We start from the raw sequence: 287,730 nt of genomic DNA, 5'->3' as shown, positions 1-287,730 counted from the left end.
TTTATTTTATTTTGTTAGTATGTTTGGTTTTGTTCTCTGTCTCCCCCTTTTAGACTGTGAGCCCACTGTTGGGTAGGGACTGTCTCTATATGTTGCCAACTTTTACCTCCCAAGCGCTTAGTACAGTGCTCTGCACACAGTAAGCGCTCAATAAATACGAATGATTGATTGATTGATTGATTCAGCACTTACTATGTGCGAAGCACTGTTCTAAGTGCTGGGGGGATACAAGATGATCAGGTTGTCCCATGTGGAGCTCACAGGCTTAATTCCCATTTTACAGATGAGGGAACTGAGGCTCAGAGGAGTGCATTGCACATAGTAAGCGCTTAATAAATGCCATTATTATTAATTAATTAATGACTTGCCCAAGGTCACACAGTAGGCATGTGGCAGAGTCGGGATTAGAACCCACGACCTCTGACTCCCAAACTCGGGCTCTTTTCAGTAAGCCACGCTGCTTCTCAGTGGCTGTGGTTTTTTCCAAATTCTGATTTTTCATCACCTACTGTAAAGTAGACCTGTGGGTGTTTCCTACCTCGGCCATCTCTGTCCATTGGGTTCGTTGGAGACACTGGGCCCCCCTGGGTGATTTGTCTGCTGCTCCCCGGCCCCTGCCCCGGCTCCCTTTCCCAGCAGGCCCCTAGTTGGTTGGGTTTTTTTACTCCATTTATTTAATTTATTTGTACATATCTATTCTATTTATTTTATTTTGTTAGGATGTTTGGTTCTGTTCTCTGTCTCCCCCTTTTAGACTGTGAGCCCACTGTTGGGTAGGGACTGTCTCTATATGTCGCCAATTTGTACTTCCCAAGCGCTTAGTACAGTGCTCTGCACATAGTAAGCGCTCAATAAATACGATTGATGATGATTGATGATGGTTCAATGGTGTGGAGCCTCCCCAAAGGCTACAGCAGCTATTGGTTTCTCCTGGGACTCCCTGGGCTCTGTTGCCTAAAGATGAGCCAACCCAGATAAGGAGTCCTTTCTCAGTTTCCTTATCCCCTTCACCCTGCTCCTCCTCCTTCTTCTCCTCCTTCTGCTCCTCCTCTTCATCATCCTTACTGTCATCTTCGTCTTCCTCCTCCTCCTCTTTCTCCTTCTCATCCTCCTGCTTCTCCTCTTCCTTCTGCTCCTTCTTCCCTTCTTCCTTCTCTTCCTCCTCCTCTTCCTCTTCCCCCTCCTCTTCTCCCTTCTCTTCCTGCTCCTCCTGTTCCCCCTCCTCCTCCTCCTCCCTTTTACAAAGAAACACTGACCGTAGGGCTGAAGGATTCTATTGAGAGATGACGGAGATTTCAAAAGTGGAATCATTGTTCCATATTTGTAACTGGCTCCTTCCTCTCTATATTGGGCACCTCCCAATATGCTCATTACAAAAATCAGTTTGAAAGGCCAAGTGAAGCCTGGACTGTGTTGGGAGTTGGTGAATGGGTGGAGGTAATTCCGGAATGCTTATTATTATTAATATTAATAATGATAATAGTGGCATTTTAAGTGCCTACCCTGCACATAGTAAGAGCCTAACAAATACCACAATTATTATTATTATTATTTTTATTATGTGCCAGGCACTGTACTAAGCACTGGGGTGAATACAAGCAAATTGGGTTGGACACAGTCCCTGTCAATCAATCAATCAACCTCATTTATTGAGCTCTTACGCTGTGCAAAGCACTGTACTAAGTTCTTGGGAGAGGACAATGCAACAGAAATACTGACACATTCCCTGCCCACAACAAGCTTCCATTCTAGAAGGGGAGGCAGACATTATATAAGAATAAATAATGTACAGTATGTAATTTAAAGATATATACAGAAGTGCTGTCAGGTATTGGGGCATTTGTTAAGTGCTTACTATGTGCCAGGAACTACACTAAGCACAGTGGAAACAAGTAACGTGGGGCTACCAGTGTTAATCCCCATTTTACAGATGAAGAAACTGAGTCTCAGAGAAACAAAGTGGCTTTCTCAGGGTCACACAGTGGACAAGTGATGCAGCCGGACTTAGAACCCATGTCCTTCTGACCCTCAGGCCCATGCTAGGCCACGCGAGGTGGGCTCAGGCTGAAATGCAAAGGCAGGGTGGGGGGTGGCAAGGGAGACAAAGACAGGAAGGTTGTTCAGAGCCTGAGGGATGGCTTGGGCAAAGACCCAGGGCCTGGAGAGGGATGTGGACGCAGCGACTTTCAAAGCACATTCACAAGAACCGGGATTTAATTTAAAAAAAAGGATTTTAGTGTTTTGTTCTTGTGGGTACCTCTGTGAATGGGGCGGGATAGTCGAGGGGGAGATTAGACCCCCCAAAAGGGTGCGTGGCCCAGTGAAAAGAGCACTGAACTGGGAACTAGGAGATCAAGTTCTAATCTCACCACTGACCCAGGCCTGATGAAGGACCTCGGGCCACTCAACCTCTGTGGGCCTCAGTTTCCTTCTCTGTAATAGAAGAACATCTGCTCTCCCTCCTTGCTCTTCCCATGTGTGAAAAGGAACTGATTACTTTGTATCTTAGCACAGTACTTTTGGCCAACTCTGTTGTATTGTATTCTCCCAAGCTCTTAGTAGAGTGTTCCGCACACAGAAAGCATCAAAGAATACCATCGATTGACTGATTGCTGAATCTTAATGAATATCATAGGAATGATATCCAGGAAAAATTAACAATGGGAAGTTGTAAACTAGGAAAGATTGGAGCCACTAGGGCTCAACTACAGTCAAACAGTAGTTGAGAACCCCAAACTTCATCCGCTTCCCCAATGCCTGGCTCTCCCAGACAAACCGGTATCTGATGATTGCCAGCTCTGAGACCTTTATTGGACTCCCTCTCAGAATCCTCCATGGTTGCCCACAGGGGCTTCTTCCTGCGAGCCCTCTACTCTGGGAGAGAGAGGTCTCCACTCATAAAACCACCCCCATAAGGCATGTGGCTTAGTCGATAGAGCACGGGCTGGGGAGTTGGACCACATGCCTGCTGTGTGACCTTGGGCAAGCCACTTCACTTCTCTGTGCCTCAGTTACCTCAGCTGTAAAATGAGGTTTTAGAGTGTGAGCCTTGTGTGGGACAGGGACTGTGTCCAACCTGATTAACTTGTATCTCCCCCCTCGCTTAGAACAGTGCTTGGCATATAGTAAGTGCTTAACAAGTACCATAAATATTGTTGTTTTTATTATGAGCCTTGTCCCGAGCATCAAAACTGATTCATCAATGGTATTTTCTGATGGATGCCTACTGAATGCAAGGCGTATGCTAAGCGCTCGAAAGAGGAACCTTTCATCGTATCTCTGTGCGTGACTGAATCTTCCTCCGCTTTGAACAGGGAATCGGGGCCTGACCGAGTTATGATTTTCCATTTGGTCTTTCCAAGCCTTTCAACTCTCAACTTTGCCGTTTTCCATCCCAGATGACCCTCTATCCCTTTGAAAATGCCAGTCCGATCCGTCCCACTCTAACATGATTGTTGTGTTCCTGAAGCATCTCGCCTCATGGGAAAATTGTGCTCTAATACTCCCGCTGTGACTGACACCTGGTGTATGCACACAACTGGGAAGCAGCATGTCCTAGTGGAAAGAGCACTATCCTAGGAGTCAGAGTCCCTGAGTTCTAATCCCGGCTCCGCCGCTTGTCTGCTGTGTGACCTTGGGCCAGTGCTTCACTTCTCTGGGCCTCGGTTACCTCATCTTTAAAATAGGGATTAAAACTGTAACCCCCATGTGGGACAGGGATGTGTCCAATCTGATTAGCTTGTATAATAATGAATGGCATTTATTAAGTGCTTACTATGTGCAATGCATTATTCTAAGCGCTGGGGAGGTTGCAGGGTGATCAGGTTGTCCCACGGGGGGCTCACCGTCTTCTTCCCCATTTTACAGATGAGGTTACTGAGGCCCAGAGAAGTGAAGTGACAGTTACACAGCTGATAATCAGTGGAGCCGGTATTTGAACCCATGACCTCTGACTCCAAAGCCCGGGCTCTTTCCACTGAGCCACGCTGCTTCTCTATGCTGCTTCTATCTACCCTAGCACTTATAGTATAGTGTCTGGCACATAGTAGGCACTTAAAAAAAACATAAAAAAAGAAAAAGTCTTTCCTGGTGCCAGCTCACTGGACACATTCGGTTTTAACAGACACATGTTGGTGGGAAACAATGTTCCCTAATTCTTCAACAGCCTACCGTCCACACCATGTGGTGAAACACTTGTAGCCAATCTGGATGCTTGGAGTGGCTTTCAAGTTCTCTTTCCTCTGTCTTTGCTTCCCTCTCTTTCAGGCGTGTGGATTAAAGGACTCAGATAGCTCCTTCTGGACCAAGATCCTTTGGCCATATACCTTTTAGCCCCGTTTCCAGTGGCCAGAGCCGAAGGAGAAACTATGCCTCTTGTGCTCCATCTTCTTTGGATCACATATAGGATGACTAAATATTCATTGTCCCCCATTATCGAGAAAAGGGAACCACGACAAAAAAAAGACCTCATAAAAGCTATTCTAAGATTTTCAGATCTGGGGAAGGAAGATGGTTTGACTTGGCCCTAGAACAATATCTGGAAAGGGTAGAATTGGGAAGATCCTGAGAGGATATGCTAAGCTTCATCATTAGGTGTGTCCCAGAACACACTGGGGATTCAGCTCACTTGACTCTACCCAGTGTCTGAATGGATGTCAGTTTCCTTTAATCGGAATCATCTCTCTCTCCCCACAATCTCCTACTGCATTTTAATGACCAGTTTGCCTTTCTCCAGCTGAGACAGCTTTCAGCTAAATATCTGCTGGAAGCCACGTTTGCTCCTGATACTCTCTGGCACAGTGAGAGTAAAGCAGCCGTCGGTAACTACAGGGAACTGTCTACCGAGTCCGTTGTATTATACGCTCCCAAGCGCTTAATATTGCACTCTGCACGCAGTAAGTGCTCAATAAATAGCACTGATTGGCTTTAGAGCTAGAGAACAAGTCTTTTCCCAGTCAGCCCAAGTGGTACTCATCAAAGCTGGGGCAAGGGTGCACTTGGGCCCGATTTTGGGAAAAAAATTTCCCTCATGCAGACCAGAGATAGATTTTTTTATGGTATTTGTTAAGTGCTTACTATTTGGCAAACAATGTACTAAGCTCTGGGGTAGATACAAGATAATCAGGTTGGACACAGTCCCTGTCCCACATGGGACTTACGTCTCCATTTTGCAGATGAGGGAACTGAATTGCAGAGTAGTTCACTGACTCGCCCAGAGTCACACAGCAGAGCACAGGCTCACAAGCTTTATATGCTGTCACATCTGATAGCCAGATCAAACTATTTGGTAGCCAGAAGTGGGTTGGCAGTTGTCATCTATGGGCCCATTTAATCAATCAATGGTATTTAATGAGCACTTACTCTGTGCAGAGCACTGTACTAGGCCCTCAGTAGACACGTTCCCTGCCCGTAAGGAGCTTACAGTCTAGGGCACGTGAAGCAGTGTGATCCAGTGGAAAGAGCTTGGGTCTGGGATCACAGGAATGGGTTTTAATCCTGGTTCCACCACTTGTCTGCCCTGTGACCCAGAGGAGAAGCAGACCATTAGTGCCCAAACGCTTAAGTGACTCGGAAATGCTCAAGTGGCAGAAATGGGGCAAATGGGGGAAACAGGAATCAGGGAATAATCATCACAATAATAATAATAATAATTAATAATAATTTTGGTAATTATTAAGTGCCTACTACGTTTCAAGCACTGTACTAAACACTGGGGAAGATTCAAGATAATCAGGTCCCACATGGGGCTCACAGTCTAAGTATGAGGAAAGACAGGGATTGAATCCCCCTACTACAGATGAGGTAACTGAGGCACACAGAAGTTAAGTGACTTGTCAAGGGTCACAGAGCAGACAAGTGGCGAAGGCGGGATTAGAACCCACATCCTCTAACTCCCAAGGCCGGGCTCTTTCCACTAAGCCATGCCGCTTCAACGCAACGCGAACCCACAACCCCCTCCTCCGCCTCACACCCTGGACCCATTCCTTCCCCGCCTTACTCCTCACGGCTAGATTTCAGGAAACGGGGACTCCAAGAAACTTTTTCAAAATCCATCCCCTCACCCCCCACCCCTTGCAGCCGGGCCAGGATCTGGGAGAGAGAGAGAGAGAGTAAGGTGGGGTTTTATTTATATGTTCGAGTTTATTATGAATCACTGGAGGAAATGCTCGCAGACTGGAGACAAAAGTCTGCAGTCGCTAAACCAAATAGGAAATGATCTTTACATTTGCCTTTCCCCTTGGCAAGGGGCTCCCTTCATTTTTTCTATTCCACGGGGCGGGCTTGTTTTTGCCCGAGGTTTGATTGTGAGTGTGGGCAGGCCATCTCTCTGTGTAAACAGGGCCTCTCACATTTGGAGCCCTCGAACGAACCGCCGTGGAAGGGCTGTTGCCGTCTTCTGCCCAGAGGCTTCCTTCCCACTGGGAAAGAGAGGAAAGTTCATCGGCAGGATGTGGAGCCGGTTGGGGCGACCAGATCCACCCCAGTGAAAACTGGAATAACAATCACGGAGACAGTCATGGAGCACTTTACTGTGTGCCGAACACTGCCCGGAGCACTGGGGTACATTCAAAAGCGTCAGGTGGGACACGGTCTCCGTCCCACATGGGGCTCACAGTCTAAGGGAAGCAGCGTGACCTAGTGGAAAGAGCACAGACCTGGGAGACAGAGGACCTGGGTTCTAATCCTGACTAATGCTAATACTAATTGTAGTATTTGTTAAGCACTTACTATGTGCCGAGCAGTGGACTAAGCACTGGGATGGATACAAGTGAATCGGGTTGGATACAGTCCCTATGCCACATGGGGTTCTGGGGGGCCTGGGAGGTGAGTTCTAATCCTGACAAATAATAATAATAATTGTAGCATTTTTTAAGCACTTACTTTGTGCCAGGAACTGGACTAAGCGCTAGCGTGGATACAAGCGAATCGGATCGAATACAATCCCCGTGCCACATGGGGATTGTGAAGCAGCAGGAGAAGCAACGTGGCTCAGTGGAAAGAGCACGGGCTTTGGAGTCAGAGGTCATGGGTTCGAATCCCGGCTCCGCCACATGTCTGCTGTGTGACCTTGGGCAAGTCACTTAACTTCTCTGAGCCTCAGTTACCTCAACTGTAAAATGGGGATTAAGACTGTGAACCCCACATGGGACAACCTGATCGCTTTGTATCCCCCCAACACTTAGAACAGTGCTTTGCACATAGTAAGCGCTTAACAAATGCCAACATTATTATTATCATTATGGAGTTCGCAGTCTCAATCCCCATTTTACAGATGAGGCAACCAAGGCCCAGAGAAGTGAAGTGTTTTGCCCAAGGTCACTCAGATGACAAGTGGCAGAGCCAGGATTAGAACCCATGACCTTCTGACTCGCAGACCCATGCTCTATCCACTACGCTGTGCTGCTTCTCCCTGCCGCTTACTGCTGGGTGACCTTAGGCAGGTCATTTCACTTCTCTGGGCCTCACTTTCCTCATTTGTAGAATGGGGAGTCAATCCCTGTTCTCCCTCCTACTTAGACTGTGAGCTCCATGTGGGACCTGATTATCTTGTATCTTCCCCAGTGCTTAGTACAGTGCTTGGAACGTAGTAAGCACTGAACAAATACCACAATTACTGTTGTTACGGAGAGAGGAGAATGGGTATTTCATTCCCATTTTTCGAAAGAGTCTGAGTCACAGAGCAGTTGCCCAAGGTCACACAGCAGACAAGAGATGGAGTCAGGTTTAGAACCCTGGGCCTCTGAATTCCAGGCCTGGGCTCCTTTATTTTTATGATTGCATTTATTAAGCGCCTACTATATGAAGAGCACTGTTCTAAGCGCTGGGGAGGTTACAAGGCAATCAGGTTGCCCCACAGGCGGCTCACAGTCTTAATCCCCATTTTACAGATGAGATAACTGAGGCCCAGAGAAGTTAAATGACTAGCCCAAAGTCACACAGCTGACAACTGGCGGAGCCGGGATTTGAACCCATGACCTCTGACACCAAAGCCCGTGCTCCTTCCACTAGACCATGATGCTTCCCCTGAAGACGGTCAGCATGGGGCCACCCTGGCCGCTACTCAAGCACCCTCAGAAAACCCGGTCCAAGATTCCATCATAGAAATCAATCAAGCATCCAAGGAAAGTCAGGCCAGATCTCTTTGTGGGAGACTTCTGGGAAGTGGCACCGTGTGTCAACCCCTATCCAGGCACAAGCTGGAAAAAGCAGCATAGAAGCTACTTGACTTAATGGAAAGAGCCCCTGCGTGGGAATCAGAGGATCTGGGTTCTAATCCTAGCTCCTCCACTTGCCTGCTGTGTGACTGAAGGCAAATCTCTTTACCTTGGTTACCTCATTTGTAAAATGGGGATCAAGATCATAAGCCCCACATGGGACAGGGACTGCGTCCAACCTGATCGGCTTGTATCTACCCCAGCGCTTAGTACCATGCCTGGGACACAGTAAACAACAAATACCATTGAAGAAAAACCCCAAAAACATAAGGAGGAACTTTCCGCCGGGGAATGCTCTCACTCAAGTGGGTGACTGAAAGAGGCAGACTCTAGACAGTCAGTTCCTTGTGGGCAGGGATCGTCTCTACCAACTCTGTTGTATTGCACTCTCCAAGGCACTTAGAACAGTGCTCTGACACAGTAAGCACTCAAGAAATCCCACTGATTGATCCTTGGATGGTTCGAGTGTGGTTCTGCCTGGGAGCAGGAGACTGGACTAAGAGACCTCTCGGGGTCCCTTTCAGCCCAAGAGTTCTCGGATTTGGAAACCTCTCCCAGAATAGGTCCCCCCACAAGAAGTCACTGCTTCCTGACCAGCAGGTAGAGAACCCCCGGCCAGATTTGGCTCATCTCCACCGGAGGCCAAGGGCGGCGAGGCTCCGTGAAAAGACAAACAAAGCCGGGCTGAAGTTGTCCGCTCATTTCCTCCCCGGAAACCGGAGGAGGTAGGTGGGCCCGGGGTCCCAGCTGAGCCTGGACAGAGGAGCAGGCTGGCTTGTCCCCAGGTCAACCACTGTGGACCCAGTGAGGAAACCCGAGGCTCCCAAACCCCCACCCCTGAGCCCTCAGCAGCTCAGCCTGAGGTGACCATCTTGGAAAGCACCTACAGGGAGGATTCCAGTCAGGAAGTCAAATAACCTAGGTGGCAGGGGAATGTTTCAGTTACATTGTTAGATTTTACTCTCCCAAGAGCTTAGTACAGTGCTCTGCACACAGTAAGTGCTCAGTAAATGACTGATGGACTGACTAAATCCCCTTAGTAGAAGTAGTAATAGTAGTAGTACTTGTCTTTCTTGCCACCGACCTCTCGTCCGCATCCTGCCTCTGGCCTGAAACGCCCTCCCTCCTCGTATCCAACAGACATTGACTCTCCCCATTTCAAAGCCTTACTGAGGGCCCATCTCCTCCAAGAGGCCTTCCCCGACTCAGCCTCCCTTTCCTCTTCTCCCACTCCCTTCTGCATCACTCTGACTTGCTCCCTTTATTTATTTCCCCTCTCAGCCCCAGCAGATTGGTAAAAATAATAATAATGGTATTTGTGGAGCACTTACTATGTGTCATGCACTGTTCTAAGTCCTGGGGAAGATACAAGCTAATCAGATCAGACAGTTTCCGTCCTACAGAGGGCTCGCAATCCAAGTAGGAAGGAGAACAGGTTTTGAATCCCCATTTTACAGATAAGGCAACTGAGGCCCTGAAAAGTGAAATGACTTGCTCACAGTCACACGGCAGGCACGTGGGAGAGTCAGGATTAGAACCCAGCTCCTTCCGACTCCCAGGGCTGGGGCTCTTCCCACTAGACCACACTGCTCCTCCGCTCCTACTGGTAGTGTCCAACCTGATTTGCTTGTGCCTACCCCAGTGCTTAATATAGTACCTAGAACACAGTGAGTGCTTAACAAATACCACAGTTATTGTTATTATTATTATTATTATTATTATTAGTAGTAGTAGTAGTAGTAGTAGTAATGGTAGTAGTAGTAGTCGTCATCAAAGGTGTGGCCGATGTTAGAGAGTCCTGAAGCAGATGGCGCATTTTTGTTCGTTGCAAAGGGACTGAGTTAAGTGGAGAGGCCTCTCTCAGTGAGCCTAATACCAAGTGTATCTGTTGGGCTTCAGCAAAGTGCTCCAGAGAAAAACATCTCCAAGCATTCTCCTCTCTTTTGAGGAAATGAGAAACACCCTCAAAGGAACTATTCTCACCCAGCCTGCTGGGTCTGGGAAAAGCAGGGCCTTAAGTTTCTGGCAAGGCTGATAGAAGGGGAGAAGGTGCAAGTCCTGTGGTATTTTCATTTCTTTTCCACTTCATTTCCTGAGGTGAAGAGAACCTGACCAATACAGAGACAGGCCCCATCATGCCAGATTTTTTTCTTTTCCTTGTGGTATTCGTTAAGTGCTTACTATGTGCCAGGCACTATTCTAAGCGCTGGGGTAGATACAAGCTAATCAGATTGGACACTGTCCGTGACTGGGGCTCCCAGTCTTAATCCCCATTTTACAGAGGAGGTACTGAGGCACAGAAAAGGAAAGTGACCGGCCCAAGGTCACACACTAGACAAGTAGAGGAACCAGGACTAGAACCCAGGTCCTTCAGTCTCCCAGGCCTGGGCTCTATCCACTAGGCCACTCTGCTTCTCAATTCAGATTCTTGAATTTAAAAAAAAAAACCAAAAACCACCCGAGTTGGCTAAAACTCACATCCCATCTGTCCTGATGGCGAGCAGTGCCAGGTTTAGAACACCTTCCTGGTTTTCGGCTTCTCACCCAGACACATCAAAGCAAGAGAAACTTCACCGGGAAGCCAACTCAAACTTCACTGTTAGCATTAGCTGGGTCCAAGAAAAAGATTTTTGGAAGGGTAAGAATTCTTCCCTTCATGGCCATTGTTGATTAATGAAGCTCATCGGGGTGAAGACGACTTTGTTCATGAAAAATGCTGAGCCTTCCGGCAAAGTAATGAGATCTTTTCTCCGAACACCATCTGATCAGAGCGAGGGGACAAAAGGGCAAAATCGGGAAAACCCAAAACCCTAATCACAAATCGGGATCTTGCAGGGAACCGTTGCCTGAAGTAGTAGAATGGTTAGTGACAAGAGCAAGGGCTTGGGAGTTAGAGGTTGTGGGTTCTAATCTCTGCTCCACCACTTATTCATTCATTCAATCGCATTTATTGAGCGCTTACTGTGTGCAGAGCACTGTACTAAGCGCTTTGGAAGTACAAGTCGGCAACACGTAGAGACAGTCCCTACCCAACAACGGGCTCACAGTCTAGAAGGGGGAGACAGACAACAAAACAAAACATGTAGACAGGTGTCAAAATCATCAGAACAAATAGAATTAAAGCTATATGCACATCATTAACAAAATAAATAGAATAGTAAATACGTACAAGTAAAATAAATGGGGTAATAAATCTGTACAAATATATATACAAGTGCTGTGGGGAGGGGAAGGAGATAGGGTGTGTGACCTTGGGCAAGTCACTTAACTTCTCTGTGCTTCAGTTGCCTCATCTGTAAAAGACTGGTCTGGGTGACTATAGGCCCAGAAGCCCCAAAGAAGTTGAGCAGCACATAGAGACAGCAAATGGAGAAAGTATCTGTGGTCCCAAAAGGAAGCCCGCTCCTGCTCTTCAACACTTACTTGGCCACTACCTGGTCTCTTTGTCTTGCTTCTGTTGCCTCAGTCAATCAACCAACCAATCAGTGGGATTTATGGACCACTTACCGTAGGCAGACCACTGTGTTAGGCCGCTTGGGAGAGTACAATAAAATTGTTAATAATGTACTATTTGTTAAGCTCTTGCTATGTGCCAGGCACTGAACTAAGCACCGGTGTAAATACACACACATCAGGTTGGACACGGGCTCATGTCCTAAATGGGGCTCACAGTGTTCAAACCCATTTTACAGATGAGGGAACTGAGACCTAAAGAAGTGAAGCGACCTGCCCAAGGTCACTCAGCGGGCAAGTAGTGGAGGCGGGATTGGGACTCAGGTTCTTCTTACTCCCGGGCCCGGGCCCTAATCACTAGGCCACGCTGCTTCTCTATGGGAGTAGAGGCCACATTCCAGGTTCCAGCCTCATCTGAGGGAGATGGCGTCCTGAAGACCCTCCTGTGAGCAAGGGCTGGGGGGGAGAGGGTGGATGGACTGGGGGCACCGGGGAAAAGAGGGGAGGATGGAGGAGCTGAAAAGTGAGGAAGAGGTGCTGAGGCCAGAAGGTCCCATTCCCTCCCTGCAGTGCTCAGGAAGCCCCCCGTTGTTTTCCTTTTCCCCTCTTCCCCTCGCTGCTGACCCCCTTGGTTTGTAGTGTTTCATCCTCCCGGTCTCCCTGGGGCTGTTTGGCAGCAGCTTCCTCGCAGCCGCTTTAAGTGGGCCCAGATTGTAAATAAATCCATGTTCCCGATGGCACGCGGGTTTGTCCAGCCCCTGGGCCTCCCTGTGGGGCTGCGGGGTGGGAACGGCGCATTTGGGAGAAATAACACGGTTCGGGGCAGTGGGCGGAGAAGCGGGGCCCCCCCAGCTTGGACCCCCCTGCCTTGGGGAGCACAGGCCGCCAGTGGGTGAGCCAGTAGCAGGGGACCGGGTGCCCCTTTCCCAATGCCTCCCCACCGAGAGTCCCGAAGGGGGCACATCCCGCAGCATGGCACCACCATTCAGGCTGAGAAATAGTTGCTCGCCCGCTGCAGAAAGGGCTAGGCCCCAGGCAGGAGTTGGGGGCAGAGACACAGCGGAGGAGGTGGGGGGATTCTTGGAGAGGATTTGCCTGGCCAGCAAGTGGTTGTCCACTTGGCCGAGGGTTTGGGGGGGCAGGAAGGAGGGAGGACCCAGCCAAGTGGAAGCAGCCAGTTGTCTCTCCGTCTCCATGCTCTCTCCCCAACTTCTCTCTCTTTGCTCGTGGGAAGCCCAGTCCCACACCCTATACCCTGTGTCTAACACAGTGGAACCCTAGAAGCAGCATGACCTAGTGGATAAAGCCCGGGCCCGGGAGCCAGAAGGACCTGCGTTGTAATGCCGGCCCCGCCACCCGTCTGGTGTGTGACCTTGAGCAAGTCACTTCACTTCTCTCGGCCTCAGTTACCTCATCTGTCAAATGGGGATTAAGAGTGTGAGCCCCATGTGGTACAGGGGCAGTGTCCAACCTGATTAGTTTGTATCTACCCCAGAGCTTAGAACAGTGCTGGGCACATAGTAAGCTCTTAACGAGTACCGTAATTATTTGAACAGGGGGAGGGTTGAGGTCTGTAGGATTTGGGAAAGGAGGAGTTCCAAGATGGAGGACGGAGATCACTTCGGTTTTCATTCCCATTCTCTGCCTATAAGCACAAGATTCATGCTGACATGTCCTCACTCCCACTTCTTATAACCTCACTCTTTCTCCTCCTTTTCTTCCCACTACAACAACCAACAGGAACGTTCCCCACCCACAGTGAGCTTACAGGCTAGAGGGGGAGACAGACATTACCATAAGTTATTAATGAGTGATCTTCATATCGGGCAGGGGCTCCCGGCCTTTCTCATTGCCTGTAGAATGGTCCAGGCTCGGGCCTTAGAAGAGTCCCCGTTTCCAGGCAGATAAGGAAAGGAAAGCAGGGCCCCAGGGCATCTCTGCCAAGACAAACACTGGCACTTGGAGAAAGCAGGGGCCCTCTCCGCCCCTGCAGACCACCTGTTTAATCCAGCAGTGGGACCCCCCACCCCCACCCCCACCGGCCAACCCTGACTTCCAGGCAGCTCTTAGTAAAGAGAACAGTCCAGAGGCTGCGATCCAAGTTCACTGAGGTCTGTGCGGTCTGCCCCGCCTCGTCTGCAGCAACCCACCATCATAGCTGCTCTACCAATAGCAATCGTTAATATCATTGATATTAATGATAAGAAGAACTGCAACAATAATAATAATAGCCATGCCCTTTGTCAATCAGTCAATCAATGGTATCTGCAACATTCCACCATCATAGCTGCTCTAGCAATAACAATCAATCAATTAATAATATTGATATTAATAATAAGAACAACAATAATAATAATAACCAGGCTATTTGTCAATCAATCAGTGGTATGTATCAAGCGCCTACTATGTGCGGAGCACCGTACAGAGCACTGGGGTAGAGAAAAGCTAATGAGGTTGGACCCAGCCCATTTCCCACATGCAGCTCACATCTTCAAACCCCGGCTCCGCCGATTGTCAGCTGTGTGACTTTGGGCAAGTCACTTCACTTCTCTGGGTCTCAGTTACCTCATCTGTAAAATGGGGATTAAGACTATGAGCCCCCCGGGGGACAACCTGATCTCCTTGTAACCTCCCCAGAGCTTAGAACAGTGCTTTGCACATAGTAAGCGCTTAATAAATGCCATTATTATTATTATCTTAATCCCCATTTTACCTATTACAATAACAATAATAATTATGGTACTTGTTAAACATTTACTCTGTGCCAAGCACTATACTAAGCACTGGGGTAGATTACCAGGTAATCAGATCGGACTCAGTCTCTGTCCCGCATGGTGCTCACATTCCTAATTCCCATTTTACACGAGGGAACTGAGCAAACTGAGTACCCAGCAAACAAGTGGCAGAGCTGGATTAGAACCCAGGTCCTTCTGACTCGAAGGCCCATCCTCTCAAGAGGGAGGGGGTGAGCAAGAGAATGGAGGAGGGAGAGATGAGGTGGGCCTTAGGGGAGGTCAGTGTGAGGGTTGGGCTATCCTGGGACCAGAAGGCAGGAAGCCTCCGGCAGCTTTGGCCAGAATTCCCTTTACTAAGTGCTTAGGAGAACACAATATAATAGCAAACAGATACGTTCCCTGCCCACAACGAGCTTATAGTCAAGTGATGTGCCTTTAATAAGGCTTTGATGGGTGGAGAGTAATTGTCTCTCAGATTTGAGGAAGGAGGGCATTCCAGGCCAGAGGCAGGATGTGGGCGAGGGGTCGGCGATGAGATAGATAAGACTGAGGCACAGCAAGAGGGGTTCAGGCTCAACCCCCCAGTATTCTTCCAACCTCCTGGGTTCCCACTCCAGGGGACCTTCTACCCCTAACTACCATCCAGCCCCTCCACCTCAGTCAGTCAATGATATTTATTGAGCAGACTGTGTGCAGAGCACTGTACTAAGCACTTGGGAGAGTACAACAATAAACATACATATTCCCTGCCTACAACAAGCTTACAGTCTAGATAACAACAATAATAAGAATGATGATGGATCATTCCATCCATCATCCATGATGATGGATGATGGATGATGAGCCCTACTGAGAGCTCACCTCCTCCAGGAGGCCTTCCCAGACTTACCCCTTTCCTTCCTCTCCCCCTCGTCCCCCTCTCCATCCCCCCCATCTCACCTCCTTCCCTTCCCCACAGCACCTGTATATATGTATCTATGTTTGTACATATTTATTACTCTATTTATTTATTTACTTATTTTACTTGTACATATCTATTCTATTTATTTTATTTTGTTAGCATGTTTGGTTTTGTTCTCTGTCTCCCCCTTTTAGACTGTGAGCCCACTGCTGGGTAGGGACTGCCTCTATATGTTACCAACTTGTACTTCCCAAGCGTTTAGTACAGTGCTCTGCACACAGTAAGCGCTCAATAAATATCATTGATGATGATGATGATGATGATGGTATTTGTTAAGTGCTTCCTATGTGTCATGCACTGTCCTAAAGTGCTGGGGTCTTGTCTTAAGAGTCGAGTCATCTCTGACCCATAGCGACACCATGGACACATCTCTCCCAGAACGCCGCACCTCCATCTGCCATCATTCTGGTAGTGTATCCATAGAATTTTCTTGGTAAAAACATGGAAGTGGTTTCCCATCGCCTCCTTCAGCTCAGTAAACTTGATCCTCTGCCCTCGACTCTCTCCCATGCCACTGCTGCCCAGCACGGGTGAGTTTGGACCGGTAGCAGATTGCTTTCCACTCGCTAGCCACTGCCCAAGCTAGGAATGGAACGGGTAGGCCTCTGCTTGACTCTCCCTCCCGTAGTCGAGACCGGTAGCCTACGGAAAACTCTCCAGGTGCGACCCTGAGAGGGGAGGCGCTGGAGTAAATACGAGGTAATCAGGTTGGACGCAGTCCCCCACAGTCTTAATCCCCATTTTTCAGATGAGGGAACTGAAGCTTAGAGATGTGAGGTGATTTGCCCAAAGTCACGCAGCAGGCCAGCAGAGGGATTGCCAGTCTAGAGCCAGCCCTTCCCCACAGCACCTGTATATATGTATATATGGTTGCACATATTTATTACTCTATTTATTTATTTTACTTGTACATTTCTATCCTACTTATTTTATTTTGTTGGTATGTTTGGTTCTGTTCTCTGTCTCCCCCTTTTAGACTGTGAGCCCACTGTTGGGTAGGGACTGTCTCTATGTGATGCCAATTTGTACTTCCCAAGCGCTTAGTACAGTGCTCTGCACATAGTAAGCGCTCAATAAATACGATTGATTGATTGATTGATTGATTGATAGAGTCTCACTGCCTGATTGTCAAAATGACCCCAACTCTCAAGCAGCAGACCAGCACAGGGATTGCCAGTCTACAGTCTCACTGCCTGATTGTCAAAATGACCCGAACTCTCCCAGGCTAATGGAGGGAGTCGCCTGTCTCTTGAACCGAAAAGAAAAAAAGAAAAGCCCAAGCAATAGCCCTGCCAAGCGCCCTTCCCCCACTTCTTTTTTCCACAAAAGTCAGTCACCTCTGGCCAATCTCCGCGGGAGAACAGCGCCCCCCAGTGGACACATATCATCATCATCATCAATCGTATTTATTGAGCGCTTACTATGTGCAGAGCACTGTACTAAGCGCTTGGGAAGTACAAATTGGCAACATATAGAGACAGTCCCTACCCAACAGTGGGCTCACAGTCTAAATATGTTCCCTATCGGGCAGCAGATGTGTGCTGCGTGGCCCCCACCTAGACGCCCCTGGGTGTAGGGGCCCAGGGCCTGTTTCCGATTTACAGCCCCGGAACCCGAAAATGATAAGAATATCAACTTTCCGCCGGTTTTGCCGCTTCTCAAGTGGTCGGGGTTCCTGGGATCCGTTTGCAGTCGAGACTCCAAGGAAGAGCTGGGGTGGGAACTGAACCCTTAAGTCAACCTAACTCTTCAGTCATTATGGCGTGTGGATGAGGACCGGCCAACAGGGAGGTGGACACCCCAGGGCCCAGGGAGGGAGGGATGTCACCAGCGGACGTCTTTGTAGAGGAAGTGAAGCTGAGGTTCTCAGGAGAGGAGGAAAGAGAAAACAAGCGAGGCCTCCCTGACTAATTCCTCCTTTCCTCTTGTCCCATTCCCTTCTGCATCGCCGACTCGTTCCCTTTATTCATCCCCCTCCCAGACCCACAGCACTTATGTCCATATCCACAATTTATTTCTATTAATGTCTATCTCCCTTTCCAGATTGTTAGCCCATTGCGGGCAGGGTCTGTGTCTGTTGGATTGTACTCTCCCAAATGCTTAGTACAGTGCTCTGTACCCATTAAGCGCTCAAAAGGTATGACTAAATGAATGAATGAATGAATGAATAAATGAAAGGGAGAGAGCAGCAGACAGATAGCTGGTCTGAGAGCGATCCAAAGAGAGAAAGACAGTCAAAGACAAAAAGGAAGAGAGGGAGAAAAACAGTCCTGAAGAGAGTGAGATGGACAGGGATACTGAGGAAAGGCAGAGAGGACCAGAGGAAGACCCACAGAGAGCAAAACCCTCATTTCCTCTTTTTGTTTTTAATGGCATTTGTTAAGCGCTATGTGCCAGGCACTGTTCTAAGCACTAGGACAGTGCTTTGCACATAGTAAGTGCTTAATAAATGCCATTATTATTAATATTATTACAAGGTAATCAGTTTGGACACAGTCCCTGTTCCACATGGGGCTCACAGTCTTAATCCTCATTTTACAGATGAAGTAATCGAGGCCCAGAGAAGTGAAGTGACTTGCCCAAGGTCACACAGTAGACAAGTGGTGGAGCCAATATTAGAACCCAGGTCTTTCTGACTCCCAGGCCAGTTTTCCATCCACTAAGCCACATTGCTTCTCTTCTCCCTCTCCCTTCTGCATCACCCTTGCGCTTGACTTTGCTTCCTTTATTCACGCCTCCCTCAGCCCCACAGCACTTATGTCCATCTCCATAATGCATTTATTTCTATTAATGTCTCTCTCCCCCTCTAGATTGTAAGTGCATTGTGGGCAGGGAACAGGTCTGCCAACTCTGTTATATTGCACTCTCCTGAGCGTTTACTGTGAGAGAATGATACAGCAGAACTGGGGAGACATGTTCCCTGCCTAAAATGAGAAGCAGTATTGCCCAGTGTATAGAGCCCAGGCCTGGGAGTTAGAAGGACCCGGGTTCTAGTCCTGGTTCCGCCACTTGTAGGCTGTGTGAACGTGAGCAAGTCACTTCACTTCTCTGGGCCTCCATCTGTCAAATTGGACTGTGGATCCCCTGTGGAACCTGAATTGGGTCCAATCTAGATTAGTTTGTGCTTAGAACAATGCCTGGAACATAGTAAGTGTTTAACTAATACCAGAAAAAGAAGGAGTTTAGAGCATAGATGTGGCTAATGGGGGGAAGACCGCCTCTGAACTTCGCAGCGTGTGCCACCCCTGCCTCTCTTGTCACTCGTGGCTGCCTGTGCCCCGGCGGGAACACAACCGGCAGGAAAGAGACAGCATGGGTGGCAAGAGGCAAGCCACTAGCCTGATCATCTACTGGTCCCCCTGGTAGACTCTGAGCTCCCTGAGGACAGGGAATGTGTCTGCCAACTCTGCTACACTGTTATACAACTCGGTTATATAAGTGCTTAGTCCAGCATGGCCTAGTGGATCGAGCACAGGCCTGGGAATCAGAAGGTTGTGGCTTCTAATACAAGCTCTGCCCCTTGGCTGCTAGGTGACACTGGGCAAGTCACTTCACCTCTCTGTGCCTCAGATTCCTTATCTGGAAAATGGGATTAAGACTATGAGCCCCATGTGAGACAGGTACTGTGTCCAATCCAGCTATCTTGTATCTATCCCAGTGCTTCGAACAGTGCCTGGGACAGAGAAAGCACTTAATACCGTAATAATTATTATAATTATTATGGCGCTTTGCACATAGTATGTGCTCAATAAATAGAGGCCTTCCCTGACTAAGCTTCATTTCCTCTTTTCCCACTCCTTTCTGTGTCACCCTGATTTCCTCCCTTTATTATTCTCCCCTCCAGCCCCACAGCACTTATGTCCATATCCATTATTTGTTTATATTAATGTCTGTCTCCCCCTTTAGACTGTGAGTGCGTCGTGGGCAGGCGACGTGCCTACCAACTGTTATACTGTACTCTCCCAATTGATTAGTACAGTGCTCTGCACATAGTAAGCACTCACAAAATATGATTGAGCAATCTATTGATTGGTTTATAAATATGATTGATCAATCTATTGATCCTCGTAGGTTCTTGGTCCTTGAATGTCGGGACTGAGGCCCACCCACCATCCCTGACTGAGACCCCATCTGTTTACCTGGCTTTGAGGACCCTATCTTCATATCTTACACACAATGACTCTCCCCACCTTCAAAGCCTGGTTGAAGGCCCATCTCCTCCAAGAGGTCTTCCTAACTAAGCCCTCCTTTGCTCTTCTCCCACTCCCTTCTGTGTCACCCTGACTTGCTCTCTTTATTCAACCGCCACCCCCCCCAACACACACACACCTCCCAGCCCCACAGAACTAGGCCATACTGATTCTCCAAGCCCAACTTTGAGCAAACATTCACCAGAAATTCCCTTTCAAATGCACAGCCTAGTGGAAAGGGTACGGGCTTCGGAGTCGGAGGACCGGGGTTCTGATCCCGGCTTGTTGTGAGACCATGGGCAAGTCACAACTTCTCTGTGCCTCATTTCCCTCAACTGTAAAATGGGGGTAAAATACCCGTTCTCCCTCCTACTTAGACTGTGACCACTGTGCCATGCAGGGACTGTATCAGACCTCCTGAGTTTGTACCTACTCCAGCACTTAGAAGAGTATCTGAAATGTAGTAAGCGCTACACCAATTGAAGGACTCAATTTGAATTTCACATTAATTCATGAATTTCACATTAATGTCTGTCTACTCCTCTAGACTCTAAGCTCATTACGGGTGAGGAATGTGTCTGCTAATCTTCTTGTATTGTCCTCTCCCAAGCCCTTAGAACAGTGCTCTGCAGCATGGCATAGTGGATGTAGCACAGGCCTGGGGGTCAGAAGGTCATGGGTTCTAATCACTGCTCCGCCACTTGTCTTCTGTGTGACCTTGGGCAAGACACTACACTTCTCTGGCCTTCAGTTACCTCATCAGGAAAATGGGGATCGAGACCGTGAGCCCCACATGGGACAGCGACTGTGTCCATCATAATTTGCTTGTATTCACCCAGCACTTAGTACAGTGCCTAGCACATAGTAAGCACTGAACACATACCATAATCATTATTATTATTATGCGATGACCTCATCTGGGTGCCATTTTGGCAGAAATCCACCCCATTCCACCTGGACCCAGAGGAGGAGTGCTTTCTGAGACACTGAAGTGGGAGAAGCAGGTTTCTGAGCCACGTGGTTGCTTATCAATCAGTTAATTCATTAGAGGAATTTATTGAGTGCTTACTGTGTGCAGAGCACTGTACTAAGCGCTTGGGTGAGTACAACAGAATTAGCAGACTCGGTCCCCTCCCGCAGTGAACTTATGGTGAAGAGCTGACTCCCTCACAGAGTGGGCACTCTCCCACCCTGCCACAATTCTCCATTCGTTCATTCAATCGTATTTATTGAGAGCTTACTGTGTGCAAAGCACTGTACTAAGTGCTTGGGAAGTACAAGTTGGTGACATACAGAGACGGTCCCTACCCAACAACGGGCTCCATCTTCCCCTCCCCTCCCCTGAAAGGTTTTTACTGTCCCCATTTTCTAAACATAGACTGTAAGCTCCTTGTGGGCAGGGATTGTGTCTGTTCATTGTTGCATTGTACTCTCCCAAGTGCTTAGTACAGCGCCGCGCACACAGTAAGCGCCCGTTAGGTTCGAACGAATGAATGAATGTTGCCCCAGAACGGGCAGGTCCCTTGGGCGAGCTTCTGAGCCTCCTGCCAATGGTTCAGCTTTCTCCTCCAGAAAACCGAGGGTTGGGGGAGGGGGAGAGGGTTGGCTGTGCCCAGCAGCTGCCGGGAGCCTCGGGATTCTGCCGGGAAAGCACCTGGCAGAGGAACAGCCGCCAGGAGGACTCGGGAACAACCCCGCTGGAGCTGGGGCCCAGATGGGGTCGGGCTGGGGGTAAGGGAGGCTTTATCTTACCTCCTTCCCTTCCCCACAGCACCTGGATATATGTATATATGGTTGTACAGGTTTATTACTCTATTTATTATTTATTTATTTATTTTACTTGTACATTTCTATCCTATTTATTTTATTTTGTTGGTATGTTTGGTTCTGTTCTCTGTCTCCCCCTTTTAGACTGTGAGCCCACTGTTGGGTAGGGACTGTCCCTATGTGTTGCCAATCTGTACTTCCCAAGCGCTTAGTACAGTGCTCTGCACATAGTAAGCGCTCAATAAATACGATTGATTGATTGATTGATTTATAGACCATTCCCACTCCTCAGCCTCAGTGGATCTCTGACAAGGCCACCCATCTCCCACCTCAATCCCCTTCCTCCCAGGTCTGCTCTGTCTTCTTGTGGCCTTTCTGTTCGGGCCCGCAGTCTGCAATTTCCTTCTGCTTCACCTCCGCAGGACCCCCGACTCTTGCCTTCTCACCAACTTACCCACCCCCCGCCTCCTCATGCCCGCTGTCCACAGGGAAGAGGGGCAATTGACCCCGCAGCTGTTCAAGCCGGCCTCACTCAGCCCAGGCCTCGAATAGGACCCAAGTTTCCTGTCAGGGTTGAAAAGCCCCCAAATGGCGGCTGTCTGGCCTGTTTGCCCTGTGGGCAGGGATCGTGTCTACCAACTACTGTACTCTGTACTCCCAAGTGCTTAGTAGGGCTCTGCACAGAGGAAGCATTCAATAAATACTATCGATAGATTGATCAATCCCCAGTCCTCATGGCCACTAGCATCCCTGGGCTCGCAATGAAATGATCACCATGGTTCGCTCAACCACTCTGAGACACTTGCCACCAAGTCAGAAGAGCTGATAATAATAATAATAATGGCATTTATTAAGCGCTTACTATGTGCAAAGCACTGTTCTAAGAGCTGGGGGGGGGATACAAGGTGATCAGGTTGTCCCCCATGGGGCTCACAGTTATCACCCCCATTTTACAGATGAGGTAACTGAGGCTCCGAGAAGTTAAGTGACTTGCCCAAGGTCACACAGCAGACACGTGGTGGAGCCGGCATTCGAACCCATGACCTCCGACTCCAAAGCCCGTGCTCTTTCCACTGAGCCACGCTCCCATAGCAGGTGTCCCCGGCAAGGTTGGGGGGCTGAGTGGCAACAGAGGAGTCAGTGGGCACCTTGATTTTAAGAAACAAGCCAGGAGGACCCAGTGATCTCCAGAAGGGTTTTTTTATGGTATCTGTTAAGCACTGTCAAATGCTGTTCTAAGCACTAGCGTGGATGCAGGTTCATCAGGTTGAACATAGTCCCTGTCTCACATGGGATTCACAATCTAGGTTGGAGAAAGGAAGATTGAATCTCCATTTTACAGTTGAAGAAACTAAGGTGCAGGGAAGCTAAGTGACTTGCCCAAGAGCACGCAACAGGAAATTGGCAGAGCCAGAACTAGAACCCAGGTCATCTGACTAGCAGGCCCCATGCTCTTTCCACGAGGCCACACTTCTTCCTAACCCCTCCTCCCTTCCCTTCTCCTCCCAGCTGAGCCCCCTCCTCACAGAGCCTACCTGAATCACAAACTGGATCTCTTTCCCTCCTCATTCATTCATTCATTCAATTGTATTTATTGAGCGCTTACTGTTTGCAGAGCACTGTACTAAGCGCTTGGGAAGTACAATTCGGCAACATATAGAGACAGTCCCTACCCAACAACGGGCTCACAGTCTAGTCCTCCAGGTCTGACCTTCTAGGGTCAGGGAATTGGTGGGGGGGAAATGGAGTTATTTCTTTCTACAGCCCCCTTGCAGACGAGAGACCAGCCAACTTTGTACCTAGGCAAGCATTCCCTTATAGTATGCCTTCCCAGCCTTCCTCACCAGACATTATCTGATGAAAGATATTCACCACGGTGCCCCAGGCCAAAGAAAACCCTCTTTGTCACTCAGGAACATTACCTCATAGCGCAGGCTTCAAGGCAGCCAGGACCAGGGGGAGCTAAGATGGTCTGAAAAACAAATTACCTTTATGGTCAGCCTACTCGAAGTTTAAAAATATTAGTCAGCCAGTCGATGGTTCCCAGCGCTTAGAACAGTGCTTTGCACATAGTAAGTGCTTAACAAATGCCATTATTATTATTATTATTATTTATTGAGGGCTTACTATGTGCAGAGCACCGTACTAAGCACTTGGGTGAGTGCACTATAACAATAAACAGACACAGTCCCTGTCTGGAAGGAGCTTATAGTCTAGAGGGGCGGACAGACATTAATATAAATAAATTAATGACAAATATGTACATAAGGGCTGTGGGGCTCGGAGAGGAGATGAATAAAGGGAGGAAGTCAGAGTGACGCGGAAGGGAGTCAGAGAAACTGGCTCCTCCACTTGTCTGCTGGGGGACTTTGAATCAGTCACTTCACTTTTTTGTGCCTCAGTTCCCTCATCTGTAAAACGGGGGTTAAGAGTGTGAAGCCCCATATGGGAAATGGACTGTGTCCTAACTGATTAGCTTGGATCTACCCCTTAGGCTTATACAGTGGCTGCCACATAGATAGCACTTAACCAATACCATAAAAACCGTGGCCAGAAGCGGTGGGAAATCCTTCAGTGAACCTGGAATTAGATAGGATGCTGTGTTAATCTTGGGCTTTGCCCGTGAGAGTTTGCCTGCCTACCAAGCTGTGTGCCAGGCTGTATGCCAATCTTCCTGCCAGGCTTGAGCAAAGCCACCAGCCAGAGCTCTACTGATAAGGGCGACTTGCAGGTATGTGGAGGTGAAAAACCAGGGAGCAGAAGAATTTCACTTCCCCACCCTCACCTGCCTTCCGCCTGTCACTTCCGACTTGAAGACGCCCATCTCGTTGGGCCCTGACTCCCTGGTGACAGGAAACCAAATTATTGGGCAGACTGGGAACCCCATGTGGGACAGGGGCCATGTCCAACCTGATTAGCTTCAATCTACCCCAGCGCTTAGAACAATGCTTGACTCATAGTAAGTGCTTAACAAATACTGTTACTCTTACTGTTATTATTATTATTATTATTATCATTATTGTTATGTGAGCCCTCCAGCTCGGATACCTTCTTTACCACCACTGGTTCTTCTTTTTTTTTTTTAATGGCTTTTGCTTGGTGCTTACTGTGTGCCAGGCACTGTACTAAGCAGTGGGGTAGAAACAAGCTAGTCAATTAGGACACAGTCCCTGTCCCACACGGGGCTCACAGTCTCAGTCCCCATTTTAGAGATGAGATAATGAGGTACAGAGAAGTGAAATGACTCACCCATAGTCACGCAGCAGACAAGTGGCAAAGCTGGGATTAAGCCCCAGGTCCTTCTGATTCCCAGACCCAGGCTCTATCCACTAGACCACTGCCTCATTTGCACTTGCAGGAAGTCTTCCCAGAGCAATTTCAGCTCATTCCTTCCTGTTTAGCCCCCTCAGAGGACAGGGTGATAGATTCAGTGCATTGCACAAAGCAGAACTAACTGATCCCATTCATACATTCATTCATTCATATTTATAGAGCATTGTACTAAGCGCTTGGGAAGTACAAGTTGGCAACGTATAGAGACGGTCCCTACCCAACAAGAGGCTCACAGTCTAGAAGGGGGAGACAGACAACAAAACAAAACATGTGGTCAGGTGTCAAGTCATCAGAATAAATAGAAGTAAAGCTAGATGCACATCATTGACAAAATAAATAGAATAGTAAATATGTACAAGTTAAATAGAGTAATAGATCTGTACAAGCATATATACAGGTGCTGTGGGGAGGAGAAAGAGGTAGGGCGAGGGGGAGAGGAAAAGGGGGCTCAATCTGGGAAGGCCTCTTGGAGGAGGTGAGCGCTCAGTAGGGGTTTGAAGGGAGGAAGAGAGCTAGCTTGGCGGATGGGTGGAGGGAGGGCATTCCAGGCCAGGGGGAGGATGGGGGCCAGGGGTCGACGGCAGGACAGGTGAGAAAGAGGTACAGTGAGGAGGTTAGCTGCAGAGGAGCAGGAGGGCAGTGGTGGGGACAGGTGGTGTCTCGCACCCCACCCAGAGGGCTCCAGCGGAAGGTGGGAGATCCTCAGGCCCCTGCAATTATGGAATTTATCAAGCTCTTACTTTATGCCTCACATTGGACTAAGCAAGGGAATCAATACAGATGGAGAAGCAGCGTGGCTCAGTGGAAAGAGCACGGGCTTTGGAGTCAGAGATCATGGGTTCAAATCCCAGCTCTGCCAACTGTCAGCTGTGTGACTTTGGGCAAGTCACTTCACTTCTCTGTGCCTCAGTTACCTCATCTGTGAAATGGGGATTAAAACTGTGAGCCCCCTGTGGGACAACTTGATCACCTTGTAACCTCCCCCAGTGCTTAGAACAGTGCTTTGCACATAGTAAGCGCTTAACAAATGCCATCATCATCATCATAAGCAGATTAGAGAGTCCTGGGGCCTCATAGGGCTCAAGGTCTAAGAGGGAAGGAGAGAAGGTATCTTGTCCCCATTTTCAGAACCCCAGGCATTGCCCTGGGAGAGGCTGGACAAATCAGGCCACTGCCCCATGGGAACAGAAGCTTCCACCTCCTCTTAATCCTCCCCTTCCTCTTCCTCCTCTTCCTCCTCCTCCTCCTCCCCCTTCTTCCCTCTCCTCTTCCCTCCCTCCTCCTCCTCCTCCCCTCTCTTTCTTTCCCTGGTCCTTCTCTTCCCCTTCCTCCCCTCTCAGCCTCCTCCTCATTCATTCATTCATTCAATCGTATTTATTGAGCACTTACTGTGCGCAGAGCACTGTACTAAGCACTTGGGAAGTATAAATCGGCAACATAAAGAGACGGTCCACACCCAACAATGGGCTCAGTCTAGAAGGGGGAGATGGACAAAAAAAGACAAGAAAAATGGTGCTTGGTACATAGTAAGCACTTAACAAATACCACAATTATTATTATTAAGAGTGTAATACATTGCTTTGCATTCAATGGTCAGTTGAAAAATATCACTGATTGATTTTTTAATGGTATTTGTTAATAATAATAATAATGGCATTTATTAAGCACTTACTATGTACAAAGCACTGTTCTAAGCGCTGGAGAGGTTACAAGGTGATCAGGTTGTCCCACGGGGGGCTCACAGTCTTCATCCCCATTTTCCAGATGAGGTAACTGAGGCACAGAGAAGTTAAGTGGCTTGCCCAACGTCACACAGCTGACACTTGGCGGAGCCGGGATTTGAACCCATGACCTCTGACTCCAAAGCCCGGACTCTTTCCACTGAGCCACGCTGCTTCTCTAAAGCTCTATGTCCATGTCCCAAATGAGGTTCACAATCTTAATCCTCATTTTACAGATAAGGAACTGAGGCCCGGAGATTTTCAGGTTTTTCCATTTTGCTTTCATCCCATTTGCCTGTCTTGAACCTAGACATCCCCACTCTCTCAATGTAGTACATAAGTCTATCCAAGTCAAAAGAACTTCTACATTGTGTGGAGAAGCAGGGAAAATTGTGGGGTAAGAATGATTCGGAGACGCTCAGCTTCTCTTGACTATATATATTTTAACAGGCACGTGGTAGTGAGAAGCGGAATGTCTAGTCAAAAGAGCACGGCACAAGGTCCTAAATCCGGCTCTGCCACTGGTCTATTGTGTGACCATGGGCAAATCACTTAGCGTCCCTATGCCTTAGTTTCCTCATCTGTAAAATGAGGACACAATACCCGTTCTCCCTGCTACTTGGACTGTGAGCCCCATGTGGAACAGGGACTGTGTCTGACCTGATTTCCTTTCATCTACTCCTGTGCTTAGTACAGTGCTTAGCACATAATAAGTGCTTAACATGTGCCATATTTGTATTATTAATGATAAAACAGTATTAGTTTAACAGATACCACAATTTTTCCTTTCTTATTGTTATTAGTAACAAATAGCCTTTATTTATTTAGTTATCTTAATGTCTGTTCCCTCTCTAGATTGTAAACCCATTGTGGACAGGAAATGCATCTACCAACTCAGTCATATTGTGCTCTCCCACATGCTCAAAACAGCACTCAATAAATACAATTGATTGATTGATTTCACCTGGGACATTTTGCTTTTCAGGGAAAAACAGAAACTACTTGCACTCGATTTTCAACCTTACTACTAAAAATAATAATTGCGGTATTTGTTAAACACTTACTACGTGTCAAGCACTGCTCTAAGGGATGGGGAAGATACAGGATAATCAGGTTGGACACAGTCCCTGTCCCACGCAGGGCTCACAATCGAAGTGAGGAAGAGAACAGGTATTGAATCCTCATTTTACAGATGAGGTAACTGAGGCACAGAGAAGCGAAGTAACTTGCCCAAGGTCACACACAGAATCCAGATCCTATGACTTCCAGGCTTGTGCTCTTTCCACAAGGCCATGCAGCTTCTCTAATGTTTCTAACCTTAATGTCTAAATTACAATAACTCAGGAATCAAAATAATGCTGTTAACATATAATAGTATCTTTGTAAGAAGGGCTTCACCAAGTTTCTCCTTTGTCCTCACCCAGATAGTAGGGAAAGACAGGGATTATTCTCCCCAGGCTCCAGAGAAGAGCATGGTGTATTGGAGAGAGCACAAGTTTGGAGTCAGAAGGTCATGGGTTCTAATCCCTGTTCTGCCACTTGTCTGCTGTGGGAATTTAGGCAAGTCCTTTCACTTCTCTGCACCTCTGTTACCTCATCTGTAAAAGGGTGATTGAGACTGTATATATGTATATATGTTTGTATATATTTATTACTCTATTTATTTATTTATTTATTTGTACATATCTATTCTATTTATTTTATTTTGTTAGTATGTTTGGTTTTGTTCTCTGTCTCCCCCTTTTAGACTGTGAGCCCACTGTTGGGTAGGGACTGTCTCTATATGTTGCCAATTTGTACTTCCCAAGCGCTTAGTACAGTGCTCTGCACATAGTAAGTGCTCAATAAATACGATTGATGACGATGATGATGACTGTGAGCCCCATGTGGAACAGGGGATGTGTCCAACCCGATTTGCCGGTATCCACCCCAGCGCCACAAAGTAATCGCTTAAATACCACTACTGATATTATTACTATTATCCAGATGGGAAAAATGAGGCCCAGGGGTCAGCTGCCTTGCCTGAGGGAGTGTAAAATAGAAATCTGAAAAAGGATACTTCTGTCTGCGTTCCTTAATAGGCTCCTTCGTAAGACTAGCCAAGCCTCAGCACATTGTCATTTTATCTTACATTATGGTCTTTCCTAAAACCAATCAATCAAGGAACAGCCATCCAAGGCATCCCTAGACTCAAGCAAAAGCTTGAACTTAATCCCCGGACCTAAATGATTGAAGGACAAGATTTTGGCTGTGGAGGGCAGAAGCTGAATTCACTCTCTCACACACCCACACACACAAACACATGCACTCGCTGTGCGCACGCGTGAACACACACAGGCAGGGCCGGCTTCAGATGGAAAGTAAGAGAGGCAGCCGCCTCAGGGCTCAGCAGCGGAGGAGGCTGCGAGGGACCAGGGTGGCCTGGCTTTCAGGAAAAGATTTTCCATTCAGAACTTTGTAAGCACGGCGATTTTGAGAGAGAAACAGCATAGCATAGTGGAGAAAGCATCAGTCTGGCAGTCAGAAGGTGATGGGTTCTAATCCTGGCTCCACCACTTGTCTGCAGTGTGACCTTGGACAAGTCACTTCACTTCTCTATGCCTCATGTGGAAAATGGGGATTGAGACCGTGAGGCCCATGTGGGACAGAGACTGTGACCAACCTGATTTGCTTGTATCCACCCCAGCACTTAATTCAGTGCCTGGCACATAGTAAGCACTTAACAAATACCATTGCTGTTGTTATTATTATTGGAATCAAGCAATGGTATTTATTGAGCGCTTACTGTGTGCAGAGCACTGTACTAAGTGCTTGGGAGAGTACAATACAGCAGAATTGGTAAACCCATTCCCTGCCCACAAGGAGCTTAACAATCCAGAGGGGGAGACAGACATTGATATAAATGAATGATTTAGGGATATGAACATAGTACTGTGGGGCCCAGGATCGCAAATGTCAATTGTCTAAAGGGTAGAGATCTCGCTTAGTGCCTCTGCACACAGTAAGCGCTCAATAAATAATTGATTGAATGAATGAATGAATGAATCTGCTCTCTGCTCCCCTGTTCCCACCTGGTCAACAGTGAATGGCCCTGCGCTCGCTCCACTAGAGAAGACAGGCTGGGAGAAGGACATTGAGGGAACGGGGCTGGATTAGATGGACTGGTTTGGGGAGAGAAGAAGAAATTATTATTATTATTATTATTTTTGTTCACTCATGCATTCATTCATTCATTGGTATTGATTGAGTGCTTACTGTGTGCAGAGCATTGTACTACGTGCTTGGGAATGGACAATACAACAATAAACAGTGACATTCGCTGCTTACAACAAGCTCACACTCTAGAGTCAGGGAGACAGACTTCAATACAGATAAATAAAATTACAGATATGGACACAAGTGCTTTGGGGCTGAGAGAGGGGAAAAGCAAAGGGAGCAAGTCAGGGCAACGCAAAAGGAAGTGGGAGATGAGGAAAGGTGGGGCTTGAGATCCTTTTTTTAAATGGTATTCATTAATAATAATAATTATGGTATTTGTTAAGTGCTTAGTTTGTGCCAAGCACTGTTCTAAGCACTGGGGCATATTCCAGGTAAGCAGGTTGTCCCACGTGGGGCTCACAGTCTTATTCCCCATTTTATAGATGAGGGAACTGAGGCACAGAGAAGTTAAGTAAGCACTTACAATGCGCCAGGCACTGCACAAAGCACTGGGGTAGATACAAGCCAGTCAGGTTGGATGCAGTCCCTGCCTCACATAGGGCCCACAATATCAATCCATTCAATTATATTTATTGAATGCTTACCATGTGCAGAGCACTGTAATAATAATCATGGTATTTGTTAAAGTGATACTATGTGCCAACCGCTGTTCTAAGCACCCGGGGGTTATGAGGTAGTCAAGTTGTCTCACAGGGGGCTCACGTCTCAATCCCCATTTTACAGATGAGGCAACTGAGGCACAGAGAAGTTAAGTGGCTTGCCCAAAGTCACACAGCTGACAAGTACTAAGCGCTTGGGAGAGTACAATACAATAAACAGACACATTCCTTGCCCAGAACGAGTTACGGTCTAGAGTGGGGGAGGCAGATATTAATGCAAAAAAACTATAGATATGTACATAAGTGCTTACTATGTGCCAGACACTGTTCTAAGCACTGAGATAGATACAAGTTAAACAGGTTGGACACAGTGTTGGGTCAGAATCTCACAGCCCTGCCTAAAGATACCACCTTTTTTTTCCCTCTATGGCACAAGAAGGCTGGAAGGGCAGCCCCTCAAGTTCCCCCTTCCCCCCTAAATCTCTTTGGGATAGCCTCACCAGCCTGGCTGGCCTCTGGAGTGAATTTAGCAATCCGAGGGTTGTGGGTTTTTTTCTTCTTCTTTTCTTCTTGCCCATAAAGACATTCCCTTGATCAACCTAACCGAAGTAGCTTATCTTCGAACCAATTCCCCCAACTTCCAGGCAGGCATCTTTGAAATCGGAGCTGCGGCGGCATTAAGGGAGACCCGGAGGCCTCTCTGGCTTCAGAATCGGACCCGCTGAGCAAGGCCCTGCCCTAATTGACTGACTCTAAGCCAGAGCAGCGGGTTTTTTTGTTTTGGTTTGTTTTAAACTTGGGAAGAATGTAAGTGCTGGAGGTCTGTCCGTTTGGAAATTTATTTACTGGCGTGGAAAGATAAACACTAGCTCTCCTGACAACTGCTGGCGGCCCCCGCCACCTCCTCCTCCAGAGCCCTGGGGCGACCGGCCTGTTTCCCAAGGGGCCCCTAGCCAAGTCCCCTTCCTCTCTGATCCCAGAGGGGACACACAGTCACACAGACACACACACACATACCTGTGGTATTGGTTAAGCGCTTACTATGTGCTAGTCACTGTACTAAGTGCTGGAGTGGATACTGGCAAATTGGGTTGGACATCGTCTCCCTGTCCCACATGGGGGCTCACAATCTTAATCCCCATTTTCCAGACGAGGTAACTGACGCACAAGAGAAGTTAAGCAACTTGCCCAAGGTCACCCAGCAGACAGAGCTGATAATCCATTCAATCGTCTTTATTTAGCACTTACTGTGTGCAGAGCACTATACAATACAACAATAAAGAGAGACAATCCCTGTCCACAACAGGTTCGCAGTCTAGAGCCAGGTGGAGATAGGCATCAATATAAATCAGTAGAATTATAGATATATGCGTAAGTGTTGTGGGGCGGGGAGAGGTCCAGCTTCCGGCCAAGTTTGGAACAGGATTTAAGATGCCGATGGGGGGCTGCCTTCCTGATTTAGAACTGAATTGAGTCTGTGGGTTGGGGGGTTGGGGGTGGAGGTGGGTGTTGCTCCTTGCCAGAGGCCCCTAGGTTGGGCTGTAAGTGCAAAATCAACTCTCCCGGACAAAGAGGGTAATTAGGAGCACGATGGATGATTCCTTGGATGGTTCCGGTTTGTAGGAAGCACAGAAGATTATCCCCCTCACAACCTCCTGACATCACCTTGCCCCTTCACGGGTCCCCAGCGGGAGAAAAACTTCCACCCCTTCCCCCAGCCCCCAATCTGTAATTCCCCCTGGGCCCGGGTGATACAAAGTCTGGACCCCCACAGCAGAACAAGGAGTTGAGAGACTTGGAAAATCCAGCAGGTGTGGCCTGGTGGAAAGAGCACAGTCCTGAAAGTCCGAAGGACCTGGGTTCTAATCCTGACTCCACCAATTGTCCGCTTATGTGACCTTGGGAAAGTCACTTCATTTCTCTGTGCCTCAGCCACCTCATCTGTAAAGTGCTGATTAGGATTATCAGCCCTATATGGGTCATGGACTATGTGCTACCTGATTAGCTTGTACCTACCCAACGCTTATTGCAGTAGCTGGCACATAATAAGCGCTTAACAGATACCATTTTAAAAAAGGTGTTTGTTAGAGAAAAAGAATTAGACCTTCTTTACACTTCCCCTCCGCACAAAGCAAAGGGGAGAGAACTGTGCAGATTTTGGTCCAGTGGAGTCTGGTGAAAGTTCACCAGGCATCAGGAAAGTCCTTGAATGCACCAAGGATTTTTCCTTTTTCCTTTTAATCAAGCTTTGCAAATAAGTCATACAATTTAGCAGCCCGCAGCTCCCCCATCCACCTCTCAGAATTTTTTATGTCAATGGCCACCGCCACAAACCCTCATCGCCCTGCAACCTGTCGAGTGTTTCTTTTGGGTACATTTTCATGAACAAAGCCGAGTGGGAGTAGGAGACGTCGACTTTTAGATAAGGAGAGGTCGGTTTGGAGAAACCCTTCAGCCCAGCATGAGCCGGGGAACTCAAGCCCTTTTGTCTCTAACCCCAGAAAAGAGTTTATTCTGTTGAAAGGATTGAATGAATGAATATGTATAAATGTTTGTACATATTTATTACTCTTTTTATTTTACCTGTACATATTTATTCTATTTATTTTATTTGGTTTATATGTTTATTTTGCTGTCTGTCTCCCCCTTCTAGACTGTGAGCCCGCTGTTGGATAGGGACCATCTCTAAATGTTGCCAAAACTTGTACTTCCCAAGCGCTTAGTACAGTGCTCTGAACACAGTAAGCACTCAATAAATACTATTGAATGAATGAATGAACCTGGCCCCTTCCAAGGGCACACCCGGCTTTCCTGAGCGCAGTGGGGGGGTGAATACAACCTCTCCAACTGCCTTGAAAACAGAGACTTCCTCTCTGGTCGTATTTGCCAGATAATGAAAGACGGGAGTTGCTATTAATACTCACCATGTGGAATGATGGGACTGGAAAATGTTAGGATAATCTCAGAGACGCAGCGTGGCCTGGTGGAAGGAGCACGGCCTGGGAGTCGGAGGACCTGGGTTCTGATCCCAGCTCTGCCACTTGTCTGCTTGGGCCAGTCACTTCACTTCTCTGTGCCTCAATGATCTCAGCTGAAAAATGGGGATCCAATCCCACTCCTTCCTATCTAGACTGCGAGTGTCTTGTGGGACAGGGACTGTGTCCGACCTGATTAGCTTCTATCTACCCCGGTGTTTAGAACAGTGCTTGGCACATAGTAACTGCTTACCAAATATAATAATCCATTCATTCATTTGTAATTATTAAGCACTTACTTGGCGGGGGGGGGGGGGGGGGGCACTGTACTAACAGCTTGGGAAAGAACAATACAACAATAAGCAGTGACAATCCCTGCCCACTACGAGCTCACACTCTAGAGGGGGAGAGACAGACCTCAGTACAAATAAATAAAATTACAGATATATACATAAGTGCTCTGGGGCTGGGAGGGGAAGGGAAAAGCAAAGAGAGCAAGTGATAATAATAATAATAACATTCTCATAGAAATGATATAGACCAGGACCAACAACAACAATCGTATTTATTGAGCGCTTACTATGTGCAGAGCACTGTACTAAGCGCTTGGGAAGTACAAATTGGCAACATATAGAGACAGTCCCTACCCAACAGTGGGCTCACAGTCTCAAAGGGGGAGACAGAGAACAAAACCAAACATACTAACAAAATAAAATAAATAGAATAGATATGTACAAATAAAATAGAGTAATAAATATGTACAAACATATATACAGGTGCTGTGGGGAAGGGAAGGAGGTAAGATGGGGGGGATGGAGAAGGGGACAAGGGGGAGAGGAAGGAAGGGGCTCAGTCTGGGAAGGCCTCCTGGAGGAGGTGAGCTCTCAGTAGGGCCTTGAGCTCTCAGTAGGACCAGAGAGGTATTTCTTTGTGCTGCCTCCTCACTGCTCAGATGTTTGCTTGATTGATGGCTGCTGCCTGGAGGGCAGCTCTGGATTCCCCTCTTCATGTAAAGACCGCCCTCCCGCCCACCATTCCCCCAGAGTGATGACCGAGTTGTGGGGGATAATGCTCGACCAGTTCTATCACACTCGGGGCGTCATGTGGATGTGGGGATTCCAGGGAAGGAGTGGAGACAGAGTTCTTAACACATCATTATTATTATTATTATTATTACCAGAGATGTTAACCCTTTTTGTAATGGTGTTTGTTAAGCGCTTACTATGTGGCACCTACTGTTCTAAATGCTGGGGTAGGTTTAAATTAATCAGGGTGGATACATGGGGCTCACAGTCTTACTCTTATTTTGCAGCTGAGGAACCTGAGGCTCAGAGAAGGTAAGTGACTTGGCCAAGGTTATTATTATTATCAATAATAATAATAATGGTATCTGTTAAGTGCTTACTATGTGCCAGGCACTATTCTAAATGTCGGGTTAGATACAAGATAATGGTGTTGGACACAGTCCCTACCCACACAGGGCTCACAAGTCTTAATCCCCATTTTACAGATGAGGGAATCAAGGCACAGATGAGTTCTTCTAGACTGTGAGCCCACTGTTGGGTAGGGACTGTCTCTATATGTTGCCAACCTGTACTTCCCAAGCGCTTAGTACAGTGCTCTGCACACAGTAAGCGCTCAAGAAGCAGCGTGGCTCAGTGGAAAGAGCCCAGGCTTTGGAGTCAGAGGAGTCAGAGGTCTTGGGTTCGAATGCTGACTCCGCCACATGTCTCCTGTGTGATCTTGGGCAAGTCACTTAACTTCTCTGGGCCTCAGTTACCTCATCTGTAAAATGGGGATTAAGACTGTGAGCCCCACGTGGGACAACCTGATCACCTGCATCCTCCCCAGCGCTTAGAACAGTGCTTTGCACATAGTAAGCGCTTAGCAAATGCCAATTATTATTATTATTAATAAATACGATTGAATGAATGAATGAGTTAAGTGACTTGCCCAAGGTCACACAGCAAACAAGTGGCAGGGCCAGGGTTAGAACTCAGGCCCTTCTGACTCCCAGTGCTGTGCTTTATCACTAGGCCATAATGCTTCTCTGGGATTAGAACGTAGGTCTATTGGCTCCAATCAATCAATCAATCAATTGTATTTATTGAGTGCTTACTGTGTGCAGAGCACTGTACTAAGCGCTTGGGAAGTACAAGTTGGCAACATATAGAGACAGTCCCTATCCAACAGTGGGCTCACAGTCTAGAAGGCTCCAAGGCCTTTGCTCTTTCCACTGCTTCCCTATCTGTACAGCCACCCGAGCTATGTACCAGGCACTGTACAAAATGCTGGGGTAGATACAAGCTAATCAGTTGGACACAGTCCCTGTCCCACATGGGGCTCTCAGTCTTAGTCCCCATTTTCCAGATGAGGTGACTGAGGCACAGAGAAGATGAGTGACTGGGCCAAGGTCACACAGCAAGTAAGTGGCAGAGTCATCTTTAGAATCAAGGTTCTTCAGACTTCCAAGCTCCACCCATTAGGTCACACTGTTTCCCAATATTATATAATGATAATAATGACAGTGATTATGATAAATATATAAATAATAATAATAATGGTATTTGTTAAGCACTTACTATGTGCCAAGCATTGTTCTAAACGCTGCGTGGGGGATAGAAGGTTGTCCCACGTGGGGCTCACGACGAACACCACCCAGCCAGCTATGCCTCTCTGGAGACTAGCCTCCATCCCTCCGAGTCTCTCCCCCTCTGCCTTGTCTCGATCTCGGTCCCCGGGGAAGGAGGGGCACAAGGCCCCGTTTCCACGGAGAAGCCCAGCCCGCTGCCCCAACAGGGCACAATCTGATACTTTGTGCAATATTTGCCGTTTTTATTAAGTTCTGGCGAAAATGCGCCTTGGCCCCGAGCCCAGAGCATACAATGCACCTGTCCGAAATGAACAGGTCTTTATACCTGGCGCTTTCCATTCGGCATCTAAATGAATGATCTGTGTTTGCCTTTCCCTCCGAGGAAACCGAAGACGGGGGTGTCAATTCGGAGCTGCTAATTTTGGCCGTTTATGGGGGGGGCAGGGAGGGAGGCGGGGGGTTGAGGGGTGGGCAGCCGGACAGTACCCGCTCAGTCAATGGGTCGCACCTCCTGAATAAGCCGCTGTAGCATCTGGCCCGCTAATTGGCCGGGTTTATGGGGACCTTAATGGAAAGGGTGGTCACTTCCTGGCCGAAGCAGGTGGAAAGCCCGCTTCTTGTTCTAGGGTGGCTACGGCTGAGGTCACAATGCACAGAGGGCTGGCATGGGATGCGGGGGTGGGAGAGGTCAGGACCTGATGTCTTTGGCCTCAGCGCCCAGGCATGGCCAGCCCAGCTGCCTCAGGGGTCCCCACCACCCCCTCTCTGTCTTGCTCTCCCCAGCTCTGCTCAGATGCGGTGGTATTTATTGAGTGCTTATTACATGCAGAGCGCTCTCCTAAGCACTTAGGAGAGGACACCACAACAGGATTAGCAGATACATTCCTTGCCCTTGCCCACAACGAGATTACAGTCAAGAGGGGGAGATAGATATTAATACGAATAAGTAATTTATAATATATTATTTAGAGATATGTACACAAGTACTGTGGGATTGGGGGGTGGATGAATATCAAATGTCCTAAGGTCACAGATCCAAGTGCAGAGATTACACAGAAGGGAGAGTTAGCCAGGGAAGAGAGGGCTTAATCGCGGAAGGCCTCTTGGGTCCCATCTGCTTATCTTGCTATCTACCCCCAGTATTTAGCTCAGTGCTGGATACTTTGCAAGCCTTCAGTGAAGGCCCTAAGTAGTTCCCCCGGGGGTTGATGCAATGGCTGCGACATACTCCCTGAACGAAGTGGGTTAACTGAGATACCCTCCCTCCTCTGGCCCTCACTGTTCACACAATGGGGGCCAAAATGGGGGCCGTTTGCTCAAACACCCGAATTACTGTGAGCCTCTTTCCTTCACTCTGCTGCTTGGATCATTTTTCTACAAAATCATTCAGTGTTTCCCCACTCCTCAAGAGCTTCCAGTGGTTACCCATCCACCTCCTCATCAAACAGAAACTCCTTACCATCGGCTTTAAAGCACTCAATCACCTTGCCCACTCCTGCCTTATCTCCCTGATTTCCTACTAGAAGCAGCATGGCCTAATGGCTAGAGCACGGGTCTGGGGGTTAGAAGGACCCAGGTTCTAATCCCGGATCGGCCATTTGTCTTCTGTGTGACCTCGAGAAAGTCATTTCACTTCTCTGAGAAGTCACAGTCTTAATCTCCATTTGACAGATGAGAGAACTGAGGCCCAGAGAAGATAAATGAGTCACCCAAGGTCACACAGAACATGAGCGGAGGAACCGGGATTAGAACCCAGGTCCTTCTGACTGCCGGGATTATGAGCTATTCACTAGACCATGCTGCTTCCCCATCAGTCAATCAACTGATGCTTGTTGGGGGAGGTATCTCCCTCCGTAATTTGAAATGAAGCTCTAGTGAGCTGAGGAGGGAATCCTGTAGAAAGTAATCAATTCTTTGGTTTTTGCCCTGCTCTTTGTTTGGGGAAGCTGACCATTCTTCAACTCTCCCGAGGTCAGTTAGCCCATCCCCCTGTCTCCAGGCAAGACTGTCTTTACCCCACCAGTTGTGGGGAGCAGGTAGGGAGAGAGAAAGAGGGCAGCAGTTCATCTTCTTTTAAACAGTCTTCAGTGAAAGATTCCTTGATTGCTTCTTCCGAGGTTTACCTGGCAGGAGAATTCTTCCCAGAACTAGCAGAGCTCTGATCTACTACTGGGGCTAGTCTCTCCCTCTCTCTCTTCTTTCCCTCTCCTCTGTTCCCTTCCTCTCTCTGCCCCTTCTCCCTTTCTTGCTCCCTCCCTCTTTCCTCTCTCTCCCCTTCCCTCTCCTCACAACTCTCTCCCTCTTTCTCCCCTTCCTCTAACATTTCTCTTCCCTTTTCCCCTTCTCTCTCCCCTTCCATCCTCACCCCCCTCTCTTCCCTCTTTTCCCCTTCTCATATCTCTCTCCCCTCCTCTCTCCTTTCATCTGTCTCCCTTTCTCTTCCCTCTTTTCCCCATTTTTCTCACATCTCTCTCCCCTTCTCTCTCCTCACGTCTCAATCATCTTCTATCTCTCCTCACATTTCTCCCTCTGCTCCCTCTTTCTCCCTTTCTCACATCTCTCTCCCTTCCCTCTCTCTCCTTCTCTTCTCATCTCTCTCCCCTTCTCTCCTTCTTTCTCTATTCCCTTTCTACTTTTCTCTCCCCCTCCCTCTATGCCCTCTTTCTTTCTACCTTTCTCTTCCCACACCTTCTTCTCCCCCCACCTCTCCACCCCTTCTCCCTTCATCTCTCCCCCAACTTCCCCTCTCTCTCTTCCTCTCTCCCTCTCCTCTTCCCCTTCTCCCCTCTTTCCCTCGGCTCTTTTCCCCTCTCTCTCCCATCCTCTCTTCCCTTCCTTTTCTCTCTCCCCCTCCTCTGATAGGTATATGAAGTTCATTTTTTCACTATAAAAATCATTTAATACTAACCGACTCATCATCCTGCCTCTCCTGACCACTGAAGTCTATATTGTTCTCTATCTCAAACCTTCTCTTCTCCTGCAATTGTATACTCTGGGAGCTCTTAGCAGGTAGATCAGCTTGGAAGAAAATTTTCACTGGGGCACTCAAGTAGCAAAGGATGATTCTTTCTAACAGTTATTAAGTGGGAAGTGAAAAAGAAGAGGAAATTCAATTTCAGCTGAAGAAAGAAATATGTATTTTTCTAGGCAGTTTCTTCAAACTCTTTTCCCACCTGCCAACTCACAGAAAAAAAAAAAAAAAAGACCAAAAAAATCCACCCAACACCAAACAGCAGAATAAACAGCCAAAGAATACAACATTGTTTGCTTTTCGTTTTTAAAGGCCTTCACGAGGTCTTTGAAGAAACGGCCCGTGTTGCTCTGGATTAAGTGCGGATGGAAAAGAAACGTGACAAAGCTTTGCAAGAGATCCAATATCGGGAGGTTATTTTTAGGCTTGATGCTAATGAGAGAGAGTGTAGAAATGGACAGCAGGGAAGGGGGTCTACAGACTCTACAAGGGGGTCTTCCCTCTAGCTGTGTCTAGAACAGAAGGGAGACCTCTCCCAGTGACCCTCGACCCTGGGGAGGAGGGGAAACTGCCTACATTGCAACCCAGCTGGAGCATCATTTATGGGCCTTGTTTGTTTGCAGACAATGTCCGCCTACCCCAAACACCGTCAGAATGGATCAATCAATCAATCGTATTTATTGAGCGCTTACTATGTGCAGAGCACTGTACTAAGCGCTTGGGAAGTACAAATTGGCAACACATAGAGACAGTCCCTACCCAACAGTGGGCTCACAGTCTAAAAGGGGGAGACAGAGAACAGAACCAAACATACCAACAAAATAAAATAAATAGGATAGAAATGTACAAGTAAAATAAATAAATAAATAAATAAATAGAGTAATAAATATGTACAACCATATATACATATATACAGGTGCTGTGGGGAAGGGAAGGAGGTAAGATGGGGGGATGGAGAGGGGGACGAGGGGGAGAGGAAGGAAGGGGCTCAGTCTGGGAAGGCCTCCTGGAGGAGGTGAGAATGGATGGAATTGGCTCTTTTCCCCAGGAAGAAGGTGAAAAGAAAGGTGCATTTTAAATCACCCTCCTGCTTTCTATTAGTTTTTTATGGTACTTGTTAAGTGCGTACTCTGTGTCCTGCCCTGTACTGAGCTCCAAATGGTTTCCCCTCCACCTCTGCACCAAAAAGAACAACCTCACCAATGGCTTTAAAGCACTCCATCACCTTATCCCCTCTTACCTCACCTCGATAATCTCTTACTACAACCCTGCCTGCACACTTGACTCCTCTAGGGCTAACCTCTCACTGTGCCTTCATCTCATTTATCTCACCACTGACCTCTCACCCACATCCTGCCTCTGGCCTGAAACATCCTCCCATCTCGTATCCGATGGACAATCATTCTCCTTCCCTTCAAATCCTTATTGAAGACACATCTCCTCCAAGAGGCCTACCCCTAACTAAGCTCTTCTTTCCTCTTCTCCCACTCCCTTCTGTGGTATCCTGATTTCCTTTATTCAATCCCCCGTCTCAGCCCGACAGCACTTATGTACATATCTGTTATTTATTTATTTATATTAATGGCTGTCTCCCCCTCTAGACTGTAAGCTCATTGTGGGTGGGAAATGTGTCTGTTTATAATAATAATAATGATGATGGCATTTATTAAGCGCTTACTATGTGCAAAGCACTGTTCTAAGTGCTGGGGAGGTTACAAGGTGATCGGGTTGTCCCACAGGGGGCTCACAGTTTTAATCCCCATTGTCCAGATGAGGTAACTGAGGCACAGAGAAGTGAAGTGACTAGCCCAAAGTCACACAGCTGACAACTGGTGGAGCCGGGATTTATTGCTTATTGTTGTACTGTACTCTCCCAAGAAGTATGGTGTTCTATACACAGTAAGCGCTCAGTAAATAGAATTGACTAACTGACTCTGGATAGATACAAGGTAATCAGGTTGGACATAGACCCTGTCCCACATGGGGCTCACAGACTTAATCCCCATTTTGCAGACGGGGTTTAATTATTGCTATTAATGATAAAAATTTGGAATATGTTTAAGCGCATACTATATCCAAACATAGTATGGGGTAGGGACAGTATAATCAGGCTGGACATAGTCCCTGTCCTACATGGGACTCACAGCCTGTGTAGGAGGGAGAACAGGTATTGAATCCCCCTTTTACAGAAGAGGAGACTGAGTCCCAGAGAAGTGAAGTGATTTGCCCATGGTCACATAGCAGACAATTGACAGAGCCTGGATTAGAACCCAGATCCTCAGAGAAAAGGTCATCAGGTCAGACACAGTCCTATATGGGGCTCACAGTCTGTGTAGGAGAGAGAACAGGTATTGAATCGCCATTTCATAGATGAGCAAACTGAGGGCCAGAGAAGTTAGTTGCCCACACGAGGTCACAGAACAGACAAGTGGCGGTGCCAGTATTAGAACCCAGGTCCTTGGACACCCAGGCCTGTGCTCTTTCCACTAGGCCATGCTGCTTCCCTCTGGAAAAGGCTGGATGTCCATTGGCTGTAAACCCTAGGGTGACTCTGGGGACTCTCAAAGGAAAAACCAGGAGTACTGAAGACGGGGATAATGAAGATGGTGATGTTGATAACGATGATGATGATGGTGGTTGCCTGAACCCTTCATCATCATCAATCGTATTTATTGAGCGCTTACTATGTGCAGAGCACTGTACTAAGCGCTTGGGAAGTACAAATTGGCAACATATAGAGACAGTCCCTACCCAACAGTAGGCTCACAGTCCTTTAAAACCAAGCTCTGGCATACCTGGCAGCTTGCCCTAATGGAAAGAGTCCGGTCCTGAGAGTCAGAGAAACTCGGTTCTAATCCCAGCTCCACTTGCTTGCTATGTGACCTTGGGTAAGTCACTCCACTTCTCTGTGCCTCAGTTTCCTCATCGGAAAAATGAGGATTAAAACCTGTTCTTTCCGCTTACTTAGACTGTGAGCTCCATGTGGGATAGGTACTGTGTCCAACATTTCCTTGTATGTCCCCCAGTGCTTAGTACAGTGCTTGGCATATAGTAAACACTGAACATATACCATAATTATTTTAGCCAAGAGAGGGGGAAACCAGGGCCTCAGTTCTGCCCTTGAAAACACAGACTAAGGAAAGCCCCAAACCTGATTTACATAATCACTACTTTTGTTTTTGAAAACCAATCCTCGAAAGTCCCATTTTTTTCTTCTTCTTAGAAATCAAAAACATTCCGTTCCAAGCTGACATCGTGCCCGGAACATTTGAGTCAGATGTAGTTTTGGCAAAAGGAATCCCTTTAGGTGTATTCATCACCCCTGCCATCATTGGGGTGGCTTTTGTGAGGACAAAATGGGATGGCTTAGTGGTAAGAGTACGGACTCGGGAGTCAGAGGATGTGGGTTCTAATCCTACCTCCACCACTTGTCTGCTGCATAACCTCCGGCAAATCACTTCACTTCTCTGTGCCTCAGTTACCTCATCTGCAAAATGAGGATTAAGACTGTGAGCCCCATGTGGGCCAGGAACTCTGTCCAACCTGATTACCTTGTAGCTACTCCAGTGGTTAGAACAGTGCTTGGCACATTCATTCAATCGTATTTATTGAGCACTTACTGTTCACTCATTTCATCATATTTATTGAGCGCTTACTGTGTGCAGAGCGCTGTACTAAGTGCTTGGAAAGTACAATTCAGCAATAAAGAGAGACAATCCCTGCCCACTCGGTCTCACCCAAGGGAACTGGTAAAAAAAAAAAGCTAGTTCCCTTACTCCATCCCACTTGACCTTTCTTTTCCATAAACTAGGAACCCATCGTGCCCCAAAGCTGCCACTTGGAGCAGGTAGAATTCCTGAAGTTCAGTGGCTTAGAGGACCGGTCATTGCACCCTTAAGAAGTCCGCATCTCTAGAGAGCTTTTCTTTCCTGGCAGGGAGCCGGGGGGCTGCCCGCCCAGCCCTGTTTTGACCCTGGGGCTAATAATAGATCAGGCCTGGATGAGGAGGGCTGAGGCGGGGGAGATGCCAAGTCCATGCCCACCTCTCCCTAGGCAGGTCTGCCACCTAGTTCCAGAGGCTGGCAGAGCTTCATTCACACCCCTACTCAGCACTTACATATATCTGGGTAAGACTCATTTATAGCGCGTATTCTGATTACTCGGGTGGTAATCGCTTTTATGTCTATCACCCCCATTAGAGCGGAAGCTTCTTGTGGGCAGAGTACCACTGCCTTCTGTGTCATCTATGCACTTGGAGAAGCAGCGTAGCATAGTGGATGGGTTCTAATCCTACTCTGCTGAGTGACCTTGGGCAAGTCACTTCACTTCTCTGGGCCTCAGTTACCTCATCCGTAAAACAGGGATTGAGACAGTGAGCCTCATGTGGGACAGGGACTGTGTCCAACCCGATTTGCTTGAATCCACCCTGGCATTTAGTACAGTGATAATAATCATAATGATTATGGTACTTGTTAAACACTTACTCTGTGCCAAGCACTGTTCTAAGCACTGGCACATAGGAAGCGCTTAACAAATACCATAATTATTATTATTATTATATCCTTTGGGCACTTGATATTCACCCCACCCTCAGCCCAACAGTACCTATTTACATATCTGTAATTTCTTTATTGAGATTAATGCCTGTGGGTAGGAAATGTGTCTACCAACTTGGTTTATCAATCGTATTTATTGAGCGCTTACTGTGTGCAGAGCACTGTATTAAGCGCTTGGGAAGTACAAGTTGGCAACATATAGAGACGGTCCCTACCCAACAGTGAGTTGATTGGCTTAGTTGAACACTTTGCACACAGTAAACACTCAGTGAATATCACTGAATGATTGACTGACCTTATCCTCTCCCAGCCTTCCAGTACAAGTCAAGGAAGAGAAACATTGCCAACTTCAACCCGCAAAACCCAGAGTCATTCGTGATTAAGTATTTACAGTTGATAATGAGAGAATACTCCACTCTGGTTTGTCCTCCCTTTCACCCCATCAAGAAATGCTATATGGAAGCAGAATAAATGTAATGTGCCACACTTTCCTCAAAAACAAAAAAATGAAAACCAGCGAGTGAGGGGGTGGGTCCTGGGGGGCGCGGCAGGGGAGAGATTATCAACTCGAAGTCCAGACAGCTGCCCAGATATGGAGTCAATTAAAAAAATAAGGTTGGTGCAGGGTGCCAAGTTTAGGAGAGTTTAGTGCTCTTTCCACCCCAGGAAAGATTCCGAGGCCTGGTTTTTAATAACTGTGGTATTTGTTAAACACTTATTTTTTTGCTATAATTACCAGGAAGTGAAGCGACTTGCCCAAGGTCACACAGCAGACAAGTGGTGGAGCCAAGATTAGACCCCAGGTCTTCTGACTCCCAGGCATGGGCTCTATCCACTAAGCTGTGTTATTTCTCCCGCTGTAAACTGTAAGCTCATTGTGAGCAGGGAACATGTCTACCAACTCTATTATATTTTCTCCCTAGTGCTAAGAATAGTGCTCTGCCCACAGTAAGCTCTCACCAGATACGATCGATTGATTGACTGATCGATTAGGCCCTGCATTCTCTCTCAGGCCCCAGTCCCGTCCCCTTGACCCTGGCTGGACCCGGCCCGGGCAGCGAGTCGGAGAGCTCCGGTGGGACGCTCAGACCCATGGAGGAGGACCAGCTGCCAGGCCCAGCCAGAGCTGAGGAAAACCAGACTCGAATGTCATTTCCCTGAGCCGCATTCCCGCATTCTTGGGGAATTAAATAACCAGGAGCACCATCGTCGAGGGATTGAGCTGCCCGCTTTGCCCTGAAGTATCGCTGTGCGATCTGAGGCCCACTCGGGAGGAGACCTGGCGCGAGGCCCCTCGAAGCTGACTTTAACCCAGCGGTGTGGTGGGGGAGAGGGCTTCCCTAGAGGCTGGGACACACGGGTATGTGGAAAACATTTGGAGAGGAAAAGAAAAAACCTGGAAAAGCCCAAAGATCACATGCTCCTCGAGGGCAGGCCCCACGGCCAAACCGGCCAAGCACAGCGCTAATGGAAGGGGCCCCGGCTTCTCGCGAGGTAAACAGAGGTTGGAATTCGGAATGTGGAACATTCCTGGTTGTCTGCTCCCACTCCTCTCAACACTCTCCAGTTCTAATAACTGAGGTCGGTGTGAAGTACTTTACTATGTGTCAGTCAATCAATCAGTCAATGGTATTTATTAAGCCCCACTATGCACAGAACATAGTACTGAGTGTGCTAAGCACTGTTCTAAGTGCTTGAGAGAATACAACAGAATTAGCAGACACGCTCCCTGCCCATAATGAGCTTACAGTCTAGAGAGGAAGACAAACATTGATATGAATCAATTAGTAATTAGTACTTTATAATTTAAAGACACGTACATAAGTGCTGGGGGTGTTGGGTTAGGGTTAGGGCAGGGAATGTGTCTAGCAACTCTGTTATATTGTTATACTATACTCCCCCAAGTGCTTAGTACAGTCTTCTGAATACTTTTGGATACCGAATGTCCTCAGCAGTGCACTAAAAAAACAAAGCTCAATCCCTGAATTGAAAAAGGATCATTTCAATGGTTTCGAGGGGGTTTCAAGATAAGGAGACAGGGTCTTCTCTCTTCAAGGTCAGGGTTTGCTGAAGGAAGGATCCGCCCTGCTTGAAAGCAGGGAGATGGCCAAGATGACCCGTGGAAGGGCCCGGCCTTGGTCAGTTCTCTCTCTTCTAAAAGGGGCGACGTCAATTTGGCTGAACTCTCCCGGTCTGGTCACCTCCGAGTCCCCAGCCCAACTCCCTCCTCTCCCTCTGTCTCTCCCTCCTCAACTCCATGCCTTCCCTGGCTCCATGCCTGCCCCCGCTCCCTGCCTCTGTGGAGAGGAGTCCGCAGGTAGTCATGAATTATAGCCTCAGAGCAGAAAGCCATGTTCAACTGATGCCTTGCCAGAACTTCACCTCCCCAGCCCCAGCACATAGTAAATGCTTAATACCAAAATTATTATTATTATTATTATTATCATCATTATTACAAGGTAATCAGGTTGGACATAGTCCCCGTCTGATTTGGAGCTCACAGTCTTAATCCCCGTTTTACAGATCACTTCTCTGTGCCTCAGTTAAGTGGCTTGCCCAAGGTCGCACAGCAGACAAGTGGAGGACCAAGCACCTAGTACGGTGTTCTGCACAGAGTAAGTGCACAATAAATATGATTGACTGAGTGACTGAGGTAGGAAAACGGGGAGCAAAGGGCTACATGTTCCAAGGAACCCAACAAGCGGGAATCGGAGCACTTTTCCTTTCCCAAAGCATTGGCTCCTGGCACCCGCTGCTGGGGAAAAGCTCAGCTAGCCCAAAAAAGCCTCCACGTGGCCCTGACCACAAGCCCCTCACCAATCCAGTGGCCCCACGCCAACATGCCTCGAGCTCGAGGCCCTACATTTCTTTATTGATTTTCTTTCTGCAAACATAAATTCCTGAATCTAGCCATATTTAAACTGGCCTCAGTGAGGCAGAAAAATCAGTCAAAATGTTCATCTCCCCCTACTTGACTGTAAGCTTGTTGTGGGTAGGTAAGGTGTCTGTTTATTGTTATACTGTACTCTCCCAAGAGCTTGGTACAGTGCTTTGCACGCAGTAAGCACTCAATAAATACAATTGAATGAAAGAACCAGCCAAACAATAGTATTTATTGAGCCCTTACTGTAGGCAGAGTGCTGTACTAAGTGCTTGGGAGAGTACAACTTAGCAATATAACAGAATTGGTAGACATGTTCCCTACCCACAACCAGCTCATAGTCAAGAGGGGGAGATAGACATTAATAAAAATAAATTACAGATATGGACACAAGTGCTGTAGGGCTGCATTCAATCTGAGTAGCTTGTATTTTTCCAAGCACTTAGTACACTGGCTGGCACAAAGTTAGCACTTTACAAATACCATTAAAAGCACAACAACCAATCATATTTACTTAATAGTCATAATTCCCACCCTAAGGAATCGTACAATCTAGCTGGGAGATGGACATTTAAATAAATTACATGCAAGAGTCAGCAGAGTTTAAAAATATACACATTTGAGAGGAAAGAGGGGGTGGCTTATTTAATAATAATAATAATAATGATGGCATTTATTAAGTGCTTACTATGTGCAAAGCACTGTTCTAAGCACTGGGGAGGTTACAAGGTGATCAGGTTGTCCCACAGCGGGCTCACAGTCTTAATCCCCATTTTACAGATGAGGTAACTGAGGCACAGAGAAGTGAAGTGACTTGCCCAAGGTCACACAGCTGACAATTGGCAGAGCTGGAATTTGAACTCATGACCTCTGACTCCAAAGCCCGGGCTGTTTCCACTGAGCCACGCTGCTTCAGTAGCAGATAGAGCACAGGCCTGGGACTCAGAGGTCATGGGTTTCTAATCCTGGCTCTTTCACTTGTCTGCTGTGTGACCTTGGGCAAGTCATTTTACTTCTCTGGGCCTCAGTTCCCTCATCTGGAAAATGAGGTTTAAGACCGTGAGCCCCGTGTGGGACAGGGACTCTGTTCAATTTGATTAGCTTGTGTCTACACCAGAGCTTAGAACAGTGCTTAGCACATACCACAGTTATTATTCTGATTCTTACATGGTGGGGAAGATTTAGGCTCAATACTCTTCTTGCTCCTCCTTAAGTAGGCAGATTTTCCTTCAGGAGAAGAACAGATGGCTGGGAGAGCTGACCATCAATCAATCAATCAATCAATCGTATTTATTGAGCGCTTACTATGTGCAGAGCACTGTACTAAGCGCTTGGGAAGTACAAATTGGCAACATATAGAGACAGTCCCTACCCAACAGTGGGCTCACAGTCTAAAAGGGGGAGACAGAGAACAAAACCAAACATACTAACAAAGTAAAATAAATAGAATAGATATGTACAAGTAAAATAAATAAATAAATAGAGTAATAAATATGTACAAACATATGTACATATATACAGGGGCTGTGGGGAAGGGAAGGAGGTAAGATGCATGTGTGTGTGTGTGTGTGTGTGTGTGTGTGTTTATGTGAATGTAACACAAGTGGGCATACACCTTAAGATAAAAGTGCCAAGAAAAACTGCCACCTGCACTTGTAAGATGGCATTCGAAGACCGGGGCCTACAGATCCAGATCCCTGGACATCAAAGGGAGCCCGACGATTCTCAGCCGTGGGCCGTTTGTTGATTTTTTCCTTTTTTCAGGCCAGTGAAGTGATATTACATGGCACTTGCAGTCCTCAATCCTATTAAGTGACAGAACTCCCCAATAGCCCTCATTAAATAAAATAACTCCGGTGTCAGAAAGCTCCTCGGCAGGATGGGCCTCCGCGGCGGGAGGTTTCAGTCCCGTCAATCAGCCAATTCTTAAAGGGCTGCCCATATTTTCACAGGTGAGAGCCCAGGCCGGAGACAGTTCACCCGGAGGTTACCGTGTCCCCACATGGGGGTGGGGGTGGCGCAGAGGATGGAGGTGGGCAGGCCTGGGCTGGACTATAAGGTGGTGGGAGGGGAGGTGGGGGGGGGAGGAAGAAGCCCTGCCCTCTGGGGTGGGAGAGACCCCCACCACAGCTCCTCTTCTAGACTGGAAGCTCATTGTGGGCAGGGAATGTGTCTGACCTATTGTTCTTTTGGACTTATTCATTCGATCATATTTATTGAGCGCTTACTATGTGCAGAGCACTGCATTAAGTGCTTGGGAGAGCACAATACAACAATATTCAGGCACATTCTCCCAAGTGCTTAGTAATAATAATAATAATGGTACTTGTTCATTCATTCAATCATTTATTGAGCGCTTACTATGTGCAGAGCTCTGCATTAAGTGCTTGGGAGAGTACATTACAACAATATTCAGGCACATTCTCCCAAGTGCTCAGCAATAATAATAATTATGGTACTTGTTCATTCATTCAATCAGTTATTGAGCACTTATTGTGTGCAGAGCTCTGCATTAAGTGCTTGGGAGAGTACAATACAACAATTTTCAGGCACATTCTCCCAAGTGCTTAGCAATAACAATAATTATGGTACTTGTTCAATCATTCAATCAGTTATTGAGCACTTATTGTGTGCAGAGCTCTGCATTAAGTGCTTGGGAGAGTACAATACAACAATTTTCAGGCACATTCTCCCAAGTGCTTAGCAATAATAATAATTATGGTACTTGTTCATTCATTCAATCAGTTATTGAGCACTTACTGTGTGCAGAGCACTGTACTAGGTATTTGGGAGAGGACAATATAGCAGCAGACACACTGGAGTAGATACAAGTTAATCAGTTTGGACACAGTCCCTGTCCCATGTGGGGCCCACAGTCTTAATCCTCATTTTACAGATGAGGGAACTGAAGACCAGAGAAGTGAAGTGACTTGGCCAAGGTCACATAGCAGACATGTGGTGGAGCCAGGATTAGAACCCAGGTTCTTCTGACTCCCAAGCCCAGGCTCTATCCACTAAGCTGCTAATACAGTGCTCTGCACATGTAAGTGCTCAATAAATCAATTGATTGCTTGATCCCAAGAGCAGGGCTGCCTCACCCCCTTCTCCACTGTACTCCTGGCCCGCTTTGAGTCTGCTGGGTCCAGGGTCAGCCCCGTCTTGTGACAACAGTGGGGAGGATGTAGAGTGGGGAGATGAGAGGTGAATCGGGGAAGGCCTCCTGGAGGAAGTGTGATTTTTGGAAGGGCTGAGAAGATGAGGAGAGTGGTGACCCGTTGGATGTGAAGTGTGGTGGCAGGGGAAGCAGCTCCAGGCTGGGAAGAAGGCGGGAGCCAGAGGGTCAGCGAGGTGGGGGAGACGAGAGCGAGGCACGGTGGTTGACTTGAGAGAAGAGTGGGAGCTGGGGTATAGTGCGAGAGGAGAGAGAGGAAGAAGAGGCAGGAGAGAGCTGATTGAGGACCTTAAAGCCTAGGTGGAGGAGTTTCTGCTTGATGAGGAGATGGATTGGGGTGCTATTAGAGAGTTTTGAAGGCAGAGAGAATGGCAGTCTGTAGGTTATGAAGAGGGAGTTAGTTCAAGGCCAGAGAGAGGACGCGGGCAAGGGGTTGGCAGTTTAATAGATGAGTTTGAGGTACAGAGAGTAGGTTGGCATTAGAGGAGCAAAGTATGTTGGTTGGGTTGCTGTAGCGGGAGATCAGCAAGGTAAGGGAGGAGGGAGAGAAATGACTGAGCGCCTTTAAGCGACGGTAAGGAGCTTCGATGCGATGCTGCTCTAAACGGGCAAGCAGAGGAGGTTTGGAGGAGTTGGGGGATGTAGACTGAACAGTTTTTTAGAAAAGCGATCCAGGCAGCAGAGTGAAGTACAGACTGGAGTGGGGAAAGACAGGAGCCGGGAAGGTCAGCAAGGCCGATGCAGTAGTCAAGGCCAGAGATGATAAGGGCTTGGCTCAGCGAGGTAGCTGTTCAGACTGAGAAGAAAGGGTGGATTTTAGCGAAGTCGTAAAAGAAGAATTGAAAGGATTTTGTCCTCCACCAGCACAATTCACATGAATATGCAGGTTAAATGTGAAAGGTAAGTTAAGAATGATGCCAAAATTATCAACTTGTGAGACAGGGCGGATAGTGGAGTTGTCTACAGAGATGTAAAAAACAGGGGAGGACAGGGTTTGGGTGGAAAGCTGAAGAGTTCTGTTTTGGACATGTTAAATGTGAGGTGTCAGAAGGACATCCAAGTAGAGATGTCCTGAAGGCAGGAGGAGATGCAAGGCTGAAGAGGAGAGAGATCAGAGCTGAAGAGGTAATTTGGGAATCATTCACATAGAGATGGGAGTTGAAGCCATGGGAGCAAATGACTTCTCCAAGGGAGTGGGTGTAGATGAAGAATAGAAGAGGAACCAGAACTGAGCTTTTAGTGACTCCCCCACTGTCAGAGGCGGGGAAGCAGAGGAGGAACCAGCAAAAGAGACACAACCAGAGAGATAGGAGGAAGTCAATGATGTCAGGTGTTGATGATGATGATGGCGGTATTTGTTAAGCGCTTACTATGTGTCAAGCACTGTTTTAAGCGCTGGGATAAAGACAACCTAATTGGGTTGGACACAGTCCATGTCTCATAGTCTTAATTCCCATTTTACAGATGAAGTAACAGGCCCAGAGAGGTGAATTCACTTTCCCAAGGTCACACAGCAGACAAGTGGTGGAGCTGGGATTAGAACCTTCTGACTCCTGGGCCGGTGCTCTAGCTGCTAGGCCATGCTACTTCCCTAGACAAAGTTTCCACCCTCCAGCCTCTTCCCTGAAGCACAGTGCACACATACAGTGCACACACATTCACACACACACGCCCCTCCGATTTACCTGTCAGGCCCCAGATGGGCTCCAGATGTTCAGAGCCGCACCACCACTGCAGGCGGAAAACAGAGGCCTGTTTTCCCACGCACATCTGAGCCTCTGGCTCCGGTCCTCCCTTCCACAGTAGCTGGGGAGTGTCCCTCAACAGGCCAACTCGGGCACGGGGGCCACCAGACCTGACTCGTGGGCTGAACACCATGGGGGGAGGGGGGGGAGAGGGAGACCAAAAGAGGAGGTGAGAGTTTCTCTCCCCCAGCCACCCAGGCCATCTTGGGTCTCCCCTCTCCTAGGTGGCCATGGAGGTCTCTGGCGCATGGATGCAATCGTTGGCAGTTACCAGGACCAAAATGACTAAAAGCAGCACTTCCTCTTTCGGACCCCAATGACACCGGACGCTGGAGAGGAATACGCCGGTCTCGGCCAAGTCCCCAGCCGGAGGTGGAGGCTGGAGCCGGCCTGAGGGGGAAAAAAGTTTCAAACTGGAACACGGGAGGACCCTTTTACCCCCACTTCAGCAGGAACCCCCCAAAGAAACCTGCCGCCTCAAAAGTGTTGGGCTCCAACCAGCTGGGCCGTCCGTCTCCCCCTGAATTCCCTGGAGAGCTTTGTCTACTTGGTCTGCATGGCTGGAGGGACCAAGAAGTGATCTCTGGTTCCTGTTTTTTCTTCTGGCATTTGTCAAGCACTTACAATGTGCCAGGCATTGTACTAAGCGCTGAGATAGATACCAGCTAGTCAGATTGGTCACATTCCCCTTCCCACAAGGGGCTCAATCTTAATCCCCATTTTACAGATGAAATACAGAGGCCCAGAGAAGTGAAGCGACTCACCCAAGGTCACCCATCAAACAAGCAGCAGAGCTGGGATTAGAACCTACATCCCTTCAAGGCCCTACTGAGAGCTCACCTACTCCAGGAGGCCTTCCCAGACTGAGCCCCTTCCTTCCTCTCCCCCGCGTGCCCCTCTCCATCCCCCCATCTTACCTCCTTCCCTTCCCCACAGCACCTGTATATATGTACATATGTTTGTACATATTTGTTACTCTATTTATTTATTTATTTATTTTACTTGTACATATCTCTTCTATTTTATTTTGTTAGTATGTTTGGTTTTGTTCTCTGTCTCCCCCTTTTAGACTGTGAGCCCACTGTTGGGTAGGGACTGTCTCTATATGTTGCCAACTTGTACTTCCCAAGCGCTTAGTACAGTGCTCTGCACACAGTAAGTGCTCAATAAATACGATTGATGATGATGATGATCCTCTGGTGCTCAGGACCGTGCTCTATCCACTAGACCATTCTGCTTCTCTATTTCTATTGAAAGACAGTCCACTGCTGGGCTGTTGCATCTCCTGAGGTGTTTCTCCTTTCATTCATACTATCATATTTATCGAGCATTTATTGTATGCAGAGCATGGTACTAAGCACTTGGGAGAGCATAATAGAAGAATAAACAGACACCTCCCCTGCCCACAAGGAGCTTCTCCACGTGGCATCCTAATCTTTCTGAGGCCTCCATTCGAGAAGAGCCTCCTGCTTGGTCACAGACAAGGCTGAATCTGACGTAGTGGATAGAGTGTGGGCCTGGGAGTTAGAGGTCATAAATTCTAATCATGGCTCCACCACTTGTCTGTGTGACCTTGGGCAAGTCATTTCACTTTTCTGGGCCTCAATTCCCTCATCTGTAAAATGGGGATTGAGACTGTGAGCCCCATGTGGAACAGGGACTATATCCAACCCTATTTGCTTGCATCCACCCCAGAGCTTAATACAGTGCTCAATAAATACCATTATGTACCTTGCCCAGGGTCAAATATCAGGTAATTAGTGGAGCCAGGATTAAAATCCAGGTCCTTTAACTCTCAGGCACAGATTCTTTCCACTAGACCGGGCTGCTTCTCTGGGTCAGCTGCATGTGGAGAGAGAGTGTGTGAGAGAGAGAGTGCGAGAGAGCGAGCGAGAGTGCGAGACAGCGAGTGAGAGAGCGTGTGAGAGAGTGTGCAAGAGAGATTCCCTGCTTTTGGGGATGGGGAAAAATGGTCCACATGTGGAGAAAGAGGAAAGAGAGAAAGCTGGAGAGCAGTGGGTGAAGACATCTGATCTGTAAGATGGAGAGTGTGAGTGGAGAGATGGAACCAGTGGCAAATAGTTTCTGCTCAATGGAGAGCCACCAGATATTTTGGGAAAGCAGAGAGCTGAGGAACGCTACCAGAAGACCACTTGGGTGGCCACAGAAAGACCTATAGCCAGAGAGACTTCCCCCTTTACTCGCATCCCCACCGAGGGTAGAGGTGTTGAACGTACGGTTAGGTCCCTACAAACTCAATCATTCATTCAATCATATGTTCTAAATGCTTACTGTGTGCAGAGCACTGTACTAAATGCTTGTAAAGTACAATTCGGCTATAAAGAGAGACAATCCCTGCCCACAACAGGCTTACAGTCTAGAAGGGGGAAGACAGACATCAAAGCAAGTAAATGGGCATCAATAGCATCACTATAAATAGAATTATAGGTATATACACATCAAAATAAGTAAATAGGTATTAATATAAATACAATTATAGATGTGTACATATATACCCAAGTGCTGAGGCATGGGGAGGGAGGGTAAAGCAAGGGAGCAAGTCAGGGCGGAGGGGAGGGGGAGCTGAGGAAAAGGGGGCTTAGTCCAGTAGGGCCTGTATATGTTAACGAATTGTACTTCCCAAGCACTTACTACAGTGCTCTGCACACAGTAAGTGCTCAAATACAATTGAATGTATGAATGAATGAATGAGAAGGCCTCTTGGAGGAGGTGAGCCTTCAGAAGGGTTTTGAAGTGGGGAAGTGTGGTTCTTTGCCCTTCCTCCTCAAATCCACCAGAGGTAGAACGTGGGTCAGGGGTCGTCGACGGGACAGGTGAGAACTAGGCACAGTGAAAAGGTTAGTACCAGAGGAGCGGGGTGTGCAGGCTGGGCTGTAGGAGAGGAGGGAGGTGAAGTAGGAGGGGGCAAGGTGATGGAGGGTTTCAATAGTATTTATTTTTTCTGTGGTATTTGTTAAGCACTTACTATGTCCCAGGCACTGTTCTAAGTGCTGGGGTAGATATAAGGTGATTGGGTTGGACGCAGTCCCTGTCCTACAAAGGGCTCACAATCATAATCTTTTTACAGAAGAAGTAACTGAGGCACAGAGAAGTGACTTGCCCACGGTCACACAGCAGACAAGTGGAAGAGCTGGGATTAGAACCCGGGTCCTTCTGACTTCCAGGCCCTTCTGCTTCCTTATTGAGCGCTTACTGTGGGCAGAGGACTGTACTAAGCAGTTGGGAGAGTCCAATATAAGGATATCATAGACACAGTCCCTGCCCGCAACAGGTTTACAGTCTCGGCCCAGAGATCTCCAGCACAGGTAGAAACCCTCATCCTCAAAGGGCGACCAAAGTCTCTGAGAATGGTGTTCCAGCTTCCAGGATGATCCCAGCTCCCCTCCCTCCGCCCGGCCCTGGGTTGGCCCCATTTCCCCCCTGAAGAGGCTGCAGGGTCATTGGCGCACCACTACCCAGAGGAGATCACTAGGCCTAGGTTGTGGCTGGGGCACATGTATATATGTACATATTTGTTACTCTATTTATTTATTTTACTTGTACATATCTATTCTATTTATTTTATTTTGTTAGTATCTTTGGTTTTGTTCTCTGTCTCCCCCTTTTAGACTGTGAGCCCACTGTTGGGTAGGGACTGTCTCTATATGTTGCCAACTTGTACTTCCCAAGCGCTTAGTACAGTGCTCTGCGCACAGTAAGCGCTCAATAAATACGATTGATGAGGAGGAGGAGGAGGAGGCCAGGTCTGTGAGAGCTCATGTGTGTGGAAAGCCGGAGGCATGCACAGATAATAATGATGATGGTATTTGATAAGCTCAAAGCACTGTTCTAAGCACTGGGGCAGATACAGGTAATCAGGGTGTCCCATGTAGGACTCACAGACTTCATCCTCATTTTACAGATGAGGAAACAGGCCCAGGGAAATTAAGTGACTTACCCAAAGTCACAGCTGACAAGTGGCAGAAGTGGAATTAGAACCCACAACCTCTGAATTCCAAGCCTGGGCTCTTTCCACTAAGCCACGCTGCTTCTCCACAGATGTGCAGTCAGTCAGTCAGTCACTTTTATTGAGCACTTACTGTGTGTAGAGCACTACACTAAGCATAATATGCCAATATAACAGACACCCTGCCCGCAGTGAGTTTACAGTCTAGAGGGGGAGACAGACACTAATAAATTACAGGTATGGACATAAGTGCTGTAGGGATGGTAGACTGGGGGGATGAATAAAAGGAGCAAGTCAGGATAACATAGAAGGAAGTGGGAGAAGAGAAAAGGAGGACTTAGGGAAGGCCTCCTGGCGAAGATATGCCTTCACTAAGGCTTTGAAGTGGGGGAGAGTAATTGCCTGCCGGATATGAGGAGGGAGTGCGTTCCAGGCCAGGGGCAGGATCTGAGCAAGAGGTCAGTGGGGAGGTAGAGGAGATCGAGGTACAGGGAGAAAGTTGACATTAGAAGAGTGAAATGTGCAGGCTGAGTTGTAGGAGGAGACTAGTGAGGTGAGATAGGAGGGGGCAAGGGGATTGAATGTTTCAAAGCCAATGGTAGGAGTTTGTTTGATGCGGAGGTGGATGGACAACCACTGGAGTTTCTTAAGGAGTGGGGAAATATGGCCTGAATGTTTTTATAGACAATTGAGCTGGGCAGCAGAGTGAAGTATGGAGCGGAGTGGGGAGAGACAGGAGGCTGGGAGGTCAGCAAGGAGGCCGATACAGTGATCATGGTGGGATAGAATAAGTGATCAGCTTGGCGTACCTGCGGATGGGTGTGCAAACACTCTTTCAAAGTTTCCAGACCCAGATGTTGTCACGAGCCCCCAGCTCGTACCAACCAGGACTTTCCTGGACCAGAGGAGCCTCAGTGACACATAGAGAGTCAGACCTCATCACCAATCACCAAGGTTACTGTGGAAAGGTTTTTAACCTAACTTTACCAACGTGCAAGGGAGTGACACTTACAAACTCTCATTCACTCCGCCAAGGGTTCAGTACCTGTCTGCTGGTCAAAGGAGCCCGTTCTGTTGATCCCACAGCAGAAGGTTGGGAGAAGGTCCGAGCAACAGGGACCACTGATGCTGCAAGCCTCCTCCACATGCCACTTCCCCCCAACGCTGCTTCCTTTCTGCTTCTAAGTGCTGCTGCTTCTCTTGCTCTGCTCCTACTTTTTGCTTCTCTCCACATGCTTCCTCATGATTCAAAGCCTTTTATCTGCCTTAGGTGTGGCAGCTGTGGCTCTACATGGCAGTCATTGATTGGCCCGAGCCCGTTACCGGGTAGAACAGGGAGAGAAAGCCAGGCCTCCCTCCGTGCGCCTCCCCTCCACAGGCCTGTAATCACCTGTCCTCAAGTTGACCACATCATCATCATCATCAATCGTATTTATTGAGCCACATCAGTGGCTTAGAGAAGCAGCGTGGCTCAGTGGAAAGAGCACAGGCTGTGGAGTCAGAGATCGTGGGTTCAAATCCTGGTTCTGCCAATTGACAACTGTGTGACTTTGAGCAAGTCACTTAACTTCTCTGGGCCTCTGTTCCCTCATCTGTAAAATGAGGATTAAGACTGTGAGCCCCCCGAAGGATCATGTTGTCCCTCGGGGGGCTCACAGTCTTAATCCTCATTTTACCTGATCACCTTGTAACCTCCCCAGAGCTTAGAACAGGCTTCGCATATAGTAAGTGCTTAATAAATGCCATTATTATTATTATTATTATTATTATTATTATTATTATTATCAGTGCATTTGCCACTCTCTTCCTTGTTGTTGTTTGCCGGATCGCAGTCACTAATAAGACAAGGCAGCTCATTGTGGGCTCACCACAGGGCTCAATAAATATGATTGAACAATAATAATAACAATGGTACTTGTTAAGCGCTTATTATGTGCCAAGCACTGTTCTAAGCACTGACATAGATACAAGTTATTCAAACTGGACACAGTCCTTGTCCCACATAGGGCTCACACTCTTAATTCTCATTTTACAGATGAGGTAACTAAGACCCAGAGAAGCGAAGTGACTTGCCCAAGATCACACAGCAGACGTGTGGCAGAGCCGGGATTAGAACCCAACTATTAAACAGAATGTTTTTTGGCTGAAGCAAGATTAGCAAAGAAGATTAGAGACTCAGTGTGGCCTAATGGAAAGAGCCTGGGCTTGGGCAGCAGGAGACCCAGGTTCAAATGCCGGCTCTTACGTTTGTAGTGTGACCCTGGGGAAGTTGCTAAACTTCTCTGGGCCTTGGTTTCCCTCATCTGTAAAATGGGGATTACGATTGTGAGCCCCATGTGGGATATGGACTGTGTCTATGTCCAACCTGATTAGCCTGTTTCTACCCCGTGCTTAGTAGAGAAGCAGCATGGCTTAGTGGAAAGAGCACGGACTTGGGAGTCAGAGGGCGTGGGTTCTAATCCTGGTTCTGCCACGTGTCAGCTGTGTGACTTTGGGCAAGTCACTTCACTTCTCTGTGCCTCAGTTACCTCATCTGTAAAATGTGGATTAAGACTGTGAGCCCACGTAGGACAACCTGTTAAGCTTGTGTCTCGAACAGTGCTTGGCACATAGTAAGCACTGAACAAATACTATTAATATTATTATTATTATTTTAAGAGAAGGGAAGATGAGAAAGATATGGAATCTAGGAGGCTGTAGGCCCTGGAATGGATGAGCTCCTTTGGATGCATTAAAACACTTTCAATAAGAGCCTCACATTTCACAAACGTGAAAATTTGATCTCCTTGGCAAGTCTCCCCCTCTTTCACCCCCTCCCCCCCGGAACAAATATCTGACTGGAACCGTGGCTTTGGCCTGGAATCCAAGTTGAGAAAAAGCCAATTGTCTAACCTGGGGGCCTGGCCAGCAAAGCCAAGCCGAAGAATCCAAAACACAGGCTGCTTAGGAATATATTTGTAAGATTTTTTTTTTTTTCGAAAAAATAAATTCAGTGCATGACACGGGAAATAATAATCAGATGATCTCAGCGCCAGAAATTTGGGGGCTGCGGGGATGCCAGGTTGGAGAGTTCATGTGGAAAAGGAAAAGTCTTGTAACTTTTCCAAGCATCAGTCATCACTTCCAGATACCTCTAAATACGGCCATTCATTTCACACTGCAGGATATTGTACTGAAACGCCAAGCGGAGCCGACCCTGGGCCTTCCACAGCTAAATATGTGCTGCACAAACCTGAGCTAAGTGTGTTTTTCCTATCTGGAATAGGCCTCTTTCATTTCCATAAAGGACTTTGCTGCTATTGCCACACTTCTGACTGAGCAAAATATTTATAGCCACATGCAAAAAAGGAAAGAAAAAAAAAGATGTATACGAAGCATTTTGAGCCTTTCAAGAAGAGGCAGTCTATCAATCAATTGTATTTATTGAGCGCTTACTGTGTGCAGAGCACTGTACTAAGCGCTTGGGGTAGTAAAATGTAACTATATAGCAGACAGCATTCCCAGCCCACAGCACGTTTACAGTCTAGAGGGGGAGACAGGCATTAATATAAATAGATAAATTATGGATATGGACATGAGTGCTTTTAGGCTGGGAGGTGAGGGGGGTGAGTAAAGGGAGCAAGTCAGGGCAACACAGAAGGGAGTGGGAGAAGAGGAAAGGAGGGAATAGTTAGGGAAGGCCTCTTGGAGAAGATGTGCCTTCACTAGGCCTTTGAAGATGGGGAGAGTGATGGTCTGTAGGATATGAAGAAGGAAAGTGCTCCAGGCCAGGACAGGATGTGGGCGAGAGGTTGGAGCCGAGATTGAGGAACAGTAAGTAGGTTGGCATTAGAGGAGAGCAGTGCCCTTCCCAGGAGTCAGCCTCCCCAATTGTCAGACAGTCAGTCAATCAGTCAACCGTATTTACTGAGTGCTTACTGTGTGGAGAGCATCATCATCAATCATATTTATTGAGCACTTACTGTGTGCAGAGCACTGTACTAAGCGCTTGGGAAGTACAAGTTGGCAACATATAGAGACAGTCCCTACCCGGCAGTGGGCTCACAGTCTAAAAGGGGGAGACAGAGAACAAAACCAAACATACTAACGAAATAAAATAAAATAGCACTGTACTAAGCACTTGGGAGAGTACACTACAGCAATATAGCAGATGCATTCCCCTGCCCACAGTGAGCTTGCAGTCTAGAGGGGGAGACAGACATTAATAGAAATTAATTGAAGCATTGATAAGATCGTCCTGGCACAGGAAGAGCCGGGGGCTCAGGCCAGCCCAGTGTTGAGGGTTGGGTGCGGGGTGGATATTTGTGATATTTGTTAAGTGCTTACTACGTGCCAGGCACTGTAGTAAGCATGGGGGTGGATTCGAGCAAATACAGTTGGATATAGTCCCTGTCCCACGTGGGCCTCACAGTCTCAACCCCCATTTTACGGATGAGGTAACTGAGGCCCAGAGAAGTGAGGTGACTTGTCCAAGCTCACAGGGCAGACAGGTGGCAGAACCAGGATTAGAACCCAGGTCCTTCTAACTCCCAGGCCCATTCTCTTTCCATTACACCATGCTGCTTCTCAAGCCATGCTGCTTCTTCTCCCCTTAGCGGGTGTCGGTGACCCTTGGTTCCTCAGTCTGAGACGAATGAGAAAGTAATAATAATAATAATAATGACGATGATAATGATATTTGTTAAACGTTTACTATGTGCCGGGTACGGTACTAAATGCTGGAGTGGATACAAGCAAATCGGGTCGGACACATTCCCTGTCCCACGTGGGGCTCACACTCTCAATCCCCATTTTCCAGATGAGGTTACTGAGGCCCAGAGAAGTGACTTGCCCATGGTCACACAGCAGACAAGTGGTGGAGCCGGGATCAATCAATCAATCAATCAATCGTATTTATTAAGCGCTTACTGTGTGCAGAGCACTGTACTAAGCGCTTGGGAAGGACAAGTTGGCAACATATAGAGACAGTGCCTACCCAACAGTGGGCTCACAGTCTAAAAGGGGGAGACAGAGAACAAAACCAAACATATTAACAAAATAAAATAAATAGAATAGGTATGTACAAGTAAAATAAATAAGTAAATAAATGGAGTAATAAATATGTACAGACATATATACATATATACAGGTGCTGTGGGGAAGGGAAGGAGGTAAGTTGGGGGGATGGAGAGGGGGACGAGGAGGGGGGATCATCATCATCATCATCAATCGTATTTACTGAGCGCTTCCTGTGTGCAGAGCACTGTACTAAGAGCTTGGGAAGGACAAGTTGGCAACATATAGAGACAGTCCCTACCCAACAGTGGGCTCACAGTCTAAAAGCTGAGATCAGATACCAAGCGTCACCCTGCCAGGCTCAGACCGGGCCCTCTTTCCAAGTCTCGCCCCCCTTGGCGGGTGTCTCGTCTCCCACCTCAGGGGGACGAAGTCTCGCAGCTGAGGTCAGACTTGACCGCCCAACCAACCCCTGTGCTGGGAACGGACACCCTGTGCCATTCATTCATTCATTCATTCAATCGTATTTATTGCGCGCTTACTGTGTGTGCCAGCTACAGAGGGGAGCCCCATGGTCCCCAGGCCTGGTGACCCACAGGGGGGCTATGCCCCACTAAGCCGGGCAGGGCTAGAGAGGGCAGCTGTGGGCCACCAGGGGCCAGGGTTGGGGGTGGGGGTGTCTCTTACAGAGCCAGGGTGCCCATAGTGTTCTCTTGCTGCCATCACGTGGTCAAACGACCAATCGCAACCATAATGTGTTGGTCTCATCATCATCATCACCTTCAATCGTATTTATTGAGCGCTTACTGTGTGCAGAGCACTGTACTAAGCGCTTGGGAAGTACAAGTTGGCAACACATAGAGACAGTAACTACCCAACAGTGGGCTCACAGAATAAAAGGGGGAGACAGAGAACAAAACCAAACATACTAACAAAATAAAATAGAATAGATATGTACAAGTAAAATAAATAAATAAATAGAGTAACAAATATGTACAAACATATATACAGGTGTATATCTATATACAGGTCTCCTAATAATAATAATAATGATGGCATTTGTTAAGCGCTTACTATGTGCAAAGCACTGTTCTAAGCGCTGGGGAGGTTACAAGGTGGTTACAAGGCTCACAGGCTTAATCCCCACTTTACAGATGAGGGAACTGAGGCCCAGAGAAGTGAAATGACTTGCCCAAAGTCACACAGCTGACAATTGGCAGAGCCGGGGTTTGAACTCATGACCTCTGACTCCAAAGCCCGGGCTCTTTCCACTGAGCCACGCTGCTTCTCCTCACCTCTGTGACCCCATCCAGGTGGATTTGCGGGGCAGACAGGGATGGGGGAGAGTTATTCTTATTCTTATGGTACTTGTTAAGTGCTTACTATGTCCCAAGAACTGTTCTAAGCCCTGGGGGAGATACAAATTAATCAGATTGGACATCATCATCATCAATCATATTTATTGAGCGCTTCCTGTGTGCAGAGCACTGTACTGGGCGCTTGGGAAGTACAAGTTGGCAACATATGGAGACAGTCCCTACCCAACAGTGGGCTCACAGTCTAAAAGGGGGAGACAGAGAACAAAACCAAACATACTAACAAAATAAAATAAATAGAATAGATATGTACAAGTAAAATAAATAAAAAATAAATAGAGTAATAAATATGTACAAACATATATACATATATACAGGTGCTGTGGGGAAGGGAAGGAGGGAAGATGGGGGCCTTAGACTGTGAGCCCACTGTTGGGTAGGGACTGTCTCTATGTGTTGCCAACTTGTACTTCCCAAGCGCTTAGTACAGTGCTCTGCACACAGTAAGCGCTCAATAAATATGATTGATTGATTGATTGATTGATTCTAAGCCCTGGGGGAGATACAAATTAATCAGATTGGACATCATCATCATCGATCATATTTATTGAGCGCTTACTGTGTGCAGAGCACTGTACTAAGCGCTTGGGAAGTACAAGTTGGCAACTAATAGAGACAGTCCCTACCCAACAGTGGGCTCACAGTCTAAAAGGGATCCCACACGGGGCTCACCCTCTTAATCTCCATTTTACAGATAAAGAAACTGAGGCTCAGAGACCTGAAGAGACTTGCTCAGGGTCACACAGCATTCATGTGGCGGAGCCTGAATTAGAACCCAGGTCCCTCTGATTCCCAGGCCCGGACTCCTGGCCGGTAAGCCATGCTGCCGCTGACTTGCAAGAGGCAGCCGGAGTCAGCCTCCTCTCGCTGCGATGCTCCGGCCCTCCCGGCTTTTTCGAACTCAGCTGTGGCCCCAGATCCTAGGAGCTTGGCCGGGCTACCTCCTGCCCCTCGCCTCCCCAGACCCCCCCCACCGCCCCCCACCCCTCCAAGGGTCAGCGGGATTCCCCTCGTTTATGCCGGTGTCCAACTCTAGACTCTAAGCTCTCCATAGGCAGAGGTCTGCCGAAGACTGGAAACAAGCGTCGACCCCCTGGAGATCCAGGGAGAAGCAGCGTGGCTCAGTGGAAAGAGCCCGGGCTTCGGAGTCAGAGGTCACGGGTTCAAATCCCAGCTCCACCACTTGTCAGCTGTGTGACTTTGGGCAAGTAACTTCACTTCTCCGGGCCTCAGTTACCTCATCTGTAAAATGGGGATTAAGACTGTGAGCCCCCAGTGGGACAACCTGATTACCTTGTAACCACCCCAGCGCTTAGAACAGTGCTTTGCACATAGTAAGTGCTTAATAAATGCCATTATTATTATTATTATTATCCTTGACCCCGGGACTAGACTAGAGCAGCCTAAGAACCAGGGCGCTTTGCTGGAAGAGCTCTGAGCCAGATCCACACTGCTCCTTTGTTCAAGCAGAGGGGGAAATCCTGGGAAGCAGCCTGGGGGAGGGGATCTTGGGGGCCACAATAAAGTCAGGTTTTGCCAGTCTGGGGCTTGGCAGGGAGGGTAGAGGGATTTTTTTGGAGGGTCAAAGCACCTCAGGACTACCAAACAATCAGTAGCATTTATTGAGCACCTACTGTGTACACAGCACTATTCCAAGTGCTTGGGAGAGTACAATACAACACAGTTGAGAGACCCATTCCCTGCCCAAAACAAACTTTTTTTTTTTTTTAAAAAAAAGGTATTTTTTAAACACTTATTATGTGCCAGGTACAAGTGCTGGGGTAGATACAAGATAATCAGGTTGGGCACAGTCCCTGTCCCACGTGGGGATCAAAGTCTTAATCGCCATTTTACAGATGAGGGAACTGGGGCCCAGAGAAGTGAAGTGACTTGTCCAAGGTCACACAGCAGACAAGCAATACCATTATTATTATTAAGTGGCAGAGCTGGGATTAGAAGTCAGGTTCTCTGACTCTCAAGCCTATGTTCCATCCACTAGGTCTCGGTGTTTCAATGAAGCTGGTTCTTCCCCTAGATGGAAAGCTCCTCGAGGGGAGGGATTGTGTTGTCTTTCATTCATTCATTCATTCAATCGTATTTATTGAGCACTTGTGTGCAGAGCACTGTACTAAGCGCTTGGGAGAGTACAATATAATGATAAACAGACACATTCCCTGCCCACAAGGAGCTTACAGTCTAGAGGGGTTGGCAACTAACTCTATCATACTCTCCCAAGGGTTTAGTACAGTGCTCTGCATAGAGTAAATGTGCAATAAGCACTGCTGATCGATTGATTGGAGATGCCCCGTGGTCACTAGGTGGATCTCCCCACCACAGACAGTAGGTGATGATGATGATGATGATGGCATTTATTAAGCGCTTATCACGCACAAAGCACTGTTCTAAGCGCTGGGGGTATACAAGGTGATCAGGTTGTCCCACGCGGGGCTCACAGTCTTAATCCCCATTTTATAGATGAGGTAACTGAGACCCAGAGAAGTTAAGTGACTTGGCCAAAGTCACACAGCTGACAAGTGGCGGAGCCGGGATATGAACCCATGACCTCTGACTCCAAAGCCCCTACTCTTTCCACTGAGCCATGCTGCTTCTCTGGGTGCCTGCCCCCCGGGCACCCCCGCGGGTTCCAGGGTCCTGTTTGGTATCCTCTCTAGGCCCGGTCAATTTATCCCATCCTGCCCCGCTGGCAGGGGTCACGTGGGAGTGTGGTTCCTTGAGTAGGGAGATTAATTGACCATCTGTCTGGCCACAGCCCCGAAGCCAGGGAGGAAGAGGGGTTTGCGAAATGTTTGGAATGTTCCCCCGGGGAGCCTGCACGGTCCTTCTGGATGAGAGAGGGACTGGAGGGGTGAGGAGACTCCGGTCGCCTGGCCCAGTCCAGCCCATTCCAGCCCAGGATGACCGAGGCCGGGTCTGGGGCTAGGGGAGCCTGTTGTGAACGCCGATGTGATGGGACGAGGGGCCACCTGGGAGCCCCAAAAGTCATTCTGCCTCTAAATGAGCTGAGCTTGGCCAGTTGGTGAGAGGGCCCTGCAGTTCTGAGGGCTGTCCTGTCCGTGTTTGCTGCCTTCTCGTGTTCAAAATGGAGGCAGAGGGTGCAGCTGCAATGGTCCAGCCCAGGGACCACCTCTGAGAGGCTTTAAGTCAGGTGGGGCCAAGGGTCTTCACCCCCAGAGGCAGCAAAGGTAGAGTAGTAGTACCCATCCCTTGAAGGCCTCACAACCTCACAAAGGTAAAGAGCATCCGGATTGTAACCCCCTTCCCGGCCCGCCATTACAACTGACGGAAAGTGTCCGATTGGGGCTTCTTGGGGGCATATGGAACATGTGGTAACTTACTGATATTTGCGCTACCCTCAACCTCACAGCTCTTTATAACAATAATACTAATAATAGTGTTTGTTATGTGCTTAATACCTGCCAGGCACTGCTCTAAGTGCTGAGGTAGATTTAAGATAATCAGGTCCCCACATAGGGCTTACAGTACTAATCCCCATTTTACAGTTGGAGAAACTGAAGCCCAGAGAAGTTAAGTGACTTGCCCAGCATCACACAGCAGGCAAGTTGCAGAGCTGGGATGGGAACCCTTTCTGACACCCATTCTACCCATTAGGCCATGCTGCTTCTATTAAGGTAACCCCCCTGCCTTTGTCCATCCCCTCAAATGAAGCCCAGACTGAACGGCTGAAGGTGTGTGACTTGACCACGCTGACAGACTGAACCAATCTGGGTGTAAGAATTGTTGTTGGGGGCACCCCTTCACCCCTAAATTCACCGGGTTTTGGTTGGTTGGCTTGTGGCATCACCATTTCGGGGAGGTGACTCCCATGGCAGCCCTTGGCAACTGTGGGTCACGAGTGACTGGATGTTGGGGTGAGGGCTTGTCTTCCCCAGACCCACCATAGTCTGCCAGGGGACCACCCCTCAGAGGGCCCCGTTCTTCCTCCCGCCTCAGCCTGGGGCTGTTGGAGGTGAAGGAAGATGGGGCTGGAGATGGAGGAGGAAGAGGCGCAGGCTGGAAGTGGAGGAGGCTATGATTTCTGTACCATTCGCCTCCTGGTCCTCCCCTGCAGGAACTGGAAGGCTCGGGGTCCGCAGTCCAGGAGGTTAGGCCAAGCTGAGGTGGTTCAGGGAGGGGAGGGGCCCCAGACCAGGAAAGAAGGGAAGAGGGGAGTCCCGGGGCCCTGGGCGACATAGGGAAAGAGAAGAAAAGGATAAGCCCCACTGAGGGGCCTTGGGTCCATGGGAAACCCGGGTCCGGGCCCCCGGAAACCCAGCTGAAGGCTCAGTGGCCCAAGTATTTGCCACTCTGCTTGTGTCGCCCCAGGTGCTGCAGGGAGATGCTCTGCGCCTGCCTGGGCCGGGGTCAGGTGAGGGAAGGAGGCCGAGGTCAGTGCCCAGCCAGCAGGCTCGGGCCCACGGCCACCTTGGCCAAGGGTTCTGAGGGGCCGCTGAGGCGGGGACCCCGAGCCGTGCTGCGGGGCCGCTAACAAAGACTGCAGCGCTTGTGCCCCACCCCCTCCCCGTGCCTGGCCAAAAAAAAAAAGTTAATTAGACTTATTTTGTGCTGGCTTTGCAAAATCATCGTCATTTCATATGCAAAGCCCAGTCACCCTCTCTGAGCCTCTGACCTCATCTAAAATGGAATGATAATCCCCGCCTGCCTGCCTCTCTCCTAGGGCCCCTCTGAGGGTGGCTGCCATTCTGTCTAGGTCAGCACTTTGAGCCCTTTAAAGAAAAGCCCGTGGGTTGCTGCTCTTATTATTGTTATTATTCGTGTGTTCATTCTTACTAAAAAATGCCAGAATGGCCCAGAGTCTCCCCGGCCCCTGGCCTGACCCTCCTGGAACAGGGGACGAGCGACTGTGCCTGTCCAACCCTCCCCTAATCACTTGGTCTGTTGCGCAGGATGTGCCTGGCAACTCAGGTGCCCCCTGACTCCAAGCCCCTTAGTAATACTAATAATGGTAATAATACTACTGTAATATTAATACACTGGGGTAGATACAAGATGATCAGGACAGACACAGCCTCTGGCCCACATGAGGCTCTCATTCAAAGGGGCAGGGAGAAAAGGGCCTTGTGGACAGGAATTGTGTCTGCCATCCCATACTGTACTCTCCCAAGCACTTAGTATGGGGCTCTGCACAGACTAAGCACTCAATATATACATCCCCATTTTACAGATGAGGAAACTGTAGGCTCAGAGAAGTGAAGTGACTTGCCTAAGGTCACCCAGCAGACAAGTGGCGGAATTGGAATCGCAGCCTGGGGCAGCCTCCCTTTCCAGTCCCACAAGCCCTGAGCAGAACTGGAAAGACCCAAGAGTTTCCAGGGTTTCCCAAGGGCAGGAGAGCTGGAGCGATCCCAAATCAATTCTCCCTGACCCACCTGCCTGCCTCCCAGCCCCTCCCAAGCCCTCTCACACGAGCCCACGCACACAAGCTTGCACAGCACACATTTGCTCAACTTTTTTTTTTCATGGTATTTGTTAAGCGCTTACTACTTGCCAGGCACTGTTCTAAATGCTGGAGTAGATACAAAGGCAATCAGGTCTCACATGGGGCTCAGGGTCCTAATCCCCATTTTACAGATGAGGGAACTGAGGCGCAAAGAAGTGAACTGACTTGTCCAAGGTCACTCAGCTGATACGCTGCAGAGTCAGGTTGAGAACCCAGGTCCTTTTGATGCTTGGGACCGGTCTCTAGCCACTAGGCCATGCCGCTGCTTCTCACCTACTGGCCACATCCCTTTCGTCCCCTCCTTCACAGAGGAGAGTCGGTGCCCTTGGCTGGGGCCGAGCTTCGCTCGTCGCCCGGTGCCCAGGACGGGGTTCCTGTGTGAACCCAATGCCAGCTGTGGGGTGCGGGGGGACCGGGAAGGAGAGGGGCAGGGGCAGTGCCAGAGGGGAGACGAGGCGATGAGTCCGGCCTGAGGGAGGACCCCATCGGCCCTGGCCCTCCCCGGCCCGCTCTCCCCGGGGGGCAGATCCCGTCAGCGAGTTCTGGGAGAGGGGCCTTTTCCTGCTTTCCGGCCGAGCAGAGCGCTATAAATCACGTCCACTCGGAGCACAAAGCCCACTCGGAGCCTCCTGGCCCCGGTGCCCCTGAGAACTGGGGCCGCGGGCTTCTGGGAGGAAGGAAATCGCTGCCACATGCAGCAAATAAAATAAAAATGACAGCCCCGCTGCAGAATCGCTCCATTCAGCCCGGCTGGAGGTCCCCGCAGCGACAGACCCACCATTCATCTCCAACACAAACACGCCCGGCCCGGCCCAGCGGGATTTTTAGTGGATGACATAAATAAACGTATTTTTATATTTCCTGACCACATCAGGCTCGGGATCGCAGCGCCAAGCCCCCGGGGGCCGGCCGGGGCCAGGGGGTGACGCCCGCTCACGGCCTCCTCTGCCCACGGGGTCCCAGGCCCGGGGAGATGACTGTCCGGTGCCCAAACTCACCCCACCCACCCCGAGACTCCTGGGGAGACACAGGAGGAGTATGACTGGCCGATCCAGGTAGAGGATGTGGGGACTGCTCCAGATATTAGTTAAGCGCTTACTATATGCCAAGCACGGTATTAAGTGCTGGGGTAGATCCAAGATCCAAGGTCAGACACAGTCCCTGCCCCTCACTGGACTCAAAGTCTAAGAGGGGAGAACCGCTACGTAGAACCCCATTTTACAGATGAAGGAACTGAGGCCCAGAGAAACAAAATGATTTGCTCCAGAAAAGCAGTGTGGCTTAGTGGACAGAGCCCGGGCCTGGGAGACAGAGGGACCTGAGTCTAATCCCAGCTCTGCCGTATTTCTGCTGAGTGACCTTGGGCAAATCACTTCAGTTCTCTTGGCCTCAGTTCCCTCATCTGTGAAATCAATCAATCAATCAATCGTATTTATTGAGCACTTACTGTGTGCAGAGCACTGTACTAAGCCCTTGGGAAGTACAAGTTGGCAACATATAGAGACAGTCCCTACCCAACAGCGGGCTCACAGTCTAAAAGGGGGAGACAGAGAAATGGGGATTAAGACTGTGAGCTCCGTGTGGGAAAGGGACTGCATCCAGCCTGATTAGCTTGTACCTACCCCAGCTCTTAGAACGGTGCTTGGCACATAGTAAGCACTTAACGGGTACCGTTATTATTACAATCACACAGCAGTCAAGTGGCAGAGCTGGGAGAGACCCCAGGTCCTGACTCCCAAGCCCGGGGCACTTTCCACTAGACCACACTGTTTCCCAGAGGAAGAGAAATTCCGACTTGAAAGAGCCTGAGCTGGTCAGGGGCTGTCTGGTCGGGGAGTGGATGGAGTTCGCCCACACACGCCCTCAAACTCACTCACTCACTCACTGCTTCTGCCCCACCCCCGGATCTGGCTCCCAGTGGACCCAGGAGCCCCTCTCCCTGAACCCCCAAAGTCCTGCCCAACTGGATGCTCCCCCCTCCTCAAATCCCAAGTCCGGCCAGGGCCCTGGGGCTCAGCCCACTCCCACTCAGAGCCAGGCCTTTCTGGTATTCTGTTGTATTCTGCCAATTCCGCTGCCAAATTGTACTTTGCAAGCACCTAGTACAGTGCCCTGCACATAGTAAGGACTCAATAAATACGATTGAATGAATGAATGAATGAATGGAAGGGCTTACTACCTGCTAGGCACAGTATTAAGCCCTGGGCTAGGTACAGCTAATCAGATCAGCGTGGCTCAGTGGAAGGAGCACGGGCTTTGGAGTCCAAAGTCACGGGTTCGTATCCCGGCCCCGCCACGTGTCTGCTGTGTGACCTTGGGCAAGTCACTTCACTTCTCTGAGCCTCGGTTACCTCATCTGTAAAATGGGGGTGATGACTGTGAGCCCCACGTGGGACAACCTGATCACCTTGTATTCCCCCCCAGCGCTTAGAACAGTACTTTGCACATAGTAAGTGCTTAGAGAAGCAGCATGACTCAGTGGAAAGAGCCCGGGCTTTGGAGTCAGAGGTCATGGGTTCAAATCCTGGCTCCGCCAATTGTCAGCTATGTGACTTTGGGCAAGTCACTTCACTTCTCTGGGCCTCAGTTACCTCACCTGTAAAATGGGGATTAAGATTGTGAGCCCCACATGGGACAACCTGATCACCTTGTATCCTCCCCAGCGCTTAGAACAGTGCTTTGCACATAGTAAGCGCTTAACAAATACCAAAATTATTATTATTATTATTAACAAATGCCATTATTATTATTATTATTAATGCAGTCCCTGTCCCACATGGGGCTCACAGTCTAAGTAGGAGGGAGAACAGGTATCAACTCCTTATTTTACAGGTGAGGGCCCCGAGGCCCAGAGAATTGAAATGACTTGCCCACAATCACACAGCAGACAAGTGGCAGAGCTGAGATGAGAAGTCTGGCCTTTCTGACTCCCACGCTCCTGTCACTAGGCCGCACCGCTTCTCCCCCGGTCAGAGGCGTCCAGCCCAGTAAGACCCTGGAGTCTCCAACCCACCCAGGCCACATGAGGTCAGCCCGGCTGATGAGTACGGGCTTCCAGAGAAGAGGAATAGGCTGTGCCTGTGAGAAACCAGGCTGTGGGGCAGGATGTATTTAATAAGGACGGAAGTTTCCCATTATCCCAGTGCTAGCCTTCTGCTGCCCTCTGCTGCCGAGCGGAGCCAGCCGGGAGCCAGCCGGGAGCCAGCCGGGAGCCGGTCGGGATCCTGGGGAAGGGCAGAACGGAGTGGCAAAGTGGAAAGAGCCCAGGCCTAGGAGTCAGAGGACCTGGATGCTAATCTTGGCTCCGTCACTGCCTTCTGTCTGATCTTGGCCCAATCACTTGACTTCTCTGGGCCTCAGTTCCCTCATCTGTAAAATGGGGATTAAGACCGAGGGTCTCCCGTGGAGGACAGGGACTGTATCCAACCTGATTACCTTCTATCTACCCCAGCGCTTAGTACAGTGCCCGACACGTAGTAAGCACTTAACACACTACCGTCAAAAGTTAAGAAAAGGGTCCAGGGGTAGCATCAGAGTTGCCTCTGGCATGATGCCCAGCTAGGAGCCGAGAGGCCATTCCCTCCCAGTTGTGGGAGTGGAGGGGCAGGGGACTTCTGGCCCAGATGGGAACCGTCTGGGAGAGGTAGGGGAAACCTAAGGTGTATGGGCTGTGCCAGGGGCCTCCCGCATCTTGTGAGGATGCCGAGGACAAGCTGGCCTCATTCATTCATTCAATTCACTCGATCGTATTTATTCATTCATTCATTCAATCGTATTTATTGAGCGCTTACTGTGTGCAGAGCACTGTACTAAGCGATTTATTGAGCGCTTACTGTGTGCAGAGCACTGTACTAAGCGCTTGGGAAGTACAAGTTGGCGACATATAGAGACGGCCGCTACCCAACAACGGGCTCACAGTCTAGAAGGGGGAGACAGACAACAAAATAAAACATGTACCCGCCTGGCTTGGAGGCCCCGGGCCTCGGGTCCTTCGGTCCTCCCCGGGCGGGACTCCATCTGCTGACTGGGCTGGAAACGCCCGGGTCAGCATTCCTGAGCCGGTCTCTAGGAGCTCCAAGAGATGTATGGCGGCTGGCAGAATGCCAGCATGGTCTCTCACTTTGATGACTACGCCAACGTGTGCTTTGAGGAGTTTGGGGATCGTGTGAAGCACTGGATCACTTTCCACAATCCTTGGGTAAGCCATGCACCCCTCTACCACCCCCCAACCAAGACACTGTGTGTGTGTCTCTGTCTCTCTCCCCTATCCCGGATGCTCCTCTTTCCTCAGGCCAGCGCGGTAGGTGGCTACGACACAGGGCAGCACAATCCCGGGCCGGGACTCCGAGGGACGGGGTGTACCAGGTGGTGCATCACATCATCAGAGTAAGAGGCACAGCCACCCACAGGCAGCCCATGCCCCCTGCCCTTTGAGGGCCAGGCAAGAGAGGCAACCACCTAAGCGAGCACCGTCAAGACGGGGAAGGTCACTGTTTGACAGCAGGGCCTAGTGGATAGAGCCCAGGCCTTGGAGTCAGAAGGACCTTTGTTTCCATCCTGGTTCAGCCACTTGTCCGCTGGTGACCTTGAGCAAGTGACTTCACTTCTCTGGGCCTCCGTTCCCGCCTCTGGAAATTGGGGATGAGGACTGTGAATTCATTCATTCACTCAATCGTATTCATTGAGTGCTTACTGTGTGCAGAGCACTGTACTAAGCGCTTGGGAAGTATAAGGTGGCAACATATAGAGACGGTCCCTCCCCAACAATGGGCTCACAGTCTAGAAGGGGGAGACAGACAACAAAACCAAACGTGTGGACAGGTGTCAAGTTGTCAGAACAAATAGAATTAAAGCTAAATGCACATCATTAACAAAATTAATAGAATAGTAAATATGTACAAGTAAAATAAATAGAGTAATAAATCTGTAAAACTTATATACAGGTGCTGTGGGGAGGGGAAGCAGGTAGGGTGGGGGGATGGGGAGGAGGAGAGGAAAAAGGGGGCTCAGTCTGGGAAGGCCTCTTGGAGGAGGTGAGTTCTCAGTAGGGCTTTGAAGGGAGGAAGAGGGCTTGCTTGGTGAATCCCATGTGGAACAGGGACTATGTCCAACCTGCTTACCTCGTATCTACCCCTGAGCTTAGAACAGTACCTGGCACATAATAAGCCCTTAACGAATACCACCGGAAAAAAAAAAGGATGAGAGAGGGGACAGCCTGGGTGGTACCTAGAGGGAGAAGCCGGGGCTGGGCAGGGGTCCCTGAAGGGTCCGAACAGATTTCCTAGGATGTGTTTGTGCTACGCTGCCCCGGCTCGTGATGCTAACGGAGTGATCATGCGGGATGGTGGGGGAGGCGGCCCAGCCTAGGGACGGAGTCCCAGTGGCCGGGCCGAGACCCGTGTGGTCAGCTCCAGGATGGGGGCTGACCCCAGGGAGCCACAGGTCCTCCTGGCGAGCCTCTCCATGGCCAGGTGACTGAGGAGAGTCACTAGCCCCCACTTCCCTTTTGGGCAGAAGTGCCATTTCCCAGTGGTTTGTATGTTTATGGGGAGTGGGCAAGGCCAGAGCACCTGCTTATAAAGCAGGAGGAGCCCACCAGGCACCCACTCACTCCATCGCTAGCCCTGGCCCCTTCCAGTTCATTGTGGGCCAACAGGAAAAAATGCCTCTTGTGCTTAGTATTCATTCATTCAATCATATTTATTAAGCGCTTACTTGTGCAGAGCACTGTACTACGTGCTTGGAAGAGGACAGTATAACAGTAAGCAGATGCATTCCCTGCCCATAATAAGCTTACAGTCTAGAGGGGCAGACGGACATTAATAGAAATCAATAAATGACAGATATGGACTTAAGTGCTTTGGGGCTGGAAGTGGGGATGAATAAAGGGAGCAAGTCAGGGCGATGCAGAAGGGAGTGGGAGAAGAGGAAAAGAGGGCTTAGTCAGGGAAGGCCTCTTGGAGGAGATGGGCCTTCAATAAGGCTTTGAAGATGGGGGAGAGTCATTGTTGGATTTGAGGAGGGAGGGCGTTCCAGGACAGAGGTAGGACATGGGTAAGTGGTCGGCAACTAGATAGATGAGATCGAGGACTAATGTGCAGGCTGGGCTTAATACAGTTTAGTACAGCTTTGGACAGCTCTCTGCACACAGCAGCACTCTGGTTCCCCGGAGGTGCCCAGTAAATTTGGTGCAATAAAGGAAAGGAAAACTTTTGTGTGCTTGTTTGGGTTGGTGAGGGGAGCCATGGCATGGCTGTGTTCCCAAGGCTCCTCCGCCACCCTCCTGCCCCTTTCCTCACAGGCCCACACCAAGGTTTGGCACTCCCACAATAAAAGATAGCGCAAAAAGCAGAAAGGTAACCCAGGAGCGACTGGTGGGGGCCGGGAGGCCAGGCAAGGAGACCGCGGGACTCCCCGTCTTTCTTCTCCATCCTTCCACTAGGGAAGGTGGGGATCTCACTGACCTGCGCCTGGGGCGAGCCTGTGGATGAAACCAACTCCAGGGTCGTGGACGCTGCCGAGAGATTCATGGACTTTTGCTTGGGCTGGTTTGCTAACCCGATCTTCGCCGGAGACCACCCTGAAGCCATGAAGGAGAACGTGGGTGAGTCTAACTGCCGCCGTCCCTTCCCTCGTCCGCCCAGGGCCCCAAACTTGAAACTGATTATTCACAGACCCCAAGTCTGAACACTAGCACACATCCATCTCCCCCCATCGGTCTCCCCGGCTAGACCGCAAGCCCCTTGAGGGCGGGGATCGTGTCCACTGACTAACTCTTTTGTGTTCTTCCCTAACGCACAGTGCGGTACTGGGCACACAAGGTGCTCTATCTATAGTAGCAATTGATTAATCGAGCGTCTGAGGATCAGCCCTCCATGTACGGAGAGGCCGTGAGAAGCGGAAGGGAATTGAGGAGGACCCCGCTCTGTGAGACTGTGAGCCCACTGTTGGGTAGGGACTGTGTCTATATGTTGCCAACTTGTACTTCCCAAGCGCTTAGTACAGTGCTCTGCACACAGTAAGCGCTCAATAAATACGATTGATGATGAGGCAGGACAGGGCTTCTCCATCAGCCTCTTGGCTTCTTCCTTTCTCCCACCCGCCCTCTCACCCGCTCCCTGCCCCATTGTGGCTTCTGCAGGAAATCCCAGGAGTGCAAGGGTGAGGGCTTTAGATCATCCGTTCCCAAAGACCCTCTTCACCTGGCTTCCTCCTGAGCACTTTGAATCAATCAGTGGTATTTAAGTGCTTACTGTGTGCAGAATACAGTTCCAAGCCCTTGGGAGAGTGCAATAGAACAGGGTTGGTACCCAGGTACCCTGCCCACATCGAGCTTATAGTATGGCTTACAGTCTACAGCTTAAAGGCAAAATAATAATAATAATAATGACGGTATTTCTCAGGGGCTTATTACGTGTCAAGCTCTGTTGGAAGCACTGGTGTAGATACGATCTAATCAGGTTGGACACAATCCCTGTCCCACATGGGCTCACAGTCATAATCCCCATTTTCCAGATGAGGTAACTGAGTCCCAGAGAAGTGGAGTGATTTGTCTAAGGTCACATAGAAGACAAGTGACGGAGCCAGGATTAGAACCCAGGTCCTTCTGGCTCCCAGGCCTGGGCTTTATCCACTAAGCCACCCAAGGGACATGGAACAAGGGCTGGGACTCTGGAGGTGATAGCGTTCACCGGCCCCCTTCACCTGTGTCCTCGTTGTCTAAGGCTCGGGCAGGTTTGGAGCGCTGATGGTTGCCGTGGATTTTCCTGGGAATATTCTTGCCATAGTTCACTCATCTTCGAAGCAGGGATTCCAATCGTTCTGTTGTCCATCCTTCAGACTGTGAACCCCGTGTGGGATCTTGTATCTACCCCAGTGCTTGGCACACAGTAAGCGCTTAAAGAAAACATAATTATCATTATTATTATTATTATTATTCTCTTCCTCCAGCCGGGCTCCTCCAGCAGCATCCTAAGCCTATTTCCAAATTGGATTCCTTTTTCCCCCACCCCCAGGACTGGGGAAGAAGTCTTTTAGAATTCCAGTTTAATTCCATTTGCCTGGCTCCCCACTGAAGAATGTTCACAAACAGGTGTAGAGCTTTTATTCATTCATTCAATCGTATTTATTGAGCGCTTACTGTGTGCAGAGCACTGTACTAAGCGCTTGGTAAGTACAAGTTGGCAACATATAGAGACAGTCCCTACCCAACAGTGGGCTCACAGTCTAGAAGGGGGAGACAGAGAACAAAACAGAACATATTAACAAAATAAATAGAATAAACATGTACAAATAGAGTAATTAATACGTACAAACATATATACATATATACAGGTGCTTTTAGATGTCGTGCCAGCACTTAGAACAGTGCTTTGCACATAGTAAGCACTTAACAAATGCCATCATCATCATTATTATTATTATTAGCCAATCGCTGCCATTTATTGAGCTCGAGCACCACGTATCCCTGAGGTTCCGTGTTTCCTTTAGCAGTCAGGGTGCTCGAACGAGGGTAAATTCAGAACCTGGGGGGCATGCTTCTTCCCCTTCTCCAAATTCCGTATCCATGCAGCTTCTCGGTGGGGAGAGGTTTCAGGGCAAAGCTGACGGTGCCGGGCTGGAGGTCTGTGGTGGTGCTTGCCTGTGGCTCCCTCCCATGCCAAAAATGGCTGCACCATGAGAAGAGGGGCCGGAAAATCTGAGGCAGTTGAACCTGCGTTAATTCAGCATCTCAGGGGCCAATCTTCCCCCAAGCACTAACTCTGTAGTCTTCTCTACTCAGGCCTGCGGGAACCACAGTGCTAAATCAGTCATCATGGTCTCTGTTAAATGCTGGGGGAGACACAAGGCAATCAGATCAGACACAGGCCCCACCCGACACGTGGCTCATAGCCTGACAAGGAGCAGGGAGACCAGCTACTCAGTCCCCATTTTTTCAGACGAGGGAACTGAGGTATAAAGAAGTGATTTGCCCAAGGTCACACAGCAGGCAAGCGGCATTGCCAGGATTAGAATCCAGGTCCTTTGGTTCCCAGTCCTGTGTCCTTCCCACTAAGTCACCCTGCATCTCTCTCATACTGCCGGTTTATTACTGTTATTATTATTATTATTATTAATAATATAATAACAATTGTGGTATTTGTTAAAGCGCTTTCTATGTGCCAGACACTGTACTCAGTGCTGAGGTAGATACATGGTAATTGGGTTGGATACAGTCACTGTCCCATATTGGGCTCACATTCTTAATCCCCATTTTACAGTTGAGGGAACTGAGGGTCAGAGAAACAAAGTGACTTGCCCAAGTTTACACAGCAGGCATGTGGTGGAGCCGGGATTAGAACCCAGGTGGATTAGAACCTGGGTCCTTCTGACTCCTAGGCCTGGGCTCTATCCACTAAGCCATGCTGCTTCTCCACTGCATGCACCAATGCGGTATGGACAGGCTGATCCATAACCTTGCGTTTGTTTCTTCTGCTTGCTCGGGGTTAACTCAGTCCCTTTTGGACAGATTTAACACTTGGAGGAAGGCCGCCTCCGCCCAGCTGGGATGGCCATCCCGAGTGAAGGGACAGTCACCATCTCTCTGCTCCAGTATCCGCCGGGCCGGAGGCGGAGCCTTGGGCCCAGCAAACAGGCAGCCGTTTATTCCCAAGGCGCTCCAGTTGTCCATCTTCAAACCCGCCTCTGATTCCAGATCCAGTACGGCAACCCCGACATCTATGTGACCGAAAATGGAGTCCCTGAAAGCTTGCAGTGTGTCCAGCTGTGACGAGGGGAGAATTTGCTTCCTCCGGGATCACGTGAACGAAGTGCTCAAAGGTGAAAGCGTTCATGATTTGAGAATGTGGGAATTTTTGAAAAGGGGAAAGTGCCCCCAGAGTTGTCTTTCTAGAGTCTCACGGTGTGGTAGTCTAACGTAAGCAGCATAGAAAGGTGCATGTGATTATTTCTCAGCTATCAACGATGGAGTGAATGTAAAGGGATACACTTTCTGGTCACTACTGGATGGCTTTGAATGGGAGAAAGGCTATGCAGACAGATACGGACTACACTCCGTTAAATTTAAAGACAAGCACAAGCCCCGGTATCCTAAAGCTTCGGTTCTGTACTACAAGGAGATCATCGGAGCAAATGGCTTTCCCAGTCCGAGAGAGGTGAGACCATTTAGCAGATGCGCACATTAACCAACACACTGGGCATCAGAGATGACTAGGTTCAAAAAGCCACCGTACCCCTTGGAGTCTTTTCAGCTCTGCTCAATGAGATTTAGAGAATTTCCAGAGAACCAGGATGGGAGTCTGGCTCCAAAAAGTGGGGTTATGGGCCTTTCGGAATGGTCCATCTATGATCCCTACTCTCAAAGGGCTTCCAATCTAGCAGGAAAGGCAGATGCTAAAGTAAGTTATGGGTAGGGGGAAGCGATAGGGTGTAAAGGTATGGACAGAAGTGCTTGGGGTGGGGGGTGAGGGGAGAGAGAGGGGGTAGTGCAAGTGCCCAGTTCTTAGGTGGCCTTTGGGTAGACAAAAGTAGGGAGCTGAGAAATGAATAGTGGCAGGCCTCCTCCAGGAGCTGGGACTGTATGGGGAGCTTTGAAGACAGAGAGCGTGGTAATTCCAGACGGGGAAGGAGTGTCAGGCTGCTTGTACCCGAGAAGCAGCATGGCTTAGCAAACAGAGCACAGCCTGGGAGTCAGAAGAACCTGGGTTCTACTCCCAGCTCCGCCACGTCTGCTGTGTGACCTCGGGCAAATCCCGTCACTTCTCTGGGCCTCAGCTACCTCACCTGTAAAATGGAGAGTAAGAGTGTGAGCCCTATGTGGGACAGGGCAGTGTCCAACTTGATTAACTTGTAGCTACCCCAGGGCTCGGAACAGGGCTTAGCATGGGGTAAACAAGTACTTAAGTACCATTATTATTAAATCAGTGGCAGGAGATAAGGATGAGGTGAAGCGAGTAGGTTTAGTTGAGCAAAATGAAATTGCAAGCTGTAGCATAATAGGAGTAATTGCTTCTCAATCAATTGTATTTATCAATTAATCAATCAATTAATTAATCAATCAATTAATCAATCAAGCTGTAGCATAATAGGAGTAATTGCTTCTCAATCAATCGAATTTATCAATTAATCAATCAATCTTATTCTCAATTAATACTCCCATGAATCCCAAGTGCCGACCAGCACCACAGGAGTATTAATTGAGAAGCAGCGTGGCCTAGTGGATGGAGTCCGGGCCTAGGAGTCTGAGGACTTGGATTTAATCCCGGCTCCACCACTTACCTGCTGTGTGACTGCGGGCAAGTAGCTTCACTTCTCTGTGCCTCAGTTACTTCATCTGGAAAATGGGGATTAAGACACTGAGTCCCATATGGGACAGGGACTTTGTCCAACCCAATTATCTTGTATTGACTCCAGTGCTTAATAGGTGCCTGGCACATAGTAAGCACTTAATACCAAAAAACATAATTACTATTGATGACAGCCAAGGGCAACCAGTGGCTGAAAACCACCACACTTTCACTGCTCTTCCACATAGGTGGAAGGAAGCAAATGAAGGGCTGAGTTGCTTCTGCCCCTTGGCCTCCCTGTGCGGGCCGGTGGTTCACTGGGCTGCTCTTGTTAGGTGGAGAACTGGCAGAGTGCAGCCACAGAGACCTGCTCTACCTCCAACCAACTTCTGGCTGCAGTTAAGACCCCACTCGTGGCCCTCCACGCGCCCCTCAGTGCCCCACCAGTCTTGGACCTTTCTTTTTTCCTAAAGGAAGAGGGACTAAAGGAACCGGCTCTTGAGGGGTGATCACCTTATTGAGCACTGGGGTTTGTACCATGGAATTAGAGGACATGGACCCCATTCTAAGGGATCTCGTTTGGGCAGGAAGAAGAAAAGAGGGATAGCAATCGATCCCTGTTATTTGTACAGATGGATGTGCAACAAAACACTGAGGAAGGTTGTGAGCTCACAAAGCCCCTGGCATGGCAGTTGCAGGGATAATAATAATTGTGGTATTTGTTAAGCGCTTAGTATGTGCCAAGCACTGTTCTAAGTGCTGGAGTACATACAAGGTAATCAGGTTGGACACAGTTCATGTCCCACATGGGGCTCACAATCTTGATCCCCACTTTACAGATGAGGTAACTGAGGCACAGAGAAGTTAAGTGACTTGCCCAAGGTCACAGCAGACAGAACCTGGGGAAGGGCAGGAATTAATCAGGGGAAGGTTAAGACGATGTGTGCTTCCATGAAAGAAAGGTGTAGAGGGGAAAAACAGAAAGGCAGCAGTAAATACTTGGGTCACAGCAGATTAACTGCCAGTTTTCATTGACTACTTCAAGGTTTCTGGTCAGAGTAAAATGAAAAGGTATTGCAGCAAAAGTCAGATTACAGAATCTCAGTAGTGAGGGAAGGCAGGCATTCTTGGCCCTACGTAAAAGAAATAATCGCTAACTGCCCCCTTTTCACTAGGAAAAAGATTGAAGTGGAGGCACAGAGTGGGAAAGAACCATAATAGGATCAACAAGCATGCGGAGATATAGAGATGACTCGAAATATTTGGTTCCTTTGTGCCTCTAAGATTCAATTCCTTCAACTCTTAATAGACAGACAATCTGGGCAATTCACTTGTCATTGTTAAAAAAGAGAAGAGTGCTGTGACAATAAAGTATCAGGTGCCCAAGGCGCTAAGAGACAGTTACAGTCTCTGATAAACAGTAGTGCTGTAGAAGTTGGGGGCTAGGACTTCATCTTAATGGAAAACACCAAGGGCTGGCAGCCAATAGCATAAATGGCAATAACTCTCGGTTCCCATCTACTCAGTTGAGAAAACGTGCTCCGGGTATATGGATTTATCTGTCCAGACTGCTTCATCGGGGTAAAGGGAGGAAGTTGTACAATCAGACATGACATATCCTTTGCATTGGCTTTTTAACTGTAAGACAACCACTGAACAGAGCCCCCCTCTGGGTGAGACATGATCCCTGGGGGTGAATATTATTATTATTATTTTAACTTTTCCATCTCCCCTCCCCCTTTCCTAAAACTTAGAGGAACAGCGGATTACTGCTGCTAATATTTTGAGACTAATTCACAGTCACTAACCTTTGAGCGGTGACTTGTTTTCAGACGTCAGGCACGGAAGGAGGGGCAAAACATAGGACAATAACCAAGAGGAGAATACTTTGTTATTGGGGTTTCCGATGACAAAAAAATCAATTTTATTGGAAAGGCTGGGGGGCATTGCTAAAGCTGTTAGCCCCGTCAGGATAAAGGTGGAATGGTCGAAGTTTGGACTTGCCCCCATCCCTCCCTTCATCTTTCAGATCCCTCGGTAAGCCCCGTGCGGATGATGACGGAGGTCGTGGTGCCCACGGTCTGCACGTTGTGCATCCTGATCAGCGCCATCTTCCTCTCCGTCCTCCTCCGGAGACCGAGCGGGCTAGAGCCAACGTGAAAGGTGGCATCATTCGGCAACCGGTGAAAGGGATAATATGGTGCCTTCACCCTCGGGGCCGATTCAAAGGTTTTGCGGATTCCTTTTCCCTCTGTCACTGCAATGATAGGGAAAGACCATCTCTTTGCCAGATGTGACCAAAGGCCAACCACGTTAAGAGGCTGTATTAACAGGGAGCTAGCTTGCGAGCCCTGTGGATTCCTTCTGCATAACTAATTTTATAACGGAGGGGAGACATTGGGAAGAGCCTACGACCGAACAACAAACAAGATTAAAAGGGGAGCAGAGGTTTAAGGACTGGGTGAAGAGAGTTTGGCCTGGATCCGAGAGCTATGAGGTGACCTCTGATCTTCAAGAGCAAGCAGGGTTTTTTCAGTAGGTGGGCTCTGGCCAGTTGCTCCCCGTGGCTGCCTAGGAGTGAGACAGAAGAAATGAGAATAAGAGACCATCATGGAAAGTCTGGGTTAACTACAGTACACGTTATATGATAAAGGCTGCTGTTTCTGTCACTAAGAGTGCTCAGAAACTGGGAGCATCTGAGGTGGATTAGGTTAGTGGGCCAAGCCTGGAGACTGCTAGAAAGCCAAACTAGATAGTCGTGGCTCCTTTGGCCATTCGCCTGCCTGAGGGAAGACCATTCCACCCACAGGTGTGCAGACTATCGGTAAAGCCAAAACAGGGTGAGAATTAAGAATGTGAATTATTATGCATGCACTTTTATGGGCTGGGTTTTTTTTTAAATTCTTCAGATAGATACTTAAGCAACTTTCACTGCCACGGTAGCTTCTTCAAGTAAGGAAGCTGCTATATATTTAACCTGGGTCCACATTACAAGGGAATTTTGTTCTTTTAGGTCCTCTCTTCTTGGGAACAAGCAATAGAGTGTGTTTTTCATGAGCTTAAGTAGAGTAGAAATGTGCTTTATTTTAGGATGCATGGTTAAAATCACAGGCCATGGGACCTGTGTTCGTCGATAACACCAGAGGCGAGATCACTGTCAGATACTTTAGTCATTTTTCTGGTGCTATTGAACACAATCTCCAGGCCCTAAGAAAAACTTTTCAAAAGTTCCTTACAGTTCTGAATTTGATATTAAATATGCGATTATATCTGCTCTGAGGGGAAAGCTCCACAAATCTGAGAGGATTATGTGCTATAGGACTCAAAAATGTGCAATTTCACTTCAGACCATCTATTCAAAACTTTGAGACTTCCAATTCCATAGGTTGGCATGAAAAATGAACATTTCTGCTCCAATTCCAAAAATAAGGCGTAGGAAGGAAAGGCCTATTTCTCGATGCTATATAAAAAGTTTTATTTTGGTGGAACATTCAAATTAGTGACAGAAAATATGTAAAACCCATGAAGCTTATTTTGAAAATTTTAAAAAACAACTGTTGAACAGAATGCCCTGCTAGATTGTTTAAATGAACAGCTGTGATGCAAACAAAATATGCCGGAAAAATCAATAGCAGAATAGAAAATACCTTTTCGGAGATCGTAGCTGTGCTATCATGTAAAATACACCTGACTGCAGTTTGCCGTTGTAGTAAAATACATTCTTTCCTCAATGTTACTGTTAAATGTTGATTCAGAAAGATCTGTAGCCAAAAAATGAAACCAGGTCAGTTTACGTCTGCTCTCACAAACAGGAAAAGGTACTTTGGATTTGCTGTAGGTGACAGGTTTAAACAGCCTGTAGTAACTAACTGAAAGGAAATATCTTCATTTTCTTGAATGAGCAAGCTGTGAAAATAGTCAGCAGTTGCTGATGTGGGCTTTTTTGTTGTTGTCTTCCATTTGAGGCTCTGACTACATGACGCACATGCCACTGCCAGGGCCAAGAAAGGGGGCTTTGTTGTGACAAGAGGTCTACATCTCCAACTCACAGTCTAGGGTAGAGGGACGGGCAGTGCCTCCCACTACTCCTAATAAGACCACCCCGCTTGTCTCATCCTCTTCTTATCTAGGGGATGAAAATTCACCGGCCTGGTTTTTTGAATTTTCAAATTACATGATCCCAGAATGCTGGAATTGGCTGCTGTTTATTGGGGCCCCTCCTTTCACCCACCCTTAGCTGCCCCAGCCCAAGTCAGGAATATGAGCTAAAGCAAGACATTTTAAGAAGAGCAAAATCCTAACATGTCTTATTTCCTCCCCTGATAGCTTTTGGGAGTGACTGTGGGGCCAGGGTTCAGGACTTACCTTGCTTACTAAAATTGAGATGCTCCACTGGGGGGTTATCGCTCAGCTGCCAGATGGTTTTAACCTCTTGTCCGGGTCCACTACTAACTTCCACCCTCCATGTTTGAGGGCTCTCGCTTCAAAACCCAAAACAAACAAAAGTGAAAATCCCAGCATCGGGGCTCGTTCAATGACTAGTCCAGAATGGGGACGGCTCACCTTTGGTAAAACTTTTTGACAGCAGTGGGTCTGATGGGCAGCTGAAAGAGGTGTTGCTCGTTCAGAGGATTTTGTTGGTAATATTTTAAACAGGACCTAGGAGAAAAGTGAATTTTGAAAAGCGAAAGAACGGGGAGCAAGCAGCAATTAGACCAAAAGAAAGACTATTTATTTTTCCCAAAAAAGTATAACGAGGCTCCCACCTCCAAGAGGGTGAGAGAGATCGATCAACCACTCAGTGGTAGTTATTGAGTGCGCACTGTGTGCCCAGCACTGGATTAAGCACTTGGGAGCGTACATTACAATAGAGTTGGCAGACACAGTCCCAGCTCACAAAGACCTTAGTCTAGTGGGAGAAAAAGACATTAAAAGAAATTAGCTAGGGAAAATGGACAATATAAGGATATGGACATAAGGGCTGTGGTGAATATCAAGTTGTTAAGGGGAACAGACCCAAGTGCCTAGGTGATCCAGAAAGTAGGGTTAATGAGGGAAGAGAAGCAGCGTGGCTCAGTGGAAAGCGCCTGGGCTTTGGAGTCAGAGGTCATGGGTTCAAATCCGGGCTCCGCCAATTGTCAGCTGTGTGACTTTGGGCAAGTCACTTCACTTCTCTGTGCCTCAGTTACCTTATCCGTAAAATGGGGATTAAGACTGTAAGCCCCCCACCCGATCACCTTGTAACCTCCCCAGCGCTTAGAACAGTGCACATAGTAAGCGCTTAATAAATGCCATCATTATTATTTTTGAGCACATACTATGTGCAGAGCACTGTACTAAGCACTTGGGAGAGTACAACAGAACAGAGAAGGGAAGGCCTGTTGAAGGAGATATTTTAGAAAGGGGTCAGTACCAAAGAAGCAAAGCTATTAGGTTTGCCCCTGTGAAACTTGGGGCAGGGTGGGGAGCTGTAGCTAACCCAGATCACCCCCAACCTGGGGGGCGGGGGGCGGTCAGGTAGGAACCGGCAGGGCAACCAAGATGGCAGCCCCCCTTGAAGCTGGTGGGAGAGGTGAGGTGACCTTGGGTGTGTGTGTTGGGGGGCAGGGGCATCCTATACACTCACCCCACTACTTCTTGGCCGGCATCTACCAACCACGGCAAGGGAGTGGGGTTGTTTGAGGGGAGGGAGGTGGACCCTGGGCAGAAAGTGGCGCGGCAAGTGACTGGTCCAGCAGGTCCGGCGTTCCAATGCCAGGCCGGCTCCCCACGGAGCCCGCAGGCTGGCTGGGACAAGATGGGCGAGGGCCACCTCTGGGACCCAGTCCCCAGCTCGGACAGCATTGCCAGGGACAAAGACTCCGGAGGCGAGTCAGAACCTTTTTCTTCCCCTTCCCTTCCCCCGTGCTCAAAAGTTGTCCATCTGCCCCCGACCCCGGCGCCCAGCTACTTACTGTGTCAGAGGAAACAGGATTTCATGTTTCAGTTTAAGTAAAACGGTGCAGCTGATGACTACTTCTAGCATGTGGTGGAGTTTTTGAACCCGATGGACTTGTTCCTGAATGTCTACCGCTGAGGTAATGAAGTATTCCTGGAAGGAAAAAAAAAATCCAAAAACATTTGAAAGAAAAAACCTATATAAAGAGGAACCGTTGCGATTACTCTATTTATTCATATTTATTACTCTATTTATTTATTTATTTATTTTACTTGTACATATCTATTCTATTTATTTTATTTTGTTAGTATGTTTGGCTTTGTTCTCTGTCTCCCCCTTTTAGACTGTGAGCCCACTGTTGGGTAGGGACTGTCTCTATATGTTGCCAATTTGTACTTCCCAAGCGCTTAGTACAGTGCTCTGCACATAGTAAGCACTCAATAAATACGATTGATGATGATGTACACAACTCAGGGTAGGGCTAAATTCTAGAGGTGTGAAGGAGAAATCAATGTAAGGTTTCCAACTTTCAAAGACCATTTTTCCGAGCTTCCAGTGGCCCAAGCTCTGGAGGACCTGTGTTCTCCCGACCAAAATCTAAGAGCCATTTCCAGGTCATTCACCACACTGACATCGAGGTGAAAGGCTGTTTCTCGAAGGAAGACAAAGAACTTTATCAACACCACTGCGCTGCAGATTGGGAGGAAATCCTTTGCGCCAATGTATGATTCTTTATGACTGAAGGAGTGGATGAAATCACAACTTGTGTCTCTACAAATAAACACATTTGCCCAACTCTCCCATTAGACTGAAAGCTCCTGAGGTCAAGGAATTTGCGTGCTACTCCTCTGAATTCCCCACAGCGTCTAGGCCAGTGTTCTGAATGAAGTGTGCGCTTTGTTAATACTGACCACAACCAGAAAGAGGACAGATAAAAATCAACAAATTATGCTAATGCTTGCTGCACATAGGAGCTACTGGGAGATTTCCAGGTTTTACTGATATGAAAGAGGGAGTCTCAAGTCCTCACAGATAATAATAATAATTATGGTTCTTGTTAAGTGGTTACCTTGTACCAAACACTGTTCTAAAAACTGGGGTAGTTACAAGTTAATCAGTTTGGACATAGTCCCTGTCCCACATGGGGCTCACCTTCTTAATCCCCGTGTTTTACACCTGAGGCACAGAAGTTAAATGACTTGCCCAAAGTCACACAGGAGACCTGATTTTCTCACCCATTCATGTGCGCTTCATCCTCCTGTTAGGCTAGATTGTGAGCCCATGTGGGCTACGGACTATATCCGCCTTGATAATCTTGAATCTCCCCCAACGCATTAAGCTTAGCCCACAGTAAGCACTAAATCTAATATAATAATTTGGTCCATTCAGATACAAAAATTCTCCGTTAAAGCCTTTAACATCTGAACAGCAGAGATAACAGAAATACCAAGAAATGATAAAAATAAAAAAGTGTCCAAATAAAGTCACTCACCAAGTGATTTAATGATGCCAGTTCCTGGCCTGAAAAGCAAAGACATTGTAGAGGTCAGCCAAAACCTACTCATTCATTCATTCAATCATATTTATTGAGCGCTTACTGTGTGCAGAGCACTGTACTAAGTGCTTGGGAAGTACAAGTTGGCAACATATAGAGACGGTCCCTACCCAACAGCGGGCTCACAGTCTAGAAGGGGGAGACAGAGAACCAAACAAAACATATTAACAAAATTAAATAAATAGAAATAAATTGGTCCTTCCCGCCAATATTCTGGTGGGCCTGGGAGTGTATTTTTTTTGTTTTGTCACTTCGCGTTAGCCCGGCCTTGGTAAACTTTGGTGTTTTAAACCAAACACCGCCCAGCTACTGAGAATAATAAAGTTGCCCCAAATCATTTTACCTATCAAATCCACAGGTACAGATTACTCTCTGCAATTACTGCCAGTTAATGAACAATAATTTCTAGAATTTCTGATGTACCCAGAGAACAGCAGTTGTTCCGTGACTATTTTTAATTGCTGGTTGACAAAGGCCAAATTCCTTTCCTAGGTGTAGGACCAAAGCCTCGCAGTGGGCATCAGAGCCCAGATGTCTGGTGTCTTGTGTTATCACGTCCCCGTGTGCTTCTTCCAATTCCCCCATTACCTTCTCTGACCTGTGCAAGGTAGAATTTGAGAACTGTGTGTCTTTGGAGATTGAGGGGGACTGCTTTCTGGGGTGCAGGGGTGAGGGGGAGGAGGCGATGGAAGGCATACCTATGAAACAGTTGATGTAGTCCTTCTTTATTTTGTCCAAGCCGATCTCCAAAAGCATTTGGATTGGGGTGGAGCCGCTGAGGGAAACCACATCCATGGCTCCGTGGTAAGACTGCTGAATCAGCTTGCCCAGTAAACTGCTGCTCCCACTGTGGAGCTGGAAAGGAAACAAGCCAGTGGTGATGAAATAAGAAAATGTACCATGTGGTGATAATAACAACAATGCTGATAATAAAAAATTATGATAATTTCATGGCATGTATACCTAAACACACATATATTTAATTTCTACCAGACCTTTAAGCCAACCAGTGGGCATACATAAAACATTTCTAGCCAGGGGTGGTCTCGATTTAAAAAACTCCGGGAAGGTTGTGGCCACCACTGCAACCGGTGGGCTCTGAGTCCAGAGGAGCTCTTAGCACCGTGGGCTAGTGGAAAGGGCTCGGGCGTGAGAATCAGAGGACCTGGGTTTTAAACCTGGTTCTGTCACTTGCCTGCTGCGTGACCTTGGGCAAGTCCCTTCACTTCTCTGTGCCTCAGTTGCCTCATCTGTCAAATGGAGATTAAGACTGAGCCCCATGTGAGACAACCTCATTAACTTGAATCTATCTCAGCAGTATTTAGAACAGTGCTTGGCACACAGTAAGTGCTTAACAAACACCGTAATTATTATTATTATTCTCTGTGCTTCAGTTACCTCATCTGTAAAATGGGGATTCTATACCCATTCTCCCTCCTACTTAGGCTGTGAGTCCCATGTGTCTGATCTGACTATATCTTTCCCAGTGCTGGGCTCAGAGTGAACACTTAATACCACAATTAACAAGAACTCTCGAGTCCCAGTTTGTCTTTCTCCTGTTGTATTTACCACCGCCCTGGTCTTTCATATCGCTTTTGTGTTTTCGTTTCACTCTTTCCACCTTTTCCCTCTCAGAGGGCAGGGAACGAGTCTAATCTTCACATTCACTTAGTATGTGTCTGAAAAATAACCTTCTATCCCTACTATTTTTGTTTCCTCCCCGTCTAAATCTTTAAGCATGAAGCCCTAGCCATTTATACTGCAGTCCCAAGGAGAAAACCCCAAATTTGATACATACCCATGGCTGGATTTCCCCACATTTTAGAGCCTGGATAACCAGGGTGAAGCACTTCACCAAATCTTGATACGAGGCGATACCTTGAAAGACAAAGGATTTTTTCCATATTATCCACCTGACATTCGGACTCAGGGCCGGCCTCTGTGGCCAGCTGACTTCTCTGCGGCCCCCAGTGACAGTGGGAGGCCCTGGCCTACCGGAAATCGACTGTCTCATCGATGTTGGGGCTGGGAATCAGTCAGTCAATCGTATTTACTGAGTGCAGAGCACTATACTAAGTGCTTGGGAGAGCATGATACAACAATAAACTAACACATTCTGTGCCCACAAGGAGCAGGAAACAGCCGGCCACTAAAGTTGGGTTGAGGGGTGGTGGCTTCCCCTGGTTTGGGGGTTTTGTGGGAAAGGTCTGCTCCCCCTCCCTCACCACCATTGACACAGTGGACATGAGCCCACTCACTGTTCCCAGGGAAGAGGTACCAGGGATTTGGTACTAAGAAGAACCATAAAAAGCCAGGCCCCGCAATAGAAGTTGCCTGGCAGCAAAACATCCAGGGGCACAAACACAGTCCATTTGCTAGCTGCTGTCATTCCCATGGCAAAGAAATTAGAATCGGTGCTCTTGTGGGGAAAGAAATCCATTTGTATGGATCTCTGATTTGCTACTCGGTCTGATATCTTAAATTGAAAACACAGCCTGTAAATAACTCCAGGCGTGGCTCTCATTTTATTACCGTTTTTCCTTAGCGTAGGCCAAGGCATCCCTAGGCAGACACTTGAGAAGTGCAGGGAGGGGAACCCGGCTGCACGAGAGAACGGGACCTCTAAGTGCAGAGGCAGCGGGGCCTCGTGGGTAGAGCCCAGGCCTGAGTCACAGGACCTGGGTGCTAATCCTGGCTCCATCACTGGTCTGCTGTGTGACCTCGGGCAGGTCGCTCAACTTCAACTTTCCTCATCTGTAAAATGGGGATTAAGTTCTATTCCCTCACACTTCGGCTGTGAGCCCCATGTGGGACAGGGACCATATCCGACCTGCTTATCTTTATCCACCCCAGCTCTCAGTAGGGTGCCTGGCACATAGTAAGGGCTTAACAAGGACAGTAATTATGAGGTAAATCGTGACATTTATCAGTGATTCCGATGGAGTCCGAAAAGAGGGAGGAATAAGTGAGAGAAGCCAAATACAGTTTCCACCCCAAATTTGATCAGGATGGATTCCTACTTTTCCTCATCTTGCACCACAGCTGCTCTGCAAAATCCAGGTCCCCCCGCTCCATGAAGAGCCACTTAATGGACTCGTCCACGGCAGCCGTGTCGCACTTCACCTCCTGGAAGAGAAGAGCCACACTTCAGAAAATGGGCGGCTCACCAACATCAACTCCCTCAGGTCTCCAAGAACGGGCTTTCAAACGCTCCTTCTGTTTCCCCGCATCGCTGCCGAGCCTGAGCAAGCAGGACAACAGGGGGACGCCTGCCCTGTTTGGACCAATGCCTTTGACACATTCTCCCTGTTTTCTGCAAACGGAAACTACCATGTGGGGGAAAAAAAAAAGAGGGATTTGCCCACCCCCAAACTGGGTGCACATCCACATTCTTTTCTGAAAGCAAACTAGAATTTTTGGCTTGCCCCCGGACTCTGATAATAAGGTGGGGGACTGTGGCCACCATTGCTATGGCTACCACTCCAGAGTCCCCTTTTCGGGGGAGAAGCGGCTCTTTCCCTCTCTGCCTTCCCCTAGCAGGGTGCTATTTTCAGAACTGGACTGCTGTGGTGGGCTTCGAGGTGGGGGGCTGCTTCTATCCTTCTCAGAGTGCAAGTCTGCCCCATCCACCCCACCCAAACTCTCCTGGGGGGATGGTCCAGGCCTTGCTGAAGTGATCCCCATACTATTCAGCTTTAAGGACCACTGTACACTAGAAAAGGCGAGCAACCGACTGACAGCTTTTCAGGAATAAGTACGCTTATGCAAATTTAACAGACCGGAACCCTTGCTTTCTAAATGCCACCCCTCGCATTAACGATCAACTAAGACTCATTTGGAAAAGTACCGAGGCGCCTTGCAGCCAGGTACGCTTGAGATGATACAAAAACAGTGATTTTGGAACTGGTGCCAAGGCCCCTTACCTCTGCTTCCTTTTTCCCCGAAGTAACAAATCCATCCAGCTTATTCTTTAAATCTAGAGAATCGAAAATATATGCCTTGAACAGGACGAACCGCAGGAGTATGAATTAAGCAACTACTTTTGCTCTAATGGGGGCTGTGAGGAGTTTGAGGGGCACGGCCGGGAAGATGAATGAAGTGTAAAAGTACAACTAATGAATGCAGCCCCTAATTTACAGAGATTAGGCCTAAATGCCAGGGTCTACAGGGGGTATAGCCGGGCCTGGATCAACTGGGGTTAGTCTGGGAAGGCTCTGTTGAAGAACTCGGTTTTCAGTTAAGCAGTGAAAGAGTACGCAGTAGGTACGGAGGTGGACCCTATGTAAACGATGGTGAGATTTTCTGCTGCGCAGAAGAGAGGCCCCAGGCCAGGGGTACACGGGAGACAGGTACACTAAGAGAAGTCAGTCAGTACACAGCCTGGAAATGGTAGGTTGATTTATGATTTTTTGCCCCCAAATAACGTGGCCTAGTCATAAGGTCTAATCCCGGCTCTGCCCCTTATCTTTTAGGTGACCTTGGGCAAGTCATTTCACTTCTCTGGGCCTGTTACCTCACCTGTAAAATGGGAATTAAGACTGTGAGCCCCATGTGGGACATGGGCTGTGTCCCCTCTGACTAGCCCATTGCTTAAAAAAGTGCCTGGCATATAGTAAGTGCTTAACAAATACCATAAACAAATAAATTACAGAAGGACTATTTGCTCAGCACACTAGGACAGTAATCAGACCTTCAGGAGGCTGTTTTTTAGTTACATTTTTCCTGGATCTTGTCGCTTAGAAGACCTAATCTAACACAGTCCTTTCACTCAGAAAGCTTTGAGAATATTCTTCACTACTGTTTACCTCTGGTCACGGGGCACTTTTCCCCACATCCCAAGCTGCTTTTTCATTTTGCAGTGCCTCCTCTTTTATCAAAAACCCAATCACAGGGGAAAATATATATATTATATATATATATATATGTATATATATGTACATATGTAATTTCTTTGCCATTTTTAGGACAGAGAACACAAGAGTGAGACAGAAAAATCCAATACCAGTTAGAAGGTCCTGAACAAGTTCAATAGCTGGCTTCGCTTCCAAAGGTTCTGGCCACTCTGTGATGCCGGTCTTCAAACCACCAGCCAAGACCTGTCGGGATAAGACACCCAGAGTAAACAGACACGCCAATCTCGATAAACTTAGACGTATTTTGATCCATCAGTCCCACTGACTGAGTGCCTACTGTGTGCAGATGATAAAATCGCCCCAATCCATGGGCAAATGAAAACAGGTGGGATTTCATTATAGTTTAATTCCACTAGGCAGGGTGGGCTCATGGAAGCAACACGGGACTCAGTCAAGAGACTTAGGTTCATTCAGTGGTATTTATTGAGCACTGTGTGTGTGCAGCACTGTCCTAAGTGCTTGGAAAAGGACAACAAAGTAGAGGAGCTTACAGTCTAGGTGGGGAATAGCTCTGGCACTGACCAGCTTCTGTGAACTTGAGCAAATCACTTATACTCTCCGGACCTCGGTTTTTTCATCTGTAAAGTGAGGGAAATGGTATCTGCTCTCCTTATCTCTTTGATGGTGAGCTCCTTATGGGACAAGGACTGTGTCTGGTCTGATTAAATCAACTCTAATTTTTAGCACATTGTTGGGCACAAGAGTTGGGGCTTAATACCTTTAATAAAATGGAGACCGCCACAGTGAATAGGGAGACTGTCCCGTAACATACCACTGGCCAGACGTTCAGTCAGATTATCAACCAAAGTTGAGTCTTTTTCTGGTTTGGTGAAATTCCATTATAGTGAGATGAAAGTCTCACTAACAGAGTTACTGCAGTGAAATTTCACCTCCAGTGCAAAGGTATAGCTTTCAAAATATTGAAATCACACTCTAAGCTGGTGTAAAAATATCATGATACGGCAAAAATGAACCGCTCCCAAAATGCCCTAGTGAATAGAGCAGGGGCCTGGGAGCCAGAAGGACCTGGGTTCTAATCCCGGCTCCACCTCTTGTCAGCGGTGTGACTTGAAGCAAGTCACTTAACTTCTCTGTGCCTCAGTTACCTCATCTGAAAAATGGAGATTAAGACTGTGAGCCCCATGTGGGACAGGGATTGTGTCCAACCCAATTTACTTGTATGCACCCTAGTGCTTAGTACTGTGCTTGGCATAAGTAAGTGCTAAACAAATACCACAATTATTATTATTATTATGTTAGCAGCAAACTTCTTCAATGATATATATTAATTAGGACCAAAAACCTCAAAGGGAAACTTACCAGGAGAAACTTGAGTTCTCTATGTAGATGATACAAAAGGCTTCTAGGATCCCCAGATTCCACTTTAATGTTCTGAGAGTAACAAAAGGTGAGTTTTCTCTTTAATCTCATCTTTCCACATGCATGAAGTTTCCATTCCCGAGGGGTTTCATTTCAGAGGTCTGGGCTGGGCCCAACACAGCTCCCTATGGGCCGATATCCGCGTGCCCCGTTAACCATGAGTTTGGGAGGAAGATAGTACCGACTGTGCCCACCCTAGCAGCCAATCCCCTGCCCGAACCTGCCTGCTCATCGCCCACCTAAGCCACCACACCGTCTCCCGCTCCTCTCTCCCTTTGCTCTCCCCAACCCCCTCCCCAGCCACAACCTCATTAATACCCTCTTTCCACAACTCCCAGCCCAGGATAAATCGTTCCCCCAGAACACTCTCTTGGCTAGGAGACAGCGCTCCCACTTTGCGGAATTCCCCAACCTGAGTTTTGTCCAGATCCGACTGGTTGTCCAGCCTGATGGACCCCAACCTTCCAGGGTCTGCAATGCGCATCCCTCAACCCTCAGTCCTGCGTGGGCAGTGATGGAGGAAGAGAAGCCCGGCTCAACCAGAGAAAGGCCCTGATGGCCACGCCCGGGAGTCAACGGCATTAACATGACCTAGTGGATAGAGCCCGGGCCTCGGAGTCAGAAGACCACGGGTTCTAATCCCGCTTGGCCACTTATCGTACGTGACCTCGGGCAAGTCACTTCACTTCTCTGGCCTCAGTTCCCTCATCTGTAAAACGCTTGTATCCATCCCAGCACTTAGTACAGTGCCTGGCATACAGTAAGTGATTAACAAAAAATGTAATAATAATGGTACTTGCTAAGCGCTTACTTTGTGCCAAGCACTGCTTTCAGCACTGAGATAGATACAAGTTAATCAGGTTGGACACAGTCCCTGTGCCAGATTGGGCTCACTCTTAATCCCCATTTTTTACAGATGAGGTAACTGAGGCATAGAAGTGAAGTGACTTGCTCAAGATCACACAGCAGGGAAGTGGTGGCGCTGGGACTAGGTCCTATCACCTTTTGACTCCTAGGCTTGTGCTTTTTCCACTACACCATGATGCCTCTCTAATCATCATCATTATTATTACTCATTGATGAGGGAATGGCAAAGACAAGGTTCGGGCACACTTCCAGCCCTCCTCGGGTGCTGAGGAGCAGCTGGTGGCTGGGCATAAAATGCGGTTTACAGAGACCAGCCCTGGCTACGAAAGAGGGAAGGGAAGTTCTTCTCCTACCAGGGTGGCGGCCGAAGTGAGCAGAGGGATTTGAAGAATCTCGTCTACGGGGCTCCAGGACATATCTAACATTATAGAACTCTCTGATGCACTGATTGTATCATCCAGGGCTGTGGATCTGAACAGCTCGTACCGGGCAAAGCCCCTGGTCGCCACCTACAAAAGGAGATTTCACGACAGGGCACGTATGAGATCTTAAACCGTTATAAGGAGCAAATACAGAGACAAACAGCTAATGATGTTTATTAAGCGCTTTCTCTGCAGCAAACCACTGTGCGGAGTGCTGGGATAGACTTTTTTAATGGTATTGGTTAAGTGCTTACTATGTTCCAAGCACTATACTAGGTACAAGCTAATCAGGTTGGACACAGTCCATGCATTCATTCAATCGTATTTATTGAGCACTTACTGTGTGCAGAGCACTGTACTAAGCACTTGGAAAGTACGATTCGGCAACAGAGAGAGAGAATCCCCACCCAACAATGGGCTCACAGTCTAGAAGGGGGAGGCAGACAACAAAACAAAACAAGTAGACAGGCGTCAGTAGCATGTCCCACGTGCAGCTCACAGTCTTAAAACCCCATTTTACAGATGAGGGAACTGAGGTACAGAGAAGTGAAGTGACTTGCCCAAAGTCACAGTGCAGAAAGGCGCGGAGCTATGATTAGAACCCAGGTCCTTTCGACTCCCAGCCCTGTGCTTTATCCACTAGCCCACAGTTTCTGAAATTAAAAAAAGATATACGATAAAATATCATATAGAGCATGGGCTTTGGAGTCAGAGTTCATGGGTTCAAATCCCGGCTCCGCCAATTGTCAGCTGTGTGACTTTGGGCAAGTCACTTCACTTCTCTGTGCCTCAGTTACCTCATCTGTAAAATGGGGATTAAGACTGTGAGCCCCCTGGGGGACAACCTGATCACCTTGTAACCTCCCCGGCGCTTAGAACAGTGCTTTGCACATAGCAAGTGCTTAATAAATGCCATCATTATTATTATTATTATTATTATTATTAAAATAGTTAAGACATAGCTTCTAACACACAATGGCACTCACAATCCTAGAGGTTAGATTCTGCCTTTCAGTCTTTCTGAAGAAACAGCAACTGGAAAGATGTTTCACACAAACAAACCTTGGGATTTAGATTCTAGATTGTAAGCCTGTGATGGGAAGGGAACATGTCTACCAACTCTGTTATACTGTACTCTCCCAAATGCTTAGAAAGGTGATCTGCACACAGTAAGTCCTTAATAAATAACGCTGATTGACTGATTATAAAAATACATACACACAGTCTGAAAGAGAAAAAAGTTGGTCCCTTTTTCTCCTGGGCTCCCTGGAGTGCTAGAAAAGATCTTGGAAAACAGGAGATTGCTCAGAAAGGCATCAAGTTACGGCAGAGTTTCAAATCGAGGCTTCAAAACTAAAATGCCATCAAAGAGTTTGATGGATAATAAGCATGGAAAGGGATACCTACAGCAGATGAATGATGCCTTTTCTTGTGTCTCTTTTTCAGGTCTTCAAGTTTTACAGAGCAACTTTTATCAGCCACAGGCCCTGGACAAGGGAGAAAACAAATTCAACCAAGAAGAAGGACGTTATATGTTACAGTTTAAAACTGGCAAAAACCAGAAAAATATATTAAACAAGGTGCATGACTATTTCACACCAATAGTAGTACCCCTTATTTAGCAGGTACTGCATTCAGACCACTGTGTCAAACGCTGGGGAAGAATGCAGAGGGAGAGTTAGACACAATCTCTGGCCCTCCCGTGGCTCACAATTCAGAAATATGATGGGGAAGGGTTAGGCAATGGACACAGTAGGAAAGGTGAAATAATAGAGACCCACAACAACTTAACAATGAATCCTCATACATTCAGATCCTGTGCCTGGATATTTTGTTAAGTAAAATGTCCAGGATGATTTCTCACAATGCAAATTTTCAGTGCCTTACTCATGAGATTAATTCCAAAACAGGAGCATTTAAATTGTACAAGTCACAGTGCAATATTATAAGACGCCAGGGCTTAATTCTTGGTGCACATATTGAGGATTTCGGAGGGAAATAAAACAAGTATTGACTCTTCCCCTGCTGCTGGCATATCTTGATAGAGGCTTATGCCAAAGGCAAATGAATTAAATTGATGTGCCAACAGAAAAGATATTTTTATCAGATAGACGTGACACATTTGATGGAATGGGATGGTAAAAATACGTATTAGGCCAAGAAATTACTGCAGAACTGTTTGACTTGATATCAGATCTTGTTCTTGACAAGTGTGCTACATTTGAAACACCCTACAATGTGGTCTTTTCATTTACTCGGGCTGTATTTTCTCCCCATTGCTTTTCTGTTCTAGTGAGGATTGACTGTATATGCAACCATCACATTTGATGACTCATAACTTGCTTGGAAAATTTGGGGAAAGGACTACTGAAGGGAAAACTTCAACACAAGTATTTCCTAAAGGCCTGTTGGGTACATGACCTTGAACTTTCATTTAGAACCACGTTGTATTCTTCCACTTAAATTCCTTTAAGAAAACAAGCAAACCAAAAACAGACAGACAAAAAAAGAGAGGTGCCTTGTTGCAGTGAACTCCTGACCAACACTAACATTTCTGGAGCTTTGTTTAAGAGTGAATGGTTCGACTACGGCCCCAGAGTTGTCATTTAAATTATACCTCAATGGTGGTTAAACAATTTTTGCTTCTTAGACCAATCAATTGTATTTAATAAGCACTGAGTGTATGCAGAACACTGGGTAAGTACAATTGAGTAAGACAAATTCATTCATTCATTCAATCGTATTTATTGAGCGCTTACTGTGTGCAGAGCAGTGTACCAAGCGCTTTAGAAGTACAAGTTGGCAACATATAGGGACGGTCCCTACCCAACAATGGGCTCACAGTCTAGAAGATAGCCTACCATAGCCCCTCCCTCTAGACTGTGAGCTTGCTGTGGGCAGGAAACGTGACTGTTATATTGACGTACTGTGCTCTCCAAGCGCTTAGTACAGTGTTGTGCACACAGTAAGCACTCAACAAATACGACTGACTGACTGCTTTCAAGGGGGAGAGGCACCAAACTCCTTTTTTCTCCCCCCAATCAATGGTATTTACTTTATTTTTAATGGTATCTGTTGAGCGCTTACTATGTTCCAGGCATTATCATCATCAATCGTATTTATTGAGCGCTTACTGTGTGCAGAGCACTGGACTAAGCGCTTGGGAAGTACAAGTTGGCAACATATAGAGACAGTCCCTACCCAACAGTGGGCTCACAGTCTATAAGTGCTGGGGAAGATATAAGCTAATCAATTTGGACAGACTCCATGTCCCACCTGTGGTGGAGTCTTAATCCCATTTTACAGATAAGGTAACTGAGGTCCAGAAAAGTGAAGTGACGTGACCAAGGTCACAAAGCAGACAAGTGGAGGAGCCAGGATTAGAACCCAGATCCTTCTGAATCCCAGGCCCCATACTCTATCCACTACGTTATGCTGCTTCTGTGTGCAACGCATTGTCTTAAAGTACTTAGGAAGAGTACTGCACCAGAGTTGGGAGACATGATCCCTGCCCACAACGAGCTTCCAGTCTTTGACTGTTCCCCACCCTGTATGATCTCCACTTGACAGAGGAGCTCCAGACCCATCCTGGCCGGTGAATTCCCACCTGTACTGGTGACTATGTGGAACATGATTCCCGCGATGCCGGTTTTTGTTTTGAGAGGCTCGGCTCCGAGCCAACAGGTGCCTTCCGGATCGGTCCCGTCACATCTTACCCACAGTGGCGGAAGAACAGAAACTGGCCTGCTAATCTCCAGATGGGTCATATTGGGATTTTGGGCCATGGTGTAAAGTGCCATTAATTGCCTGGAAACCAAAAACAAAAAGAAGAAATCACGATAGATCCGAGTAATGGCAACAGGATATTTCTTTTTAATCAACCATAATCATCATCATCATCAATCGTATTTATTGAGCGCTTACTGTGTGCAGAGCACTGTACTAAGCGCTTGGGAAGTACATATAGAGACAGTCCCTACCCAACAGTGGGCTCACAGTCTAAAAGGGGGAGACAGAGAACAAAACCAAACATGCTAACAAAATAAAATAAATAGAATAGATATGTACGAGTAAAATAAATAAATAAATAGAGTAATAATCACAAAAGATCAGTGAGGTCTTACTGTGGGCAGGGAATGTGTCAGTTATATTGTTCGACTGCCCTCTTCCAAATGCTTAGAACAGTGCTATACACCCAATAAGCGCTCAATCATCTCTAAAGAGGGGAGTAAGGCTGTGAGCCCCATGTAGGACAGGGACTGTGTCCAACCTGATTAGCGTGCATCTACCCCAGCATTTAATACAGTGCCTGGCACATAGTAAGCGCTTAACAAATACCATAAAAAAAAATTAAAACCAAACCTGATGAGCTGAGGACGAAGCCAGTCGAGCCAGCCTCTGCCCCAAACACCCCTCCCCAGCCTGCCAACTTTTTCCAATCTGTCGTGTCCAGGGACCCAACACTAGAGTGGAAAAGATTCTCGGAAGATCATCTGGCCCAAGCTCAGCCTGTTGGCATGTGAGCAACTAAATCAACTTGGACATCTCTACCATCACCAACTCTAGCTTGTGAGCTCGTTGTGGGACTGCGTCTAGCACCTCTGTTGTCATGAACTTTCCCACCTCCTTTCGGATGACTCTCACTGATGGGTTTTTCATTCCTTCATTCGCATTTGTTGAGCACTTACTATGGGCAGAGCACTAAGTGCTTGGGAGAGTAAATCCAACAATAAACACTCATTCCCTGCCCACAATGAGCTTTTGGTCAAGAGTTTTTCTTGTCCCCAGGTCTGACCCTCCCAATTATCATCTCAGCACTCTTTCATCACCTCAGCATTTATGCACTCATAAATTGCACTTCTGTATTTCGATTTACGTACTCGAGTGCATACTTGAGAATTTCTCCCTAATTTTTTTTTAATGGTACTTGTTAAGCGCTTACTATGTGCCAAGCACCGTACTTGACACTGGAGTAGATACAGGATAATCAGGTTGGATACAGTCCGTGTTCCAAATAGGGTTCACGGTCTTCACCCCCACTTCATACATGAGGTAACCGAGGCCCAGAGAAGTGAAATGACTTGCTCCAGATCACAAAGCAGGCAAGTGGCGGAGCTGGGATTAGAACCCAAGTCCTCTGATTGCCAGGCCCGTGTTCTTTCCACGAGGCCACGCTGCTCATTTTATGTATGACGTCCTTCCCATTATAGTGAAATTTCTGTGTAGGGAGGGATTGTGTTTCTTACCTCTACTGTACTCTCCCAGGAGCTCAATCCAGTGATCCGCAAACAGTAGACTTTCAATAAGTACTATTGATGAATTGACTGATTGACAGGTAGTTGTTGTTTTGCCCTTAAAGCTCACTACAACCTACCTTGGAAGTTCAGTCTGCGTTTTTGCAAACTTAAGAGCCAAAATGGAGAAGGCTCTCCAGGTGCTTTTCTAATTAAGAAGGATGTAACATTTTACAGTATTTTGTGCTAGACCACTCCTCCTGAATTTACTAACGCACATCCGTTTCCTGCACGCTGACTCACAAAAGAAAGCTAAAACCTCAATTTATCGGGGAAAAAAGGAAAACTTGCCTGGCTCTCCCAACAGTTAAAGCAAGTGGCCCCACATTCTCCCCTTCAGAAAGATCCGAAATAACTGTTTCCTCAGGTTGTACATCTTCCATGTGGTTTGCTTCTTCCTCCTTTATTGGCTTTAAAAAACAATGTTCAGCATTATTTCCCTGAGGGGCAGCATTGACTGTCCACTTCCCCTGAGTACTTAAGCATCCTCAATTTCCTGTAGCCCTCAAGTACACAGCTTTCATGCCTCACTACTTGGATAATAACTCATGCATATTTACCCCTTTACTTTTTCCTATCTGCAAGGTATTGCTGTGCTTGTCCCTCATGGCAGACTGGAAACTCCTTGAGGTCAGGGATCATTTCTACTAATTCTATTGTTCTTTCCCAGATACTCAATAAATACTATTGTTTGCCTGACACACAAGATACTGGATGAGGCACTTGAGAAGTTACTCCAGTACATTAGATTGCCCTTAATCTAGAATGAGAGTTTGCAGAGACTGATAATCAAACACGGCACTGGTCTGGAAAATGTATTTTCCTCTGGTTTTCCCGATCCGTAAAAACTTTTTTGTTTGTCCCCCCTCAATCTCTGGAATCACGAGCTCCTTTAAGGCAAGGAACATGTGTCTTGCTCACTGAGAAGCAGCGTGGCTCAATGGAAAGACCCCGGGCTTGGGAGTCAGAGGTCATGGGTTCTAATCCCGACTCCGCCACTTGTCAGCTGTGTGCCTTTGGGCAAGTCACTTCTCTGTGCCTCAGTTACCCCATCTGTAAAATGGGGATCAAGACTGTGAGCCCCATGTGGGACAACCTGATTGCCTTGTATCTCCCCCAGTGTTTAGAACACTGCTTGGCACATAGTAAGAGCTTAAATGCCATTATTATTATTATTATTATAGTTACAAAATGAAAAACACTTTGTTCCTGAAGATGTCATTTGCCTTAATGATTTTAAAGAATCACACCAATAAAACTGAAACACATCAACCTAGTTGTTTGCCGCAAGGAGATAACTGGGATGGATTTTGCATGGGAAATTCCAACGCCGAGCTGAGATTTAGAGGTAAAGGGAATGTGTCTACCAAGTCTGTGGTATTGTAATAATAGTGATAGTATTTGGTAAGCGCTTACTATGTGCCAAGCACTGTTCCCAAGCGCCTAGTAAAGTGCTCTGCACACAGCAAGTGCTCAATTAATACCACTGACTGACTGGAGAATTAAGAAACAAAAACCCACTTCAACTTACCGCTTTCTCCACAATAAACACCATATCATTTCCACTCCAGAAACTTTCTAAAGGACTTTGCTGATGTGCATTGACCAACCGCACTTGGACATCCGTCTGCCAACAAACATATTCAATTTGAGTGAATTGGTATTACTGAAACAATATATTCAATTATTTACTCACCTATCTCACCTTGATACTCTTTGTTATTATTATGTTCTCTGTTAAACACTTACCATATGTCAAAAGCTGCTCTAAGCACTGGGGCAGAACCCACTTATTCTGGGGGACAGACAGTGACATATATGGGGGGGATTACTGTGTTCAGCTTATTCTGCTCTCTAAAAGCCCTTCATTTTTCTTCATCCCTCCCTCCCACCTCACCCAGTAAGTTGTCTGGAACAAGCACTGAACCCACCTGACGAAGCCCCATAAATATACTTGTCTTGGCTAACAATACTTAAGATATCCTCTCGTGAAACAAGCACCATCCCTGGATTATTAACTGAAACATTCGACATTATATAATGTAGTTTTTGTTTTTCAGATATTATCGAGCTTCACAGATCAACAAAGCTAAATTATACCTCGTAGGGAAATGGATCTTTCAAAATGTCTTTCTTTCCATCTTCAAATGCCCTGAAATAAAGAAATACATGAAAAATGGAGGAGAGATACTGGGCAGATTAATCTTTGAAATAACATTCTAGAGAAGTTCCATTCATCCCAAAATGCTTTACACTTAGTACTTTATTTCTTTCATAGTCTAATTCATCTGGTCAAAACTTCCTATAAATAAGGAAAAGTAGTTTGTCCTTAAGTCTTGAAACAACTGAAATCTTATCCTCTGGGAGTCTGTAAACTCTTTGAGGGCAGGAATTGTGTCTACTATCACTACTGTGTTCCTTCAAATGCTTAGAATAGTTCTCTGCAAACAGAAGATACTCAATCAATAGCATGATTGAGTAGCCTTCAAATGCAGGGATTTTTTTTTAATTGCTTAAGCAGTCTACTGGACTAGAAATCAGGATAACTATCTTTGCCTCAGACTCACTTATGCTATGTAATCTTCAAAGTAGGAATCAGAATACTTGCTATCTACCTACACCACTAAAATGTTAAAGTATCTTCAATTTTCATTTTTCCAGTGTACTTTCATGTTGATTTTTCTCCTTTTCTCCTCACAACATCCCTATGGGGTAGAGAGAGATAGGTGTGTAAGAATCATCCTCTATTCAAAAGGAAACTTAGACCCAGAGAGGTCACCAAAGGCCACCCAGCAGGTCAGTAGTCAAGTTAGGAGTAGAGCCCTGGTCTCCTTATTTAAATCAATTGTATTTAATGAGCAATTACTGGGTACAGAGTACTGTACTAAGACCGTGGGAGAGTAAAATATAACAGAGTTGGTAGATATGTGCCCTGCCCACAACAGGCTTGCTCGTTTCACTAGACCAATATACCTCCTCTAGGAATACATTTTGGAGCAGGTATTCATGACTTTCCATTTTCAAGGTCCAGCCGCTGCTTGGTTATAGATAACCATAAATGATCTACAAATGATCAATTATTCATTTAGTGTCCTGACTTGAGGATCACTCAAAACAACAACAGCTTCTTGGTTTCAATGATTTCCTCAAATGACACGTTACTATTTTAATTATTAAGGAACCCAGACACGGTGCATATGAAAGGTGCATTTGACAAGTAAACCTAAAAATCCCATAGAACGGCTAAGCGATTAAAAGAGCAAGAGTAATTTGGAGATATAATGGGTAAAATACTAGCCATTTTTCTGGGGGGAAAAAGCTGTGAAAACAGTCACAGGTTGGTTTATACAGCATCCCTCCGCATCTCCAAAGAGCTCCTAGTATTCTATGCATTCTATCTCATTTTCAACATTATTATTTATCGCAGATATGCCATGGCTCCCCATGGCCCCCCACTTTTAGACTGTGAGCCCACTTTTGGGTAGGGACTGTCTCTATATGTTTCCAATTTGTACTTCCCAAGCGCTTAGTACAGTGCTCTGCACATAGTAAGCGCTCAATAAATACGATTGATGATGATGATGGCTCTGTCTTCCTCCCTCTCAGTGGGGCAGTTACAATCATGGGACTCAGTCAATGACAGTATCAATCGTACAATAGTATTTATTGAGCACTTACTAAGTGCAGAGCACTGTACTAAGCACTTGGGAGAGTACAATACAACACAGTTGGCAGACGTGTTCCCTGCCCACAGTGAGCTTACAGTCTAGAGTGGAAGGAGACAATACGAAGGGTAACGGCAGGATAGACTACGCTACAACGCGACCATAAGGGACACAGTTGCTGCAAGAAGCAATGTGGCCTAGAGGAAAAAGCGCAGGACTGGGTGTCAGAAGACCTGGGTTCTAATCCACACCCTGCCATTCCTCTACTGTAAACTCACTGGGGGCTGGGAACGTGTCTACCAACTCTGTCGCACTGTACTCTCCCGAGGGCTTAGTACAGTGCTCTGCATACAATAAGAGCTCCATAAATGATTTATTGCCCATGTGTGACAAGGGACAGGTCATTCAACTTCTTTGTGCCTCATTTTCCTTATCTGTAAAATGGAGATTAAATCCCCATTCTTCCATTCCTTAGACTGTCAGCCCCAGGAGAGATGGGGACTGTGCCTGATCTGACTGTATTGGGCTCAGAATAATACTTGGCAAACAGTAAGTGCATAACAAATATTATCACAATGATCCGAGTAGATATTAAAGCCATTCCGCAATTTCTTACTCCTTACTACAGCTCTTGGGGAAGATCACTTCAAAGAAAATCACACCTCTTCCAGGAAGCCTTCCCTACTAACTGCCTGTCCACCTGTCTACTTGTTTTGTTGTCCGTCTCCCCCTTCTAGACTGTGAGCCTGCTGTTGGGTAGGGACTGTTTCTATACGTTGCCAATTTGTACTTCCCAAGTGCCTAGTACAGTGCTCTGCACACGGTAAGCGCTCAATAAATACGATTGAATGCCACTTCAGCACTGGGGTAGATACAAGGTGATCAGGCTGTCCCACGAGGGGCTCACAGTCTTCACCAGAGAAGCAGTGTGGCTCAGTGGAAAGAGCCCGGGCTTTGGAGTCAGAGGTCGTGGGTTCAAGTCCCAGCTCCGCCAACTGTCAGCTGTGTGACTTTGGGCAAGTCACTTCACTTCTCTGTGCCTCAGTTCCCTCATCTGTAAAATGGGGATTAAGACTGTGAGCCCTCCGTGGGACAACCTCATCACCCTGTAACCAGCGCTTAATAACAATAATACTGATGGCATTTATTAAGTGCTTACTATGTGCAAAGCACTGTTCTGAGCACTTGGGAGGTTACAAGGTGATCAGGATCAGACTGAGCCCCTTCCTTCCTCTCCCCCTCAACCCCCTCTCCATCCCATCTTACCTCCTTCCCATCCCCACAGCACCTGTATATATGTATATATGTTTGTACATATTTATTACTCTATTTATTTTACTTGTACCTATCTATTCTATTTATTTTATTTTGTTAGTATGTTTGGTTTTGTTCTCTGTCTCCCCCTTCTAGACTGTGAGCCCACTGTTGGGTAGGGACTGTCTCTATATGTTGCCAGCTCGGACTTCCCAAGCGCTTAGTACAGTGCTCTGCACACAGTAAGCGCTCAATAAATACGATTGATTGATTGATTTGAACAAGTCACTTCTGTGGGCCTCATTCATTCATTCGTATTTATTCAGCGCTTACTGTGTGCAGAGCACTGTACTAAGCGCTTGGTAAGTACAAGTTGGCAACATTCATTCAATCGTATTTATTGAGCGCTTACTGTGTGCAGAGCACTGTACTAAGCGCTTGGTAAGTACAAGTTGGCAACATTCATTCAATCGCATTTATTGAGCGCTTACTGTGTGCAGAGCACTGTACTAAGCGCTTGGGAGGCACAAGGTGGCAACATATAGAACGGTCCCTACCCGACGGCGGGCTCACAGTCTAGAAGGAACCGAGGCCCAGGGAATAATAATAAGGATAATAATGTTGGTATTTGTTAAGCGCCTCAGTTCCCTCATCTGTAAAATCATCATCATCATCAATCGTATTTATTGAGCGCTTACTGTGTGCAGAGCACTGTACTAAGCGCTTGGGAAGTCCAAGTTGGCAACATCTAGAGACAGTCCCTACCCAACAGTGGGCTCACAGTCTAAAAGGGGGAGACAGAGAACAAAACCAAACATACTAAAATAAAATAAAATAAAATGGGGAGGAAGACTGTGAGCCCTCCGTGGGACCACCTCATCACCTTGCAACCTTTTTAGACTGTGAGCCCACTGTTGGGTAGGGACTGTCTCTGCACGTTGCCAACTCGTACTTCCCAAGCGCTTAGTACAGTGCTCTGCAATCAATCAATCGTATTTATTGAGCGCTTACTGTGTGCAGAGCACTGGACTAAGCGCTTGGGAAGTACAAGTTGGCAACATATAGAGACAGTCCCTACCCAACAGTGGGCTCACAGTCTAAAAGACTCTGCACACAGTAAGCGCTCAATAAATACGATTGATTGATTGACTGTAACCTCCCCGGCGGTTAGAACAGTGCTTGGCACATAGTAAGCGCTTAATAAGTGTTATTATTATTATTATAGATAGGGGCTGTGGGGAGGGGAAGGAGGTAGGGCGGGGTGGACTGTGAGCCCACTGTTGGGTAGGGACTGTCTCTATATGTTGCCAATTTGTACTTCCCCAGCGCTTAGTACAGTGCTCTGCACATAGTAAGCGCTCAATAAATACGATTGATGATGATGATGGGGAGGGGGAGAGGAAAAAGGGGGCTCAGTCTGGGGCCGGGGGCCACACTCACCGCAACAGGCGATGGTACAGCCCCGAGGCCGCTCGGTTGGTGTCCGGCCACATCCCGCCTGGCCGCCCGATCTGCTGAAAAACTGAGGGGTTCAAGGAGGGGCCGAAAAATTGAGGGGTTCAATGAGGGGCTGAAAAATTGAGGGGTTCAATGAGGGGCTGAAAAATTGAGGGGTTCAATGAGGGGCTGAAAAACTGAGGGGTTCAATGAGGGGCTGAAAAACTGAGGGGTTCAATGGGGGGCTGAAAAACTGAGGGGTTCAATGGGGGCTGAAAAACTGAGGGGTTCAAAGAGGGGCTGAAAAATTGAGGGGTTCAATGAGGGGCTGAAAAATTGAGGGGTTCAATGAGGGGCTAAAAACTGAGGGGTTCAATGAGGGGCTGAAAAATTGAGGGGTTCAATGAGGGGCTGAAAAATTGAGGGGTTCAATAAGGGGCTGAAAAATTGAGGGGTTCAATGAGGGGCTGAAAAATTGAGGGGTTCAATGAGGGGCTGAAGAGGAGCAAGGCTCAGCACCCCAAGGCCCAAATCCAAGTTGGCGCCCTTCTTTCTCCTCAAGGCCCCGCCTCGCCGGAACTACTTCCCACTCTTGCTCTCTCCCACACCGCCCTTTTTCTTTAACCCCCCTTCTTCCAGCCTAAACCTTGCTTCCTCCCGCTCTCGTCCCTCCTCTTCTCCCCTGAAATAAGGGAAAAAAATCCCCTTCTGAGGGAAATTTAGGCGTTCGGGGAAGCTCGGACTCCGCCCCTCTGAGGATTCCTCCGCCCGAGGAAATAGTCCCTCGATTTCAAGAGGGATTGAAGGGGTCGAGGGGGGGTCTGGGGTTGTGTTTTCGCTCTGCAGGGGAATAAACGCTTGAAAGGTGTCTCGGGGAGGCGGTGGGCGGGGGGGAAATGGGGGGCTGGGGGTGGTGATCCTGTGAGGGGAGGTGAGAGGAAGAGGGATACATATAGCGGGCGGAGGTGGTGCGCACTTCCTTTTCGTGTGGGAGGCCTTGGAGGGAGAGCAGCGTGGCTGGGCCTCTCTGCTGGCCGCCATGGTGAGTGAGGGTGGGCCTCCTTCTCGGCCTCCTCTTTCTGGCCCTTAATGGCGGGCTGAGGGAGGCCCTGAGGGTCGGCCGAGGTGGGGGAAGAGCCCTCGGGGCCAACGGGGCCGGTCCTGCCCAGGCCAAACGGCCGCCATCTTAGGGGCAACGTGGATGGAGCTTTTATCAATCAATCAATCAATCAATCGTATTTATTGAGCGCTTACTATGTGCAGAGCACTGTACTAAGCGCTTGGGAAGTACAAATTGGCATCAGCTTTTAGACTGTGAGCCCACTTGCGTAGGGACCGTCAACTTGGACTTCCCAAGCGCTTAGCCCAGTGCTCTGCACACAGTAAGCGCTCGATAAATACGATTGATTGATTAATGATGGTATTTATTAAGCGCTTACTATGTGCAGAGCACTGTTCCAAGCGCTGGGGAGGTTACAGGGTGATCGAGTTGTCCCCCGTGGGGCTCACAGTCTTCATCCCCATTTTGCAGATGAGGGAACTGAGGCGCGGAGAAGTTCAGTGACTTGCCCAAGGTCACACTGCAGACATGTGGTGGAGTCGGGATTCGAACTCATGACCTCTGACTCCAAAGCCCGTACTCTTTACACTGAGCCACGCCGCTTCTCTAATGATGGCATTTATTAAACGCCTATTATGTGCAAAGCACTGTTCCAAGCGCTGGGGAGGTTACAAGGTGATCAGGGTGTCCCACGGGGGGCTCACAGTCTTCATCCCCGTTTTCCAGATGAGGTCACTGAGGCCCAGAGAAGTTGTGACTTGCCCAAAGTCACCCAGCTGACAAGTGGCGGAGTCCGGGATTTGAACCCACGATCTCTGACTCCAAAGCCCAAGCTCTTTCCACTGAGCCACGCTGCTTCTCTATGATAGTATGTCGGGATGGAGAGGCCGCGGCCTACTTTTGGGCCTGTTTGGGGGCCGCTGTTTAGGGGGTGGCAGGGGTTGCCCCCCTCCTTCCTTGGAGCAGTCCTCTGCTCCTAAAGCCCGCTCCAGTGAAATTTGTGGGGCGGGGGGGCATTTGTCAGGCTGTAGGCCGAGCGCTGGGGTTGGATACAGTACAGTCATACGTTCCCTGCCCCTCGCGGTGCCCCCCCTTCTAGACTGTGAGCCCACTGTTGGGTAGGGACCGTCTCTATATGTTGCCAACTTGGACTTCCCAAGCGCTTAGTACAGTGCTCTGCACACAGTAAGCGCTCAATAAATCAATCAATCGTATAAATACGATTGATTGATTCCCCCCGCAGACTGTGAGCCCACTGTTGGGTAGGGACCGTCTTTATATGGTGCCAACTTGGACTTCCCAAGCACCTAGTACAGTGCTCTGCACACAGTAAGCGCTCAAGAAATACGATTGCATGACTGAATAATATTTATTGAGCGCTTACTGTGTACCGAGAACCCTACTAATAATAACGATGGTATCTGTTAAGCGCTTACTATGTGCAAAGCACCGTTCTAAGCGCTGGGGGGGTTACAGGGTGATCAGGTTGGCCCACAGTTACTGTGTGCCAAGCACCCTACTACTACTACTACTAATAATGATAATATTTGTTAAGCGCTTACTATGTGCAAAGCACCGTTCTAAGCGCTGGAGGGGATACAAGGTGATCAGGTTGTCCCACGTGAGGCCCACCGTATTAATCCCCATTTTACAGATGAGGGAACTGAGGCACAGGGAAATTAAGTGATTTGCCCAAAGTCACACAGCTGACTAGTGCCGGAGCCGGGATTAGAACCCATGCCCTCTGGCTCCCAAGCCTGTGCTCTTGTCACCGAGCCACGCTGCTTCTCCAAGCGTACTAAGCGCTTGGGAGAGTGCAGTGGAAGTAGACCCTTTCCCTGCCCACAGCAACTCAGCAGTGTAGGACTACCCAGTTTTAAGGGGAGAGAGAAAGGGTGTTTTAATCCTCATTTGTGAGCCCGTTGTTGGGTAGGAACTCTATATGTTGGGTAGGAACTCTATATGTCTCTATATGTCGCCAACTCGTACTTCCCTAGCGCTTAGTACAGTGCTCCGCACACAGTAAACGTTCGATAAATGCGATTGAATTTTGTACATATTTATTACTCTATTTTACTTGTACATATCTATTCTATTTATTTTATTTTGTTAGTATGTTTGGTTTTGTTCTGTCTCCCCCTTTTAGACTGAGCCCACTGTTGGGTAGGGACTGCCTCTATATGTTGCCAACTTGGACTTCCCAAGCGCTTAGTACAGTGCTCCGCACACAGTAAACGTTCGATAAATGCGATTGAATTTTGTACATATTTATTACTCTATTTTACTTGTACATGTCTATTCTATTTATTTCATTTTGTTAGTATGTTTGATTTTGTTCTGTCTCCCCCTTTTAGACTGTGAGCCCACTGTTGGGTAGGGACTGTCTCTATATGTTGCCAACTTGTACTTCCCAAGCGCTTAGTAAAGTGCTCAGCACACAGTAGGCGCTCAATAAATACGATTGATTGATTGAATGAATGAGGAAACCGGGCCCAGAGACGGTGAGGGACATGCCCAAGGTCAGACACGCTAGGCAAGTGGCGGGGCTGGGATTCGAACCCAGGTCTCCTGACAGTCCTGTGCTCTTTCCACTAGGCCACACGGCTTTTCTTTAGGGGGGCCCAGGAGCCTCAGGACAGCGACTGGTTTGGGGTGCCAGAAGGTGAAATTGCCCACCCCCCGGGAGGGAGAAGCATCTTTAAATCGGCTTTTCCCGTCCATTCGCTGCCCGTGCCAAGGTTCGGGTTTGCCCGATTCTCTAAATTAAAAGGTATATACATTTTTGAATGATTGTCGCCTTCATCCCTAACAGAATTGGTATTTATGATCAAAGGTAGCGCTGCCGAATGGCTACAGTTTTAAATGTCGGCTTGATCGTTTGGATGAACTAAATATGGAACCTTTAGGTACTACCGTGGGCCTGAGATCTTAACCCGATGAGCATAAATCGGATGTGTGAAAGGGGAAGAATTAGATTATTTGGAAACGAGCCCGAGCGGATCGGCTGTCTTTCCACAATAGGATTGGGAAAATTGCTATGATGCCGTAATTTGCGTCTTATCCAAGCGTTCAGTGGCAGTTGCCTGCTGCCAGGAAGCTGGCGCTCTTTGGATGACGATTACCTGTGACTGAGCAATGCCTAGTGAAGCTGTTGAAATGGGATCCGCGGCCCTTTGCTGATGTCGCCGAAGAAACTCACCTCGTCTCCATTTATTTCTTTTTCCCTCCAGGCATGTACACGTCCATTAATCTCGGTGTACTCCGAAAAGGGGGAGGTGTCTGGCAAAAATGTCACGATGCCTGCGGTCTTCAGGGCTCCCATCCGGCCAGACATCGTTAACTTTGTTCACACCAACCTGCGAAAAAACAACAGGCAACCTTATGCTGTCAGTGAACTTGCAGGTGATGTTTATGTACTAAGACTGGATTTGAAAAGGAACTTCTAGTCTGGAAGTTGCGTTATGGGAGGGGGCGTGTACATAAAGGGTAAACGGGATATGCCTCATGGTAATGATGAAATTCCACTTCATTGGTCCGTGTTTCTGAGCCACATGATTTGTTTTGGAAGTTCTGACGCCGGGCGTGATTCCAGTGTTCAGGGGTGATTTCTTCTGGGTGTCTTGGGATTGAATGTGCTCCCTTTTCTTTCCGCAGGTCATCAGACCAGTGCTGAGTCTTGGGGTACCGGCCGGGCCGTTGCCCGTATTCCCCGGGTGAGGGGCGGTGGAACTCACCGCTCTGGCCAGGGTGCTTTTGGAAACGTATCCTTTGGCTTCGTCAAATGCCAACCGCATCATCATCATCATCATCAATCGTATTTATTGAGCGCTTACTATGTGCAGAGCACTGTACTAAGCACTTGGGAAGTACAAATTGGCAGAGTATCGGTGATCAGAGCGGCCCTGGGAAATGCTTTTTTCACCTCATTGAGTGGTGAGGCACACTCAGTGGCACTGTGTGATTGGTGGGGGGGGATATAGTCTTCCGAGATAAAGGGAAATAGTAGCTTGCCATGATGCCGTAATTTGCGTCTTACTCTGTTCTCAGTGACAGTTGCCTGCTGTCAAGAAGCTGGTACAGAAGGTTGACGAAAAAATCTCACTGAGCTAAGCTTTAATGGTCTCGCCGTTGTTCAGGTAAAAGTCGGAAGCGTCATTTCTTAACTGGGGAGATAGATGTGCCGAGGCGGTCGCATGTTTGCGCCAACCAAGACTTGGCGCCGCTGGCACCGTAGGGTGAATACTACTCAGAAGCGCTACGCCATCTGCTCGGCTCTGGCAGCTTCTGCCCTGCCAGCCCTGGTCATGTCGAAAGGTGAGTGGTGATGGTCGCTGAATTTTGAAGATCAAAATGCCCGGCGGGGGTGAGCGCTGGCTTGGGAGCGTGCCTTTGGTAGAAGAGAGCAGCCAGCCTTTGATAAGTTGTGTGGATTTATAATTTGGTAGGACCCAGAGATGTTTCCAGTTCATCTCCCGAGGTCGTTACATTTGCATCTTTACCACACTCATTGTTTCTGCTGCTAAAGTGATGAGATTCCACTTCATTGGTCCGTGTTTCTGAAACTCATGATATGGTGGAAGTTCTGACGCGGCAGGACCGTAAGGTGCAAAAATGATCCAGTGAAAAGAACTCGATGTTCAGTTATGGAAACTGATGTCAAAAAACTTGGAGAGGTTAACTTCCCAGATTGCCATGGCCTCAATCAATTGTATTTATTGAGCGCTTACTGTGTGCAGAGCACTGTATTAAGAGCTTGGGAAGTACAAGTTGGCAACATATAGAGACGGTCCCTACCCAACAGTGGGCTCACAGTCTAGAAGGGGGACATATTCCATGTCAGTGGGTGGAAGGCAGCCTGACTTTGTCAAAAAGGCAACATCCACACGCTTATCCGATAGACTGTGGTTAATGGTAATCGATATACGGGTCTTTATTGAGCACTTACTGTGCAGAGCACTATTGTAAGCTCTTGGAAGAGTGTAACAGAGTTGATAGACCCGTTCCCTGTCCCTAAGAAGCTTACAGTCTAGGGGTAACCAGTGTAATGCTTCTGCCCAGGTCACCGTATTGAGGAAATTCCAGAACTTCCTCTGGTGGTCGAAGACAAGGTTGAGGGATACAAGAAGACCAAGGAAGCTGTTCTCCTTCTCAAAAAGCTTAAGGCTTGGAATGACATCAAAAAGGTGAGCTTTGACTGATGTAATGATGGAGGATCGAGTGCTGGGGCAATGTTGACGTGAAATGATTGGTGCAGTCTTTTGCTCCCGGGCTTCTATGTGGACGTGCAGAAAAAGAATTTGAACGAGGAGGGGGTTAGAACCAGTAAGGGAGAATGGCAACCAGAACTGCAGGTTAATGAACCGTGAGGCTGTCTTTGACCTCTTAAGGTGGCTAAGGAATTCTCCCCTGTAGCCTCACCAGAAATTCTCTTTTTTAATATATTTTGGCACTTGCTAAGTGCTTAGTATGCCAGGCACTGGGGTAGATACAAGCTAATCAGGTTATAGGCTGTAAGTTGGTTGTGGGCAGGGATTGTTTCTGTAATTCTGTTATATTGTACTCTCTCAAGCACTTAATACAGTGCTTTGCATACAGTAAGGGCTCAATATATACAATTGATTGATTGACACGGGCCGTGGGGCCTCATGTTAATCCCCATTTTACAGATGTGGTAACAGAAGCACAGAGGAAGCAAATTGACTTGCCTAAGGTCACGCAGCAAAGCGATGGACCAGGATTAGAACCCAGGCCCGGACTCTGTCCACTAGGTCATGCTGCTTTGAGTTTTCATCCAGAGACGGGGGGTGGGGTTCTTCATTTAGGAAGGAAAGGCACCTTGACCGTGACCACACAGTATTGATTTGGGTGCGCTTCCCTTTTCACTTGCAGGTGTACGCCTCCCAGCGTATGCGTGCCGGGAAGGGGAAGATGCGGAACCGGCGCCGTATCCAGCGCAGGGGCCCCTGCATCATCTACAATGAGGACAACGGGATCATCAAGGCCTTCAGGAATATCCCCGGTACTTGTCCGGTTGGAGGGGTTGGGGAGGTCCCCCTAGCAAGGGGGAGGCCTGCTGCCCAGGAGTGATGACCCTCCACTTCATGGTCCGTGTTTCTGAAACTCGTGATTTGGTGGAAGTTCTGACTTGGCCACCTCCATGAGCAGAGATCTGCTCCATCGAAACCCCCCGGGGGACCAAGGGCCGGAGCGGAGCGGGGCTGATGGTTTCTGATTACAGGTGCTTCTTTGTTTTCGAAGGAATCACTCTGCTCAACGTGACCAAGCTGAACCTTTTGAGACTGGCCCCCGGAGGCCACGTGGGAAGGTTCTGCATCTGGACCGAGAGCGCCTTCCGCAAGCTGGACGACCTGTATGGGACGTGGCGTAAGGCGGCCACTCTGAAGAGCAACTACAAGTGAGCGGGGCAGGGGGTTGGAGCCAGTTACAGGGGTCATCGCTGAAATGATGAGATTCCACTTCATTGGTCCGTGTTTCTGAAATACGCGATTTGTTGGAAGTTCTGACTTGGGGTGGGCTATCGTCGTCGTCCTGTGGCTACACAAGGCGCAGTCATTAAGGTGCCTGTTCTTGCCGCAGCTTGCCAATGCACAAGATGACCAACACAGACCTTGGGAGGATACTGAGAAGCCCAGAGATCCAGAAGGCTCTGCGTGCTCCACGGTAAGTACTTCTATCTGGGGCGCTGAAGTCCTTGGCCTGATTGTTTTCCTTCATTCAGAGTGCTGCGGTGTGCGAGCCCGTACACGAACGAATTTGTCGGAGAGTGCTATTTTTCCAGAGAGATCTCCGTTGCCTTGGGTTGCTGTAAATTGTCAGAAAGTGAGAAGCAATGTGGCTTTGTGGAAAGAACCTAGGCCTGGGCATCACAAGGACTAGCGTCCTAATTCTGCCTCTACCGCTTGTCTGCTGGGTGTCCTTGGGCAAATCACTTCACCTGTTACCTTTTCAGCAAAATGAGGATTTAATCAATCAATGAATCGTATTTATTGAGCGCTTACTATGTGCAGAGCACTGTACTAAGTGCTTGGGAAGTACAAATTGGCAACACACAGAAACAGTCCCTACCCAACAGTGGGCTCACAGTCTGAAAGGGGGAGACAGAGAACAGAACCAAACATACCAACAAAATAAAATAAATAGGATAGAAATGTACAAGTAAAATAAATAAATAAATAGAGTAATAAATATGTATTTAAGACTGTAAGCCCCATGTGGGACAGGCTGCAACCCAGTTAGCTTGTATCTATCCCAGCCCTTTAATACAGTGTCTGGTACATTATAAGTGCTTAAAACCCCCATTTTAAGAAAAGCATTTTGGAACCTTTGCATCTGTGCTCACGCAGAATGTCTTTGCAGTAAGAAGATCCGTCGCAGAGTTCTCAAGAAGAACCCACTGAAGAACTTGAGGGTGATGTTGAAGCTGAACCCGTATGCCAAGACTGTACGCCGTCATACCATCCTCCGCCAAACCAGGAATGTGAGTGGACTGGAGGTCACGGGGCTAGATTGTTCTTGATTTATTTCATTTGGTTATAACCCATTCTGTGTTTCCATTCAGCGTAAACTGAGAGAAAACAAAGCTGCCGGGATCACGAAAGCCGACGTATACGCTAAGCTAAAGAGGCCCATTAAAACTGGCATGAAGAAGGGAGAAAAGACAGCCGCGGAAAAGACTGCAGCAGAAAAGACCGCAGAGGAAAAGAAGCCTGTGGCGGAAAAGAAGAAGGCTGCGGTGGCGGAAAAGAAGCATGCCGGGGAGAAGAAGGCTGCAGCAGCAAAGAAGCCTGCTGGGGAAAAGAAGCCTGCAGGGGAGAAGGCGGCAGCGGAAAAGAAACCTGCAGGGGAGAAGAAGGCAGTGGAAAAGAAACCCGCAGGGGAGAAGGCTGCAGCGGAAAAGAAACCCGCAGGGGAGAAGGCCGCAGCGGAAAAGAAACCCTCAGGGGAGAAGGCCGCAGCGGAAAAGAAGCCGGCAGGGGAGAAGGCCGCAGCGGAAAAGAAGCCGGCAGGGGAGAAAAAGGCAGCGGAAAAGAAGCCGGCAGGGGAGAAAAAGGCAGCGGAAAAGAAGCCCCCTGCATAAACACAATTTAATGTATTTCTTAATTGCCACGGACCACAATTCTTGAGGAATAAAGAGGCTTCAGTAATGGCATTAACTTTATCAACTGTTAGTGGTTATTGGGGAGCAAGGCAACAATTGTAATTTCAGCACTATGGGCCGAGCACCGTGCTAATAAATGCTGGGTAAGAAACAAGATAACACTTCCTTTCCCACCTGGGGCTGCAGCCTTATTTAGAAGAGAGAACAGTAATTGAATCCCCGTTTTTACAGAAGGTGAGGCCCAGAGAAATTGGGATTTCCCAATGAACCCAAGTCCTCTGACTTGGCCCATGGTTTCTGCACTAGACCACCCCCATGCTTCTCAAAACTGATTGTCCATTCAAGGTTCAGCAGGTGTAACTGGGCTGTTCTGTGCCTCAACTTCTCATAGGTAGAGTTGCACATCTGATCCATATTAATCCTAAATATGAACTACCAACTACTCTGGAGAGGTTGCAATCCTTACTTTAAAAAAAAAGGGGGGGGGTGTGCTGTAAGGATGGAAAGTGGCAAAAATTTAAAAAATTATCAAGTCACTAACTAAAACTTGATGTGAAAAGTCTGCAGTAGGGGACAGGTTTGTCATGTAGAATATATGACTCAGTTATGTAGACCCTCTGATCTTGACTGGGCTGCATACTAAGTGCTTGGAAACTACAATTTGGCAACAAATGGAGGCAATCCCTACCCAACAAGGGGTTCAGTCTAGTTTCAGGCTTATGGCTCAGTACAAGAGGCAGACTTAAGTCCCCAAGCATGTCAACAACTAAATTGCCATTCAATGGTCTAAAAGTGGGGATTGTACAGTGCGGGGCTCGCCCAGCCTGGCCTTGGGAGGAGCTGAACTTCACGGTTTCTTTACAGTGGAGGCTCTTTTCAAGGCCTTATGCTGAAACCCAGCAGCTGAGGTTGGAAAAGAGGGTTGGGAACTGGGCATAAAAAATGGAAAACAAATTAGTGAGTTGGGGAGAGTCTTTGAAGCAAGGGAGAATTTCTGCTTGCTGTGAGGAGGGAAGCAGCAGTGTATGCTATAGGCTGAGGGGGAGGTTGGAAATTGGAAGACAACTGCTGGCAGCTAGAAATCAACTGGTGGCTGTTGTTGGGTGGTGAGGAAGCAGTGAAACTGGGAAATACGGAGTAACCATGGACAGGACTCAAATGTTATCTAAAAGGCAAGGAGTTAATCGGTGGTATTTACTGAGTGCTGGGCTATTGGTCCATTTCTCAGCTCATCTGCCCCATTCGTTACAGTAGGGGCACAGGCCCCTTTATGCATTATTTTAAATGCCCAGTCACCCGACCATCTAGTTCCACAGCTCAGGAGCAGTGCTTGAGAACAGGGTGAGAGACCCTGGAACAGGTCGGGGGCTCCCACAGTGGAAGCTCTGAAAATGAATGAATGTCAGGGCTATAGATAGTAATAATACAATGGCATTTGTTAACTGCTCACTATGTGCAAGGCACTGTTCTTCAATGGAGAGAGCCTGGGCTTTGGAGTCAGAGGTCATGGGTTCAAATACCAACTTTGCCACTTAGCTGTGTGACTTTGGGTGTCACTTCACTTCTCTGTGCCTCAGTTCCCTCATCTGTAAAATTGGGATTTAAACTGAGCCCCCTGTGGGACAACCTGATCACCTTGTGACCTCCCCAGCGCTTAGAACAGTGCTTTGCACATAGTAAGCGCTTAACAAATACCATCATTATTATTATTGTAACCTCCCCAGCACTTAGAACAGTGCTTTGCACATAGTAAGCTCTTCATAAAAGCCATCATTATTATTATTACAAGTGATCAGATTGTGCCCCAGAGGGCTCAGTCTTAATCCCCATTTTACAGATGAGGTCACTGAGGCCCGGAGAAATGAAGTGACTTGCCCAAAGTCACCCAGCTGACGAGCGGCAGAGCTGGGATTAGAACCCATGACCTCTGATTCTCAAGCCCGGGCTCTTTCCACTAAGCCACGATGCTAGGTCCTGAGCTTCATTCATTCATTCAGTCGTATTTATTGAGCACTTCCTGTGTGCAGAGCACTGGACTAAGCGCTTGGGAAGTCCAAGTCGGCAACAGATAATCGTATTGGGCACTTACTGTGTGCAGAGCACTGTACTAAGTGCTTGGGAAGTACAAGTTGGCAACATACAGAGACAGTCCCTACCCAACAGTGGGCTTACAGTCTAAAAGGGGGAGACGAGAACAAAACCAAACATACTAACAAAATAAAATAGAATAGATATGTACAAGTAAAATAATAGAGTAATAAATATGTACAAACGTATATACAGGTGCTGTGGGGAAGGGAAGGAGGTAAGATGGGGGTAGGGTGGAGAACGGGCTCAGAGTCTCGATGCTGCATTTTCAGTTTTTCCCACTTTTCCGGGTGTCCTGGACGTCCTAAATTTGAACCCGAGCTGGTCATTCATTCAATCGTATTTATTGAGCCCTTACCGTGTGCAGAGCACTGGACTAAGCGCTTGGGAGGTACAAATTGGCAACACATGGGGACGGTCCCTACCCAACAGCGGGCTCACAGTCTAGAAGGGAGAGACAGACAACAAGACAAAACATATTAACCAAATGAAATAAATAGAATAAACACGTACAAATAAAATCAATAAATAAGGTAATGAATAAATGGAGTAACATCTGGGCTTGGTCAGGACAGTGGGAAAGGACAACAGAGTGGGCCGCCCTACCCAACAGTGGGCTCACAGTCTAGAAGGGGGAGACACAACAAAACCAAACATATTAGCAAAATAAATAGAATACACATGTACAAATAAAATCAATAAATAGAGTAATAAGGAAATGAATAGAGTAACATCTGGGTTTGGTCAGGACAGTGGGACGACAGAATGGGCCGCCCTACCCAACAGCGGGCTCACAGTCTAGAAGGGGGAGACAGACAACAAGACAAAACATATTAACAAAATGAAATAAATAGAATAAACACATACAAATAAAGTCAATAAATAATGTAATGAATAAATGAATAGAGTAAGATCTGGGCTTGGTCAGGACGGTGGGAAAGGACGACAGAATGGGCCGCCCTACCCAACAGCGGGCTCACAGTCTAGAAGGGGGAGACAGACAACAGGACAAAACATATTAACAAAATAGAATAAATAGAATAAACACGTACAAATAAAATCAATAAATAATGTAATGAATAAATGGAGTAACATCTGGGCTTGGTCAGGACAGTGGGAAAGGACGACAGAATGGGCCGCCCTACCCAACAGCGGGCTCACAGTCTAGAAGGGGGAGACAGACAACAAGACAAAACATATTAACAAAATGAAATAAATAGAATAAACACGTACAAATAAAGTCAATAAATAATGTAATGAATAAATGAATAGAGTAAGATCTGGGCTTGGTCAGGACGGTGGGAAAGGATGACAGAATGGGCCGCCCTACCCAACAGCGGGCTCACAGTCTAGAGGGGGAGACGGACAACAAGACAAAACATATTAACCAAATGAAATAAATAGAATAAACACGTACAAATAAAATCAATAAATAATGTAATGAATAAATGAATAGAGTAAGATCTGGGCTTGGTCAGGACGGTGGGAAAGGACGACAGAATGGGCCGCCCTACCCAACAGCGGGCTCACAGTCTAGAAGGGGGAGACAGACAACAAGACAAAACATATTAACAAAAAAAAAATAGAATAAACATGTACAATTACAATCAATAAATAATAAAATCAATAAATAATGTAATGAATAAATGAATAGAGTAAGATCTGGGCTTGGTCAGGACAGTGGGGAGACAGACAAGACAAAACATATTAACGAAATAAACAGAATACACGTGTACAAATAAAATCAATAAATAGAGTAATGAATAAATGAACAGAGTAAGATCTGGGCTTGGTCAGGACAGTGGGGAGACAGACAACAAGACAGAACATAGTAACGAAATAAATAGAATAAACACGTACAAATAAAGTCAATAAATAGAGCAATGAATAAATGAATAGAGTAAGATCTGGGCTTGGTCAGGACAGTGGGGAGACAGACAACAAGACAGAACATAGTAACGAAATAAATAGAATAAACACGTACAAATAAAGTCAATAAACAGAGTAATGAATAAATGAATAGAGTAAGATCTGGGCTTGGTCAGGACGGTGGGAAAGGACGACAGAATATGGGCGGTCGTTCGGGCGGTGCGGCCTTGTCGGTTCCCTGAGGCGCGAGGCCGAGCGGAAGTCGGGCCTCCTGCCCCCACGCAAGATGGCGGCCGCCCCCTCCTTCCGGGACCGCGGCGCGGGCTGATGGCGTCATCGCGGGGCGTCGCGGCGGCGGCGGCGGCGGCGGCGGCGGCTCAGGGGTAGGCATCGGCGTCGGGGCTGAGGCGGCGTCGGGGCCGAAGATGCTGAGCCGCCTGCAGGAGCTGCGCAAGGAGGAGGAGACGCTGCTGCGGGTGAAGGCGGCGCTCTACGACCAGCTCAACAGGCTCAAGGTGAGGCCGGACGGCGGACGGCGGGCGGACGGACGGACGGGCCCCCCCACCGCCGCCATCGGGGGTGGGGGGGGAAGGGGGGGGCGGGCCCCACGCCCCTCCGCTCACGCCGTCCTGCGATCACGCCCCCTCCTGGCCACGCCCCTCATCGACCGCTCCCCGCCTCTGGACGCCACGCCCCCCTGTGGTCACGCCGTCCAATGGCAACGCCCCTCGCCTCTGGCCACGCCCCGTTGCGGGCACGCCGTCCTAGTGCAACGCCCTTCGCCTCTGGACACGCCCCCTCTGGTCACACCGCCCTATGGCCGTGCCCCATCTCCGGCCACGCCCCTTGTGGTCACGTCGTCCTATTGCAACGCCCCTCGCCTCTGGCCCCGCCCCCTTGTGGTCACGCCGTCCTATTGCAACGCCCTTCGCCTCTGGTCACACCGCCGTATGACCACGTCCCTCGTCTCTGGTCCCGACCCTTGTGGTCACGCCGTCCTATTGCAACGCCCCTCGCCTCTGGCCCCGCCCCCTTGTGGTCGCGCCGTCCTATTGCAACGCCCCTCGCCTCTGGCCACGCCCCCTCTTGGTCACACCGCCGTATGACCACGTCCCTCGTCTCTGGCCCCGCCCCCTTGTGGTCACGCCGTCCTATTGCAACGCCCCTCGCCTCTGGCCCCGCCCCCTTGTGGTCACGCCGTCATATTGCAACGCCCTTCGCCTCTGGCCACGCCCCCTCTGGTCACGCCGCCCTATGGCCGTGCCCCATCTCTGGCCACGCCCCTTGTGGTCACGCCGTCCAATGGCAGCGCCCCTCGCTTCTGGCCCCGCCCCCTTGTGGTCACGCCCTCAATCAATCGTATTTATTGAGCGCTTACTGTGTGCAGAGCACTGTACTAAGCGCTTGGGAAGTACAAGTTGGCAACATATAGAGACGGTCCCTACCCAACAATCAATCAATCAATCGTATTTATGGAGCGCTTACTGTGTGCAGAGCACTGTACTAAGCGCTTGGGAAGTACACGTTGTCAACATATAGAGACAGTCCCTGTTAAGTGCTTACTCTGTTCCAGACACTGTACTAAGTGCTGAGGCAGATACAAGTTAGGTTGGACACAGTCCCCGTCCCACATGGGGCTCACAGTCTTAATCCCGATTTTACAGATGAGATAACCGAGGCTCAGAGAAATAAAGTGACTTGCCCAGGGTCACACAGCAGACAGTTGGCCGAGCCAGGATTGGAATCCAGGTCCTTCGAACTCCCAGGTCTGGGCTCTATCCGCTAGGCCGTAGCGACCTTATCTATTCTATTTATTTTATTTTGTTAGTATGTTTGGTTTTGTTCTCCGTCTCCCGCTTTTAGACTGTGAGCCCACTGTTGGGTAGGGACCGTCTCTAGATGTTGCCAACTTGGACTTCCCAAGCGCCTAGTACAGTGCTCTGCTCACAGTAGGCGCTCAATAAATACGATTGATGATGATGATACAGCCCGGCTCGCTGTAGTCATCCACGTGTTTGGCGTTACAGGTCGAAGAACTGGCCCTTCAATCGATGATCGACTCCCGGGAGGGGAATGGAATGGTGTCTTCTCCGCCCTTAACCGAGGACCCTCCAAATGTAAGCCCAGAGTCTGTCGTTTGAAAAGCTGTCCCTTTTCTGTGTTCCCCTGGCTCCCCACTATTGCATCTGAAAAGTGAAGATCACTATTAAATCACAAGAATCCCCGGGTATCTTGGAATGTTCTTCAGGGTCTTTTTAATTTAATTGATTCCTCCACGTTCTGGTAGTAATAATAATAATGGTGGTATTTGTTAAGCGCTTACTATGAGAAGCGGCGTGGCTCAGTGGACAGAGCCCGGGCTTTGGAGCCAGAGGTCATGGGTTCAAATCCCGGCTCCGCCGCTTGTCAGCTGGGTGACTCTGGCCAAGTCACTTCACTTCTCTGGAACTCAGTTACCTCACCTGGAAAATGGGGATGAAGACTGTGAGCCCCCCGTGGGACGACCCGATCGCTTTCTAACCTCCCCAGCGCTTAGAACAGTGCTTGGCACATAGTAAGCGCTTAATAAATGCCATCATTATTATTATTATGTGCAAAGCACTGTTCTAAGCGCTGGGTGGGGGGGGGCTACAAGGCAATCAGGTTATCCCACTTGGGGCTCACAGTCTTAATCCCCATTTTCCAGATGAGGTAACTGAGTCCCAGAGAAGTTAAGTGGCTTGCCCACGGTCACGCAGCTGACAAGTGGCGGAGCCAGGATTCGAACCCATGACCTCTGACTCCCAAGCCCTCGCTCTTTCCGCTGAGCCACGCTGCTTCTGTTCAGTAACCCGTGAACAGAACTTGATTCCCACCAATTGGTTAGTCTCGCTTTATATTCATTCAGTCGTATTTATTGAGCGCTTTCCGCTGAGCCACGCTGCTTCTGTTCAGTAACCCGTGAACAGAACTTGATTCCCAGCAATCGGTTGGTCTCGCTTTATATTCATTCAGTCGTATTTATTGAGCGCTTACTGTGTGCAGAGCGCCGTACTAAGCGCTCAATATGACAAGTTGGCATTGTTGAAAGTTGCGTATTAACCTTTCCTCTGCGGTGACTTTGACCGGCCTACTCTTAACATTGAGGGAAACCTTTCACAGATGCACCGCAGCTGTTGCTTTTATGAGACGTAATGCAAAAATACACACAACGTGGAGTAGTGGATAGAGCACAGGCCTGGGAGTGAGAAGGATCTGGGTTCGAATGCGTACTCTGCTTCTTGTCTGCTGTGTGACCATGGGCAAATCACTTCACGTCTCTGGGCCTCGGTTCCCTCATCTGTAAAATGGAGATGAAGACTGTGAGTCCCATGTGGGACAGGAACTGTGTCCGATTGTATGTACACCAGCTCGTAATACAGTGCCTTGCAATCAATCAATCAATCATATTTATTAAGCGCTTACTGTGTGCAGAGCACTGTACTAAGCGCTTGGGAAGTACAAGTTGGCAACATATAGAGACGGTCCCTACCCAACAGTGGGCTCACAGTCGAAAAAGGGGGAGACAGAGAACAAAACCAAAACATACTAACAAAATGAAATAAATAGAATAGATATGTTCTTGCACAAAGTAAGCACTTAACAAATGCCATTCACTACAACACCACAATCACTTTTTCGGCAAAGTGGCAACAGAGGACCAAGCTTCCTTCACCGTCACTAGGTTGAACTTGGCGGAGGTTCAGAATCGGAACTCGGATCCTGATTCTGGCCCCCTTATTGTAAGATCTGGAGCCATAATTTAACCCATCACTTAAGTTTCCCATTTGTTCATTAGCGGATAATAACGATTCAAGCGCTTAGTACAGTGCTCTGCACAGAGTAAGCGCTCAATCAATCAATCAATCAGTTGTATTGAGCGCTTACTGTGTGCAGAGCACTGTACTAAGCGCTTGGGAAGTACAAGTTGGCAACGTATAGAGACAGTCCCTACCCAACAGTGGGCTCACAGTCTAAAAGGGGGAGACAGAGAACAAAACCAAACATACTGACAAAATAAAATAAATAGAATGGATATGTCCAAGTAAAATAAATAAATAAATAAATAATAACTGTGTACAAACATATATACATATATACAGGTCAATAAATACGATTGATTGATTGATTCTTCCGGCGCTTCCTGGGGGACTAAAATATTGAGGTGTTTTCAGCTTTTTTAATTACACCCTCCAGACTGTAAGCTCGTTGTAGTGTGTTTATTGTGCTGTTGTGTTCTGCCAAGAGCTTAGTACAGTGCTCTGCACACAGTAAGTGCTCAAAAAAATAGGATTGAATATACATCCATCCTAGAGCTGCCGTCACGTCACCCTATTCTCTGGTCCCTCTTGCAACCGACGGGAGAGTTCAACTGGCGGTCTCCCAGATTTGAGCTCCAGAGACGCTTTGTGCTCATCTTCATTCATTCGACTGCGTCTGTTGAGTGCTCACTGTGTGCAGAGAGAGCACTGTCATAAGCGCTTGGGAGAGTACAATAAAATGATAAAAAAAAAGACATTCCCTGCGCACAGTGAGCTTACAACGTAAGCACTTGTGCAGCCGCCTCGCCCCCCGTGCCCCACAAGCTTCAAATCAATCAATCAATCAATCAATCTTATTTATTGAGCGCTTACTGTGTGCAGAGCACTGTACTAAGCGCTTGGGAAGTACAAGTTGGTAACATATAGAGACGGTCCCGACCCGACAGTGGGCTAACAGTCTAAAAGGGGGAGACAGAGAACAAAACCAAACATACTAACAAAATAAAATAGAATAGATATGTACAGGTAAAATAGAGTAATAAATATGTATATACATATATACAGGTGCTGTGGGGAAGGGAAGGAGGTAAGATATTTGAGCGCTTACTGCGTGCAGAGCACTGGACCTAAGCGCAGAGCACTGGACCAAGCGCTTGGGAGAGCGCAACGGAACAATGTCTACCGGCCAGATGCCCTGCCCACGGCGAGCTTGCAGTCTAGGTCTCCAGAAGCAGGGGGAAGGCCAGTTTTTAGGCGGTGCCCCCCACACCCCGTAAGGGAAGCTGGTTCTGGATTATATGCCACTCAGAGCCCTGGCTGCCATGGAGCGAAGCCGACCGCTTCCTTTTGCAATAGGGGTGTCACAAGGGAGTTGCACAATTAATGGTATTTGTTAAGCGCTTACGCTGCATCAGGCACTGTTCTGAGCGCTGCGGTACCAGGTCCAGACACAGCCCCGGTCCCACACGGGGTCCACAGTCTTCATCCCCATTTTCCAGATGAGGTAACTGAGGCCCAGAGAAGTGAAGTGACTTGCCCCGGGTCACGCAGCAGACAAGAGGCAGAGCGGGGATTAGAACCCAGGTTCTTCTGATTCCCAGGCCCGGGCTCTACCCACTAGGCCACGCTGCTTTAAGCTTCACTCCAAGGCTGCCCTGGGTTCATTTTATTTCATTTCATCGTATTTATTGAGCGCTAGGTTCCTGCTCTAAATGTGGGACGGAATGCAATGGCCGACTTTCTGTGGAAGTTAAGGTGCCACCCCCCAATTTGGGGAAGTGAAAGCAAGTCTCGGGGCGGGGGGCATCTATCAGATAATCTTGCACACCCAAAAGCATCTGATAACCTCAAGCCCAAGCAGGTCCACTGGTGAAGACTGCTTTTAGACTGTGAGCCCACTGTTGGGTAGGGACTGTCTCTGCATGTTGCCAATTTGTACTTCCCAAGCGCTTAGTACAGTGCTCTGCACATAGTAAGCGCTCAATAAATACGATTGATGATGATGAAGGGAACCCTCTATTATCGGGGGTCCAGGGGGAAGGCAGGTTCCCCCACAGTAGTCAGTCATTTGTATGTATTGAACACTTACTCTGTGCAGGGCACTGTACTAAGCACTTGGGAGAGTACAATACTGCATAACCTGCCCTTGAGTAAATAATAATAACAATGATGGTACTTGTTAAGCGCTTACTATGTCTCTTCGCTTCTGGGCCTCAGTTCCTTCATCTGTAAAATAGGGATTAAGCCTGTGAGCCCCATGTGGTACAGGGAATAATAATAATAATAATGATGGCATTTATTAAGCGCTTACTATGTGCAAGGCACTGTTCTAAGCGCTGGGGAGGTAACAATGTTGTCCCACGGGGGGCTCCCGGTCTTCATCCCCATTTTACAGATGAGGTAACTGAGGCACAGAGAAGTTAAGTGACTTGCCCAAAGTCACATCCCTGACAATTGGCAGGGCTGGGATTCGAACCCATGACCTCTGACTCCAAAGCCCAGGCTCTTTCCACTGAGCCACACTGCTTCCCCGTGGCTTGGAATGTGTCCAAGCTGGTGATCTTGTATCTAGGAGAAGCAGCGTGGCTCAGTGGAAAGAGCCCTGGTTTTGGAGTCAGAGGTCAGGGGTTCAAATCCCGGCTCCACCAATTGTCAGCTGTGTGACTTTGGACAAGTCACTTAACTTATCTGGGCCTCAGTGACCTCATCTGTAAAATGGGGATTAAGACTGTGACCCCTCCGTGGGACAACCTGCTCACCTTGTAACCTCCCCAGCGCTTAGAACAGTGCTTTGCACATAGTAAGCACTTAATAAAGTCCAACTTGTACTTCCCAAGCACTTAGTACAGTGCTCTGCACACAGTAAGCGCTCAATAAATACGATTGATGATGACGATGATAAATACCACTATTATTATTAGTCATATTTATTGAACACTTAGTATTTGCAGAGCACTGGTCTAAGCGCTTGGGAGAGTACACTGTAACAGACACATTCCCTGCTCACAACTAACGGTCTGGAGGAGGCCCGGGGGGTCGGGGGGGAGACTAATATAAATTTAAAAAATTACAGATACATAAGTGCTGTGGGCTGGGAGGTGGTGATGAATAAAAGGAGCCGATCAGGGCGAGGCCGAAGGGAGTGGGAGAAGAGGAAAGCGGAGGCTTAGTGAGGCTTACGTTGCCAACTTGTACTTCCCAAGTGCTTAGTACAGTGCTCTGCACACAGTAAGCGCTCAATAAATACGATTGATTGATTGATTGATAGTGAGGGAAGGCCCTTGGAGGAGATGGGCCTTCATTGAGGCTTTGAAGTGGGAGAGTAATCGTCTGTCAGATGTGAAGAGGGAGGGTGTTCCAGGCCAGAGGCAGGACATGGGCGAGAGGTCGGTGGGAAATAGACAACATCAAGATAAAATGAGAAAATTAGCATTAGAGGAATGAAGTATGTAGGCTAGTGCCTGGCACATAGTAAGCTCTTAACAAATACCATAAAAAAAAAAAGCAGGGTGGGCAGAGAGAAGGGGGAAGAGATTTAGCGCTGGTTTTTCCCATACTTTTTAAAGAAACTGAAGCTCTGCCTTGTCCCCTCCACTTCTGTTTCCGTCAGATCATGGTGCATGTAGATAACGAAGTTTCCATCAATCAAACCGAACTCCAGCTCAGCCTGAAAGACCAGGCCGAGGAGCAGGAGGAGGAGGAAGAGGAGGAAGAATCTGATTCTTGAAGGGGAAATGTGGAGTTCTGACTTATCCCAGATTCAAGAACCCTCCCTCACCTGAGCAAAGCTGTCACAGATACATTGTGGCCAGCCCCCCAAGGAATCAAGAACCGCCAAAGGAGAAGAGCGCCGTGTCGTTACACGTACACCAAGTTCTGATGAGTCAAAATAAGTTTACGTAGGGAATACAGAGACCCGTGTTTTATCATTTAAATGTAGAGTGGGGACGATCTTTTCACTTAGCTGTACAAATTACCTTAAAGCAGTGACCTAAAAGTGAGGCCACCTGTCATTCCAGAAACATCTCCTGGTGTTTTCAAGGGGGGCGGAGGGGAGGGTCAGGGTGAATTGGGAGCCGGCTGATTCATAAAGGTTTCTGCTATAGCCCCTCTGCCGAGAGACTGTGTTTAAGCCACCCCTAAGAGCACAGTCTGGAGAGGTAGTTCGTCCTAAATCACAAACCAAGCCACCGAGGAAATCCGCCTATCGCCATTTGCGATCGATGCCGGCCGAAAGGCGGAGGCAGATTTAGTTTCTGTGTAGACTATTACAGAACCAGCTCCCAAAGGAGAAAAAATACAGTGATGTCAGGTACACGTGATACACATTTTACCCCCTAGTTAAAAAAAAAAAAAAAAGCAGGTTGCTTGATAAACAGCAGTCCTGCTTTGAAGAGAGAAACGGGTTAGCTTTAGAGTGTCAGGACATCAATTAAAGTTGATTTCTCGCTTTCCCCCTCCCACCCACCTTCAATAAAGTGAGAGCTGCAGAAAAACGGTGTCAGTGTTGCCTCTGTGGTCAGAATTTCAGCGTACTTTCCCTTCCTCCTGGGGCAGGGTGTAGAGCTGCTGCCCAATCGGTTCTTGTTTGCGCAAGTCTTTCTATTAAAAATGGAAAATAAAGGGAACAGCTTAATACAGAACTTCCTGTGAAACTACTGCAGGAAAAGCAAAAGGACACATTTCCTAATTGAGGCTATGCAGATGGAGAGCCCCTCTTCTCAAGTGTGCACAGTTCATCGCAGAAATGGCTCCTTCAAAGCAAGCTACTGAAGGTTGAAACTTGCATAGCAGGGAAAATCGTGGCCAGTTTGATGAGTCTTTCTAGTAACTTTATTCACGCCGTGGTTTTTTTTTTTCCTCCAGAGCAGAGTTCGGACTTGCCTTTTCCCACCAGAGAAAAAAATAGGCCCACTTCTCATCAGGCTGATCCAAGTTTGCATTTTCTCAGAGGAGGAAGAGAGCTAGCATGAGAGCTTAAGATAGCCCGGAACCCTTTAATTAAAGTTAAAGGTTGGCCTTGGAACAGCTAAGTGGTCACGCCAATTCATAATTAGAAAAGTGTTCTCTCCTAGACGTAAGGAGAGAAGCTGATTTAGGTGAGGGCAGTTACAAACTCGCAACAATTTTTTTTTTCCCAATTGTATTCTGGTTAAGCCACCAAAATACACGGCCCGCTTGCGGCTGGGGCAGAAAAGGGAGAAGCCCAAGAAGTTACTTCGGGAGGTGCTTTAATCTGATAGAGAAGTCTGCGCTAGTGGTGGGGGATAGTGTTCTTAACTGAGGAAGTTGCAATTGTACAGAAGAAATGGAGAAGTTACGGCTAGGCAGTTTATTGTAAATTTTCTCACACAGGCTACAGTATGGGAAAAAAAAACAAACCAAAAAACACCCTCCATAATCTTTGATTTAACCTAGAGAGCTTATCTGCCTGTTCACAATGGTGGCACAACAGTCAAAGCTTTGAAACGAATCAAAGATTCAGTGATACCAATTCAGCACTTACTACGTTCAGAACGCTGTTCTAAGCACTTGAGAGGGGTAATAATAATAATGGTATTTATTAAGCGCTTACTAATGAGCAGATATGTTCCCTGCCCATAATGAGCTTACAGTTGAGAGGACAGAACTTCATGCTAGGGTGACCTCCCTTGGCAAATGAGGAAAAACCTCCCATCGCTCACTTTGGCGTATATTCCGCCTCACTTCCCATCACTCCAGCCCAGAGGGAGCGTGCAATGAAGGGAAAAAGAAAAGTTACCCAATATTATACTGAAGTCAGTCTCAGAACCCCCATCTTTTGACAAGAGCTAGACTGAGCCCCATGTGGGACAGATGGTCTGCCCTGATTAACTTGTGCGCTTAGAGCAGTGTTTGACACAAAGTAAGCACTTAAATCCATCAATCAGTGGTATTTATTGAGTGCTTACTATATGCAGATCACTGTTCTAAGCACGTGGGAGAGTTCAATACGAGAGAATTAGCAGATACATTCTCTGACCGTAATGAGCTTACATTCTAGAGGATACCATTAAAAAATAGATAAAAGGGCCAATGGAGAGGTAGCTGGATCTTCACAAGTCCAGGGCTCTCCCCACAACCACCTGTGGGGTTTTCATACAGTTTAGGCACTATACACGCTATTGTCTTACAATATATTCTGTAGCTGGATTAAGAGAAAGGTAAGCCTGATGTGCTTTTAACACCTTGATCCGTGTGGCATTCAAAAAACCAAAAACCCACTATTTTTAAAATACCAGTCAAAAAATGGAGACGGGCCACTAAAACACTATTTACTTCGACCTCTCACCCCCATCCACCCCTTTGACAGGAGCATTCGAAATCCAAGCACCTGCAGGTAAAATGAGCTTTGTTGAGAAAGGCGAGAAGCAAGGGCTCTCGTAAAACCCGAGCGATTCTCTTAGGTTTGCCTTAAATATAATGCCCCCTTAATTTTCAAACTTCTTTTCAATACAGGCAATAGGGTCATTTCCAAACTTCAACAGGAAGGGTGTTGGAAGATGTTGGTAGATAAGGGGGTCTGTGGGGTGGGGGGGGGGACGACAGGAAGTGTGAATATAGTTTCAATGATTTTGGATGTGGTTAGAAGTGTGACGTGTGGCACCCCGAGGCACATCAGCCAGAAGTACCAGCGGGTTTTTAAGTCGGAGGGCTCATCTCGCTTCCTTGACGTCCCTCACCTGCCTTATCATCTTACCAAGACTGACTCCTGGAAAACCCCAGTTGCTATTTCCCCATATAAATCCACTTACCAAAAAACACAACCTCCCACCCTCAGTACAATTTAAACAGAAGGAAGGAAAATCCGTCCGTATATTTTTTTTTATCATGATAATATATTTATTAGAAGAAGGGATTCGATCTGTTAAACATCTGAGGGTAAAATGGTTAAAAGGATTTTCATACAGTTTAGGCACTATACACACTATTGTCTTACAATATATTCTGTAGTTGGATTAAGAGAAAGGTAAGCCTGATGTGCTTGTAACATCTTGATCAGTGTGGCATTCAAAAAAAAAAAAAAACAACCCACTATTTTTAAAATACCGGTCAAAAAATGGAGACAGGCCACTAAAACAATTCTGCATATCCAACACAGTATATTTAAAAATAAATATAGAGCTATAACCAGAAGCCTACGGGCCATCCCAGTAGACTGATTCAGCCCTGTCTATTGTGGCAGTCAGGGCCTCTGGCTTGATTTCAACTGGGACATCTGACTTCTACACGAAAAGCCAAAAAAAGAAAAAACCAACAAAAAAACCGTGACATCCACTTTTTGGCTGTCGTTTTCATATAGCAACGGAGAGCATGCTTCACGTGCACTGCCTGGGAAGGATCCAAGTCCTCCCGCCCCACTGGGTGGTCGTGGGGGGAGAGAGAGAGAGAGAGAGAAAGAGAGACAGGGCCAGCGCGAACGAAGCGCCACTTAAATGTCACAGAATCCCAAAAGCCACCACCCCAACAGGCGCAGATGAACAGCAGCGTGAGTTTCAATAGCAAAGACTATCCATGTTCACCAAGGGTTTCACTGGCACTCCACGTTGCACACGGTTTGGTCATCACCACCGACGGCAGCCCCCGGGCATGATGCCAGCCCCACCCCGGGGGACCAAAATCGACACGAACAGAATTTGGCACATGCTTATGTTCTTTGCCCTCCTCCGAAGGGGTGCGGCGCGGGGTGGGGAGGAGGGAAACAACACAACCGATTGGACACAAAGCGCAAGAAACAGTGCTTTGCACATAGTAAGCGCTTTATAAATGCCATCGTTAAAGAGGACCTCGGGGGCATTGCGGGGACTGCCCGGCGGCCAGTCTGTCCCCTCTCGCGCGCTACGCTTAGACTCCGGCGGCGTGGGTGGGCGTGCTGGGCTGGTTCAGGCCTATCGTGGAGCAGAGCCAGCCCGCAAAGTCCACGTCCTCCGCCTCGGCTCTCTTGATGAAAGTGTGAACCTGCGGGGACAGAGGGTGGACGTAAAGGGCTCCGCAAAGGCCAGACTGGGGAGGTGAGGGGGGGGGGGGGGTACTTCCCGAGCCGCAATTCGGGGGCGTTCGCTTACCATGAGTTGCTTCAGGTCGGCTCTCTCAGCCGGGTTTTTGATGAGGCTGGGGAAAAATACAAACGAGGGTAACGTCCCTATCCTGACAGAGCTTCTACTTGACCCCTCTGGGCTTTTAAACCTTTTGACTGACTGATCGTTTGATTTGGGTCCATAGTCAGTGGGGCTTAATGACCAACTAAAGCGTTTGGTGGGGTTAAGTTCCCGGGAGTAGGTATCCTTCTCACCGTGGGAATCTGTTAGACTTCAATCAATCAATCAATCATTTTTATCGAGCATTTACTGTGTGCGGAGCGCTGGACTAAGCGCTTCTGATCACAAGAGGTGCCCTCCACAACTCAGAAAGGGGAAACGGGTACAGTCTTGGAGGTCCAAAGAGGAAGCCTTGTAGCTGGGGCTGGGGGACTCTAGGACCTGAAGGGAGGAGGGCTTCTGAAGTGGGGGGGAAAGGAAAGGTGGAGATGACCACCCACAAGGGAAAACTACGGAGCTCTAGTTCCATAGTCTTCCATGCCGATGGCTATGGGAGAAACAGACAAAAATTCAAAAACAAGAACTTACCATTTATTCACAAAGTCTTGAAACTCAAGACTGAAGACTCCATTGGGCAGTTTGGGTGGCGGCTGAAAGTACATTAACCAGTCAGTGACATATGCCCAGCACTCCAGAGATGACCCCATGATCCTGGGGCCATTTATTATTATTATTAACAATAATAATAATAATAATAATATTTATATATCATTCTATTATCATATTTATTATATATTATAATTATATATTATTATAATAATTACATATCATGTTTTTATAATATATCATCATATATTATTAATAATGATATTATTATTATTGATAATAAGGCTTTTGTTAAGCACTTATTATTTGCCAAGCATTGTACTAAGCGCTGGAGTAGATACAAGCGGTTGAACACAGTCCCTGCCACACTTGGGGCTCACGGTTTTAATCCCCATTCTGCAGATGTAACTGAGGCTCAGGTAAATGGGCAAGGGGAGGAAGAAAGGAAAATGGAGAGGCGGGGAGGAAAGGAAAGTTTCCTGCCAACTGGATTCATTCTGAGCAGTTCAAAGGAACACACAGGTCTGACAGAATGGCAACTCCATTTTAAGGTAGTGTGTTTTGGGCGCGTGTGAGCGTGTGTGTACGTACGTGTACATACACACACGCGCGCGCGCACCCAGAAACCAAAGCAAAAGAAAAATTACAAAAAATCTCAACAATATGATCTCAACCTAAAGTGAGGTCACAAAGCCAAGGCCATAATCATCATCATCATCATCAATCGTATTTATTGAGCGCTTACTATGTGCAGAGCACTGTACTAAGCGCTTGGGAAGTACAAATTGGCAACATATAGGGACGGTCCCTACCCAACAGTGGGCTCATAATCCTGATCCAGCCCCACTGCCCAGCAGCCCAGGTTCCGTTTCATGACTGTGAACGACACGGTGGCCTAGCGGTAAGAGGGCGGGCCTGGGAGGAGTCAGGAGGCCCGGGTTCGAGGCCCAGCTCTGCCACCAGGCTTGCTAGGGTCAGTCAATTCACCTTTCTGGGCTTCCGATTCCTCTGTAAAAGGGGGGATAAAACAGACCGGGAGCCCATTGAGAGACTGAGAGATGGGGACTATGTCCGATCTCATAACCTTGTAACGTCCCCAGTGCTTAGCACATAGTAAGTGCTAAATACATGCCCCAGTTCTTTGGTTACTGCATCTCCACACCCCCAAAAGCCGAGGAACAAGCAGGTTTGGCTAAGGAGACCCGAGCAGCCCCTCTCAAAATGGAGGGAAAACCCACCTCCAGGAGGAGCCCCCATCTTAACCCCAACTTGTAATAATTATGATGGCATTTATTAAGCCCTTACTATGTGCAAAGCACTGTTCTAAGCGCTGGGGGGATACAAGGTGATGAGGTTGTCCCACGTGGGGCTCACACTCTGCATCCCCATTTTACAGATGAGGGAACTGAGGCACAGAGAAGTTAAGTGACTTGCCCAAAGTCACACAGCTAAGTGGCGGAGCCGGGATTCGAACCCATGACCTCTGACTCCAAAGCCCAGGCTCTTTTCCCACTCAGCCACGCTGCTTCCCCTGTACGTTATCAGGCAATAACTGAGGTATATCGGTAACCCCCAGTTAAAGGGGACTTCCTCTCAATGGAAGGGGAGATTGTGTCAGGGAAGGCTCTGCTAGGAACTGAAGCATTCTCAAACTTTAATTCTAGAGCCGTCCGTACACAGGGGGCTGGGGCCCGGGAGAGCCAAACGGGAAAAAATGTTTCCCGTTATCCCTGGATTCAGTGCTCAGAGCCAAGCGCTAGTGGAAGAGGCAGCACGGGACTGGGAATCAGTAGACCAGGGTTCTTATCCTGACTCCGCCACCGGACAATCACAGCAGCGTGGCTCGGTGGAAAGAGCCCGGGCTTTGGAGTCAGAGGTCATGGGTTCAAACCCCGGCTCCGCCAACTGTCAGCTGTGTGACTTTGGGCAAGTCACTTCACTTCTGTGGGCCTCAGTTCCCTCATCTGTAAAATGGGGATTGAGACTGTGAGCCCCCCAAGGGACAACCTGATCACCTTGTAACCTCCCCGGCGCTTAGAACAGTGCTTTGCACATAGCAAGCGCTTAATAAATGCCATTATAAAAAAAAAAATCACACCGCAAATTCACATTGTAGGCGTTTAACTTCTCTGGGCTTCAATTTCCTCATCTGCAAATGGGCATCAAATACATATTCGCCCTCCCGCTTAGACTGCGGGCTCCATATGGGACAGAAGACTGTGTTTGGTCTAATTGTATCTACCCCAGCTTTTAACAAACACCACAATTTTCAAGGCCACTCTACCTGGAAGTTAGGGAAGGACGGGGCTCCATGTGTAAATCCACCCACACGCCTGACACACATAAGTTCTGGAGACACACACTCTCTCCACTGGCAAAGTGTGTGGCAGTGTGGAGAGCGCCCACCCTCCCGGCCCCCATCCACTCCAATCCATGCCCACCAGCCCCCACCAGCTCTGCCCGCACCCCTGGGGTCCCTGGAGGAGGGAAGGTTTTTCCCAGGCCTTACCTCGTTGACGATGTAGTCCAGCAGTTCAAAGATGGCCATGGGGGGTCTGTTGTCCAGGCCGTAAGCTGGAAATCAAGCGACGACACCGGAAAGTGAGCCCCCTGCTTCGTGACCCAAGCGGCCCAGGAGGGCCCAGGTGGCTGCGCATGTGATAGTCGGCAGGGTTCTGGGGCCGCACCAACCACGGGCCAAAATGAAAACTGGAGCCGGGCTGGGGATGGGCCCAAACTGATCGGGCTACACTCCCCGGACAAGAGAAGCTGTATGGCCTAGAGAATGGAGCCCGCAACTGGGAGTCAGAAAGACCTGGGTTCTAATCCCGGCCCCTCCACTTCTCTGCTGTGTGACCCTGGGCCAGTCACTTCACTTCTCTGTGCGCCTCAGTTCTCTCATCTGGAAAATGGAGAGTAAGACTTTGAGGCCCACACGGGACGTGGACTACGTCCACACTGATTCGCTTGAATCTACTCCAGTGCTTAGGGCAGTGTCTGGCATATAGTAAGCACTTAACAAAAACCTTTTTTTTTTTTAAAAACGGACAAGTACATTTTCCCAGATGGGGGTGGGTTTCTGTGTGTGGACCCGACAAGCATATACATGCACAAACAGTGCCCTGGGCAGGGAAACTTCTACAAAACCAAGCTGGAAAGGAAAAATCCCAGTGAGGGGAGGATGAAGAGACAGATGACCCAGTGAAAACTTTTTCTCCTCCTCTCACCCCATTCCTCCCACTGGTCTGGGTTTGGTACATCCCTGGGCTAGGAAGGGCACAGGGGGTGCGGGGAAAGATGAGTCCTGGATGGAAATGGAAGAGGGGAAAGGGGTTTGTGTCCTAGTCCCCTGGAAGCTCACTCCAATTTGGCAACTTGGGTCTGTGAGAGGCTAATTAGGGGCCGTATTCCAGGAGGCTCCAAACTCCTACGTGAATCCGGCCCAGTCTTCCAACTGACAGCCCTGATGCCTCCCTCCAGCCCAATTTAAGGTGCTCCCGTGGCCTCCCAGCCCCAACCAGGATCAGGGAGATCCGAGACATCCTGGAACCAAATCAGGGAAGGTGAGGGGGTAAGTCCCCCCCGCTAGACTGTGAAGTCCTTGAGGGCAGGGAATTTGTCTACCTACTCTGTTGTACTCTCCTAAGCGATGAGGACAGTGCTCATCCAGGGCTCTGCACACAGTAAGCGCTCAATAAATACGATTGATTGATCAAGACCATTCATTGATAGACTGGATTAACTGGGCCCCTAGTCCTGCCCCGGCAGAGAAGTTGGAACCCCAGCCTTGGTTCTGGGGCCTGCCTCTTTCCAGAGGGCATGACACAACTCCTTCCAAACCTGAAGGAGGGGAGTCGGGTGCTTCCGGCCTAAGTTTTGACTAGGAATAATGGGAGTCAGGGGATTTGGGTTCTAATCCTGCTCTGCCTCTTGCCCACTGTGGGATCTCAGGCAAGTCATTCACTTTCCAGCACCTTGGTTTTTTTCAATCGGTAAAATGGGGATTCAATCCCCGTCCTTCCTCTGACTTTGACTGCGAGCCCCATGTTGGATGGGGAACTGCGTCCGAGCGGATTACCTTGTAGCTACCTCAGCATTTAGAGAAGCAGTGTTGCTTAATGGATAGAGCATGGCCCTGGGAGTCAGAAGGACCTGGGTTCTAATCTTAACTCTGCCACATGTCTGCTGTGTGACCTTGGGCAAGTCACTTCACTTCTCTGGGCCTCAGTTAATTCATCTGTAAAATGGGAACTAAGTGTGAGCCCCATGGGGAACAGGGGCTATACTCAACATGACTAGCTTGTGTCTCACCCCAGTGCTTAGTAAGCACATAGTAAGCACTTAGTAAGTACCATAATAATGATTATTATTAGCACACAGAAAGCGCTTCACAAATGCCACAATGATTATTATTCTTATTATTACCTACAGGGGCAGGTGAGTGGCAGGGGGCCAGGGGGAGAAGTGGAGAAGAACTTGAGGATGAACGCTGAAATGATACGGTCCCTGGGGGCACTTACAGCTAATGGGCCTCCCTGGGGTCCGCTGTCGAGGCGACGTCTCCGAAGCGTCTCCCTCCACCGTGCATCCGAACATCAGTTCCAGCTCCTTGGAATCGGGAGGAGGGATCGGGTACCTACCAATAGCCATCTCCACCAAAGATAAGCCCATGCTCCAGATGTCAGACTGCACTGAATAATGAGTACCTTGTAGTCTCTCCGGCTACGAGGGAGAAGGAAACATCATCACAACGCAAAATAAAACCCACATTTCAAACAACCTTGTGGGGGGAAGGGGATGGCAGTGAGAACGCTCGGGCCACGTTTCCCCACTTCTCAAGAAACACCAGCGGTTGACCACCCACCTCCGCATCACACAGGAAACCCCCTCACAATGGCTTTAAAGCACTCCATCACCTTGCCCACACCTACCTCATGTCGTTATTCTCCTATTACAACTCGGCCCGCACACTTTGCTCCTCTAGTGCTACCCTTCTCGCTGTACCTCCATCTCGTCTATCTCACCACCGACCTCTCGCCCTCGTCCTGCCTCTGGACTGGAACATCCCTGTTCCTCATATCCGACAAAACAATTGCTCTCCTGCCCTTCAAAGCCTTATTGAAGGCCTATCTCCTCCAAGAGGCCTTCCCTGATTAAGCCCTCCTTCCTCTTCTCCCACTCCCTTCTGCACTGCCCTGACTCCAGCCCCACAGCCCTTATGTACATATCTGTAATTTATTTATTTCTATTAAAGCCTGTCTCCCCCTCTAGACTGTAAGCTTGTTGTGGGCAGGGAATGTGTCTTCACTGTTCTATTGTTATACTACTCATTTATGGTCAGGGTCCCAGTTGGTTGATTTTTCCTTCCACTGTGAGCTACCCTACTTTCGGGTGCCGAATAATAGGAAGCAGCCTGGCCTACCTGGGTACCAATCCCGGCTCCTTCACTTATCTGCTGTGTGACCTTGGGCAACTCACTTCACTTCTCTGGGCCTCAGTTACCCCATCTGTAAAATGGGGATTACGCCCGTGAGCCCCATGTGGAATAGGGACTGTGTCCAACCTGATTAACCTGCATCTACCCCAGTGCTTAGTAATTACGGTACTTGTTAAGCACTTACTACGTGCCAAGCACTGTTTTAAGCGCTGGGGTAGATACAAGTTACAGTGCCTGTCACATAGTAAGTGTTTAACAAATGCCATAAAAAAAAAAATTCTTCGCCACCCTCCCCTCCAAAAAAAATTACAGTTATGCCTTTGGCCAAACCCTTGGAATTTCCTCTCCTTTACCCTCTGGTCTGTAAGCTTGCTGTTGACAGGGAATGTGTCTACCAGCTCTGTTATGCACACTCTCTCCCAAGCCCTTAGTACAGTGTCAGTCAATCAGTGCTATTTACTGAGTGCTTACTGTGTTCAGAGCACTATACTAAGCACTTGGGAGAGTACAATATAAAAATAAACAGGCATATCCTGCCCACAGTGAGCTTTCAGTCTAGAGGGTTGGGCAGGGCTCGGGACGGGGGGAACAGGGGCTAGAGTACTCTGCACATAGTAAGCACTCATTAAATACCATCAATGACTGATTTGTTTAAAAAGAAAATGAAAGAAAGCTCAAGCATTTGGAAACACCATGAATACAGCATGGCTTTGAAAAAAAAAAGATCTCAAAATCCCCAATGATGCAACAATTTATTTATTTTACTTGTACATATTTATTCTACTTATTTTATTTTGTTAATATGTTTTGTTTTGTTCTCTGTCTCCCCCTTCTAGACTGTGAGCCCACTGTTGGGTAGGGACCGTCTCTATATGTTGCCAACTTGTACTTCCCATGGTGTTTCCCAAGGAAACACCATGAATACAGCATGGCTTTGAAAAAAAAAGATCTCAAAATCCCCAATGATGCAATAATTTATTTATTTATTTTACTTGTACATATTTATTCTACTTACTTTATTCTGTTAATATGTTTTGTTTTGTTCTCTGTCTCCCCCTTCTAGACTCTGAGCCCACTGTTGGGTAGGGACCGTCTCTATATGTTGCCAAATTGCACTTCCCAAGCGCTTAGTACAGTGCTCTGTACACAGTAAGCGCTCAATAAATACGATTGAATGAAAATGAATGAATCTCACAGCTCTGTCTCTGGACTTGATACTTGGCTCCAGGTTTCCAGCGTGGGCTTCCAGGCAGAATGAACTGCCGATACAAGAGGTTCGACTAATCCAGGACCATCCCCGTTCTGTCCGACATTCCCTGTTCTGGTCTGAGGGTGACTGCCATTTCCGCCCATGTGGCTTGAGGAATGTCACTTGAGGAATGTGCCCGGAAGAATACAAGGGTCACGGGGTGGGGGAAGGGGAGCGAAGGGAGGGTGGCCAGAGGCTGGTGGTGAGAGGAGGAAGTTGGGGGGGGGGGGGGGGGATTAAATGTCTGAGCCCCGGGCCAGTTTCCAGGGGAGTTTTCAACAGCAGGTATCCCTCAGGCCACAAACTAAAAAAACCCAAAAAACAAAAAATCCCTTTCCTTGAAAGGATGTCTAACCACTCTGGAGAAATGGAGGAGTAGCGTGGCTCAGTGGAAAGAGCATGGGCTTTGGAGTCAGAGGTCATCCCCTTAGTGTAGGGGTCCCTCAAGGGTCAGTTCTTGGTCCCTTTCTGTTCTCTATCTACACTCCCTTGGTGAACGCATTCGCTCCCACAGCTTCAACTATCATCTCTACGCTGATGACACCCAAATCTACATCTCTGCCCCTGCTCTCCCTCCCTTCAGGCTCGGGTCTCCTCCTGCCTTCAGGACATCTCCATCTGGATGTCCGCCCGCCATCTAAAACTCAACATGTCCGAGACTGAACTCCTTATCTCCCCTCCCAAACCCTGCCCGCTCCCTAGCTTTCCCATCACTGTTGACGGCACTACCATCCTTCCCGCCTCACAAACCCGCAACCTTGGTGTCATCCTCGACTCTGCTCTCTCGTTCACCCCTCACATCCAATCCATCACCAAAAACTGCCAGTCTCGCCTCCGCAACATTGCCAAGATCCACCCTTTCCTCTCCATCCAAACCGCTACCCTGCTGGTTCAGTCTCTCATCCTATCCCGACTGGATTACTGCATCAGTCTCCCCTCTGATCTCCCATCCACCTGTCTCTCCCCACTTCAATCTATACTTCACGCTGCTGCCTGGATCATCTTTGTGCAGAAACGCTCTGGGCGTGTCACTCCCCCCCTCAAAAATCTCCAGTGGCTACCGGTCAACCTAGGCATCAGGCAAAAACTCCTCACTCTCGGCTTCAAGGCTGTCCATCCATCACTTCGCCCCCTCCTACTTCACCTCCCTTCTCTCCTTCTCCAGCCCAGCCCGCACCATCCCCTCCTCTGCCGCTAACCTCCTCACTGTGCCTCATTCTCGTCTGTCCCGCCGTCGACCCCCGGCCCACATCCTTCCCTGGCCCAGAATGCCCTCCCTCCACACATCCACCAAGGTAGCTCTCTTCCTCTCTTCAAAGCCCTACTGAGAGCTCACCTCCTCCAGGAGGCCTTCCCAGACTGAGCCCCCTCCTTCCTCTCTCCCTCCTCCCCCTCCCCGTCCCTCCGTTCTACCTCCTTCCCCTCCCCACAGCACCTGTATATATGTGTGTACAGATTTATTACTCCATTTTACTTGTACATATTTACATATTCTATTTATTTTATTTTGTTAATATATTTTGTTTTGTTGTCTGTCTCCCCCTTCTAGACTGTGAGCCCGCTGTTGGGTACGGACCGTTGCCAACTTGTATATGTTGCCAACTTGTACTTCCCAAGTGCTTAGTACAGTGCTCTGCACACAGTAAGTGCTCAATAAATCCGATTGAATGAATGACTGAATGAAAGTTCATGGGTTCAAATCCCAGCTCCGCCACTTGTCAGCTGTGTGACTCTGGGCAAGTCACTTAACTTCTCGGTGCCTCAGTTACCTCATCTGTAAAAATGGGGATTAAGACTGTGAGCCCCCCGTGGGACAACCTGATCACCTTGTAACCTCCCCAGCACTTAAAACAGTGCTTTGCACATAGTAAGTGCTTAATAAATGCCATCATAATTATTATTATTATTAATGAGTAGCACTTTTGGGGTCCTTTGGCAAGCATCACTTCATCGGTGGTATTTATTGAGCGCAAGGCCTTTGAGGGAAGACACAGAAGCGAGACGCGAGGACACTATGACATGACACGACACTACGACATGACACTACTCGTGATCCTTGCCCTCAAGGTTCCTACGCTCTCCAGGGAGCCCCCTCTTCGCTGACTGACGGGTTGTTGCCCCTGACCCCCACCTGGTTGTCCCCCAGGCCCCGCCAAAACCCTGCTGACGAACCAGTCAGACCCATGTTTGTCTTTGAAAGGCTCTGTCCCATTAGATTATCCATTTGGGTAGCATGGCCTAGTGGAAAGAGCCATGGCCTGGAAATCGGATGACTTGGGTTCTAAGTGGGCCCGCCACTTGCCTGCTGCGTGATCTTGAGCAAGTCACTTCACTTCTCTGGGCCTCACTTTCCTCTTCTGTAAAATGGAGCTCAAATATCTGCTGGGTTTTTTAAAATATGGTATTTGTTAAGCACTTACTATGGGCCAGGCACTGTTTCAGCGCTGGGGTAGATGCAAGATAACCAGGTTGGACACAGTCCCTGTCCCAAATGGGGCTCACAATCTTAATCACTATTTTACAGATGAGGTAACTGAGGCACAGAGAAGTAAAGTGACTTGCCCAGGGTCACAAAATAGACAAGAGGCAGAGCTGGGAATAGAACCCAGGTCCTTCTCTGGACAGGCCTGTGCTCTCTCCACTAAGCCGCACTGCTTCTCCTCCCTACTTAAATTGTGAGTCCTATGTGGACAGGGACCATGCCTGACCTGATTATCTTGTATCTTGGCAAGATATCTTAGGCAAGAACCTCGAACAAGCCACAACTTCCCTGTGCCTCAAATACCTCATCTGTAAAATGGGGATGAAGACCGTGAGCCCCATGTGGGACAAAGATTGTGTCCAACCTGATCACCTAGTATCTACCCCAGGACTTAGAAAGGTGCCTGGCACATAGTAAGTGCAGGACAAATACCATAAAAAAAACCCCAAATTCAACTGTAGTGAACTCTCCCAAGATTTTAGCACAGTGCACACAGTGAGCGCTCAATAATTACCACTGGTCATCATCATCATCATCAATCGTATTTATTGAGCGCTTACTGTGTGCAGAGCACTGTACTAAGCGCTTGGGAAGTACAAATTGGCAACATATAGAGACAGTCCCTACCCAACAGTGGGCTCACAGTCTAAAAGGGGGAAACAAAACCAAACATACTAACAAAATAAAATAAATAGAATAGATATGTACAAGTAAAATAAATAGAGTAATAAATATGTACAAACATATATACGTATATACAGGTGCTGTGGGGAAGGGAAGGAGGTAAGATCGGGGGGATGGAGAGGGGGACGAGGGGGAGAGGAAGGAAGGGGCGACTAAGGCAGGGAATAAAGAGTGAAACACCTGTAACAGGCCAGGGGAAAACAAGATGATGGCCACCCTAGAGGCAGGGGCTGATGCCGGCCCACCCGGAGGGAAGGAAGTTCTTCCCCCTCCCCTCTATTTAGCTTGGAATGCCACCGGCGATCCCAGCCTTCCCTGATAACGGAGTCCCACCCCTCCCGGCGCAATGCCCGACACACCGGCAGGAAGACCCGGGGTTGGGCGGGGGAAACTCATACCGACATGTAGGACCTCGTGCCCACAAAGGAGTTGGCCATGGAGTCGATCAGTTGCCCGCTGACCCCGAAATCGCAGAGCTTGATCTCACCGCGGGAGTTCACCAAGATGTTGGACGGCTTCACGTCTGTTCGAAGAGAAAGGTGGACACACGACCCGGGCGCGTTGGAGAGTGGAGGGAGGCCGGCACCTTAGAGGTAGCCCGCCATGCTGCACTGCCTTTGCCCCAAGCCCCTCCAGAGGAGGGCAAGATGGAGGGGAGCGGTGTGGACTGGCGGAAAGACCCCAGGCCTCGGAATCAGAGGGCCTGGGTTCTAATCCCAGCTCCGCCTCTTGTCTGCTGGGTGACCTTGGACAAGTTACTTCCCTTCCCTGGGCCTCAGTTCCCGCATCTGCAAAATGGGGATTCAAAACAAGTGCTCCCTCTTACTTAGACGGTGAGCCCCATGTGGAGCCTGATGATCCTGTATCTACCCCAGTGCTTAGTACGTAGTAAGTGCTTAACAAGTACTCATTATTATTATTATTATTATTTTAAATGGTATTTGTTAAGCACTTACTATGTGCCAGCTGCTGTATGAAGCGTAGGGGTAGATTCAAGATCATCAGGTAGGGCACAGTCCCTGTCCCACATGGAGCTCCCAATTTAACCCCCATTTTCCAGATGAGGTCACTGAGACACAGAGAAGTGAAGGAGCTTGCCCAAAGCCACATAGATTACGATGGTATCTGTTAAGCGCTTACTGTGTGTCAAGCACCATTCTAAGCACTGGGATAATAATAATAATGATAATAATAATAGCATTTATTAAGCGCTTACTATGTGCAAAGCACTGTTCTAAGTGCTGGGGAGGTTACAAGCTGATCAGGTTGTTCCAAGGGGGCTCACAAAAGGGGACTGGGTAGGACATTGTCGCTGTCCCACATGGGGCTCACAGCCCTAATCCCCACTTTACAGATGAGCTAACTGAGGCCCACAGAAGTGAAGTGACTTTCCCCAAGGTCACACAGAAGACAGGTGGCAGAGCTGGGATTAGAACCCATGTCCTTCTGGCTCTCAGGCCCACGCTCTTATCCACTAAGCTATGCTGCTTGGAGCCAGGATTAGAACCCAGGTCTTCTGGCTCCCAGCCCCAGGCCAGGGCTCTTTCCTCTACGCCATGAAGTACTAGTCTCGAGCGTGGCCCTGGGGGAAGCTTTCTTCCTCATCCTCCTTAGGTGAGACTCCTCACCAGCTTCCAGCCAGTCAGAAATGTAGCAAGCAACAGCTGTGCCATACACAGGGGCAGGCCTTCTGGGAAGCCGCCTCTTTTTGTATTTGCCTAACCCTGTTTCCGGGCCTCAGTTTCCTCATCTGTAGAATGGGGATTGAATCCTCTTCCCTCCTATTTAGACTGTGAGCCCCATAAGGGATATGGACTATGTCCAACCTCATTATCTTGTACCTACCCTGGCCCTTAGAACATGCTTGACACATAGTAAGCACCTAAACATTATTATTATTACTATTATCATTGTTGTTAATTCCAGAGGCGGGTGGGGGGCGGGGGGGGGATGCCCTGGGGAACAATGCCCAGAATTGGGAGCCTGGAGCTCTGGATTTTAATGCCCCTGATCAGCTCCGTGACATTTAACCTCCCTTGGCCTCAGTTTCCTCATCTGTAAAGTGGAGATAAGGTGGCTGTTCGCCCTCCCTCTCACACTTTGAGACTCTTGGGGGATGTGGTCTGAGTTGAGCATTTTATATCTACCCAAGCGCTTGGCACACAGTTAAGCACTTAATAAATACCACTAACTGCACTTCAAATACTGCCGAACTGCAGAGAATTGGTGTGACCTTGTGGATAGAGCCTGGGCGTCAGAAGAACCTGGGTTCTATTCCCACCTCTGCCATTTGTCTATTGTGTGACCTTGGGCAAGTCCCTTCGCTTCTCTGTGCCTCAGTTCCCTCATCTGTAAAATGGGGATTATGACTATAAGCCCTGTGTGGGACAGGGACTGTGTCCAAACTGATTAACTTGTATCTCCCCCAGTGCTCAGCACAGTGCCTGGCACATAATAAGCCCTTAACAGATACCATTATCATTATTACACTAATTATGGGGATTAAAACTCTGAGTCCTCTGTGGGACAGGGGTTTTGTCCAACCTGATTAGCTTGTATTATAATAGTAATAATAATAATAATAATGGTATTTGTTAAGCACTTACTATGTGGCAAGCACCGTTCTAAGCGCTGGGGTAGACACAAGGTTATCAGGTTGTCCCACGTGGGGCTCACAGTCTTAATCCCCATTTTACAGATGAGGTAACAGGCACAGAGAAGTTAAGTGATCTGCCCAGGGTCACATAGCAGACAAGTGGCGGAGCTAGGATTAGAACCCATGACCTCTGGCTCCCAAGCCCATGCTCTTTCCACTAAACCACGCTGCTTCTCTACCCCAGCGCTTAGTACAGCTCCCGGCACATAGTAAATGCTTACCAAATATGATTTTTTAAAAAATGCTTTATAAACCTAAGCGGAAAAACTTGGGAAGGGGCAGGTCGGAGAAAAGCCCTGATGCTACAGAACCAGAGCTAGACGTCTCCCTCTCACTGCAACACAACCGGGGGCGGGAGGGAGGGTGTTACCAGGCAACTCTTTCTGAAGCCCCTAAGTGCTTCGTGCTGTTCTGCTCCTTACTCTGCGGAGGTGCAGGCAGAGAGTTTTTTTCCCCGACATAATTGGCTACTTATTCAGAGTCATTACCAATGCATTACTGGGCTGACTAAGCCCAGCGTGCAGCATTTGCAAAATAATGCGCCGGATGAATATTAAAAGCTGAGCTGGGGTGGGGTGGGCAAAGGGGGCTTGTGGCATCAACTAGGATCTGGCTGGTGGCCCTTATGGCCTTTCCAGGCCCACAGGGCTCAGGCTGAAATGGCAGAGATCGGTCAGCCAGTCGATCGTATTTATCATCATCATCAATCGTATTTATTGAGCGCTTACTGTGTGCAGAGCACTGTACTAAGCACTTGGGAAGATTTATCAAGCGCTTACTGTGTGCAGAGCACTGTACTATGCGCTTGGCTGAGGACAACAGAGCAAGGATAGCCCACAGAGCGCTAACAGTCTACGGGGGGAGACAGACATTAATCGAAATAAATACACTGAGACCAGTATCTGGCAGGTCTGCTTCCCCTTCACCTGGCCCTTCAGCAGACTAATATCTGGGTTCTAATCCCAGCTCCAAAACTTGTCTGCTATATGAACTTGGGCAAGTCACTTCAATGGGCCTCAGTTACCTCACCTGTAAAATGGGGGTCAAGACTATGAGACCCCTGTGGGACAGGGACTGTGTCAGCCCACATCCTCTCCCTGGCCCGGAATGCCCTCCCTCCGCCCCACTGTTGGGTAGGGACTGTCTATATGTTTCCAACTTGTACTTTCCAAGTGCTTAGTACAGTGCTCTGCACACAGTAAGCGCTCAATAAATACAATTGATTGATTGATTGATTCGCCAAGCTAGCTCTCTTCCTCCCTTCAAAACCCTACTGAGAGCTCACCTCCTCCAGGAGGCCTTCCCAGACTGAGCCCCCTTGTTCCTCTCCTCCTTCCCCTCCCCACTGCACCTGTATATATGTTTGTACAGATTTATTACTCTATTTATTTACTTGTACATATTTACTATTCTATTTATTTTGTTAATGATGTTCATGTAGCTTTACTTCTATTTATTCTGATGACTTGACACCTGTCTCCATGTTTTGTTTTGTTGTTTGTCTCCCCCTTCTAGACTGTGAGCCCGTTGTTGGGCAGGGATCGTCTCTATATTTTGCCAACTTGTACTTCTCAAGCGCTTAGTACAGTGCTCTGCACACAGTAAGCGCTTAATAAATACGATTGAATGAATGAATGATTAGCTTGTATATACCCTAGTGCTTACAAATGGTGCTTGACACATAGCAAGCCCTTAACAAATACCATTATTATTATTATTATTATTATTATTATTATTATCCGGCTCTCTCGTCCCCTCACCTGGAAAGATAGACTGGGGGAAGAGAAAAGGGAGTCTTCCAAGTAATAATAATAATAAATACTGGTATTTGGTAAGTGTTTACTATATGCCAAGTGCTGAACTAAGCGCTGAGGTAGATACAAGCAAAGTGGGTTGAATCCAGTCCCTGTCATTCATTCAGGTGTATTTATTGAGTGCTCACTGTGTGCAGAGTACCGTACTGAGTATTTGGGAGAGTACAACAATAAACAGACACATTCCTTGTCCACAACAGTGAGCTTACAATCTTGGGGGGGTGGGTCGGGGGGGGAGATAGACATCAATACAAACCAATAAGTGACAGATAGGTACATAAGTTCTGTGGGGTTGGGACGGGGGAAGAACAAAAGGAGCAAGTCAGGGTGAAGCAGGAGGGAGTGGGAGATGAGGAAAGGAGGGGCTTAGTTTGGGAAGTCCTCTTGGAGGAGATGGGCCTTCGAAGGGGGACCCCCATGGAGCTCACTGTCTTCATCCCCATTTTACAAGTGAGCTAACTGAGGCCCAGACAAGTGAAGTGACTTGCCCAAGACACAACAGACAAGTGGCAGAGCAACAGTTAGAACCCAGGTCGTCACACTCCCAGGCCCAGGCTACCTCCTCTAGACTTTGCTGTTACTCTGTGTCTTTCAAACACTTCTTCCCTCCTCGCTGGGCAGCTCACAGAGCTGTGGTTTCTGGGGGAATCCCCGCCGTCAACCAGTCTCCGCACACGTTCCGCCTTATGAAATTAGATCGGGACGACTCTTGGGTCAGTGCTGGGAGGACGACTGTGCCCAGGACGTCACTGGCCGGGACCTTGTCTGGCCTTGGCTGTAAAGTCGGACCCCACCCACTGCCCCTCTAAAGGAGGTGCCCGCGTGGTCGGTGTCGGGGTTTGATGCTGTGTCTTGCCACCGCTCGTGTCCAAAGGACCCGCTGCCCGTCTGGATACGGTCCTCCACTTTGCCTCCTTGGGCGTCACTGGCCTGCAAGGTGCCCAGGAAGCGGAACTAGCTTGCTGCCGTCATTCGGCTCCACTTGGTCGGTGACTGTCTTGGTTTTGGAGGCCTTTACTGGTGGCAGGCTGACCCATCCCAAGCCAGAAGCAGCCACTGGATTGATCCATACCTAGTCCAGGGGCAGACACCAGACCAACCCTCCCCTTTAACAAACGGTTTTGTCTTCCCCTCTCGATCACGTGGTCTGTCAGTTCCCCACCTGCCAGCCCCAGCAGACACTGCCATGTCAATGGGCTACAATGAGCGTGCCTTGAAGGCAGGGATCTGCAGGGAACGTGTCTGCTTATTGCTAATTTGTTCTCTCACAGGAGCTTAGTATAGTGCTCTGCACACAGGAAGCGCTCAATAAATAGGACTGAATGAACGAATACACTTAGTAAACGCTCAAGACATACCACTGATTGATGGACCAATTCACTGTGGGCAGGGAATGTGACTGTTATATTGTAAAAATAATAATAATAGCATTTATTAAGCGCTTACTATGTGCAAAGCATTGTTCTAAGCACTGGGGAGCACTGATCACCTTGTAAACCCCCCAGCGCTTAGAACAGTGCTTTGCACATAGATAGCGCTTAATAAATGCCATTATTATGATTAATCTCTCTGGGCCTCCATTTCCTCTTCTGACAACGGGGGAAAAGAGAGATTATGGGCCCTGTGTGGTACAGGGGCTGCGTCCAATCTTACAACCTTGTAGCTACCCGGGCCCTTAGCACACGGCACGCTATGACTAAAATGCCAGAAATCTTGTCATTGTTGGCCAAGTCGCATACATCCCACTCGCTGTTCTAACTCCAGCCACCCAGCAAACAGATGTCTTCATTAAGCCTTCAATTAATTAACACTCCCTACACCTTCCCCCCACCCACCCCTCTTATTTTCCCTGGGACATTACCACCAATTTAGTCCATCCGCCGATCCAGGCAGTTTTAATTGCTCCTTCTCGAGAGCGTCAACTCAGATTCTCCCTCCTCCATGCCCCTCTCCTCGGCCCATCAATGCGCTTGACTGAAGCCCTCGTTAAGCACTTGGGAGAGTACAACAGAATTCGCAGCAACGTTCCCTGCCCATAGCAAGCTTAATAAATATCACTGATTGATTGATTGGGTTCTGATGAGGACTCAGGTATTTCTCCGGCAGGACCCCTAGCCCCACACCCCCTCCCACCCTCTGCGAGCCAGAGCCCCACAACATCAACACCCATTTTAAATCTCGGCTCTCACTAGGAGGTTTCTCTGCCGAGCCTCGTGAGCGTATTTTTGAAACGGCTTTCTTTTCCGGGGAGTCACTCAACTTGAGATGCTCTTTTGCCTTATACCTTCTTTTTCCCTCCCCCTCCAGACCCTGAAGGGAAAACCCGTTCCTGGATCGCAGAGGGACGTGGGAGGCTTAGATTTATAATTTTTTTAAGGTATTTGTTAAGCATTTACTACGTGCCAGGCAATGTACTAAGCACTGGGGTAAATACAGGTAGATCATGTTGGATGCCGTCCCTGTCCCACACTGGGTTCACAGTCAATCTCCATTTTACAGATGAGGGGACTGAGGCCCAGAGAAGTGAAGTGACTTGCCCATGGTCAGACAACAGACGAGTGGCAGAGCTGGAAGTAGAACCTAGGTCCTTCTGAGTCCCAGGCCCGTGCTCTATCCCCTAAGCCTTGCTGCTTCACAATGCTGTTTGCCCCCAATAGCCATCTGCAAAGTTACAGCTGGACCACCTAACATCCCAAACTTGCCCCTCTCTTTTTTTTATGGTATTTGTTAAGCAGTTACTATATAAGTGCTGCAGTAGACCCAAGCTAATCAGGTTGGTCACAGTACCTGTTCCATGGGTATCTGTTAAGTATCTGTTAAGAAGCAGCACGGCTCAGGGGAAAGAGCACAGGCTTTGGAGTCAGAGGTCATGGGTTCAAATCCCAGCTCTGCCAACTGTCAGCTGTGTGATTTTGGGCAAGTCACTTCACTTCTCTGGGCCTCAGTTCCCTCATCTGTAAAATGGGGATGAAGACTGTGAACCCCCCTGTGGGACAACCTGATCACCTTGTAACCTCCCCAGCGCTTAGAACAGTGCTTTGCACTTAGTACGTGCTTATTAAACACCATCATCATTACTATGTACCATGGTGCTGGGGTGGCTACAAGCAAATTGGATTGGACACAGTCCCGGTCCCACATGGGGCTCACCGTCTCAATCCCCATTTTACAGATGAAGTCACTGAGGCCCGGTGAAGTGACTTGCCCATGGTCACAAAGCAGACAAGTGGTGGAGGCGAGATTAAAACCCATGACCTTCTGACTCTCAGGACTGTGCTCTGTCCACTAAGCCATGCCACATGAGGCTCACAGTCTCAATCGTCATTTTACACAGAGGAGTGAAGTGATTTGCCCAAGGTCACACAGCTGACAAGTGGTGGAGCTGGGATGAGAACCCAGGTCCTTTTGACTCCCAAGCCAGTGCTCTACCCACTAGACCACTCTACTTGTCAGGGACCTTTCGTCGGAGGGTAACAGGAGGAGCCATGAGACGGGCGGGTGTCGGGGGAGAGCAGTCCTTCGGCACAAGTACATGAGAAGGGTAAGATCCAGCCTTGAGGCTAACAGATTGTAGAGAAAGAGCATCAAGAGAGACAGAGAGCGAGAGGGAGAGAGACTGAGACAGAGAGAGGGAGCGAGAGAAAGAAAAGCTCTCCGGCCTGAGGCGGCCGGATCTGGGAGCTGATGAGGGGAGAGGGAACGTTTATGTCCATGAACAGTCAATCAATTTGGACATTTAGTCAATGGGGGGTTTTGAGGTCAAACGTTCAAGCGCCTGATGTAAAATGATGGTAGGACTGGAAATCTCCAAGGTAGAATGGATCCAGAAACACAAGGCTTACTAATTAAAATCCTACTATGACTTAGTCAGTTGATTGTATTTATTGAGTGCTTCCTGTGTACAGAGAATTCAATCGTATTTATTGAGTGCTTACTGTGTGCGGAGCACTATATTAAGTGCTTGGGAAAGTATAATACAACAGAGTTGGTAGACATACTCCCTGTCCATAACAAACACCCATTCTCCCTCCTACTTTGAGCCCCATGCGGTTAGTAATAATAATAATAACGATATTTTGTTAAGTGCTTACTATGTGCCAAGCACTGCTCTAAGCCCTGGGGTAGTTACAAGCTAATCAGGTTGTCCCACATGGGGCTCACAGTCTTCATCCCCATTATACAGATGAGGGAACTAAGGCACAGAGAAGAGACTTGCCCAAAGTCACACAGCTGACAAGTGGCAGACCTGGGATTAGAACCCACGTCCTCGGACTCCCAAACCCATGCTCTTTCCACTAAGCCATGCTGCTTCTCGCAGCTTCTAGTAAAGTGCTTGGCACATAGTAAGCGCTTAACAAATGCCACTATCATCACTTCTACTACTATTACCAATCATTATTGTGGTATTTGTTAAGCGCTTACTCTGTACCACGCCCTGAACTAAGCCCTAGGGTAAATACAAGATAATTAGGTCTGACACAGTTCCTGCCCGACATGGGGCTCACAGCCTAAGGAGCAGGGAGAAGGGAGATTGGGCCGGCATTTTTATGGATGATGAAAGGGGCACAGAGAGGGGTTTTTTTTGTTTATGGTATTTGTTACTCTGTCAAGCACTTTACCAAGCACTGGTGTGGATAGAAGCTCATCAGGTTGGACACAACCCATGTCCCACATGGGGCTCACAGTCCTAATCCCCATTTTACAGAGAAGGGAACTAAGGCCCAGGGAAGTGAAGTAACTGAGCCTAGATCTCCCAATAGCAGACAAGTGGCAGAGCTGGGATTAGAACCCAGGTCCAACTCCCAGGCCCATGCTCGTGGAGAAGCAGCGTGGCTCAGTGGAAAGAGCACAGGCTTTGGAGTCAGAGGTCATGGGTTTGAATCCCGCTCCGCCACGTGTCTGCTGTGTGAACTTGGTAAAGTCACTTAACTTCTCTGAGCTCAGTTACCTCATCTGTAAAATGGGGATTAAGACTGTGAGCCCCACGTGGGACAACCTGATCACTTTGTACCCCCCCCCAGCGCTTAGAACAGTGCTTTGCACATAGTAAGCACTTAACAAATGCCAACATTATTATTATTATTTCCACCAGGCCATGCTGCTTCAGTGAACCCAGGGCTAAATTCATTCATTCATATTCTCTCTCTCTCTCCCTCTCATTCTTTCCCTCTCTCCTCTTTCTCCAGCATTCACTGAAACTCCTTCCCCCTAAGCCCCTGCCCTGGCCCACTTCCCCTCCCTGCTAAAAGCCAACTTCCATGAGGCCTAGGGATTGGGGAGAGCCAAGGAACGGGTGGCTCTGGAATCGGGCGGATGGGAGGAAATGAGAACCACAAGTGGGAAGTGAGCCGGGGTGAAGGGAGGATCTTGGAAGAGAGACGAGAACGCAGCTCCAAGTTGGCCCGGCCCTTCAGAATGCCAACTATTTCACGGCAGCTCCGTCAGGCCTCCCCGAGGGGAACCCTCTCCATCACCCACTGCAGAGAAGAACCAAACAGGTGCCAGCCAGACAGGAAAGGGAAGGGAGACATTCCTTGAATGGTGTCAGCTTGCCTTCCCAGTTGCACACCTGTTCTCTCTCCCCTTTGGACTGGGAGACCCAATGTGGGCAGGGACTGCACCCCCCCCCCCCCCCCACACACACACCGATTAATTTATATCTGCCCCAGAGCTTAGCATGGTGCTGGACACATAGTGCCTAAAAAGTACCATAATAATAACAACCTGATGGAACCTTCTGGCGAGGGGAAGGAGGAGGCAGAAGAGAGAGAAAAAGAGGCCAAGAAGCTCACCATCACGGGGTCGCATGAATCCCAGTGATAGAAGACTGGAACTTGGGGGAGAGGGAGCGAACTAATTCGGCTTAGTGCAGTGCACTGCACCCAGTGGGTGCTCAATAAATAGCTTTCCTACAACTAGAGACGGATGGACCCAGCCTCCAGACAGGGAGCGACTCCATGGGGGAGCTTTGAGTGCAAGAGACTACCGCACACATGATACTTCTCCCCATCTATATGGGAAGCTTGTTGTGGGCAGAGAATGTCTGCTTTTTGTTATATTGTACTCTCCCAAGTGCTTAGTACAGTGCTCTGCACACCCTGAGTGCTAAACATGATTGATTGATGCCTGCTTAGTTGCTGGACGTCACAGTTCCCCCCAAGATTTATGCATATATCTGCATATATCTGTCATTTACTTATTTATATTGATGCCTGTCTCCCCTTCTAGACTGTGAGCTGGTTGTGGGCGGGCAGGGAACGTGTCTGTTATTACACTGTACTCTCCCAAGCGCTCAGTACAGTGCTTTGCACACAGTAAGCACTGAATAACATCGACTGAATGAACTGAATGAATAAATGAGAAGACAGCTATGGTATCTCAAAATGGTGGCTAGCAGGCCCATAAGTTCCCCTGCCTGCTCTAAATCAATCAATCAGTGGTATTTATTGAGTGCTTACTATGTGCAGAGCACAGTACTAAGTGCTTGGGAGAGTACAATACAAGAGAATTAGCAGACAAGTTCTCTACCCAACAACAGGCTCACAGTCTAGAAGACCATGGTTAAGTGCTTACTATGTGCTGAACACTATACTAAACACTGGGATAGGTATAAAATAACAGGTCCCACACTGGGTTCACAGTCTGAGTCGTCAGGAGACTAGGTATCGAATTCCCATTTTGCAGATGAAGGAACTGAGGCACAGAGAAGTTAAGTGACTCGCTCAAAGGTCACACAGCAGATAAGTGGCGAGGCCGGGATTAAAACCCAGGGCCTCTGTTTCCTAGGCCCATGCTCTTTCTACTAGGCCGTGCTGTTTCCCATGTTTTTGACTGTGAGCCCACTGTTGGGTAGGGACCGTTGGGTAGGGATATGTCGCCAACCTGTACTTCCCAAGTGCTTGGTACAGTGCTCTGCACACAGTAAGCGCTCAATAAGTACAATTGAATGAATTTGTTATTCTATTTATTTTATCTTGTTAATATGTTTTGTTGTCTGTCTCCCCCTTCTAGACTGCGAGCCCGATGTTGGGTAGGGACTGTCTCTATATGTGCCCAACTTGTACTTCCCAAGCGCTTAGTACAGTGCTCTGCACACAGTAAGCGCTCAATAAATACGATTGAATGAATGAATGAATGAACGCCCATAATGAGCTTCCAGTCTAAAGCCAGCCGATCAGTTCCTGGGCTGGGCAGAACTTTATCTTCTGGGCTGGTCCCTCTAGGACTGACCCCCTTACCTCCCAACCTCCCCTGAGGGGAGACTGGACAGCCCAGTGTGCCAGAATCACGGGACATCCTCCGTTTTTCCCCTTAAAGGCTGGAAGGGCCCCAAAGGGGACAGTCCCTCTCTCCTAAAGATAGCAGAAAATACAGGACTCCAAGCCGCTGGCCAAAACCGAGACCTATCGTGCCTGCTGCGGTCTCTTTTCGGCCCTGCTTCCTCTCCCCACCACCCCCAGCACCCGTGGGGCTAAATCCCTGCCCGGCACCGGAGACAATGACTCTAAGCCCCACTTTTCCTCATCTCCCACTCCCTGTGCATCGCCCTGACTTGCTCCGTTTGCTCTTCGTCCGCCCCCGATCAGCCCCACAGCGCTTTCGTATGTACCTGTGAATTTATTTATTTGTATTGATGTCGGTCTCCCCACCTCTAGACTGTCAGCTCGTTGTAGGCAGGGAATGTTACCGTTTACTGTTGCACTGTACTTTCCCAGGTGCTTAGTATAGTGTTCTGCACACAGTAAGTGTATAATAAATACAAATGAATGAATTAATGAAAAAAAGAGTGTTTTCCTGTCCTTTCCAGGAGCTGTTTCCTCAAAGGTTTCCATCCCCCCGTCCCCAGAGACAGACACTCCACAAATCCCACCGCGAATTCCTCCAAACCTAAAATTAGAGTGGGTGGTCACCAGAACACCCTCTCTGCCCCCCCACCCGCCATCAGCCCTAATCTCCCTTTACTCCATCTCCATGGGAGCGGTGCTTTATCCACTGCAAGACCTTTTTTATGACTTTTGTTAAGCGCTTACTAAGTGCCAGGAACTAACAATTCTCATTATTAGTAATAATAATAATAAAACACTTACACACTTACTATATGCCCAGCACTGTACTGGATACAAGCAAATCAGGTTGGCACAGTCCCTATCCCTTGTGGGTCTCACAGTCTTAATCCCCATTTTACAGATGAGGAAACTGAGGCACAGAGGAAGTGAAGTGACTTGCTCCAGGTCACACAGAAAACAAGTGATGAAGCCGGGATTAGAACCCACAATCTTCTGACTCTCAAGCCCGTGCTCTATCCACTATGCCATGCTGCTTCTTACTACGCTATGCTGCTTCTGTACTTACTATGCTTACAATGTGGCAGGCACTAATAATTTACAATAATAATGGTGTTTGTTATGCACTTACTATGTGCCAGGCACCGTACTAAGCGCTGGGGCAGAGTCAAACAAATCAGATTAGACACAGCCCAAGTCGCACATGGAGCTCACAGTCAGTGCTCACGTTAACAAATACAGATAAGGGAACTGAGGCCCAAAGAAGTAAAGTGACTTGCCCAAGGTCACACAGCAGACAAGTGACACGGCCCTCTCTTTTTGGACACGAGTAAATGTGAGGGACGCTGAGTTTTCAGAGACGTGGTTTATTATCCCCATATATTCGGCCCAAACCATATGTGGGATTTGTAAACTTGCCACACAGATCCCGATTTCCAAGTCTGCCTCGGAAAAACTACAACAGAAATCCATCAATATTTAGTCAGATTAAGCTTTGAAATAAGGACCAAAGTGGTAAAGCTTGCATAACATATAGCCCGCGATTCTTTTTAGGAAGATTTGTGTATTTTCCCCTGAAAAGCCAATGGGGTTCTCGGTCTTTGCTTCTCTTTCATGGAACACACTCCCACCCACCCTCTTCCCACCCCCTTTGATGACAATCGGCTCTAGCTTGGGCACGGAGGAAAAGAGGTTTCTCAGTAGCAGATGCTCAAGGGAAAAAGTACAGAGATCCCTCTCGTAAAGACTTGTGATCCTGCCTTATCTTTAGCTGAGAAACTGCAGCCATCAGATGAGACACGGCAATGGACTGACTCACCCACCTAAGTCGCCTGTTCCGACTCTGCAGATAAAATGTTTTTCCGATGCCCTCAGTTCTCCCTCTCTGAGTTGAATGACTCTGAATGCTTCCATTTCAGTGTCTAGTTCCTTGTCCCTTATCTGATTCCTTGTAGACAGGTCTCTTGCTCTTCAGGTTCTACTGCTATGGGGTAGATTTGCACAGCTGACCTGAACAATCAACCCAAAGCATCACAGAATGTTAAGTGGGGAGCCCAGACATCATTCATTCACTCAATCGTATTTACTGAGCGCTTACTGTGTGCAGAGAGCACTGTACTAAGCCCTTGGAAAGTACAATTCAGCAATAGAGACAATCCCTGCCCACACCGGGCTTTCAGTCTAGAAGGGGGGAGACAGACATCAAAACCAGTAAACAGGCATCAATGTAAATAAATAGAATTATCGATATCCAGGTTCTAGGTTCCACTCAGTCACCCACTTGCCATATGACCTTAGGCTAGTCCCTTCAATGCTCCCTACCTCAGTTCCCCCAGAAGAGCGAAAATACGCCCGGGATTTGTGCTTTTACCTTTCACCCCCAAGTGGTTAGCGTGGCCTAGTGGGAAAAGCCCAGGCCTCGGAGTCAAAAGGACCTGGGTTCTAATCCCTGCTCTGCCACCTGTCTGCTGTGTGACTCTGGACAAATCACTTCACTATTCTGCCTCAGTTCCCCCGTGTGAAATGGGGATTAAGACTGTGAGCTCTGTGTGGGACACAGACTGTGTTCAACCCAATTAGCTTGATCAATCCCAGGGCTTAGTACAGTGGTTAGCATATAGTAAGCACTTAAAAAATACCACCATTATTTTCATGTGACTAGGATTTACTTATAATAATGTCTGTCTCCCCCTCTAAACTGTAAGCTCATTGTGGCCAGAGAACAAACCTATTAACTCTCTTGTATTGTACTTTCCCGAGCCCTTAGTACAGTGTTCTGCATACAGTAAGAATTCGATAAATACCACTGATGATGACTAGGAATGCCTCCAAAAGTAGGTGACTGTCTGATCAAAGCCTTATTGAGGGCACATCTCCTCCAAAAAGCCTTCCCAGACTAAGCACCCCCCACTTTCCTCTTCTCCTACTCCCTTCTACATTGCTCCCTTTGTTCTTCCCCGCTCCCAGCCCCACAGGACTTACGTACATATCTGTCATTTATTTTATTGATGTCTGTCTTCCCTCCTCTAGACTGTAAGCTCCTTGTAGGCAGGGAATGTGTCTGTTTATTATTGTATTGCACTCTCCCAATTGCTTAGTACAGCACTCTGCAGGCAGAAGCGCTCAATAAATACGATTGAATGAATAAATTAATTTCAGAAAATGCCAACGGAAGAATCGTGGAGTTGATGTACTACCAAAGGTCAGATCTCAGCACAAAAATTTTCATTCCCAATAAGAATCACAACAATGCCTCAAGACAGAACGCCCTTTGGCTTCCTACCGTTTGCAAAGACACAGTGACACACCACAAATGTAACAATAAAGAGACAGCACTTACCTCTGTGCATAATTTTATGTTTCTCCCTCAGATACGTTAGACCTTTTATTACCTAGGAATGAAAGATTTCAAAGACTCAGGTTGTAACTCAGGTTGCGTGAAACAAACACAAGAATTTACGGTTACTCTAGACTAAATGTGCAACAATATTCTCATGGACAAAAAGTGAATATCGTGAATTCTGAATAGAGAGGACAATAAGTTTGCCCCATTACTTCCTTCTTGCAAAGGAAAATAATTAAGGAGCTTGATAAGTTAGGTTTGCCTTGCAATGCAACCATATTAATGCCCATCTCCCGCACTAGATTGTAAGCTCATTTAAGGCAGGGAACGTGTCTACCAACTCGTATTGTATGAGATGCAGCACGGCATAGCGGATAGACCACAAGACTGGGAAGCAGAGGGTCATGAGTTCTAATCCCGGTTCCGCCACTTGTCTGCTGTGTGACCTTGGGCAAGTCACTTCACTTCTCTGGGCCTCAGTGACCTCACCTGTAAAATGGGAATTGAGGCTGTGAGCCCCACGTAGGACAGGGGCTGTGTCCAACCCAATTTCCTTATATCACCCCAGCGCTTAATACAGTGCCTTGCACATAGTAAGTGCTTAACAAATACCATTATTATTATTATTATTACTACTCTCCCAAGGGCTGAGTGTGGTGTTCTGTACATAGTAAGAACTCAGTAAATACCAGTGATGATGAATGCCACCATATTTTCATCCTCCTACGAACCAAGAATATTATTTCAGATTCTGCTCCTTACAAGCACCCAAGTATCAACTGTTAAACCACTGGAAAAGAAGTCTGATTTCCCTTCCCCACCTCTCCATTTTCGAAGCCCTACAAAAAGTTCTCTCCAGTTAATTTCTACCACTCCTGATCTCATCAGCTCGATCGTAACCTTCTGCACTTGGGTTTATAGAGCGATCATTAACCTTAGTGTATGTACTGATTTACATACATTCCCTTTGCACTTCTTTACTCATCTATTTAGCGTTTCATACTCCAGCTACTATCAGTTGTAGCTTTGCTCTGTCAACAGCTCCTGCAATTTATAGATATTTTGTATGTCTCCTGTTAGAGCAGAAGCTTCTTGAGAGCAGAGATCGAGGGTGCTGACTTCCCCAAAGTGCTTAATAATTGTGGTATTTGTTAAGCGCTTACTATGCGCTAAGCACTGTACTACATGCTGGTGCATTCATTCATTCAATCGTATTTATTGAGCACTTACTGTGTGCAGAGCACTGTATTAAGCACTTGGGAAGTACAAGTTGGCAACATATAGAGGCGGTCCCTACCCAACAGTGGGCTCACAGTCTAGATACAAGGTCATCAAGTCTCACATGAGGCTCACAGTGTAAGTAGAAGGGGGAACAGGTACTGAATCCCCATTTTACAGATGAGGGAACTGAGGCACAGAGAAGTGAAGCAGGATGGCCTAGTGGAAAGAGGATGGGCCTGAGAGTCAGAGGACCTGGTTTCTCATCCTGGCTCTGCCAACTGCTTGCTGTTTGACCTTGGGCAAGTTACTTAAGTTCTCTGTGCCTCAGTTCCCTCAACTGTAAAATGGGGACTAAATTCTATACCCTCCTACTGAGACTGTGAGCTCTGTATGGGACAGAGACTGTGTCCAACCTGATAAACCTGTATCAACCGCAGCACATAGAACAGTGCTTGACACTTAGTAAGTGGTTAACTATTTTAGAAAAAGATTGAATTGCTCCAGTTCACTCAGTAGACAAGTGGCTCCATCCCCCCATCTTACCTCCTTCCCTTCCCCACAGCACCTGTATATATGTATATATGTTTGTACATATTTATTACTCTATTTACTTATTTATTTTACTTGGACATATCTATTCCATTTATTTTATTTTGTTAGTATGTTTGGTTTTGTTCTCTGTCTCCCCCTTTTAGACTGTGAGCCCACTGCTGGGTAGGGACTGTCTCTATATGTTGCCAACTTGTACTTCCCAAGCACTTAGTACAGTGCTCTGCACACAGTAAGCGCTCAATAAATACGATTGATTGATTGATTGAGCCAGGATTAGAACCTCTGAGTCCTAGGCCCACGCTTTATGCACTAGGCCATCTGCTTAATACAGTGCTCTGTACCCAGAAGATACGCAATCATTACAGTTGATGATGATCCTCTTGAAGACAGCATGTGGCCTACTGGATAAACCCTGGGCCTTATGAGTCAGAAGGACCTGGGTTCTAATCCCAGCTCTGCCACTTGTCTGCTGGGTGACCTTGGGTAAATCACTTCACTTCTCTGGGCTTCACTTATCTCATCTGTAAAATGGGAATTGAGACTGTGAGCCCCATGTGGGACAGGGACTGTGTCCAACCCGATTTGCTTCTATCCGCCCGAGGGCTCAGTACGGTGCCTGGCACATAGGAAGTGCTTAACAAATACCACCGTTATTATTGTCATTACACAGCCGAAAGGCAGTGCTTTTTCAACGCCTCTATAGGATGAGGTACGGAGCAGAACTAAAGATGTGATCCCCGTTTCGACTTTGCTTTTCATCACCACCAAGGAGAAACACTTTTCTATAATGTCCTCCTTTTCCAATTTCCATCCTCCACCTGATCAATTGCCAACATACTCTTTCCTTGGAGTGACAAACAGAATCGCTGGGTAACCAATGAGGAGCGGCATGGCCAAGTGGAAAGAGCCCAGACCTGCGAGTCAGAGGACCTGGGTTCTAATCTCAGCTCCTCCACCTGTCTGCTGTGTGACCTTGGGTAAGTCACCTTCCTTCTCTGTGCCTCAGTTACCTCATCTGTAAAATGGGGATTCAATACCTGGTCTGCGACGGAGTAGGAGCCCCATGTGGGACTCTGTCCAATCTGATTATCTCGTATTGACCCCAGTGCTTGGCACAAAGTAAGTCTCTAACAATAATAATAATAATAAGCCGAATATACTTACAGCGATGCTAACTTTGCCCAGAATCTGCTCTGGAATTCTACCGGCTTTCTTCAGGACCTGATCCAAGGACCCACCATCCTAAGAATAAAATTTTGGCATGTTTAGTGAATACATTTGCTTCTTTTCTAAATATGCTTCAGATCTTACATTTAACGCCGCAGTCAGTTTTCTAGATCCAGAGAGGTGTATGAAGAGCAATTTTTGCCAAGGGGGAACTGAAATGACCTTTGCTCCCGTTGTCATATAAGTTATCAAGGAACACGAGATATTGAAAGTGGTCACACCAAGGGTCCCATGCTGTCATACAAAAACAGATTTGGGCTGACTTGACGGCAGAAAGACACCGTGAAATACCGCATGCCATGATTGGGACTCATCCAATGAACGCACGGGGAAGAATGAGTTCATGAATAGCGGTGTTGACAGCAGACTCTCTTTCCATACTCAACTGCCTTCATTTTGACTTAAGGTTTTAATGATTGTTGGGGACATTGGGAACAAAACACCTGAGCATACATAGGTCCACCAAAATCCAGACCCACTATCCAATTATCGCTGGGAAACACTGTGGCCTAATAGAGCCTGGGTTCTAATCCCAGCTCCGCCACTTGTCTGCTATGTGAACTTGGGCAAGTCATTTCACTTCCCTGTGCCTCAGTTACCTCACGTGTAAAATGGGGATTAAGACCGTGAGCCCCATGTGGGACAGGGCCTGTGTCCAAGCTGGTTATCCTGTATCTACTCTAGCATTTACTACAGTGCCTGGCACATATAACAAATGCCATTAAAAAAAGGTATCGGAGCAGAAGAGAGAAGGCACCAGGATACCAGTTCCCACAGGACGGTAGGGAAGAGGGATGTGGGGAGGAGAGACTCCTCTATTTTAACATTTATCTTTAACTCAGTCTCACTCTCCACAAGACCAAGCACCCAGGCCAATTCAGCCCTTCTGGGATCGAATCGTGTTGCTAAGGCCCCAGGCTCATGGAATAAAACCGCCAGAAGAGAGTTTATTTTTAGCAGCCAATTATGACCTAGCTCAGGGGTGTCTTTGTGCAGGGATTTCTACAGAAGAGTCCCCAAGCTTTATGAAAATATTGGTTCAAAATCTTCATGTGACAAGACAAGTTGCAGGCATTCCGGGGCCCCTGTTGCTCAGGGGTCCCTGAGTTGGATGTGCCAGAGCTGGGGGTGAGGGGGTCCCTCTGCCCCAACAAAAGATTGGTTCGAGTTCCTAAGGCCATCACATGCTGGTCAATAGTGCAGAGAGGTTGGGCCAGAAAAGGCATCTGAATTTTGGGTGGGAGCGGTATTCTCAGATGGCAATGATGCCCTCTGGCCTTGATGCCAGCCTAATGCAAAAGGACTATTATGCAAAAGCAGCGAATCCTAGCAGCAAGAGCCTGGGCGCCAGAGGACCTGGGTTCTAATTCTGGCTCTGCTACCTGCCTGCTGTGGGACCCTGGGCAAGTCACTTCACTTCTCTGGGCCTCAACTACCTCATCTGGAAAATGGGGATGAAATACCTGCCTCTGACTTAGACCTCGAGTCCCAGGTGGGACAGGAACTGTGTCTGACTTAGTATCTTGTACCTACTTAGGATGACTGTACTTGTACAATTGTACGATTGTACTACTTGTACCTACCTGCTTAGGATGATGCTTGGTACATAGTAAACGCTTAACAAATACCATGATTATTACAAACATATCTACCAACTACTACTACTAATAATAATAATAATTATTATGGTACTTGTTAAGCACTTACTATGTGCCAAGCACTGTTCTAAGTGCTGGGGTAGATACAAGTTAATCGGGTTGGACACAGTCCCTGTCCGACATGGGGCTCACACCTTCAATCCTCATTTTACAGATGAGGGAACTGAGGCCCAGAGAAGTGAAGTGATTTGCCCAAGGTCACACAACAGACAAGTGGCAGTATGGGGATCAGAACCCAGGACCTTCTGATTCCCAAGCCCGGGCTCTATCCACTAAGCCACGCTACTCTGCTGCACTGTACTCTCCCAAGTGCTTAGTGCAATGCTCTGCACACAGTCAACGCTCAACAAATACCACTGATTTGGAGTTGGCCTTCATTTATTCTCCCCAGGGCCACCTGGCTACTGAAAAGAACAAAGAGGCAGAGAGAAGAGCAGGGAGGCAGAGAGACAAGTGAATGAAAGCCCACACGCCCATTTGTGTTTCCAGTCTCTGAGGCACGACTGAAAAGAGAACCGGGACCCCTCCTGAACGTACAGTTTGAGAAAAAGAGCGAAAAATACGGCCACTTCTCCCACGCCACATTTCTGGGCGGACGACCTCCTGGGTAATTAGGGAACGATCTCCTGGCAGCTCACGAACCGCTGCGCTCGTGAGCGGGGCATTCGGCTGGGGGCTAAACCTCAGTGCTGGGCCAGGGAGCGGGACTTTTAGAGAACGGAGACTGTAAACTCGTTGTGGACAGGGAATGTATCCGTTTATTGCTCTACTGTACTCTCCCAAGGGCTGAGTATATTGCTTTGCACATGGAAAGCGCTCAGTAAATATGACAATGAATGACCAAATGAGCGAACCCCAAGCCTGATGGGATAACCGACGGAGCTTCCTCTTTAGGGAGGGCCAGAGAACAACCGAAATCGTTGCCTGGGTCTCTTTGTGCAAGAGGCGCTTAATAAGCCCTACAACTACTACAGGCTCTTACTACAGAGAGCCCACTGGGAGCTTCTCTCCCAGGTAATGCGAGGAAGGGTTCGCAACAGTCTTTAGAGTAGAAGCTCACTGTGGGTAGGGAATGTGTCTCTTGCTTGAGAAGCAGTGTAGCCTAATGGGTAAAACACGGCCTAGGCATCAGAAGGACCTGGGTTCTAATCCCAGCTAATCCACTTGTGTGCTGTATGCCCTCGGGCAAGTCACTTCACTTCTCTGGGCCTCAGTTCCCTCATCTGCAAAATGGGCATTAAGACCGAGACTGTGAGCCCTAGGTGGGACAGGGACTGCATCCAACCCAATTATCTTGTATCTACCCCAGTGCTTAGTACAGTGCCTGGCACATAGTAAGCACTTAACAAACAACATCATCATTATTATATTATTATTTCCCAAGAGCTCAGTAAAGTGCATTGCACCAAATTGGTGCTCCACTATGAACACCACTAATACTAATAATTTTTAGCCCCAAAGAAAATGAGGCCAATACTTCCTGTTTGGCGTGGCAAGGCACCTGCTGAGAAAGGGTTGTAGGGGCCCTCTGATATCATTTTTCAACGTTTACTATGTGTCGAACACTGTTCTAAGCGCTGAGGGTGGATACAATTCATCAGGCCAGATACAATCCCTGTCTCACTTGGGGCTCACAGTTTAAGCAGAAGGGAAAACAGAAATGGAATCCCCACTTGACAGCTGAGGAAACTGAGGCCCAGAGAAGTGAAGCGACATGGCCAAGGTCACAAAGCAGGCAAGTGGCGGAGCCAGGATTAGAACCCAGGTTCTCCGGCCCTCAGGCCCGGGCTTTATCCATTAGGCCGCACTGCTTCATTAAAGCAAGGCAACATTCCCAACCACGACCAGTGGATCAATGCGGGATGAGCTGGGTTTTCCCAGCTTTGCCAGAGTCGGTGGTCTCCCTGAGTTTCACGCCCCTGCATGGAAAGAAATGGGCAGAGAGGCAGACGGGAACCCGTGGAGGGGCACTGTGGCCACCCAAAAGAGAAAGCATCTGGGAATTCTCCACTTTGGAAAATCTGCTTGTGCCAACCAACTTTCCCTTGAAAGAACGGCTGTCAAGGGGGAGGATTAACAGGCAAAAACAGATGGAGGAAAATAAAGGCCCCTAAAACCAAACTTCGCCTCTTGCAGTTATGACACAATTATCAACTCCATGTTGCAATGAATGGCAATTCTGAGCACTTACGGGGTGCAGGGTATTGCACTAAATGCCTAGCACTGTACTAAGCGGCTTCTGGGACCCACCCATCGCAGGTTTCTGCCTCTTCTTTTTGCCATCCACACTTCCACCAGAGAAGCAGTGTTCCCTAGTTGATGGAGCCCCGGCCTGGGAGTCAGAAGGACCTGGGTTCTAATCCCGGCTCTGCAACTTGTCAGCTGTGTGACCCTGAGCAAATCACTTCACCGGGCCTCAGTTACCTCATCTGCACAATGGTGGTTACGACTGTGAGCCCCACGTGGGACAGGGACCCTGCCCAACCCGATTACTTTGCACCTACCTCAGCAGCTTAAGACAGTGCCTGTTGCACAGCAGGTGCTTAACAAATAGCATTAAAAAAAGTCACCTAAGAGCTTAGTACAGTGCTAGGCTGTCCCCCGCCTCTAGACGGTCTTCCCCTCTAATAATAATACTGACGGCGTTTATTAAGCGCTTACTATGTGCAAAGCACTGTTTTAAGCGCTGGGGAGGTTACAAGGTGATCAGGTTGTCCCACGGGGGCTCACAGTCTTCATCTCCATTTTACAGACGAGGGAACTGAGGCACAGAGAAGTTAACTGACTTGCCCAAAGTCACTCTAGACTGTAAGTTCATCGTGGGCAAGAAATGTGTCCGTTTATTGTTGTATTGTCCTCTTCCAAGCCCTTAGTACAGTGCTCTCACCTCCTCCAGGAGGCCTTCCCAGACTGAGCCCCTTCCTTCCTCTCTCCCTCGTCCCCCTCTCCATCCCCCCCATCTTACCTCCTTCCCTTCCCCACAGCACCTGTATATATGTATATATGTTTGTACATATTTATTACTCTATTTATTTATTTTATTTGTACATATCTATTCTATTTATCAGTATGTTTGGTTTTGTTCTCTGTCTCCCCCTTTTAGACTGTGAGCCCACTGTTGGGTAGGGACTGTCTCTGCATGTTGCCAATTTGTACTTCCCAAGCGCTTAGTACAGTGCTCTGCACATAGTAAGCGCTCAATAAATACAATTGATGATGATGATGATGATGCTCTGCTCACAGTAAATGTTCAATAAATGAGTAAATGAATGCTTTGCAGATGGTAAGCACTCACTAAATACCACGGAATGGATGAATGAACCCCAGCCCGCCCAGGAGGGAGGAACCAGGGGAGTTATCTTCCTTCCCGACGCGTCCCCACCGGCCCCACAACTCACCATATGCTCCATGCAGATGCTGATCTCGCCGTCACTGTAGAAGGCCCCGTAGAAGCCGACGATGTACGGGGAGTTGCATTCATGGAGCACCTGCAGCTCCCGGATGATCTGGTTCCGGATGGCCGGCTTGATCTCTAGGTGGATGAGCTGCAAAAGAACCCATTTCCGCTTATTTTCAGTCTCCCTAAAGGCTCTTTTAAAAAAGGAAAGAAGGGAAAAAACAAATCAAAAGACCAACCAGGCGAGTCGCCGTGCACCCAATATACCTACCCAGAGCCTGGGCGCCAGGGGAGGTGGTTGTAGTTGAGGGAGATGGGACTTGGGGAGGATCCGAATCTGGGCCCCGGGGGGGACTGGTCACAGTGGAGGAAGATGGGAATGAGAGGGGACCAGAGCCTGGGCCAGGACTCCTGGACCCCCGTAGGGAGGGAAGGTGGCAGAAGCAAAGACCACCCTCAGAGGTGTGCCACTAACGGGAACTCTCGGTTGGGAAGGATGGAGACCCCAGGAGGGGAGGGTCCTTCTGAAGCTTCTCTCTCGAGAACTAAAGCGGCTGGGTCTGCCGAGTCACTAGAGGAAAGAGCAGAACTTCCCCTCATCATCACCTTCAAAGTTTATTGAGCACTCAGTATGTGCAGGGCAGCGTACTAAGCGCTTGGGAGAGCACAATACGGAGAGTTGGCAGACTCACTCCCCGACCACAACGACCTTAGAATCCAGAAAGGGAGACAGACATTAATAGAAAATAAACCTTTAGCCCTTCTCTCCCTTAAGCCTCCCATCAAGAGGCTCCTGATTTATCCAGCACTTAGTACAGTGCACGGCGCATAGTAAGCGCTTAACAAATTCCATTATAATTATTATTATTATCATCATTATCTGCTTGCTGGCGTGGAGACTGGGGGCTGGGGATTTGGCTTTCAACAACTCTGGATCAGGGAAGTCTTGGAGGCCCCAGAACCAAGAGTCTCTGGGGGTTTTCTGCTGCTGTTTTGGGTTTTTTTTATGATATTTTTAAGCGCTTAGCACTAGATAGAGAGAGGACGGGCCCGGGAGTCGGAAGGAGCTGGATTCTAATCCTGGCTCCACCACATATCTGCTATGTGATCTTAGGCAAATCACTTCACTTCTCCGAGCCTCAGTTACCTCATCCGTAAAATAGGGATTAACAGCGCGAGCCCCATGAGGGACAGAGATTGTGTCCAACCTGAATGACTTGTATCTACTCCAGTGCTTCGAACAGTGCTCGGCACATAGTAAGTGTTTAACAAGTACTATTATTATTAATAGCACTCTATTTATTTATTTTACTTGTATCTATCTATTCTATTTATTTTATTTTGTTAGTATGTTTGGTTTTGTTCTCTGTCTCCCCCTTCTAGACTGTGAGCCCACTTTTGGGTAGGGACTGTCTCTATATGTTGCCAGTTTGTACTTCCCAAGCGCTTAGTATAGTGCTCTGCACAAAGTAAGCGCTCAATAAATACGATTGACTGATTGATTATTACTATGAATCAAGCACTGTACAAAGAGCTAGGGTAGACGCCAAGATAATCAGGTTGGACAGAGTCCCTGCTCCACATGGGGCTTACAGTCTAAATCAGAGGGAGGAGGATTTAATCCCCGTTTTACAGATGAGGTAACTGAGGCCCAGAGAAGTGAAGTGACTTGCCTAAGGTCACACAGCAGACAAGTGATGTTGTTAGGATTAGAACCCGGGTCCTCTTACTCCCAGACCCAGGCTCTTTCCACTAGGCCTCACTGCTTTTCTGTTCGAGAGAGGCTCAGTGTCAGTTTCATTTGGGCAGTCGTGGACTAACTGCCCGTGTTTCGAATCTGGGCCCCTTGTCCTCTCACTTTTCCAACGAAAGGAGATCCTAGGTGCTTCTCTTGGAAGGATGGGTTGCTGAAATGGTCAGGAAGCCAAAAAGGACTCCCCCGAAGCACACAAAAACACAACAGCACTTGACCGGAAAAATCAATCAATCAATCAATCATATTTATTGAGCGCTTACTATGTGCAGAGCACTGTACTAAGTGCTTGGGAAGTACAAAGTGGCAACATATAGAGACGGTCCCTACCCAACAGTGGGCTCACAGTCTAAAAGGGGGAGACAGAGGACAAAACCAAATATACTAACAAAATAAAATAAATAGAATAGATATGTACAAGTAAAATAAATAGAGTAATAAATATGTACAAACATATATACATATATACAGGTGCTGTGGGGAAGGGAAGGAGGTAATGATTTTCTCAAGGCGGGAGGAAACAAAAATATAAAATGAGAAAACGTATTAAATAAGAAATACTTTTTCTTTCGGCTTCTTCCTGCTTGAAGACGGGCCTTAGAAGCGGCGAGAGTGGGGTGGGTCAATCAATCAATCAATCAATCGTATTTACTGAGTGCTTACTATGTGCAGAGCACTGTACTAAGCGCTTGGGAAGTACAAATTGGCAACACATAGAGACAGTCCCTACCCAACAGTGGGCTCACAGTCTAAAAGGGGGAGACAGAGAACAGAACCAAACATACCAACAAAATTAAATAAATAGGATAGAAATGTACAAGTAAAATAAATAAATAAATAAAAGAGTAATAAATATGTACAACCATATATACATATATACAGGTGCTGTGGGGAAGGGAAGGAGGTAAGATGGGGGGATGGAGAGGGGGGCGAGGGGGAGAGGAAGGAAGGGGCTCAGTCTGGGAAGGCCTCCTGGAGGAGGTGAGCTCTCAGCAGGGCCTTGAAGGGAGGAAGAGAGCTAGCTTGGCGGAGGGGCAGAGGGAGGGCATTCCAGGCCCGGGGGATGACGTGGGCCGGGGGTCGACGGCGGGACAGGCGAGAACGAGGTACGGTGAGGAGATTAGCGGCAGAGGAGCGGAGGGTGCGGGCTGGGCTGGAGAAGGAGAGAAGGGAGGTGAGGTAGGAGGGGGCGAGGGGATGGATGGACAGCCTGGAAGCCCAGGGTGAGGAGTTTCTGCCTGATGCGCCCCCTCACCCCCTTCTTCTGGGTCCTTAAATGGCTTCAAAGCCTCACCTTTCGGGCCATGATGAGCCCAGAGGGCTTGTGGGAGACTTTGAACACCACCCCGCCGTTCCCGGCTCCCAGCTCGCTGATTTTCTCGAAGTCGTCATCCTTGAGTTCCCCGACTTTCTGTTTCTGGGTGAGGAAAGCCTCCAGTCGTTTGCGCTGCTGCTCGTCCAGCTCCAGTTCTTCCAGCTTCTTCTGGAGCGCTTCCAGGTTGGTCCTGAGCAGACGGCGGAGACACGTTCACCACCAAGACTCTCCCCGACCCGGGAAGCCGAGCTACTCCGATGCTCTCCACCGACTGGCGCTTAGTACAGTGCTCCGCACAGAGGAGGCGCTCAATAAATACCATTGCTTGATTGTGGCCAGGGAATGTGTCTATCAACTCTGCTATCCTGGACTCTCCTTAGAGCTTCGTACAGTGCTCTGCATCATCATCAATCGTATTTATTGAGCGCTTACTGTGTGCAGAGCACTGTACTAAGCGCTTGGGAAGTACAAGTTGGCAACATATAGAGACAGTCCCTACCCAACAGTGGGCTCACAGTCTACAAGAAGTGCTCAATAAATGCCACTGATTGACTGTAGGAAGGGAGTGTGCCTACCAACACCATTATATTGAACTCTCCCAAGCACTTAGTACGGTGTTCCCCTCACAGTAATAATAATAATAATAACGATGGCATTTGTTAAGTGCTTACTATGTGCAAAGTACTGTTCTAAGCGCTGGGGGACACAAGGTGATCGGGTTGTCCCACATGGGGCTCACAGTCTTCATCCCCATTTTACAGATGAGGGAACTGAGGCACAGAGAAGTTAAGTGACTTGCCCAAAGTCACACAGCTGACAATTGGCAGAGCTGGGATTTGAACCTATGACCTCTGACTCCAAAGCCCGGGTTCTTTCCACTGAGCCACGCTCAATAAATGCCATTGACTGATTAATTGTAATCAACTGGTGAATTGCCCAGGACCTATGTAGATGGGCAGTTGGTGAACCTTTTTTTTTTAAAAAAAAATGGCGTTTGTTAAGTCCTTACTTTGTGCCAGGCACTCTACTAAGCGCTGAGGTAGATACAAGATCAGGCTGGATGTAGTCTGTGTCCCACATGGGGCTTCCAGCTTTAATTTGCCTGTCTACTTATTTTGTTTAGCTGTCTGCCTCCCCCTCCTAGACTGTGAGCCCACTGTTGGGTAGCCTGTCTACTTATTTAGTTTAGTTGTCTGTTTCCCCCTTCTAGACTGTAAGCCCATTGTCTCTATCTGTTGCCGAATCATACTTTCCAACTGCTTAGTACAGCACTCTGCACACAGTAAGCACTCAATACGACTGAATGAATGAATTTAATTCCCATTTTACAGATGAGGGACTGAGGCACAGAGAATTGAAGTGACTTGCCTGAGGTCACTCGTTAGACAAGTAGTGGAGCCAGAACTAGGCTCCCAGGCCCAAGGTCTTTCCACTACGCCATGCTGCTTCCCTTCTTCTCACTCTTCCCTCACTCCAACCCAGGCCAAACATTTCGCTCGTCTGATGCCCACCTCCTCCCTGAGCCTCGCTCTCGTCTGTCTCGCTGTCTACCCTGCGCTCGCGCCCTTCCTTCTGCCTGGCATTCCCTACCCCTCCACACCCGCTCTCCCCATCCTCAAAGCCTTACTGAAATCACACCTCCTCCAGGAGGCCTTCACTGACTAACCTCTCTTCTCTCTGCTCAATTTCCCCTCCCTATCTCATTACCTAGGCACTTGGGTTCTCACCTCCTAAACCCTGGATTACTCACCCCATCCTCTCCCCCAAAAGCAGTTACTTCCATATCTTTATGCTCGGTTGCTTCCCGTACCTGAAATTTATTTTACGTGTCTCTCTCTCTTCCCTACTAGATTGCACGCTAGGGATAGTGCCTACTGTGCCTCAGTTACCTCATCTGTAAAATGGGGATTAAGACTGTGAGCCCCATGTGGGACAACCTGATCACCTTGTATCCTCCTCAGCGCTTAGAACAGTGCTTTGCACATAGTAAGCACTTAACAAATGCCATTATTATTATTATTATTATTATTAGGTCTACTGGACTCTCCCTAAGTGAGAAGCAGCATATTTATTTTTATTAATGTATGCCTCCTCCTCTAGACTGTAAATTCACTGTGGGCAGTTTATTGCTATATTCTACTCTGCCATGTGCTTAGAACAGTGCTCTGCACATAAGCGCTCAGTAAATACAACTGACTATTATTATTAGTGGGAAGAATATGGGCCTGGGAATCAGAGGACCTGGGTTCTAATTCTGGCTCCGCCACTGGTCTACTGACCTCGGGCAAGTCATTTCACTTTTCCAAGCCTCAGTTCCCTTAACTGTAAAATGGGGATTACAACGGTGAGCCCCACTTGGGACACTGGCTGTGTCCAACCTGATTAGCTTATATTTACCTCAGCGCTTAGTATAGAGCCTGACAACATAGTAAGCACTAAACACATACCGTTAAAATAAAGTGCTTTTAGTGTGGTGCTCGGCACAGAGTAAGCGCTCAATAAATATCCCTGCTTAAGATTACTTCCCTGATCTAGATGCCTTCTTCCAATCTGGAGATTTGGGCGCGGTCCATCACTGTTCGCACCATCAAGAGAATCTTCCAGACAAAGATCCACTGGATCAGTTGTTGTCTCCAATAATAGTAATAGCGACGATAATAATAATGGTATTTATTTAGTGCTTACTATGGACCAGGCGCTGTACTAAACACTGGGAAACCTACAAGATGGTCAGGTGAGACAGTTCCTGTCCCTCATAGAGCTCACAGTCTTCATCCCCATTTTACAGATGAGGTAACTGAGGCACAGAGAAGTGAAGTGACTTGCCCAAAATTACACAGCAGACAGGTGGTGGAACCCAGCCAAGCTGCTTCTCAATTACAAGCCAGAGGTTGACTTGGTTTTATAACAGGTCAGACACTCCTGAAGTCACCCAGGCCTCAATCTGTCAATCTTATATATTGAGCGCTTACTGCCTGCAGAGCACTGAATTAAGTGCTTGGGAGAGTACGATATGACTATAACAGACACATTCCCTGCCCACAACAAGTTTACAGTCTAGATGCTGGGCCTGGCCGATGGGAACCAAGTCTGTAGGGCCTGCACAGCCTCAATCAATCAATTGTATTTATTGAGCGCTTACTGTGGGTAGAGCACTGTACTAAGTGCTTCATTCATTCATTCAATCGTATTTATTGAGCGCTTACTGTGTGCAGAGCACTGGACTAAGCGCTGGGAACTACAAGTCGGCAACAGATAGAGATGGTCCCTACCCAACAACGGGCTCACAGTCTAGAAGGGGGAGACAGGCAACAAAACAAAACATGTAGACGGGTGTCAAAATCGTCAGAACAAATAGAATTAAAGCCATATGCACATCATTAACAAAATAAATAGAATAGTAAATATGTACAAGTAAAATAAATGGAGTAATAAATCTGTACAAATACATATACAAGTGCTGTGGGGAGGGGAAGATGGGGGGGATGGGGAGGAGGAGAGAAAAAAGGACTCAGTCTGGGAAGGCCTCCTGGAGGAGGTGAGCTCTCAGTAGGGCTTTGAAGGGAGGAAGAGAGCTAGTTTGGCGGATGTGTGGAAGGAGGGCATTACAGGCCAGGGGAGAGTACACTAGAACAGAGTTGGCAGACACGTTCCCCGCCCACTATGAGCAATCCAGTGCTGCCAAGCGTCTCAGAGGCCAAGGTCCCGTCAGCCCTCGCCTCAAAATCTGGCCCAAGCCGGATCTTCTTAAATCAACATGTCTGTCAATCAATCAACAGTATTCGACTGAGCACTTACTCTGCGAAGAGCACTGAACTAAGCTCTTGGAAGAGTCTGACAAGAGTTAGCAGACACAACCCTTGCCTGCAAGGAACTGCAAGGCCTCCTCCAGGAGGCCTTCCCAAACTGAAACCCCCCTTTTCCTCCGATCCTCTTCCCCTCCCCATCGCCCCAACTCCCTCCCTCTGCTCTGCCCTCCCTGCCCCACAGCACTTGTGTATATTTATCCATGTTTATTATTCTATTTATTTTATTAATGATGTGTACATATCTATAATTCTAATCATATTGATGCCTACTTGTTTTGTTTTGTGGTCTCTCTCACCCCTTCTAGACTGTGAGCCGGTTGTTGGGTAGGGATTGTCTCTATCTGCTGCCAAATTGTACTTTCCAAGCGCTTAGTACAGTGCTCGGCACAAAGTAGCGCTCAATAAATACAACTGAGTGAACGAAGTTACAATTGAAGTAAGTACAATCTTAGATTAGTAAGTAATCTTACTTTGATTAGTAAATACAATCTAACTTACAATTTAGATCGGAAAACTGTAAAACACAGATACTAACAGTTGTGCAATTTCCAAGGAAGAAGTAAATGAGGAAAATGAGGATTCTATTTTCCTTAAACATAGCTCAAGTGTACACACACACACACATACACACACACACACACACACACACACTCTCTCTCTCTCTTTTCCACAGAACAGCTGCGATCCACTCTCTCTCCGATCATGTTAGCGGGTACACAGTTAAAATAGACCATTGTTATCATGAATTATGCACCGTTTCCAAACTGGCAGTAAACACAAGAGCAGAATTACAAGAAGATTACATGCTTGGACGAGGAGGACAGGATGGGGAAATGTGTACTGTTGTTTCAAAAACTTCAGGGACCCAAGTGGAAATGAGGGGAAAGAGGCGTGATTTCAGGAACCTGGCCTCCTCCATCTGCTACCTAACAGAATTCCAAGCCACCCGAGACCTTTCGTGTATAATCCAATTGATCCAGTTAGCAATCAATCGATGCTATTTATAGAACACTTACTGAATGCAGAGCACTGTACTAAGCGCTTGGAAGAGTACAACTCAACTCTACCCTCTCTACTCACCTTGACTCCCTCACTCCCCTTTCCCTTCACCGCTCTCGTACCACTAACCCACAGCCCTGGATCACTGCCACTGTCCGCCTCCTTCGCTCTTATGCTCGAGCTGCTGAACGCTGCTGGCGAAAGCCTAAACACCATGCCAACCTCGCTCATTTCAAGTTTCCTGCCTTAACTCTGCCCCCTCCTCTTTCAGACAAAACTATTTCTCCTCCCTTATTGACGCCCATGTCCATCATCCCCGTCAGCTCTTCTGTACATTTAACTCCCTTCTCAGGTCCCCTGTTCCTCCCCCTCCTCCTTCCCTCACCCCCAACGATCTGGCCTCCTACTTCATGAATAAGATTAAATCCATCAGGTCTGAGCTCCCCAAAGTCACTCCCCACCCTTCTCCAACCCCCCAGCTCTCAACCCTCTCCGCTACTCTCCTATCCTTCCCAGCAGTATCTTCAGATGACATCTCCTCCCTCCTCTCAAATGCTACTCCGGCCACCTGTGCTTCTGACCCCATTCCCTCTCATCTTATGAAATCTCTCGCTCCGTCCCTTCTCCCCTCCTTAACTTCCATTTTCAACCGCTCACTCTCCACTGGTTCCTTCCCTTCTGCCTTCAAACATGCCCATGTCTCTCCCATCCTAAAAAAACCCTCTCTTGACCCCACCTCACCTCCTAGTTATCGCCCCATCTCCCTCCTACCATTCCTTTCCAAACTCCTTGAACGAGTCGTCTACACACACTGCCTTGAATTCCTCAACGACAACTCTCTCCTCGACCCCCTCCAATCTGGCTTCTGTCCCCTACATTCCACGGAAACTGCCCTCTCAAAGGTCACCAATGATCTCCTGCTTGCCAAATCCAACGGCTCCTACTCTATCCTAATCCTCCTCGACCTCTCAGCTGCCTTTGACACTGTGGACCACCCCCTGCTCATCAACACGCTATCCAACCTTGGCTTCACAGACTCTGTCCTCTCCTGGTTCTCCTCTTATCTCTCCGGCCATTCATTCTCAGTCTCTTTTGCAGGCTCCTCCTCCCCCTCCCATCCCCTTACTGTAGGGGTTCCTTAAGGGTCAGTTCTCAGTCCCCTTCTGTTCTCTGTGTACATTCACTCCCGGCCGGGCTTCAACTATCATCTCTACGCTGATGACACCCAAATCTACATTTCTGCCCTTGCTCTCTCTCTCTCCAGGCTCGCATCTCCTCCTGCCTTCAGGACATCTCCATCTGGATGTCTGCCCGCCATCTAAAACTCAACATTCCCAAGACTGAACTCCTTATCTTCCCTCCCAAATCCTGCCCTCTCCCTGACTTTCCCATCACTGTTGACAGAACTTCCATCCTTCCCATCTCACAAGCCCGCAACCTTGGTGTCATCCTCGACTCTGCTCTCTCGTTCACCCCTCACATCCAATCTGTCACCAAAACCTGCCGGTCTCACCTCCGCAACATTGCCAAGATCCGCCCTTTCCTCTCCATCCAAACCACTACCCTGCTCGTTCAATCGCTCATCCTATTCCGTCTGGATTACTGCACCAGCCTCCTCTCTGATCTCCCATCCTCCTGTCTCTCCCCACTTCAATCCATACTTCACTGGATCATTTTTGTGCAGAAACGCTCTGGGCATGTTACTCCCCTCCTCAAACATCTCCAGTGGCTACCAATCAACCTACGCGTCAGGCAGAAACTCCTCACCTTGGGCTTCCAGGCTGTCCATCCATCCCCTCGCCCCCTCCTACCTCACCTCCCTTCTGTCCTTCTCCAGCCCAGCCCGCACCCTCCGCTCCTCTGCCGCTAACCTCCTCACTGTGCCTCGTTCTCGCCTGTCACGCCGTCGACCCCCGGCCCACGTCCTCCCACTGTCCTGGAATGCCCTCCCTCAGCACATCCGCCAAGGTAGCTTTCTTCCTCCTTTCAAAGCCCTACTGAGAGCTCACCTCCTCCAGGGGGCCTTCCCAGACTGAGCCCCCTTCTTCTTCTCCCCCTCCTCACCTTACCTTCTTCCCCTCCCCACAGCACCTGTATATATGTACCTATTTGTACGTATTTATTACTCTATTTATTTTATTTGTACATATTTATTCTATTTATTTTACTTTGTGAATATGTTTTGTTTTGTTGTCTGTCTCCCCCTTCTAGACTGTGAGCCCGCTGTTGGGTAGGGACCGCCTCTATATGTTGCCAACTTGTACTTCCCAAGCGCTTAGTACAGTGCTCTGCACACAGTAAGCGCTCAATAAATACAACTGAATGAATGAAAGCCTCTGTAAAGGCCATCGTTCTTATTTAACAACCTCTCCCACAACATCCGTCTTTCTCGGCTGCACTGGGGGTGGGCTTGCCGATCGTTTCCGGGGTTCAGGTAGGTATGTTTTGTGTGTGCCTACACACCTGTCGCCCTCCAGGAGAAAAGCTGGCAGCCGCTCATGTGATTTGCGTGAGCAGTAACTGCTGAGGGGACAGAGTGATACGATCTGTACTGGGCTCTCCCAGGCTGACTGGAAATTGCATAAGATGGAAGCTGCAACGACTGACACACCCCCTGTCCCTCACCCACCACCGAGCAGAAATTCGGACCCTCCCAGGGGACACAGAGAGACCCTGCCCAGCGTGCGATAAATAATAAATAATAATGGTGATGGGACCTGTTAAGTGCTTACTATGTGTCAAGCCCTTGCGGTAGATACATGCTAATGAGGCTGGACCCAGTCCGTGTCCCACATGGGACTCACAGTCGTAATCCCCATTTTCCAGATGAGGGAACTGAGGCACGGAGAAATGAAGCGACTTGCTCAAGGTCACCCAGCAGACAAGCGGTGGGGCTGGGATAATAATAATAATAATAATAATGATGGCATTTGTTAAGCGCTTACTATGTGCAAAGCACTGTTCTAAACACTGGGGGGATTCAAGGTGATCAGGTTGTCCCATGTGGGGCTCACAGTCTTAATCCCCATTTTCCAGTTGAGGGAACTGAGGCACAGAGAAGTTAAGTGACTTGCCCAAAGTAACACAGCTGACAATTGGCGGAGTAGGGATTTGAACCCATGACCTCTGACTCCAAAGCCCATGCTCTTTCATTCATTCATTCAATCGTACTTATTGAGTGCTTACTGTGTGCAGAGCACTGTACTAAGCGCTTGGGAAGTACAAGTTGGCAACATGTAGAGACAGTCCCTACCCAACAACAGGCTCACAATCTAGAAGGGGGAGACAGACAACAAAACAAAACATATTAACAAAATAAACAGAATAGTAAATATGTACAAGTAAAATAAATAGAGTAATACATACGTACAAACATATATACAGGTGCTGTGGGAAGGGGAAGGAGGTAGGGCTGGAGGATGGGGAGGGCGAGGAGGGGGAGAGGAAGGAGGGGGCTCAGTCTGGGAAGGCTTCCTGGAGGAGGTGAGCTCTCAGTAGGGCTTTGAAGGGAGGAAGAGAGCTAGCTTGGCGGATGTGTGGAGGGAGGACTTTCTGGGCCGGGGGAGGACGTAGGCCGGGGGTTGATGGAGGGACAGGTGAGAATGAGGCACAGTGAGGAGATTAGTGGCAGAGGAGCGGAGGGTGCGGGCTGGGCTGGAGAAGGAAAGAAGGGAGGTGAGGTAGGAGGGGGCGAGGGGATGGGCAGCCTTGAAGCCAAGAGTGAGAAGCTTTTGCCTGATGCGTAGGTGACTGCTCTTTCCACCGAGCCACGCTGCTTCTCGAGTCCTTTTGAATCCCAGATCCATGCTAATAGCAATAATAATTGTGGCATTTGTTTAGGACTTACTATGTACCAAGCATTGTGCTATGCACTGGGATACATCCAACCTAACGGGGTTGATCTTGGGCGGAATCCCAACCTCTCTAGGCTTCCCTATGGCCCACCCCAAGGGGGACGCAGCAGGGAACATGTCTACCAACTCTGTTACATTGTACTTTCCCAAGGGATTCATCCCGTGCTCTGCACACAGTAGGCGCTCAACAAATATCACTGATTGATTGGTTGGACTAGGCCAGGCTTGGGGACAACATGAATATGTATATATGTATATATGTTTGTACATATTTTTTTACTCTATTTATTTATTTATTTGTACATATCTATTCTATTTATTTTATTTTGTTAGTATGTTTGGTTTTGTCCTCTGTCTCCCCCCTTTAGACTGTGAGCCCACTGTTGGGTAGGGACTGTCTCTATATGTTGCCAATTTGTACTTCCCAAGCGCTTAGTACAGTGCTCTGCACATAGTAAGCGCTCAATAAATACGATTGATGATGATGATGATGAAACTCTGTCTAGTCTTCAAAAGTACACTTGCAAAGTAGCCACAGTTCTGCCCCAGCACCCTGAAAGTTTTTTCCTCACTGCTGTTGTTTACTGTGTTTATTAAGGACTTATTATGTGCCAGATACTGTACAAAGAACTGGGGCAGACACAAGCTAATCACGTTGGACACAGTCGCTGTCCCGCATGGGGCTCACAGTCTTAATTGCCATTTTACAGATGAGGGAACTGAGGCACAGAACAGCAAAGTGACTTGCCCAAAGTCACCCAGCAGACGAGAATAATAATAATGGCATTTACTAAGCGCTTACTATGTGCAAAGCACTGTTTGAAGCGCTGGGGAGGTCACAAGCTGATTATGTAGTAGTCGTGGCCGAGTGGTTAAGGCGATGGACTAGAAATCCATTGGGGTTTCCCCACACAGGTTCGAATACTGCCGACTACGGATTTCCAGTTTTCCCCCTCCTTCCTCTCCCCATTCCCCCGCCTTACCTCCTTCCCCTCCCCACAGCACCTGTATATATGTTTGTATGCATTTATTACTCTATTTTATTTGTACATATTTATTCTATTTATTTTATTTTGTTAATATGTTTCGTTTTGTTCTCTGTCTCCCCCTTCTAGACTGTGAGCCCACTGTTGGGTAGGGACCGTCTCCATATGTTGCCAACTTGGACTTCCCAATCAAGCGCTTAGTACAGTGCTCTGCACACAGTAAGCGCTCAATAAATACGATTGATTGATTTCCAGGGACATCCCAAAGCTCTCCTTCTCCCGAAATCAGACTGTTCAAGCCGGAAACAGGCAGCAGCAGAGTCTGGGGACACTGCTTCTCATTTCCAGGGACATCCCAAAGCTCCCCATCTCCTGAAATCAAACTGTTCAAGCTGGAAACAGGCAGCAACAGAGTTTGGGGAGTGCACGTTCTCCACGGACCCAAACACCAACCCACACTTTGAAATTCGACTTGAAATTCACCTCCCGTGAAGCTGGTTAGGGGGTTTGATGAGGCTGTGTTCATTCATTCACTCATTCAATTGTATTTATTGAGTGCTTACTGTGTGCACAGAACAGTGATTGGCAAATAATAAGCATTTAAGAAATACCATCACTGTTATTATTATCACTAAGTGCTTGGGAGAGTACAATACAACAATAAACAGACACAATCCCTGTTCCCAACGAGTTTACAATCTACAGAGGGGGGATGCTGCCGTCAGCTTCCCAGAGGAATGTTCATCATCTAATAAAGTCGGCGGAGAAACTGACGGAGCCATAGCAGTATGGCCTAATGGAAGGATTAGAAGACTGGTAGTCACAAGACCTTAGTTCTAATCCCGGCTCCGCCGCTTACCTGCCGTGGGCCCTTGGGCAAGACACTAGATTTCTCTGTGCCTCAGTTTCGTCTCCTTTACCAAGAAAACTCTATGGATACACATACCAGAATGACTTTACGAGACAAGATGGGACACTCTGAAGGAGGTGTGTCGGAAACGACTCCACGGCATTTGAAGAAGAGTTTCCTCCGCTGTAAAACGTGGAGTCGATACCTGTTCTCCCTCGAGAGAAGATGGGACACTCTGAAGAAGGTGTGTCGGAAACGACACCACGGCATTTGAAGAAGAGTTTCCTCTGCTGTAAAACGTGGAGTCGATACCTGTTCTCCCTCCCTCCCATGTGGCACAGGGATTGTGTCTGATATGACTGTACTGTATCTACCCCAATGTTGGCCAAACACATTCACACAGTCAGATATGCTCCACCGAGAGAGGGAATGAGAGGCGGGAGAGAGATAGGTCACACATGTGAGCCTCATGGGACAGGGACTGTGACCGACCTGATCATCCTGCCTTTACCCCAGTGCTTATTTCAGTGCTTGGATCAAAGCAAGTGCCTAACGTCTTATCATCATCATATCATCTCCAGAAAAAAAAACATCCAAATTGCCGCCGATAAAGACACCAACTTATTCAAAAGCACTTGTACCTTGTGAGCGATTTTGCTTAATCGCTGGCCGCCTACTCACATAGAATAATCTTCCCAAATATTGTACAGTTCCACACCAAAATGGGCAGAGTTTTATTGATTTTGTGGATCAGAAAGCCCCGCTCCCCGGGGCCGAGAGGAGGGAACGGTGGGGGGCTTTTAAAAAATCAGTGTGAGGTAGGAGGAGCAGAGAGAGGCGGAGAACTGGGGCCTGGCTGTGGGCTTGGGTATCTCTGGGCACAACTGTGCTGGCTTCTTAAAAGAATTTGTTTAGTGCTATGTGCCAGGCGCTGTACTAAGTACTGGGGTGGATACAAGCAAATCAGGTTGGGCACAGTCCCTATCCCACGTGGGGCTGACAGTGAAACCCCATTTTACAGATGAGGAAACTGAGGCTTAGAGAAGTGAAGGGATTTGCCCAAGGGTGCCCAGCAGACAAGCGGCAGAGCCAGAATTAGAACCCATGACCTTCTGACTCCGTGGCCTGTGCTCAATCCATTAAGCCAAGCTGTTTCTTTTCCTTAGTGGCACCTCTGTCTGCCTGCTAACATTATGTTCCAAGCCAGCCACAAGGGCAAGAAAATCCACCGCGCATTCTCATCTTTTATTTATTTATTTTTTAATGGTATTTGTTAAGCACTTACTATGCACCAGGCACTTCATCTCCTCCAAGAGGCCTTCCCTAAGCCCTCCTTTCCTCTTCTCCCAATCCCTTCTATGTCACCCTGACTTGCTCCCTTTATTCATTCATTCATTTGTATTTATTGAGCACTTACTGTGTGCAGAGCACTGTACTAAGCGCTTGGGAAGTACAAGTCGGCAACATAACCGGACCAGAATGTGCTGCTCCAAACCAGAGCAATCTCTGGCCTCCAGGTTAGCTGATCCAGGACTTAGATTCCCTTCCCAGTCCTACAGCACTTATGTCCAGATCTGCCATTTATTTATTTATATTAATGTCTGTCTCCCTGTCCAGACTGTCCTTGTGGGCAGGGAATGCGTCGGTTCTATTGTACTCTCCCAAGTGCTTGGTGCTCTGCGTGCTCAATAAATACGTTTGAATGACTATTAAGTATTGGGGAAGACATACGGTAATCAGGTTGGACACAGTCCCTGTCCCACAAGAGGCTCACACAGTCTTAATCCCCGTTTTACAGAGGAGGGAGCTGAGGCACAGAGAAGTGAAGTGACCTGCCCATGATCACACAGCTGAGCAGTGGTGGGCCGCGATTAGAACCCATGACTTTCTGCCTCCCGGGCCTGTACTGAATCCACTAGGATTCAGCTGCTTCTACTGGCATCACCATGCTGCTGGTATTTATTGAGTTCTGTGTGTAGAGCACTGTAGTCAGCGCTTGAAGAGTACAATACAACAGCTCACAAGTTCCCTGCTCACAACTCTAGATTGTAGAGTTTACAATCTAGAGGATCGAACAGGTCTCCGGGCAAGACTTTCACTACGGGTGGGTGGAGGGTGGAGGGGTGTATTTCTGGGAGAGAGGAGGGATGAGTGCTGGATGATCGTCGTACGAATTTGCTTCTCTTTAAAGATGTGACACATTCAGCCTACGGTCTACAAACCGCTCCCATACAAAGCCAGATTTAACCTGCGTGCTTTGGCTCAATCCAGAGTGGAGCATATCCCTCGGATCACTAGTGAAGTTTCAAGGTCACACGGGACGGTCACAAATAAACAAAACAAAATTCCCCAAAACATCTGCCCTCAAAAAAGAAGTTCCTTTGATCTAGACTTATATTTTCTGAGGGCAGATCCAAAGAGAAAGAGTAAAGGATATTGATTTTGGCCAAGCGGGGGCCTTTTTTCTTTCAAGCTCTCAAACACCAAGAAAAGAAGAAAGGGAAACTGATCGTTAAGTCCCTTTCAAATAAAAGGCAATCGAAAGAGCGGGAGCTTCGCACTAGGTATTTTCATAGAAAAAAAGCGACTTGGATTTTGGTTAAAGAATTACTGAAATCCTGAATAATCAGCTCACTTCAGAACAGGAATTTCAAGTAGAAAAGAAAAGTTGCCAGTGGGTCATTAACCCCAAGCACCAAGAAAACCAACCTTCCCTTCAAGAGGCCAAGGAAATAGCTGCAAGAAAGAAGGCTCTCAGAAGAGCCAAAAACAAAACTTGTATCTATCCCAGTGCTTAGGACAGTGTAGGACACATAGTAAGCATTTGTCTGCTGTGTGACCTTGGGCTTCACTTCTCTGGGCCTCAGTTACATCATCCGTAAAATGGGGATTAAGACTGAGCCCCATGTGGGGCAGGGACTGTCCAATCCCATCTGCTTGTATTCATTCAATCGTATTTATTGAGCGCTTACTGTGTGCAGAGCACCCCACCCCAACGCTTAGAAAAGTGCCTGGCATATAGTAAGCACTTAAATATCACAATTCTTCTTCTTCTTGTTATCACCGTTATTATTATATGCTTAATTAAAAAATAACAGTTAATTCTTTTTTGAATTAATTAATTGATGAAAATTCAATCTTTCATGATTTTTGAACCACAGGTACTGTTCCTATGAGGCTCTCGCCAGAGGGTGAAAAATTCCTCATGGCTATTCTACTTTTGAGGGAAAAAAAAAATCACAAAGTTCTTACGCTTCTGAAAACAACACAAAATATTTCTCTTCTCATTTAAAAGAGAAAGCAGAGCAGACTAATCAGACACCACCATCCTTATTTGATCGGGGTGTATTTTCAGTACCTTAGGCAGATTCCTGCTTTGAAAGAAAGTGGTTGCCCAGGGATAAATAACCTTTTCTGGTTTTAATCCTCAAACACCATGAAAATCCTAGGCATATGATTCAAACCCAAGGAATAACCACTTCCCTAGAGGAAGCCCTGGAAACTTAATCTCCACTCCACCCGCCATTTCCCCCAACCCAAGCCCATTTAGAAACTTCTTCTTTATGTAGTTAACACTTCCTTTTCTAAAAGAGTGTCTAAAAGAGATCTTTGGACACCACCCTCCTCCCACCTCCATCCCCCAAAAAATCCATCACGGTGGTTACTCCTGGCCGGTAACAGAGAATCATTTTGATTTGTCCCCTGCCAGCCCATTGTTCCAAGACAAATTCCAAAACAGTAATTAGACCTGGGGTATTGATTCATTTTATATGGGCACACAAATTATAAATGATTAAAGCTTTATAGGAGGCTCGGAATCGAGACAACTAAACTCTCCTCTGACTGCTTTCTCTCTGAAAACTCCCCCGCCGGGCTTCCTGATATGCTGTGATTTTTATTTTGGATGAAACTCAATCCCTCTCGATTCATCTGCCTCAGGGTGCGACTATGGAGCAAATTTATTTATTTTTTACCCACGAAAAATGTGAAACTATAGCATACTGTGTGCTGGCTAGGAGGAAGCGTTTGTATTTTGTTGGCAGGCCCCACTGGGTATCTTTGCGATCCTCAAGTAGGAGTGGATTTCGAAATGTATGAGGATGAAAAAGACAAATAGACCAGAGCAAGACTCCTATATGATGATGATGGTATTTGCTACGCACTTACTATGTGTCAAACACTGTTCTGATAAGCGCTGGGGCAGATACAAGCTGGATACAAGCAGATACAAGGTTGGACACAGTCCCTGTCTCACATGTCCCACATGGGGCTCCTAGTCTTAATCCCTATTTTCCAGACGAGGGAATGAGGGAAGTGAAGTGACTTGCCCAAGTTCACCCGGCAAAGTGGCAGAGCTGGGATTAGAACCCAGGTCCTTCTGATTCCCAGGCCCGTGCTCTAGCCACTAAACCACGCTGCTTCTCTGTATAGTTTTACCTTGAAAATGCATTGATAGCGGATGAGATTAAAAAACGAAAAGAGATAGAGGAGAGAAAAAAAACCAGTCTCAGGCAGAAAGAGTGTCTATGTAAAAGAAAATGCACATGCATCTTCTCCCCCAGACCTCAGATGAACACATTTTTCAGTTGAGTTTTTCACTTCTCCCCACCTACTTCCTTTTCTTCCAGAGTGGTGCCATTCCCGTTCATTCAATGTTTGCAACGTTCTGCCAGCTAATGAGCTACTCCCTCAAAATAACTTTTGAAGCAACGTGGCCTAGTGGATAGAGCCCATGCGTGGGAGTCGGAAGGACCTGCATTTTAATCCCAGCTCCGCGGCTTATCTGCTGTGTGACTTTGGGCAAGTCACTTCCACTTCTCTGGGCCTCAGGAACCTCACCTGGAAAATGGGGATTGAGCCTGGGAACCCCAGGTGGGACAGGGACTATGTCCAACCTGATTATCTTGTATCAACCCCAGCGCTTAAAACAGTGTCTCCACGTAGTAGGCACGTAAAAAATATCATTAAGAAATGTATACACATAACTGTTGGAAAATGACTCTAAGTATATATTATAACTTAACTATATATTATTATATAACTATATATACTATATGTATATACTATATATTACTATATAGTTATTATATAACTATAATATTTGCTCATTCATTCATTCATATTTATTGAGCGCTTACTGTGTGCAGAGCACTGTACTAAGCATTTGGAAAGTACAACTTGGCAACGGATAGAGACAATCCCTTTGTATCCAACAATGTAGTAATAATTACAACATAGTAATCCAACAATGGCCCTTACTATGTGTCAAGCACTATACTAAGCACTGGGGTAGATTCAAGATAATCAGGACAGAAACAGTCCCTGTCCCATTTGAGGCTCACAGTCTAAGCAAGAAAGAGTAGGACTTAATCCCCATTTTACAGATGAGGAAACTGAGGCACAGAGAGAATTTAAATAACTTGTCCAAGGTCTCACCGCAAACAAGCGGCAAAACTGGGATTAGAACCCAGATCCTCTGAATCCCAGACCTTTCCCCTCTGCATGTTGCTTTTGTTGGTATAGAAGCGCTAGAGACGGTTGATGGATTTATCTGACTTGGGATGCTGGGAATTAAATCAGGGAAGGCACACTGGAGGAGGTGGGCTCTCACGAGGTCTCTGAATACAGGGAAAGCTTTGGACTGCCAGATTTCGGGGGGGAGGAGGGGGAAAAAGAGTTCTAGGCTGGTGGATGAGGAAACTGTGAGTCGGAGCATGGAGGCGGGAGAGGAGAGAGCAGATACGGCCTGAAGGATATGACTATTCCCTCTTCGCCTGACTCTGTCTTTCCGAGAGTCACTTCCAAGTTGAGCAGTCACTTCCATTTGGAGATGTTTCTGTTGCTCTACGTGCATGCTCATGTCCATTGTGACGCAATGAGTAGATGGTATATATATATGTATATATGTTTGTTCATATTTTTTTTACTCTATTTATTTATTTTATTTGTACATATCCATTCTATTTATTTTATTTTGTTAGTATGTTTGGTTTTGTTCTCTGTCTCCCCCTTTTAGACTGTGAGCCCACTGTTGGGTAGGGACTGTATATGTTGCCAATTTGTACTTCCCAAGCGCTTAGTACAGTGCTCTGCACACAGTAAGCGCTCAATAAATACGATTGATGATGATGATGATGGTATAATAATAATAATAGTATTTGCTAGGTGCATACTTTGTGCCAGGCACCGTCCTAAGTTCTGGGATGGATATAAGCAAATTGAATTGGACTCACTCCCTGTCCCCTGTGGGGCTCACAGTCTCAATCCCCATTTTTATAAATGAGGTAAAAGGCTCCGAGAAGTGAAGTAAGAACAATAATGACGGCATTTTGTTAAGCGCTTACTATGTGCAAAGCACTGTTCTAAGCGCTGGGGGGGATACAATGTGATCAAGTTGTCCCATGTGGGGCTCACAGTGTTAATCCCCATTTTTACAGATGAGGTAACTGAGGCTCAGAGAAGTTAAGTGACTTGCCCAAGGTCATACAGCAAACACGTGGTAGAGCTGGGATTAGAACCCATGACCTCCTGACTCTTGGGCCTGTGCTCTATCCACTATACGTGTGACCTTAGGCAAGTCTCTTCACTTCCCTGTGCCTCACCTCCCTGTAAAATGGGGATGAAGACTGTAAACCGCATAGGGGATGAGGATTGTCTCCACCCAAGCGCTCTGTAAAGTGCATGGTACAAAGTAAGTGCTTAACAAATACTACGATCATTATTATTATTATTCCCGTCCGCAGAGAAGCAGCGTGGCTCAGTGGAAAGAGCATCGGCTCATGTGTCTGCTGTGTGACCTTGGGCAAGTCACTTAATTTATCTGAGCCTCAGTTACCTCATCTGTAAAATGGGGATTAAGACTGTGAACCCCAAGTGGGACAAGGTGATCACCTTGTATCCCCCCATGGCTTGGAACAGTGTTTTGCACATAGTAAGGGCTTAACAAATGCCATCATTATTATTATTGGGAGTCATAGGTCGTGGGTTCTAATCCCGGCTCCACTGTTTGTCAGCTATATGACTTTGGGCAAGTAACTTCATTTCTCTGTGCCTCAGTTACCTCTCTGTAAAATGGGGATTAAGACTGTGAGCCCCAGGTGGGTCAACCTGTTTTCCTTGTATTCCCACCCAGTGCTCAGAACAGTGTTTGTCACATAGTAAGCGCTTAACAAATACCATCATTATTATTATTATTATTAACCCCAGGCAAACCTTGGCTACCTTGTCGCCGAGACGGACAAATGGGGCATCATCAGTGGAGAATCCCAGCATCTTATCCTGAGTTGCCTCTCTGCCTCTGTACTGAGCGTTGGCCATCAGGAGCCTGGAGCCCCGCCCCCAGCCCACTTCCACTTGCTCCCAGGTGGGCTCTGCCGAGGTGGCGTTTATTTATAGCAAGTGTTAAACAGCCAACGAGACACAGAAATCCCGCTGAACATGCGGAAATGTGGCTAATGCACAACCTCTCATTTCTGCCTCCCATTCCCCATCTACCTCTCTCCTCCCCCACCAAGTCCACGGCCACCGAAAGAGTCGGAGAGCTGAGATCCTGGAAAATCCCTGGATGGGTGTGTGTGTGACTGTTCCTCCCAAGGCCTGGAGCCAGAGGTGGGCTGGGAACGGACACACAGACACGTGGCTGGAGTGAGAAGAGCTTCCAGGGGCTGGGATACACGGAGAAGAGATTTCACCCCAGACCCGGAGCTCTACCTCCCCTATCGCACTGCTGACCCCTCGCCCATGTCTGTCACCCCCTCTAGACTGTCAGCTTGTTGTGGAAAAGAAGTGTGTCTGTTTACTGCTATATTGTACTCTCCCAAGCACTTAGTACAGTGCTTTACACACAGGAAGCGCTCAATGAATACGACTGAATGAATGAGTGACGAGGCATCCGTCATCTTGTCACAGTCCTGACTCTTGAGTTGGGATTTATTACTCTATTTATTTATTTATTTATTTTGCTTGTACATATCTATCCTATTTATTTTCTTTTGTTAGTATGTTTGGTTTTGTTCTCTGTCCCCCTTTTAGACTGTGAGCCCACTGTTGGGTAGGGACTGTCTCTATATGTTGCCAATTTGTACTTCCCAAGCGCTTAGTACAGTGCTCTGCACATAGTAAGCGCTCAATAAATACGATTGATGATGATGATGATGATCCTTTTGGTGTCCTCCCTCCTCTGTGAGTCGATCAAGCAATGGTAGTTACTGAGGGTTTACTGTGCACAGACCACTGTGATGAGCACTTGGGAGAGTACAATAATTATAAAAATATTGGTATTTGTTAAGCGTTTATTAGGAGTCAAGCACTGTTCTAGGCGTTGAGGTAGATCACGATCAAGTCGATCACGTTGGGAACAGTCCCTGGCCCGCACAGGAGGGAGACTAGGGATTGAATCCCCATTTTCCCAGTGAGGAAACTGAGAAGTGAAGTGACTTGACTCACACAGCGGACAAGTGGCGGAGCTGGGATTAGAACCCAGGTCCTCGGACTCCCAGCCCTGTGCTCCTTCCACTAAGCCTCGCCGCTACCCATTAGAATAGAATTGATAAACACGATACCTGACCATGAGGAGCAAACGATCTATGGGGGGAGACAGACATTAAAATAAATTACAGGTAGGGAAGATATCACTTCTGGCAGTCCACTGCTCTCCCCATCTTCCAGGTGCTACTATCAATCGTATTTATTGAGCATTTACTGTGTGCAGAGCACTGTACTAAGCGCTTGGGAAGAACAAGTGAAGTCACATCTCCTCCAGGAAGGCTTTCCGGACTAATCTTTCATTCCCCCACTTCATTACATCACTTATGTACTTGAGTTCTTTCACTCCACGCCCTCCACCAAGCACCTCCATTAAGATCTCTAAACTTGTTTGCTTCCCCTTCCCTGGAATCTCTGCTTTCTATGTGCCGAGCACTGTACTGAGCGTTAGAGAGAGTCCCATTGGAATGGTAGTCATGTTCCTTTACTCACAAGGAGTTTATGTTACAGCCTCAGGCTAAATGTAAACCATTTTTGTCTGCCTCCCCACAGACAACTCCTTAAGAACAGGCAGTATGGTCTAGTGAATAGAGCATGGGCCTGGCAGTTGGAAAGGCCTGGGTTCTAACCCTGGCTCTGCCACTTGTCTGCTGTGCGGCCTTGGGAAAGTCACTTCACTTCTCTGTGCCTCAGTTACCTCGGCTGTAAAATGAGGATTAAGATTATGAGCCCTATATGAGAGAGGGATTGGGTCCAACCCGATTTGTTTGTATCCACTCCAGTGCTTTAGAACAGTGCCTGGCATATAGTAAGCACTTAAATCCATAGTTACTATTCTTACTATTATTCTAACCCTGGCCCTTTCAATTGCTTGTTGTGTGATCTTGGGCAAGTCACTTCACTTCTCCGTGCTTCAGTTTCATCAACTGTAAAGTGGGAATTAAATACCTGTTCTCCCTCCTATTCAGACTGTGAGCCCCATTTGGGATAGGGACAGGGACTGTGTCCGACTGAATCTGTACCTCCCCCAGCGCTTAGAATAGTATTTGACACATAGTAAGTGCTTAAATACCATAAAAAACCAACAACCGCAACAAGAACCTTGCTTCCGCTGCACTCTCCGAAGTACTTAGTACAGTATTTGGCACGCAGCAGGTGCTCAGTAGATACCACAGACCAAATGGGTGGTATCTGGGAGACGCCGAAAACGCTCTATTTTGGGATGTCCTGCAGATGTTTCGTAAACACCTTCTGCAGCTGAAAATAATCCCTTGGCTTCCTGACAGTTCTGCAAAGCGGGAGTTTGCCTGGCACCTGTCCTAATCCTTGTCGGATAAAGAGCAGCTGAAAGGCTAAGGCCTGTGGAGTTCTTTACGAGTTGTGAATTTTCCTCCCTCTCGCTCACCTGACTCTCAGCCAACATGCAGGATTCCAACAGATCCTGTCATGAGGAAGCACTTCCTTTTGGATTTACGCTGGGGGAGGCGTGAATTCTTTTGAGTCCCCTTCTGATTTCATCGCTTACTGCTTCCGGCGGGCACATAATCAATCAATCAAGGATATTTATTGAGCGCTTACTATGTGCAGAGCACTGTACTAAGCTCTTGGGAGAGTACAACAGAATAAGCAGACACATTCCTTGCCCATAATGAGCTTACGGTCTAGAATCCGCAGCTTTTCTAGTGGATCTTGTAGGAGCTGTTTTGGGTTGCTCCCTCAAAGAACTTGCAATCTTCCTGATGTACACATGGATTTGAAACGGATTTGAAAAGGAACTTCTCCCCACTAAACTGTAAGCTCCTGGAGGGGAGAGATTGTGCCTTTTTTTTTTTTATGGTATGCGTTAAGCACTTACAATGTGCCGGGCACCGTTCTAAGTGCTGGGTAGCTACAAGCAAATCAAGTCGGAACACAGTCCCTGTCCCACATGGAGCTAACAGTTTAAATCCCCATTTTAAGATGAGGGAACGGAGGCCCAGATAAGTGAAGTGACTTGCCTAAGACCACACAGCAGACAAGTGGCGGAGTGGGGATTAGAACCCAGGGCCTTCCAAATCCCAGGCCCAGGCTCTAGCCACTAGGCCATGCTGCTTCACTACTCCGTTGGGCTGCTTCTCTACCAGGCCACATGGCTTTTCTAGTTGAGTGTCTGAAGACTTTCCCAGCAGTTATCACAGTTGTAAAGACCTTCCACGTGAGCAGAGAAGACCCTGAGAAAGTCTGTCGGCCTGCCATCCTTCCTGGCTGCCCTTGTCTGCTTACCCTCCCTTGGCGTGGAGAACTGCAGACCACTAGGCATCCAACCCTTCCCAGGGCAGTGGTTGGGGGTAACTGGACGCCCCCATTTCGGGGACCCCGATCTCCCATACCCTGAGTCTTTTAGTTACCCCAAAACTGGCATCAAAACTGATAATGGCACTTTATTTGTATTGATGTCTGCCTCCCCCACTCCGGACTGGAAGCTTGGTGTGGGCAGGGAACATATCTGTTTACTGTTGTAGTGCAGTCTCCCAGATGCTTAGTACAGTGTTCTACACATAGTAAGGGCTCTATACGATTGACTGAATGACTACTTAAGTGCTTACTATATGCCAAGCACTGTACTAAGTGTTGGGGTAGCTTCAAGATAATCAGGTTGGATTCATTCATTCAGTCGTATTTATTGAACAATTACCGTGCGCAGAGCACTGTACTAAGCGAAGTACAAATCGGCAACATCTAGAGACGGTCCCTACCCAGCAACGGGCTCTCAGTCCCTGTCCCACATACGGCTCACAGCCTAAGTAGGAGGGAGGAGGATTTAATCCCCATTTTTCAGATGAGGAAACAGGCACAGAAAAGTTAAAGTGACTTGCTCAAGGTCACACAGCAAACACGCGGCGGAGCAGGGATTAGAACCATACTAGAACTGCAAGTTTTCCGAAATCCCCACGTGCCCTTTCCCCGCCAGACAAGTGCAGGCATTTGGGTTTTTAGCCTCAGGCCTACAAAATTTAAGGTCATCAATAAAAATCTGGGCCGGGACACTGTGTTCTTGAATCCTTCCTTCAAAGCTGAGGGCTAAACCGGAGTCTGTGCTGGGTTGCAGGATTGTTTTGGGTAGGAAGGGATATGTCTGTTTTAATGTCTGTCTTCTCCCAAGCACTTAGTACAGTGCTCTGCACACAGTAAGCTCTCAATAATAATAATAGTCGTGGTGTTTGTTGAGCGCTTACTATGTGCCAGACACTGTTCTAAGCAATGGGGGAGATATAAGATAATCAATCATATTTATTGAGCGCTTACTGTGTGCAGAGCACTGTACTAAGCGCTAAATGGTTTGAACACAGTCCCTGTCCCACACAGGGCTCACAGTCTTAATCCCCATTTTACAGATGAGAGTACTGAGGACCAGAGAAGTGAAGTGACTTGCCCAAGGCCACATAGAAGACAAGCGTCAGAGCCAGGATTAGAACAAATTAATACGAATGATTGATTGATTGAAATGTCAACCCCACACCCATGCTGAATGGCCTAGGTTAGTTGAAATTGCCTGAGGAGATCCAGGGTCCAGCAGCCTCATAGAGAGCCCTCGGTTTCAGTCATGAAGGTTTCAGTCACCAAAAGCCTGGGCCTCTGAAGGCTGGCTGCATCGGCCTGGGCCAGGGATAATTTGGAGAAAATTCTCCTGCAGAAGAATTCCATTTTTTGCTCAGAATCAGTCCAAGGCAAGCCTGCCATTAGGTGCTAACCGTGGGCCAAGCACTGTACTAGGTGCACAGGTGGAAATATGGACCCTGTCCCTTGAGGAGCTCACAATCTATTAATAAAGGCAGGGGAGAGGACTTGAAACAATAAAAAAAAGCATTAAACCAGCATAAGCGATGAAGTCAAATACACAATACACAAAATAAAAACAAACGTCAATAAGGAGCTGTGGCTAGAGGAGCAGAATTTCTGGCTCCTCAAGATTCAGAGCACAAGGTATACCCGTAGCCACACCACTAGCCTTCCTGAGGTTTGGGGCCGGCGGAGATGAGTGAGATAGAGAGAGGAAGAGAAAATGAGGAGATCAAGAGGCAGAAGGAGACAGATGGAGGGACAGAGAGACATAGATGGAGAGTTAGAGAAAGGGGGAGAGGTGACAGGGAAACAACAGGAAGGGAAAAGAGGAGAGGCAGAGATACAGAGAGATGGAGAGACAAAAAGGGGAGAGAGGAGAGAGAGAATCTCAGGGCTGATGGGAGACTCCACTGATCCCTCCTGCAAAACAGTGAAATCCTACTCATTATTCTATAGGTTTAAGAGGGAACAAAAGCCAAATCATAGCCCCTCTTTCTCTTTTTTAGGGTATTTGTGAAGCGCTTCCTATGTGTCAAACAGTGACCTAGCACTGGGGTAGATACAGGCCTATCAGGGTGGACCCAGTCCTTGCCCCACACTGGGACTCACGGTCTAAGTAGGAGGGAGATCAGGGATTGAATCTCCGTTTTACAGATGAGGAAACCGAGGCATGGAGAAATGAAGTGACTTGTCCTAAGTCGCATAGTGGGCATGTGGAAGGGCTTGAATTAGAACCCAGGCCTCCAACTCTCAAGACTGTGCTCTTTCTACTATATCACTCTGCTCCTCCTCCATCTTCTCTCCCCCCAGCCCCTTTCTTAAAGTACTTGTTAAGTGCTTACTATGTGCCAGGCACTGTTCTAAGCGCTGGGGTAGATACAAGCTAATCAGGTTGGACACAGACCCTGCCCCATATGGGGCTCACGGCCTTAATCCCATTTTACAGATGAGGTAACTGAGGCACCTTCCTATTGTTTTCTCCCCCAAATTAACAAGGTAGCTTGCTCAGAGCGACACGTGGGGCTCAGCAACTTCTGCATCTGTTGCTGGCATAGTGGATAGAGCCTGGGCATCGGAAGGCCATGAGTTCTAATCCCAGCTCCGACACTTGTCTGCTGTGTGACCTTGGGCAACTTATTTCACTTCTCTGGGCCTCAATTCTCTCATCTGTGAAATGGCGATTGAGACTGTGAGCCCCACATGAGACGTGGACTGTGTCTAGCCCGACTTGCTTATATCTACCCCAGTGCTTAGTACAGTGCCTGGCACATAGTAAGTGCTCAACAAATGCCATAATTATCACTATTAATTACTATTATTAAACCAGAATCAATACAGGGAGACCCAGGTACCATTTCATCTGCCTCAACTCCTGCATTTTACTGGGGCTTCATCAAAATTACATTTCCAACCTTACCCAAGGAATTGAAACTTGCCACTGAATTAACTGCCTCGTGGAGATTTCCATTTTGCTTTTTAACTTTTCAAAACAACTCATTATTTGTAGTGGAATTTTAAAATTTAGGACTCTGTGTAGGCCCTTTCCTGGTTCCTGATTTTGGACTATTTTTTATAAAAAGATTCAGAGGGCTCCGTCCAGAAGGGGAAGAGATTTGTGCTGAGTTAACTGCTGGGAAACTACTGGTGTTCTGTTTCGCGCGTGGGCGAAAACAAAAAGTGGCGAGTGTAAAGACAACTGTTCAGCAAAACAATAATAATAAAAAAATAATTGTTGCCATCTCAACCTAAAGTGCCATTCCCACATGAGGTATTTAGACACTGTCTGGGTTTGGAGGTGGTCTTTTTTTCCCTGAAGGGAACTTTCACTTACCCCCAATAGGTTCCTTAACCCACCTAAGGGGATTCCCTTAAAGAGAGAGATTGAGCCTTTGAGAATAAATAGTTACTATTTTACTGATGAGATTAGAAACACCCCTGGTCTCCCGAGAAACACCGGCTGGAATTTGGTTAGGATATATATATCTGGATTTGGTTGGGTTACTAAATGACAAAAGATTTACAGATATCTTGGGATTATCTTCAACTTCTGAAGTCCTTCCTGCCAAGTATACACCACACATATTTGGAGTGTTGCTTAACCTGTAATCAGTAGAAGGAAGCAAACACTTTGAATATAAGTTCTCGGCTGAGGCAAAGGATTTTCCCCCCACCTAAATATATATATTTCCTATATATGTTATGGCCTCACGACTCCAACTAAACTCGTTAAGACCTCACGACTCCAACTCCAACCTTGTTCTCGACTGTCCCGCCGTCAACCCCCGGCCCACGTTCTTCCCCTGGCATGGAATGCCCTCCCTCCGCACATCCGCCAATCTAGCTCTCTTCCTCCCTTCAAAGCCATTCTGAGAGCTCACCTCCTCCAGCAGGCCTTCCCAGACTGAGCCCCCTTTTTCCTCTCCTCCTCCCCATCCACCCCACCCTACCTCCTTCCCCTCCCCACAGTACTTGTATATATATTTGTATGGATTCATTACTCCATTTATTTTACTTGTACATATTTACTATTCTATTTTAATGATGTGCATATAGCTTTAATTCCATTTGTTCTGATGATTTTGACACCTGTCTACATGTTTTGTTTTGTTGTCTGTCTCCCCCTTCTAGACTGTGAGCCCACTGCTGGGTAGGGACCATCTCTATATATTGCCCACTTGTACTTCCCAAGCGCTTAGTACAGTGCTCTGCACACAGTAAGTGCTCAATAAATATGAATGAATGAACGAACTAAAGGCCAGGTGATTATTTCACTCAAAACTCCCACGCTCTTCAGGTTTAATTAGTAGTAGGCCACTAGTTACACATTTTTAGATCTGATGTTTAAGATGGGTAATTCCCCTCCAGGAGAGAGGAGTTTTTTTTTTAATGGTACTTATTAAGTGCTTTCTATGTACCAGGCACTGTACTAAGCTCTGGAGTAGATGAAAGCTAATCAGTCTCAGGCCCAGACTGAGCCCCCTTTTTCCTCTCCTCTTCCCCATCGCCCCCTCCGCCGTACCTCCTTCCCCTCCCCACAGCACTTGTATATAGCTGTACATATTTATTACTCTATTTTACCTGTACATATTTATCACAATTTATTTTATTAATGATGTGCATCTAGCTATAATTCTATTCATTCTGACGGTTTTGACACCTGTCTACGTGTTTTGTTTTGTTGTCTGTCTCCCCCTTCTAGACTGTGAGCCCGTTGGGTAGGGATCGTCTCTATATGTTGCCGACTTGTACTTCCCAAGCACTTAGTACAGTGCTGTGCACACAGTAAGCGCTCAATAAATACGAATGAATGAATGAATGAATGTTGGACACTGTCCCATCCCACATGGCTTCAAGGCTGTCCATCACCTCACCCCCTCCTACCTCACCTCCCTTCTCTCCTTCTCCAGCCCTGCCCGCACCCTCCGCTCCTCTGCCGCCACTAACCTCCTCCCCGTACCTCGTTCTCACCTGCCCCGCCATCCACCCCCGGCCCACATCCTCCCCCTGGCCTGGAATGCCTTCCCTCCGCACATCTGCCAAGCTAGCTCTCTTCCTCCCTTCAAAGCCCAACTGAGAGCTCACCTCCTCCAGGAAGCCTTCCCAGACTGAGCCCCCTTTTCCCTCTCCCCACCGCCCTACCTCCTTCCCCGCACAGCACCTGTATGTTTGTACAGATTTATTACTCTATTTTACTTGTACATATTTACTATTCTATTCATTTTGTCAATGATGTCCATCTAGCTTTACTTCTATTTATTCAGATGACTTGACACCTGACCACATGTTTTGTTTTGTTGTCTGTCTCCCCCTTCTAGACTGTGAGCCCGTTGGTGGGTAGGGACCGTCTCTACACGTTGCCAATTTTGTACTTCCCAAGCGCTTAGTACAGTGCTCTGCACACAGTAAGCGCTCAATAAATATGATTGAATGAATGAATGAACATGGGGCTCACAATCTCAATCCCCATTTTTCAGATGAGGGAACTGAGGCCCAGAGAAGTAACTTGCCCAAACTCACACAGGAGACAAGTGGCGGAGCCAGGAGAAACAGGTCCTCCAAGGCCCAGGCTCTGCTTCCCCACCAGGCCACTCTGCTTCTAAAAGACTGGAATCTGTTCATGTGGGAGGTGAAAGCCTACAGTACATGCTCAATAAATGTTAGACAAGCAAAATGCCTGGAAAAGGAATGAGGACGGGTATTTTTTTTGTGTGTAGTTTTTGTTTCTAAAATCCCCAATCACTGTCACCTCCAAAAGGGCTGTGCTTCAGAGGCCCGTTTCTCTCCCCGCTCCCTCATATACAAGCAACAGCTCCAATCCATGGGACCCACCTGAATTGGGGAATTACCCAAATCCATGAAATACTAGTTAGCAGCATTTTTCCAGCTCTGCACCCCATCCCCACTCCTTTTTTTCCCCCCTCAACCATGGCTTCTGTAAAAGTGTCGATTTTGTGGTCTAGACTGTAAGCTCACTGTGGGCAGAGAATGTGTCTTGTTGATTGTTATATTGTACTCTCCCAAGTACTTAGTACAGTACTCTGCACACAGCAAGCGCTCAATAAATATGATTGAATGAATGAACGAATGCCAAGCAGCCTACTAAGACCTGGGGTAGATAGATACACGAAAATCAAGTTGGACCGTCTCTGTCCCTCATGATGCTCACAGTACAAGGGTGTTTACCCGCTGGTTGGCTTTGTTTCGAAGGAGTTAAGAGGAAGAAGAAAAAAAAAGACGAAGAAGATGAGGAAAGGTATTTAAGGTTCTGAACTGCTCCTGCCAACAGTTAAACCAAAAATAGCTTGAATCTGGAAATACACAACCATTTAAGGGGACTTTTGTCTCAGGTTATTTTGAGCTCTGCTAGTTAGCGACTGCGTCGCGGCCTGCCTCTTCCCAGGAGTATGCCCTCTGCCACTGCACCCCTCAGGGGTGAAGAGAGGGTGACATAGGGGCTCTAGCACCTGAAAATAATTTAGAGCATTAGGGCCTTTCCTTTTACTGGACTGGGGAGAGGGAAGGTGAAGGGAAAAGCTTAACTTTGATGTGCACTGGTTTCCGCTGTTTGTCTTCCCTTTCCTAATAAATAATAACTGTGGTATTTGTTAAGTGCCTACTATGTGTCAAGCGCTGTACTAAGCACTGGGGAAGATACAAGCAAATGGGGTTGGACACAGTCCCTGTCCCACGGAATTCTATGAAGACGTTTTTTGCACCTTCCCTAATGTCTAATGCCATGCTCTGCACGATGCTTCATGGATATCAGTAATAAATAAATGAAGAACTGGCACTAGAAAGCTTAAAATTGGTTACATCTACTAAGCAGGAATAGTACGCATGGCTCAATCATCTTCCCCCCACCCCCACTTCAGGTCTAGGCTCTGCCACTTGTCAGCTGTGTGATTTTGGGCAAGTCACTTCACTTATCTGAGCCTCAGTTACCTCATCTGTAAAATGGGGATAAGACTGTGAGCCCCCCGTGGGACAACCTGATCACCTTGTATCCCCCCCCACCCCCGCGCTTAGGACAGTGCTTTGCACATAGTAAGCGCTTAACAAATGCCATTATTATTATTATTATTAAAATGGGAATTTAGACTGGAAGCCCCACACAGGACACCGATGGTGTCCAACTTAACTAGCTTGTAAGTTGCAGCGCTTAATACAGTGCCCGGCACAACACTTAATAAATACCATTAAAAGGGGAGGGGAGGGCACTATCTGGTCCTTTCATCCCTGAGGGGCTTCCATAAAAGGCAAATACAAACACAACAAATAAATATCCACCTCCTCCAACAATCCTTCCCTAACACCAACCCTGCAACTAGCTCTAGCACTCAAGTGTCCATTAATACCCTAACTCGGCACTTGTTCATCAATAGTGCAATCAATTATTTATTCTGGTTTCCCCACTCATAAATGTGCTTATACCTCTGCCTTAAGCATGGAACCTCCTTGTGTGGGCAGATAACATTTCTCGTACTTCTGTTGAATTGTGCCGAGCATTTACCTCAGTTCATCACCCGTACTGGGGGCTGCTCAATTACCATTACTACTACTAGTAGTATCACAGAGCACAATACATACACACTGGGTGGAAGGCCCTCTCTCCTCAGATCCAGCAGATAATTACTCTCCCCACTCCATTCAAAGCCATATTGAAGGTACATCTTCTCCAAGAGGCCTTCCTAAAGGCCTCTTTTCCTTTTCTTCAACTCCCTTCTACGTTGCCCTGACTTGCTCCCTTTATTCATCCCCACAACCCGGCTCCATAATACTTCTGTCCATATCTCTAATTTATTCATTTATATTAATACCTGTTTATATTAATACCTGTCTCCCCCCCGTAGACTGTAAACTCATTAGTGGGCAGGGAATGTATCTGTTATACTGTTATATTTGTACTCTCCCAAGTGCTCAATAAATAATGATTGGCTGACTGATATTGTGCTATTCAAATACCTTTACCATTAATACTACTGAGCACTGGACATACACGCTGAGTGCTGCTCAAATACCTTTACCACTACTACTACTACTCAGTGCTTAGTACAGTGCCTGGCACATAGAAAGAGCTTAAATACCATTATTATTATTACTACTAGTACTACTGAGCACTGTACATACCCATTGGGTGCTGCTCAAATACCTTTACTAGTAATAATAATAATAATAATAGCATTTATTAAGCGCTTACTATGTGCAAAGCAATGTTCTAAGCGCTGACTACTAAGCACTGTACATACACGGTTTATTGAACTGGGGAGGTGGTGTTTGAACCCAAACTGGAATTTCCTAGGCCGCTCTCCCAAAAACCGTCTTAAAAAGAAATGCTAGGAAGGAGGACCAGCCCTTAAACAAGGCGCCATCTGGTCCCCCTCCCATATGTCATCTCTCCCTCCTCCTCCTCCTCTTTGTCCTCCTCCTCCTCCCCACTCTTTGCCATCCATGAGGCTCTTCCCCATCTGGTGCTCTTGCTGACATCCCAGGCAGGCCCGTGGGAACAGCGTGGGAGAACAAGCCAGACTAGCATTTTCAAGGGTCAGCAGCGCACCCCAATGCAGAGGACTCCTGTTACTTTAAAGACAAAAATGTTCCAACCAGCTCTCCTGTGCTTTCCCTTTCCCTTTTTAAAAATGGTATTTGTTAGGCGCTTCCTATGTAAAGGTTAGGGCCCAGTACTAACCCCTGGGGTAGATACAAGCGAATGAGGTGGGTTACCGTCTCTACCCCATATGGGGCTCACGGTCTTAATTCCCATTTTACAGATGAGGGAAGTGAGGCCAAGAGAAGTGAAATGACTTGACCAAGGTCACAGAGCAGTCAAGTGGCAGGGCCGGAATTAGAACTCGGGTCCTTCTGACACCCAGGCCTGTGCTCTAGACCGCCGACAAAACCGCAACTTGGGAGAGGATGAGAAACTAACCTTACACCGGATGGGTTTACAAAAACTCGCCTGGGTCTCTCCGCGTGCTTCCCTCAGGATTATCACATAGGAAGCAGTGTGGCCTAGTGGAAAGAGCTCCAGGACTGGGAGTCGGAGGACCTGGGTTCTAATCTTGGCTCTGCTACTTGCCTGCTGTGTGACCTTGGGCAAGTCGCTTCACTTCTCTGGACCTCAGTGTCCTCATCTGTAAAGTAGGCATTTAATACGTGTTCTCCCACTTTGACCGTGAGCCCCTTGTGGGATCTGAATAACTTGTATCTACCTCAAGTGTTTCCTACAATCCTTGACACGTAATAGGTGCTTAACAAATGGCACAATAGTTATTATTATTACTATTATTTGCTAAGCAAACAGAAGTAGAAGGTACCTTTCCTGTTCTTTGAAAGCTTAGCTTTTGAGAGAAGGAAATGAGAGGTTCTCCCACTTGGGAAAAGGATTCTGTCTTAAAAAGATATAGCAGGCTCAGGCCAGGGGCTCCATTGACTGCAGACCTGGATGGACTGTTACAAAATCTATCATAGCTTTTTTTTTTAAATGGTATTTATTAAACACTACGTGCCAGGCATTGTACTAAACGCCAGAGTAGATACAAGGTGATCAGGTTGGACACAGTCCGTACCCCATATGAGGCTCAAGGTCCTAATCCCCATTTTAAAGGAACTGAGGCCCAGAGAAGTGAAGTGACTAGCCCCAAGTCACACAGACAGCATGTGGCGGAGCCAGAATTAGAACCCAGGTCCTCTGACCCCCAGGCCCGGGCTCTTTCTACTAGGCTGCGCTGCTTCTAAGCGTGTAGAATGTCTGTTAATGAGGGAGGGGAAAAGCTGACATGGCTTTGCACTGAGGAAGTGCTCAATAAATACGATTGTATGAACGAGCAGCTGGGTTCCAATGCCTCCTGAGAGACTGAGGAGGCTCATTCATTCAATTGTATTTACTGAGCGCTTACTGTGTGCAGAGCACTGTACTAAGCGCTTGGGAAGTACAAGTTGGCATCATATAGAGACAGTCCCTACCCAACAGTGGGCTCACAGTCTAGAAGGGGGAGACAGAGAACAAAACAAAACATATTAACAAAATAAAATAAATAGAATTAATATGTACAAGTAAAATAGAGTAATAAATACACACAAACATATATACATATATACAGGTGCTGTGGGGAAGGGAAGGAGGTAAGGTGGGGGGATGGAGAGGGGGAGGAGGCTCAGTCTGGGAAGGCCTCCTGGAGGAGGTGAGCTCTCAGTAGGGCCTTGAAGGGAGGAAGAGAGCTAGCTTGGCGGATGGGCAGAGGGAGGGCATTCCGGGCCGGGGGAGGACGTGGGCCGGGGGTCGACGACGGGACAGGCGAGAACGAGGCACAGTGAGGAGATTAGCGGCAGAGGAGCAGAGGGTGCGGGCTGGGCTGGAGAAGGACAGAAGGGAGGTGGGGGGTTGGGGCGAGGTGATGGACAGCCTTGAAGCCCAGGGTGAGGAGTTTCTGCCTGATGCGTAGGTTGACTGGTAGCCACTGGAGATTTTTTGAGGCGGGGAGTAACATGCCCAGAGCATTTCTGGACAAAGACGATCCGGGCAGCAGCGTGAAGTATGGATTGAAGTGGGGAGAGACGGGAGGATGGGAGATCGGAGAGGAGGCTGATACAGTAATCCAGACAGGATAGGATGAGAGTTTGAATGGCTCAGGCCTTTTTCTCTCAAGGAAAAGGCGCTGTACACTTGCCTAGTGCAGTCAGTCAAACTACTTATTCAGCACTTCCTTTGCACCAAGCACTGTGCTAGTAGCTAGGAGATAATGAGATATGAGACAGTCCCTGACCCAAAAAGGATCATGGAATAAGATAACCAATATCTTCTCACTGTGCCTTATTCTCGCCTGTCTCGGTCTCACCACTGACCCCTGGCCCACATCCTGCCTCTGACCCGGAATGCCCTCCCTCCTCAAATCCCACAGACAATGACCCTCCCCAGCTTCAAGGTCTTATTGAAGGCCCATCTCCTCCAAGAGGCCTTCCCAGACTAGGCCCCACTTTTCCTCATCTCCCACTACCTTTTGCATCACCCTGACTTGCTCCCTTTGCTCTTTCCCCCTCCCCAACCCACAGCACTTATGTCTTATATCTGTAATTTTATTTATTTATATTGATGCCTGTTTACTTGTATTAATGTCTGTCTCTCCCCCACCCCCAGACTTTCAGCTCGTTGTGGGCAGGAATTGTCTCTTTATTGCTGTACTGTATTTTCCAAGCACGTAGTACAGTGCTCTGCACACAGTAAGCGCTCAAAAGATACGGCTGAATGAATGAATGAATAAGAGGCAGATAACCTATCCTCAATCTAAGGCTCTCTGTGAGTCTCAGTTTAAGTAGACAGAGCCTGGGCGTCAGAGGACCTGAGTTCTAATCCTGACTCCACCACTTGTCTGCTGTGTTATTTTGGGCATGTCACTTCACTAACCTGTACCTCAGTTTCCTCATCTGCAAACTAGGGGTTCAGTCCCTGTTCTCCTTCCTTAGGCTGTGGGACCTGATTACTTTGGATCTACCCCAAATTTTAGTACAGTGGTTAACACACAGTAAGAACTTAACACTATTAGTATCACCATTATTATAATTATTCAGAGTGAAACATGAAATACCACAGTTGTAATCATTATTATTATTAGTGAAACATGAGGGTCATTAAAGTGGGAGATGAGTTTTAACAGAAGCGTATCAAAACGCTACCATCTCTCCTTCCTCTTCCCCCGGCTTCTTTCCTCTTTAGACTCGATATCTGTTTCCACCACAGCAGACTGGGTTGCTGCTCCAAACAATTTATCTGCAAAACGCACTAATTAAGTTATCCAATCTGTTCCGGGCTCCGGAGAGCCAGCCCGAGACCCGCTGCTAAAGTAATCAGTTCCCAACATGGCTTCAGAGGAGGTACACACTCTCTCAGATACGGCCAAAGCATGTGGACTTACCCTCATGGTAACTTTTTCATTTCAAAGAGGAGGAGGAGGAGGAAGAAAAGGAGGAGGAGGTGGTGGTGGAAAAAGAGGGGGAGGAGGTGGAAAAAGAGCGGGAGACGGAAAAACAGGAGGCGGAGGAAAAGGAACAAGAGGAGGAAAAGGAAGATGAGGAAGAGGAAGAGAGGAAAGGAAGAGGAGGAGGCAGCAGCAGTGGAGACAAAGGAGAAGCACCACTGAAGACATGAAGTGCTTTAAGCTTGGGGACGAGCAGAGTTGTTTTCTTCAACAAATGCTATGCTCTTTGGGGTTGTTTTGAATAAAAATGCTTGTCAATCAATCAATCAATCGTATTTATTGAGCGCTTACTGTGTGCAGAGCACTGGACTAAGCACTTGGGAAGTACAAGTTGGCAACATATAGAGACAGTCCCTACCCAACAGTGGGCTCACAGTCTAGAAGGGGGAGACAGAACAAAACCAAACATATTAACAAAATAAAATACATAGAATAGATATGTACAAGTAAAATAAATAGAGTAATGAATATGTACAAACATATATACATATATACAGGTGCTGTGGGGAAGGGAAGGAGGTAAGACGGGGGGATGGAGAGGGGGACTAGGGGGAGAGGAAGGAGGTGGCTCAGTCTGGGAAGGCCTCCTGGAGGAGGTGAGCTCCTGGTTAGGCAAGTCCTAGACCAAGAAGCTCTTCCTTCTGGCTCTACTGGCAAAGCCCAGGAGCTTCACCTGTGACGTGATCCGTGGAGAAGAATGTAAATGCAGGCATAGATCTCCCGACTTCAGCGCTGCTCGGGAGAGGAATATTCTCAGTATTTCTGCTGCAGGCTGCACGCAGATTCCTCCCATCGTATTGCAGCGATGAGTCACGCGGGTGGCTGCACAAGGAATGAGGCTGGCTACAAAACGCGGGTCATCTACCACATCTATATATTGCCAACATCTATATGTTGCCAACTTGTACTTCCCAAGCGCTTAGTACAGTGCTCTGCACACAGTAAGCGCTCAATAAATACGATTGATTGATTGATCTCTCCGGGAAAACTGGCACACCTGCTACCCACACTACAGGTGGTCCTGGTGTCTGGTTTCTTTCTGCCAACCACTTAGTGAGCTCTATCATCAATTCCATGCCATGGCCCTGAGCTCGTTGTGGGCACGGAATGTGTCTGCTGACTCAGTTGTAATGTACTCTCCCAAGCACTTAGTACAGTGGTCCGCACACAGTAAGCGCTCAGTAACTACCACTGACTGATTGAGAACGTGACACTGCCAGCACCAGGCAGTGAGGACAGTACCCCAGGGAATGGGTCTGTTATATTATTGTACTGGATTCTCCCCAGTGCTTAGTACAGTGTTCTTCACACAGTAAGCGCTCAATAAATACGACTGACTGACTAATTGATTCCTAGGCACCAAGCACGTTCAGATCCTCAAATCTTGATGTTTTGTTATTTTCAATCAATGGTGTTTATTGAGTGGTTACTGTGGGCAGAGCACAGTACTAAGCACTTGGGAGGGTACAACATATTGTTATTGTTATACACTGTACCCTCCCAAATGCTTAGTGCAGTGCTCAACACACTGTAAGTGCTCAATAAATATGATCGATTGATTACAAAACAAGAGAATTAGCAGACATTCCCTGCCCATAGCGAGCTTCTATTTTGGGGCCTGTTTGGTTACGGGTGTCATCAGCACAAGACCGCCACATGCCCTGCCCCATCCCCGCCAAAACTTTCCAAATCTGCTCCAAGCGGACTAAAGTGGCCCTCCCAGAGCTCACTCCGACTGAGGCATCCGACAGACAATCCCTCTCCCCGACTTCAAGGCCTTATCAAAAGCGCATCTCCTCCAAGAAGCCTTCCCCAAGTCCTCCTTTCCTCTCCTCCCACTTCCTTCTGCATCACCCTGACTTGTTCCCTTCATTCATCCCCGCTCCCAGTCCCACAGCATTTATGTCCATATCCGGAATTTATTTATTTCTATTAATGTCTGTCTCCCTCTGTACACTGTAAACTTGTTATGGGCGGGGACTAGGTCAACCAATTGTTATATTGTCCTCTCCCACGTGCTTAGTACACGGCTCTGCATACAGTAAGCACTCAATAAATACCATTGATTGATACTGTCCATGCCCCACATGGATGTGGGGGGGGTTTACACTGCAGCCCGATTAATCTCTAATTTCCCCACTTCGTACCCACCAATACTTCTCCCTACTTGTAATCTATTTTAGTGCTGGTCTCCCCCGCTAGACTAGAATCTCCTAGAGATCAGGGACCGTGTCTCCCAACTCTATTGTACTCTCTGAAGCGCTTACAACAGTGCTCTGCAAGGAGTAAATGCTCAAAACTATTGCTTCATAAGCACTCAAACCCCACAGCACTTACAAACATGTCTTTTATACGTCACCGCTTTCTCCTAGCTGTATTTTTTCTTTACGCTCCTGCCTCCCTCACTAGAGCGTATGCTTCTTGAGGGCAGGGCTCACATATACTAATTCTACTGTACTCGGTACATGGCTCTGCACTTCATAAAGATTATTGTTTATGCCTCATTTCCTCTACTCCCTCGCCCTTCTGCATCACCCTTGCACTTGGATTTGCATCCTTTATTCACCCCACCCTCAGCACTTATATATAGCCATAATTTATTTATATTAATGTCTGACTCCTTCTGGAGACTCAGTTCCTCGTGGGTGGGGATCGTGTCTGTTCACTCTGTTATACTGTCCTCTCCCAGGTATTTAGTACAGTGCTCAGCCCACAGTAAGGACTCAATAAATAATCAATTGATTGACCTTCCAAACAGTCAGACTCTGAGTGTCCATAAAGTCAGAGATCATCGTAACCCCTGCTCTCCCGAGGTGAAGATAAACACCAAACACTGGAATCTGGATATACGAACCCCACTACGTTGCCCTGACTTGCTCCCTTTAGTCATCCCCCGTCCCAGCCCCACAGCGCTTATGTCAGTATCTGTAAATTATGCATTTTATTATTGTCTGTCTCCCCCTCTGAATAGTAAGCACGTTATGGGTGGGGAATGTGTCTGCCACACTGTTCTACTGTACTCTCCCAAGTGCTTAGCACAGTGCTCTGCACACGGTAAGTGCTCAATCAATATGACTGGGTGACTGACGGTGCCCATAATAAAGATATTGATGAGCTCACAAGCACCTTAAAAGCCACGCTGGAAACTTCAGTTGTTTAACACCACCAAGTGCCATTTTTTTCATAAAGCAGATACACAGATCTCTAAGCCCATAACCCCCAAGGGGACAGTGACTTAAGAGGGAGATGATGGCCAGAGGTAAAAAGGGCCTGCAGGGTCTTAACTACAATGAGGAACTAAAGGTGGGCGAAGGCCGGGATGGGGAGAAGGCCAAGGATTGGGGGGGGGGGGGGTGGACCCTGGAGCTGGGGCAGCAGCAGCACACCTCAGAGAGGTTGGGTGGCACTGACAGTTTCCTCCTCTGCCTTTGTGGGTCTTGCACCCTGATCCTTCTCAGAGGGAGAGAAGGCGAGAAAGGAGCCGATACAGGTGGGTTCTTGGAAAGGACTAGGTGGGGGACACGTAATTTCCTTTGTAAGCTCAGCATGGAGCTTTCCTTTCCATGCTCCGGGAGGGGACCGGAATGAATGTGTTTGTCCCGGGGCGGGAGGAGGATAGCAAGCCGGGGGCGGCATTACTTGGGCCACCAAAGGTCCTCCCCTTTGACTTGCCAGCTGCTCACTTCAGAAGCCACAAAATCAGGGAGGGGGGGACACAAGGTTCTGCGGGGCAATTTCACCAATCTGAAGGGTAATGAAAAGGCCACTCCATCACGGACCCCCAATAGGGAATTCCGTCCTGCCAGAAGGGAGGGGCTGCGACCCTCGCCCACTGGCCCCTGCACCCCCCAGCAAACTCCCCCTCTACAGTGTAAGCTCCTTGTGGGCAGGGAATGTGTCTGTTAATTGTTGAACCATACCTCTCCCAAGTGCTTAGTACAGTGCTCTGCACACAGAAAGCACTTACTAGATATGATAGATCAAAATGTAGATACTAACTCTGTTATGCTGCCCTTTTCCAGGGGCTCTGCACACAGTAAGCGCTCAATACAATTGATTGATTAGAATGTACCTACCAACTCTGTTATGTTGTCTTCTCCAAAGCACTTAGTTCAGTGCTCTGCACCTAGAAAGCACTCAAAAAATACCACTGATTGATTGGACTTCTATCTACCAACTCTATTGTAGGGGTCTCTCCCAAGGGCTTTCTCCAGTGCTCTGCACAGAGTAGGCGCTCCAAAAGTACCATTGATTAACTGATTGGAATGAATCTACTACCTCTGTTGTACTGTCCTCCCCCAAGCGCTCTGCACATAGTAAGCGCTCAAAAAAATACCCCAGATTGACAAGGCTGTATCGACAGAGAAGTAGCGTGGCTTAGTGGAAAGAGCACAGGCTTGGGAGTCAGGGGTTGTGGGTTCTAATCCCAGCTCCGCCACTAGTCAGCTGTGTGACTTTGGACAAGTCACTTAACTTCTCTGTGCCTCAGTCACCTCATCTGTAAAATGGGGATTAAGACTGTGAGCCCCACGTGGGGCAACCTGATTACCTTGTATCTACCCCAGGGCTTAGAACAGAGCTTGGCACATAGTAAGCGCCTAACAAATACCATCATCATTATTGTTATTACCAACTCTGTGCCACTGTCCTCTCCCAAGTGCTTCTGTATCTAGTAGGCACTCAATAAATACCACTGATGGACTGGATTTGTAACCAACCAACTCTGTGCCACTATCCTCACCTAAGCTCTTCATCGTGATTGACTGAATTTGTATTTACCAACTCTATTACAGTGGCCTCTCCCCAGCGATCCGCACCTAGTAAGCGCTCCCAAAATACCCCAGACTGACCAGATTATCAACCAACTCTGTGCCACTGTCCTCTCCTGTTTCATCCAGTGCTCTGCACCTAAAAAGCGCTCCATAAATACCACTGATTGACTGGACTGTATCTACCAGCTCTATTATAGTGGCCCCTTCCCAGCGCTTCATCCAGCGCGCTGTACCCAGTAATGGCTCCAAAAATACCCCAGATTGACCAGACTGTATCAACTCTGTGCCACTGCCCTCTCCCCAGCGCTTCATCCAGTGCTCTGCACCCAGTGAGCGCTCCCCAAATGCCCCAAATTGACCGGACTGTATCAACCAAAACCCTGTTGAGAGCTCACCTCCTCCAGGAGGCCTTCCTCTCCTCCTCCCCCCCCGCCGAGCCCTACCTCCTTCCCCTCCCCTCAGCACCTGCATATATATTTGTACAGATTTATTACTCTATTTTGTTAATGATGTGCATATAGCTTTAATTCTATTTGTTCTGACGATTTTGACACCTGTCTACATGTTTTGTTGCCTGTCTCCTCCTTCAAGACTGTGAGCCCGTTGTTAGGTAGGGACCGTTTCTATATGTTGCTGACTTGTACTTCCCAAGTGCTTAGTACAGTGTTCTGCACACAGTAAGCGCTCAATAAATATGACAATGAATGAATGAACCAGCTCTGTGCCGCTGCCCTCTCTCCAGCGTTTCGTCCAGGGCTCTTCACCTGGCAAGCGCTCTATCAATACCACTGATGGACTGGATTTGTATCCACCAACTCTATTATAGTGGTTTCTTCCTAGCACTTCGCCCAGTGCTCTGCACCCAACAATCGCTTCCCAAATCCCCCAGATTGACTGGACTGTATCAACCAGCTCTGTGCCACTGCCCTCTCCCCAGCGCTTCGCCCAATGCTCTGCACCTAGCAAGTGCTCCATCAATACCACTAACTGGATTTATATCTACCAACTCTAATATAGTGGCCTATCCCCAGCGCTTTGCCCAATGTTCTACACCCAGTAATCGCTCCCCAAATCCCCCAGATTGACCGGACTGTAACAACTCTGTGCCACCGCCCTCTCCCCAGCGCTTCGCCCAGTGCTCTGCACCCAATAATCGCTCCCCAAATCCTCCAGATTGACCCAGACTGTATCAACCAGCTGTGCCACCGCCCTGTCCCCAGCGCTTCGCCCAGTGCTCTGCACACAGTCAGCGCTCAATAAATACGGTTGAATGAATGAACCAGCTCTGTGCCTCCACCCTCTCCCCAGCACTTCGCCCAGTGCTCTGCACCCAATAATCGCTCCCCAAATGCCCCAGATTGACCAGACTGTATCAACCTTCCCAAGAGCTTAGTACAGTGCTCTGCACACAGTAAGCGCTCAATAAATGCAGTTGAATGAGCGAAACAGCTCTGTGCCTCTGCCCTCTCCCCAACGCTTCGCCCAGTGCTCTGCACCCAATAATCGCTCCCCAAATGCCCCAGATTGACCCAGACTGTATCAACCAGCTGTGCCACCGCCCTCTCCCCAGCAATTCGCCCAGTGCTCTGCACCCAATAATCGCTCCCCAAATGCCCCAGATTGACCGGACTATATCAACCTTCCCAAGCGCTTAGTACAGTGCTCTGCACACAATCAGCGCTCAATAAATAGGGTTGAATGAATGAACCAGCTCTGCGCCACCGCCCTCTCCCCAGCGCTTCGCCCAGTGCTCCGCGCCTACCAAGCGCTCCCTTCGCCCTCGAGTGGGCTCTGTGCCCAGCGCTTGGCACAGTGCTGCGCGCCTTGGTGGGGGGGGGGGTGCTGCTAATAATATCAATCAATCGTATTTATTGAGCGCTTACTGTGTGCAGAGCACTGTACTAAGCGCTTAGGGAGTACAAACAATGGCCTTTATTGAGCGCTTACTATGTGCGAAGCCCTGTTCTCAGCGATGGGGAGGTTACAAAGGGATGAGGTTGTCCCACAGGGGGCTCCCAGTCCTCACCCCCATTTGACAGAGGAGGGAACCGAGGCCCGGAGAAGTGAAGGGACTTGCCCCAAGTCGCCCAGCTGACAAGTGGAGAGAAGCAGCGTGGCTCAGCGGAAAGAGCCCGGGCTTGGGAGTCAGAGGTCATGGGTTCGAATCCCGGCTCCGCCACTTGTCAGCTGTGTGACTTTGGGCAAGTCACTTCACTGGGCCTCAGTTATCTCCTCTGTAAAATGGGGACGAAGACTGTGAGCCCCCTGTGGGACAAACTGATCACCTTGTCACCTCCCCAGCGCTTAGAACATAGTAAGCGCTTGATAAATTCCATTATTACTAGTACTATTATTAAGTGGGGGAGGCGGGATTTGAACCCACGACCTCTGCTACTCACTCGGCGGAGCTGGTCCCGTTGACGGCGGCCCCGTCCGGGGTGGGGTTGAGCTGGATGGGGTCGGGCTTCTTCCTGGGCATGGGCATCGTGCGGGCACCGCCTGCAGGGTTGGGGGGGGGGGGCTGGGGGCAAGCCCGGCGGCTGCCTGGAGGAGGAGGAGGAGGAGGAGGAGGACGAGCTGGCGTCCGTGCGGGAGGGAGGGAGGAGCGGGATGATGGGAGGGATGGAGGGCAGACCGTGAGGCGGCCTGACGGAGCGCACCCTCCTCCCCCGCCGGCGGCCAGACCCGGCCTGCCCCGCCCCCCGCGCGCGCCCCGCCTTTTCTTCCTTCCCCCGCCCCCCGGCCCCGACCGCCGGCCAATAGGAAGGCGCCCTCCGCGTCACGTGACGCGGAAACGGCGTCACGCGGGCGGCGCGCGCCGGGCCGCGTCCGCAGCGCCCTCTGCCGGCCTCCCCGAGGGCCCGCCGAGGCCCTCCCTCAGTCAGTCAGTCAGTCAGTCAGTCAGTCTGTCTATCTATCGATCGTATTTATTGAGCGCTTACTGTATGCAGTATAGTATTCTATTCTATTCATTTTATTGTGTTAGTATGTCTGGTTGTGTTCTCTGTCTCCCCCTTTTAGACTGTGAGCCCACTGTTGGGTAGGGACTGTCTCTATGTGTTGCCAATTTGTACTTCCCAAGCGCTTAGTACAGTGCCCTGCACATAGTAACTGCTCAATAAATACGATTGATGATGATCATTAGAGTTGACTAGCTAGCTCTCTTCCTCCCTTCAAGGCCCTACTGAGAGCTCACCTCCTCCAGGAGGCCTTCCCAGACTGAGCCCCTTCCTTCCTCTCCCCCTCGTCCCCATCTCCACCCCCCCATCTTACCTCCTTCCCTTCCCCACAGCACCTGGATATATGTATATATGTTTGTACATATTTATTACTCTACTTATTTATTTTACTTGTACATATCTATTCTATTTATTTTATTTTGTTAGTATGTTTGGTTTTGTTCTCTGTCTCCCCCTTTTAGACTGTGAGCCCACTGTTGGGTAGGGACTGTCTCTATGTGTTGCCGACTTGTACTTCCCAAGCGCTTAGTCCAGTGCTCTGCACACAGTAAGCGCTCAATAAATACGATTGATGATGATGATGATGCAGAGCACTGGACTAAGCGCTTGGGAAGTGCAAGTTGGCAACAGATAGAGACGGTCCCCACCCAACAGGGGGCTCACAGTCGAAAAGGGGGAGACGGAGAACAAAACCAAACATACTAACAAAATAAAATAAATAGAATAGATATGTACGAGTAAAATAAATAAATAAATAGAGTAATAAATATGTACAAATATATATACGGGATATACATATATACAGGATATACATATATACGTATATATATATATATAGTCAGTCAGTCAATCGTATTTATTGAGCGCTCACTGTGTGCAGAGCACTGTACTAAGCGCTTAAGTTGGCAACATATAGAGACGGTCCCTACCCAACAGCGGGCTCACAGGATAGAAGGACTGACTGACAGTCAGCTGTATTTACTGAGCGCTTACTGGGTGCAGAACATTCAGTCAGCCAGTCATTCGGTCGTATTTATTGAGCGCTTACTGGGTGCAGAGCATTTATTCATTCAGTCATTCAGTCGTATTTACTGAGCGCTTACTGAATGCGGAGCATTCATTCAGTCAGTCATTCGGTCGTGTTTATTGAGCGCTTACTGGGTGCAGAGCGTTCATTCAGTCATTCAGTTGTACTTACTGAGCACTTACTGGCTGCGAAGTGTTCATTCAGCGAGTCATTCAGTCGTATTTATTGAGCGCTTACTGGGTTCGGAGAGTTTATTCAGTCAGTCATTCAATTGTATTTATTGAGCGCTTACTGGGTGCAGAGCAGTCATTCGGTTGCACTTATTGAGCACTTACTGGGTGCGGAGCATTCATTAAGTCAGTCATTCGGTCGTATTTATTGAGCGCTCACTGGGTGCGGAGCATTCATTCAGTCAGTCATTCGGCCGGATTTATTGAGCGCCTACTGGGTGCGGAGCATTCAGTCAGTCAGTCATTCGGTCGTATTTATTGAGCGCTGACTGGGTGCAGAGCATTTATTCAGTCAGTCATTCAGTCGTATTTATTGAGCGCTTACTGAGTGCGGAGCATTCATTCAGTCAGTCATTCGGTAGTATTTATTGAGCGCTTACTAAGTACGGAGCATTCATTCAGTCAGTCATTCAGTCGTATTTATTGAGCGCTTACTGGCTGCAGAGCATTCATTCAGTCAGCCATTCAATTGTATGTAGAGAAGCAGCGCGGCTCAGTGGAAAGAGCCCAGGCTTTGGAGTCAGAGGTCATGGGTTCAAATCCCAACTCCGCCACTTGTCTGCTGTGTGACTTTGGGCAAGTCACTTAACTTCTCTGTGCCTCAGTTACTTCATCTGTAAAATGGGGATTAAGACTGTGAGCCCCCCATGGGACAACCTGATCACCTTGTAACCACTCCAGCACTCAGAACAGTGCTTTGTACAGAGTAAGTGCTTAATAAATGCCATTATTATTATTATTATAAATAGAATTATATACACATCATTAATAAAATAGAGTAATAAATGTGTACAAATATACACAAGTTTTGTGGGGCGGGGAAGGGGGTAGAGCAGAGGGAGGGAGTCGGGGCGATGGGGAAGGGAAGAGGAGCAGTCGGTGTGTTAGTCCATCAGGCAGTCAGCCAGCCAGTCAGTCAGTCAGTCCATCAGCCAGTGTGTCAGTCCATCAGGCAGCCAGTCAGTCTGTCAGTCTGTCAGACCAGTCAGTCAGTCCATCAGCCAGTGTGTCAGTCCGTCAGTCTGTCAGACCAGTCAGTCCATCAGTCTGCGTGTCAGTCCATCAGGCAGCCAGTCAGTCCATCAGTCCATCAGTCAGTGTGTCAGTCCATCAGGCAGCCGGTCAGTCTGTCAGTCGGCCAACCAGTCAGTCAGTCCATCAGTCTGTGTGTCAGTCCATCAGGCAGCCTGTCAGTCTATCAGTCAGTGTGTCAGTCCATCAGGCAGCCAGTCAGTCTGTCAGTCAGCCAACCAGTCAGTCAGTCCATCAGTCTATGTGTCAGTCCATCAGGCAGCCAGTCAGTCCGTCAGTCCATCAGTCAGTGTGTCAGTCCACCAGGCAGCCGGTCAGTCTGTCAGTCGGCCAACCAGTCAGTCAGTCCATCAGTCAGTGTGTCAGTCCATCAGGCATCCAGTCAGTCCATCAGTCAGTGTGTCAGTCCATCAGGCAGCCAGTCAGTCTGTCAGTCAGCCAACCAGTCAGTCAGTCCATCAGTCTATGTGTCAGTCCATCAGGCAGCCAGTCAGTCCGTCAGTCCATCAGTCAGTGTGTCAGTCCATCAGGCAGCCAGTCAGTCCGTCAGTCTGTCAGCCAACCAGTCAGTCAGTCCATCAGTGAGTCAGTCGGCCAGTCCATCAGTCAGTCAACCCAGCAACCAGTCAGTCAGCCAGTCAGTTGAGAAGCGGTGGGGCCCAGGGGCTACAGCCTGGGCCCTGGGAGTCAGAAGGACCTGGGTTCTCATCCCGGATACACCCATTGTCTGCTGGGGGGACCTTGGACAAGTCGCTTCGCTTCTCTGGGCCTCCATTAGTTCATCTGGAAAATGGGGGTTAAGTTGTGGGTGGGAATATGTCTATTTGTTGTTCTGTTGCCCTCTCCCAAGCGCTTAGTATGGTGCTTTGCACACAGTAAGCGCTCAATAACTACCACCGAAGGAATGAATGACTGGGAGCCCCATGTGGGACAGCGACGGTGTCCTACCTATACAGCACAGGTCTGGGACTCAGAGGTCATGGGTTCTAATCCTGACCCACCCCTTGTCTGCTGTGTGACCTTGAGTAAGTCACGTCACTTTTCCGGACCTCAGTTACCCCATCTGTTAAAATGGGGATCGAGAGTGTGAGCCCCATGGGGGACAGGGACTGTGTCCAACGCAATTTGCCTGTATCCACCCCGGCACTTAATACAGTGCCTGTCACAGAGTAAGCGCTTAACAAATCCCATCATTAATAATATTATTATTATCTACCCCAGCATTTAGAACAGTGCTTGGCACATAGTTAGTGCTTAACAAATGCCCATTATTATTATTAATGGAGACTGTAGTGACCTTGGAGTTACTTAGGGGCAACTTGGAAAAGAGAGAGACGTCTACTGTTCGGTGCCCACAGTACAGTTGTTGGTTTTTCTCAAACCTCCACCTGTTCAGAACATGACTTTCACATTTCTCCCCGGCCCCTCAAGATTGGGGATTTCCATCACTCTAGCACAAGCGGGTATTCCCTACACATGAAAAAACTTGATTTGAGTTTCTTCAATTTATCGTGAGTGATTCAGTTGAGACACTTACCCAAAAAAATGATTGAAAACGCACCCTAGGCTAGAAAGAAAGATACCATGCTGCCCTTTCACACGTTGGGTCCCTCAGAGACTTCGGGGAGGGTACACGGCAAGACTGCTTCTCAAATGAATGCTTTTAGGATCGATACTTTTCACATTATCTTTCCTCTGCACACATCATTAATTCATTCAAGACCGACAATTTTAATCTAATGGAAATGAACAGGCATTATCCACTGACTTGCTTTTTTTTTAAGCCTCCAAAAGTTTGGCAGTGGTACTGGTTTTTGAAATTGTCTCTATTAAGATTCCTGTAATATAGCAGCACGCTGAACAGATACCTATAAAAGTTAACACTATCCTCAGAGAGGGGTTACTGCTACTTCCTGCGTCCTTGATACTGGACATTCCTTTAGCACTGAAGACTCTGATCTATTTTGGGAGCCCCAAACTGACCAGCTGCATCTCATTTAAGAGAAGAAGACGCGCTGGTGTTGGGATTTCCGATTCTCTGCGTAGATCTCGGCTTAAACCAGTCAGCATTTCAGGAAATACCAACTTCACAGAGGTGATTAAAGTAGGATGATGACTTGACTTCCTGGACTTCCTACAGGACCGTATGGCAAAATACTGTGAATTCTTGCTCTCGCTGCTGGTAATAATAATGATGATGCTATTAAGCCCTCACTCTAAGCTAGAAGTAGATGCAAAGTAATCAGATCAAGATACAGTCCTGCTTCACACGGAGCTGTGCCTCCAAAGAGGGAGATAGGAGCAGGCATCAACTCTATTTGACAAATCAGGGAACTGAAGTACAGAAGGTTTGCTGCCTTGTCCAAAGTCACACAGCAAGCAGTGGCTAGAGTCGATTAATCAGTCGACTAATTATATTAATTGAACATTTACTGTGTGTAGAGCACTGTACTAAAAGCTTGGGGGAGTACAATAGAACAATATAACAGAGTTGGAAGACACATTCCCTGCTCACAACAAGCTTACAGTCTAGGGGGGAGACAGACATTAATATAAATAAATACATTACAGATATGGACATTAGTGCTGTGGGGCTGAGGTAAGGGATGGTGTATAAAGGGAGCAAATCAGGATGGAGCAGCAGGGATTGGGAGAACAGAAAATGAACCCGAGTCTCCCGTCTCCCAGCCCCATGTTCTTTCTGCCAGGCCTTGCTATCAAGATGAAGCAGTTTAATCATCTCATTTTCGGTTCTGAATTAAAGCTTTCGAGTTCACTTTTATATTTAACGTGAAAACTGGCTCAGGCTCAGCAAGAGCCAAGAGTTTCACCCATACCAGGTTTTGAAACTTTGAAATTTGGCCATTGTTTGGAAGACAAGACATTGTTGGGAATCTGATTGATTGATGGGTTGCTTAAGAAGGTCCTACTTCACTGGGGGAGGGCAGAAATATCAAACTTACCCATTTATCCCTGACCACTAGTGAGGCAGTGAGGCTTAGTGAAAAGACTAAGGTTCAAGTCTAACTCTACCGCTGAGCGGCCTTGGCCAGTCACTCAACTTCTCTGGACCTCAGTTTCATCTGTAAAACACAGTGCTTGGCAAAGAGTAAATGCTTAATCATCACCAGAATTAACTAACTTAGGGAAGTAGAGTGGCCTACTAGAAAGAGCATGGGACTGGGCGTCACAGGACCTGGGTTCTAATTCTAGTTCTGCCAAGTGCTAGCTGTGTGACCTTGAGTAAATCGGTTAACATCTCTGTGCCTGAGTTTCCTCCACTGTAAAATAGGGATTCAATACCTGTTCTCCCTCCCACTTGGGACTGTGTGCCCCTTGGGGGACAGGGACTGTCTCTGACCTAATTGACTTGAGCTACCCCAGCGCTCAGAGCAGTATTTGACACATAGTAAGAGCTTACCAAGTACCATGAAACAAACAAAACAAACTAATCCATCTTGAACATCCTGCCTCAGTAGCTGAAAGATCTTATCCTTCCTACAGACTTAGAATTATCCGATCCTCACCTACAATCACAAACAATTGTAGTCAGGCCTGAGCTAATTTCTATTTGGAGGATTTAAAAAAGCATTTATCCAGAGGACTCTAAATACCAAGTCCCAGGTTTACTGTGCTCTTATATATTGCCAGAGAGCAAGAAATCTCAATGCTATGGATCTCGTATAGACAATGTAACCTATCTGTGCACCTCGTAAGCACTCAATAAATGCCATTGATTGTTTAATGGACGGATGGATCTGTGTTCTCATGGTAACATCAAGATATAGCTCTTCAGTATCTCACGTGTGCCCTGGCTGATGAAATGAGTCGTCTTCCCTGACCAGTGCTGTAGCTCGACATCTGGTTTCTGGGTTTTTCATGCACAGACCTGCAGGTTGAGCTCGGCACCCAGCCAATTGTTTGATAGGTAGAATTGGAGGCCAGCTGATGAACCTGGAGAGCGACTTAAGCTGGTAATATTTTATGTTTTACCCCTCTGCCAGGATACTAAAGATCTCACAGCTAATTGGCTTCCGTATCTTGGATGCTAAAAATATAATAGAATGCTGAAGGTGCTTTTCTTTTTGTTTTTCCTCCCTCTAATCTGTCATCTCTTTCTCTTGTTTTTCAGGTTGCTTCCCTAATAATTGGTCTTCATCCTGCCAGGGCCTAATTGTGTTAAGATAAAACATTTCCTTGCTCGCTGTTGTGGTTTTAGCCTTTTGAAGAACACAGGTAATTTGAAAACCAGATTTGCACCAAAGTTAAGTAAATACAGGGGGTTAAATTAAGGATGACTGCCCATAGGGTAAGGGACTTAGGGTCTGAATGAGTTTTTTCACATTTAAGACATTTGGCACCATTCGCACTTCCTCTTACAACTTCAAAACATGAAAATACTCCCCACGCCTACCCCTGCAACTAATAATAGCCCTCTTGTTCCTTAATGCAGCACACTTGAACAGGTGCCTTTTCTCATCTTTCAGGGGACACTTGTTCCCTAATTTTTCTTGTCTGCCTCGCTTAAATCAGACCAGAAATTTCTCCTAGACTGATAATGAGTCTGAATAAAATTAAAGTAATAATAATAGCCTGCAGGAGGGGAAATGGGACACACAAGGTCTTCAATGGCAAAATGAAGCAAAATGACATCATACAGTTGTGGGATTTTTTGTTTGTTTTTGGTATTTCGTTCATTCATTCAATCGTATTTATTGAGTGCTTACCTTGTGCAGAGCACTGTAGTAAGCGCTTGGGAGAGGACAATACCACAATAAACAGACACATTTCCTGTCCACAATGAGTTTACACTCTGAAGGGGTGGGGGGAATTTGTTAAGTGCTTACTAGGTGCCATGCACTGTACTGAGCGCTGGGGCAGATACAAGCTGGCTCAGTGGAAAGAGCACGGGCTTTGGAGTCAGAGATCATGGGCAACTCTGATCCCGACTCCGCCAATTGTCAGCTGTGTGACCTTGGGCAAGTCACTTAACTTCTCTGTGCCTCAGTTCCCTCATCTGTAAAATGGGGATTAAGACTGTGAACCCCCCGTGGGACAACCTGATCACCTTGTAACCTCCCCAGCGCTTAGAACAGTGCTTTGCACATAGTAAGCACTTAATAAATGCCATTATTATTATTATTATTATACAAGCTAGTCAGTTTGGACACAGTCCCTGTCCCACATGGGGCTCACAGTCTTCATTCCCATTTTACAGATGAGGTCACTGAGGCACAGAGATGTTAAGTGACTTGTGTTACCTAGACAGGATCCGGTTCCATGATGCAATAGTAGACAAGGAGAAGCAGTGTGGCCTACGGGAAAGGGCACAGGTCTGTACGTCAGAGAACCTGGGTTCTAATCCTGACTCTGCCACTTGTGCCTCTCCCCCTCGTCCCCCTCTCCATCCCCCCCATCTTACCTCCTTCCCTTCCCCACAGCACCCGTATATATGTGTATATGTTTGTACATATTTATTACTCTATTTATTTATTTATTTATTTTACTTGTGCATATCTATTCTACTTATTTTATTTTGTTAGTATGTTTGGTTTTGTTCTCTCTCCCCCTTTCAGACTGTAAGCCCACTGTTGGGTAGAGACTGTCTCTATATGTTGCCAACTTGGACTTCCCAAGCGCTTAGCACAGTGCTCTGCACACAGTAAGCACTCAATAAATATGATTGGTGATGATGACTTTGGGCAATTCACTTCACTTCTCAGGGAGCCTGTTACCTCATCTGAGAAATGGGGATTAAGACTGTGAGCCCCGTGGTGGGACAGGGACTGTGTCCAAACTGATTCCCGATGATCTTGTATCTACCCCAGAAGTACCTGGCACATAGTAAGTGCTTAACAAATACCATTTTTTTTAAAAAAAAGATAGAAAATGGAATAAAGAAGACCAGCATAATCTTCGGGAGATCCTTAAATAGAGCATGAGGGCAATATAGGATCAGGTAAAACAGATGAATGCTTGGCACATAGTTAGCACTTAAATACCACCATTATTAGACTGTAATCTCACCCTCTAGACTGTAACCTCATTATAGGTAGAGAAAGTGTCTGCTAATTTTGTGGTGTTGTACTCTCCAAAGTGCTTAGTACAGTGCTCTGCACATAGTAAGCACTCAATAAATACCACTGATTGATTGATTGATCCACAGAGCTATAGACCTGCCCAACTTCTTTGGTTGAAGGGTCTGTCTTCTCCCCTTCCCCCCAGAAATGTCACATAATAATAATTATGGTATTTATTAAGCACTTACCATGCGCCAGGCACCGTACTGAGCGCTGAGATGGGTACAAGCATGGTGTGGTGTATAAAGCATCTGACTCCTTGGGTACTTTCAACTGTAAGAGAACAGTAGAATTCCTAAGAATTTTAGTAGGGCAAGCTGGAAAAGGGTGATGGAAAACAAGGGGGCGGAGGAGACAATTTCGGGACACAGTAAAGTTAAGCCTCAATCTATCCATCAATAAGTGGCACTTACTGAGCAATTACTATGTTCATGCCACTGTACTAAGCGCTTGGGGGAGTCCACTGTGGCATGAGAGCTGAAAACTGGGGAACGTCTGAGACAGAAAGGACGGCATGATGCAGTGCCGTCATGAGGAAGAATGGCTATTTCTGGGCAAAAGCTCAGGGAGGGTCACCACGCAAAAAGCCAACAGCAAAAACAACACAGATCATTCATTCATTCAATTGTATTTATTGAGAGCTTACTGTGTGCAGAACACTGTACTAAGTGCTTGGAAAGTTCAATTCAGCAATAGAGACAATCTGCAATCCCTGCCCACAACAGGCTTACATTTGAAACAAACACCGCAGCACGTGTGTGTGTGTGTGTGTGTGTGTGTGTGTGTGTGTGTGTGTTAGAGAGAGAGGGAGAGGGAGAGAGAGAGAGTGTGTATGTGCACATGTGTGCAGGTGTGGTCAAAACTGCAGAACTCACAATGGTGTTTTCAGACACACACGCATACGGGAACTTCACCATTAGTGGTGTTATCTTTGAGTTGAAGATCAGATATATATTTATAAACATATCTCTCTTCCCATAGATGTATATGTATATGTCTCTAAATATCTGGTGTTCAAAAAAACACTTGAACAACTTCTTTAACTCGTATGTATAAGTCCATATGTGTTTATATATAGAATGTGTACCTGTATCGACACACATATATGTATACACATATATATTTATTTTATTTTGTTAGTATGTTTGGTTTTGTTCTCTGGCTCCCCCTTTTAGACTGTGAGCCCACTGTTGGGTAGGGACTGTCTCTATATGTTGCCAATTTGTACTTCCCAAGTGCTTAGTACAGTGCTCTGCACATAGTAAGCGCTCAATAAATACGATTGATGATGATGACGATACATGCAAATCTGGGTTCAAGTTGTTAAAGCAACAGGGGTTTTTTGTGTGTGTTTGTTTTTTTCTGTAAGATGAGTGGGCTCACGATGGCCCGCTGGCTTGCAGGGTCATTAAGCAGGGCAAGCAGGGGGTGAGCACTCCTCTTTTGTCCCCAGGGCCAGCCAGCAGGCCTACATCCTGCCCTCAGGACCCCCAGAAAAGGGGCAGAAGGACGGGGCTGGAAAAGCCCCAGTTGGAGGCATTGAAGGAATCTGGGGGGGAAACATCGGAACTCGGTCTGAAACCAGCTTTGTGCCTCTCCAATGTGCCCAAACAGCTGCTGGGCCTGAGGAACCCACAGCTAACCTCTGTGTCTGGGTGCAACGCCTCAGATGGCTATATGAAAGAGGCACCCGTCTCTCTGAAGCACTTGATATACACCCCAGCATGGCATAGTGGATAGAGCACAGCCCTGGAAGTCAGAAGGTCTTGAGTTTTAAGCCCAGCTCCGCCACTTGTCTGCTGTGTGACCTTGGGCAAGTCGCTTCACTTCTCTGGGCCTCAGTTCCCTCATCTGTAAGATGGGGATTGAGACTATGAATCCCATATGAGACAGGGACCGTGTCCAAGCCGATTTCCTTGGCTCCATTTCAGTGCTTAGTACAGTGCCTGACACACAGTAAGCACTTAGGAAATAACATCATCATCGCCATCACCCTACCTTCAGCCCCCAAGCACCTATGATCATATCTGAGATTTATTTTAATGTCTATTTCCCCCTGTAGACTGTAAGCTCGATGTGGGCAGGGAACATCATCATCATCAATCATATTTATTGAGCGCTTACTGTGTGCAGAGCACTGTACTAAGCGCTTGGGAAGTACAAGTTTGCAACATATAGAGACAGTCCCTACCCAACAGCGAGCTCACAGTCTGGAAGGGGGAGATCAATGTGGGCAGGGATTGTCTCTCTTTATTGCTGAATTGTACTTTCCAAGCGCTTAGTACAGTGATCTGCACATAGTAAGTGCTTCATAAATCCAAGTGAATGAATGAATGAATGTCCTGCACATAGTAAATGCTCTATAAATATGATTGATTGATGTCTAATTTATATTAATGTCTGTCTTCCCCTCTAGAAGGTGAGGTCCTTGTGGACAGGGAACATGTCAAACAACTTGGTTGTACTGTTCTCTCCCAGGCACTTAATACAGTACCCTGCACAAAGCAAGTGTTCAGTAAATATCGACCGATCAATTGATCGAACTGTGTGTGCATGCGTGCCTGTGTATGTGCAAATGTGTGTTAAATGGGCCTCCAAACCTGCCAGTGGTTCCCAAACAATACAGAAAATTTGTTTTCCCTAAAGTAAAATTTTTTGAGAACCTTCCCATGCCACTTTTTGGAAGCAAAGGACAGAAAATATTTCACATGGTGAGAATAGAAAAATCGAACACCAGATAGAAAGGGCGAACTCAAATGATCGAATATATCATCGTCTTTCTGGATGAATAGTTTATCCCATAGTGGTGAAAATTGGGCCGTCTGGTTCATTCTTTTAGGCCACAGGGCATAAGGGCATTATTTAAAGTCATGCAGTAGCAATTTAATAAATAGTACTCACTGAAGTGCTTAGTATAGTGCTCTGCACATAGTAAATGCTCAATAAATACCATTGATTGACTGATTGATTGAACCAGAATCTCCCAATGTTTGAACTGTTTCCTGTTAATTAATGAAGAACTTTTGAAGGCTGCTGCTAGAATGACATTTTGACTTCTGTAGCTCAGTCCTCTCATATCTCTCCAAGTGGAATCTTTGGGTTTGGGGAATTTAGGTAACTTTTTTTAAAAAAATGATATTTAGTAAGTGCTTACCATGTGCCAGGCACTGTATTAAGCACTATGGTAGGTACAAACTAATCTGACTGGACAAAGTCTCTCACCCACACAGGCTTGGAGTCATTCATTCATTCATTCAATCGTATCTATTGAGCGCTTACTGTGTGCAGAGCACTGTACTAAACGCTTGGGAAGTACAAGTTGGCAACATATAGAGATGGTCCCTACCCAACAACGGGCTCACAGTCTAGAAGACGGACTCACAGTCTAGAAGACGGGCTCACAGTGTAGAGCAGTGCTTTGCACATAGTAAGCGCTTAATAAATGCCATCGTTAAACACCATCGAATGAATGAATGAATTTAGCTCGCAGAGATAGTTTAGTGACCGTTAAGCCCTCAGAGGAGCACCCAAATGAAAGTGCCTAGGGAAGTAAACCTTATGATTATATTGTATCATTCTCCACCAAGTGCATAGCACTATTACATTGTATTCGCCCAAGCACCTAGTACAGTGCTGTGCACACGGTAAGTGCTCAATAAATACCGTTGACTGATCGATTACTGCAACACTTTTGTGGTTCTGTGGAGACTAGAATAAAATCACATTTATCTCTCGAGCAACCCCTTATGCTCCCTCTAGACGGTAAGCTCTTTGTGGGCAGGGATGGTGTCTACCAACTCTGTCGTAGCATCCTCTTCCAAGGACTTAGTCCCGTGCTCTGCAAACAGTAAGCACTCAAAAAATGCCACTGGTTGACAGACGGATAGATGTAGGGATGGGGCGTTATGTAAAGAAGAAGTGACCCGGCCCCTTAATACCCATTTTACAGGTGAGGGAACTAAGGCCCAGAGAAGTAAAGCAATAATAATGATAATAATTGTGGTATTTAAGTGCTCACTATGTGCCGGGCACTAAACTAAGGGCTGAGGTGGATACCAACAAACTGGGTTGGACTCAGTCCCTGCCCCACGTGGGACTCACACTTTTAATCCCCATTTAAGAGGAGGTATAACTGAGGCACAGAGAAGTGAAGTGACTTGCATAGGTCACAGAACAGACAAGTACCAGAGCTAGGATTAGAACCCAGGTCCTTCGGGACTCCTAGGCTCAACCACTAGGCCATGCTGCTTCTCAGCAATGTCTAAAACACCAAAAAATATTTTATGCCCAGTAAGAATGGGTTCAACATTTGTGTAGTCAGTATGTTTGAGGTTATTCTTTTTGAGATAAAACAAATTTAAAGTTTTTATTCCCTCAAGGGATGAGGTTTTTTTTTTGCCCTTGTTGATTCCAAGTTGTGAAAATATTGTTTTTGCAATATTTGCAATACATTGGCACATAAATACAGCGAACGTTTTCTTTTTTTGGTAACTCCTTATTTCCTAGGCAACTACACACTGCACTGAACATGAACCCTGATTCTGATCCTTTATTTTAATTTTTGCTTCCTCTGCAAACACTCTAGAAATTTACAAGTATTTGAAGGTCATAATTAGAAAGTTGTGTATGATGTTCAGAAAGAATTACATGCAAGCGGATGAAATTAAGCGATGAATCTACCCTAAATACCGCAAGGCCTAGGAAGGAAGGTGAGAGAAACTCCATCGCTTGAATAATTTAAAAATAGGATGGAGAATTTCCTGTAGGGATCAACCTTGCTGGCCTTTCATGAACATATGTAAGCTTTTTATGGACAGGGAACTGATCTGTTAATTCTGTTGTAGTGTATTCTCCCAAGTGCTCTGCACATAGTGAGCACTCGATAAATCCCATTGATTGATTGATTGACATAAAGAGAGAATTAATCTTCATATTCAAAAATTCCTGCTATTGCTGAAACTTACCTGGGTTGCAATGGGAACATGTCTGAAAAGGTCAAATCCACTGTCCCAGTTACATTGGGCGCACACAGTGTGGTGTTGGCACGTTCGTTGTTTGCAGCACCTGATGCTATTTTCACTTTTGCCTCCTTACCTCACAGTGTTTATGAATATAGCTTGGTCTATTGGATAGAAACTGGGCCTGGGAGTTGGAAGGCTCTGGTTCTAATTCCCACTCTACTACTTGCCTGCTGTGTGACCTTGGGCAAGTCACTTAACTTCTCTGTGCCTCAGTTACCTCATCTGTAAAATGTAAAATTTGTTGCCGAATTGTGATAATAATAATGGCATTTATTAAGCGCTTACTATGTACAAAGTACTGTTCTGAGCACTGAGGAGGTTACAAGGTTGTCCCACGGGGGGCTCACAGTCTTCATCCCCATTTTACAGATGAGGTAACTGAGGCCCAGAGAAGTGAAGTGACTTGCCCAAATTCACACAACTGACAATTGGCAGAGGTGGGATTTGAACCCATGACCTTTGACTCCAAAGCCCGGGCTCTTTCCACTGCTGAGCCACGCTGCTTCTCACTGTACTTTCCAAGCGCTTAGGACGGTGATTCATTCATTCATTCATTCAATCGTATTTATTGAGCGCTTCCTGTGTGCAGAGCACTGGACTAAGCGCTTGGGAAGTAGAAATCATCAACAGATAGAGACGGTCCCTACCCAACAACGGGCTCACAGTGTAGGGGAGAGACAGACCTCAAAACAAAACATGATCAAGCCAATAAAACAAAGCAGTGATCTGCACACAGTAAGCGCTCAAAAAATACGATTCATTCGATCGTATTTACTGAACGCTTACTGTGTGCAGCGCACTCTACTGCTGTGCAGAGAAGCAGTATGGCTCAGTGAAAAGAGCCCGGGCTTTGGAGTCAGAGGTCATGGGTTCAAATCCCAGCTCCGCCAACTGTCAGCTGTGTGACTTTGGGCAAGTAGCTTCTCTGGGCCTCAGTTACCTCATCTGTAAAATGGTGATGAAGGCTGTGAACCCCCCGTGGGACAACCTGATCACCTTGTAACCTCTCCAGCGTTTAGAACAGTGCTTGGCACATAATAAGCGCTTAATAAATACGATTGAATGAATGAATAAATGCCATCATTATTATTATTATTACTAAGCGCTTGGGAAGTCCAAGTTGGCAACATAGAGAGACGGTCCCTACCCAACAACGGGCTCACAGGCTAGAAGGGGGAGACAGACCAGAAAACGAATCAATGAATGAAAAGCAGCGCGGCTCAGTGGAAAGAGCCCGGGCTTTGGAGTCTGAGGTCATGGGTTCAAATCCCAGCTCCGCCAATTGTCAGCTGTATGTTGCCAATTTGTACTTCCCAAGCGCTTAGTGCAGTGCTCTGCACATAGTAAGCGTTCAATAAATATGATTGATTGATTGATTCGGGCAAGTCATTTCACTTCTCTGGGCCTCAGTTCCCTCATCTATGAAGTGGGGATGAAGACTGTGAGCCCCCTGTGGGACAACCTGATCAGTCAATCAATCAATCGTATTTATTGAGCGCTTACTGTGTGCAGAGCACTGTACTAAGCGCTTGGGAAGTACAAGTTGGCAGCACATAGAGACAGTCCCTACCCAACAGTGGGCTCACAGTCTGATCACCTTGCAACCTCCCCCGCGCTTAGAACAGTGCTTGGCACACGGTAAGCGCTTAATAAAGGCCATTATTATTATTATTATAGCGGAAAGCACGTCTGATGGCTTCAATTTCCCCAATAAATTCGGTTGGTTAAGTCACTAGGGGCAAGAGTTGGCCGTTTTTGAGATTTTGAATGGACACTTTTCATGTATTTCTTTATAAGATGAAAGGACTTCCAGGTGTCTAGAGAATTCTCCTCTAGACTGAGCTCGTTGTGGGTAATAATGATAATAATAATAATAATAGCAATAATGATGATGGTGGTATTTGTTAAGCGCTCACAATGAACGAACGAATGAATGAATGAAGGCCTGAGGCGGCTGAGAGGGCGGGGGAGGAGCAAGCGGGTCAATTTTGGCGCCAAAGAGCGAGGCGCGAGACGTAGGCCCCCGTCCGACTCTCGCGAGAGTTGAGCGCGCGGCGGGGCGGGCTGGGAGCGCGCATGCGCGCGGCCTCCCCTCGGCCCTCCCGCCTTTCCTGTGAGGCGCCTCAGAGGACGAGGCTCCATCAGGCGACGACGGGCCTGAAAGGCGGGTGAGTTAATAACAATCACAACAACAACAATAATATAATACTATTATTTGTTCATTGCTTACTACTCATTCACGGCACTCAGAGGTCACGGGTTCGGATCCCAATGGTCAGCTGTGTCACTTTGGGCAAGTCACTTCACTTCTCTGGGCCTCAGTTCCCTCATCTGTCAAATGGGGATGAAGACTGTGAGCCCCCCATGGGACAACCTGATCACCTTGTAAACTCCCCAGTGCTTAGAACAGGGCTTTGCGCATAGTAAGCGCTTAATAAATGCCATCATCATCATCATCCCTCACATGTCTGCTGTGTGATCTTGGGCAAGTCACTTCCCTTCTCTGAGCCTCAGTGGCCTCATTTGGAAAATGGGGATGGAGACTGTGAGCCCCCACATGGGACAACCTGATAATAATAATAATGATGATGATGATGATGGCATTTAGCTCTCTTCTTTTAGACTGTGAGCCCACTGTTGGGTAGGGACTGTCTCTATATGTTGCCAACTTGTACTTCCCAAGCGCTTAGTACAGTGCTCTGCACACAGTAAGCGCTCAATAAATACGATTGATTGATTGATTCCTCCCTTCAAGGCCCTACTGAGAGCTCACCTCCTCCAGGAGGCCTTCCCACACTGAGCCCCTTCCTTCCTCTTTCCCCCGTCCCCCTCTCCATCCCCCGCATCTTACCTCCTTCCCTTCCCCATAGCACCTGTATATATGTTTGTACATATTTATTACTGTATTATTTATTTTACTTGTACATATCTGTTCTATTTATTTTATTTTGTTAGTATGTTTGGTTTTGTTCTCTGTCTCCCCCTTTTAGACTGTGAGCCCACTGTTGGAGGCCTTCCCAGACTGAGACCCCTCCTTCCTTTCCCCCTCGTCCCCCTCTCCATCCCCCTCATCTTACCTCCTTCCCTTCTCCACGGCACCTGTATATATGTATATATGTTTGTACATATTTATTACTCTATTTATTTTACTTGTACTTATTCTATTTATTTTATTTTGTTAGTATGTTTGGTTTTGTTCTCTGTCTCCCCCTTTTAGACTGTGAGCCCACTGTTGGGTAGGGACTGTCTCCATACGTTGCCAACTTGTACTTCCCAAGCGCTTAGTACAGTGCTCAGCACACAGTAGGCGCTCAATAAATACGATTGGTTGATTTATAAATGGGTTCGAATCATGGGTCGAGTCATGGGTTCGAATCCCGGCTCTGCCACTTGTCTGCTGTGTGACCTTGGGCTAGTCACTTAACTTCTCAGAGTCTGTTACCTCATCTGAAATGGGGAGTAAGATTGTGAGCCCCTTGTATCCCCCCCAACGCTTAGAACAGTGCTTTGCACATAGTAAGCGCTTAACAAAATGCCACTATTTTTAAGCGCTTACTATGTACAAAGCACTGTTCTAAGCTCTGGGGAAGTTACCAGGTGATCAGGTTGTCCCACGGGGGGCTCACAGTCCTAATCCCCATTTTACAGATGAGGTGACTGAGGCACAGAGAAGTGAAGTGACTTGCCCAAGGTCACACAGCTGACAACTGGTGGAGCCGGGATTTGAACCCATGACCTCCGACTCCAGAGCCCGTGCTCTTTCCACCGAGCCACGCTACTTCTCCACCTTGTATCCCCCCCAGCGCTTAGAACAGTGCTTTGCACATAGTAAGTGCCTAAAAAATGCCATCATTATTTATTTATTAAAATGCAGTCAATCATTCATTCAAGAGAAGCAGCGTGGCTTGGTGGCAAGAGCGCGGCCTTGAGGGTCAGAGGTCACGGGTTCTAATCCCCTCACTTGTCAACTGCGTGACTTCATTCAGTCGTATTTATTGAGCGCTTCCTGTGTGCAGAGCACTGGACTAAGCGCTTGGGGAGTACAAGTTGGCAACAGATAGAGACGGTCCCTACCCAACGACGGGCTCACAGTCTAGAAGGGGGGAGACAGACAACAAAACAAAACGTGTAGACTGGCGTCAAAGTCGTCAGAACAAATAGAATTAAAGCTAAATGCACATCATTAAAATAAATAGAATAGTAAAAATGTACAAGTAAAATAGAGTAATAAATCTGTACAAATATATATACTTGTACTCCCCAAGTGCTTAGTACAGTGCTCTGCACACAGTAAGTTCTCAATAAATACAAATGAATGAATGAATGAATATATACAAGTGCTGAGGGGAAGGAGATAGGGCGGGGAGGATGGGAAGGAGAAGAAAAAGGGGGCTCAGTCTGGACTTTGGGCAGGTCACTTCTGTGTGCCTCAGTGACCTCATCTGGAAAATGGGGATGAAGACAGCCCCACATGGAACAGCCTAATTACCTTGTATCTCCCCCAGCGCTTGGAACAGCGCTTGGCCCATAGTAAGCGCTTAACAAATACCATCATCAGCATCATCAATCATATTTATTGAGCGCTGGCTGTGTGCAGAGAACTGTACCTAAGCACTTGGGAAATAATAATAATTGTGGTATTTAAGTGCTTACTATAAGCCAGGCACTGTAATATAATAATAATGGCATTTGATAAGCACTTACTATGTGCAAAGCACTGTTCTAAGTGCTGGGGAGGATACAAGGTGATCAGGTTGTCCCACGTGGGGCTCACAGTCTTCATCCCCATTTTGCAGAGGAGGTAACTGAGGCACAGAGAAGTTAAGTGACTTGCCCAAAGTCACACAGCTGACAAGTGGCGAGCTGGGATTAGAACCCATGACCTCTGACTCCCAAGCTTGGGCTTTTTCCACTGAGCCACGCTGCTTCTCACTCTACTAAACACCGGGGTGGACACGAGGAAATTGGGTTGGACATAGTCATTATCCCCCATGGGGCTCACAGTCTAAATCCCTGTTTTGCAGATGAGGGAACTGAGGCACTGAGAAGTGAAGTGATTTGCCCAAGGTCACAGAGCAGGTAAGGGGCAGAGCAGGGATTAGAACTCAGGTCCTCTAACTCCCAGGCCCTGGCTCTTTCCATGATGATGCGGGCCCTGGGGGAATAATACTAGTCAGTCAGTAGTATTTATTGGACACTTACTGTGTGCCTGAGCACTGTTCAGTGTTCTTGGGAGATGCAAAACAACATTCATTCATTCATTCAATCATATTCATTGAGCGCGTAGTGTGTGCAGAGCACTGTACTAAGCGCTTGGGAAGTACAAATTGGCAACATAGAGACGGTCCCTACCCAACAACGGCTCACAGTCTAGAAGCGGGAGACAGACAACAAAACAAGTAGACAGGTGTCAGTACCATCAGAATAAATAGAATTATAGCTATATACACATCATTAATAAAATAAATAGAGTAATAAATATGTACATATATACACAAGTGCTGTGGGGAGGGGAAGGAGGTATGACAGAGAGGGAGCCTGCTGTTGGGTAGGGACTGTCTCTATGTGTTGCCGACTTGTACTTCCCAAGCGCTTAGTACAGTGCTGTGCACACAGTAAGCGCTCAGTAAATACGATTGATTGATTGATTGAGTAGGGGCGATGGAAAGGGGAGGAGGAGCAGAGGAAAAGGAGGGGGACAGTTGGAAGACACGTTCCCTGCCCACAAGGAGCTTAATATTAGTAATAATAATGTGATATTTGTTAAGCAGGAGTAGTAATAGTATTCATTAAGGGTCTACTGTGTGCCGAGCAATCCGTCGATCAGTATTTATTGAGCACTATGTGCAGAGCATTGTACTAAGTGCTTAGGAGAGGGTACTACCACAGCATTATAGACACTTTCCCTGCCCACAATGAGCTTACAGTCTAGAGAGGAGTCTATTAGCCCTTTGTGCCAAGCCCTGGGCTTAAGCTCTGGGGTAGAGACAAAAAAATCAGGGCAGACACACCCCCTGTGCCACATGGGGCTCACAGGGGAGGGAGAACAGGTATTGAAGCTCTCTCCAGGCTGTAAGCTCCCTGTGGGCAGGAATCACATCTACCAACTTCATTGTTCTCTTCCATGCCCTTAGTACAGTGCCCTGCAGTGCAATAAATACCATTGCTTGATTGAAACCGAGGCGCAGAGAAATTGTGACTTGCCCAAGGTCACACAGCTTCTCCCCATCTGAAAATGGAGAAAACCGCAAGAATACTTACTGGCCTTATATACTGCTCAAGAGTTCTGGAAAAGTAAAGTGGGTCAGTATATTTAATGCAGGAATCAAAGCTTTTGTAGAATGCGGTGAACGGTAGTATTATTTTTAGGGTTTCTGAACAAACCCTGTTATATTATCCTGTAATTTTGTTGTGGGCAGAGAACATGTCTGTCAGCTCTGTTGAATTCTCTTCCAAACACTTAGTAGAGTGCTATGCACATAGTAAGTGCTCAATACCAGTGATGATATACTAGCCCAAGTTATGATGCATTCATTAAGAGCTGTTATTTGTTGGGTTTCTACATTTTATAGAAAGACTTTTACTTTTAGCAGGAAAGATGCAGGAATCACCAGAGAACAATTTGTTTGACCTTCCTGATTATGAGCATGAGGAAGATGAACGGTTTCCACCTTTTCCACCTCCATCCTCTCCCGGGAGAAGTGATAATGAAGGAGCTGAGTCCAGCCAAGGTAAGAGATGTGGCAATTACATGTTACTCTAGCAATTAGCTTTTATCGAATATCTTCATGCAATTACCAGTAACCTGGAAATACCAGTACATACTGTCTGTTTATTATTCTATGTACTTCCCCAAGTGCCTCGTACAGTGCTCTGCACACAGTAAACACTCAGTAAATGAGTGAATGATTATTATGTGATAGAACTAAGTGACTACCAAATCAAGGTTTTCTCCCAGTAGGTAAACTAGGCAGCAAAAAAACCCTAACCCCCAACAAAGCTTGAGGAAGAAAGATGCATTTTGGGAAATTAGAGCACCACATTTTTAATGTGCTTGCTTAAGGGCACCAGTTATGTATAAGGTTACATTTAGGGTTGGTGGTTTGCCCTTTTAGGCACAAGCTATATTAATAATAATAATAATAATAATAATAATGGTACTTAAGTGCATACTATGTGCCAAGAACTGTTCTAAACACTGGGGTAGATACAAGTTAATCAGGTTGGCATCAAGTCCCTTTCCCACATGAGGCTCGCACTCTTATCCCCATTTTACAGATGAAGTAACTGAGGCCCAGAGCAGTTAAGTGCTTTGCCCAAGATCAACCAGCAGACTTGGTGGCAGAGCCGGGATTAGAACCCAGGTCCTTCCAACTCCCAGGCCCGTGCTCTATCCACCAAGCCAGGCTGCTTCATTTACTTCTTTTTTTACAAGGATCTTTTCTAGGCCGTCCCTGCTGCCTTCCCACTATTCACATGGGGGATCTTGCTCCTGATATTCCCTCGGTATGCAGGGCCCCGAGGAGTTTAGCAGTGGCAGTGTATGGTCTCTACAAATTCTAGAACTTGGGGAAGCATCGGATGTGATTGAACTCTCGGTGACCTGAGTGGCGGCACATGTAGTCCCCATCACCACCTGACTTGGTGGACTTTGGAATTGGTCTTGTATATTGCATTGTGTTTTTCTTATTTTGTGCTTCGTGTCATCTCTGTCACCAAACTCTCCCCCACCTTATTCTTAGATTGTGAGCTCCCAAAGTCAGTCAGTCCATCGTATTTACTGAGCACTTACTGTGTGCAGAGCACTGTATTAAGCGCTTGAGAGAATACAATATAACAATAAACATTCCCTGTCCACAGTGAGCTCAGTCTAGAGGGAGAGATAGGCATTATTATAAATTCATTCATTCATGCCAAGCACTGTACTAAGTGCTTGAGAGAGTACAGTATAACAGACACATTCCTTGCCCACAACGAGCTCACCGTCTAGAAGGGCTGAGTAAATAAATAAATTATGGATATGGACATAAATGGCGTGGGGCTGGGAGGGGGAATGAATAAAGGGAGCAAGTCAGGGTGACACAGAAGGGAGTGGGAGAAGAGGAAAGGAGGGCTTAGTCAGGGAAGGCCTCTTGGAGGAGATGCACCTTCAATAAGACTTTGAAGGTGGGGAGAGTGATCATTTGTCATTTATCATTTACCTGTATATATGTACATACGTTTGTACATATTTATTACTCTATTTATTTTACTTGTACATATCTACTCTATTTTATTAGCATGTTTGGTTTTGTTCTCTGTCTCCCCCTTTTAGACTGTGAGCCCACTGTTGGGTAGGGACTGTCCCTATATGTTGCCACCTTGGACTTCCCAAGCGCTTAGTACAGTGCTCTGCACACAGTAAGCGCTCAATAAATACGATTGATTGATTGATTTGTCTATATGAGGAGGGAGGGCGTTCCAGGCCAGCAGCAGGATGTGGGCAAGAGGTCAGCAGCGAAGGGCCAACTCTCCTCTCAAGCCCAGTATATAGGAGGCGGGGAGTGTCTGCTTGTGGTGACGCTAGCAAAATTGGCTCTCTTACTGGACAGTAGGAAGATATGAGCAAGGTAATGGCAGTGACCCATGCACATGCCTATCCATGTGCAAAACCTCTTCCTGCACATCTTCTTAAACAGGAGGCACTGATCAGCGTGCTACAGCATCATGTTTTATTCAAGTCACGTGCCTGTGTATCTGTCCTTTCAGGAAGGAAGAAAGAGAAAACGTCTCCAATGGATGATCCTCCCGTAAACATAAGGAAAAGAGTGAAAAGGAATTTACCTAAGCTCGATGCTCAGCGGTATGTTTTTTTTAAGAAACATTATTTTTCCTCATTATGGTTTGTTAGCCTTATTTCAGGTGGAGAGATTCCAAAATCTCTAGTTCCATCTTATCAGATGAAAACCGTTTAACATGAAAGATAGCTTTTAGTTCATCGAAACAGTCCTTTGTGTCAACCAGTTATATTCTGAACTTGAAAGTGTGAGAACATTTAATTTTCAGCACGTATTTCTAATTCGCAGGTTAATTTCAGAGAGAGGGCTTCCAGCATTACGACAGATGTTTGATAATGTAAAATTCAAAGGCAAAGGCCATGAGGTAAGAAATATCCCGATTTGATGGTCCTTTGTTTTAATATGAGAATCAGAAGATTCTGAATGCACCCTGAATTCACAGTACCTTTCTCTTTGGCACTTTGAAGTGTTCATTCTTAACATCCCCATACGAAAAGTAGAAAGGCAGACCAGATGGTGACATTGCCATGTGCCCATTTTACAGATGGAGAAACGGAAGCAGAATGGTTAAGGCCATACTGGCGATCGCAGTGGTGGAACTGGGAGTTTGACCTGAATGCCGACTTCATTATAAAATGTCATTAAGTAGAAAGACGAGACGTGCGCTCTAAAGGCAAGGCATTCTTGGTCAAGAGATAATGAATAGAAGGCAGCAACCTAGTTGAAATGCCAGAAATTGGCTCAAGCTATTCGATGCGTAGACAGAAGGGGAGATTAAAATAGGAAGAGAACGGTGTTGGAGAGGATTTCATGAGAACACTCATGATCTAAATGAAGGGAAAATATCAGGTCAGGTCTGGAGAGGAGCGAATCAGAGCATCACTAATTGTTTTTGCTGTAGTTACAGCATTGCTTGTTTATTGCCTGGCTGATTTGATTTTCTTCATGAAGAACATGCTGACCCAAGGCAAAAGGGACAGATGGTTTCCTCCTTGCATGCACGTCTTTAGGATCCTCTCTTTGTCTTACTTTTCCCATGCCTCGTATTTTAGAATTATTATCACGACCTAAGAGGTGGGTGCCCTTACTCTCCATCTGTTCATTTGCCCCTTGATGATCTGGATCTGCCAACTCTGTTGTATTGTACTCTCCCAGGAGCTCAGGACAGTGCTCTGCACACAATAAGCGCTCAGTAAATGCCATTGACTGTTCGATCTTTAAAGACCTATTTCAAAGTCTGGTAATTGGGCTAACTTTTCAGAAAGGTAATTTACAATGTATGAAGATTCGGTATTTTGAGCAGTCAAAACTGACCCTTTATTTTGGAGAAGAATCTTGGGCTGTTTTGGATGAAGACATTTAGCCACTGCCTGCTGATGTACCTTGGCAAAAATGTCTCCAACCTGTAAATACAAAATGCCGTCAGCGGCGTGGGCGATTTTACTTCCGAAGATGGATTTGGATGTTGGAGCGAAACTCCCTAATTTTGCATTTTTATTCCCCTTGTCCCCAGGCCGAAGACCTGAAGACACTGATCAGGCACATGGAACACTGGGCCCACCGGCTCTTCCCCAAACTACAGTTTGAAGATTTTATCGACAGGCTGGAGCGTTTGGGAAATAAAAAGGAAGTTCAGGTGAATATTAAAGCCTGTCGGGTTCTCCAGGAAACATGGAGTACAGGCAGTGCGCACCCCAGTTGATGAGCAGCCCACAAGTGCTTAAAGCCCAGGATTACGTCCTGAGGGCATTGCTTGTTTACCCTGGCTTCCAGAAACCACGTGAAACAAGGGAACGGAAAGGAAAGGTGGCAGAGGGGTGGGAGGATTCAAATAAAAATAGTAATAATAATAATAATGTTGGTATTTGTTAAGCACTTACTATGTGCAAAGCGGCATTGCTTGTTTACCCTGGCTTCCAGAAACTGCCTGAAACAAGGGAACGGAACGGAAGGGAAAGGCGGCAGAGGGGTGGGAGGATTCAAATAATAATAATAATAATAATGTTGGTATTTGTTAAGCACTTACTATGTGCAAAACGGCATTGCTTGTTTACCCTGGCTTCCAGAAACCGCCTGAAACAAGGGAACGGAACGGAAAGGAAAGGCGGCAGAGGGGTGGGAGGATTCAAAAAATTATAATAATAATAATGTTGGTATTTCTTAAGCACTTACTATGTGCAAAACGGCATTGCTTGTTTACCCTGGCTTCCAGAAACCGCCTGAAACAAGGGAACGGAACGGAAAGGAAAGGCGGCAGAGGGGTGGGAGGATTCAAAAAATTATAATAATAATAATGTTGGTATTTGTTAAGCACTTACTATGTGCAAAACACTGTTCTAAGCATTGTGGAGGGATACGAGGTGATGAGGTTGTCCCCAGTGGGGCTCCCAGTCTTCACCCCCATTTTACAGATGAGGTAACTGAGGCACAGAGAAGTTAAGTGACTTGCCCAAAGTCACACAGCAGACAAGTGGCAGAGCCGGGATTCAAAGTGCAGAGGTGTTTGGAAGAAGTGTGTCTGCTGCAGGTTACTTTGTGAAGGAATGAAGGCAGCTTTGTAACCTTTGTACAGATTTTAGACTGTGAGCCCACTGTTGGGTAGGGACTGTCTATATTGCCAACTTGTACTTCCCAAGCGCTTAGTACAGTGCTCTGCACACAGTAAGCGCTCAATAAATACTATTGATTGATTGATTGTAACCTAAATTGGCCAAATTCTTCACTATTTTTCCCCAGATTTTCAGTCATTTCTATTAAGCAGAACAAGTTGCTCACTGTAGCTTCCCGTAAAGACTCCATCGTATTACAGCTCCTCATTTACTGTTATATTAAGTTTTGAGTTACCTTCACACAGATTAAGCTGTAGTTCAGTGATGTTTAATGTTACAGTCTCTAGCACCTAAAGGAATTTACTATTTTTTGGAGGTTCTGGAACAGATTCTAATTTGTAGCATGTTAGTCGAGGGAAAACTCGACTGGTCAAGAGAAGCAGTGTGGCATAGTGGATAGAGCATGGGCTCGGAAGTCAGAAGAACCTGGGTTCTAATCTCAGCTCTGCCACTTGTCTGCCTTGGACCTTGGGCAAGTCACTTAACTTCTCTGTGCCTCATTTCCCTCTTCTGTAAAGTGGGGATTAGGACTGTGAGCCCCATGTGGGACAGGAACTATGTCCAACCCAGTTATCTTGCATCTACCCCAAGCGCTTCGAAAAGTGCCTAGTACATAGTAGCCACTTAATAAATACTATTATTATTATTGCTTATAATAATAATAAAACAGTCCTCATGATAAGCCACATTTTCAGGGACCTTGCCATATCATGGGTTTGTTTACGGAAATAACGGCATCATGATTTCTTTTACTTTATAACACAAGTTCTTTAACTAAAACCTCATGAGTGGTTTAATAGAGTTACTTTAGTTTAGAATATTGCTTTCCTTTGGAGGAACTAATTAAAGGGTTCCTTAGTGATGGAGGAAGAAATCATTAGTTAATATTCCATGAAAGACTAATTACTATCTTTAAAAATAAGATAGGCTACCAGCTTTATATAAACTCATTTAGTGGTGAATTAAAATATTTTTTTAAAAATTTTCAGACTTGTTTAAAACGAATTCGACTCGATCTGCCCATTGTACATGAAGACTTCATCAGTAAAGATGGTAGGTATATTAAGTGAAATTAAAGTCCAAGGCTAGAGTGGGATTTCTGGGAAGTGATATGCTTTTGAGGGAGAAATTCTGTTGTATTAGGCTTTATATTCTAAAGGGAATAAAATACAGTGCCTACAGTGCACCAACTCTAAGACTCAGTTAAAATGCGTTTGTCAGGTTTCAGGAATTGAAACGATGGAAATTCGGGGACCAGTGAGAATAGCGAAGTGGTCAAAGGGGAACATGTCTGGTAATTCTATTGTACTCTTCCCCGGCGTTTAGTACAGTGCTCTGCACATGGTGCTCAATAATGTGTAATTTTATTTGTATTCATGTCTGTCTCCCCCTCCTCTAGACTGTAAGTTCGTCGTGGGCAGGGAATGTGGCTGTTTATTGTTGCATTGTCTTCTGCCAAGCGCGTAGTACAGTGCTCTGCACACAGTAGGCACTTAATAAATGTGACCAAACGACAAAGAAACAACTTGTCACAAAATACACAAAGGATTTGGAGAGCTCAGTTGTTAATGCCAAGACTGCATCCTCTGTAACTTTTCATTCTTCAGCCGAGAACCACAATGTGAAGCTCGTGGGCTAGTGTGACTTTCCGCGAATCGCTGTCACTAGGGAGGTGCAGGCGGAAAAGGGGCGAGCCGTGTTCCGTGGGGGAAGAGATGTGACTGTCCTTGGTACAGGCTGCATCGGTCAGTGGTCTGGTGCAACCGCGGGGCAGTCACATACATAAAAATCCAGTGGTTCCTGCCGACAGGGTCTGTCTAGTGATCAGATTTCCTGTGCGATGGCTCCATACAAGGTGGATTTTTCTCGCTAGAGAGACAGCATGGGAGAACCACATGGTGCCAAACCAAGGCTTTTAAGGTAGAAATGTGAAGAGCGGTTGAAAAGATTAGGGTAACCTCTGAGTTGCTTGTACGTAGTACAACGGAGTTTAAACGTCCCATCAAATGTCCCCAACACCACACTCTCCATCACTCTGGGCAGGGAACGTGACTGCCAACGCTTGTATTGTAAACTCCCAAGCTCTTAGTATAGTGCTCTGCACATAGTGAGCGCTCAGTGAATACGATTGAGGGATTGATTGAAGACAGATAAACTTTTCTGATTATTCCTTAGAAGATGAATTAATCTAAGGATTGTTGCATATCCTTTACCCTAGTCTCACCCCACTTTAACCAGTATTGGGTCGCAGTCTGACGTGACGCTTCCCTCTATTTCTGTGTGGGTTCCCGTGTGAATTAGTTTCTTGAGGCCTGCAGCTACAGGAGCTCATTACTCATTGAATTCTAATCCCAGCTCCACCATGTCCACTTGTCCTTGGGCAAGTCATTTCATTCCTCAGTGATCTCATCTGTAAAAGGGGTTTAAGACTGTGAACCCCACAGTGGACGTGGACAGTGTCTAATCTGATAAGTTTGTATCTACCCCAGCACTTAGTACAGTACCTGGCACATAGCGCTTAACATTAAGGAAAAAAAACAAACATCTGTCATATGATGGGAGAATCCCTCCTCCCGTCTTGAGCTAGCTAAACATGTGGTGTGCGACATTGTCATCCTTGAGGAATTAGTTCTCCGGGGCCTGGCACACTGCTTTCCCAGAACTATCAAACTAAACATGTGGCTGTCCTCAACTTCTCCCCAAACGAATTGTTTGAAGCCTTTGGCTTAGTGATTAACCCACCTTGTTTCAATTTCATAAAGGTGACGACGAAGGGGAAAGTCGCGAGAAAGATGGGAGCGCTCCCGACATAGACCCCTTTTTCACAAACTCAGCTGAGAATGCGGAGTTTGCCTCCCCATCCAGTACAGACTTAACAGAAGAGCAACAACAGAGAATCGAGAGGAACAGACGACTGGCCTTGGAAAGGAGGCAGGCAAAGCTCCTGACCAACAGTCAGCCTCAAGAAAATGGTAAGTCTTAGCGGGGTTTTGGGTAATCTTCAAGTTGGAGAAACTCTCATTCTGTTTTTATTCTATCTTACAGCCTGGCTTAGTGGAAAGAGCACAGGCTTGGGAGTCTGTGGTCGTGGGTTTTAATCCTTCCAAGTGCTTAGTACAGTGCTGTGCACACAATAAGCGCTCAATAAATACGATTGACTGAATGAATATTTGTCCATATTATCCTCAGGATCCTTGTACTTTACAGATTAGTCTAGCCAGAGAGATTTTTGGATATATTTATGTATATTTAAATACAACTCGACTTTACTGATGAACTCTAGACTGTAAGCTCGTGGGCAGGGAACTCTTAAATTGTACTCTCTGGAGCACTTAGTTCAATGCTCCGCACATAGTAAGTGCTCAATAAATACGATTGAACATCTTCCAAATTCCTCTGTCCTTTGGGTATTAGCTAATGAAACAGCTTAAGCAAAGCAGTGTAACTTGGGAGTGGATAAGAGTGATTCTGTCTTTTGGGCAGATACATCAGTTACCGGGCCTACAACAGAAGTAGCTGAAGAAGCCGATGAAGACGAAGGCGTTCCGAGTGAGATAAGGGAAGGAATTTTAGACACCCGATGTAATACTGCCGATCTGGAAAATACGGAGGATGGTGAACAGCTAGGAGGTCCTGGCCTGTGAGTTCTTTTTGAAGTTTATATTAATAACTTCAAGATGATATTCTTCAGTTATCTAGGGATCTGCCAGCTCAGTCAGTGGAATTCATCGAACGCTTGCAGGATACAGAATACCGTATTGAACACTCGGAAGAGTACGATAAAGGGAGTAGATGTGACTTTTGCTCCCAAGCTCCCAACAACTATTCTGTATAAGAACATCCACCGCCCCAATCTTATTTCCTCCAACTTAGCCAGGTGGAGCTCTCGATTGTGTTTTCAGTTGAGTATCACACCCTTATTTATAAATAAATAGAGGCTTTGTCAGACTTTTAATGATAGGTAGGGGGTTGAGTTTTATAAGTTCATATAAAAAGGTGTTGCCATGGCTTTTCTGTATTGTATTTTGATATATTCCCAGTATGCGATTTATTCAGACAGTTAACTTGATGGCTGAAAGCAAAAATAAAGTGTTTGATTTCAGGTTTTTAAATCACTAAATGCTCCTGTTGCAGGATATGGAGCAATAAAAGCTACTGTTTTATAAAAGAGACTGTGGAGTTGTCAGTATATGTGGCTTCCATCATAAAGTTGTTCTACTGGAAGGAAGTGGTTCTCAAGCCTTAAGCTCTACTAATAACTAGTAACTGGAATTTAAGCAATTACTGTATGCCAAGCACTTGGACTAAGCACTGGGGTGAGCTCACTGTGGGGAGGGAATGTGTCTTGTTTTAGTGCACTCTCCCAAGCGGCTGTTCATTCTCAGTCTCCTTTGTGGGCTCCTCCACCCCCTCCCATCCGCTTACTGTAGGGGTTCCTCAAGGGTCAGTTCTCGGTCCCCTTCTGTTCTCTATTTACACTCACTCCCTTGGTGAACTCATTCGCTCCCACGGCTTCAACTATCATCTCTACGCTGATGACACCCAAATCTACATCTCTGCCCCTGCTCTCTCTCCCTCCCTTCAGGCTCAGGTCTCCTCCTGCCTTCAGGACATCTCCATCTGGATGTCTGCCCGCCATCTAAAACTCAGTATGTCCAAGACTGAACTCCTTATCTTCCCTCTGAAACCCTGCCCTCTCCCTGACTTTCCCATCATTGTTGACGGCACTACCATCCTTCCCGTCTTACAAGCCCGCAACCTTGGTGTCATCCTCGACTCTGCTCTCTCGTTCACCCCTCGCATCCAATCCGTCACCAAAACCTGCCAGTCTCACCTCTGCAACATCGCCAAGATCCGCCCTTTCCTCTCCATCCAAACCGCTACCCTGCTGGCTCAATCTCTCATCCTATCCCGACTGGATTACTGCATCAGCCTCCTCTCCAATCTCCCAATCCTCCTGTCTCTCCCCACTTCAATCTATACTTCACGCTGCTGCCCTGATCAACTTTGTGCAGAAACGCTCTGGGCATGTCACTCCCCACCTCAAAAACCTCCAGTGGCTACCAGTCACCCTATGCCTCAGGCAAAAACTCCTCACTCTCGGCTTCAAGGCTGTCCATCCCCTCGCCCCCTCCTACCTCAACTCCTTTCTTTCCTTCTCCAGCACAGCCCTCACCCTCCGCTCCTCTGCCGCTCACCTCCTCACTGTGCCTCGTTCCCGCCTGTCCCGCCGTCGACCCCTGGCCCATGACCTCCTCCTGGCCCAGAATGCCCTCCCTCCGCACATCAGCCAAGCTAGCTCTCTTCCTCCCTTCAAAGCCCTACTGAGAGCTCACCTCCTCCAGGAGGCCTTCCCAGACTGAACCCCCTCCTTCCTCCCCCCCTCCACATCCCCCCCGCCCTACCTCCTTCCCCTCCCCACAGCACCTGTATATATGTTTGTACAGATTTACTACTCTGTTTTACTTGTACATATTTACTATTCTATTTTATTTTGTTAATATGTTTTCTTTTGTTGTCTGTCTCCCCCTTCTAGACTGTGAGCCCGCTGTTGGGTAGGGACCGTCCCTATATGTTGCCAACTTGTAGTCCCCAAGCGCTTAGTACAGTGCTTTGCACACAGGAAAATATAACTGAATGAATACCAGATGACGACTGTACCTTGATCTCATCTATCTCGCCGCCAGCCTCTCACCCACATCCTGCCTCTGGCCTGGACTGCCCTCCTTCGTGTCCAACAGACAATTACTCTTCCCCGCTTCAAAGCCTTATTGAAGGCCCATCTCCTCCAAGAAGCCTTCCCTAAGCTCCCCTTTTCTCTTTTCCCACTCCCATCTGCATCGCCCTGAGGTGCTCCTTTTATTCACCCCTCCCTCAGCCCCCCAGCACCTCTGTACATAGCTGTAATTGATTTAAATTAATGTCTGTCTCCCCCTCTAGACTACGAGATCGTTATGGGCAGGGAACGTGTCTGCTAATTCTGTTGTACTCTCCCAAGAGCTTAGTATAGTACTCTGCACACAATAAGGGCTCAATAAATGTGATTGATCGGGTCAGACCCGCACTCAGTTGGCACTTAATAAATGCCATTGATGGATCACGTCAGACACTGTCTGTCTTCCCTTATGGGCGGCACAGTTGGTGGTTGGGTCACGGCTCTCTTCCGTGAACACGGTCAAGGGCTGGATCGTGGCTCCCTTCCCTGAGCCCGGGTGGTGGGAAAGCTAGGGATGGACAGGAGGGCGGCCTGCAGGAAGGAAGGAGGGTGGACGGAGCTCAGGCCAGAGGCCCCTCCGCTCCAGCCTCCGAAGCATCGCCCTCGGACCAGTGCGGGTAGCCGGCTGCGAGACGCCAACTGTAAACAGGTGAACGGGGTTTGGGTGGTTCTCTGAATCCCCGTGACAAGTCGCAGAAGCCTCTTCAAAGCATTCGAAAGGGAAGCGGTGTGGCCTAGTGGCTAGAGCCCACCCCTGGGAGTCAGAAGGACCTGCGGTCTAATCCCGGCTCTGCCCCAAGTCTGCTGTGACCTTGGGTAAGTTACTTAACTTGTGCCTCAGATTTGAGATGAAGAAGTTAAATTTGAATATCACTGCTGATAGAATATTGGGCTAGATGGACTAGTGGTATATTCATTCATTCAATCATATTTATTGAGCGCATAATTAAAGACAGTAGAAACCCAGCCTCTCCTCTTATGCACAGATAAGCTTTAAAGTAAGAATAGATGACAGTAGTTGGGGTAACTCAAACCACTCAAACTCCAGGGGTTCACTCACATGAAGTCACAGCAACCTACATAATACATAGGATTTGCACCCTTTATTTACTCCTCCCTTAATCCCACAGCACCTACAAAATATCCGTAATTTCTATTAACATGTCTCTCCCTCTAGACTGAGCTTGTTCATTCATTCGATCGTATTTATTGAGCACTTACTGTGTGAAAAGCGCTGTACTAAGCCTTGGGAGAGTAAGGGCTCAGTACAGTAAGCGCTCAATAACTATGATTGAATGAGAGTACGGTGCAACAAATACATTCCTGCCCACAAGGAGCTCAGACTAGAGGAGGAAAACAGGCATTAATATAAATAAGTAAATAAATTACATGTCAATACAGGTGATGATGGCATTTGTTAAGCTCTTACTATGTGCAAAAGTCATATATACATACATGCTGTGAGGCTGGGAGGGAGGATGAATGAAGGAGCAAGTAACGGGGGCACAGAAGGGAGTGGGAGGAGAGGCGGGCTTAGTCAGGGAAGGCTTTTTGGGGGAGATGTGCCTTCAATAAGGCTTTGAAATGGGGGAGGACAATTATCTGTCTGATATTCATTCATTCAATCGTATTTATTGAGCGCTTACTGTGTGCAGAGCACTGTTCTAAGCGCTTGGGAAGTACAAGTTGGCAACATACAGTCCAGAAGATATGAAGGGGTAGCTTGTTCCAGGCCAGAGGTAGGATGGGGGCTTTTAGACTGTGAGCCCACTGTTGGGTAGGGACTGTCTCTGTATGTTGCCAATTTGTACTTCCCAAGCGCTTAGTACAGTGCTCTGCACATAGTAAGCGCTCAATAAATACGATTGATGATGATGGGGGCGAGAGGTCAGCGGCGAGCTAGACGAGATGGAGGTACAGTGAGGAGGTCAGCATCAGAGGAACGGAGTCTGCGGGCTGGGTTAGAGTAGGAGAGGAGTGAGGTGAGGTAGGAGGGGGCAAAGTCGATTTAAGCCAGTGGTGAGGAGTTTTTGTTTGATGCGGAGGTGGATGGGAAACCACTGGAGGTTCTTGAGTGGGGAAATATGGTCAAGCTCGCGGGAAACAAGCTCACTGTAGGCAGGGAGCATGCCTATCAACTGTTACATTGTAGTCTCCCAAGTGCTCAGTTCCGTGCTCTGCACACAATAAGCACTCAAATACGATCGACTGAATACATTCTACCGGTATTCTCAACACCCTCTGACATAAGAGCGGCACTTAAGAATAATTAGGGTATCCGTTAAGTGCTTATATGCCACTCACTGTGCTAAATGCTGGAATGGATACAAACAAATCGGGTTGGACACAGTCCCTGTCCCTCCTGGGGCTCGCCGTCTCCCCATATTACAGATGAGGGAACTGAGGCACAGAGAAGCGACTTGCCCTCGGTCACGTGGCAGAGCCAAAATTAGGACCCATGCTACTTCTCCTTAGAAACTTAGATTTCTTGATTCACATCTCGCTGCAACCAGCTTTCCGCCTCTAGCTTCTGGCACTACCCTGGGTTGTGGAGGTATGGGGGAGCACAGGAGAGCCTTGAGGAATTGGGGGAAACTTAGAAGGCCATGGAAGGCAAGGTTACCTCATCTTCAGGGCTGACCTGTCCATTCAACCACCCATGAGGGAATCGTTGGGAACACTCTGACACCACTGAGGCCTCAATGCGTTTATGTTGACATCATCCCGGGTCATTTTGGGTAAGGAAAAGGGAGGGGTGTCACACATCCCTGCCCGCTTCTTACTCAGCAAACAACCCCCCATTTGTAATAGCGTCTGCGAGAAAGTTGTTCTGAAGAATTTTTTGACCCTAGGACACAAGTTTGAAGATTGCCTCTATTAAAAAAAAACCCACCTTAAACCACGTTCAACTCATTCCAATCATATTAACATTTTAAGGCATACTGTTTTCTGGAAATGTGGATTTCTTGAGGGCAGGAAAAAAAAGGACTTCATTACATTACTGGCATCCATTTTCTCAATGTAAGAGCTGCCAAAGAGGAAGTTCATCAAATCAACTCTACGGATCGTCTTTAAAAGGTGCCGGCTGGCTGACACGAGGAATTGCCAGAGAACGACGGGCTCCCACGATAGCCCGTTTTTACCCTCTGCTCTACCCAAATTTAATTTGGTGCTTATAAACCCGCGTACATATATGAAATTGTCTCTTTGTCTTGTCTGTCAGCCAGTCAGTTGGATTTATCGAGTGCTTACTGTGTGCAGAGCACCGTATTAGCGCTTGGGAGACTATAATACAACAATGAACGGACAGGTTTCCTGCCCACAGGTGATAAGATCTTGATGCTAAGATAGACGATAAAACCATCCGATTACAAGAAACTCACTTTTAAGTTATAAATGGTAGCTTCAAAACAGCCGATAGGAAAAGACTAAAAACCAAAAACCCGTTCAATTTAAGGCAAAGCTCCTTCAATGGAGCTGATGTATTTTCTTCGCATAGCTCGCTGACTCGTCCATGAGAGAGAGGTCTTTTATCTCTTCCAGGAGGAGATAGAGACTGTCCCCCTTTGTCTGGCGATATTCCTGGTTGTCTTTCTGGCTGACTTGGGTCTCCGCGGCCTCTTGGGCGAGTTGAGCTGCCGACTGGGTCACTTCTCGGACTAAATCGCTCTTGGTCGCCCAGTGGGAACCCTGAGAAGGGAGGGCCGCCTCCGCCGACCGGTACGGCTTCTTGCTGACGATCTCCAGCCTGACGGTGTCTCTGTGGCAGCGGGACGTCTGGACCGAAATCCTGACCTTTCCGAGACGAGAGGATGAGCGCCTCATCCCCTCGGCCTTCGGCGGCCCCCGCCCCACCCGCCGCGGGTTCCGAACTTACTGTGACGTGGTCGAACATGCTGAACGTGACGGAGTCGCCCCCCGTTGCGGTGGAAGTGATTTTGTTCTGGAAGCGTTGGACGGACCCCGGCTTCCACTCGCAGCTTCCGTCGCGGCGGCAAGAGACCACTAGGCCCTCTTTGTTTCTCAGGTAGGCGGCACCTTTGATGCCAAACCTGAAGCGGAGAAGAAAGAAAAACCCAGAGCTGTCGAATTCTGAAGTGTGTGAATAATAATAATAATGATGATGGCATTTGTTAAGCGCTTACTATGTGCAAAAGCACTGTTCTAAGCACTGGGGAGGATACAGGGTGATCGGGTTGTCCCATGTGGGGCTCACAGTCTTCATCCCTGTTTTACAGATGAGGTAACCGAGGCACAGAGAAGTGACTTGCCCAAGGTCACACAGCTGACGAGCGGCAGAGCCGGGATTAGAACCCATGACCTCTGACTCTCAAGCCCGGGCTCTTTCCACTGAGCCACGCTGCTTCTCTAACCTTGGCTTGTATTGTAGTCTTTCATTCATTCGATCGTATCTATTGAGCCTGGCACGTAGTAAATGCTTAACAAATGCCATAATTATCACTGAGTGCTTACTGTCTGCAAAGCGTTGTACTCAGCGCTTGGGAGAGAACAATAGAACAATCAATCAATCAATCAGTCGTATTTATTGAGCGCTTACTGTGTGCAGAGCACTGTACTAAGCGCTTGGGAAGTACAAGTTGGCAACATATAGTTGGCATTATTATTATTATTAAAGGAGAATTGCCTTCTGTGGTCTATAATGGAGATGCGAAAGAGTTTCTTCCTTCCCTTAATTTGGGTGTTTAATAAAGCAGCATGGCCTAGTGGAAAGATAATAATAATAATAATAATGATGGCATTTATTAAGCACTTACTATCATCATCATCATCAGTCGTATGTATTGAGCGCTTACTATGTGCAGAGCACTGTACTAAGCGCTTGGGAAGTCCAAGTTGGCAACATCTAGAGACGGTCCCTACCCAACAGTGGGCTCACAGTCTAAAAGGGGGAGACAGAGAACAAAACCAAACATACTAACAAGTTAAAATAAATAGAACGGAGATGTACAAGTGAAATAAATAGAGTAATAAATATGTACAAACATATATGCATATCTCTGCCCGCTCACAATAAACTCATAATCTAGAGGGGGAGAGAGACATTAATAGAAATCAATAAATGAAAGATAAGCACATAAGTGCTGTGGGGCTGGGAGGGGGGATACTGTGAGCCTCATGTGGGACAGGGACTGTGTCCAACCCGCTGTGCTTGTATCCACCCCAGCGCTTAGTCCAGTGCCTGGCACATAATAAGCGCTTAACAAATACCAATCATCATCATCATCAATCGTATTTATTGAGCGCTTACTATGTGCAGAGCACTGTACTAAGCGCTTGGGAAGTACAAATTGGCAACATGTAGAGACAGTCCCTACCCAACAGTGGGCTCACAGTCTAAAAGGGGAAGACAGAGAACAAAACCAAACATACTAACAAAATAAAACAGAATAGATATGTACAAGTAAAATAAATAAATAAATAGGGTAATAGTAAATAAATAGAGTAATAATAAATAGAGTAATAGTACCAATAGTACCAATCCGTTCATTCCACTGTATTGAGTGCTTACTGTGTGCAAAGCACTATACTAAGCACTTGGGAGAGTACAGTATAACAACAGACACATTCCCTGCCCACAACGAGCACACGGTCTAGAGGGGGAGACGGACATTAGTATTAACAGGTAAATAAATGAGGTCACTGAGGCACAGAGGAGTTAAATGACTTGCCCCAGGTCACACAGCAGACAAGTGGCGGCGGCGCCGGGATTAGAACCCACGTCTTCTGACTCCCGAGCCCGGGCTCTTCCCACTAAGCCATGCTAAATTACAGATCTGTACATATTCATTCATTCATTCAATCGTATTTATTGAGCGCTTACTGTGTGCAGAGCACTGTACTAAGCGCTTGAGAAGTGCAAGCTGGCAACATCTAGAGATGGTCCCTACCCAACAGCGGGCTCACAGTCTAGAAGGGGGAGACAGACAACAAAACAAAACACACTCACAAAATAAAATATCTAGAGATCTGAAATACTTCAGACACATAATTGCTATCCCAACCTTAAACTCATTACTATAACACACAGTCAACCGGCATCGAACACAAATGTGCGGTATTTTGACATGTCAATTTAACAGTATGGAAGAAATGAACTTATTTGAACTTCCTGGTTTAAGTTCCAGTGAAAACGTACTGGGCTATCCTCATCCCTAAGGAATTTTAAAATAGTTCTTTTTTGGTAACTCGTCTTTATTCACACCATTCTGCAGCTGGAAATAGTATAAATGGATCAGATGTGACGTGGGGATGGGAGGACGAAGGAAGGAGCAAGTAAGAGCAGCACAGAAGGGAGTGGGAGAAGAGGAGAGGAGGCCTTATTATTATTATTATTATTATTATTATTATTATTATTATTATAATACAGCAAGCCAACTCACCTGGGAATAAACACGAGCACCCCGTTGGTTCGAATTGAATAAATGATGCCATCTGCTGTGCAGTGTTCTTCTGTGGCGGGGTCTTTGTCTTTGAAATACATACACTGAAACAGCTCCGTGGACTCTTTCTGGGAACGCTGGGCGGCCTGGGAGGGCAAGCGGAGATCGGGAGGAGTCTTTTAGACTGTGAGCCCACTGTTGGGTAGGGACTGTCTCTATATGTTGCCAATTTGTACTTCCCAAGCGCTTAGTACAGTGCTCTGCACATAGTAAGCGCTCAATAAATATGATTGATGATGATGAGGAGGAGCCACGTGGCTCGGTGGAAACGGCCGACGCTGAAAACTGGCCACCTCATTTACCCAGCTGGTCTGGTGGTTGGTCAGTCAGTCAATCGATCGTACGTACTGAGCGCTTACTATGTGTGCAGAACACTGTACTAAGAGCTTGGGAGAGCACAACAGGACAATAAGCAGACATGCTCTGCCCATAATAATAATAATTATGGTATTTGTTAAGCGCTTGCCATGTGCCAGGCCCTGTTCTAAGCGCATAATGAGCTTACAGTCTAGAAGGGGAGACCAACATTACTAGAAATAAATAAATGACAGATTATGACGTTAGTGCTGTGGGCTGGGAGGGGGATGAATAAAGGGAGCGAGCCCGGGGGACGCAGAAGGGAGTGGGAGGAGAGGAAGGAGGGCTTAGTGAGGGAAGGCTTCTTGGAGGAGATGGGCCTTCAATAAGGCTTTGAAAGTCGGGGGAGAGTCACTGTCGGATATGAGGAAGGAGGGATTTCCAGGACAGAGGCCGGACACGGGCATAATGTTGGCGGCGAGACTGAGGGACAGTGAGAAGGTTGGCATTAAAAGAGTTGTAGAAGGAGAGGAACGAGGTGAGATAGGAGGGGGCGAGGTTAGGACTCAGCTCGCTCACTGCCGTGGCCCGGGTTCGATTCGCAGTCAGGGAAACTAATTTTTTACCTTTATCCGGCCATTTTACTCTAACCTGTAAGTTTGCTGTGGGCAGGGAATGCATCTGTTATAGTGTCCTCTCCCAAGTTCAAGGCCCTACTGAGATCTCACCTCCTCCAGGAGGCCTTCCCAGACTGAGCCCCTTCTTTCCTCTCCCCCTCGTCCCCCTCTCCATCCCCCCATCTTACCTCCTTCCCTTCCCCACAGCACCTGTATATATGTATATATGGTTGTACATATTTATTACTCTATTTATTTATTTATTTATTTATTTTCCTTGTACATATCTATCCTATTTATTTTATTTTGTTGGTATGTTTGGTTTTGTTCTCTGTCTCCCCCTTTTCGACTGTGAGCCCACTGTTGGGTAGGGACTGTCTCTATGTGTTGCCAATCTGTACTTCCCAAGCGCTTGGTACAGTGCTCTGCACATAGTAAGCGCTCAATAAATACGATTGATGATGATGAATGAGAAGACAGTCTAGACTTGGAGACTGGAAGCACTCAACAAATACCACTGAATGAGAAGACAGTCGAAGCTTGGAGACTGGAACTCAGGACCCGTGGGTCGTGTCCATTTAGACTCCCCCAGCCACCCAGAACGCTTGTACAATTCCAGATGGGGAAAAGCACAGCTTCTTACCCTGTTTCTGTTATTGATATGTTTGCATAACTCCTCCAGATCTTTGTTGCTGAGTAAATGCTCTTTATCGCCTAGCTGCTTCTCTCTTGCGATTGCTGCCATTAGTAATCGGTGCACCACGATGTCTGAGTATCTTCTGATCGGAGAGGTGAAGTGGGTGTATTTATCCAGTGCAAGTCCTTTCAAAGACGAGAAACATTAAAAAAAAACAAAAATCAAAAAAACAAAAATCCCTGATGAGAAAGGTCTTTAAATGGCCCTGTCAAAAGCAGTTTACAGCCAAGCAAGGATCTGGGTTCTAATCCTGGCCCTGCCACATGTCTGCTGTGTGGCCGAAACTGTAAAATGAGGATTAGGATTGTGAGTCCTATGTGGCACAGAGACTGTGTCCAACCCGATTAGCTTGTATCTACCCCAGCGCTTAGTTCAGTGCCCAGAACATACTAAAAGCTTAACAAATACCATTTCTATTCCTATCAACATCTGTCTCGCCCTCTAGACTGTAAACTCATTATGGGCAGGGAGCGTGTCTGCTAATTCTGTTGTATTATCCTCTCCCAAGTGCTTAATATTCATTCACCTGTATATATGTATATACGTTTGTACATATTTATTACTCTATTTATTTATTTATTTATTTATTTTACTTGTACATATCTATTCTATTTATTTTATTTTGTTAGTATGTTTGGTTTTGTTCTCTGTCTCCCCCTTTTCGACTGTGAGCCCACTGTTGGGTAGGGACTGTCTCTAGATGTTGCCAATTTGTACTTCCCAAGCGCTTAGTACAGTGCTCTGCACATAGTAAGCGCCAATAAATATGATTGAGGCTGATGATGATGATTCAGCCAGTCAGTCGTATTTACTGAGCACTTACCGTGTGCAGAACACTGTACTAAGCGCTTTTATTTATTTTACTTGTACATATCTATTCTATTTATTTTACTTTGTTAGTCTGTTTGGTTTTGTTCTCTGTCTCCCCCTTTTAGACTATGACCCCACTGTTGGGTAGGGACTGTCTCTATATGTTGCCAATTTGTACTTCCCAAGCGCTTAGTACAGTGCTCTGCACATAGTAAGCACTCAATAAATACGATTGATGATGATGATGATGATTCAGCCAGTCAGTTGTATTTACTGAGCACTTACCGTGTGCAGAACACTGCACTAGGCGCTTTTATTTATTTATTTTACTTGTACATATCTATTCTATTTATTTTACTTTGTTAGTCTGTTTCGTTTTGTTCTCTGTCTCCCCCTTTTAGACTGTGAGCCCGCTGTTGGGTAGGGACTGTCTCTATATGTTGCCAACTTGGACTTCCCAAGCGCTTAGTACAGTGCTCTGCACCCAGTAAGCGCTCAATAAATACGACTGATTGATGAAGAGAGTACAACAGAACAATAAAAGACACATTCCCCGCCCACAACAAGCTTACGGTCTAGAGGGGAGACACATTAATATAAATAAATAAATCACAGATACAGTACGGTGCTCTGCCCGTAGGAAGTGCTCAATAATTGATTAGTACAGTGCTAAGTGCTTAGTACAGTGCTCTGCACATAGTAAGCGCTCAATAAATACGATTGATGATGATGATGATGATTCAGCCAGTCAGTCGTATTTACTGAGCACTTACCGTGTGCAGAACACTGCACTAGGTGCTTTTATTTATTTATTTTACTTGTACATATCTATTCTATTTATTTTATTTTCTTAGTCTGTTTGGTTTTGTTCTCTGTCTCCCCCTCTTAGACTGTGAGCCCACTGTTGGGTAGGGACTGTCTCTATATGTTGCCAACTTGGACTTCCCAAGCGCTTAGTACAGTGCTCTGCACACCGTAAGCGCTCAATAAATACGATTGATTGATGAAGAGAGTACAACAGAACAATAAAAGGCACATTCCCCGCCCACAACAAGCTTACGGTCTACAGGGGAGACACATTAATATAAATAAATAGAACAATAAAAGACACATTCCCTGCCCACAACAAGCTTACGGTCTACAGGGGAGACACATTAATATAAATAAATAAATCACAGATACAGTACGGTGCTCTGCCCGTAGGAAGGGCTCAATAATTGATTAAAAAACAAAAAGCAAGCGAGGGGGTGGGATGCTAATCGCTACCGTAATGATGGAATTCTTCCTCGGAGTACGATCCCGTGGAGAAGTACAGCGCGTTAGACATGGCGTGAGTGGCCATGGACCTCAGTAATCGATTCACAAGAGGGTCTTCGGGGTCTTCTGCTTTATCCAGGGAGTCGGCTAGCGTTTTGTTGGACCTGCCGAAAGAAGCAGACGGTTGAAGAGGAGAGCAACTTGCGATCTGCCCGTCCGAACCGGGGCCTGTAAGTAATAATAATCATTGGTATTTGTTAAGCGCTTACTATGTGCCAGGTGATGTACTAAGCGCTGAAAGCCTTAAAGAGTCCTTCCCGTTGTCCCGTTCGGATGGGCTCTGTCTCCCTGAGGGCCGGGAATGGGCCCATCAATGCTGAGAAGCAGCATGGTCTAGTGGTTAGACCATCATCATCATCAATCGTATTTATTGAGCGCTTACTATGTGCAGAGCACTGGACTAAGCGCTTGGGAAGTACAAATTGGCAACACATAGAGACAGTCCCTACCCAACAGTGGGCTTACAGTCTAAAAGGGGGAGACAGAGAACAAAACCAAACATACCAACAAAATAAAATAGGATAGATATGTCCAAGTAAAATAAATAAATAGAGTAATAAATATGTACAACCATGCCTATTTATTTCTTTTACTTGTACCTATCTATTCTATTTATTTTATTTTGTTGGTATGTTTGGTTTTGTTCTCTGTCTCCCCCTTTTAGACTGTGAGCCCACTGTTGGGTGGGGACCGTCTCTATATGTTGCCAGCTTGTACTTCCCAAGCGCTTAGTACAGTGCTCTGCACACAGGAAGCGCTCAATAAATACGATTGATTGATTGATTGATTGATTGTTAGAGCTCGGGCCCGGGGGGCAGAAGGACCTGGGTTCTCATCCCGGCTCTGCCGCTTGTCTGCTGTGTGACCCTGGGCAAGTCATTTCTCTGGGCCTCAGTTCCCTCATCTGTAAACTGGGGATTATGCGCTCAATAAATACAATTGATTGATTGATTGATTGATTGATTAAGGTTGTGAGATGGACTGTGTCCAACCTGATTACCTTGTATCTACTCCTGAGCTTAATGCAGTGCCGGGCACACAGTAACCATTTAATAAATACTAGACTGTAGCCCGTTGTTGGGTAGGGGCCGTCTTTATATGTTGCCAACTTGGACTTCCCAAGCGCTCAGTACAGTGCTCTACACACGGTAAGCGCTCAATAAATACGATTGAACGAATGAATGAAATGAGAGAAGCAGCGTGGCTCAGTGGAAAGAGCATGGGCTTTGGAGTCAGAGGTCTTGGGTTCGAATCCCAGCTCCGCCACATCTTTACATGTTGCCAACTTGTATTTCCCAAGCGCTTAGTACAGTGCTCTACACACAGTAAGCGCTCAATAAATACGATTGAATGAATGAATGAAATGAGAAAAGCAGCGTGGCTCAGTGGAGAGAGCATGGGCTTTGGAGTCAGAGGTCTTGGGTTCGTATCCCAGCTCCGCCACATGTCTGCTGTGTGACCTTGGGCAAGTCACTTAACTTCTCGGAGTCTCAGTTACCTCATCTGTAAAACGGGGATGATGACTGTGAGCCCCACGCGGGACAACCTGATCACCTTGTATCCCCCCAGCGCTTAGAACAGTGCTTTGCACATAGTAAGCGCTTAACAAATGCCATTATTATTATTATAATACCATCGAGCCCCACGTGGGACAACCTGATGACCCTGTATCTACCCCGGCGCTTAGAACGGTGCTTTGCACAAAGTAAGCGCTTAACAAATGCCATTATTATTATTATAATGCCATCGAGCCCCACGTGAGACAACCTGATCACCTTGTATCTACCCCAGCGCTTAGAACACTGCTTTGCACATAGTAAGCGCTTAACAAATGCCATTATTATTATTATAATACCATCAAGCCCCACGTGGGACAACCTGATGACCCTGTATCTACCCCGGTGCTTAGAACGGTGCTTTGCACATAGTAAGCGCTTAACAAATGCCATCATTATTATTATTATAATGCCATCGAGCCCCACGTGGGACAACCTGATGACCTTGTATCTACCCCAGCGCTTAGAACACTGCTTTGCACATAGTAAGCGCTTAACAAATGCCATTATTATTATTATAATACCATCGAGCCCCACGTGGGACAACCTGATGACCCTGTATCTACCCCGGCGCTTAGAACGGTGCTTTGCACATAGTAAGCGCTTAACAAATGCCATTATTATTATTATAATACCATCGAGCCCCACGTGGGACAACCTGATGACCCTGTATCTACCCCGGCGCTTAGAACGGTGCTTTGCACATAGTAAGCGCTTAACAAATGCCATTATTATTATTATAATGCCATCGAGCCCCACGTGGGACAACCTGATGACCTTGTATCTACCCCGGCGCTTAGAACGGTGCTTTGCACATAGTAAGCGCTTAACAAGTGCCATTATTATTATTATAATACCATCGAGCCCCACGTGGGACAACCTGATGACCTTGTATCTACCCCGGTGCTTAGAACGGTGCTTTGCACATAGTAAGCGCTTAACAAATGCCATTATTATTATTATAATGCCATCGAGCCCCACGTGGGACAACCTGATGACCTTGTATCTACCCCGGCGCTTAGAACGGTGCTTTGCACATAGTAAGCGCTTAACAAGTGCCATTATTATTATTATAATACCATCGAGCCCCACGTGGGACAACCTGATGACCTTGTATCTACCCCGGTGCTTAGAACGGTGCTTTGCACATAGTAAGCGCTTAACAAATGCCATTATTATTATTATAATACCATCGAGCCCCACGTGGGACAACCTGATGACCTTGTATCTACCCCAGCGCTTAGAACGGTGCTTTGCACATAGTAAGTGCTTAACAAATGCCATTATTATTATTATAATACCATCGAGCCCCACGTGGGACAACCTGATGACCTTGTATCTACCCCGGCGCTTAGAACGGTGCTTTGCACATAGTAAGCGCTTAACAAATGCCGTCATTATTATTATTATTCTTATAATACCGCGTGTCGATGGCGAAGCCCTTGGCCCCGGCACAGGTCCTCAGCTGGGCGAAGAATTCCTGGTGCGGGGCCGGGTGTCGGCGCAACAGGGCCCGGTGCGGGAAGGTCTTCCAGATCTTGGTGGCCACGCAGTGATTGGCCAGGATCATGCACTCGGCCACGGTCTCGTGGACCTCCAGGGGCTGCTTGGGGATCAGGTCGTGGATGTTGTTGTCCCGGTCCAGCTGGACGCGCACCTCCACGCCCTCCAGCTCCAGCGCCCCGCGCCCGGCCCTCCGAGCGCGGGCCCGGCGGGCCGCCGCCGTCAGCGTCCGCACCGCCCGGCCCAGCTCCTCCAGCCGGCGCCGCCGCGTCTCCCCGTCCAGGCCCCTCAGCTCGGGGATGGCGTCTGCCGCCGCCGGGTCCCCGTCCAGGAGGGTCTGGGCCGTCTCGTACGACAGCTTGTAGGCCGAGCGGATGATGCTCCGCCCGAACCGGACCTTCTGGATCTCGTACGAGGTGCGGTCCAGTTCCCACGTGACGCTGACGGCGTACCTGTCGGGACCGGGATGGGGCTCCCCTCGTTTCCAGCGCTCGGGGCAACGGGAAGCTCCAAACGAGGCCGTCACCGTTCTGAAGCGCTCCCCCCACCTGCCCTCCCTCCCGAAGCTTTGGGAAGCGACCCGGCTGAATGGAAAGAGCCAGAGGACCTGGGTTCTAATCCCGGCTCCGCCACGGACCTGCTGGGTGACCTTCGAAGGGTCGCTTCGCCTCTCTGGGCCTCATCTGTTCAATGGGGATTCAATACCTGTACTCCCTCTTACTTTGACCGTGAGTTCCACGTGGGTCCTGATGATCTTGCATCCCTCCCAGTGCTTCATACGGTGCTTGGCACTTAGTAAGCACTTGGCAAATACCACAATAATAATAGGAATTAGAGGAGTAATAATAAGAATGTTCCAAAGATCTTGCATCCCTCCCAGTGCTTCATACAGTGCTTGGCACTTAGTAAGCACTTGGCAAATACCACAATAATAATAGGAATTAGAGGAGTAATAATAAGAATGTTCCAAAGAGTCACCTTATTTGGTCTGTCTCCCTCATGGGATCGTAATATTAATAACAATAGTAGAATGTTATTATTATACAAGTATTATACGTTATAGTATATGCAATTAGTAGTAGCAGCAGTACAATCCCATGAGGGAGTCAGATCAAATAAGGTGGCTCTTTGGAAAATTCAAGTCCAGTTCCTTGATCCTCTGGCTTTCCGATTACAGCGAAGCAACCCAACCCGGCTGAGGGCCACTTGGACAACTTTTTCAGGAGGGCACAGAGGAAGCGTTCAACAAAAAAACCCTTCGAGTCAATAAGAGAGAGAGAAGTCATGAGAAAGCCAAAGAATCTCACCGGTCGACTCCGCCGAGGAGCGAGCACAGATTGGCGCTCAGGATAGAGGGCAACATGTCGTAGCGCCGATCGGCTAAATAATAGGTGGTGGCCCTGGGGGAGAGAAGGCACCATCTGAGCGTTGGTTAGGAGGCAGAGAACCTGGGAACACATGTTGCACGGTGGCGGTGCTGTAGACTATTAGAACCCAGGAGACCCGGGTTCTAATCCTGCCTCTGCCGTTGGCCTACCGCGTCAGTCAGTAAACTTTTCTGGGCCTCGGTTTCCTCATCCAGAAAATGGAGATGGGATACCAGTCCTCCCTCCCTCTGCGATCCACGGGTGGCTCAGAGACTGAATCCCATCTGATTATCTTGCATCTACCCCAGCGCTTCGGCACGAAGTAGAGAAATACATAAAAAAAGCCATCCCTACTATCGTTATTCTTGTGAGTAAAACCCGGGACAGTGCTCAAGGCACCTCTTCAAACCTGCCCACATTTGCCTCAATTTTCCTTGCGCTTTTGAAAAATAAAGTCCGTTCCCTGCTCCCTCGAACGATTTCAGCGTCCTTGGTTCTAAGCTTTCCAGAAATTCTGAATGGGGAAAGTCGGACAGCACCAAGGAGGCGCTTCACAACCACATCGGGGAAGCACAAAGTGAAACGCTCGCTTCCAATTCGAGGTTCTCAGGACAGAGTCCCTTCCGAGTAAGAGGAGAGGAGGGCCTGGTTTTCCAGGACAGGACGGTGGAGCAGACACTGCTGAGCGTCCCTCAGAATCACGTGGGCTTTGCTGCCCACCGTCATGGACAAATCTGGGGATGTTTCCATCCGGGAACATCGCGGCCTCTCCGCTCCATTCAAAAGGCCCCCTCACCTAGCTTTCTTCTTCTCCCCCTCCCTCCTGCGTCACCCTGACCTGCTACCTTTATTCATCCCCCCGTCCCAGCCCCACAGCATTTATGTCCAGATCTGTCATTTATAGTCATGTCCGTCTTCCCCTTCTAGACTGTAAGCTCATTATGGACAGGGAATGTGTCTACTTATTGTTCTACTGTCCTCTCCCAAGCACTCACTACAGGGCTCTGCACACAGTAAGCGCTCAATAAATACGATTGAATGAATTAACGAAAGTGACCTCGTCATCATCATCATCAATCGTATTTATTGAGCGCTTACTGTGTGCAGAGCACTGTACTAAGCGCTTGGGAAGTCCAAGTTGGCAACATATAGAGCCAGTCCCTACCCAACAGTGGGCTCACAGTCTAAAAGGGGGAGACGGAGAACAAAACCAAACATACTAACGAAATAAAATAGATATGTACAAGTAAAATAAATAAATATCGTCATCTCGGCCAGCGTGAAGAAACCCTAACTAAGCCCATTACCTCGTTTTAGCTTCCAGGTCGGTGTAGGAGTTCGGGGTCACGAAATGAGACACGTCCGCAATATGAACCCCAAGCTCCAGGTTGCCGTTTTCCAGGGTCCTCACGGACAGGGCGTCATCCACGTCTTCACAGTCCTTGGGGTCGATGCTGAACACGAGGTGGGTTTTCCTCAAGTCAGCGCGCACCTGCTCCTCCTCGGGGCTCACCCTCCACGGCTTTTCCGGGGTGTCGACCGGCATCTCGCTCAGCTGCCCAAGGACACCGGCCAGGCAGTGAGCCATTCATGGCGCGTGGCAGAGGCCCTCCGTTTCCCCCGGGCTGCCCTGACGGCCACTGCTCCCTGCTCTCACTCCTCCCCGGACCCCCGCCTGCCGCCCGGGGAGGGAGTCTGGAGTCCAAAATAGTCCATCTGTGGGACGAGCGTTCACCTGAACACCAGGGTTTGGTACAATATTTCAAGGCTCGGAAATGCTGTTACCGCCACAAGACCCGGGTAACGGGACAATCAATAAATCAGTGGTGTTTACTGAGTGCTTACTATGTGCAGAGCACTGTCGTAAGCACTCGGGAGAGCACAGTACAGCGGACACATTCCCTGCCCCACAAGGAGCCCACGGTCTAAAGACCGTAAAGCAGAGAGAAACCCGAGAAAGGGGGTGTGATTTTCAAGGCTCAAACCTGGGCTTCCGGGAAGGGTGACACCGAGATACTGTTCTCCACCAGGATTGTTGCAATTTCCCCTTCGAGGTCTCCGATTCTTCCTAAAACGCGAACGAAGTGTCCATTTGGATACACGGACGTTGACTCCCAGGAGTCAACACGCACCACCACCCTGAAGTCCTGCAAGGAGAGGAGAGAGCCAAATCAACACCGCCTGGTTTAATGATAATAACAGTAACAACACAACAACAATGATAATGGTGATGATAAATAATAACAATCTTCATCATCATCAATCATATTTATTGAGCGCTTACTGTGTGCAGAGCACTGTACTAAGCACTTGGGAATTACAAGGTGGCAACATATAGAGACGGTCCCTACCCGACAGTGGGCTCACAGTCTAAAAGGTAAGCACTTACTATATGCCAAGCACTATACTAAGTGCTGGGTGGTAAAATGCAGTCAGATCAGACCCAATCCCTGTTTTTTTAAAAAAATGGGATTGGATAGGCACTTACTATACTCGAGGCACTGTACTAAAAGCGGGGGTAGATACAAGATAATCTAGTTGGACACAGTTCAAATCTTGCCAGGGTAATCCCCATTTTACAGATAAGGGAACTGAGGCTCAGAGAAGTGAAGTGACTTGCCAAAGGTCACATAGCAGAGCCGGGATTAGAATCCAGGTCCTCTGACTCTCGGGCCGTTGTCTTTTCACTAGGCCACGCCGCTTCTCTGTTCCCCACATGGGGCTCACGGACGAAGAAGGAGGGAGACCAGGTATTGACGATCCCCATTTTTACAGATGAGGGAACCGAGGCCCAGAGGTGGTAAGTGACTTGCCAAAGGTCCAACCCAGCCGGCCGGCAGTGGAACAGGACTTGGGCCCCAGGCCTCTTGACTCCCTGTGCTCTAGTCCCTCCTTTCCTCCTCTCCCACTCCCTTCGGCATCACCCTGACTTGCTCCCTTTATTCCTCTTCCCTCCCAGCACTTACGTCCATATCTGTCATGTATTTATTTCTATTAATGTCTATCTCCCCCTCTAGACAGTAAGCTCATTGTGGGCAGCGACTGTGTCTGTTACATTGTCATATTGCACTCTCCCAAGCGCTCAGTACAGTGCTCTGCCTGCGGTAAGCGCTCAATAAATACAACTGATGGACTGACTAGGCCCCGCTGGTTTGTGCTGCACAGGCCGACTCTGGCGCTGGGGAGCTGCATGACCTCTAGACTGTGTAAGCTCATTGTGGGTAGGGAATGTGTTTGTTGTGCTGTGTATTGTCCTCTCCCAAGTGCTCAGTACAGTGCTCTGCCCGCGGTAAGCGCTCAATAAATACAACTGACGGACAGACTAGGCCCCGCTGGTTTGTGCTGCACAGGCCGACTCCGGCACTGGGCAGCTGCATGACCCTCTAGACTGTGTAAGCTCGTTGTGGGTAAGGAATGTGTTTGTTGTGCTGTGTGTTGTCCTCTCCCAAGTGCTCAGTACAGTGCTTTGAAGACAGTAAGTGCTCAATAAATACGACTGCCTGACTGGGAATCCATAGGTGGCCTTCTTGAAACCAAGGCCACTCACTATGGACTCTTCTTGAAGTGTTTTGGATTGTATTTCCCCTCCCCTAATTCTTCCAGTGCTTAGTACAGTGCTTTGCACATAGTAAGCGCTTAATAAATGCCATCGTATATACTACCCTCTTCCCTGGGCGACTGATTCCGGGGAGAATCATTACCTCATCTCTGCAGGTCCCTTAATCAATCAATCAATCAATCAATCAATCGTATTTATTGAGCGCTTATTGTGTGCAGAGCACTGTACTAAGCACTTGGCAAGTACAAGCTGGCAACATATAGAGACAGTCCCTACCCAACAGTGGGCTCACAGTCTAAAAGCGGGAGACAGAGAACAAAACCAAACATACTAACAAAATAAAATAAATAGAATAGATATGTACAAGTAAAATAAATAAATATATAGAGTAATAAATATGTACAAACATATATACATATATGCAGGTGGTGTATAAATGCCATCGTATATACTACCCTCTTCCCTGGGCGACTGATTCCGGGGAGAATCATTACCTCATCTCCGCAGGTCCCTCTGATTGTATTTCTCTACCTCTCGCTGAAAGAAAGCTTGTTAGGGTTTCCCAATTTTACCTATTGAGGGTTTCTGTACTGGCCAGTGGGATAATTTCTGTTTCTGTCTTGCGTTTCCCCAAACCACTCATTCGGGAACTGAGTCTCGCCGGCTTTTGTTTCCTATTTATCGCTCAGTGGTTTGGAAAGTTCAAAACAGGCACAAAAGGCACTGGTAACAGTCGTAATAATAATAAAAAATAATAATGGCACTTGTTGAGCGCTTACTATGTGCCAACCGCTGTTCTAAGTACTGGGGTAGATACAAGTTAATCAGGTTGGACACAGTCCCTGCCCCACAGAGGGCTCACACTCTTAATCCCCATTTTACAGATTAGGTAACAGGCCCAGAGAAGCGAAGTCACTTGCCCAAGGTCACACAGCAGACAGGTGGCAGAACTGGGATTAGAACCCAGGTCCTTCTGGCTCCCAGGCCCTATCCACTAGGCCACACTGCTTCTCTAAACTACACGAAATCCCGGAGAGCCCTGTGATTTGGCTTGGGTCACTGGCCCGGGTATCCGACCCTACGCCAACGAGAAGCAACCCCGGGTGCAGTAAATCACGGGAACTCCCAGCTCCACCACTTTGTTGGCTGTGTGACCTTGGGTAAGTCACTTCCCTTCTCTGGGCCTCAGCGGCCTCACCTGTAAAATGGAGGTTAAGACTGTGAACCCCATGTGGGACAAGGGCTGTGTCCAACTTGATGATATTGTATCTGCCCCAGCACTTAGTAATAATAATAATGATAATGATGGTATTTGTTAAGCGCTTACTATGTGCCAAGCACTGTTCTAAGCACTGGAGTGCCTGGTATCTAGTAAGTGCTTAACAAATACCTTAAAAAAAACCAGATGTGGGCAATGACCCGAGGAGGCCAATGGGACTCGGGTACCTGAAGCGCTTCGGCCTGCTGGGTGCTGATGCGGATTTTGGGAATCCGGTAATCCCACGGGGTGACCAGGATCTTCTGGCTGTTTTTGCCCTGAGACTGGAGCTCTTCCTTGGATGGAAACGTCACTACGTAATCCCGCCAATTCTTCTGAAGGATCCCCACCACTCGCCCTTGGAAGGAAAAAGGGGATTCGGTAGACAAAGGGAGGGGAATGCACATGTGGACCTAAGCGCTGTGGGGCTGGGAGGGAGGATGGATAAAGGGAGCGAGTCAGGGCGATGCGGAAGAGAGTGGGAGAAGGGGAAAGGGGGGTTTTAGGGAAGGCCTCTTGGAGGAGATGGGCCTTCGATAAAGCTTTGAGGGTGGGGAGAGTCGTTATCTGTCAGATTTGAAGAGGACTGAGGAAGGATGTGGGTGAGAGGTCTCCGGCGAGCTAGACGAGATCGAGATGCAGTGAGTAGGTTGGCATTAGAAGAGTAGAGTGTGTGGGCTGGGATGTAATAGGAGGGTAGTGAAGTGAAGTAGGAGGGGACAGGTAATTGATGATGATGGTATCTGTTTAGCACTTACTATGTGTCAAGCACTATTCTAAGCGCTGGGGTAGATACAAGGTCATCAGGTTGTCTCATGCGGGGCTCAGAGTCTTAACCCTCATTTTACAGATGAGGTCACTGAGGCGCAGAGAAGTGAAATGACTTGCCCGAAGTCACACAGCCGGGATTAGAACCCATGACCTCTGACTGCACAGCCCGTGCGCCTTCCCCTGAGCCACGCTGCTTCTCACACTGTACTCTCCCAAGCGCTTAGTACAGTACTCTGCACCCGGTAAGCACTCGATGAATACGATTGCCCGACGGACTGGTTGTTCGACTGACCGAATCCGGCGCCAGCGAGCGGGTGGAAGGGGCGGCCTGGCTCCCCCGGCCTCCGGGCGTGTTACCTGTGGGCATGGGCTCGGCGGGCCCCTCTCCACCCGTCTTCTCGTCACTTTCGCTCTCTCCCAGGGCAGCCGTGCGGCCCCTCCACTCCCGCCTGGGCAGCAGCTCCACCACCACCACGTCGCCGTGGAGCGAGCGGTTCCGCGCCTTCGTCCCGTGAACCAGGATGTCGCTGAGCAGGTCTGGGGGTGGGCACAGCGGGGAAGGGGGTCCCGGTCAGAGCTGCCTCACTCCGGCGGGGCCGGGAGGAAGGCAGGGGTGAGAAACCCGGTCCAAGCCTCCCGGATGCCGGGGTGACTGATGATTAGGCTATTTGGTAAGCGCTTAATATGCGCCAGAGAAGTGAGGCGACTTGCCCAAGGTCACGCAGCAGGTAAAGCGGGGAGCCAGGATCAGAACCCAGGACCTCTGGCTTCCTGGAGAAGCAGCGTGGCTCAGTGGTAAGAGCAGGGGCTTTGGAGTCAGGGGTCACGGGTTCAAATCCCGGCTCCGCCAGTTGGCAGCTGTGTGACTTTGGGCAAGTCACTTCACTTCTCTGGGCCTCAGTGACCTCATCTGTAAAATGGGGATGAAGACGGTGAGCCCCCCGTGGGACAACCTGATCACCTTGTATCTACCCCAGCGCTTAGAACAGTGCTTTGCACATAGGAAGTATTTATTTTATTTTGTTAGTATGTATGGTTTTGTTCTCTGTCTCCCCCTTTTAGACTGTGAGCCCACTGTTGGGTAAGGACTGTCTCTATATGTTGCCAATTTGTACTTCCCAAGCGCTTAGTACAGTGCTCTGCACATAGTAAGCGCTCAATAAATATGATTGATGATGATAGTAAGCGCTTAATAAATGCCATCATTATTATTATTATTATTATCTTTCCACTAGGCCATGCCGCTTTATTAAACACCCAAATTAAGGGAAGGAAGAAACTCTTTCGCATCTCCATTATAGACCACAGAAGGCAATTCTCCTTTAATAATAATAATAATAATGTTGGTATTTGTTAAGCGCTTACTATGTGCCAAGCACTGTTCTAAGCGTTGGGGTAGATACAAGGTGATCAGGTTGTCCCACATGGGGCTCACAGTCTTCATCCCCACTTTCCAGATGAGGGAACTGAGGCCCAGAGAAGTCAAGTGACTCGCCCAAAGTCACACAGCTGACAAGCGGCGGAGCTGGGATTTGAACCCATGACCTCTGACTCCAAAGCCCGGGCTCTTTCCACTGAGCCACGCTGCTTCTGTCTTTACTCTATAATACTAATAAAATAATTATGGTACTTCTTAAGCACTACTTTGTCCCAAGTGTTGGGGTTGCTACAAGTTAATCAGGTCAGACACCCTCCCTGTCCCACATGGGGCTCACGCTTTTATCCCCATTTTACGAATGAGATAACTGAGGCCCAAAGAAGCGAAGTGACTTGCCCAAGGTCCCAGAGCAGACATGTGGCAGAGCCGGGAGGGTTTCTACTAAGCACTGCGGTAGATCCGATATCACCAGGTCCCACATGGGGCTCTCAGTCTAAGAAGGAGGGAGAACAGGTGCTGAATCCCCATTTTGCAGATGAGGGAAGTGAGGCACAGACCAGTGAAGTCACTTGCCCTAGGCCGCACAGCAGGTCAGCGGAGGAGCCGGGATTAGAACCCAAGTCCTCCGGCTTCCAGGCCTGGGCTCTTTCCAGTAGGCGCTCAGTCTCTGCCTTGAGAAATTGGACGTGCTCTCATTTCAGCCAGGCGCCATCAATATCAAATGGGTGAACGGACTACGGGACTGTGATATGAAACCCCCTCCCGCAACGTCTCCAGCCCTTCATCCCGGTCCAAACAGGTGGGAGAGCGTGGCGGGCGTCCCCGGAAAGGTGGATGCCAAACCTGATTCTTTGCCGCTGGCTCCTTGGAGTCGAACGAAAGCTTCGATTTGTGCTCGGTGTTTGTTGACGTTGAGGACGCCCTAAAACAATAAGCGATATGACGCTATCAGTGGGAACAAAACAACCGACTTGTTTGGCTCTACTCTGATCAATCAATCAATCAATCGTATTTATTGAGCGCTTACTATGTGCAGAGCACTGTACTAAGCGCTTGGGAAGTACAAACCGGCAACACATAGAGACAGTCCCTACCCAACAGTGGGCTCACAGTCTAAAAGATGTATCTGATGTATCCACGTGCCGCCAAGGCGCGGAAACAAAGCCCCCCTAATAATAATAACTGTGGTATTTGTTAAGTGCTTATTATGTGCTGAGCACTGTTCTAAGTGGTGGGTTTTTTTTTATTGATAGCATTTACTAAGCGCTTACTATGTGCAAAGCACTGTTCTAAGCACTGGGGAGATTACAAGGTGATCGGGTTGTCCCACGGGGGGCTCACAGTCTTCATCCCCATTTTACAGATGAGGTAACTGAGGCCCAGAGAAGTGAAGTGACTTGCCCAAAGTCACACAGCTGACAACTGGCAGAGCCGGGATTTGAACCCATGACCTCTGACTTCAAAGCCCGTGCCCTTTCCGCTGAGCCACGCTGCTTCTCTGAGGGGATGTGTGGCCTAGTCTGATCTTGGAAGTCTGAGCCCGCCTCCACCACTTGCCTGTTGTGTGACCAAGGGCAAATCACTTCACCCTTTGTGCCTCAGTCTCCTCATCTGTAAAATGGGTGTCTGCTCTCTCTCTCTCTCTCTCTCTCTGAGCCCCACGAGGACCAGGGACCATGTCCAACCTGATTATCTTGTATTTCCCCCAGCACTTAGCACGGGACTTCTCCCCTAGTAAGCACTTTAATAAATGTCACAACGTTTGTTACTGTTATTTTTCTGAGAAATCTGGGTTGATGGATTGCCTCGGGGAAAAGAGCACAGTGCTTTGTAAATTTGTCCCAGCAATTCTGAAGATTTGAGCGGGTCTAGCAGCCCTTTGAAACTTTATAGAGAAACCGGGGTTTTCTGTGACGGGAGGTCACTATTAAGAAATGACAGGGTCGGAGGCAGCATGGCCTAGTAGAAAGAGAGCAGAAAAAGGACTCAGGAGCTCTGGGTTTTAGTCCTGCTCCCATTGCTTGCCTCCTTTGGGATTTTGGGCACTGCGTATAACCTTTCTCTGCCTCTTGTTTCCTCATCTGTAAAATGGGGATAAAATACCTATTTTCCAGCCCTGTGAGGGAGTGAGATTGGGTCGTGATCGGTTCATTTTCTATATATCCCAGCGCTTCCACACGCAGGAAGGGCTCTGTAAATACTTTAACGAACTCAACATTTCTCCGATTTCTTTTTCCCCCTTACCTGTACGTATCTCCCGGATTTGATCCCGGCCTCCAATACTTCCAGAGGCAGGTGTTCCGGATACTCCTTCCCATGGTTCTCCAGACTTTCGCTCTCCCTCTCGTGCCGAGACTGAAGTATGGAATCGCAGAGCTCGTGGGCGGCCTTTAGGTCAGGCCAGAAACTGCCCAGATAATCCTGTGTTGGATATTCCCAGAGCAGAGAGGAGAACATTTGGGGGATTTTGCTTCTGTTTGTAGAGAGCCGGCCGCCACATCACCTGCCCCGGCGTCAACCTTGCTACGGGGCATCTCTGCCTGAAAGAGACTCACTTCTGTCAATCAATCGATCACATGTAGTGAGCGCTTACTGTGAGCAGAGAGCTGGACTAAGCGCTTGGGAGAGGACCACATAACAGAGCCGGTAGACACGTTCCCTGCCCACAGTGAGCTTACAGTTTGGACGGACCCCAAAAAAACCAACAAAAAACCGCCCCCTGGAAATATCAAGTTCTTGAGATTCTTCCCACTCCTTTTCTCTTTTGCCCGCTGTGGCCCTGCCTATAATAATAATGATGATAATGATGGTATTTGTTTAATGTTTACTATGTGTCAAGCACTATACTAGGCGCCAGGGTGGACACAAGCTAATCAGGTGGGACACCGTCCCTGTCCCATATGGGGCTCACAGTCTTAATCCCCATTTACAGATGAGATTTTTATTTTTTTTACTGTATTTATTTTTTTTTACTCTATTTATTTATTTATTTTATTTGTACATATCTATTCTATTTATTCTATTTATTTTATTTTGTTAGTATGTTTGGTTTTGTTCTCTGTCTCCCCCTTTTGGACTGTGAGCCCACTGTTGGGTAGGGACTGTCTCTATATGTTGCCAATTTGTAGTTCCCAAGCGCTTAGTACAGTGCTCTGCACATAGTAAGCGCTCAATAAATACGATTGATGATGATGATGATGATGAGGGAACTGAGGCCCTGAGAAGCCAAGTGGCTTATCCAAGGTCACACAGCAGGCAAGTGGCGGAGCTGAGTGGAGGACCCAGGTCCTTCTGACCCCCCAGGCCCAGGCTCGATCCACTAGCACTGCCATATTCCAGTCAATCAGTGGTATTTATTCATTCATTCATTCAATCGTATTTATTGAGCGCTTACTGTGTGCAGAGCACTGTACTAAGCGCTTGGGAAGTACAATTTGGCAACGTATAGAGACGGTCCCTACCCAACAGTGGGCTCACAGTCTAGAAGGGGGAGACAGAGAACAAAACAAAACATATTAACAGAATAAAATAAATAGAATAAATATGTACAAGTAAAATAAACAGAGTAATAAATATGTACAAACATATATACATATATACAGGTATATACATATATCTGTACATATACATATGTACATATGTACATATGTACATACGTATATATATATATATATATATATATATATATATATATATATATATATATATATATACCACTTTGCTATTCTGCAGCTCCTAATACAGTGGGCGATTCATTCATTCATTCATTCAATCGTATTTATTGATTCTCAGCCTGGAGCCCCTATGATACGGCTTCCCTGACCACCACCAGCTGGGCTAGACAACACCTAGAGATGCAGCGTGGCTCAGTGGCGAGAGCACGGGCTTGGGAATCAGAGGACTTGGGATAGCATCTCGGCTCCACCGCTTGTCTGCTGTGTGACCCTGGGTAAGCCACTTAATTTATCTGTGCCCCATTTACTCATCTGTAAAATGAGGATTAAGGCCGCGAGCCCCACGTGGGACAACTTGATTACCTTGTATCTACTCCAGCGCTTAGAATGGTGCTTGGCACATAGTAAGTGCTTAACCATCATCATCATCCCCACCACACAGCATGGAGAAGGAGTATGGCCTAGTGGATAGAGCTAGAATCCATTCCTTCCCGCAGGACCTAAAGTCTTCCCGACTTCCCAACCAGCCATGAAGCTCTGTCTTCGTTAGGCCCTGTGCCCCTCCGGCTGGTGACCCAGAGGGATACCATCAGTCTGGTAGATTTCCCCTCAACGGCCCCGCCACAACGCTGCCAAAAGTTTCCTCAATCGATCCCAAGTGTGGTCTGGGCGCCTACACTGCGCAGAGCACAGAACCACGTAGGGAAGTGGCGTGGCCTGGTGGAAAGAGGCTGGGGCAGGGAGTCACGGGACCTGGGTTCTAATCCGGGCCGCACCACATGCCTGCTCTGCGACCCTGGGCGAGTCACTTCCCTGGGCCTCAGTTCCCTCATCTGTAAAATGGGGATTGACTGTGAGCCCCCTGTGGGACAACCTGATCACCTTGTAGTCTCCCCAGCGCTTAGAACAGTGCTTTGCACATAGTAAGCACTTAACAAATACCATTATTATTATTATTCTTCCCTTCTCTGGGCCTCAGTTTCCTCATCTGTAAAATGGGGCTGGAATACCTGTACTTAGACTGGGGGACCCTTGTGGAGTGGAAACAGTGTCACGCCTGATTTTCTTATGTATACCGCAGTGTGTGCCATAAAGCAAGTGCTTAACAAATATCACAATTAATATTATTAGTAAGTGCTCGGGAGAGTCCATTAGATTGCATGCTACCCCACTGGATTGTAAACTCCCGAGGGCAGGGATCATGCTTACTAAACATCAATCATATTTACCGAGCGCTTACTGTGGATCATGTCTACTAAACAATCAATCATATTTATTGAGCGCTTACTGTGTGCAAAGCACTGTACTAAGTGCTTGGGTGAGTACCATATAACAGACATATTCCCTGCCTACAAGCTTACAGCCTAAAGAATGAGCTTAGTCTACAATACCAATCAATACAATACCAACTCTATGGTATTGTGCTCTCTCATGATCTCTGACTTCCAGGAGCTTGCAGTCTCATTTTTGCCTTCACTGATACTCTGCGATTAAGAGTGACCTGCCCGTCAGTCAACAGTATCGAGCGCCTAATATCAATCATTCGGTTACTCAGTGGTATTTCCTGAGCGCTTAGCTGTTCAGAGCACCGTATTAAGTCCTTGGGCAAAATGCAGCATTCTTCCTAGACAGCGTGATGAATTACAAAGACATGGTCTCGGTCACCGTGAGCCATAAATACTCCCAACGCGACTCTCAAAAATGTAAAAACATTTACTGCACGTGGTCAGTCAGTGGTAAAGAGAGACAGAATCAACTTTTTGAACGCTTACTATCCTCTCCCAGAAAGCATTTCCAAACCCGGAAAGGACCTGGGTCCCACCCTGCTCTGCCGATCTCGAGCAAGTGGATTATAAGATTTGTGCTTCTTTCACGTGAGTCTCTGGACTCCAGATTTCAGTCTTCCTTCCTCAAGTGTCCAGAGCATTGCGATCACGTAGCCAGAAGGCCATCGTCTTTCCCATTTTTTTCCAGAGCTCTCCAATTCATACCATCTTCTTTCCTCCTAGCTCCCTGCCCTCAGGCAGGCTCCATTCCCCTCTCATTCCCAAATCCCGGTTCTTGCGCCGTAACATCGTTTAAGTCCAGCCATTCGACAGGGCCCTTCTCTCTCAACCTTGATTAGTGAGTGGGTTGAGGCTGGCGGTTCTGGAAGCCCAGGTCCCTCTAGACTGTAAGCTCGTTGTGGGCAGGGAATGTGTCCGTTATATTATTCTCCTGGGCTCTCCTAAGCGCTTAGTACAGTGCTCTGCACACAGTAAGTGCTCACTGAATATGACTGAGTGAGGGGCTGGGGGTCTCAGGCAGGGATTCCTGCCTCCAGTTTTGAGGGTAGGGCTCTCTGACAATCATTTTTGCCTGCCTCCCCGGGAGGCAGGGGGATTGGGTCTTGGCCACTGCGGTACTCGCCCAAGGGCTTAGTACAGTGCCTAGCCCTCGGTAGGCATTCAATAAATGCTACAGATTGGGATCTTCGAACAGGGTTCTGCACAGAGTAAGCGCTCAACAGCATCGACCGATTTTGTACTGTCCTTTCCCAAGTGCTTAATACGGTGCTCTGCAAACAGTGAGTGCTCAGTAATAATAATAATGATGGCCTTTATTAAGCGCTTACTATTGCAAAGCACCGTTCCAAGCGCTGGAGAGGTTACAAGGTGATCAGGTTGTCCCACGGGGGGGCTCACAGTCTTAATCCCCATTTTACAGATGAGGTAACTGAGGCCCAGAGAAGTTAAGTGACTTGCCAATAAATATGATCAAATGAATGAATGAATGACTGTAAGCTCTTTATGGGCAGGGAATGTGTCTGTTACATTATACTCTCTCGAGTGCTTAGTACAGTGCTCGGCACACAGTAAGCGCTCAATAAATATGATGGACTGATTGGTAACTCACTGATCTGGCGCCACTCTCTTTCCCCCGACCCACATCGCTCTCCCAGAGTTGCTGAACCGACGCCCGCAAATACCTTGAATGAGATCACAAAAACGCCTTCTGTTTCACTTCCATACTTCTGGATGGCCTCTTCGTCTTCCGTCACCATGACAACTGGCATCTTCCCCTCACAGTGTCCATGGTACCACACGGCTGCATGGTAGATGCTCCTAGGGGAGCAGAGGACACACGTACCCCCCTGGACTAGACCGCGTCAGCTAGTGATTTAGAATTCCCGCAGGTCTCTCCGGATTTCTGCTCACTTCCTTCCTCTGAGAAACGACGGCTGCCACTCCCGAAGCCCCCTGCCCCTCTCCGTGTCATCGCAGCCCGGTGTAGTGGATAGAGCACGGGCCTCGGAGTCAGAAGGTCATGAATTCTAATCCTGGCTCCCCCACTTGTCTGCTGCGTGACCCTGGGCAAGTCACTTCACTTCTCTGGGCCTCAGGTACCTCATCTGGAAAATGGGGATTACGATTATGAGCTCCATGTGGGACAGGGACTGTGTCCAACATGATTAGCTTGTATCTACCCCAGCCTGGCACGCAGTAAGCGCTTAACAAATACCACAAAATATAATAATAATTGTGGGATTCATTATACGGTTTCTGTGAAAACACAGTCCTAACCGCTGGGGTTGATCCAAGATCATCCGATTGGCTGCAGTCCCTGTCCCAGATGGGAATTACGGTCTAAGAGGTGGGGGCAACAGGGGTCCGATCTCCATTTTCCAGAGGAGAAAACCGAGGCCCAGAGAGGTCAAGGGACTTTGCTCAGGGTCACCCAGCAGGACCAGCGGCAGAGGTGGGAGGAGAACTCCGTTCTCCTGGCCCTCAACTCCAGCTGAAAACTCCCACCAATGTGTGTGTGTGTGTGTGTGTGTGTGTGTGTGTCTGTGTCTGTGTGTTGTGGGGTGTGTGTAGGGGGAGAGAGGGTGAGTGGGAGGGGGCGCAGGGAGGGGCCCTACCTAGTCTGCCACTTTTCCATAGACTCTCCTTGCACCCTCGGGACATAGCAGCACTGATGAAATTCGTTAGCAAAGAGGATGCAGTCATGCCGGGCGTCCTTCAGGAGGTTCCGCAGCTTGTTGTACTGCCTGGATCAGGAGGGAGGAAAAGGAATAATAATCAGAAGAAGAACTGTGGCATTTGTTAAGCGCTTACTATGTGCCAAGCTCTGTACTAGGCGCTGGGGTAGATCCAAGCTAATCAGGTTGGACACAGTCCGTCCCACACGGGGCTCACACTTAATCCCCATTTTCCAGAGATCACTGAGGCTCCAAAAAGTGAAGTGACTTGCCCAGGGTCACACAGCAGACAAGCGGCAGGTCCTCTTGGCTCCCAGGCCGGGGCTCTTTCAACCAGGCCACTCTGCTTCTCATTTGGAAGAAGGCTGATCGGACGCAGCACAGGAGAATACGTTTTGATTTCTTTATCTGCCTGGTAAAAACTTCTTTCTGAGTCACTTTGAGAGTGGGGCTACTGTGTCAAGAGAGGGAGCTGCCACTTTCTGGCTCTAGTCAACCGTCATATCAATCAATCAATCAATCGTATTTATTGAGCGCTTACTGTGTGCAGAGCACTGTACTAAGCGCTTGGGAAGTACAAGTTGGCAACATGTTGGTCGCATGGTCATATGGTTGAGGATCGATAAGTGAGGTTCTGCTTCTCCCTCTGGTTGCCACTTCCTCATCTGCTAACAATTTGGCAGGCAGGGAGAAAGGGAAGAGAGGAGATACATTTATTTATTTCTATTGATGTCTATCTCCCCCTCTAGCCCATAAGCTCGTTGTGATCAGGGAATGTAAGCTCTTCTCTAGACTGCAAACTCATTGTGGGCAGGGACTGCCACTGTTATTGTTAAACTGTACTCACCCAAGGGTTTAGTACAATGCTCTGTCACATAGTAAGCGCTCAATAAATACAATTAACTGATGGAGAAAATTGGCTTTAATCGTGTTCCATTTTAGAAACTGCAGAAAGGTTTGGGAGGTAAGGTGAATCTGCTAAGACCTTGTATCTACCCCAGGGCTTATTATTATTATTAATAGTCGTATTTATCGTATAATCGCTTAGGCCTGGAACGCCCTCCCCCTCCTCATATCCGACAGACAGTAACTCCCCTCCCCTTCAAAGCCTTATCGAAGGCACATCTCCTCCAAGAAGCCTTCCCTGACTAAGCCTCATTTCCTCTTCTTCCACTCCCTTCTGCGTTGCCCTGATCTCTTCCCTTTATTCACCTTTCCCTCAGCCCCATGGCACCTATGTAAATGTCCAAAATTTATTTATATTATAATAATATATATAATAAAATATATTATATATAATAATATAATATATAAATAATTTGTTTATATTATAATAATATATTATAATAATATTATAATGTCAGCCTCCCCTTCTAGTCTGTAAGTTGGTTGTGGGCAGGGAACGTACCTACCAACTCTGTTTTATTGTACTCTTCCAAGTGTTTAGCGCAGTGCTCTGCACATGGTAAGTTCTCAATAAATACGACTGACTGATTGTAAGTGCTTAAATATAATAATGATGAGGAAGTCTTGGAGTTATCTGTGATTTGATTCACCCAAGTGCTCCCCACATTAGCCTGTCAGGAGGTTTTTTAATGATATTTTTTTAAGTGCTCACTATGTGCCAGGGACCGTACTAAGTACTGAGGTGGATACAAGGTAATCAAGTTGGACATAGTCCATGTCAAAGTGGTAATCCCTATTTTACAGATGAGGGAACTGTGGCCCAGAGAGGCTAAGTGCCTTGCCAGGGTCACACAGTAGATAAGCGGAGGAGCCAGGACTAGAACCCAGATCCTTCTGACTCCCGGGCCTGGGCCCAATCCATTGGGCCACGCTGCTCCTCTTCCTCGGAGGGCGGCTCATGAAGCCGGCGGAGGACCTCAACCCTCCTCACGTGACCGGGGCGTCCAATAAGTCCCGACTTCGGGATCCAGACCCAAGCCACTTCTGGACCAGAGCTGGGACAGTGAAACCCTTGGAGCAGCAGTGTGGCCAACCGGGAAAAGCTCAGCTCTGGGAGTCGGAGAACCTGGGTTCTAATTCCGGTTCTGCGGCCGGCTGGGAAGCAGCCTGGCTCGGCGGAAAAAGCACGGGCTTGGGAGTCGGAGGTCATGGGTTCTAATCCCGGCTCTGCCACGTGTCTGTTGTGTGACCTGGGGCAAGTCACTTAACTTCTCTGAGCCTCAGTGACCTCATCTGTAAAATGAGGATTAAGACGGTGAGCCCCACGTGGGCCAACCTGATCACCTTGTATCCCCCCCCAAGCCCTCAGAACAGTGCTTTGCACATAGTAGGTGCTTAACAAATGCCATCATTATTATTCTGCCACTTCCCTGCCACGTGACCTTGGGTGAGCCACTTAACTTCTCTGTGCCTCAGTTGCCTCATCTGTAAAATGGGGATTAAGGCAATGAGCCCCACGTGGGACAACCTGATTACCTTGTATCTACTCCAGTGCCTAGAACAGTGCTTGGCATCATCATCATCAATCGTATTTACTGAGCGCTCACTATGTGCAGAGCACTGTACTAAGCACTTGGGAAGTACAAATTGGCAACATATAGAGACAGTCCCTACCCAACAGTGGGCTCACAGTCTAAAAGGGGGAGACAGAACAAAGCCAAACATACTAACAAAATAAAATAAATAGAATAGATATGTACAAGTAAAATAAATAAATAGAGTAATAAATATGTACAAACATATATACATATATACAGGTGCTGTGGGGAAGGGAAGGAGGTAAGATGTGGGGGATGGAGAGGGGGACGAGGGGGAGAGGAAGGAAGGGCACATAGTAAGTGCTTAAGAAATACCATAATTACCATTATTACTATTATGTGGGGCAAGGACTTTGACGTGATTAACCTGTATCCACCACAGCGCTTAGAAAAGGGCTTGAGACATAGTAAGCGCTTCACAAATTGTAATCATCATCAGGGTGGACACAAGTGAGGAGGGCTGGGGACTCTGACAACTGTTTTAAGGTAAATATTGTTCAAATCAAGCCAGCTGTTAAAATGTATACACTTAACAGCTGTTTTTTAATATGACAGTAACAGAAATACGTCATTCAAATTAAACCAGTTTGTTCAAACATATGATTAGGGGAGGTAGTCAATTACAGTGTTAACATCTGGTTTATCTTCTAGAAAATTTCAGGTCTTTCCTTAAAACAAAGGTGAAACTGAGTAGCCACTTTTACAGTCCCACTGCAGTAAACATGATCTTGGTTTCAAAGAATTGTATGTAAGAAGACAAGAGAGAAGATTTTTTCTTGATTTTTTTCGGTAATATTCATTTTGCATTATCTTTGAAAATCAACTATGTAACCCCAAATAATACGGTCTTGGGAAAAATAGAGAGATTATATTTTGATAAAGTATTCCTAGTGGGCATTTGATTTGTGCAAACAAAAAGTCTTTTCCCACTGTTAACTATCCATAATTTTCCTCGAATGAAGGAAATTATTAAATTGGTCCTGTTTTCACTGGTCTGTCTCTCAGGCTACTATCAGGGAAAACATTATCTTTTAAATAAAGCTTTAAAGAAATAAAGTACCTAATCACTATTTCTATTTTCAAAATGAAAAAAATATATAAATATAATTACTGAATTGCTATTAAAATGTTGCCAGATAGATCATCAGAAATTTCTTTCTTAGCTCAAACAGCAGCCTGGATTCCGCAGATGGTTTGAACACCAGAAAACATGTTTTCATGAACATCGTCACAATTTCAATTCAGGGTCAAGCAGTGTTGTCTACTGGAAAGAGCCCGGGCCTGGGATTCACAGGACCTGAGTTCTAATCCTGGCTATGTGACCTCGGGAGAGTCATCTCACTTCTCCAGAGCCTGTTTCCTTATCTATAAAATGGGGATTAAATATCTGTTCCCCTTCCAACTTAGACTTTGAACCCCATGTGGGACCAGGCCTGTGTCTGGTCTGATAATCTTGTATCTATACCAGGGCCCAATACAATGCTTGAAAAATTCATTTATTCATTCAATCATATTTACTGAGCGCTTACTGTGTGCAGAGCACTCTACTAAGTGCTTGGGAAGTACAAATCGGCAACATACAGAGACGGTCCCTACCCAACAACAGGCTCACAGTCTAGAAGGGGGGAGACAGACAATAAAACAAAACAAGTAGATAAAAATGGAAAATGCTTAACAAATACCACACTTTCTGGGTGTTTCTTTCCAGTGCTTATGTTGTTTTGTGGTTTTTTTTATAGTATTTGTTAAGTATTCCAGGCACTAAGCGCTGGGGTAGATGCAAGCTAATCAGGTTGGACAGAGTCCCTGTCGCACATAGGGCTCGCGGTCTTAATCTCCATTTTACCAATGAGGTAACTGAGGCCCAGAGAAGTGAAGTAGCTTGCCCAAGATCTCACAGCAGACAAGTGTGGAGCAGGGATTAGAACCCAAGTCCTTCTGTTGTTTCTATCCATTAGAGAGACAGTGCTTGGCACATAGTAAGTGCTTAACAAACACCATAATTATTGTTATTAATTATTATTAGGCCACGCTGCTTCTCTGCTCCATCAGTGCTTTGTACACAATGGGTGCTCAAGAAAAACTATGGAATGAATAATGTTCCTGTAGCTCAGTATCATAAACTCTTAACCATTTCAATTTATGTGGTTCAAAACCCTGTCGAACAATGGAAAGTTCGGAAAGTTTCCTCAGCAGATGGATTAGCATTTGCCATAGGCTAGGAATGTCTGAAATGAAAAGAATTAAAATTCAGCACAATACCGTTAAAAGGAGAACTCTCAGAAATTATATCAAAAAAACCCCTCTATTTTGATCCTAAAAGTATTTTATAAGGTATTGGATAGATTTTGTACCTCATTAGAAATCTAAACCTTAGCAGTAAATTGATTTTAGAAACTAAAACGTGTGGGCCTTTGTAGTTGCAGTTAAGCCTGAAAAGAATAATAATGAATCAGATTATAAACTATTCTATTTTCTTGCACATTTTCATTAACAGAGTCTAAGCATATTTTATCAATTATTTTGACCTCAATGCTATTAAGAACCGTGCTCTTTATAATAAGAACAGATATCACACTTTCCCTTAAATCATTTTAAGGTATTATGCTTGATTTAAAATTATGATTCTGCCCCTTATAACAATGCATGGCCCTCGAGTTAATTAGAAGTCTTACCCAAAAATTTCAACAAAAACATTTATTATTTCTGGCTTGTGATGCATTTCCCCCTCACTTTGACACTGTTAAAAAGACGGATTTTCACCCTGGCCTCAGACACCTTCTGCTTATCAAGTATGATAATTACGACTACTTCTTTGGCTTTGTCCAAAAAACCCACGCTGATATTTAATAGTGTCATGAAGCCTGTACTTCAAGAATATTGTCCTTTGCCAAAGAGAATACTGGAAATCCTGAAAATATTATTCTTTTTATGCGAGACTTGTATTATTTCCAGAAATCACTGAAATTCTAATTGAACCCCAGCTTATGCGGAGAACACGAGAAGCAGTGTGACCTAGTGGCTAGAACCCGGGCCTGGGTTCTAATCCCGGCTCCGCCGCTTGTCTGCTGTGCGACCTTGGGCAAGTCACTTCACCTCTCTGTGCCTCAGTTACCTCATCTGGAGAATGGGGATGAAGACTGTGACTCCATATGGGACCTGGATCATGTCCAACTGGATTATTCATTCATTCATTCAATCAATCGTATTTACTGAGCGCTTACTGTGTGCAGAGCACTGTACTAAGCGCTTGGGAAGTACAAGTTGGCAACATACAGAGACAGTCCCTACCCAACAACGGGCTCACAGTCTAGAAGGGGGAGACAGACTACAAAACAAAACATGTGGACAGGTGTCAACTCGTCAGAACAAATAGAATTAAAGCTAGATGCACATCATTAACAAAATAAATAGAATAGTAAATATGTATAAGTAAAATAAATAGAGAAATAAATCTGTACAAACATATATACAGGTGCTGTGGGGAAGGGAAGGAGGTACGGCCATGGGGATGGGGAGGAGGAGAGGAAAAAGGGGGCTCAGTCTGGATTACCTTGTATCTACCCCAGCGCTAACAGAGGGCCTAGTACATAGTAAGCACTTAACAAATATCATTTAAAAGGGCCAAAAAAGTGCTTAAATACCATTAAAAAGAACCCTTAAAACAAAACAAAAAACCTAATAAGCGCTTAGAAGAGTACCACGGCTGCAGAAGACATAATCCCTGCCCTCAAGGAATTTACAATCTAATGTGTGAGGCGGACACAAAGTAATTAAACAGGAGGAAAAAGAGACTGAAAAGACAGAAAGGTGAAGAAGTGCTAAAATCGAAGAGTTTTTGTACATCAATATGTCCAAAGTCCCGTGGGCAGAGCTGGGAGTTTACAAGTGCTGAGGCAGCACTTCAGCAAAAATGCAAAATAAAAAAGTCTTTACCGCATATAACATTTACCATTTACCTACGGACGAACACGGCTGGTTATTGATTCCCAGTCAGATAATACTCTCTAAATCATGCGGCCAAGAAAGATACTAAATCATGCCGATGCAAAAATATTCATTATGTTGTTCAGTAGAGCACACGCTACTAAATTGGCGAGGAACTCATCTTTTAGAATAACATAATAGAGTCTCTCCCCTCCTCCCTCTTCACCCCAGCAGTTTGAAGACCTTTTTCTGTTGCACAGGTCTAAATTCAAAAGGGCTACTCCTCTAGATTGTAAGCTCGCTGTGGGCAGGGAACGTGTCTACCAGCTCTGTTGGACTGTCCTCTCCCAGGTGTTTCACACAGCGCTCTACACACAGTGAGAGTTCAGTAAATCTCACCGAAAAGCATAGTATGCGACACCCAGGAAGCGCTTGAAGTAGCCTGGCCGGGTAGCTGGACGCCGGGGACTGGGTGTCAGAAGGACCTGGGTTCATTCATTCATTCAATCGTATTTACTGAGCGCTTCCTGTGTGCAGAGCACTGTACTAAGCGCTTGGGAAGTCCAAGTTGGCAACATCTAGAGACGGTCCCTACCCAACAGCGGGCTCACTGTCTAGAAGGGGGAGACAGACAACAAAACAAAACAGATTAACTAAATAGAATAAATATGTACAAGTAAAATAGAGTAAAAAATATATACAGTCCCGGCTCTGCCACTCGTCTGCTGGGTGACCTTGGGCGAGTCGTTTCACTTCTCTGGGCCTCAGTTACCTCATCTTTAAAATAGGGATTAAGGCTGTGAGCCCCATGTGGGACAAGGATTGGGTCCAACTTGATTAGCTTGCATCTACCTAGCGCTTAGTTCAGTGCCTGGCGTATAATAAGAGCTTAACACCTCCCTCAAGGACTTAGAACAGTAAACACTCAATCATCATCATCAATCGTATTTATTGAGCGCTTCCTGTGTGCAGAGCACTGTACTAAGCGCTTGGGAAGTACAAATTGGCAACATATAGAGACAGTCCCTACCCAACAGTGGGCTCACAGTCTAAAAACTCACTCAATAAATACCACTGATTGATTCACAAATACCATAAAATAAATAAATGAATAATAGTAACTGTGATATTTGTTAAGAGCTTACTGTGTGCCAGGCACCGTACTAAGCACTGGAGAAGATACAAGGTAATTGGGTTGGACACTGTCCCGTGTCTCTTGGGTAAGTCACTTAACTTCTCTGTGCCTCAGTCACCTCATCTGTAAAATGGGGATTAAGACTGTGAGCACTACGTGGGACAACCTGATCACCTTGTATCTATCCCAGTGCTTACAACAGTGCTTGGCACGTAGTAAGTGCTTAACAAATACCATCATTATTATTACTAGAGGGAATCAGATCCCCCTCTCCATCCCCCCATCTTACTTCCTTCCCTTCCCCACACCACCTGTATATATGTTTGTACATATTTATTACTCTATTTATTTATTTATTTTACTTGTACATATCTATTCTATTTATTTTATTTTGTTAGTATGTTTGGTTTTGTTCTCTGTCTCCCCCTTTTAGACTGTGAGCCCACTGTTGGGTAGGGACTGTCTCTATGTGTTGCCAACTTGTACTTCCCAAGCGCTTAGTACAGTGCTCTGCACACAGTAAGCGCTCAATAAATACGATTGATGATAAGCTTGTTGTGGGTTGAGAATGTGTCTGTTTATTGTTGTATTGTCCTCTCCCAAGCGCTTAGCACAGTGCTCTGCACACAGTAAGCGCTCAATAAATGACTGAACGAATAAATGAATCCATGAGTCCCATCGATCAACGGACTGATCCCGGGAAACAGATCTACCTCCGTCCTCTCTGATGCTGCACGGCTTGGCTAGCCGTGTACATGAAGATGATCCCCTTCAACTCCGGAAACTCGAGGACCTCCAGGAAGTCTTGAACCACTTTCCAATCAGGAATAACGTAGTGTGTCACGTCCCCGGACAGAAGTTTCCCATCTGAAATGGAATCCGACGTTTCAAAGGTCGGTCATTTTCCCGTCTACTTCACTGCTCCCGTGGGGGCCATGCGAGCCCCCTCTCCGCCCCCGCCCATAACGTGCAAAATCATTCGCAACCTTGATCCTTCTGGGAAAGATTTTTTTTGGTGCTGTTGTTTCCTTAAAAAAGGAAGACAAATCTACTTTGGCAGAAGACTCGCGAGTGAGCAAACCCATCACCTCCATTTTTCTTTTGGAGTGGTAAATAAAATCTTCACGGAGTTTATTACGATGTCAGTGCTGGAGGGAGGGAGGAAATGGATTTCCTGAAAAAGAAACAGACCTCTCAGGCCTACCTGGACAGTTTATGCTAACTCGTCGCTTTCGGAAACAGACGGGCTCAGAGACAGGAAAGGATGATTTAAAATGACAAGGGTTTAAAGAGGAGTGTGAAATATTTGTGGGCCAGGGCTGTAATTTTAAGCCAAGAAGCCAGAGCGAGTTTCCTTCTAAGCTTCTCAAATTACTTAAAAAAAGAAAAAAGGAGCAATTGGAGTCCAAGCCCAACCAACCAGGAGGGACGTCTTATATACAGATATTTTATGGTACTTGTTAAGTGCTTACTATGTGTCAAATACTGTTCCAAGTCCTGGGGTAGGTACAAATTAATCAGATTGGACACAATCCATGTCCCACATGGGGCTCACAGTCTTAATCCCCATTTTACAGATGAGGTAACCGAGGTCCAGAGAAGTGAGGTGACTTGCCCAAAGTCACACGGCTGACAAGCGGCGGAGCCGGGATTAGAACCCATGACCTCTGACTCCCAAGCCCGGGCTCTTTCCACTGAGTCACGCTGCTTCCCATACTAAAGTACTTAGTTTAGTGCTCTGTATATAGTAAGCACTTAAATACCATAAGAAGATAATAATAATAAAAAAGGGGGCCCCATCAAATCCAGAAACTGTGATGGGCCTACAGAAAGGACACTTCCTGGGTTTAGATGGGAACCATGGCAACGTCATTATTGTGATGTGCAACACGCTGTGCTATCAAACGCATTTATTGAGCACTAACTGCGTGTGGAGCACTGCACTAAGTGCTTGGGAGAGTACATTACAACAACAGACACAATCCCTACCCGCTCTGTCACTTGTCAGCTGTGTGACCTTGGGCATGCCACTTAACTTCTCTGTGCCTCAGTTACCTCATCTGTAAAATGGGGATTAAGACTGTGAGCCCCAAGTGGGACAACCTGATCACCTTGTATCCCGACCAGCACTTAGAATGGTGCTTTGCACATAGTGAGCGCTTAACAAATACCACCACCATCATTATTATTATTATTACCCACAACGAGCTCAGTCTAGAGGAGGATTCTCTAGACATCTGGAAGTCCTTTCATCTTATAAAGAAATACATGAAAAGAGTCCATTCAAAATCTCAAAAAGGGGCCCTTACACCAGAATTAGGAAAGTGTAGAAGCTGTTTTTCCTTTTTAAACAGCAGTAAGGCTATGTGTGGAGTGTTTATCACATGCTTAGCACTGTGCTCACCCCTGGGGTAAATACAGTATAATTGGATCAAAGTGCTTTAGGGACAGTGCTTTAAAGCTTATCTTTGCAGTAGTTTCAAGAAGAAAAACCCCTAGCAAGAAAACATTGGAGGGATTTGAGGTTTTGGCCTAGAAGGGGGTGGAGCCCCTTGGCCTAGTGGAAAGAGCTCGGGCATCAGAGGTCGTGGGTTCTAATCCCGACTCTGCCCCTGGTCTGCTGTGTAACCTAGGGAAAGTCACTTCACTGTGCCTCAGTTCCCTCATCTGGAAAATGGGGATGAAGACCGGGAGCCCCACGTGGGACAACCTGATGACCTTGTACCCCCCCCCCCAGCGCTTAGAACAGTGTTTGGCACATACTAAGCCCTTAACAAATATCATCATCATCATTACTCTCTGTGCCTCAATTCCCTAATCCGTAAAATGGGGATTGTGCCTGGGAGACCCACGTGGGACAATGACTGATTGCCTGGCATCTACCCCAGTGTTTAGCACATGAGAAGCAGCGTGGCTCAATGGAAAGAGCCCGGGCTTGGGAGTCAGAGGTCATGGGTTCAAATCCCAGCTCTGCCAATTGTCAGCTGTGTGACCCTGGGCAAATTACTTCTCTATGCCTCAGTTCCCTCATCTGTAAAATGGGGATGAAGACTGTGAGCCCTACGTGGGACAACCTGATCACCTTGTATCCTCCCCAGCGCTTAGAACAGTGGTTTGCACATAGTAAGTGCTTAATAAATGCCATTATTATTATTATTATAGTAAGTGCTTAACAAATACCATCATTGTTATTATTATTCTCTGTGCCTCGGTGACCTCATCTGTAAAATGGGGATGAAGACTAGGAGCCCCACGTGGGACAACCTGACCCTGTATTCAATCGTATTTATTGAGCACTTACTGTGTGCAGAGCACTGTACTAAGCGCTTGGGAAGTACAAGTTGGCAACATATAGAGACGGTCCCTACCCAACAGCGGGCTCACAGTCTAGTAGTCTGTATCTAGAGAAGCAGCGTGGCTCAGTGGAAAGAGCCCCGGCTTTGGAGTCAGAGGTCATGGGTTCGAATCCCGGCTCCGCCACAAGTCTGCTGTGTGACCTTGGGCAAGTCACTTAACTTCACTGAGCCTCAGTGGCCTCATCCGTAAAAGGAGGATTAAGACTGCGAACCCCACGTTGGACAACTTTATCACCTTGTATCCCCCACCCCCCGGCGCTTAGAACAGTGCTTTGCACATAGTAAGCGCTTACCAAATGCCATCATCATTAGCATTATTATCTCCCCAGCGCTTAGAACAGTGCTTGGCACACAGTAATAATAATAATAATGACATTTATTATTTTAGACTGTGAGCCCACTCTTTTAGACTGTGAGCCCACTGTTGGGTAGGGACTGTCTCTATATGTTGCCAACTTGTACTTCCCAAGCGCTTAGTACAGTGCTCTGCACACAGTAAGCGCTCAATAAATACGATTGATTGATCGATTAAGCGCTTACTATGTGCAAAGCACTGTTCTAAGCGCTAAGGAGGTTACAAGGTGATCAGGTTGTCCCACAGGGAGGCTCACAGCCTTAATCCCCATTTTCCAGAGGAGGGAACTGAGGCCCAGAGAAGTGAAGTGTTATCATCATCATCATCATCAATCGTATTTATTGAGCGCTTACTGTGTGCAGAGCACTGTACTAAGCGCTTGGGAAGTACAAGTTGGTAACATAGTACAAGTTGGTAACATAAGTGTTATGTTGCCAACTTGTACTTCCCAAGCGCTTAGTCCAGTGCTCTGCACACAGTAAGCGCTCAATAAATACGATTGATTGATTGAAGTGACTTGGCCCAAGTCCCCCAGCTGACAACTGGTGGAGCCGGGCTTTGAACCCCATGACCTCTGACTCCAAAACCCGGGCTCTTTCCACTGAGCCACGCTGCTTCTCCTAAGGGCTTCCCAAATGATGATGATGGCATTTATTAAGCGCTTACTATCAATCAATCAATCAATCAATCGTATTTATTGAGCGCTTACTATGTGCAGAGCACTGTACTAAGCGCTTGGGAAGTACAAATTGGCAACACATAGAGACAGTCCCTACCCAACAGTGGGCTCACAGTCTAAAAGTCTACTATGTGCAAAGCACCGTTCTAAGCGCTGGGGAAGTTACAAGGAGATCAAGTTGTCCCACGGGGGGCTCACAGTCTTAATCCCCATTTTCCAGAGGAGGTAACTGAGGCCCAGAGAAGTGAAGTGACTTGGCCCAAGTCCCCCAGCTGACAACTGGCGGAGCCGGGCTTTGAACCCCATGACCTCTGACTCCAAAACCCGGGCTCTTTCCACTGAGCCACGCTGCTTCTCCTAAGGGCTTCCCAAATGAGATGATGATGGCATTTATTAAACGCTTACTATGTGCAAAGCACCGTTCTAAGCGCTGGGGAAGTTACAAGGAGATCAAGTTGTCCCACGGGGGGCTCACAGTCTTTCCAGAGGAGGTAACTGAGGCCCAGAGAAGTGAAGTGACTTGGCCCAAGTCCCCCAGCTGACAACTGGCGGAGCCGGGCTTTGAACCCCATGACCTCTGACTCCCAAACCCGGGCTCTTTCCACTGAGCCACGCTGCTTCTCCTAAGGGCTTCCCAAATGAGATGATGATGGCATTTATTAAACGCTTACTATGTGCAAAGCACCGTTCTAAGCGCTGGGGAAGTTACAAGGAGATCAAGTTGTCCCACGGGGGGCTCACAGTCTTTCCAGAGGAGGTAACTGAGGCCCAGAGAAGTGAAGTGACTTGGCCCAATTCCCCCAGCTGACAACTGGCGGAGCCGGGCTTTGAACCCCATGACCTCTGACTCCCAAACCCGGGCTCTTTCCACTGAGCCACGCTGCTTCTCCTAAGGGCTTCCCAAATGAGATGATGATGGCATTTATTAAGCGCTTACTATGTGCAAAGCACCGTTCTAAGCGCTGGGGAAGTTACAAGGAGATCAAGTTGTCCCACGGGGGGCTCACAGTCTTTCCAGAGGAGGTAACTGAGGCCCAGAGAAGTGAAGTGACTTGGCCCAAGTCCCCCGGCTGACAACTGGCGGAGCCGGGCTTTGAACCCCATGACCTCTGACTCCATCATCATCATCATCATCAATCGTATTTATTGAGCGCTTACTATGTGCAGAGCACTGTACTACGCGCTTGGGAAGTACAAATTGGCAACATAGAGAGACAGTCCCTACCCAACAGTGGGCTCACAGTCTAAAATCTTGGGAAAGCCCTGTTCTAGCAACACAGATCTGGAGAGGAAAACAGATCCTAAATGAATCAGGGTCTGAAACAGGGATCGTCTCTCCCAACTCTGTTGTTAGTGGACTCTCCCAAACGCCCTGCGCACAGTAAGCGCTCAACGAACACCACCGGTTGGTTGGCCTTGGAAAAATATTAAAAAAAAAAAAAAACAAAAAAAAACAACCCAAAACCCGGGCTCTTTCCACTGAGCCACGCTGCTTCTCCAACCAATCAATCAGTCGTATTTATTGAGCGTTTACTGTGCGCAGAGCACTGTACTAAGCGCTTGGGAAGTCCAAGTTGGCAACAGATACAGTCCCTACCCCACAGTGGGCAAATGCCCTCATTATTCTCATTATTTCTAGGCCGCCCCGGAGGGCCCTCCCTCTGTCCCTCCTCTGTCCCCCTGTCCCTCCCTCTGTCCCCCCCGGCCCCCCGGACGGGTCCTGACCGTTGGCACACTGTCGGGGCCTTGGGCAGAGGGGGCTGTGGCAGGGCAGGCTGGGCCGCAGGTAATGCTCCCGCACGATGCGGACAGGCCGGCCCCGGAAGGCCCGAAGGTGCAGCACCTTCTCCCGCTTCTGCAGCATCCCGGAGGGCCGCCCGGAGGAGGCGGAGGAGGAGCAGGAGGCGGAGGACCAGACCAGACGGGAGAGGCCGAGGCCCGTGACATCACCACGGGCCCCCTTCCGTAACCCAGGCAACGCCCATCCCTCCACGTCACCTAGGTAACGCCCCTCGCTCGTCCCCGCCCTCCACCATTCATTCATTCAATCGTATTTCATTCATTCAATCGTATTTATTGAGCGCTTCCTGGGTGCAGAGCACTGTACGAAGCGCTTGGGAAGTCCAGGTTGGCAACAGGTAGAGACGGTCCCTACCCAACAGTGGGTTCACAGTCTAGGAGGGGGAGACAGAGAACAAAAGAAAACATATTAACAGATTAAAATGAATAGATATGTACAAGTAAAATAAATAATCAAGCAATCAATCAATCGTATTTATTGAGCGCTTCCTGTGTGCACAGCACTGTACTAAGCGCTTGGGAAGTACAAGTTGGCAACATATAGAGACAGTCCCTACCCAACAGTGGGTTTACAGTCTAGAAGGGGGAGACAGAGAACAAAACAAAACGTATTAACAAAATAAAATGAATAGAAAAGATATGTACAAGTAAAATAAATAGAGTAATAAATCAATCAATGAATCAATCGTATTTATTGAGCAATTACTGTGTGCAGACCACTGTACTAAGCGCTTGGTAAGTCCAGGTTCGCAACAGATGGAGACGGTCCCTACCCAACAGTGGGCTCACCGTCTAGAAGGGGGAGACAGAGAACAAAACGAAACGTATTAACAAAATAAAATAAAATAGATATGTACAAGTAAAATCAATCAATCAATAAATAGAATAATCAATCAATCGTATTTATTGAGCGCTTACTGTGTGCAGAGCACTGTACTAAGCGCTTAGGAAGTCCAGGTTGGCAACAGATAGAGACGGTCTCTACCCAACAGTGGGTTCACAGTCTAAAAGGGGGAGACAGAGAACAAAACCAAACATACTAACAAAATAAAATAAATAGAATAGATATGTACAAGTAAAATAAATAAATAGAGTAATAAATATGTACAAACATATATACATATATACAGGTGCTGTGGGGAAGGGAAGGAAGTAAGGCGGGGGGATGGAGAGGGGGAGAAGGGGGAGCGGAAGGTGGGGGCTCAGTGTGGGAAGGCCTCCTGGAGGAGGTGAGCTCTCAGTAGGGCCTTGAAGGGAGGAAGAGAGCTAGCTTGGCGGATGGGCAGAGGGATTGGGGGCATTCCAGGCCCGGGGGAGGACGTGGGCCGGGGGTCGACGGCGGGACGGGCGAGAACGAGGCCTAAGGGGGAGGAGGTCAGCGGCGGAGGAGCGGAGGGTTTGGTGGAAGGGTTTTAAAAATACTCCAAATAGTCATCAGAAACAAACGGGAGGCAGTTTGCATAGAGGGATTTTTCAGCTCCAGCACACGTGTATACACACACTTAAGGGGAAATGGCCATTCAATCCAAAAATCAATGAAATAGTGTCCCTCAGTGGTAAGACTAAAAAACACAATACGACAAAAGATACAGTTAGCGGGTTAACGGTACAGTAAAAATCCTGCTGAGATTCATACCAATTTGCAACCGCCCCCGCCAAAATCATTTTCATTTTTTCAAAAGGTTGCCAAGTAGCGATCTGTACAATAATCATTACAAAGTGATTAGGGATTATGGGAATGCCCAAGTTATTTTATTAAACTAGAGAAGCAGTGTGGCCTAGTAGATGGAGCATGGGCCTGGGAGTCATTCATTTCAGTCATTCATTCAATCGTATTTATTGAGCGCTTCCTGCGTGCAGAACACTGTACTAAGCGCTTGGGAAGTACAAATCGGCAACATATAGCACATGTATATTATGTTGCCAATTTGTACTTCCCAAGCGCTTAGTACAGTGCTCTGCACATAGTAAGCGCTCAATAAATACGATTGATGATGATGATGTTTGTACATATTTATTACTCTATTTTACTTGTACGTATTTACTATTCTATTTATTTTATTTTGTTAGTATGTTTGGTTTTGTTGTCTGTCTCCCCCTTCTAGACTGTGAGCCCGCTGTTGGGTAGGGACCGTCTCTATGTGTTGCCAACTTGGACTTCCCATGCACTTAGTACAGTGCTCTGCACACAGTAAGCACTCAATAAATACGACTGAATGAATGAACGAATATAGTTCCCCCTTCTAGACTGTGAGCCCACTGTTGGGTAGGGACTGTCTCTATATGTTGCCAACTTGTACTTCCCAAGCGCTTAGTACAGTGCTCTGCACACAGTAAGCGCTCAATAAATACGATTGATTGATATAGGGACGGTCCCAACCCAACACCGGGCTCACGGTCTAGAAGGGAGAGACAGACAACAAAAAAAACCATATTAACAAAATAAAGTAAATAGAAAAAATATGTACAAGTAAAATAAAGAATAATAATAATAATGGCATTTATTAAGCACTTACTATGTGCCAAGCACTGTTCTAAGAGCTGGAGAGGTTACAGGGTGATCAGGTTGTCCCACGTGGGGCTCACAGTCAAACCCCATTTAACAGATGAGGTAACTGAGGCACAGAGAAGATAAGTTTTAGACTGTGAGCCCACTGTTGGGTAGGGACTGTCTCTATATGTTGCCAACTTCACTTCCCAAGCGCTTAGTACAGTGCTCTGCACGCAGTAAGTGCTCAATAAATGCGATTGGTTGACTGATTGATCGATTGATAAGTTGCTTGCCCAAGATCACACAGCAGACAAGTGGGGGAGTCGGGATTGTAAATAATAAATAAATAGAAACGTACAAAAATATATACATATATACAGGTGCCGTGGGGAGGGGAAGGAGGAAAGTCCCCCCGCTCAGCCCCGCCCCTCTCCCGGGTCACGCCCCTCCCGTAACCCAGGCAACGTCAGGCCACGCCCCCTCACGTCACCTAGGTGACGCCCCCTCCCTCCTCCTCGCCCAGCCCCGCCCTCCACCAGGGCCACGCCCCTCCCGTGACCCAGGCCACGTCCGGTCACGCCCCCCTACGTCACCTAGGGGACGCCCCCTCCCTCCTCCTCGCCCAGCCCCGCCCTCCACCAGGACACGCCCTCCCGTAACCCAGACAACGCCCGGCTACTCCCCTTACGTCACCTAGGGAACGACCCGCCCCTCATCCGGGCCACTCCCCCTCCCTCCTCCTCGCTGAGCCCCGCCCTCCACCAAGGCCACGCCCTCCAGTAACCCAGGCAACGCCCGGCCACGCCCCTCACGTTACGTAGACCACGCCCAACCCTTAGCCTCGCTCATTCCCGCCCCCCACCAAGGCCACGCCCCCCGGAACCAAGGCAACGCCCGGCCACGCCCCTGACGTTGCGTAGACCACGCCCACTCCTCAGCCTCGCCCCGCCCCCACAAAAGCCACGCCCCCTCCGCAGACTCGCGCGCCCCGGCCCCGCCCCCTCCCCGCCGGAAATGGAGGCCCCAAGGGGCCGAGGCGGAGCTCCAGGCCTTCTGCGCAGGCGCACTGCCCCGTTAACTCATGAGGCCCCACCTCATGGTGGGCCTCAGTTTCCCCTTTCCATTCTTTCTGAAGGTGGGCCAAAAGTAATAATAGTAATATCAATGATATTTGTTAAGCACTTACTGTTCCAAGCCCTGGGGTAGATACAAGGGAATCAGGTTGTCCCACATGGGGAGCACTGTCTTCATCAATCAATCAATCGTATTTATTCATCATCATCATCATCAATCGCATTTATTGAGCTCTTACTGTGTGCAGAGCACTGGACTAAGCGCATGGGAAGTCCAAGTTGGCAACATATAGAGACAGTCCCTACCCAACAGTGGGCTCACAGTCTTCATCCCCATTTGAGGGAACTGAGGCCCAGAGAAGTGAAGTGACTTGCCCAAAGTCACCCAGCCGACAAGTGGCAAAGCCGGGATTAGAACCCACGACCTCTGACTCCCAAGCCCGGGCTTTTGCCACTAAACCCATTTGTCAGTTCCCTCATCTGTAAAAATGGGGATGAAGACTGTGAGCCCCACGTGGGTCAACCTGATCACCTTGTATCCTCCCAGCGCTTAGAACAGTGCTTTGCACATAGTAAATACTGAGCAAATACCATAATTATTTTATTATTGTCTGCTAGGTGACCTTGGGCAACTCAATCATCAATCAATCAATTGTATTTATTGAGCGCTTACTGTGTGCAGAGCACTGTACTAAGCGCTTGGGAAGTACAAGTTGGCAGCATATAGAGACAGTCCCTACCCAACAGTGGGCTCACATTCTAGAAGGGGGAGACAGAGAACAAAACCAAACATATTAACAAAATAAGTCACCTCACTTCTCAGGGCCTCAGTTACCTCATTTGTAAAGTGGGGACTAAGGCCATGAGCCCCATGTGGGACACGGAAAAGGTCCAACCTGATTAGCTTTTTTTCCATCCCAGTGCTTAGTACAGTGCCTGGCACATAGTAAGCGCTCGCTGAGGCGGGTCTAAATGCTGTGCTTGGACGATTATTGATTTTTTATCTTTTAGACTGTAATCTCTTGTGGGCAGGGGGGAGGAATGAATAAAGGGAGCAAGCCAGGGGGCTGCAGAGGGGAGTTGAAGAAATCAATACCTTGATATAGTCTATAATAATAATAATGATGGTATTTGTTAAGTGTGTCCTAAGTGTCAGGCACTGTTCTAAGCGCTGGGGTAGATACAAGATACGTGTTTCCTGCCTGTCCTGCTTAATTGTTTCACTTCAGCTCTCTATATCTACTCCTATTTTCTACCACTTATTTTCTACCCACATCCTATCCTCAGAGCTGGATTTGCTTCTTTGTGGAAGGGTGGGGGAATGGGATCTGGAAGAGGAAGGGAAGACAAATGATGATGATGATGATGATGATGATGATGATGGCATTTATTAAGCGCTTACTTTGTACCAAGCACCGTTCTAAGCGCTCGGGAGGTTACAAGGTGATCGGGTTGTCCCACGGGCGGCTCACAGTCTTAATCCCCATTTTACAGATGAGGTAACCGAAGCACAGAGAAGTGAAGTGACCTGCCCAAAGTCACACAGCTGACAATTGGCGGAGCCGGGATTTGAACCCATGACCTCTGACTCCAAAGCCTGTGCTCTTTCCACTGAGCCACGCTGCTTCTCTGGAGTAGAAGGATTGGGTGGGTAGGACAGTGAGGTTGAGCAGAGGAGTATAGTAATAATAATAATGATGCTATTTGTTAAGCGCTTACTATGTGCCAAGCACTCTTCTAAGCGCTGGGGGGGATACAAGGTGATCAAGGTTGTCCCACGTGGGGTTCACAGTCTTAGTCCCCATTAGGAAGGAGGGCTGATAGGTTAGTGGAGCCAGTTGCTAGATGGAAAGTCTCAGAATTTAAAATAAGCAGCGTAGCCCAGGGAACTAAAAACAAGATTCTTCACATCCTCTTCATATTTCTCTTCATATCTGGCAGTTGCTCCCTCTTCTTATCCGACAATTACTCTCCCTACCTTCAAAGCCTCACTGAAGGCACATCTCCTCCAAGAGTCCTTTCCCGATTAAATCCTCATTTCCTTTTCTCCCACTCCCTTCTGCTTCACCCTGATTTGCTCCCTTTATTCACCCCCGCCAACCTCAGCCCCACAGCACTTATCTGTAATGTATTTATTTATATTAACGTTGGTCTCCCCCTCTGGACTGTAACTCATCATAGGCAGGGGTTGTTATATTGTCCTCTCCCAAGTACTTAGTACCGTGCTCCCTAAATATGCTTGATTTATTGAAGATTAGGAGTAGAGATTTTTACGTACATTGTTAGCTGCCGCAAGTTCTTGAGCTTTCAGGGGGGTTATCTAAAATGGGGAGCGGTTCAGTTTGTGGAATTACAAGGCTCAGAGTCCTGCATTTGCCCCCGTCTCTCCCAAATAGCTGGAGGCCTGCTCGACGGCCTCTGGTTACCAAGGCAGTCAGGTTCACACCACATCTTCACTTTGTTCTCTCCTCTTCTGGAAGGAGTAGCTGAGAACAAGATGAAACTACCCCCTTGATTCATTCAATCTTATTTAGCGCTTACTGTGTGCAGAGCGCTCTACTGAGCACTTGGAAAGTACAGTTCAGCAGTAAAGAGAGACAATACCTGCCCACACTGGGCTTACAATACCCCTGGTCTGCTGCTCAATGGGATTTATTGTGACCTTGTGTGAACGTGGGCAAGTCACTTCACTTCTCTGAGCCTCAGTTCCCTCATCTGTAAAAATGGGGATTAAGACTGTGAGCCCCACGTGGGACAACTTGATCACATTGCAGCGCTTAGAACAGTGCTTTGCACATAGTAAGCACTTAACAAATGCCATTATTATTATTATTATTATTTATTCACCTTGAGAACGAGATGGAGGCAGGATGGCGAACCCCAACCCAAGGAGCAGTATGGTATAATTGATAGAGCACATGTCTGGGGGTCATAGCGCTTACTATGTGCCAAGCGCTGTCCTGATCGCGACTCCCACACTTATCTGCTGTGTGACCTTGGTCAAGTCACTTCACTTCTCTGGGCCTCAATTACCTCAGCTGTAAAATGGGGATTAAGACTGTGGGACCCACGTGGGACAACCTGATTACTTTGTAACTACCCCAGTGCTTAGAACAGTGCT

The 287,730-nt window shown here is 47.4% G+C and overlaps 7 protein-coding genes and 8 non-coding genes across 17 annotated transcripts; 12 read left to right on the top strand and 3 right to left on the bottom strand.

The window, feature by feature from the left end:
• Positions 1-70,982: 70,982 nt before the first annotated feature.
• On the top strand, positions 70,983-80,366 carry LCTL (lactase like). The gene is given in 11 exon segments (XM_038766995.1): positions 70,983-71,102; positions 71,196-71,259; positions 71,262-71,290; positions 73,206-73,260; positions 73,347-73,508; positions 74,046-74,065; positions 76,599-76,666; positions 76,668-76,723; positions 76,859-77,058; positions 78,525-78,585; positions 80,216-80,366. Coding segments are annotated over 11 exon segments (966 nt in total). The 5' UTR covers positions 70,983-70,985; the 3' UTR covers positions 80,350-80,366.
• Positions 80,013-105,457, bottom strand: ZWILCH (zwilch kinetochore protein). Its single transcript, XM_038766963.1, has 19 exons — positions 104,918-105,457; positions 100,659-100,710; positions 100,090-100,185; positions 98,850-98,968; positions 96,872-97,071; positions 94,672-94,751; positions 93,196-93,351; positions 91,916-91,987; positions 90,685-90,778; positions 89,606-89,658; positions 88,703-88,808; positions 87,481-87,560; positions 86,381-86,537; positions 85,620-85,648; positions 84,144-84,280; positions 82,753-82,848; positions 82,555-82,670; positions 81,837-81,950; positions 80,013-80,760 (listed from the first exon to the last, which is right to left on the bottom strand). Exons 1-18 carry the CDS (start codon positions 104,968-104,970, stop codon positions 81,862-81,864), a joined length of 1,785 nt encoding a protein of 594 aa, XP_038622891.1. The 5' UTR covers positions 104,971-105,457; the 3' UTR covers positions 80,013-80,760; positions 81,837-81,861.
• Positions 105,458-105,886: 429 nt separating this feature from the next.
• On the top strand, positions 105,887-114,153 carry RPL4 (ribosomal protein L4). The gene is made up of 10 exons (XM_038766964.1): positions 105,887-105,956; positions 109,205-109,376; positions 109,629-109,735; positions 110,150-110,288; positions 111,033-111,157; positions 111,864-111,993; positions 112,233-112,389; positions 112,572-112,655; positions 113,352-113,472; positions 113,554-114,153. Exons 1-10 carry the CDS (start codon positions 105,954-105,956, stop codon positions 114,070-114,072), a joined length of 1,557 nt encoding a protein of 518 aa, XP_038622892.1. The 5' UTR covers positions 105,887-105,953; the 3' UTR covers positions 114,073-114,153.
• LOC119946277 lies at positions 109,008-109,109 on the top strand. Its single transcript, XR_005456383.1, has one exon. It is a non-coding gene; the product is annotated as a small nucleolar RNA SNORD16 (small nucleolar RNA).
• LOC119946274 lies at positions 109,480-109,552 on the top strand. Its single transcript, XR_005456380.1, has one exon. It is a non-coding gene; the product is annotated as a small nucleolar RNA SNORD18 (small nucleolar RNA).
• On the top strand, positions 109,983-110,082 carry LOC119946276. Its single transcript, XR_005456382.1, has one exon. It is a non-coding gene; the product is annotated as a small nucleolar RNA SNORD16 (small nucleolar RNA).
• Positions 110,494-110,564, top strand: LOC119946273. Its single transcript, XR_005456379.1, has one exon. It is a non-coding gene; the product is annotated as a small nucleolar RNA SNORD18 (small nucleolar RNA).
• Positions 112,053-112,122, top strand: LOC119946272. The gene has a single exon (XR_005456378.1). It is a non-coding gene; the product is annotated as a small nucleolar RNA SNORD18 (small nucleolar RNA).
• LOC119946275 lies at positions 112,432-112,502 on the top strand. Its single transcript, XR_005456381.1, has one exon. It is a non-coding gene; the product is annotated as a small nucleolar RNA SNORD18 (small nucleolar RNA).
• A 4,258-nt stretch (positions 114,154-118,411) lies between the features above and the next one.
• SNAPC5 (small nuclear RNA activating complex polypeptide 5) lies at positions 118,412-126,325 on the top strand. The gene is made up of 3 exons (XM_038767615.1): positions 118,412-118,565; positions 120,078-120,167; positions 125,440-126,325. The coding sequence occupies exons 1-3, from the start codon at positions 118,476-118,478 to the stop codon at positions 125,554-125,556; spliced, it is 297 nt and encodes a 98-aa protein (XP_038623543.1). The 5' UTR covers positions 118,412-118,475; the 3' UTR covers positions 125,557-126,325.
• Positions 126,326-128,666: 2,341 nt separating this feature from the next.
• Positions 128,667-207,289, bottom strand: MAP2K1 (mitogen-activated protein kinase kinase 1). Its single transcript, XM_038767441.1, has 11 exons — positions 207,011-207,289; positions 166,543-166,753; positions 163,497-163,643; positions 158,378-158,455; positions 155,438-155,489; positions 140,743-140,867; positions 135,013-135,214; positions 133,002-133,066; positions 130,475-130,536; positions 129,914-129,959; positions 128,667-129,806 (listed from the first exon to the last, which is right to left on the bottom strand). Exons 1-11 carry the CDS (start codon positions 207,094-207,096, stop codon positions 129,693-129,695), a joined length of 1,188 nt encoding a protein of 395 aa, XP_038623369.1. The 5' UTR covers positions 207,097-207,289; the 3' UTR covers positions 128,667-129,692.
• TRNAS-AGA lies at positions 176,080-176,161 on the top strand. The gene has a single exon. It is a non-coding gene; the product is annotated as a tRNA-Ser (tRNA).
• Positions 207,290-223,049: 15,760 nt separating the features above from the next.
• Positions 223,050-236,679, top strand: TIPIN (TIMELESS interacting protein). Of its 3 annotated transcripts, none has more exons than XM_038767602.1 (8): positions 223,050-223,129; positions 227,552-227,692; positions 229,710-229,803; positions 230,027-230,102; positions 231,252-231,374; positions 233,337-233,400; positions 235,110-235,319; positions 235,831-236,679. In XM_038767602.1, exons 2-8 carry the CDS (start codon positions 227,560-227,562, stop codon positions 235,989-235,991), a joined length of 861 nt encoding a protein of 286 aa, XP_038623530.1. In that variant the 5' UTR covers positions 223,050-223,129; positions 227,552-227,559; the 3' UTR covers positions 235,992-236,679. The 3 variants fall into 3 exon arrangements, with proteins under 3 accessions (XP_038623530.1, XP_038623533.1, XP_038623531.1); XM_038767605.1 differs by having other exon boundaries at positions 223,110-223,129; positions 227,555-227,692; XM_038767603.1 differs by lacking the exon at positions 223,050-223,129 and adding an exon at positions 226,023-226,040.
• LOC119946269 lies at positions 234,065-234,202 on the top strand. The gene has a single exon (XR_005456375.1).
• Positions 236,680-241,509: 4,830 nt separating the features above from the next.
• On the bottom strand, positions 241,510-281,133 carry DIS3L (DIS3 like exosome 3'-5' exoribonuclease). Its single transcript, XM_038767448.1, has 17 exons — positions 280,971-281,133; positions 275,569-275,722; positions 267,230-267,358; positions 266,297-266,432; positions 261,899-262,075; positions 260,498-260,576; positions 258,634-258,813; positions 257,694-257,863; positions 254,674-254,835; positions 253,996-254,243; positions 252,629-252,721; positions 251,240-251,773; positions 248,212-248,366; positions 246,082-246,260; positions 244,465-244,610; positions 241,941-242,115; positions 241,510-241,858 (listed from the first exon to the last, which is right to left on the bottom strand). The coding sequence occupies exons 1-17, from the start codon at positions 281,107-281,109 to the stop codon at positions 241,532-241,534; spliced, it is 3,183 nt and encodes a 1,060-aa protein (XP_038623376.1). The 5' UTR covers positions 281,110-281,133; the 3' UTR covers positions 241,510-241,531.
• Between the last annotated feature and the right edge of the window lie 6,597 nt (positions 281,134-287,730).

The sequence above is a fragment of the Tachyglossus aculeatus genome, chromosome 26, assembly GCF_015852505.1.
Source record: "Tachyglossus aculeatus isolate mTacAcu1 chromosome 26, mTacAcu1.pri, whole genome shotgun sequence".
Lineage (NCBI taxonomy): Eukaryota > Metazoa > Chordata > Mammalia > Monotremata > Tachyglossidae > Tachyglossus > Tachyglossus aculeatus.
The sequence above is the reverse complement of the archived record's forward strand: the minus strand, read 5'-3'. Positions and strand labels throughout refer to the sequence as shown.

Excerpts from the sequence above, each read along its gene's own strand:
- ZWILCH (XM_038766963.1), bottom strand. The coding sequence starts at position 104,970 with ATGTGGCCGGACACCAACCGAGCGGCCTCGGGGCTGTACCATCGCCTG. Across the intron at positions 84,281-85,619 it reads TGGCATCATTAAATCACTTG|GAATACTTCATTACCTCAGC; the intron begins GTGAGTGACTTT and ends TTTTCCTTCCAG. Across the intron at positions 82,849-84,143 it reads ATCCTGTTTCCTCTGACACA|GTCCTGTTTAAAATATTACC; the intron begins GTAAGTAGCTGG and ends CTTTTCTCCTAG.
- RPL4 (XM_038766964.1), top strand. Across the intron at positions 110,289-111,032 it reads AGCCCTGGTCATGTCGAAAG|GTCACCGTATTGAGGAAATT; the intron begins GTGAGTGGTGAT and ends GCTTCTGCCCAG. Across the intron at positions 112,656-113,351 it reads AAGGCTCTGCGTGCTCCACG|TAAGAAGATCCGTCGCAGAG; the intron begins GTAAGTACTTCT and ends ATGTCTTTGCAG.
- SNAPC5 (XM_038767615.1), top strand. The coding sequence starts at position 118,476 with ATGCTGAGCCGCCTGCAGGAGCTGCGCAAGGAGGAGGAGACGCTGCTG. Across the intron at positions 118,566-120,077 it reads ACCAGCTCAACAGGCTCAAG|GTCGAAGAACTGGCCCTTCA; the intron begins GTGAGGCCGGAC and ends TTGGCGTTACAG. Across the intron at positions 120,168-125,439 it reads TAACCGAGGACCCTCCAAAT|ATCATGGTGCATGTAGATAA; the intron begins GTAAGCCCAGAG and ends TGTTTCCGTCAG.
- MAP2K1 (XM_038767441.1), bottom strand. The coding sequence starts at position 207,096 with ATGCCCATGCCCAGGAAGAAGCCCGACCCCATCCAGCTCAACCCCACC. Across the intron at positions 166,754-207,010 it reads AACGGGACCAGCTCCGCCGA|GACCAACCTGGAAGCGCTCC; the intron begins GTGAGTAGCAGA and ends CCGTCTGCTCAG. Across the intron at positions 133,067-135,012 it reads CCCAGGGAGGCCCATTAGCT|CTTACGGCCTGGACAACAGA; the intron begins GTAAGTGCCCCC and ends CTTGATTTCCAG.
- TIPIN (XM_038767602.1), top strand. The coding sequence starts at position 227,560 with ATGCAGGAATCACCAGAGAACAATTTGTTTGACCTTCCTGATTATGAG. Across the intron at positions 230,103-231,251 it reads TCAAAGGCAAAGGCCATGAG|GCCGAAGACCTGAAGACACT; the intron begins GTAAGAAATATC and ends CCTTGTCCCCAG. Across the intron at positions 231,375-233,336 it reads GAAATAAAAAGGAAGTTCAG|ACTTGTTTAAAACGAATTCG; the intron begins GTGAATATTAAA and ends AAAAATTTTCAG.
- DIS3L (XM_038767448.1), bottom strand. The coding sequence starts at position 281,109 with ATGCTGCAGAAGCGGGAGAAGGTGCTGCACCTTCGGGCCTTCCGGGGC. Across the intron at positions 254,836-257,693 it reads AGCAGGCCGAAGCGCTTCAG|GACTTCAGGGTGGTGGTGCG; the intron begins GTACCCGAGTCC and ends CTCTCCTTGCAG. Across the intron at positions 244,611-246,081 it reads ATATCAATAACAGAAACAGG|GCCGCCCAGCGTTCCCAGAA; the intron begins GTAAGAAGCTGT and ends TTGCCCTCCCAG.